Source organism: Scyliorhinus torazame, chromosome 19, assembly GCF_047496885.1.
Source record: "Scyliorhinus torazame isolate Kashiwa2021f chromosome 19, sScyTor2.1, whole genome shotgun sequence".
NCBI lineage: Eukaryota > Metazoa > Chordata > Chondrichthyes > Carcharhiniformes > Scyliorhinidae > Scyliorhinus > Scyliorhinus torazame.
Genome location: NC_092725.1, coordinates 48,805,122 through 49,093,479, shown reverse-complemented (window position 1 = coordinate 49,093,479; position 288,358 = coordinate 48,805,122). Strand labels below are relative to the sequence as shown.

Genomic DNA, 288,358 nt, shown 5'->3' with positions numbered 1-288,358 from the left:
CCTGTTTTTTAGCGATTTATATATATATTCACTAAATCTCTGCTCTTTCACAGTTTCTAGCTTCTCCTTATTCAGAACATTCGCCATTCTGTTTTCCTTAGGTCTAAAGTGGTTGACCTCATACTTGCCCAAACCCTCTCCCCCGCCCCATTGAACTTCATCCATCATGGTTTTGCCCACTTATCGGTATCTCTTCACAACTTAATGCAGTGCTGACCTAACTTAGGTGACATCGGAAAGCTTGGATTTGTGACTGGCCATTCCTTTATTCAATGCACTAAATTAATGAGCCAAAAAAGTGTCAATATTCAAATTATACCGCAAGCCCAGGTCATGACACTTGACTGAAGACCAGATTATTTTGCCTGCGGAATGCATTTCTCCCTTCTAAATCCGCCACTGCTAACATTGCACCTCAATATACTTCAGGCTCTCTTAATCCCTTGCAATTAAAAGTGAAGTTACCATGGTTCCAGTTGACTGTAGGCCCTTTGAGGAGGAGAGCTGACTGGTGGATCACCACACTGAGGTGAGGAGCAATGTTGAGAAGACAGGGCCTTCATGAAGAATCTCAGACAAGGACAGGAATTGAATCCACTATTGGCTTCGCTCTGTATCACAAACCTGCTGGCCAGCCAACTGGGCTAAACCAGCCTCCTCATTACTTCCCTTGCAATCCAACTGATGAAATATGGGTAAATTGAGAATTTGAGACGTTCATGCCAGACTTCACTCTCATTGGAACTGATGTTCTTTTACCTGTAGTGGGTAGGATAGTGGGCTTTCAAGTTTCATTGAATTTGATCTGAAACTCCAATAAAAATCCTGAGATCCAAAATAATTAAAATGATTCAATGTTACCTAGTTACCTTGAGGCAGAGAACTTTATTCAGGGCTATGTTTCAGTTATACGTGCTGGTTTTCAGGAGCTAGGTCCATTTTAAAAAAAATCAAAGCTACTTCTCATTCCACCTTCGAATGCCTCATGAACATTTTCCATTTTGGCCAGATCTTCATTTCCCCTCCTTATATGGGGGTCTCAAACCTGGAAATCTGTAAAAACCTACCCCGTGCAACTTTCACCTTTGCAGTAGCCTGAACATAAATAAATCGCCCTAATACTTGGCGGAAGTAACGTTAGCTGGGAACAGACATAATAATAATAATCGCTTATTGTCACAAGTAGGCTTCAAATGAAGTTACTGTGAAAAGCCCTTATTCGCCACATTCCGGCACCTGTTCGGGGAGGCTGGTACGGGAATTGAACCCGCACTGCTGGCCTTGTACAAAATTACAAATAGCTGGCTTGTAATGCAGAACAACGCCAACAGCACGGGTTCAATTGCCGTACCGATCTCCCCAAACAGGTGCCGGAATGTGGTGACTAGGGTCTTTTCACAGTAACTTCGTTGAAGTCTACTTGTGACAATAAGCGATTATCATTATGTCTGTTCCCAGCTAACGTTACTTCCGCCAAGTATTAGGGCGATTTATTTATGTTCAGGCTACTGCAAAGGTGAAAGTTGCACGGGGTAGGTTTTTACATATTTCCTGGTTGAGGTGAACCCATTCTCGCCCCCCCCTCCCCGCCCACCTTGGCGGGCTGCCTTGCAACAATTTAATGCTCAAAGGAAACATAAGTGGTTCAAGGCGCGATTTAAGCCCCCATCTGGGGTGAAAGTCTGACCTCCGAGAGCTGCCGGTCCAATCAAATGGCCAGCAGCTCTCTGATCTCAATAACATCACCAGGAGTAGTGACCATGGATATGACTATGTCCGGTCCCCAGTGAAGATCGTCACTGGAGCTGAATGAAGAGATATGTTGCCCGGGGGGGCAGGTTGGCTCGGAGGATTCGTCAAGGGGAATGTGGGGGCCCACACTGCAGAGATGGGTGCATAGCCAGTAGGAAATAGTGAATCTTTGTAAAGCTTCGGCTTTGAGTAACCCTGGGTGACTGACCTATATTAGGACACTGTGTTGCTCTTGTAGCAATAAAAAGAGGTAAAAAAAGCAGTATGACCGACAGGAGAATGTAGATTCCAATGGTTACTCCTGAATCCCCTCGAGCATTCCAATAATCTGCTTTTGGGATACAACTGACAAACTTCAAGTACCACTGCCTAATGAACCGGCCCCAGAACCTGGGGACCAGGATCCCGAATGGAGAGGGCCCTGGCACTGTGGAATAAGCATTATTGGAGCAGATAGTTTTCCTGCTTTCAAGCACAATTGGCCAGCCAGTACCACTGAAACAGATGATTTGGCCATCATTTCATTAGTTTGTTAGATTTTCCTCCTCACAATTGCCTGTCTCTTTGCGCAGCTAACAACACTCCAGTAGTAATTCTCAGACTTGGATATCCGAAAGGCTGGGAAAGGTTTATATATAAATGCAAGTTCTTCCATTTCCTTCCTGAGATTAGGTGATTTGACAGTACAATGAACTCCAAGCAATCCCAAATTAATTTAACACTCAATCTTTTACTCTCTTTCTCCCATGCTGATTATTTTACACAGATCCACCAGCAAATGCATCTGACACCAACTGACCCAGTCACCTCAGAGATTGAGGGGGTTAAGTATCTGCCTTGGGATACAGCTAACAAACTGCAAGTACCTCTGCCTGAGGAAGCCCCCCCACCCACCCCCAGACATTAGGCAGCAAGGAGAGGGAGAGAGCTGCTTCCACCTTGAAGGTCCAGTGGCTTCTCCTGGGTTCTCTCCAAAAAAAGCCCACTTGACAGGAACCAATAGCTGTTGATTGCTGGGCAAAACACTGCTGGCCAATCCATGGGATCAGAAAGGGGTGGTGGGGTCTTCATGTAAAATGGGCATTAGTGAATCAGCAACTCATTTTACATCAGTAGAAGTCCGAGGGGGCGACCCATTGGAAGTATTTAAAATGATAAAGATTTTGAGCAGGTACAGGGAGATTTTGTCCTTTTATGGAGCCATCGGTATGAGACCATCACCAGGAAATCCAATGGGGAATTCAGAAGAAACGTCTTTACCCAAAGACTGGTGAGAATGTGGAAATCGCCATCTCCGGGAATGGTTGAAGTGCATTGCAGGGGAAAATCAGCAAGCAGATGAGGGAGTAGGGTACAATGGTAGAAGATGGGAGGAGGTTCACGTTGATCATAAACACTGGCGTGGACTGATTGGCTCGAATGGCTTATTTCTGTGCCATATTTCCTATGTAATCTTGTGTGAGTTGACAAAGTATTTTGATGAGGTAACAGAGATGGTTGACAAGGGTATAATGTGGTTGATGTGGTGTACATGGGCTTGCAAAAGACATTTGATAAAGTATCGCATAATAGGTTTTCCAGCCAAGTTTAAAGCCCTGGAATAAAGGCTGGGGCAGCAGTGATACAAAGTTGGCTGAGTGACAGGAAGCAGAAGGGTATTGCCAAACAATTTTTTTTCAGGCTGGAGGAGAGCACAGAGTGGGATTCCCCAGGGTCGGTAACTCACACCTCTGCTTTTCTTGATTTTTCGGGGACCTAAGTCAAACTTTTACAAATTTGTAGTGGGCGGACCGGGAAAAACGCAGCGAGCCATCCAAAAGCCCATCGGCATTGGCGGAACCAGAGAACCCTGCAGGCGGCAGGGGCCGAGAAAATCCACGACTAGACTTGGCTATACATGGCACAATTTTGAAAATTGCAGCTGAAATATTCTGAACCGTGAGGAGATAGTGATGGACTTCAGCAAATAGATGTAAACAGTTATGATATAATCGGGATTACGGAGACATGGCTGCAGGGTGACCAGAGATGGGAACTGAACATCCAGGGGTATTCAGTATTTAGAAAGGACAGACGAGGAGGAAAAGGTAGTGGAGTGGAAATGCTGGTTAAAGAGGAAATTATCGCAATAGTGAGGAAGGATATTAGCTCTGACAATGTGGAGTCTGTATGAGTAGAGCTTTTGCAAGGGGCAAAAAAGATTAGTGGGCATTATATATAGACCCCCAAACTGCAGTGGAGATGTTCGGAACAGCATTAAACAGGAAATTAGAGTTGCATGCAATAAAAGAACATTTGTAATTATGGGTGATTTTAATCTGCAAAAATATGGGATGAATCAAATTAGCCACAATACCGTGAGGAATTCCTGGAGTGTATACTCTGGACTAATACAGTGAGGAACCAACTAGGCAGCAGCCATCCTAGACTGGGTCCTGTATAATGAGAATTAAGTCATTAGCAATCTAGTTGAGTGAGACAGCTTGGGGATGAGGGACCATAATATGATCAAATGTTTCATCAAGATGGAGAGTGAAGTAGTTGATTTTGAGACTAGGATCCTGAATCTTAACAAAGGAAACTACGATGATATGAGGCAGAGTTAGCTTTGATCGATTGGGGAATGTTACTTAAAGGAATGACAGTGGATAGGCAATGGCAAACTATCAAGGAGAACATGGGGAACTGCAATAATTGTTTATTCCTGTCTGGCACAAAAGTAGAACAGGAGAGTTGGCCAATTCGCAGCTTCCCAAGAGAAATTGGAAAATTAGAGATGGCATTCGATCCAATGAAGTAGCATACACATTGGCTAAGAAAAACAACAGGTCTGAGGATTGGGAGCTGTTTAAAATTCAGCAAAGAAGGACCGAGGGATTAATTAAGAAGAGGAAAATAGAGGACCAGAGTAAGCTTGCAGGGTGCATAACTGACTGTAAATGTTTCTACAGGTACGTGAAGAGAAAAAAAATGTGAAGACAAATGTCAGTCCCTTACAGTCAGAAACAGGTGACTATATAATAGGGGGCAAAGAAATGGCTGAACAATTAAACACATACTTTGATTCTGCCTTCACAAATCTGGACTCATATCAGATACCAGAAATGTTGGGGATTGCAGGGTTTAGTGAGGGGGAGGAACTGAAGCAGATCTTCCAGATCCTTCCATCAGGCAGAAGGTACAGAAGTCTGAAGACTCGCACATCCAGACATAGGAACAGCAACTTCCCCACAGCTACTAGACACCTCAACGACTCCCCCTAGGACTGATCTGTTCCCTGTAAGAACACTATTCACGACACCCTATGCTACTCTTGCTCATGTAGTTTCTTTGTTTGGCCCCTTGTTCCGCACTGTAACCAATCACTGTTTGTCGATGTACCATTTGTCAATATTCTCTGTTGATTATTCTTTTGTCTACTATGTACGTACTGTGTACATCCCCTCAGCCACAGAAAAATACTTTTCACTGTACTTCGGTACATGTGACAATAAATCAAATCAAAAATCAATATTAGTCGAGAAATGGTCTTGGTGAAATTGATGGGATTGAAGGCTGATAAATCCCCCTGGCCTGATAACTTACATCCCAGAGTCTTTAAGGAAGTGGCTCTAGAAATACTGGATGCATATGTGGTCATCTTCCAGGATTCTCTTGACTCTGGAACAGTTCCTGCAGATTGGAGGGTAGCTCCAATGTAACTCCGCTATTTATAAAGGGAGGTAGAGATGAAACAGGGAATTATAGACCAGTCAGCCTGACGTCAGGAGTGGGGAAAATTCTAGAATGCTTTATCAAAGATTTTATAGTAGAGCACTTCGAAAATAATGGCAGGATCGGACAGAGTCAGCATGGATTTATGAAGTGGAAATCATGCTTGACAAATTTATTGGAATTCTTTAAGGATGAAACGAGTAAAGTTGATGAGGGGGAGCCAGTTGATGTGGTATATTTGGACTTTCAGAAGGCTTTTAACAAAGACCCACATAAGAGAATAGTGTAGTAAAATTAAAGCGCATGGGATTAGTAGTAGTTTATTGAGATGGATAGAAAATGGTTTGGCAGACAGGAAACAAAGAGTCGGAATTAACGGATCTTTTTCAAATTGGCAGGCAGTGATGAGTGGGGTATCGTAGGGATCGGGGCTAGGACCCCAGCTATTCACAATATATATTAATTATTTAGATGAGGGAACAAAATGTAATGTCTCTAAATTTGTGCATTACACCAAGTTAGGTGAGAGGGTGAGCTGTAAGGAGGATGCAGAGATCCTTCAGTGTGATTTGGACAAGTTGAGTGAGTGGGCAAATGAATGGCAGATGCAGTATAATTTGCAGCAATGCGAGGTTATCCACTTTGGTTGCAAAAACAAGAAGACAGTCTATTATCTGAATGGCCGTGAATTAGGAGAGAGGAATGTGCAAAGAGACCTGGGTGTCCTCGTACACCAGCCACTGAAGATAAACATGCAGGTACAGCAGGTGGTAAAGAGGCAAATGATATGTTGGCCTTCATAGTGAGAGGATTTGAGTACAGGGGCAGGGATGTGTTGCTGCAATTATACAGGGCCTTAGTGAGGCCACACCTGGAATATTGTGTGCAGTTTTGATCTCCTTATCTGAGAAAGGATGTTCTTTCTCTGGAGGGAGTGCAGCGAAGGTCTACCGGACTGATTCCAGGGATGGCAGGACTGACGTACGAGGTGAGATTGAATCGGTTTGGATTGTATTCACTGGAGGTCAGAAGAATGAGGGGGTTCTCATAGAAACCTATAAAATTCTAACAGCACTAGACAGGGTGGATGCAGGAAGAATGGGCGTCATTCTCCGACCCCCCGCCGGGTCGGAGCATGGCCGTAGGCCGCCGTGAATCCCGCCCCCGCCCCCGCCGAAGTCTCCGGTACCGGAGATTGGGCGGGGGCGGGAATCGGGCCGCGCCGGTTGGCGGGACCCCCCCGCTGGATTCTCCGGCCCGGATGGGCCGAAGTCCCGCCCAGAAATTGCCTGTCCCGCCGGCGTAAATCAAACCTGGTATTTACCGGCGGGACCAGGCGGTGTGGGCGGGCTCCGGGGTCCTGGGGGGGGCGCGGGGCGATCTGACCCCGGGGGGTGTCCCCACGGTGGCCTGGCCCGCGATCGGGGCCCACCGATCCGCGGGCGGGCCTGTGCCGTGGGGGCACTCTTTCCCTTCCGCCTCCGCCACGGTCTCCACCATGGCGGAGGCGGAAGAGACTCTCCCCACTGCGCATGTGCGGGAAACTGACAGCAGCCTCTGACGCTCCCGCGCATGCACCGGGAAACAGTCAGCGGCCGCTGACGCTCCCGCGCTTGCGCCGCATTTCCGCGCCAGCTGGCGGGGCAACAAACGCCATTTCCGCCAGCTGGCGGGGCGGAAATCCCTCCGGTGTCGGCCTAGCCCCTCAATGTTGGGGCTAGGCCGCCAAAGATGCGGTGCATTCCGCACCTTTGGGCCGGCGCGATGCCCGTCTGATTGGTGCCGTGTTTGGCGCCAGTCGGCGGACATCGCGCCGTTGGGGGAGAATTTCGCCCAATGTTCCTGATGGTGGCTGTGTCCTGATACCAGGACCGGGATTCTCCCCTACCCGGCACGGCAGGGAAATCCGGCGTAATGGAGTGTTGGGAACCACTCCGGCGTCGGGCCGCCCCAAAGGTGCGGAATTCTTGCATCTTTAGGGGCCAAGTCCTCACCTTGAGGGGCTAGGCCGTGCCGGAGTGATTTCCGCCCCGCCGGCTGGCGGCAAAAGGACTTCGCCGGACGACGCATGCGCGGGAGCATCAGCGGACGCTCACGGCATCCCCGCGCATGCACAGTGGAGGGGGTCTCTTCCGCCTCCGCCATAGAGACCATGGCGAAGACAGAAGAAAAAGAGTGCCCCTACGGCACAGTCCCGCCCGCCGATCGGTGGGCCCCGATCGCGTGCCAGGCCACCGTGAGGCTAATACACCAACCGTGAGATTCTCATGTTCCCACAGAATCTCCTATCTATCCCCCTAACTGTGGAGTCTCCAATGACTAATGCTCTACTCCTCTCCCCCATTCCCTTCCGAGCAACAGGGACAGACTCTGTGCCGGTGACCTGCACCCCATGGCTTACCCCTGGTAAGTCCCCTCCCCCGCCCAAAGGGGTCCGATTTACATCTTTAGAATAGTTACCCATCAGTTTTTCTGGGTAGCTATTCATCCAAAGTTTGCGATTTCAATCATATTTTCGGATGCTACGGAGAGGAAGTTAGCATTTCTGGGCCATTGCCATGAAAATCCTTACCTTTGAGAGAGATTCCCCAGAGCATCTTTGGGGTACCCCGCAGTGGGGGAGCTACACTCAAAGGATAGCGCAAGCTGGAGGTCAGGCCTATATTTCGAGTTCTTCATTGGGAGTACCCCATGAGGAGAATTTGCCCCAAGGAGTCCCTCTGATTTGGAAAATAATGCAGGGTACATTGGAGCACATTTGAAGGCTTTGAGATGTTTTACTGTGTTACAGGTGCTTGATAAATGCAAGTTGTTGTTGGCGATGGCAATGTTGCAGCAGCCTATTTCTAAATTAGCTGTTTATCACTTCTGCTTTGCAACTTTCCCTGCCTCGCTTACATGAGTCCTGCTCTGCCCGTTCAACTCCCTGCAGTCAAGGTCACGGCAGACGTACTAACCTTATTGAGTTCTTTGAGAAGGTGACCAAACAGATGAATGAGGGCAAAGCAGTCGATGTGGTGTATATGGATTTCAGTAAAGCGTTTGATAAGGTTCCCCACGGTAGGCTACTGCAGAAAATACGGAGGCATGGGATTCGGGGTTATTTAGCAGTTTGGATCAGAAATTGGTTAGCTGGAAGAAGACAAAGGGTGGTGGCTGATGGGAAATGTTCAGACTGGAGTCCAGTTACTAGTGGTGTACCACAAGGATCTGCTTTGGGGCCACTGCTGTTTGTCATTTTTATAAATGACCTGGAGGAGGGCATAGAAGGATGGATGAGTAAATTTGCAGATGACACTAAAGTCGGTGGAGTTGTGGACAGTGCGGAAGGATGTTACAAGTTACAGAGGGACATAGATAAGCTGCAGCGCTGGGCTAAGAGGTGGCAAATGGAGTTTAATGCAGAAAAGTGTGATGTGATTCATTTTGGAAGGAATAACAGGAAGACATAGTACTGGGCTAATGGTAAGATTCTTGGTAGTGTGGATGAGCAGAGAGATCTCGGTGTCCATGTACATAGATCCCTGAAAGTTGCCACCCAGATTGAGAGGGTTGTTAAGAAGGCGTACGGTGTGTTAGGTTTTATTGGTAGAGGGATTGAGTTTCGGAGCCATGAGGTCATGTTGCAGCTGTACAAAACTCTGGTGCGGCCGCATTTGGAGTATTGCGTGCAATTCTGGTCACCGCATTATAGGAAGGATGTGGAAGCATTGGAAAGGGTACAGAGGAGATTTACCAAAATGTTGCCTGGTATGGAGGGAAGATCTTATGAGGGAAGGCTGAGGGATTTGAGGCTGTTTTTGTTAGAGAGAAGAAGGTTAAGAGGTGACTTAATTGAGGCATACAAGATGATCGGAGGATTGGATAGGGTGGACAGTGAGAGCCTTTTTCCTCGGATGGTGATGTCTAGCACGAGGGGACAGAGCTTTAAATTGAGGGGAGATAGATATAGGACAGATGTCAGAGGTAGGTCCTTTACTCAAGAGTAGTAAGGGCGTGGAATGCCCTGCCTGCAACAGTAGTGGACTCACCAACACTAAGGGCATCCAAATGGTCATTGGATAGACATATGGACGATAAGGGAATAGTGTAGACGGGCTTTAGAGGGTTTCACAGGTCGGCGCTGTAATGTTCTATGTTCTATGAGTCCCCCCCCCCCACAATCCACCAGGGGACGCGCCCACCTCTCCGACTAACTCACGCCGTACGACTCCACCAACACACCCGATCCCATAGGACTCGTCCACCCTATGGCCACCCACTCCCTTATGGAACTCCTCAGACACCCCAACTAGCCCCCCCTTCCATGGTATTCCACAGCCCCTCTGGTGCCCCATGATTCCCCCTGATCACTCGACTAACTCAGTCCTCTGAAGGCCCAACTCAATCCACCCCCACCCTGCCACAGGCCGGACCTTACCTACCAAACCCTCACCTTATTGAAACAAAAACAGAAAATAACCTTATTAACAAAAACACCTTATTGAAACAAAAACAGAAAGTTCCAAAGAGCATAGATTTAAGGGTGGCAGGGTGGCACTGCTGCCTCACAGCACCAGGGATCTGTGGTGATGTGCATCACTGTAAATGCACAAGGGGTTAATGTACACACACTACACCTAGATAGACACCAGAGGGAGCACCAGAGACATCATGACACACAGACATTCAACCAATAGGTCAGTAAGATAGGACACGACCAATGGGCAGTCATGACACACCCAGACGTGACACTACCACAGGGGGCATTACATCAACCCATATAAAAGGACATGCTCAGTCTCTTTCCAGTGGAGACACTTAGTAAGTACAGACAGGGTTGATTGAAACACATCACACCCACCACGTGGATTGTAGCAGACCGGTTAGTTAGTCTGAGTAGCTCTAGAAGGATTAACAGGAGAGTCGAATCCAAGTAGGAGAATTGTTAACAGTTTAATAAATGTGTTAACGCTATCTCCAAGTCTGAACCTTCCTTTGTCAGAGTGTACATCAAGGAAGCAGCTTATGCTACATCACGAGCATAACAAAACATGGTGCCAGTGAGTGACTGTTTAAATCCATATAGTTACAACTCAGCAAACAGTGACAACCAGCAACAGCACCCAGGCAAGTTGATGTTCGAGATTCCGTTTCCACAGCAGCTCCGGTACCATGGCAATCTCAGTGAAAATTGGCGTGTGTTCAGGCAGAGATTCGAGATCTACCTGGTAGAGTCCGACTTAGATGGCGTGGCGGATGCAGAGAAAATAAAGCTTCTACTTACCATCGCGGTTGAAAAAGCAGCAGAAATCTTCGAGACCTTCAAATACTCAAAGGGGCAAAACAAGAGCGACTTCCAGGCAGTCCTGGACAAATTCCAAGAATCCTGCGTGGAAGATACAAGAAGAAACAGTAAAAGAGGTGCCAGTACTGACCACGAGGCGAAGGTAGGCTTTCCATTGCAGAAAACGGTAGTTTTGATTTGCAGTCATCTTGGTAAAGGTGCCGCATATGCGCAATTGAGAGAAGGGCGCAAAGTAAAGGAACAGCGATCTGCGTATGCGCAATCACTTCCTACGCTCTACGTCACAAGCTTTGTGATGTCAGAGGCCCCGAACCATGCCCACTTAAAGGGGAAATGTATCAAAACAAGAAAAAAAATTCTTAAGTCTCAAAACAAGATTCTTTCACCTGGAACGACCGCACAATGCCTGAACTTCGACCAGTAGCTGAAAGTGACCTCGCAGAACCCTGCAACAAGCAGTTACCACCGCCCAAACAGATGATACAGTCCTTGAAGACTATGACTCAGACCTTGGATTTCTTCTTTGGACATCGCGAGCCCAATGCCAGCTCCGACACGAAACAATGATATGGTCCTACAAGACTACGACTCAGACGATGATTTCATCTCTGGAGATGGCGACCCCACTACCAAATCCGAACCGCAACGAGATGTGTTCTACAGTGAAGAATCCGACACAGGCGCGGATGTGTTCTTCGGATTTGAGGATCTTCAGCCCAGCATATATGACATCCCGACTCGTGAGTGCAGGATTATGCTGCGGCCTGACGCCAAGAGACAGAGAGCGGTACAAGCCCACAGAGAGCGGCCTGCTGCCACACACAGAGTGGTCCATGCACCACAAAGGTCCCAGCCTCCACACAGAAAGCGATGAAAGACTCCACAGCGAGGCAACTGCACGTCTCCACACAAGAAGTGACTCCAGTGACACAAGCCTCCACAGCGAGCTAGTGGACAGCCTCCACGATAGAAGCAACGCAAGACTCCACAGAGCGCAGTCCTTGCATGAACAAGAAGTGATGACAGTCTCCACAGCGAGACCAATGCACGATTCCACACAGGGAATGCTGCAAGACTCCACAGAGGGAGTGACACAAGCCTCCACAGCGAGCTTGTGGACAGACTCCACGATGGAAGGAACGCAAGACTCCAGAGCGCAGTCCTTGCATGAACAAGACCATGAGGCTCTAGCAACCTCCTGTGAGCAACCAGCAGCAGACTATGCAGGTCTACCATGCTCAAGTGAACAGCAAGAAGACTATGACAGTCTACCACGCTCAAAGTGAACGACAAGAAGACACGGAGGCTCTACCCACTGTATGTGCGACAAGTGACGACGGCATCCCACTTCCCATACAAGATGTGCAACGTGACAGACCTCACCGAGTGTATACAGAGGCACTCTACAATCACAGTGAGACTACTGGTAACTCCGGTGACACCACGTTAATTCAAATCTCATCCGCTCGAGTCTCTCCACAAGCAAATTAATTCCTGAACATTTTGACTCCAGACGGGGAGCATCACGAAACCCCCAGAAGATTCAAGTGAACAAGAAAGGGCTCCAGACGGGGAGCATCGACAAACCAAAACTGACTCAGGTGAAACAGACCAGACTCCAGACGGGGAGCATCGACAAGCCAAAGCTGATTCAAGTAAGCCGGACATGACTCCAGATGGGGAGCGCTGCGGAATCAGAGATGGCACGCTCAATGAAACAGCAGGTGCCACAAAGGATGCTGACACGAGTAACTGTGTGGAGGACTCGTATAATCCACTCGGTGTGATCATTGAGCGCAACAAATATAACAACAAAATCTACACAAACAACAACAAAGACAACAACACGAAGCATACCAGAGGCAACATCGTCGACAACAAGCACAACAAAAACAACACCAATGGAACTACGACTGGTACGACATGGTACAACTCTGCAAATGCGGGACACTGTTACTGCTCAGCTCAGTACAATGACATACCATGGCAGGACGATGCATCTTACCAATTCACGTTTGCTGCACTACAACAGACAACCTGGCTTTCAGGACAGATGCCATCAAGAATTGTTACCATAAGCGTCGAAAAAAAAAGATATAGACTCCAAATCAGTCAATGAAGTGATTTGAACACTTGAACACCTCCTGATGACCAAACACCAGAACACTGATGGCGTTCACAAGGGAATGACAACATCACCATTGACACTTCCATACCAGACCATATAAATTCATGAACTTTGGACTCATAATTTTTGTTTTGTATTGTCTTATCCTCAAAGTCATCATAACTATTATTTGGTATTGTATAATATTGCATAGTCATCACAGTCATCATAACTTGTACATAGCACCACTTATCTACCTGATCTTGTTCAATTTTCTTTAACACTGTACAGAAAATATGTAACACGAAAAAAGAGGGGATGTGGTGATATGCATCACTGTAAATACACAAGGGGTTAATGTACACAAACTACACCTAGATAGACACCAGAGGGAGCACCAGAGACATCATGACACACAGACATTCAACCAATAGGTCAGTAAGGTGGGACACGACCAATGGGCAGTCACGACACACCCAGACGTGGCACTACCACGGGGGGGGGGCATTACACCAACCCATATAAAAGGACACAGCACACATGCTCAGTCCCTTTCCAGTGGAGACACTTAGTGAGTTCAGACAGGGTTGATTGAAACACATCACAACCACCACGTGGATTGTAGCAGACTGGTTAGTTAGTCTGAGTAGCTATAGCAGGATTAACAGGAGAGTCGAATCCAAGTAGGAGAATTGCTAACAGTTTAATAAATGTGTTAAAGCTATCTCCAAGTCTGAACCTTCCGTTGTCAGAGTGCACATCAAGGAAGCAGCTTATGCTACGTCGAGAGCATAACAAAACAGGACCTGGGTTTGGTTCCGGCCTTCGGTGACTGTATGGAGTTTGCACTTTCTCCCCGTGTTTGTGTGGGTTCCCTTCGGGTGCCCTGGTTTCCTCCCACAGTCCAAAGATGCACAGTTAGGTGAATTGACTATGATCAATTGCACCTTCGTGTCCAGGGATGTACAGATTAGGTGGGGTTACGGGGATCAGGCAGGGGTGTGGGCCCAGGTAGTTTCAGTTTCCGCATCGGCCCTCTTTCAGGGGGTCTATGCAGACTCGATGGGCCAAATGGCCTCCTTCAGCACTGTAGGGATTCTATGAGTTCAGTACATGAGGGAGAAAGGGTGCTGATAAGGTGAGATGAAGTGGGGGGGTGAGGAGGACAGTGTGTAGCACAGGCAGAATGGCCTGTTTTTTGTGCTGTAACGCAGGCTGAAAATAATAGAATGGAAGATGAGTACAACTAGTAGTATGGTGCCACCAAGCTTGGGGTATGAAAGGAATAGCCCTATGTAAAGTGGGAACATAGCAGCAACCACAAAGAGACATAAAATCAGCTTTTCAGTAATAAGATATGACCGATGAAAGAATTTCCACAGGGCAATGTCATTTTATTGCCTGAAAATCAGCATTCAGTTCAGCTTTGGAGTTTTATTTCAAAATCAAACGTAGTTTCAGTGAGACACAGTTTATGAATAGAATTCTCCTGTTGTGATGGAAACGTATTACTGGTGAAGAATGCTACATTATGGAATTTACATTCATTGCCACGGGGTAAAAGGTCACCTCCCACTCAACTGAAACCACTTTCATATTGGTCTTTAGCACAGAGTCCAGTGAGCCAGCAAGTTACAGATGGAGTGTGGGGTGGCACAGCGGTAAGCACTACTGCCTCACAGCGCCAGGGAGTCGGATTCAATTCCAACCTTGGGTGACTGTGTGGAGTTTGCACATTCTCCCCGCGTCTCCGTGGGTTTCCTCCGGGTGCTCCTGTTTCCTCCCACCGTTCAAAGATGTGCAGGTTAGGTGAGGTTATGTGGTATGGGGATAGGGAAGGTAAAGTACTCTTTCAGAGGGCCTGTGCTGACTCGATAAACCGAAAGGCCTCCTTCTGTGGTCTATGCTAGTCTACACTTGTCAGAGATAACGTTATAAACACGCTCAGCTCCTGAATCAGAAGCTACCTGTAAAGGCCTCAAAGGTTGTGATTGAAACCGATTAGCCTTGAATTTGTACCATGTAACGTACAGACGAACGTACGTATGGACACCAGGCAGATGAAACTTAACAGCATAATGCATGGAGAGAGGGAGGGGCTGGTAGATTTTCTGCAAGATGGCGTAACTATATTGGAAGTGCTGCAACTGTGTGCTGACGCAGAGCAGGAGAGACTCTGAAGACTCTGCTCTTCATTGACCGAGGCACCCTCGCACTCGGACAATTTGTAAAGGGTCAACATCAGAAGCACCTGGTGCTGATGTAATTATGATTTGATGACACATGACCAGATAACGGAGATCTGGAGGGAGTCCTACCTCATGCAGCATTCCTAAGATGTACATCGAGCTGTAATTAAATGGTAGTGTGTTTTCATAAACTGCAGTGGGAGTAGCTTACTTTAGGGAAGTGAGAGTCACCGTGGTTCTAGATGACCATAGGCTGCTTTCTCCTTTGAGGGGGAGAGCTGACTGGTGGTGATTTAACCTGAGGGTCACCACACCTCAGGCGAGGGGTAAGGTTGAGAAGGCGGGGCCTTCAGGGGTAACCTCAGCCGGTACGGGAATGGAACCCATGCTGCTGGCCTCGCTCTGCATCATGAAGCAGCTTGTCCAACCAACTGAGCTAAACTGGCCCACTTGATGAATCCCAGGACACACACTCATCGGGATGATTGACTGTCGGTCATATAAACTAGGTGGGCAGCAGCATTTACAGGGATAATACGAATCTGTTGGACCAGGCAGCAAATTCTTGAAGGTGATTTCAGGCAAGAATGTCAATGTAAGTGACATTTTCACACGTGCAGCCTTCTTCATGGATGACTCTTTTTTTTTAAATTTATAGAGTACCCCACTTTTTTTTCCTAATAAAGGTGGTAAATAAATTTAGGGTGGTCAATTCACCTATCAGGCACATCTTTTTGGGTTATGGGGGTGAGACCCACGCAGTAAAGGGAGAATGTGTAAACTCCACATGGACAGTGACCCAGAGCCAGGATCGAACCCGGGTCCTCAGGGCTGTGAGGCAGCAGTGCCACCTTGCTGCCCTTTTCTTCATGGATGATGCAGTCAATTTTGTCCCCTCCCCTTTCAGGGATACAAAATGACATTTCTTCTCATCTGTCATGTAATACCAATTTCAAGATTTAAGCATTTGGTCATCTTTCTAGTATGTCTCATGTCAAATTTTGTTTGATAACACCCCTTTAATAGATGTATAAATGCAAGTTATTATCGAGGCACTGTGATGGCTTCCACTCTGTATAATAAATTGAAAGCCCCTGCCGTTGCCTTCGCAGAGTACCAGGCCCTCAGAGGGCAGCATTGTGGGCACAAGACTGCTGTTGAGTAGGTGCCAGGTTCCATCAGTTCCCCGAGTGTTCTTCATCATTCTCTGCTGGCTGGTCGAGCTTCATAATACCAGCTGATGTGTTGGGTACTCTGGATCTGTGGAGACTGCGTTTATCTTAGCAGTAACATAGACAGGCTACCAAAACTTGTAATAGTACAACTCTATTTTATTTAACTAAGAGCTGTTAAACATACTTGCGCTGTGGGTCGACACTATGTTAGATTGACTGAATCTATGCCTAACCTGACCAGCCTATACTGCTAGCACATGGTGGATGTTTGTGCTACTGACTGCGGGCTCTGTCTGTCTCAGAGGCTGCATCCCGAATGAGCGGGAAAACTAGTGCCCTCTGTCTTTATAGTGATCGTGCCCTAACTGGTGATTGGCTGCTGTGTTGTGTGTGTTGATTGGCCTTGCAGTGTGTCAATCAGTGTGTGTCTCTGCACCATCATATACTGATGTGTATATTATGACACCAGCTGTAAACCTAAGAACTCCAGCGACGACTTTCACGTGCTTCCAATGTAGAACAGTGAAGGGCATTGGAGAGGGTACGTTTGGGAGTTGGTGTCTTCAGCCATCAAGAAAAAGTCACACTGATTCTTGACATTTCCTGCTGCTTCCTTCGGGCGTCAAATGGCAAACTGTGATGTTGCTAGGGTAGAGAGAGAAAATGTGGGGGATTGACCTCCCTCGAGTGGGAGAGCCCAGCGGGTATGAAAGAATAGTGCATGTCCTGGACTACTAATCCAGAGTCTTCTCCAATGTTTGAATTCACATCCCAGGATGGTACGGGGGGGGGGGGGGGGGATGTAAATCCAGCTAATTCAATAAAATCTGGAATAAAAAGAAAGCATCAGTAATGGTGACCATAAAACTACTGGATTGCCATAAAAATCCATCTGGTTCATTTATGTCCTTCTGCTCGGAATACACCTGACCTGGTCTGGCCTAAATGTGATACAAGACCCACAGCAACACTTCCAACTTTTGCCAGTTCGGATGAGTTTCAACTACAAACATGCTTTACTGCTGAATAATGTTAACACCTGATTATATATGACATGCGGGGGAGAGGTCCATAATTTCTTTATCCCAATATCCTAATCTCCCAATTTCTGGCCAATTGCCTTTAGTGTTGTCCCTCTTGGACCTTGTAAGCGAATGGAGAATGGCTGTAATGTACTTGAAAAGTTAACAGGACTGAAGGTTGATAAATCCTCTTGACCAGATGAGCTTCATCTGAGTGTTGGGGGAGGTGCGAGAGAGATAGTGGATATGGTAGTGATTATCTTCTAAACTTCTAGATTCTGGATAGGTTCCTGCTGACTGGAAGTGAGCAAACGTTACCCCACTATTTAAGATGGGAGGAAGAGTGAGAAGGAATTGGTGGATGTTGAGTCGGGAGTAGGGTGTGTAGATAGCCTGGGTCACATTGAGATCCAAAAAGATGAGGTGTTGGGCATCTTGAAAAATATTAAGGTGGATAAGTCCCCAGGGCCTGATGGGATCTACCCCAGAATACTGAAGGAGGCTGGAGAGGAAATTGCTGAGGCCTTTACAGAAATCTTTGGATCCTCATTGTCTTCAGGTAATGTCCCGGAGGCCTGGGGAATAGCCAATGTTGTTCCTTTGTTTAAGAAAGGTAGCAAGGATAATCCAGGGAACTATAGGCCGGTGAGCCTTACGTCAGTGGTAGGGAAATTACTGGAGAGAATTCTTCGAGACAGGGTCTACTCCCATTTCGAGCAAGTGGTCGTATTAGCGAGAGGCAGCACGGTTTTGTGAAGGGGAGGTCGTGCCTCACGAACTTGATAGAGCTTTGTGAAGAGGTCACAAAGATGATTGACGCAGGTAGGGCGGTGGATGTTGTCTATATGGACTTCAGTAAGGCCTTGGACAAGATCCCTCATGGCAGACTGGTACAAAAGGTGAAGTTACACGGGATCAGAGGTAAGCTGGCAAGATGGATACAGAACTGGCGAGATCATAGAAGGCAGAGAGTAGCAATGAAAGGGTGCTTTTCTGATTGGAGGGCTGGCACTAGTGGTATTCCGCAGGGATCAGTGCTGTTCGTAGTATATATAAATGATTTGGAGGAAAATGTAACTGGTCTGATTAGTAAGTTTGCGGACGACACAAAGGCTGGCGGAATTGCGGGTAGCGATGTGGACTGTCAGAGGATACAAAGAACAACAAAGAAAAGTACAGCACAAGAACAGGCCCTTCGGCCCTCCAAGCCTGCGCCGACCATGCTGCCCGTCTAAACAAAAATCTTCTGCAATTCCGGGGTCTGTATCCCCCTATTCCCATCCTGTTCATGTATTTGTCAAGATGCCCATTAAACGTCACTATCGTCCCTGCTTCCACCACCTCCTCCGGCAGCGGGTTCCAGGCACCCACTACCCTCTGTGTAAAAAAACTTGCCTCGCACATCTCCTCTAAACCTTGCCCCTCGCACCTTAAACCTATGCCCCCTAGTAATTGACCCCTCTACCCTGAGAAAAAGTATCTGACTATCCACTCTGTCTATGCCCCTCATAATTTTGTAGACCTCTATCAGGTCGCCCTTCAACCTTCTTTGTTCCAGTGAGAACAAACCAAGTTTATTCAACCTCTCCTCATAGCTAATGCCCTCCATACCAGGCAACACCCTGGTAAATCTCTTCTGCACCCTCTCTAAAGCCTCCACATCCTTCTGGTAGTGTGGCGACCAGAATTGAACACTATACTCCAAGTGTGGCCTAACTAAGGTTCTAAACAGCTGCAACATGACTTGCCAATTTTTATACTCAATGGCCCGGCCAATGAAGGCAAGCATGCCGTATGCCTTCTTGACTACCTGCTCCACCTGTGTTGCCCCTTTCAGTGACCTGTGGACCTGTACACCAAGATCTCTCTGACTGTCAATACTCTTGAGAGTTCTACCATTCACTGTATATTCCCTACCTGTATTAGACCTTCCAAGATGCATTTCCTGTCATTTGTCCGGCTTAAACTCCATCTGCCATCTCGCCGCCCAAGTCTCCAAACGATCTAAATCCTGCTTTGCGCAGGTCAAGGAGACACAGCCTGAGTGAGTGAGATACAGCCAAAGTGGGAACTTGGTAATTTGGGCAGTGTGGTAATTAAAGAGATAAGTGGTGAATTCAAATCTTCATAACTGTTTTTCAGTTTTTCAGTTAAAAGTTTTTCAGTTTTCACTAGCTCAGTGTCTGATTAGCTGAAGCTGCCCTCACACTAATTGCTGGAGGCATTCACCTGAATCCTGTTTAGTGGCACAAGGGTGTTCATTGTATCTTCTGTTTGAAGCTTAAATAGCGTGACTCATCTTGTTTAGCTGGGTTCTGTATAAAAGACAGACAGAAAGCGCATTCAGTAAGCTTTGCGCAGGTGAAGGAGACACAGCCTGAGTGAGTGAGACACAGCCAGAGTGGGAATTCGAACTTGGTAATTTGGGAAATGTGGTAATTTGGCGCGGAGTGGGACGAGGTGCTGTTTCCCTTTTTGTTCTGTTTCCTTCGTTTGGCTTTGTAACTGGTAATCAGCAGGGAGAGATCCAGAGTGCATTCCGGGAAGCAGAGAGAAAACCAGGGAGTACCCTGGGAAGGTAGGTGATTTAAAATCTTACCTCCAGGTTCCAGCGGCTTCATTTTCGGGAGCGAGAGAGAGAGAGAGAGAGCCGGGGAGCAGCTTGGGAACAGGTAAGTGATAGATATTCTGCTATTCTGAGTGATCCGATTGGGGGGGGGGGGTGAAACTGAAAAGTGACATCACAGGAAAGCTGTGACCTGATTGGCTAATCGGGAATCTGCACTAAATTTAAAAATTAAGCATTGTTAAACTAATTAAACATAATTAATGAATTACTTAATCATAATTTAGAGGGGTATCCAAGCCAGAGATCGGAGAGTACTGTATTTAGCTGTTACATTATAGTAGAAATCTAGTGCTAGGAAATATATAGTTAACAGTAACTTTTTTTTCAAAAAATTCAATTAAATTTGCTAATTAATTAACACAGTGTCAATTAGAGGGGTGCAGTGCTCTGACTGTGAGATGTGGCAGGTCTGGGAGGCTTCCAGTGTCCTGGATGGCTTCATCTTCAGAAAGTGCACCCAACTGGAGCTCCTGACAGACCGCATGGTTCGGTTGGAGCAGCACTTGGATGCACTTAGGAGCATGCAGGTGGCAGAAAGCATCATAGATAGCAGTTATATAAATATGGTCACACCCAAAGTGCAGGCAGAGAAATGGATAACCACCAGAAGGGGCAAGCAGTCAGTGCAGGAATTCCCTGTGGTTGTCCCCCTCTCAAACAGGTATACCCCTTTGGATACTGTCGGGGGAATAGCCTATCAGGGGAAAACAGCAGCAGCCAGAGCAGTGGCACCACGGCTGGCTCTGATGTTCAGCAGGGAGGGTCAAAACGCAGAAGAGCAATAGTCAATAGGGACTCGATAGTCAGGGGCACAGATAGGCGCTTCTGTGGAGCTGAAAGAGACTCCAGGATGGTATGTTGCCTCCCTGGTGCCTTGGTCCAGGGCATCCTGAAGGGGGAGGGCAAACAGGCATAGGTCGTGGTACATATTGGTACTAACGACATAGGCAGGAAGGGGGATGAGGTTCTGCAGCAGGAGTCAGGGAGCTAGGCAGAAAGTTAAAAGACAGGACCTCAAGGGTTGTAATCTCAGGATTACTCCCTGTGCCATGTACCAGTGAGGCTAGAAATAGGAAGATAGAGCAGCTAAACAGCTGGTGTAGGAGGGTGGGTTTCATTAACTGGACCACTGGGAACTCTTCCGGGGTAGGTGTGACCTGTATAAGAAGGATGGGTTGCATCTAAACTGGAGAGGCATAAATATCCTAGCCGCGAGGTTTGCTAGTGTCACACGGGAGGGTTTAAACTAGTATGGCAGGGGGATGGGCACCGGAGCAATAGGTCAGGTGGTGAAAACATTGAGGGAGAACTAGGGAATAGGGACAGTGTGGCTCTGAGGAAGAGCAGACAGGGAGCTGTTGCTGAAAACGGTGGGACTGGTAGCCTGAAGTGCATCTGTTTTAATGCAAAAAGTATAACAGGTAAGGATTAACTTAGAGCTTGGATTAGTATTTGTAACTATGATGTTGAGGGGCAAACTGATAGAAGTCTACAAAATTATGAGGGGCATAGACAGAGTGGATAGTCAGAGGCTTTTTCCCAGGGTAGAGGGGTCAATTACTAGGGGGCATAGGTTTAAGGTGCGAGGGGCAAGGTTTAGAGTAGATGTACGAGGCAAGTTTTTTTACACAGAGGGTAGTGGTGCCTGGAACCCGCTACCGGAGGAGGTGGTGGAAGCAGGGACGATAGTGACATTTAAGGGGCATCTTGAGAAATACATGAATAGGATGGGAATAGAGGGATACGGACGCCGGAAGTGTAGAAGTGTAGTTTAGATGCCAGCATGGTCGGTGCAGGCATAGAGGGCCGAAGGGCCTGTTCCTGTGCTGTACTTTTCTTTGTTCTTTGTATGCAGAGCTACAGGCCTGTTAGCTCGAGGTCAGTGGTAGGGAAAATATTTGAATCTATTAGAAAGGAAGCGATACTTCCGGCGGTGGCTATGGAGGAGTAAGTCGCACATTTGGTGGCTCCCGCTCTGGTTGGACTTTTGGACCTTTCTCCCAGACTTTTTTCTGGTTTTAAACGGAACATTTGTAGGTTGAGGCAGCTGGGTACTGTTTCCTTGCATTGGTTTGTGGCAAAAAGGATCAGAAGTGTGCGAATGGCTGTGTTGAAGCTGCAACGGGAGACAGTATGACCGAGGGACGGACCCCTGGGATGGCAGCGCAGCGACCAACGGACCCAGTGATGCAGGCCATTCAGGATAGTTTCACCAGACAGAAGCGGGAATGCCTGGACCCGATCAAAGAATCAATTGATCGCCTAGAGAGCAGACTGGACGGCCAGGACTGGGCAATTCAGAAGGTGGAGAAGGCGCTGCTGGAACAAGAGGAGCACCAAACAGCAGTGGAGCTGGAGGTGGGGATGCTTCGGGAACAGCAGAAAAAGCACTTGGAGAAGGTGGAGGACCTTGAGAACCGTCCCGCCGGCAGAACCTAAGACTTGTCGGGCTCCCGGAGGGAGCTGAGGGAGCAGATGCTGGAGCATACGTGGCGGGTATGTTCGAAAAGCTGCTGGGGGAGGGTGCATTCCCCCGACCGCTGGAGGTGGACAGGGCGCACCGGGCGCTTGCCAGGAAGCAGTGGGCGGGGGACCCTCCGAGGGCGATGGTGGTGAGATTCCACAGGTTCCTGGACAAGGAATGTATTCTGCGGTGGGCCAAGCGCACGCGGAGTTGCAAGTGGGATAACAGCATCCTGCGGGTGTACCAGGACCTGAGCGTGGAGGTGGCGAGGAAGAGGCAGACTTTAATCAAGTCAAGGCGATTTTCTTTAAGAAGCAGGTGAAGTTTGGTCTGCTGTACCCGGCGCGTCTGTGGGTTACGCATGAAGACCACCATCACTATTTTGAGTTGCCCGACGAGGCGTTGGACTTTGCAAAAAGAAAAGGGCTGGTGGGCGTTTGTGAACTTTTGGACTCAGTGACAATATGTTCGCCTATTTTGGGTCTTTTTTCTTTTTCTGTTTTTCTCGGGGGGGTTTGGTTTGTTTGTTTTTTTTGTCTCCCCCTTGGTTTGTTGGTGGGATTTGGGTTGTTTTTTTCTTTCTGTTGTTAAAATTGGCTCTGCCTGCTCGTATTGTTTTGTATCGGTCTTTTTTGGAACTCTGTTTAGGGGAAAAGAAAAGGGGGGAAAGTCAATTTTCCGTTTCGTCTTTGGGTTTTTTTTCGGGGTAGATGTTGGGAATGTTCCTTTTGTGTTTTATCTTGGGTGTTTATACTGTTGTGCACTTTGCTGGGATGGAGACGTGCCTGTCTGGGTTTTGGTGGGTGGTGCTTTTGTTCTTTGTGTTTTCTTGCTGCTGGGTGTTTGTTTGGGGATTGTTGGATGAGGGAACCTGTTTACAGGAGCGGGGGGGAGGGGAGCGAGGGAACAATGGATGGGAGACTTCTTGGCGCCAGAGGGGGGGGTCACCAAGCTAGCTGGGTGAGCTAGCTCATGGAAGCACAGGGGGGGGGGGGGGTGTAGATGCTTAGTTTGTTAGCTGGATTGGGATTTAGAGTAATGTTGCTGGGGAGGGGGGGGATGGGTTCTGCTGACGTGAGAGGGACTTCAATGGAAGGTCACTAAGGGGGTCGGGGGTGGGGCCACCCCGGGGCGGGACAGAGGAGGTGCGGCGCATGGGCTAGACGCGGGCCCAAGAAAGGGGATGGCTGACCGGCGGGGGGAGGGGGGGGGGGCACTTTGCCCCCTAACTCGGCTGGTCACCTGGAACATCCGGGGACTAAATTGGCCGGTAAAGAGGGAACGTGTGTTTGCGCACCTGAGGAGACTGAAGGCGGGCGTGGAGTTGCTGCAGGAGACACATCTTAAAGTAGTGGATCAGGTCAGGTTGCGGAAAGGTTGGATTCATCAGGTTTTCCACTCGGGGCTGGATTCAAAGACAAGAGGGGCTGTGATTTTGATTAACAAGCGGGTGGCGTTTGAGGTGGGGAGGATAGTCTCGGTTGTGGGAGGTCGATATATCATGGTTAGTGCTGATGTGTTGGGTATGCCGGGTCTGCGAGGACTGCGTTTACTGTAGCAGAGAGAGAGACAGGCTTCCAACACTTGAAGAAATGCAACTCGATTTTATTGAACTCTTAACTATCATACATACTTTAACTGTGGGTTGACACTACGCTGACTTGACTGGAGACCTGAGGCCAACCTGACCAGACTATTTTACTACCAGATGGTGTATGTTCTAGTTGCTGCTCACGGGCTCTGACTGTCTCAGAGGCTGGATCCCAAGAGAACGGGAAAACTAGTGCCCTCTGGCTTTATAGTGGTCGTTTCCTGTCTGGTGATTGGCTGCTGTGTTCTGTGTGTTCACTGGTCATCCTGTGTGTCAACCACTGCCTGTCTGTGCACCATCATATACCCGTGTGTATATTATGACATTTCCCCCCTCTTTTGTATTTATTTTTAAAAATGTGTGCAGGTCAATAAATAGTGTGTGTGTGTGTGTGTATACAGGAGCCTGACTATATACCAAGCATGTTAATGTGTTCACATGGGAAGGTGTCTAGTGCAGATAACAAATTAGGAAGAAACAATATGTACAGATGTGTAAACGGATCACAAGGTAATGCAACATTCAGTCTATAAATTCAGTCTCTGTGGCAGGCGACAAATTCTGGTTGACTGCCTCAAGTGTGGGCCAGGGGCCGCCTGTACTTGAACGGGCAGAACTGCCTCCAATGTAGAGGTTGGTAAAAGAACTGGCAGATCGGTGGCCTCGTGGATAGGCGCGTCCTGAGGAACCAGCATGCGAGGTGGGACATCACGTTCAGGTGGCGGGCGTGGAAGTAGCCGCAGTGCCCGCCTATTACACCGAAGAAAGGAGCCATCCATGCAAACAAACGAGGAACGATCTCGGGGCCACTTGCTTAACCACCACAGCCGTGGCAGACCAGCCACCGTCAGGTAGCTGAACACGAACTCGGTCAGCAGGAGCCAGAGCAGAGAGATCTGTGGCGTGGGCATCATACGCTGACTTACATTGAGCCCGAGACTGTTGCATCCTCTGCAGGACCGGAAAATTGTCGAGGTCCGCGATGTGGATAGCCGGCACCGTCGTCCGTAGTGTGCGGTTCATTAGCAGCTGTGCTGGGGACAGGCCAGCGGACGGAGGAGTCACCCTGTAGGCTAACAGCGCCAGGTTAAAATCCGAACCCGAGTCAGCAGCTTTGCACAACTGTCTTTTAACAATGTGGACCCCCTTTTCAGCCTTCCCATTCGACTGGGGGTAGTGGGGGCTTGAAGTGAGGTGCGTAAAATTGTACAGCCGGGCAAAATCCGTCCACTCCTGGCTGAAGAAACAAGGGCCATTATCAGTCATAACTGTAAGCGGAATGCCATGACGGGCAAAAGTCTCTTTGCATGCCTTGATGACTGTTGCTGATGTGAGGTCAGTCAGTCTGACCACCTCGGGGTAGTTGGAAAAGTAGTCCACGAGGAGGACATAGTCTCGACCCTTTGCATGAAAGAGGTCAATACCAACTTTGGACCATGGGGAGGACACCAGTTCATGCGGCTGTAGAGTCTCTTTGGGCTGAGCCGGCTGCAACCTTTGACACGTTGGGCAACTGAGGACCTTGTTGGCGATATCCTGACTGATGCCTGGCCAATATACTGCCTCTCCGGCTCGACGGCGAGACTTTTCGACCCCCAGGTGACCCTCGTGGATTTGACCGAGGACCAGCTCTCGCATGCTCTGTGGGATTACTATCCTGTCCAGCTTCATTAATATGCCGTCCACTACCGCTAGATCGTCCTTAACATTATAAAACTGGGGGCACTGCCCATTTTGCCAACCATCCGTGAGATGTCACATTACCCGCTGGAGTAAAGGATCTCTGGCCGTCTCCTGACGAATTTGCACAACCCTTTCATCAGTGGCCGGAAAGTTGGATGCACAAAACTTCACCTGAGCGTCTATCTGACAGCCAAAATCCGACTGCTCACATGGCGTGGTGATGGATCTAGAGAGTGCGTCGGCCACAATGAGCTCTTTGCCCGGGGTGTAGACCAGGTCGAAATCTTAGCGGCGGAGTTTGAGGAGGATACGTTGTAGCCGTGGCGTCATATTATTGAGGTATTTTTGGATGATGTGAACCAATGGCCTGTGGTCTGTCTCGACCATGAATTTGGGGAGTCGTCCATACACGTAATCATGGAATTTGTCAATCCCTGTGAGGAGGCCCAGGCATTCTTTTTCAATCTGAGCATATCGTTGCTCAGTATGTGTCATGGCTCTCGAGGCATATGCGACTGGGGCCCAGGAGGAGGATTCGTCCCACTGGAGGAGTACTGCCCCAATGCCAGCCTGGCTCGCATCGGTGGAGATCTTTGTCTCCTTGGCGGAGTCGAAAAACGCCAGTACTGGGGCCTTGGTGAGTTTCACCCTAAGCTCACGCCACTCTTGCTCATGAGCGGGGAGCCACTGGAAGTCCGTAGTTTTTTTGACAAGGTTGCGGAGAGCTGTGGTGTGTGATGCAAGGTTGGGGATAAACTTCCAAAGGAAATTGACCATCCCTAGGAAGCGGAGGACCACCTTCTTGTCCTCCGGGGTCTTCAGGGCGTTGAACGCTGACACCTTGTTTGCATCTGGCTGTACACCGAACTGCGAAATATGGTCGCCAAGGAACTTTATTTCTGCTTGACCGAACGAGCATTTGGCTCTTTTGAGTTGGAGGCCATGCTTGTGGATCCTGTGGAACACTCTCTTGAGGCGATTGATGTGCTCCTGAGGAGTTGTGGACCAGATAATATCATCGACGTACACTCGCACCCCCTCGATGCCCTCCATCATTTGCTCCATTATGCGGTGAAACACCTCCAAGGCGGAGATGATGCCAAAGGGCATCCGGTTGTAACAGTAGCGACCGAATGGGGTGTTAGATGTGCACAACTTTCAACTGGACGCGTCCAGCTGTATTTGCCAAAACCCCTTGGAGGTATCCAGCTTCGTGAAAAATTTGGCGTGAGTCATTTCGCTGGTGAGCTCTTCTCGTTTAGGTATAGGGTAGTGTTCCCTCATGATGTTGCGGTTCAAATCTTTGGAGTCTGTACAAATGCGAAGTTCCCCTGACGGTTTTTTGTCACAAACCATGGAGCTAACCCAGTCCGTGGGTTCAGTGACCTTAGAAATGACGCCCTGGTCCTGGAGGTCTTGCAGCTGCTGATTGAGGCAGTCCTTAAGGGGTGCCGGCACCCAACGCGGTGCATGAACCACGGGTGTGGCATTCGGCTTCATAGAACATTACAGCGCAGACCAGGCCCTTCGGCCCTCGATGTTGCGCCGACCTGTGAAACCACTCTAAAGCCCATCTACACTATTCCCTTATCGTCCATGTGTCTATCCAATGACCATTTGAATGCCCTTAGTGTTGGCGAGTCCACTACTGTTGCAGGCAGGGCATTCCACACCCTTACTACTCTCTGAGTAAAGAACCTACCTCTGACATCTGTCCGATATCCATCTCCCCTCAATTTAAAGCTATGTCCCCTCGTGCTAGACATCACCATCCGAGGAAAAAGGCTCTCACTGTCCACCCTATCTAATCCTCTGATCATCTTGTATGTCTCAATTAAGTCACCTCTTAACCTTCTTCTCTCTAACGAAAACAGCCTCAAGTCCCTCAGCCTTCCCTCATAAGATCTTCCCTCCATACCAGGCAACGTTCTGGTAAATCTCCTCTGCACCCTTTCCAATGCTTCCACATCCTTCCTATAATGCGGTGACCAGAATTGCACGCAATACTCCAAATGCGGCCGCACCAGAGTTTTGTACAGCTGCAACATGACCTCATGGCTCCGAAACTCAATCCCTCTACCAATAAAAACTAACACACCGTACACCTTCTTAACAACCCTCTCAATCTGGGTGGCAAATTTCAGGGATCTATGTACATGGACACCGAGATCTCTCTGCTCATCCACACTGCCAAAAATCTTACCATTAGCCTGTCTTCCTGTTATTCCTTCCAAAATGAATCACCTCATATTTTTCTGCATTAAACTCCATTTGCCACCTCTCAGCCCAGCGCTGCAGCTTATCTATGTCCCTCTGTAACTTGTAACATCCTTCCGCACTGTCCACAACTCCACCGACTTTAGTGTCATCTGCAAATTTACTCACCCATCCTTCTACGCCAGGTCATTTATAAAAATGACAAACAGCAGTGGCCCCAAAACAGATCCGCGTGGTACACCACTAGTAACTGGACTCCAGTCTGAACATTTCCCATCAACCACCACCCTTTGTTTTCTTCCAGCTAGCCAATTGCTGATCCAAACCGCTAAATCAGTATCTTGTAAGGTAGTATACCCATACCTTTGAAGACGCTGTGGTATTGTGCTATGATGTCATCTAACTGGGCTCGGAAGTTGACATCTGGCGAGGCCGTTGCCTCTGCGGACGACATAGTGTGAACCCGCTGCACAAGATTCAGGATTTTGCAGGCCCGAGTACTGAGCAGGGAAGCTCTGTTGGTTCGTACAATTTCAAAACACAGGGTTGCTTGTGAAGAACGATGGGACACCGCAAGCTGGCATGAGCCACTGGCAAAGGCATTGCCATTATAGTCGAGGAGCTAGCCGGCCGGTGGAAGAATGGTTGGCTTGACGTGGATGGTGTCAAGGTCAGACTTTGAAATGAGGTTCGCTGAAGCGCTGGTGTCCAGCCTGAAGCATATGCGAGCCTCGTTGACCGTAAGGGTGGCACACCATTCGTCGTCCGGATCAATGCTCATCACTGGGAGTTGTTTCACCTTCATCGCTGAAAGCATCGTATGCTTGGTGATGATGCCCACCCGGACTGGGGATGTGAGGCCCTTGGTGTCGGAATCTGGAACCATGTCGGAGTTGGAGTCTGCAATGGGTTGCTGTACTGACCGGACGTTCCTGCGCTGCGACGGGGATCGCTGTGTATTGGGCAGTTGAGCAGATCTGCACAGGGCTGCGTAGTGGCCAAGCTTGCCACACTGGAGACAGCGTCGAGATTTCGCAGGACATTGCCACTTTAAATGGGCGGGGCCACAGTTGCTGCACGTCATGGCGCCGGCGTCAGGACACTCCGTGCGCCACCGCGCATGCACGGTGCGTTCGAACGATGTGTGCACCTGCGCAGTTCGGTCATCGGCCTCGCCGTCCCCTTATTCGTGGCGCGCGTACGCAGGAGCCCGGGAAAAGCACGCGAAATGGCTGCCCTCATCCAGACTCAGGCCCTGGAGCTGTTTTACGGCCTGCACCCGCTCTGCAGCTTGGGGGCCTTGTCGCGCCATCTCTGCCGCCTTGATATGGGAGTACCGGTTGTCAGCATGCTCGTGGAGGACGCAGGTTCCGATGGCGATGGTAAGGGTGAGCTGCTTAACTTTAAGGAGCTGCTGGCGAAGGGGATCGGAGTGGACCCCGAAAACGATCTGGTCGCGGATCATGGAGTCAGAAGTGGAGCCGTAGTTGCAGGACTGCGCGTGGATACGGAGATGGGTTAAGAAGGACTGAAAAGGTTCATCCTTACCCTGAAGCCTCTGCTGGAACACATAGCGTTCAAAGCTCTCATTGACTTCGATGTCACAGTGGCTGTCGAACTTCAGCAGGACTGTTTTAAACTTTGTCTTGTCCTTGCCTTCAGTAATGGTGAGGGAGTTGAAGATGTGGATAGCGTGGTCCCCGGCTGTAGCGAGGACGAAAGTGATCTTCCTGACATCCGATGCAGTTTCGAGGTCAGTGGCGTCAAGATACAGCTGGAACTTCTGCTTGAAAATCTTCCAGTTCACACCGAGGTTGCCGGCGATGCGGAGCTGCGGAGGAGAGCGGACGCTGTCCATGTTACTGGATGGCTGATCGCTGGTCAAAGGCAGACTATCTCAAGGTGGGTCTGTCAAACTCGAGCATGACTCACTGGTACCATGATGTGTTGGGTATGTCGGGTCTGCGAGGACTGCCTTTACTGCAGCAGTGAGAGAGACAGGCTTCCAACACTTGAAGAAGTGCAACTCGATTTTATTGAACTCTTAACTATCATACATACTTTAACTGTGGGTTGACACTGTGCTGACTTGACTGGAGACCTGAGGCCAACCTGACCAGACTATCTGACTACCACATGGTGGATGTTGTAGTTGCTGCTCATGGGCTCCGACTGTCTCAGAGGCTGGATCCCAAGAGAGCGGAAAAACTGGTGCCCTCTGGCTTTATAGTGGTTGTGTCCTGTCTGGTGATTGGCTGCTGTGTTCTGTGTGTTCACTGGTCATCCTATGTGTCAATCATTGCCTGTCTGTGCACCATCATATACCTGTGTGTGTATTATGACAGTGGCAAGCTTCAGGGGATGAAGGTAGTGCTGGTCAACGTACACGCGCCAAACTGGGACGATGGGGAGTTTATAAAGAGGGTGCTGGGGAAGATTCCGGACCTGGATTCGCACAGGCTGATTCTAGGCTGAACCCAGTCAAGTTCTATAAAAAGTTCTCCGGAATATTGGGGCCGGTGCTGTTGAAGGTCTTTAACAAGGCCAAGGAAAGAGGGGTTTTACCCCAGACGATGTCACAGGCCATAATCTCACTCATTTTGAAAAGGGACAAGGACCCGGGGCTGTGTGGTTCTTATAGGCCGATGTCCTTGTTGAACGTTGATGCAATGAGTTCAGAGGTGGCGAGTTTTGGGGTTTCGCAGGAACCAGGAGGAGAGAGAGGCGGATGTTCTGGCCTTTGCTTCCCTGGTAGCCCGGAGGCGTATATTGCTGGCATGGCGGGACTCAAAGCCCCCAAAATCGGAGACCTGTCTTTCAGACATGGCAGGCTTCCTCTGCCTGGAGAAAATTAAGTTCGCCATGAGAGGGTCTCTGCTGGGGTTCGCCCGGAGGTGGCAACCATTCGTCGACTTCCTCGCAGAGAACTAAGCGTCAGCAGAAAGGTGGGGGGGGAGGTTAGGGGGCTAAGTAATGGCAAGACCTGTGGAGAGGGTGGTGGAATTTGCACCATGTATATATTTTTCTTGTTATGTATATTGTAGATTTTGCTGCTGTTCAATTGCCAAACAAATACCTCAATAAAAACGTTTAATAAAAAAAAAAGAAAGGAAGTGATAACCGATCAATTCGCGAAGAGTGGTAAAATTGGGCTGAGTCAACATGGATTTATTGGATTGGATTGGATTTGTTTATTGTCACGTGTACCGAGAGACAGTGAAAAGTATTTTTCTGCGAGCAGCTCAACAGATCATCAAGTACATGAGAAGAAAAGGAAATAATAGAAAATACATAAGAGGGAATTCTTAAAACATTAGAACGAGTATAGGTTAAGTAAAAAATGGATCTGTTTGGGAGAGCTCGCAGAGAGTCGCCTCATCCGGCGCCATCTTGGAACATTGATTATTAAAGTGATATTGTGTTTACCAAGCCTGTTGGGAATTATTTGAGGATAGCATGGGTAGGGAGAAACCAGTGGATGCAGTGACTGGAATTTTGTGGCCCTTCTCACTGGTGTGATCTCCACCAATGGTAATTCCCCATCTCAGATTCCCCAGTGGCGGGGACTGTATAGAATAGGAAACCCCATTGGCAGCGGGAATCAGAAGGTCTCACCGCTGGCCAATGGCGGGCAGCCTCCACCACCACGAAACATGCAGCGGTGGGCGACGAAAGTCCCAACCCCGTGTTTGGATTTTCAGAAGGATTTTGATAAGGGCCCATGCAGAAGATTAATAAACAAAATTGGAGCACATGGGATTAGGTGGAATATACTAACATTGTGACAAATTCCTACGGTAACGAACACTTGAAATCGGAGATCAAGGTTTCAGAGGCTGGGAAGAATCTGGGGATGGTGGAGAGTGGTTGATAGAAAATCTGTGGAATCTGCCTTTTGGAAATCTGACACTCATTTTGGGGTGTGGTGTGAATACCCAGAGTTCACCTCTTAGTTTATATGTACTGCATACTTACCCAGAATGGATATTGTAAATTGTGTTATCTTTACAAATTTTTATATATCTGTAAAGGTATGGTTGGGCTGAAGGAATATGTGGTTTGAATCATTTACTGGGGGTTGTATTGAGATATTTCCATCCTTTTTGTCTAGTGTAGTATAGTTTGTTTTTCTTGTTTAATTAACATTTTATTATTTGTGTTATATGTACACTGGCAGATTGTGTTCAGTAACTGCTCTCTAGTTGCTAAAAAAAATTAAGAGTTAGGATGGTATCAAGACAAATTACACTCTGGGACCTGACTTGTTCAGTGTTGATATCTGCTGGAATCACATGGATTAAGAATTAGTTAATAGACAGAAAGCAGAGAGTAGGGCTAAAATGATCATTCTCAGGCTAATAGGCTGTTAATAGTCGGGTACCATACGATCAGTGCCGGGGTCACAGTTGTTCCCAATCTAAAGAATGATTTGGGTGTGGGGACCAATGGTAATATTTCCAAATTTCCTGGTCATACCAAACTGGGTGGCAAAAGAGACCTTAACATTTGCACCTTGGACAGGCTCAGTGAATGAGCCAAAACATGGCAGGTGGAATATAACATGAATCAGTTTGAAGTCATATATTTTAGTGGAAAAAAATAGAAAGGCAGAATATTTCCTAAATGGGGAGAGGTTGGGAAGTCTGGGTGTCTGAATGGGCCCGGGTGTCTTTGTTCATGAATCAGTAAGGGTTAGCATACAGATGCATCCAGCAGTTAGGAAGACAAATGATATGTTGGCTTTAATCACAAGGGGATTTGAGTACTGGGGTAAAGACGGCTTACTGCAGTTGTATAGAGCCTTGGTGAGATTTCACCTGGGGTATTGTGTACAGTTTTGGTCCTTTGTCGAAGGAGGGATATATTTGCCATAGAGGGAGTGCAACAAAGGTTCAACAGATTAGTCCCTGGAGTTGGCACGATTGTCTTATGAGAGACTGGGGAGACTGGGTCTGTCTTCCCTAGAGTTTCGAAGAATGAGGGATGGCCTCATTGAAACTTAGAAAATTCTTACCGGGCGTGACAGGATGGATGTCGGTGAGATGTCCCCCCTAGCCGGTGAGCCCAACATTAGGGGACAGTTTCAGAATAAGGGACAGGTCATTTAAGACTGAGCTGAGGAGAATTACTTCACTCAAGAGAGTAGTACATCTTTGAAACTCTCCAACCCAGAGGGCAGTGAAAGTGCGCAAGCATTGAGAATGTTCAAGAGGCATCAATAGATCGGGTGGAAAGTGTTCCCACTTGTGAAAGGATCGAGAACGAGAGAGCACAGATTTAAAGTAATTGGCAAAAGAAGCAATCGTGACATGTGGGAAGAGAGTGGTTAGGATCTGGAATGCATTGCAGGAGTGTGTGGTGGAGGCAGGTTCAACTGAGGTATTCAAGAAGGAATTAGATGATTATTTGAACAGGAACAATCTGCAGGCTGACGAGGAGAAGGAAGAATAACAGTAACAATAACATTTGGTGAGCCAGATCAGACACAATAGGCTGAGGGGCCTCCATCTGCACTCATAGAAGTAACAGTGCAGAAGGAGGCCATTCAGCCCATCGAGTCTGCACCGGCTCTTGGAAAGAGCACCCTACACAAGCCCACACCTCCACCCAATCCCCATAACCCAGTAACCCCACCCAACACTAAGGGCAATTTTAGACACTAAGGGCAATTTAGCCTGGCCAATCCACCTAACCTGCACATCTTTGGACTATGGGAGGAAACCAGAGCACCCGGAGGAAACCCACATACACACGGGTAGAACGTGCAGACTCCACACAGACAGTGACTCAAACCGGGAATCGAACCTGGGACCCTGGAGGTGTGAAGCAATTATGCTAACCACCATGCTACCGTGCTGCACTCCTAACAGTTCGCTGATGGCGTGATTACTGTTATTGTACACTCAAGGCTCTAGTTACGCTTCTCACGCGAGCTGTTACATAAAACTTGTGACATTACATAACAGTTACAGTTCTTGTTACAGGGTTTGTGGTATTAACCCTTTACTCAAGAATCATTTACTAGCCTCAAGTTGTTTAACTTCCAGAAGCACCTTCCCAAGCAAATGTTCTACACATGGTATGCTTGGAAATATACCTTCCCCTCCACACAGTGAAGGATAAACACCTTCCGCTCCACACAGTGAAGGATAAACACCTTCCCCTCCACACAGTGAAGGATAAACACCTTCCCCTCCACACAGTGAAGGATAAACACCTTCCGCTCCACACAGTGAAGGATAAACACCTTCCCCTCCACACAGTGAAGGATATTCACCTTCCCCTCCACACAGTGAAGGATAATCACCTTCCCCTCCACACAGTGAAGGATAAACACCTTCCCCTCCACAAAGTGAAGGATAAACACCTTCCCCTCCACACAGTGAAGGATAAACACCTTCCCCTCCACACAGTGAAGGATAAACACCTTCCCCTCCACACAGTGAAGGATAAACACTTTCCCCTCCACACAGTGAAGGATAAACACCTTCTGCTCCACACAGTGAAGGATAAACACCTTCCCCTCCACACAGTGAAGGATAATCACCTTCCCCTCCACACAGTGAAGGATAAACACCTTCCCCTCCACACAGTGAAGGATAAACACCTTCTCCTCCACACAGTGAAGGATAAACACTTTCCCCTCCACACAGTGAAGGATAAACACCTTCCCCTCAACACAGTGAAGGATAAACACCTTCCCCTCCACACAGTGAAGGATAAACACCTTCCCCTCCACAGAGTGAAGGATAAACACCTTCCCATCCACACAGTGAAGGACAAACACCTTCCCCTTCACACAGTGAAGGATAAACACCTTCCCCTCCACACAGTGAAGGATAAACACCTTCCCCTCCACACAGTGAAGGATAAACGCCTTCCCCTCCACACAGTGAAGGATAAACACCTTCCCCTCCACACAGTGAAGCCTAAACACCTTCCTCTCCACACAGTGAAGGATAAACACTTTCCCCTCCACACAGTGAAGGCTAAACACCTTCCCCTCCACACAGTGAAGGCTAAACACCATCCCCTCCACACAGTGAAGGCTAAACACCTTCCCCTCCACACAGTGAAGGATAAACACCTTGCCCTCCACACAGTGAAGGATAAACACCTTCCCCTCCACACAGTGAAGGATAAACACCTTCCCCTCCACACAGTGAAGGATAAACACCTTCTCCTCCACACAGTGAAGGATAAACACTTTCCCCTCCACACAGTGAAGGATAATCACCTTCCCCTCCACACAGCGAAGGATAAACACCTTCCCCTCCACACAGTGAAGGATAAACACCTTCCCCTCCACACAGTGAAGGATAAACACCTTCCCCTCCACACAGTGAAGGATAAACACCTTCCCCTCCACACAGTGAAGGATAAACACCTTCCCCTCCACACAGCGAGGATAATCACCTTCCCCTCCACACAGCGAAGGATAAACACCTTCCCCTCCACACAGTGAAGGATAAACACCTTCCCCTCCACACAGTGAAGGATAAACACCTTCCCCTCCACACAGTGAAGGATAAATACCTTCCCCTCCACACAGTGAAGGATAAACACTTTCCCCTCCACACAGTGAAGGATAAACACCTTCCGCTCCACATTGTGAAAAACGCTTTCCCCTCCACAGTGAAGGATAATCACCTTCCCCTCCACACAGTGAAGGATAAACACATTCCCCTCCACACAGTGAAGGATAAACACCTTCCCCTCCACACAGTGAAGGATAAACACCTTCCCCTCCACACTGTGAAGGATAAACACCTTCCCCTCCACACTGTGAAGGATAATCACCTTCCCCTCCACACTGTGAAAGATAATCACCTTCCCCTCCACACAGTGAAGAATAAACACCTTCCCCTCCACACTGTGAAAGATAATCACCTTCCCCTCCACAAAGTGAAGGATAATCACCTTCCCCTCCACACAGTGAAGGATAAACACCTTCCCCTCCACACTGTGAAAGATAATCACCTTCCCCTCCACAAAGTGAAGGATAATCACCTTCCCCTCCACACAGTGAAGTATAAACACCTTCCCCTCCACACAGTGAAGGATAAACACCTTCCCCTCCACACAGTGAAGGATAAACACCTTCCCCTCCACACAGTGAAGGATAAACACCTTCCCCTCCACACAGTGAAGGATAAACACCTTGCCCTCCACACTGTATGAAAAACACCTTCTCTTCCAGTGTGAAAAACATCTTCCCCTCCACCCTGTGTGTCAAAAACATCTTCCCCTCCAGTGTGTGTGAAAAACATCTTCCCCTCCACACTGTGAAAAAACCTCCCCCTCCCCACTGTGTGTGAAAAACATCTTCCCCTCCACACTGTGAAAAACACCTCCCCCTCCCCAGTGTGTGAAAAACATCTTCTCCTCCCCACTGTGTGTGAAAAACACCTTCCCAGTGTGTGAAAAACACCTTTCCCTCCACATTGTGCGTGTAAAACACCTTCCCTTCCAGTGTGTGAATAACACCTCCCCCTCCACACTGTGTGAAAAACACCCGCACCTCCATACTGTGTGAAAAACACCTTCCCTTCCACACCGTGTGTGAAATACACCTTCCCTTCCACACAGTGAAGGATAATCACCTTCTCCTCCACACAGTGAAGGATAAACACTTTCCCCTCCACACAGTGAAGGATAAAAAGCTTCCCCTCCACACTGTGAAGGATAAACACCTTCCCCTCCACATAGTGAAGGATAAACACCTTCCCCTCCACACTGTATGAAAAACACCTTCCCCTCCACACTGTGAAAAACACCTTCCCCTCCACAGTGTGAAAAACACCTTCCCCTCCACAGTGTGTGTGAAAAACACCTTCCCCTCCACAGTGTGAAAAACACCTTCCCCTCCACAGTGTGTGTGAAAAACACCTTCCCTTCCACACTGTGTGAAAAACAGCTTCGCTTCCACACTGTGTGTGAAGAACACTTTCCCCTCCACACTGTGAAGGATAAACACCTTCCCCACCACACTGTGAAAAACAGCCTCCACTCCACACTGTGTGAAAAACAGCTTCCCTTCCACACTGTGTGTGAAGAACACTTTCCCCTCCACAGTGAAGGAGAAACACCTTCCCCTCCACACTGTGAAAAACACCTTCCCCTCCACACTATGAAAAACACCTTCCCTTCCACTGTGAAAAACACCTTCCCCTCCACACAGTGTGAAAAACAACTTCACCTCCCCACTGTGTGTGAAAAACATCTTCCCCTCCACTCTGTGTGAAAAACACCTTGCCCTCCACACTGTGAAAAACACCTTCCCCTCCACATTGTGTGTGTAAAACACCTTCCCTTCCACACTATGTGAAAAACACCTACCCCTCCACACTGTGCGTGCAAAACACCTTCCCCTCCACACTGTGAAAAACACCCGCCCCTCCATACTGTGTGAAAAACAGCTTCCCTTCCACACTGTGTGTGAAGAACACTTTCCCCTCCACACTATGAAGGATAAACACCTTTCCCACCACACTGTGTGAAAAACACCTTCCCTTCCGCAGTGACGGATAAACACCTTCCCCTCCACAGTGAACGATAAACACCTTCCCTTCCACTGTGTGAAAAACACCTTCCCCTCTACACTGTGTGAAAAACATCTTCCCCTCCCCACTGTGTGTGAAAAACATCTTCCCCTCCACCGTGTTTTAAACACCTTCCCCTCCACACTGTGTGAAAAACACCTTCCCCTCCCCACTGTGTGTGAAAAACACCTTCCCTTGCAAACTGTGCGTGTAAAACACCTTCCCTTCCACACTTTGTGTGAAAAACACCTTCCCCTCCACACTGTGTGTAAAACACCTTCCCCTCCACATTCTGTGTAAACCACCTTCCCCTCCACACTGTGTGTAAAACACCTTCCCCTCCACATTCTGTGTAAACCACCTTCCCCTCCACACTGTGTGTAAAACACCTTCCCCTCCACACTGTGTGAAAAACACCTTCCCGTCCACACTGTGTGAAAAATACCTTCCCCTCCACATTGTGTGAAAAACATCTTCCCCTCCACACTGTGTGAAAAATACCTTCCCCTCCACACTGTGTGTAAAACACCTTCCCTTCCACACGGTGTGTAAACCACCTTCCCCTCCACAGTGTGAAAAACACCTTCCCCTCTGCACTGTGTGAAAAATACCTTCCCCTCCACATTGTGTGTGAAAAACACCTTCCCTTCCACACAGTGAAAGATAAACACCTTCCCCACCCACGGTGTGAAAAACAACTTCCCCTCCACAGTGAAGGATAAACACCTTCCCTCCACACAGTGAAGGATAAACACCTTCCCTTCTACACTGTGTGAAAAACATCTTCCCCTCCACCCTGTGTGTCAAAAACATCTTCCCCTCCAGTGTGTGTGAAAAACATCTTCCCCTCCACACTGTGAAAAACACCTCCCCCTCCCCACTGTGTGTGAAAAACATCTTCCCCTCCACACTGTGAAAAACACCTCCCCCTCCCCACTGTGTGTGAAAAACATCTTCCCCTCCACACTGTGCGTGTAAAACACCTTCCCCTCCACACTGTGTCAAAAACATCTTCCCCTCCAGGGTGTGTGAAAAACATCTTCCCCTCCACACTGTGAAAAACACCTCCCCCTCCCCACTGTGTGTGAAAAACATCTTCCCCTCCACACTGTGAAAAACACCTTCCCCTCCACGGTGTGTGTGAAAAACATCTTCCCCTCCAGGGTGTGTGAAAAACACCTTCCCCTCGCCACTGTGAAAAACACCTTCCCCTCCACATTGTTTTGTTATCTTTCCTTTGTAACATAAGCGGCTTCCTTGTGTTGCATTTGTCAAAGGAAGGTCGAGATGTCTAGATTACGTCAACACATTTATTTACACTATGTACACTTTTATAACTTGAGTTCAACACTACTGCTAATCCCATTATAGCTACCTAAACTGACTAACCAGCTGCTCTTTTCCACGTGGTGGGTGTAATATTGAATCAACCCTGTGCCTCTTAGAGCCTCACTGACTATCTCCACTGGCCAAAAAGGAGATCATGTGTGTGGTGTTCTTTATATATGGGTTGGTGTAATGCCCCCCTGTGGTCGTGTGACCTCCTTGTGTACCGTGAATGTCCATTGGTCGCCTCCTATCTAACTTATCTATTGGTTGAGTGTGTGTGTGTGATGTTTCTGGTGCTCCCTCTAGTGTCTGGCTAGCTTACATGTATTTACAGTGATGCACATCACCACACACAGTGTGAAAAACACCTTCCCCTCCACCCTGTGTGAAAAACACCATCCCCTCCACACTGTGCGTGTAAAACACCTTCCCCTCCACACTGTGCGTGTAAAACACCTTCCCCTCCACACTGTGCGTGTAAAACACCTTCCCCTCCACACTGTGCGTGTAAAACACCTTCCCCTCCACACTGAGTGGGACAAAAACAATTTCCCCATTAGTCAAATCAACCAGAATCAAAATGACCTTAAATTCAACTCAGCCATTTTTAGTTTCAATTCTAAGCACAAACAAAGAAGAAGAAAGCCTGGTACTTCAATGGCAAGCCTCATCTCTTCAGGGCTTCTTAAAATGCTTCTTCACCAGCAGCTTAGGAATGTAGAGTTACTATTCTGTATCAACTTGGCAGCCAATTGTTCCAGATGATTGTCTGATATCTTCATTGGAGGGAATGATCAGATATCTTAGAGACACACACTCCCGAGAATCCTGTTGTTTTGTTTTGAAGTATCAATTTTATAAGTTACAAAACTTGAGTGTCCTTAGCTTCACACGAGACACAAAAGGACTTTCCTCTTCAATTAAAGTTAAACTCCCCAGGTAACTCAGCTCTGACTGGAGTTTGTAAATCCTATAATTATTTTTAAAATCTCCACATGTGGAACAAAAGGACTCTTTTCCTTCAAGCCTAATGCTTCTACTTCAAAGATGTTGCCATCAGTCATTGCTAATGAAACAATGGACTGAATCTTTCCAGGAGTGACAATCACTGCCAGATTGCCGATCCACTGCTAGTTCTCACAGTGCCTCACGTCTCACCCAGTCTCCCAAAGTAGGCCTCTTCCGGACTGCGAAGTACACCATTTCTCCGCCGGCGGGAGTCTCCGTTTTGCCGGTGCCCGGGGGTTTCCCGACGGCGTGGGGCTGCCCCACAAGAGGAAACCCCATTGACCGGCTGGCCGAATGGAGAATCCCGCCGGCGGGTCGGGGCAGAAATGCAGGGTGGAGAATCCCCAGTCTTTCCCTTGCAGCTCAGGGTTGTAGGGGGATGTCAAGCCGCACACCCCTTTTCTACAGCACAATCTGCTATATTCCAGAAAGTTGAAATGCCCCAAAGCCCCTTCGACAAGCCACAGGGAAAAGGGAAGTAAGCAAGGTAAGTGGGTGAGGGGGTAGGATGGCAGGTAAGTAGGTAACAGGATAGGTGGGGCAGGGGGTTGGGAATTAGGTTTAGCCAGGAAGTCAGAAATGTAACAGTACCGCTGTTTGCGACTCCTCACCTCCGATGTGGGGAGGCGGTGGCATAGTCGTATTATCACTGGACTAGTAAAGCAGAGACCCAGCGTAATGCTCTGGGGACCCAGGTTCAAATTCCGCCACAACAAATTAAAACAAAGTGGTGTTAATGGCCTGATCGTTACCTGCTCAAAAACACAATGGGTTTCAACCAGGGGTCTTGTTAGTCAACCTGAAATCGCACTGTCACGTGACCAAGACTTGAGTTGCTGGAATTCCTTTAATTAATAAGTTGATGGATCTTATAGTCAGTCACTGTTTGACCTCCCAAGTGATCAAGTACTCCTGGCAGCAGCCTGTTTCTATCCACCATCTTACCATCAAGTAAGTAGCAGCAGAAAGAGCATTGTTCAAGTGACCTTCCTGGCCCCCCAACTACACTGTGAACTGCTGGAACATTGGAACTTGTGCCTTCAAGACAAATTCATTTCTGTGTCTTCTTCATCGTGGAAAACTCACGTTCAGAAACAAGGATCACACTGCAACAGTCAGTCTACTGCCCTTTGAAGGCATAAGCCATTGGACTTTTGATTCTGGACTCAATGAAATCCATTTATCATGGCCGGAATTCTCCGATGTCGCCAAGTGTTGACGCCGGCGTCAAAACCGGCGCGAGCGACGCCGACGTCAACGGGCCTCCTGGCCCCAGTTATTCTCCAGATTTCAGGGGGCTAGAACTGCGGCGGAGTGCTGTGCGCTGCTCCGGAGCCAAGACCCGGCCCTACACAGCCGGCACAGGTCCGTGCATGCGCGTGGTTGCCGTCTCCGTGCCAGCGTGGAGCAACATGTCAGCGACCGAACAACGGGCCCGCGCGGAAGGAGGTAGGACTCCTCCAGATCACGGCCACCTGCCAATCGGAAGCCCTCGATCGCGGGCCTGGACCCCGTGGAGGCCCGTCAGATTCCCCTGCCCCCACCAGGACATCCACATCGGCCGCGGCTCCGGGCTCCCGCCGGGTGGTAGCAGGTCTGAACCACGCCAGCAGGACTTGGCGGGAGTTCGGCCCATTGCCCGTGGAGAATCAGCGGGGGGGAACCTATTTCAGCGGTCTCCGACTGGCACCGCGGCGACTGCGCCGACGCGATTGGCGCCGATTCTCTGGTCGTCAGAGAATCGGCAGCCTGGCGTCGGAGAATCCTGGCCCATATCTTTATCATGGTCTTGCCCTTTACCTCTTTCTTTCCCTATCCCAGTTTTATTGTTTGAGTGCAAAAAAGGGTGAACGTTGCGAAACCCCTTTCTACCGTTATGTGTGTGTGTGTGAAATGAATCTCTTTATTTACCTTACCCTGAATTTGCCGTGTGAGTTATTCATAGAGGGTTGGCACACTCCAAATGGAATGTGGGGCAGCACGGTAGCATTGTGGATAGCACAATTGCTTCACAGCTCCAGGGTCCTAGGTTCAATTCCGGCTTGGGTCACTGTCTGTGCGGAGTCTGCACATCCTCCCCGTGTGTGCGTGGGTTTTCTCCGGGTGCTCCGGTTTCCTCCCACAGTCCAAAGATGTGCAGGTTAGGTGGATTGGCCATGATAAATTGCCCTTAGTGTCCAAAATTGCCCTTAGTGTTGGGTGGGGTTACTGGGTTATGGGGATAGGGTGGAGGTGTGGATCTTTGGTAGGGTGCTCTTTCCAAGAGCCGGTGCAGACTCGATGGGCCGAGTGGCCTCCTTCTGCACTGTACATTCTATGATTCTATGATAATCTATGTTTGGGGAAAATATGGTTGAAATCAAAAATCAAAAACATCTTTCTGTTTGTGGGTAGTGAGAGGGGAAATCAGGGTCGTTCAAATTAAAGCTCCTTTTTTATAATAATCTTTATTGTCACAAGTAGGCTTACATTAACACTGCAATGTTTTGACGCCAGTGTCAACACTTGGCCCCGATATCGGAGAATCCCGGAGATAACGGAGAAACACTGCAAAACTCCCAGTCGCCACATTCCGGTGCCTGTATGGGTACACAGAGGGAGAATTCAGAATATCCAAATTACCCAACAGCACGTCTTTCGGGACTTGTGGAAGGAAACCGGGGCACCCGGAGGAAACCCACACAGACAAGGGGAGAATGTGCAAACTCCGCACAGATAATGACCCAAGCCGGGAATCGAATCTGGGACCGTGGAGCGATGAAGCAACAATGTGCTACTGTGCCGCCGGTCCATAAGGGGAGGGTGTGGGTGGGTCGGGGAGGGGGTGGAATGTCCCTGAAGCAAATTAGTGAACGAGATGGGTTTTTACGACAATCGACAATGGTTTCATGATCATCATTAGACTTTTAATTCCAGATTTCTATTGAATTCAAATTTTACCATCAGCAGGAATTGAACCTGGGTCCCCAGAGCATTACTCTGGTTCTCTGGATTACTAGACCAGTGACAATACCACTATGTCACCACCTCCCCTAACAAATCCACGCCCTTTGATCAATCAATGTGCGTTTCTTTTAAAAAAATGTTTTTAAAGTTTTTTCTTTCCAAGAAAGGGGCAATTTAGCGTGGCCAATCCCCCTACCCTGCACATCTTTGGGTTGCGGGGGTGAGGCCCACTCGGACACGAGGCGGATATGCAAATTACACATGGACAGTGACCCTGGGCCAGGATTGAATCCGGGTCCTCGGCATCGTGAGGCAGCAGCACTAACCAATGCGTCACTGTGCTGCCCCCAAAGTGCCTTTCTAAGTGACAGTTTATCCCGTCCCTCAGAATTGATTCCAATAACTGGCCTGTACTTGTGGTTTCACAGGCAATTTAACAATTTTGTCTCAGTGACACTGAAGGAACGGTGATTTATTTCCAAATCAGGATGGCGTGCGACTTGTGGTGTTCTTTATATTGCTAATTTTAGGATAGTTAGATTTAATTTGACCAAAGCTATAAATTTATTAACACTACTTCGACACTTACATTCAACAATGTTGATAATAAACATATAGGCAGGGATTCTTCGAGCCTCAGTACCGAGATCGCGCTCGGCGCGGGGGCTGAGAATGGGGCCTCAGACCCGCAATCGGGTCCGACGCCGGTACGCGAACTCCGGCGATAAAAGAACCGGCGCCAGTCGCGCGCACGTGCGGTCGACACCGTGCCAGTCGGGGGCCGTTGAAAGAGGCCCCCGCGGCGATTTTCCGCAGTCGACCGGCTGAGTTCCCCGCCGGCGTGGTTCACGTATGGTTCCACCCAGCGGGAGCTCGGTCGAGGAAATCGACCGTGGATATCTAAGGAAATCATAGAATTTACAGTGCAGAAGGCAGCCATTCAGCCCATCGAGTCTGCACCGGCTCTTGGAAAGAGCACCCTACCCAAGGTCAACACCTCCACCCTATCCCCATAAGCAAGTAACCCCACCCAACACTAAGGGCAATTTATCATGGCCAATCCACCTAACCTGCACATCTTTTTGGACTGTGGGAGGAAACCGGAGCACCCGGAGGAAACCCACGCACACACGGGGAGGACGTGCAGACTCCGCACAGACAGCGACCCAAGCCGGAATCGAACCTGGGACCCTGGTGCTATGAAGCAATTGTGCTATCCACAATGCTACCGTGCTGCCCTAAAATAAGGGAGAGTATCAAATTGAAGGAAAAAGCATACAAAGTGGCAAAGTATAGTGGGAGACTAGAGGACTGGGAAATCTTTAGGGGGCAGCACGGTAGCATTGTGGATAGCACAATTGCTTCACAGCTCCAGGGTCCCAGGTTCGATTCCGGCTTGGGTCACTGTCTGTGCGGAGTCTGCACATCCTCCCCGTGTCTGCGTGGGTTTCCTCCGGGTGCTCCGGTTTCCTCCCACAGTCCAAAGATGTGCAGGTTAGGTGGGTTGGCCATGATTAATTGCCCTTAGTGTCCAAAGTTGCCCTTTGTGTTGGGTGGGGTTACTGGGTTGTGGGGATAGGGTGGAGGTGTGGACCTTGGGTAGGGTGCTCTTTCCAAGAGCCGGTGCAGACTCGATGGGCCGAATGGCCTCCTTCTGCACTGTAAATTCTATGAAAACAGAAAGCTACCGAAAAAAGCTATAAAGAAGAGTAAGATAGATTATGAGAGTAAACTTGCTCAGAATATAAAAACAAATAGTAAAAGTCTTTCCAAATATATAAAACAAAAAAGAGTGGCTATAGTAAATATTGGTCCTTTCGAGGATGAGAAGGGAGATTTAATAATGGGAGATGAGGAAATGGCTGAGGAACTGAACAGATTTTTTGGGTCGGTCTTCACAGTGGAAGACACAAATAACATGCCAGTGACTGATAGAAATGAGGCTGTGACAGGTGAGGACCTTGAGATGATTTTTATCACTAAGGAGGTAGTGATGGGCAAACTCATGGGGCTAAAGGTAGACAAGTCTCCTGGCCCTGATGGAATGCATCCCAGAGTGCTAAAAGAGATGGCTAGGGAAATTGCAAATGTACTTGTTGCTCTCTTTATTTAGTTCTAAATATGGCGGTCAATATGGTTGCCTTCCTTAATTCTAATTACATTTCCTTTAGAGTCGCCAGGTATCTTTCGATACCGCCACAAGGTTTAAACCGAATACTGATCAAAGAGCCGGGACACCAGTTAGTTAGTTCAAAGTCAATACTATTTATTTACACACACAGCAATATCTACTCATGCACGAAATACTACAGACTAGACTATCAATGCTGCTAAAGCCTATACTTAGCTTCGGGCGCCCACTCAGTCAGAGGAACAATGGCCGTTGTTCGGATCTGAGGCTGCTGGAGTCGAAGTGGTGAAGGGGAACAGCTAAGGTCGCCCGTCTGGTAGCGAGCGTTGGCCTTGGACTTACTTGCTTCTGGTGCAGCTGGTGGACGGGTCTCTCTGCTTTGAGAGCCGAGTTCAAGAGAGCGATTCTCTCTTGGGGCTTCTTCTTATACCTGAAAGGGCTTCGCGCGCTTTTGGGCGGGCCTTGAACAAAGAACAAAGAACAAAGAAATGTACAGCACAGGAACAGGCCCTTCGGCCCTCCAAGCCCGTGCCGACCATGCTGCCCGACTAAACTACAATCTTCTACACTTCCTGGGTCCGTATCCCTCTATTCCCATCCTATTCATGTATTTGTCAAGATGCCCCTTAAATGTCACTATCGTCCCTGTTTCTACCACCTCCTCCGGTAGCGAGTTCCAGGAACCCACTACCCTCTGCGTAAAAAACTTGCCTCGTACATCTACTCTAAACCTTGCCCCTCTCACCTTAAACCTATGCCCCCTAGTAATTGACCCCTCTACCCTGGGGAAAAGCCTCTGACTATCCACTCTGTCTATGCCCCTCATAATTTTGTAGACCTCTATCAGGTCTCCCCTCAACCTCCTTCGTTCCAGTGAGAACAAACCGAGTTTATTCAACCGCTCCTCATAGCTAATGCCCTCCATACCAGGCAACATTCTGGTAAATCGCTTCTGCACCCTCTCTAAAGCCTCCACATCCTTCTGGTAGTGTGGCGACCAGAATTGAACACTATACTCCAAGTGTGGCCTAACTAAGGTTCTATACAGCTGCAACATGACTTGCCAATTCTTATACTCAATGCCCCGGCCAATGAACGCAAGCATGCCATATGCCTTCTTGACTACCTTCTCCACCTGTGTTGCCCCTTTCAATGACCTGTGGACCTGTGCACCTAGATCTCTTTGACTTTCAATACTCTTGAGGGTTCTACCATTCACTGTATATTCCCTGCCTGCATTAGACCTTCCAAAATGCATTACCTCACATTTGTCCGGATTAAACTCCATCTGCCATCTCTCTGCCCAAGTCTCCAAACAATCTAAATCCTGCTGTATCCTCCGACAGTCCTCATCGCTATCCGCAATTCCACCAACCTTTGTGTCGTCTGCAAACTTACTAATCAGACCAGTTACATTTTCCTCCAAATCATTTATATATACTACAAAGAGCAAAGGTCCCAGCACTGATCCCTGTGGAACACCACTGGTCACAGCCCTCCAATGAGAAAAGCATCCTTCCATTGCTACTCTCTGCCTTCTATGGCCTAGCCAGTTCTGTATCTACCTTGCCAGCTCACCCCTGATCCCGTGTGACTTCACCTTTTGTACTAGTCTACCATGAGGGACCTTGTCAAAGGCCTTACTGAAGTCCATATAGACAACATCCACTGCCCTACCTGCATCAATCATCTTAGTGACCTCCTCGAAAAACTCTATCAAGTTAGTGAGACACGACCTCCCCTTCACAAAACCGTGCTGCCTCTCACTAATACGTCCATTTGCTTCCAAATGGGAGTAGATCCTGTCTCGAAGAATTCTCTCCAGTAGTTTCCCTACCACTGAAGTAAGGCTCACCGGCCTGTAGTTCCCTGGATTATCCTTGCTACCCTTCTTAAACAGAGGAACAACATTGGCTATTCTCCAGTCCTCCGGGACATCCCCTGAAGACAGCGAGGATCCAAAGATTTCTGTCAAGGCCTCAGTAATTTCCTCTCCAGCCTCCTTCAGTATTCTGGGGTAGATTCCATCAGGCCCTGGGGACTTATCTACCTTAATATTTTTTAAGACACCCAACACCTCGTCTTTTTGGATCTCAATGTGACCCATGCTATCTACACACCCTTCTCCAGACTCAACATCTACCAATTTCTTCTCTTTGGTGAATACTGATGCAAAGTATTCATTTTGTACCTCGCCCATTTCCTCTGGCTCCACACATAGATTCCCTTGCCTATCCTTCAGTGGGCCAATCCTTTCCTTGGCTACCCTCTTGCTTTTTATGTACGTGTAAAAAGCCTTGGGATTTTCCTTCACCCTATTTGCCAATGACTTTTCGTGACCCCTTCTAGCCCTCCTGACTCCTTGCTTAAGTTCCTTCCTACTTTCCTTATATTCCACGCAGGCTTCGTCTGTTCCCAGCCTTTTAGCCCTGACAAATGCCTCCTTTTTCTTTTTGACGAGGCCTACAATATCTCTCGTCATCCATGGTTCCCGAAAATTGCCGTATTTATCCTTCTTCCTCACAGGAACATGCCGGTCCTGAATTCCTTTCAATTGCCACTTGACAGCCTCCCACATGTCAGATGTTGATTTGCCCTCAAACATCCACCCCAATCTATGTTCTTCAGTTCCCGCCTAATATTGTTATAATTAGCCTTCCCCCAATTTAGCACATTCATCCTAGGACCACTCTTATCCTTGTCCACCAGTACTTTAAAACTTACTGAATTGTGGTCACTGTTACCGAAATGCTCCCCAACTTGGCCCCAATCAATTGGGCCGTATCTTGATCACTCATATTGATCTTGACCAATAAAGGGGTGGGTGCCCTGATGGCTGGGCATGTCCTAGGTGGCTGTTGGCCTGGCTTTGTTTGTGCTTTCGGTTTGGGGAACTGGCGCCGTGAGGTCTGGAGCCAAATCGGTTACTTGAGTATCTCCCTTTGTTCCCGGAGATGAGCCATCAATATGCTAATGGTCCTACAGTTTCATTCTCGTCTGGGAGCTGCGGTTCCAATACACGTACAGGCTCTGTGCCTGCCTGCTTTCTTAGCATTGTCCATAGTTCCCTGCAATCTTTGCAAACATCCATTTTGTATTCTGGAAGTGGCCATCCCAGATGGCTACACTCTAGTGATAATTTACCAAAATTCACTGGACTCTGAGATGGTCCTAGCGGATTGGAAATTAGCTAATTTGACACCACTGTTTAAAAAGGGAAGTAGACAGAAAGTGGGTAATTATAGGCCAGTGAGCTTAACTTCGGTAGAAGGGAAGATGCTGGAATCCATCATCAAGGAAGAAATAGCGAGGCACCTGGATGGAAATTGTCCCATTTGGCAGACACAGCATGGGTTCATAAAGGGCAGGTCGTGCCTAACTAATTTAGTCGAATTTTTTGGGGACATTACCAGTGCGGTAGATAACAGGGAGCCAAAGGATGTGGTATATCTGGATTTCCAGAAAGCCTTTGACAAGGTGCCACACAAAAGATTGCTGCATAAGATAAAGATGCATGGCATTAAGGGTAAAGTAGTAGCATGGATAGAGGATTGGTTAATTCAAAGAGTGGGGATTAATGGGTGTTTCTCTGGTTGGCACTCAGTAGCTAGTGGTGTCCCTCAGGGATCAGTGTTGGGCCCACAATTGTTCACAATTTACAGAAATGATTTGGAGTTGGGGACCAAGTGCAATGTGTCCAAGTTTGCAGACGACACTAAGATGAGTGGTAAAGCAAAAAGTGCAGAGGATACTGGAAGTGTGCAGAGGGATTTGGATAGGTTAAGTGAATAGGCTAGGGTCGGGCAGATGGAATACAATGTTGACAAATGTGAGGTTCTCCATTTTGGTAGGAATAACAGAAAAAGGGATTATTATTTAAATGATAAAATATTAAAACATGCTGCTGTGCAGAGAGAGACCTGGTTGTGCTAGTGCATGAGTCGCAAAAAGTTGGTTTTCAGGTGCAACAGGTGATTAAGAAGGCAAATGGAATTTTGTCCTTCATTGCTAGAGGGATGGAGTTTAAGACTAGGGAGGTTATGCTGCAATTGTATAAGGTGTTAGTGAGGCCACACCTAGAGTATTGTGTTCAGTTGTGGTCTCCTTACCTGAGAAAGGACGTACTGGCGCTGGAGGGTGTGCAGAGGAGATTCACTAGGTTAATCCCAGAGTTGAAGGGGTTGGATTACGAGGAGAGGTTGAGTAGACTGGGACTGTACTCGTTCGATTTTAGAAGGATGAGTGGGGATCTTATGGAAACATGTAAAATTATGAAGGGAATAGATAGGATAGATGCGGGCAGGTTGTTTCCACTGGCGGGTGAAAGCAGAACTAGGGGGCATAGCCTCAAAATAAGGGGAAGTAGATTTAGGACTGAGTTTAGGAGGAACTTCTGCACCCAAAGGGTTGTGAATCTATGGAATTCCTTGCCCAGTGAAGCAGTAGAGGCTCCTTCATTAAATGTTTTTAAGATAAAGATAGATAATTTTTGAAGAATAAAGGGATTACGGATTATGGTGTTCGGGCCGGAAAGTGGAGCCGAGTCCACAAAAGATCAGCCATGATCACATTGAATGGTGGAACAGGCTCGAGGAGCCAGGTGGCCTACTCCTGCTCCTAGTTCTTATGTTCTTATGTTCTTATTAACCTGAAACCAAACATCCGCAAATTTTAAGGAGAGGCTGCAGGAGGGCATGTCTAATTGAGGCTGATCGCTGAGATCTATAAAATATATTATAGTTCGTCTTGGGTCTGAGGTAGCACAGTGGTTGGCACTTTTGTTTCACAGCGGCAGGGTCCCAGGTTCGATTCTTGGCTTGGGTCTTTGTCTGTGCGGAGTCTACATGGCCTCCCTGTGTCTGCGTGGGTTTCCTCCGGGTGCTCCGGTTTCCTCCCACAAGCCCCGAAAGACGTGCTATTAGGTAATTTAGACATTCTGAATTCTCCCTGTGTGTATCCGAACAGTGTGGCGACTAGGGGCTTTTCACAGTAACTTCATTGCAGTGTTAATGCAAGCCTACTTGTGACAATAAAGATTATTATTCTTCTTCTTATTATTATTATTAATGGTCATTGAGTTCTTCCTGGAACAATTGCACCCAAACTATTGACATCTTGGGCGGGATTCTCCGCAATCGGCGCGATGTCCGCCGACCGACGCCAAAAACGGCGCAAATCAGTCCGGCATCGTGCCGCCCCCAAAGGTGCAGAAGTCTCCGCACCTTGGGGCGCCGAGCCCTCACCTTGAGGGGCTAGGCCCACGCCGGGCGTATTTCCGCCCCGCCAGCTGGCGCGGAAATGACTTTGCCGTGCGGCGCATGCGCGGGAACGTCAGCGGCCGCTCACGGCATCCCCGCGCATGCGCATTGGAGACCATGGCGAAGGTGGAAGGAAAAGAGTGCTGTTCCTGTCGACTGCGGGGGATCACGCCATCCACATCTATAACTCGCTTACGTTTGCCGATGGCGAAGACAACACAAAGTTCAAGACAGTTCTGCTGAAATTCAACAGCCACTGCGACATTGAGGTGAATGAGAGCTTTGAACGGTACATCTTCCAACAGAGGCTTCAGGGTAAGGATGAACCTTTTCAGTCCTTCTTGACCAATCTCCGCATCCTAGCGCAGTCATGTAATTATGACTCGATGACTGATTCCATGATCCGGGATCACATCGTTTTTGGGGTCCAGTCCGACTCCCTGTGGGAGCAGTTCCTCAAAATCAAACAGTTGACCCTCTCCATCGCCATTGAAACGTGCTTTGTCCATGAGCATGCCAGAAATCGCAACTCCCGCATCAAGGCGGCACAAACTGCAAAACTGGCCATAGCGAAAGTGCAAGGCCTGAGCATCGAGGAGAGTGGCTGTTTCGCGCGCTTTTCTCGGGTCCCCACGCATGCGCGCCATGACTGGGTGGACGATGAGGCCGAAGACCCTGAGGCGCATGCGCGAACGTCGGCCGACCGCACTGCGCATGCGCGATGGCGCACAGAACGTGCTGACGTCAGCGGCATGACGTGTCCGAATTGTGGCTCCATCCATTTAAAGTGGCAATGTCCAGTCAAAGGCAGGCGATGTCTACAGTGTGGAAAGCCTGACCACTATGTGGCCTTCTGCAGGTCCGCTCCACCGAACAACAGCCAGCGATCCCAGCTGCAGCGCAGACGTGTCCGCTGCGTACAACAAGGCATGCAGGATTCTGATCCCGACAGCCCAACGGACCCCGATGCTGATTGCCTCGAGTCTCCATATTGGGTGGGCATCATCGCCACACGTGAGTTGGTCTCTACCGTGCCTGCCAACCGTCTTTCGATCCTCAGTGTGGATCCTGACGACAAGTGGTGTGCCGTCATCACGGTCAACCAGTCTCGCATCTGATTTAAATTGGACACTGGCGCGTCTGCGAACCTCATATCACAGTCGGACCTCGACAACATCCAACACCAACCTAGCATTCTTCCACCAACCTGCCAGCTCCTTGACTACAATGGTAATGTCATAGCTGCCAGTGGGTCGTGTCAGCTAGCTGTCTCTCACAAGGCAATCAAGGCGACATTGAGATTCGAGATCGTCCGGCCTGACAAGGCATCCCTGCTCAGTGCTCGCGCGTGCAAACTCCTAAATCTGGTACAGCGAGTTCATGCCATGTCCTCGACACCGGCGACGGCCTCGCCCAATGCGAATCTCCAGGCTGAGATAGACGACATTCTCACACAATACCACAGTATGTTTGATGGGATGGGCACGCTCCCATATCGCTACAAGATATTGCTCAAGCCTATTGCCACCCCAGTCATACATGCACCACGCCGGGTGCCGGCTCCTCTCAAGGATCGTCTGAAAATGCCGCTACGAGAGCTTCAAGACCAGGGCATCATCTCAAAGGTCACGGAACCCACAGACTGGGTCAGCTCCATGGTCTGCGTCAAGAAACCCTCTGGCGAACTCCGAATTTGCATTGATCCCAAAGACCTGAATCGCAGCATCATGCGAGAGCACTACCCGATCCCGAAGCGAGAAGAATTGACCTGTGAGGTGGCTCACGCCAAATTTTTTACCAAGCTGGACGCCTCCCGTGGCTTCTGTGAAATTCGGCTGAATGAGTCCAGTCGGAAGCTGTGTATGTTTAACACTCCGTCGGCAGGTATTGCTGCAACCGCATGCCTTTTATCAGCTTCCGAAGTATTTCATCGCATAATGGAGCAAATGATGGAGGGCATCGAGGGAGTGCGAGTCTATGTGGATGACGTGATGACGCCCGAGAATCACATTGCTCGCCTCAGACAGGTTTTCCAGAGGATTCATGAAAATGGCCTCCAGCTCAACAGGGCCAAATGCTCGTTTGGGCGGTCCGCTATCAAGTTTTTAGGTGACCACATTTCACAGCAAGGTGTGCAACCTGACGCCAACAAGGTGCTGACAATCAATGCCAGGAAGACACCAGAGGACAAAAAGGCGGTCCTCCGCTTCCTCGGGATGGTACATTTTCTCAGAAAATTCATTGCCAACATGGCGTTCCACACCACGGCCCTCCGGCATCTCGTTAAAAAGTCTACAGTGTTCCAGTGGCTTCCCGCACATCAAGCGGAGTGGCATGAGCTGAAGGCGAAGCTCACCACAGCCCCAGTACTGGCGTTCTTTGATTCAACCAAGGATGCTCTTTCCAAGAGCCGGTGCAGACTCGATGGGCCGAATGGCCTCCTTCTGCACTGTAAATTCTATGATGTAAATTCTATGATACCAAGATATCCACAGACGCAAGCCAGGGTGGCATTGGGGTGGTGCTCCTCCAGAGAGACGATTCCTTGTCCTGGGCTCCAGTGGCATATGCCTCCAGGGCCATGACACCGACCAAACAACGGTATGCCCAGATCGAAAAGGAGTGTCTGGGTCTCCTGACAGGAATAGTCAAGTTTCATGACTACGTATACGGTCTGCCAAAGTTCACGGGGAAACAGACCACATAATCCAGAAGGAATTAAATGACATGACACCTCGGCTGCAGCAAATTCTTCTTCGTCTCCGCCGATATGACTTTGAACTCGTCTACACACCGGGAAAGGAGTTGATCATCGCGGATGCCCTATCCCGATCCATCACCATGCTGTGTGAACCGGGCGACTTCATTCGCCACATCGAGGCACACGTGCAGTTGTGTGCCAGCAGCCTCCCAGCCACTGATGACGAGTTGTCCAGATACGCGAAGAAACAGCCAAAGATCCTCTACTGCAGCGCATGATGCAATACCTTGCCCATGGCTGGCAAAAGGGGCAGTGCCCCCAGTTCTTCAACGTTAAGGACGAGTTAACGGTTGGCGAGGGGATCCTTCTTAAACTAGATAGAATCGTCATTCCCCAAAGCATGCAAGCCATTGTGCTCAGACAGATCCATGAGGGTCACCATGGGGTCGAAAAATGTCGACGCAGAGCTCGGCAGGCAGTCTACTGGCCTGGCATCAGACAGGACATTGCCAACACGGTCCTCAACTGCACAACATGCCAGAAGTTTCAACCAGCTCAGCCCAAGGAAACACTGCAACAGCACAAGGTCGTGACTTCTCCATGGTCCAAGGTGGGGATAGACCTCTTTGACGCAAATGGGCGTGATTACGTGCTCTTGGTTGACTACTTCTCCAGCTACCCGGAAGTGGTGAAACTGTCGGACCTCACGCCCAAGTCAGTGATTAAATCCTGCAAAGAGACATTTGCCAGGCACGGCATACCACTCACAGTAATGAGTGACAACGGCCCATGGTTCTACAGCCAAGAGTGGTCCGACTTTGCACGATCCTACCACTTCAGTCACACCACATCCAGTCCCCATTACCCGCAATCAAACGGGAAGGCCGAAAAAGGGGTCCATATTGTCAACCGGTTGCTGAGCAAGGCTGCAGACTCAGACTCGGACTTCAACCTGGCGCTGTTGGCATACAGGGCAACCTCTCTGTCGACTGGTTTGTCTCCGGCGAAGCTGCTCATGAACTGCAACCTGAGGACGACTGTTCCAGCCTCCATGTTCCAGATCTTGACCGCCTGCTGCTGCAGAAAGTGCAGCGATCCAGGGACCAGTAGAAGATCATGTATGATGCTCATGCCAAGGATCTACCTGTGCTGGCTCCAGACGATGTTGTTCGCATCCAGTTGCCTGAGGGAGTCTGGTCAGCCCCAGCTGTTGTCGTCAGGCAGGCTGACCCCAGGTCCTTCATTGTCCAAATGGTTGATGGCTCCATTCTACGGCGCAACAGGAGGGCGCTACGAAAAGTTCCCTTCCCACAGCCTGGCCGCACTTCTCCGCATGTCATCCTGTCTCCTCCGGACATCTCGCAACACAAGGCCACCGATCTGGCAGTGATCCCGCCTCTCCATGAGGCCACCAACATGGCAGCAATCCCGCCTGTCCAAGTGCCGGCATCCCCCCCTCCACCTCTGAGGTGATCGTCAAGAATATGTCGCCCGCCACAAAGACTGAATCTATAGACTTAAATCTTGTGAATTTTGTTCAGTTTGCTCTGTATCTGCACGATAGACACCTTCCCATGTATTCATTCACTCATGAACTGCAACCTGAGGACGACTGTTCCAGCCATGTATTCATTCACTCATCACTTGTATATAATCATGCATGTATCTATATCGCCACGTTCAAAAATTTACTTCAAAAAGGGGAGATGTCATAATATCCACTCATGTAAATAATGAGATGCAGACAGGCAGTGATTGACACACAGGTTAACCAATGAACACACACGACACATAACAACCAATCACCAGACAGGACACCACCACTATAAAGCACACAGGGCATTAAGACTCTCCCTCTCTCTACAGGACACAGCTACTGAGATAGTTAGGGTGCGCAAGCCAGTGAGCACTATCACCATGAGGTAGAGAGTTAGTCTGGTCAAGCCAGTAGGAGGTTATCAGTTAGATTGATAGAGTGTCAACTCACAGCAGACGATGTACAGCAATCAGGAAGTTCAATAAAACAGTGTTGGACCATCTCCTGTGTCAGAAGCCTGTTTCTAGTTTCACTGTTGCAGTCAACATTGAACCAACTTCCTTAACACATCACCTCCAGTTTCCTGCATCATCTTCAAAAGATGGTCCAGCTGGTTTAGCATTTCACTGCATGTCACTGCAAACAGTGGGTTCCTCCTGGTCAAAAAAAGGAGAGGATGGCCCAGGATGAACTGGCGCCAAACTGTCAGTCGTGAGTGTGTGGTCACAGATGCTGGAGCGACACTGGCTGTGAACAGGAGGGAATTGAGTTCTTTGTCTGCCTCATGCGTCTCCAAACTCAGGAGCGATTGCGTCTAATTAAGTCTTAAACACACCCGACTCCCTTCAGTCTCTCCTTCCTCCGACAATCTTCACATTTTAAAACCCAAGCTTGGAGCCACTTCATCGCAACTTCATGATTCGTTTCAGCATTTATTCCTTTCAGCCTCCAGTGAGGAGCTATGGAGAGCACAGGATGGAGGTAGGGCTACAATAGCATCATGCTGGTGCCCCCAGCTTCCTATAAACCCCCCCCCCCAACCACCACCCACCATACTGCTGAGATCTCAGGCTTGTCAAACTGCACCAGAAAAACTCCTGTATTTGTCAATTGTTTTTAAAGTGTGAACTTTATGAGGGAGAACAGTTTCCAATGGGACGGCTGCTGATCAAGTGGTATAGGTTTAAGACCCAGAAGGGGAAGGAGAGCCGCTTTCTTATGTTGTGCGTTGTGGAAGTGCCTTACAGGACAATGGGGGCAGATTCAATTGTAACTTTCAAAAGGGAACCGGATAAATACTTGACGGGGAAAACTGCAGAGTTAAGGGGAAAGACTGGGGTGTGGAACCAATTGGATAACTATTTCAAAGAGCTGGCACGGGCCGAATGGACTCATTCAATACTGCGCTATATGAAATGGTTTGAGCTTAAGAGGAGCAAGATGAGAATTCAGGGGAGTAGAGACATCTATTAGAGTTCAGAGTATTCTTCCACAAACTGTATATTGAGAGGTGGTGACGTAGTGGCATTGACATAGACTAGTAATTCAGAGACCCAGGGAAATTCTTTGGAGATTCAGCCTCGAATCCCATCACTCCTACTTTGAATTCATAGTTGAAAACCTGGAATCTTTTCATTAATGCCCTTTCGAGAAGGAAATCCGCCATTGTTACTTGGTCTGGTCTACATGTGACTCCGGACCCACAGCAAATGGCTGAGCAAGCCACTCAAGGGAAGGGAATCTCATGAGGGATGGGCAATAATTGAATTGGCCCAGTGGGTGATGCCTACATTCAATGAATGAGTGAAAAAAACAATGAAGAACTAGTAACCATTAGTTGGCCAATCATCCCATTTGTCAAAATGCAAGCTCAATTTTGAAAGTTGTCATGCCTTGGGTTGACAATGGTTAAGAAGGTTTGGAGGGACTTCCGGGTGCGGCTATGCAGAGCTAGGTCGCATATTCGGTAGCTCCCGCTTGGAACGGACTTTTGGGCTCTTTTACAGGGCCCCCACGGCATTTGTTTGACATTTCCCGGTGTGGCAAGAGGACTGCAACATTCCCCTGACAGTGTCCCCCAGGAATGTATGTCTTTTGGCTTCCAGATCCGGCAGAAACAGTAAAAGATTTGGCTGCAACAGGATAAACAGGGCCTCTTCCAGCAAGCAGGCGGGGGAAGGGCAAGCTTAAAGCTGCAAACTGACCTGAGGGCCTTTATCAAAAGTGAATTCTAACAGCAGAGGGAACAACTGTGAAAAGATCGCACCAAGGCCACTGAAGAAGCGGGGACGAGGCTTCCGGTGGCGGCCATGGAGGAGTAGGTCACGCATTCGGCAGCTCCCGTCTGGAACGGACTCTTAGAACTTTTTCAGGAATTTCCACAGACATTTTGGGGCAGATTGGTGAAGTGTACCAAAAGGATTCCGTCTCGAGACTTCCGGTTGCGGCTATGCGGAGCTAAGTCGCACATTCGGCGGCTCCTGCAAAAACGGACTTTTGGGCTCTTTTCAGGGCCCCCAAGGGCACTTTTTCGACGTTTCCCGGTGTGGGAAGGAGTTAATTATAGCTCCCCGTCAGTATATGGCTTTAACTAGGAGCGGGGTGACAAAAAAGGTGGTGGTGGACCAGAAGAAGGGAGGGAAGAAGGACAAAATGGCGGCGGGCGGAGACCAGGCAGCGTGGAGGCAGTGGGAGGAGGAGCAACAGGAGGGTATCCAGCGCTGCCTCAGAGAGATTAAAACGGACCTGCTAGAGCCTATGAAGGCTTCTATTGATAAGCTGCTGGAGACACAGACGGCCCAAGGGGTGGCGATCCGAGAGGCTCAACAAAAGATCTCTGACAATGAGGACGAGATCTTAGTCCTGGCGGTAAAGGTGGAGGCGCACGAGGCGCTCCACAAGAAATGGCAGAACCACTGTGCTACCAATGTTGAATAGTGCACCGACGAACATTTGGTTCATGTGGCTATTACGATCCCGGACCAGATCCTTTTTAATTAAACTGCGGAGAGTAAAACCTCACAGCTTCATCCAGAACTGCACTGACATGCTTTTCCTACAAAATGCCTGATGGTTTATATCCACCCAGCAACGACACCACCATACCAAGCTGAAATCTAATTAACATCACAGGGAATCCCCTTAATCAAAACAAGATTCCATTAGCCCAAGCTTTTTACAATGGTATAACTGCACCCCTGACTCAAAAATATTCTTATCTTTCAAATTAGGATTTCTTTTAAAACATGATTGCAGCAGTCAAACACACTCTATCACAGGCTTTTAACATTACTGCACCAAATACCTGTAATACAATACGTCTGAAATTCCTGCATTCATCACAGCGGCCTCCCCCCAGTCGAAACCAGACTGCAGAAAAGTGCCCAAGTTAACATTTCTTTGAATTGTTGACAACTTATGCTGCAATTTGTTTTGAACTGTCCCTTAATTTCTAGGGCCATAGTGAGAGCATGAAACTCTGCGAAGATTCCACATGAAATGAGTCTGGGCAGACTCATCCCGGTTTCCGTGACAACTGAGCTCAGTGACTTTGCCATTAGTTAGCACTCGCACTGAGGAAGGCTGTTAGGACAGTTCTTGTTTGTTATTTTTCTTGAGATGTGGGCATCCCAGACAAGATGAGCGATTGTGTTTTTTTAAATAAACGTTTTATTGAGGTATTTCTTTGGCATTTTAATAGCAACAAAATCAACAATATACATAACAAGAAGAATATATACATAGTGCAAATTCCACCACCCTCTCCCGCAGGTCTTGCAATTACTCACCCCCCCTAACCTACGCTAACCTAACTCCCCGCCCCCGCCCCGCCCCCCTTTTCTGCTGACGATGAGTTCTCTGCGAGGAAGTCGACGAATGGTTGCCACCTCCGGGCGAACCCCAGCAGAGACCCTCTCATGGCAAATTTAATTTTCTACAGGCAGAGGAAGCCTGCCATGTCTGAAAGCCAGGTCTCCGATTTTGGGGGCTTTGAGTCCCTCTATGCCAGCAATATACGCCTCCGGGCTACCAGGGAAGCAAAGGCCAGAACATCCGCCTCTCTCTCCTCCTGGATTCCTGGATCCTGCGATATCCCAAAAATCGCCACCTCCGGACCCATTGCCACCCTCATATTTAATATCGTGGACAAGGTGTCGGCAAACCACTGCCAAAACCCCCTCAGTTTTAGACATGCCTAGAACATGTGGACATGGTTCGCTGGCCACCCCCGCACACCTGTCCTCCACCCCAAAGAATCTGCTCATCCGGGCCACTGTCATGTGAGCCTGGTAAACAACCTTAAATTGACCCTTCCTAACGGGTCCGCCCAGAGGCCCTCCTCAATCTCTCCCCCCAGCTCCTCCTCCCACTTTCGCTTCAGCTCCTCGGTCTGTGTCTCCTCCGAACCCATAAGCTCTCTATATATGTCTGAGACGCTCCCCTCTCCTATCCATCCTCTAGAAACCACCCTATCGCCCTTAGCGGCAGGAGTGGGAAGGTTGGTACCTGCCTCCGCAGAAAGTCACGCACCTGTAAATATCGGAGTTAATTTCCCCCCGGCCAATGCAAACTTCTCCTCCAGCACCCTCATACTCGGGAAGCTACCTTCCAAAAACAAATCCCCCATCCTCTCAATCCCCGCTCTCCACCAAATTCGGAACCCCCCGTCCATCCTCCCCGGGGCAAACCGATGGTTGTCACAGATTGGGGACCACACCAATGCCCCACATGTCTCCTCCACTGCTCCCAAACTCACAAGGCCGCCACCACCACTGGACTGGTGGAGTACCGCGCCGGCGGGAACGGCCGGGGCGCCGTCACCAGTGCCCCGAAACTTGTGCCCGTACACGAAGCCGCCTCCATGCGCACCCACGCCGGTTCACCCCCCACCAGCCACCTCCTAACCTAGCCGCCAAGTAGTAACGACTGAAATTCGGCAGCGCCAGCCCACCATCTCCCCGATTCCGATCGAGCATTGCCCTCTTCACCCACGGGGGCTTGCCCCCCCACCCACACAAAGCCCACGGTAATCTTATTGATCTGCTTAAAAAAGGACCGAGGGATGAAGATGGGGAGGCATTGGAAAACAAAAAGGAACCTCAAGAGGACCGTCATTTTTACCGACTGCACCCTACCCACCAGAGACAATGGGAGCGCAGCCCATCTCCGGAAATCCTCCTTCATCTGGTCCACCAACCAGGTCAGGTTCAATTTATGTAGCCTGTCCCAATCCCTCGCCACCTGAATACCCAAGTACCTAAAACTGTCCCCTACCACTCTGAATGGCAGTTCCCCCAGTCGCCTCTCCTAATCTCTCGCCTGAACCACAAACAACTCGCTCTTCCCCATATTAAATATTCCGAAGTCATCCTATTTGTCCGTACACTGATTTGTTATGTCGTAGGTGTAACATAAGCGGCTTCCTTGTGGTGCACTTGACAAAGGAAGGTTCAGACGTGGAGATAACTTCAACATGTTTATTAAATTTTTTACACTTGTATTACTCGGGTTTGACACTACTGCTAATCCTACTATAGCTCCCCAGACTGACTAACCAGTTGCTGCAATCCACGTGGTGGGTGTAACATTGAATCAACCCTGTGTCTGTACTCACTGACTGTCTCCACTTTAAAGAGGCAGATCATGTGTCTGGTGTCCTTTATATATGGGTTGGTGTAATGCCCCCCCTGTGGTCGTGTCACCTCCTTGTGTATCGTGAATGTCTATTGGTCGTGTCCTATCTACTTGATCTATTGGTTGTGTGTGTGTGTATGTGTGTGTGTGATGTCACTGGTGTTCCTTCTAGTGTCTAGCTAGCCTACATGCATTTACATTGATGCACATCACCACATGCCCCCTTTTTTATATGTTACATATTTTCTGTACACTTTGAGAAAATTGAACAAAAAACAGGTAGATAGGTTAAGGTATATACAAGTCATGGGAATAGTGATTAAACAATAAGTACAAATCATTCGTGTGAGTCCAAAAACTATCATTCATCATGGTCAAATGTCTCTCTTGGTTATGAACGCCATCAACGTCCCTGTGCCACAGGAACCAAGAAGTGGTCAAATCACTTCGCTGTCTGATTTGGAGTCCCTTTCTTTTTCGATGTTTGTGATGGTGCTGTCAGATGGCATCTTGTAGCTTATGAGGTGTTGATGTTGAAGAAGTACCATCAACAGTATCATTCCAGGTCATGGATGTGCTATATGTTGAAGTTGGATAAGTCTGTACATACTGGTTCTGGCCACATGCTGTGCTGGAAGGGTGATCCTGCTGAGAAGCGTTGAAGCTTGTCAAATTGGAAACAGAATTGCTGCTCGCATAAATACCTGGTGATGGTGTGAAACTAGAACCTTGCATCTGATAGGAATTTGCCATCTGGCCAGGCTGGGGTGCAGCAAATCCTGGGCTGTAACTAAGGCATCCAGTCTGTAGTGCAGATTGCACTTGCGGTAGTCCTCCTTCGGTCTTGATTCCATTAGTGGGCAATCCGTAGTGCTGGCCTGTTTGAGAATATGCTGCATTGACTGCTGGCTGCCGCATGCCTGAATACTGGGTTTGTCCAGCATGAGCTGTCATTGGCTGCACTGCTGGTGTGGAAAAATGTGTGGATATAGCTGTGGTGGATATTGGTGTATCCCTCTTGGACTGTAGCCGCTGCTTGTTATTACTGACCCAGTGTAATTGTTAAGTGATCCATCTCCTGTCGTTGTGGCATCTGCTGTCACCCTGAGCCTGCCATCACTGAGGTTGCAGCTCTCCCTGTCTGGTATAAAGTCCGGCTTACGTGAATCAGAGTCGGCGTTTGGTTGCTCCCCATCTGGAGTCTGGTCTGTTTTGACTGAGTCAGTGTTGGTTTGTTGATGCTCCCCATCCGGCGTCTTAGCAGATTCACTGGAATCAGCTGAGATTTCTTGAAGCTGCACATCTGGATTTGGAACACTAGCTGAGGTCTATCACTTTGCACATCTTGCATGGGAAGTGGGATGCTGTCGTCACTTGTCTCACATGCCATGGGTAGAGCCTCAGTAGCTGCTTGTTGTTCACTTGGGTTGGGTAAATTGTCAGAGTCTTCATCTGGTGGTGCAAACAATGTGGGTGGACTATCATTGCCTTGCTGTTGTCCTTCATTTGGGCTTGGACTGTCATCGTCGCTTTGTTCTTCACTGTAGCATGATAGACCGTCATGGTCGCCCTGCTGTGCACTGGAGCGTGGTAGACTGTCATAGTCTTCCTGCTGTTTACTTGAGCATGGCAGACTTGCATCATCTGCTGATAGTTGGTCAGAGGAGGTTGCTAGACCCTCATGGTCTTGTTCCTGCAAGGACTGCGCATCAGAGTCTTGTGTTGCTTCTATCGTGGAGTCTGTCCACGGGCTCGCTGCGGAGGCTTGTGACACTGGAGTCACATCTTGTGTGTGCAAGGACTGCGTTCTGGAGTCTTGCGTTTCTTCTATCGTGGAGTCTGTCCACGAGCTCGCAGTGGAGGCTTGTGACACTGGAGTCACTTCTTGTTCATGCCAGGATTGCGGTGTGGAGTCTTGCGTGTCTTCTTTCATAGAGTCAGGAACCCTGAGCGGTGCGTGGACCACACTCTGTGTGGCAACAGGCCACTCCCTGTGGGCTTGTACCGCTCTCTGTCTCTTGGTTTCAGGCTGCAGCATCATCCTGCAGTCACGAGTTGGGATGTCGTATCTGCTGGGCTGAAAATCCTCAAATCCGAAGAATTCGTCGTCGGGGCCGTCAATGTGCAACACGTCTAGTTGCGGTTCGGATTTGGTACTGGGGTAGCCTCCCAAGGTGAAAGGGTCATCCGAGTCGTAGTCTTCTAGGACCATATCATCACTGTTTGTGTCGGAGCTGGCATTGGGCTTGCGAGGTCCAGAGAAAATGTAAAGGTCGGTATTGAAGTATTCAAGGTCGGAATCATCGGTTTGGGTGTAGGTATCTGCTTGTTGCAGGGTTCTTCGGAGGTTAATTTCATTTCCTGGTTCAATTTGAGGCATTGTGCTGTCATTCCAGGTGAAGGAATGTTGTTTTACAGCTTTAAAATATTTTTTCTTTGATATGGGACGTTTTCCCTTTAAATGGGCGTGGTCCAGGGCTGCTGACATCATGACGCATGTGACGTACTGCGTAGGAAGCGTTTGCGCATGCGCAAATCGCTGTTCCTGTACCGGGGCCGGTTTTCGTGAGTGCGCACGGGGGTTGTCTCACAACCGCACAAGTCCAGTCCCTTTAGAAAGATGGCCGCCGATCCAAACTGTTCTCTCTCCGGGATCTCGGCCTCGTGGTGAGTATTGGCACTTCTCTTACCTTTTCTTGCTGGTTGGAGTGTGTTTTCATCACAGTATTTGCCAAATTTGTCCAGGACTGCCTGGAAGTCGCTCCTGTTTTGCCCCTTGGAAAACTTGAATTTTTAAAAGATTTCTTCTGCTCTGGCACCGGCGATGGTGAGGAGAAACTCTGTCTTTTCAGCATTGGCCAGGTCTTCTAGGGCGGCTGCTACCAGGGAGAATTCAAACATTTGCCGGAATACCCGCAAGTTTTCGCGGAGATCGCCGTGGCACTGGAGCTGCTGCGGAACCCGGATCTCGAACATCTTGTCTGGGTATCGTTGCTGGTTGTCCCTGTACGCTGAGGTATGGCTATGTGGATTGAAACAGTCCAGTCCTGGTATCATGATTTGTTATGTTGTAGGTGTAACATAAGCAGCTTCCTTGTGGTGCACTTGACAAAGGAAGGTTCAGACGTGGAGATAACTGCAACACGTTTATTAAACTATTTACACTTGTATTACTTGGGTTCGACACTACTGCTAATCCTACTATAGCTACCCAGACTGACTAACCAGTTGCTGCAATCCACGTGGTGGGTGTAACATTGAATCAACCCTGTATCTGTACTCACTGACTGTCTCCACTTTAAAGAGGCAGATCATGTGTGTGGTGTCCTTTATATGTGGGTTGGTGTAATGCCCCCCTGTGGTCGTGTCACCTCCTTGTGTATCGTGAATGTCTATTGGTCGTGTCCTATCTACTTGATCTATTGGTTGAGTGTGTGTGTGTGATGTCACTGGTGCTCCCTCTAGTGTCTAGCTAGCCTACATGCATTTACATTGATGCACATCACCACATACACTAGCTAGAAGAGCCCGGTACAGCAACCTAACCCAGTCAACAAAGCCCCTTCCAAACCCGAACTTCAACTTCCCTACCTTCCGGGGGCATCATGATCATGTTTAGAAACGTTCTTACATTGCCCCCAGCTGCCTACCCTTAACAAACCCTGTCTGGTCCTCCCCTATAATGTCCGGTACACAGTCCTCAATCGTAGAGGCCAGAATTTTGGCATCCACGTTCAACAAGGATATCGGCCTATAAGAACCACACAGCTCCAGGTCCTTGTCCCTTTTCAAAATGAGTGAGATTATGGCCTGTGACATCATCTGGGGTAAAACCCCTCTTTCCTTGGCTCGTTAAAGACCTTCAACAGCACCGGCCCCAATATTCCAGAGAACATTTTATAGAACTCGACTGGGTACCCTTCCAGTCCCAGGGCCTTACCCGCCTGCATGGCCTTCAAAATCCTCCACCATCTCCTCCAGCCCGATCCGGGCCCCCAGCCCTTCTACCAGCTCCCCATCCACCTTCGGGAAAGTCAACCCATCCAGAAAGTGCCTCATCCCCTCCAGCCGCACAGGGGGTTCCGACCTGTACAACCTACTATAAAAGTCCAAAAAGTTGTTACTCACCCCGCCGAGTCCCCAACTAAGTTCCCATCCCCGTCAACAACTTTCCCTATTTCCCTAGCTGCCTCCCTCTTTCTGATCTGCTGTGCAAGCATCCTACTGGCCTTCTCCCCGTGCTGGTAAATCGCCCCCTTCACCTTTCTGAGCTGCTCCACTGCCCTTCCTGTAGTTAACAAACCAAATTCCGCCTGCAGCCTCCGGCGTTCCCTTAACAGCCCTACCTCTGGAGCCTCCACATACCCCCTAACCACTCGTAGAATCTCTTTTACCAGTCGGTCCGTTTCTGCCCTATCCGTCCTGTCCCTGTGAGCTCGGATCGAGATCAGCTCTCCTCTCACCACTGCCTTCAGCGTTTCCCAGACCTACCGCTGCTGAGACCACCCCCATGTCGTTTACCTGCAGGTAGTTCAGCATGCACTTCCTCAGCCTCTCGCACACCGCTTCGTCCGCCAACAGCCCCACATCCAACCTCCATTGCGGGCGCTGCTTGATATTCATACTGACCTGCAGGTCCACCCAGTGTGGAGCATGACCCGAGATCGTAATCGCCGAATAACCCGTGTCCACCACCTCTGCCAAAAGGGCCCTGCCCACAACAAGAAATCTATCCGGGAATACACCTTGTGAACGTGGGAGAAAAAAGAAAATTCCTTGACCCTCGGCTGCCTAAATCTCCATGAATCCACCCTCCCCATCTGCTCCATGAATCCTTTCAGCTCCTTTGCCATTTCTGGCACCTTGCCCTTTCTCGGGCATGACCGGTCCAGGCCTGGATTAATAACCGTGTTGAAATCCCCACCCAGGATCAACCTGTGCGAATCCAGGTCCGGAATCTTCCCCAGCACCCTCTTTATAAACTCCCCATTGTCCCAATTTGGCGCATGTACATTAACCAGCACTACCTTCATACCCTGCAGCTTGCCACTAACCATGATATATCGACCTCTCACATCCGAGACTATCCTCCCCACCTCAAACGCCCCCCGCTTGTTAATCAAAATCGCAGCCCCTCTTGTCTTTGAATCCAGCCCCGAGTGGAATACCTGACAAACCCAACCGTTCCTCAACCTGACCTGATCCACTACTTTAAGATGTGTCTCCTGCAGCATCTCCACGTCCGCCTTCAGTCTCCTCAGGTGCGCAAACACACGTTCCCTCTTTACCGGCCCATTTAGCCCCCGGACATTCCAGGTGACCAGCCTAGTGGGGGGGCAAAGTGCCCCCCCCCCCCCCCGCCAGTCAGCCATCCCCTTTCTTGGGCCCGCCTCTAGCCCATGCGCCGCACCTCCTCCGGTCCACCCCTGAGCGGCCCCCACCCCCGACCACCTCAGTAACCTTCTATCGAAGTTGCTCCCACGTCAGCAGAACGCATCCCCTCCAACAACACCACTCTAAATCCCAACCCAGCTAACAAACTCAGCATATACACCCCCCCCCCCCCCGTGCTTCCGTGAGCTAGCTCACCCAGCTAGCTTGGTGACCCGCACCTCTGGCGCCAAGAGGTCTCCCACCCATTGTTCCCCCGCTCCCCTACCCCCCACTTCTGTAAACAAATTCCCTCATCCAACAATCCCCAAACAAACACCCAGCAGCAAGAAAACACAAAGGACAAAAGCACCACCCACCAAAACCCAGACAGGCACGTCTCCATCCCAGCAAAGTGCACAACAGTATAAACACACAAGATAAAACACAAAAGGAACATTCCCAACATCTACCCCGAAAAAAACCCCAAAGACGAAGCGGAAAATCGACTTTCCCCCCTTTCCTTTTCTCCTAAACAGAGCTCCAAAAAAGACCGATACAAAACAATACGAGCAGGCAGAGCCAATTTTAACAACAGAAAGAAAAAAACAACCCAAATCCCACCAACAAACCAAGGGGGAGACAAAAAAAACAAACAAACAAAACCCCCCCGAGAAAAACAGAAAAAGAAAAAGGGCCCAAAATAGGCGAACATTTTGTCACTGAGTCCAAAAGTTCACAAACTCCCACCAGCCCTTTTCTTTTTGCAAAGTCCAACGCCTCGTCGGGCAACTCAAAATTGTGATGGTGGTCTTCATGCGTAACCCACAGACGCGCCGGGTACAGCAGACCAAACTTCACCCGCTTCTTAAAGAAAATCGCCTTGACTTGATTAAAGTCTGCCTCTTCCTCGCCACCTCCACGCTCAGGTCCTGGTACACCCGCAGGATGCTGTTATCCCACTTGCAACTCCGCGTGCGCCTGGCCCACCGCAGAATACATTCCTTGTCCAGGAACCTGTGGAATCTCACCACCATCGCCCTCGGAGGGTCCCCCGCCCGCGGCTTCCTGGCAAGTGCCCGGTACGCCCTGTCCATCTCCAGCGGTCGGGGGAATGCCCCCTCCCCCAGCAGCTTTTCGAACATACCCGCCACGTATGCTCCAGCATCTGCTCCCTCAGCTCCCTCCGGGAGCCCGACAAGTCTTAGGTTCTGCCGGCGGGACCGGTTCTCAAGGTCCTCCACCTTCTCCAAGAGCTTTTTCTGCTATTCCCGAAGCATCCCCACCTCCAGCTCCACTGCTGTTTTGTACCCCTCTTGTTCCAGCAGCGCCTTCTCCACCTTCTGAATCGCCCCTTCTTGGGCGTCCAGCCTGCTCTCTAGGCAATCAATTGATTCTTTAATCGGTTGCAGGCATTCCCGCTTCTGTCTGGTGAAACCATCCTGAATGGCCTGCATCACTGGGTCCGTTGAACGCTGCGCTGCCACCCCAGGGGAAGATTAGCGATTGTGGCAATTAGGGATTAATTGCCTTTGAAACAAGCGACTTTCTAACCCATTTCGGAGGGCAGTTAAGACTCAACCACATTGCTGTGGATGTCAGCCAGACTAGGAAGGGATGGAAGATTTCCTTCCCTAAAGATCATGAGTGAACCAGATGGGTTTTTAAAACAATCGAAGGAAACTGGAGCTGGTTTAGCTCAGTGCAAATCAATGCCTGCAGCGCGGGTTCAATTCCCGTACCGGCCTCCCCGAACAGGCACCAGAATGTGGCGACTAGGGGCTTTTCACAGTAACTTCATTGAAGCCTACTTGTGACAACAAGCGATTATTATTAATCAATAGTTTTGCGGTCACCATTCCTGAGCTTTCAATTCCAGATTTATTAATTGAATGTAAATTCCACCAGTTGCCATGGTGGGATTTGAACTCCTATATCCAAATCATTAGTCCGAGCCCTGGATTGCTAGCCCAGTAACATTTACACCATCACCAATAACATCGGAATATCTCATGTGCAGAGCAGGGTCCAAACTGGACAGATGTCTGGAGGCAGTTCCCAAGCTCTGACAATCTGTGCTTGAAGCCTCGGCAACATATTCTAACTTGCACATCTCTTACAAATGTTATGGATCTGGAGCAGATTTTCTTTTTCCTGTTTGCCATCCGTCAGTTAAATAAGTGGATCTAACGTCCCTTATGATCAGGAATATGCCTTCACTGCCCAAGATACACTTTAATTGACTGTCTGAAATGGCACAAAGCGCTCGATAAATGCAAGTACAGTTGTTCTCTCTCCTTTCTTTCAATATCTAGTTAAACAATAGCATGACCCAGGGATTGCAACATAAACCCATTGTTATGTGCAAAGAATAAAATGATCTTGTACATGCCTCAAGGGTCTGTCTTCGGATGTGGGGCTGAAAAGTATTCTCGTGAGATTCTGCTGATCATTAATCAATGAACTGATTTATCTTACGTGAAATACATACCTGAAGAGAATTGAGTATTCCTGGGAGAGAGATCTATAGATCTATTTCCTACACACCCTGTATCAGAAAATAGCCAACTACACATCCCGACCACTGTTGTATGGGGAGATACACTTACAAGTTACTGATATTATTCTACAGTCAAGCGATATGAGTTGACACTGCCATACTCATGGCTGTGTGTTTCTGTCTGAATCTCCAGAGAGCTCTCGCTCTCTCTCTTTCCCTCTCAATGTTGGTTGCATGCATTGGAACCATGAGTTGGTGTGATCAGATTTATAATAAAACCAGAAAGTACTGCAAATACACAGCACCTGGGGAGAGAGAAACAAAGTTAACAGCGGGATCTCCCTGTCCCGTAGAAATCAATGGACATTTAGTTCAATATGACTCTTGTTAGGATTCCAGACCAGACCCCAACTTTTCTTAGGATCTGGATGAGAACCACAAAACATTTTCCTATTTATAAGGCTGTAGGAAACACTACTTCACCCCAGAAGTTGTGACTCTGACCAATAGGTATCTTTTATGTTAAAACAAACATTTAACTTAAACCATATTAGCATCAAAGAAACAGCTTTACAATTATCAGTTAAACAGTTCTTAAACAAAGGGGGGGAAACTTGAACGTGAACTTCGGGGTGAACTTCCCGTACCAGCCTCCCCGAACAGGCGCCGGAATGTGGCGACTAGGGGCTTTTCACAGTAACTTCATTTTGAAGCCTACTTGTGACAATAAGCGATTTTCATTTCATTTCATTTTTTCATTTCATATCTCCCCCGCCACTAATTCCAATTAAACAACCCAACATAGTTCAAATAAATAAAGTTAACAAAGCAGGTTACTTGCTTAGCTGTGTAGAAACATTTGGAGAGAGTTCCTTTCAAGAGCAGGTCCAATACACTTCTGCTCAACCTACCAACATTTGTCTAAACTGCCGTCCAACTTAAAATCCTATAACAGACTGCAAATCTACAGACACATTTCCCATTAGTTACATCATCTGTATCTCACTAAGTTCCATGCTTAGCTAGGGCTAAATACAATCCCTCATAAATTATCGACACTCCAGGGAATCTCCACCAATCTCAACAATTTCCCATTAGCCCTTTACCTGTAACCAAGTAAGTGGTTGGAATGAATGATTACCTCACCTTTTACAACTCTTTAATTATAGCTTTAGCAGGCACACTGCCTGTATGTAATTTTAAACCAGGGTTTTTAATAACATTACTGACGCAAATCAGAAATATAACATGCATCAATTTCTATATCATCACACTCTTCTTCAGAATGGAAGGAGGGTGGATCTCTGATGGCCTTATGTGCTGTCAAGAGTAGGGAGGGAGAGGACGGATAAAAGGGATAGTCTCGGATAGCTGAGAGGGTGGAAGAGATTAAGTGACAAAGATGTTATTGAGTAAAAGGCTATGGGAATGGTCATGGTTGTAGTAAAGAGATGAAGCACTTAACCAAAGTGAGTGTAAATGCCAGAACAATAATGATTTTTGATTGACTCCCTTGGAGGACAAGTAAAGCTCAAAGTTTTATCTGAAAGGTGAAAATTGATGCTGTTTACTTAATGGTCATTGCATGAGTACTTAATCCAGTCATTGGGTGGGATTAGATGGCTTCACTCACCACTGGAATCATACATTCCCATCGAAAGTCAAGAGTTTGGCTGCCCCATTGCATCCCCTGCAGCGGGCCCTGCCACGGAGAGGGGGGAGGGGGAACGGGAGGGGGGGGCTGAAAGTCCCGGCCATTACCAGGCAGACTACAGAGCTCAGACACAGCACGTTTCTATTTTCAGAGAGAAGATAAGCACTCAGACTGCTGGGTTCCAAGAACCCAGAGTGCAAGCACACTATCAAGTTCAGGGAACACTCAACACCAACACTGCTGAGCTCTTTGCAATCCCAGTGCTAACACGCCTGAGTTCAGAGATGACAGACGTGCACATTGATGGCATTCGCAAACACACAGGACTCACTCACAGACCTGATTTCAGAGAATGTAGACCAATGACAGCCCGGGTTCAGAGAGCACACAGGGCACTCACACTATTGTTCAGGGAACGTACAGCGCCAACATCACTGAGTTCAGAGAACAATCATGAAAGTATTGATGGAAGGCATTGCAACAGTGCTGTCACATTCCAATAGGATCACCCAGCTCCTGGACTCATGAATGTTTTGGTTCAAACATGTGATACCGAACTGTATTCCAGAGGTGACGCGACATCAAGGAAATATTTGACTGAATGTGGGATCAAGGAAATCTGTAGTACAACTGGAGTCAATTGGAATCAGGAGAATGCCTGTTTGGGGGTTATATCCAATGCAAAGGAAGATAGTTGTGGTTGTTGGATACCAATTGTCTCAAAGAACAAGAACAAAGAAAAGCACAGCATATGAACAGGCCCTTCGGCCCTCCAAGCCCATGCCGACCATGCTGCCCGACTAAACTACAATCTACTACACTTCCTGGGTCCGTATCCCTCTATTCCCATCCTATTCATGTATTTGTCAAGATGCCCCTTAAATGTCACTATCGTCCCTGCTTCCACCACCTCCTCCGGTAGCGAGTTCCAGGCACCCACTACCCTCTGTGTAAAAAACTTGCCTCGTACATCTCCTCTAAACCTTGCCCCTCTCACCTTAAACCTATGCCCCCTAGTAATTCACGCCTCTACCCTGGGGAAAAGCCTCTGACTATCCACTCTGTCTATGCCCCTCATAATTTTGTAGACCTCAATCAGGTCTCCCCTCAACCTCCTTCGTTCCAGTGAGAACAAACCGAGTTTATTCAACCGCTCCTCATAGCTAATGCCTCCATACCAGGCAACATTCTGGTAAATCTCTTCTGCACCCTCTCTAAAGCCTCCACATCCTTCTGGTAGTGTGGCGACCAGAATTGAACACCAAGTGTGGCCTAACTAAGATTCTATACAGCTGCAACATGACTTGCCAATTCTTATACTCAATGCCCCGGCCAATGAAGGCAAGCATGCCGTATGCCTTCTTGACTACCTTCTCCACCTGTGTTGCCCCTTTCAATGACCTGTGGACCTGTACTCCTAGATCTCTTTGACTTTCAATACTCTTTAGGGTTCTACCATTCACTGTATATTCCCTACCTGCATTAGACCACCCAAAATGCATTACCTCACATTTGTCCAGATTAAACTCCATCTGCCATCTCTCCGCCCAAGTCTCCAAACAATCTAAATCCTGCTGTATCCTCTGACAGTCCTCATCGCTATCCGCAATTCCACCAACCTTTGTGTCGTCTGCAAACTTACTAATCAGACCAGTTACATTTTCCTCCAAATCATTTATATATACAACAAACAGCAAAGGTCCCAGCACTGATCCCTGTGGAACACCACTGGTCACAGCCCTCCAATTAGAAAAGCATCCTTCCATTGCTACTCTCTGCCTTCTATGACCTAGCCAGTTCTGTATCCACCTTGCCAGTTCACCCCTGATCCCGTGTGACTTCACCTTTTGTACTAGTCTACCATGAGGGACCTTGTCAAAGGCCTTACGGAAGTCCATATAGACAACATCCACTGCCCTACCTGCATCAATCATCTTAGTGACCTCCTCAAAAAACTCTATCAAGTTACTGAGACACGACCTTCCCTTCACAAAACCGTGCTGCCTCTCACTAATACGTCCATTTGCTTCCAAATGGGAGTAGATCCTGTCTCGAAGAATTCTCTCCAGTAATTTCCCTACCACTGAAGTAAGGCTCACCGGCCTGTAGTTCCCGGGATTATCCTTGCTACCCTTCTTAAACAGAGGAACAACATTGGCTATTCTCCAGTCCTCCAGGACATCCCCTGAAGACAGTGAGGATCCAAAGATTTCTGTCAAGGCCTCAGCAATTTCCTCTCCAGCCTCCTTCAGTATTCTGGGGTAGATCCCATCAGGCCCTGGGGACTTATCTACCTTAATATTTTTTAAGACACCCAACACCTCGTCTTTTTGGATCTCAACGTGACCCAGGCTATCTACACACCCTTCTCCAGACTCAACATCTACCAATTTCTTCTCTTTGGTGAATACTGATGCAAAGTATTCATTTTGTACCTCGCCCATTTCCTCTGGCTCCACACATAGATTCCCTTGCCTATCCTTCAGTCGGCCAACCCTTTCCCTGGCTACCCTCTTGCTTTTTATGTACGTGTTTTGGGATTTTCCTTAACCCTATTTGCCAATGACTTTTCGTGACCCCTTCTAGCCCTCCTAGTCTCAGTACTAAAACATTTGCTGTCGGAGTTCTTCAGGGTAGTGTCCTATATCCAACCATCTTCAGCTGCATCATCAATGTCCTTCCATCTTTCAAATGTGGAGAAATGGGGATGCTCACTGTTGATTGCACAATGTTCAGCACCATTAACAATTCTCTGGAATACCTTCTTGAGGCGAGCGATGTGTTCCTGGGGCGTTGTGGACCAGATAATTACAGTCGTCAACGTATACTTGCACCCCCTCGATGCCTCCGTCATCTGCTCCATGATGCGGTTAAATACTTCGGAGGCAGATATGATGATCCCAAAAGGCATCCGGTTGTAGTAGTAGCGCCCGAACGGGGTGTTGAACGTGCACAGATTGCGACTGGTCGCATCCAGCTATATTTGCCAAAAACCCTTGCTTAGTAAAGCTTAGTAAAGAATTTGGCATGAGCCATCTCACTGGTCCACTCTTCACATTTTGGTATCGGGTAGTGCTCCCGCATGAAGTTGCGGTTTAGATCCTGAGGGTCAATGCAAATGTGAAACTCCCCTGACGGCTTCTTTACGCAGACCATGGAGCTGACCCAGTCTGTTGGCTCCGTGACCTTTGAGATGATGCCCTGGTCTTGGAGGTCCTGTAATTGCTTTTTCAGACGATCCTTGAGGGGTGCCGGCACCCGGCGTGGTGCATGGATTACAGGGGTGGCGTTCGGCTTGAGCTGGATTTTGTATCGGTACGGGAGCAATACATTGAATACGCTGTGGTACGGCGTGATAATGTCATCTATGTCGGCTTGCAAGTTTCCATGAGGTGAGGCCGCCGCCGGTTACAATGACATGGTGTGGACTCGCTGAACCACGTTCAGGAGCTTGCAGGCCCGAGCACCGAGCAGGGACGCTCTGTCAGGCCCGACGATTTCAAACCGCAGTGTTGCATTGATCGCCTTGTTGGATACCCCTAGTTGACTCGAGCAACTGGCAGCTATGGCATTGCCATTGTAGTCAAGGAGCTGGCAGGCCGGTGGAAGAATGATTGGTCGGGCCCGGGTGGTGTCAAGGTCGGATTTTGAGATGAGATTCGCTGATGCGCTGGCGTCCAGTTTAAATCAGATGCGAGCCTTGTTAACTGTGAGGACAGCACACCACTCGTCGTCGGGATCCACACTGAGGATCGAGAGGCGTTTCACCGTTGTGGTGGAAGGCAGCGCATGTGTAGTTATGATGCCCACCCGGTATGGGGACTTGAGGCACTCAGCATCAGGGTCTGTTGGGCTGTCGGGATCAGAATCTGGCATGCCTTGTTGTATTGAGCGGACACTTCTGCGCCGTGGCTGGGATCGCTGGCTGCTGAGCGGTGGAGCAGATCTGCAAAGGGCTGCGTAGTGGCCAAGCTTGCCACACTGTAGACACCGGCGTCCTTTTGCCGGACATTGCCGCTTTAAATGGGCGGAGCCAAGATTCGGACACGTCATGACGCCGACGTCAGCGTGTTCTGTGCGCCATCGTGCATGCGCAGTGCGGTCGGTCGACATATGCACCTGCGCAGTTGGGTTGTCGGGCTCGTCGTCCACTCAGTCGTGGCGCGCATGCGCAGGGACCCGGGAAAAGCGCGCGAAACGGCCACTCTCCTCGATGCTCAGGCCCTGCATTTGTGCAATGGCCTGCACCCGTTCCGCCTCATGGGAGGCCAGCTTTGCAGTTTCTGCCGCCCTGATGTGGGAGTAACGATTCTTAGCATGCTCATGGACAACGTACGTCTCGATAGCGACAGAGAGGGTCAACTGTTTGACTTTCAGGAGCTGCTGCCGAAGGGAGTCGGAGTGGACCCCGAAAACGATCCGATCCCGGATCATGGAATCAGCTGTCAAGTCATAGTTACATGACTGCGCTAGGATGCGGAGATGGGTCACGAAGGATTGAAAAGGTTCATCCTTACCCTGAAGCCTCTGCTGGAAAACGTACCGTTCAAAGCTCTCATTCACCTCAATGTCGCAGTGGCTGTCAAACTTCAGCAGGTCTGTTTTGAATTTTGTTTTGTCAGCGAACGTAAGGGAGTTGTAGATGTGGAAGGCGTGGTCCCCCGCGGTGGACAGAAATAGCGCGATCTTCCTGGCCTCCGATGCTGCTTCGAGGTCGGAAGCCTCGATGTACAAGAGGAACTTTTGCTTGAAGATTTTCCAGTTGGCGCCGAGGTTGCCGGAGATGCGGAGTTGCGGAGGAGGCTGGATGTTTTCCATTTTGCTGGATGGCTGCTTGCTGGTCAATGCTGATTCACTCGAGGGTCGGTCCGTCAAGATCAGTATCACTCTGGTACCATGATGTGTTAGGCAGGTAGGTTCAATGTGGACTGCACTCGATGCAGGGAAGCTAGAAACAGACGTCTAACACTGGAGGAGATCCAACACTGTTTTATTCAACGATAGAACTGATGTACCTGTGGGTCGACACTATACTAAACTGACTGGCGACCAGACTTACTAGCTACCTTGCACTTTGCACTCGTGAACTCTGATTGTCTCAGTGGCTGTATCCCGAGAGAGCGGGAAACCTAGTGCCCTCTGGCTTTATAGTGGTAGTGTCCTGTCTGGTGATTGGCTGCACTGTGTTGTGTGCTTACTGGTCATCCTGTGTGTCAATCACTGCCTGTCTGCATCTCATTATATACATGAGTGGATATTATGACAGGGGGAGGGGGACCCTTCGCAGGTGTGGGCCACCTTGGGGGTGGGGGGGTGCGCTGAGGAGATGGGCAAACGGTTTGGTGGTCAGCCTGCATTGCAGAAGGAAGTGACACAGGCATCATAATGGTTTTGCAAAAAGGTGTTTAATGTGCTGTACAAACCCCACTCCCGATGGTGCTGCCATCCACCTCCTACCTACCCCTCTCACACCACTCACCCCTCTCCCTGTGCCCTCAGTGATCCTCAATGTGCTTGGCCCTCCTAACTCTACCACTACGTCTTGGTGTTTCCTTAGCGGTGGAGCTGCTTACCTGGTCCCATGGCCTTCGATGCACCTGGTGGGCGCCCTCTGGGGGCTCTGGGGCCTGTGGGCCCCGGCGCACCTGTGGACGGCACATGCACAGCCATGCTGCTCCTGTGCCTGCTGCTGATTGCGTGACGCGGCCTCATCAGTGGTGCGGAACTCAGGGGAGCTGGTGGCCACCAACCCCACTCCATGGGACGGGTCTAGCTTAGCACCCAGTGCCCCCTCCCCCCGGTCGGTGCCCATAGGGCCCTGGGGTTCACCTTGGGATGGAGGGGCAGCTGATTCGAGCCCCGGCTGCCTCTGCATCATCTGGCTCTGCCAGCCCTGGCGGTTCCCAATGGTCCACAACCATTGTGTTGACGCCCTCGCCGATGCTCCTCAGTGACTCCTGCAGCGCCTCAGCCATGGCCACTTGTGGCCGGGACAAGCTCCACAGCGCCTCCGCCATGCCCATTTGAGAGCGGGACCTCATCAAGGTCAGCCTGGTACTCAGAGACATCCCCCAGCGAGTCGGACATTCTGTTGAGACCGTCAGCCATGGCCGTCACTGACTGCGCCACACCTTGGATACCTTCACTCATTGTGCAGATGGCATGCATCAGGCGCTCCACTGGGGTTGCCACCCTAGCAGCGTTGGCCTCGGTGCCACTCATAGTCGGCGCCATCTCCTGCAACCCTAGCCCCTGGGACTACTCCAAGCGGCTATGGATCTGCCGGAGTGACGCTGACATCTCCCTCTAAATGCCCAGGTTAGTCCCTATTGTCTCCATCAGCTCCGGGATACACTGTGCCAGGGGCTCAGCATCAGGCTGGGTCCCAGCTGGGTCGTGGGACCGCTGTCTGGCCTGGAGGGTTCCTGCCTCTACCTGCTGTACATCCTCAGCAGTGTGGTGCTCACCAGATTGTGCCCCCAAAGCCTGTCCACTAGAATGTCCCACCGAGGTGTGTGTATCTGCGCAGGTGGGGATGACAGCTGTGCCGCGACTGTGATGGCATCCTCAGAGATTTCCTCTGAGGTGTTCTCCTCAGAGTCAGGAGAGGGGGACGTGTGGGATGGGCCAGCTCCATCGGCTGGAGGACCGGCGAGAGAATGGACATGTGGCCGGTGGGAGGGATGGCTCAGTCAATAAGGATGACTGACTCATGTTTGTGAGGCTGGTGGTTCCTCACCCCTGCCAGCCTCCATGTGGTAACCGCTCCATCCTTGGCCACACCGGTCACCTCCTGGGCACGCTCCCCGAAGAAGGCAAGGATTCTTGTGTCTGTCACCCCTCCGCCGGTCTGAGCCCTCTCCTGCCGATTATGGGAGAACTTTTCCTGAGGAGAGGCAGAGAGGGCATCGTTAGCCACGCACGTGGTTCACAGTGGTGGGAGCGGGAGTGTGTATGGGGAGCTGAGGGGGATGGGGGAGGGAGGGTTGGGGGGTCCCATCGGAAGTTGGAGAGTGGGTGCTCCCTTGGGGGGGGGGGGCGTTGGTGTCTACACACTCGTGCTGCCGGGTGTAGGCCTTTGACCTTCGTCCTGCACCAGGTCCTCCTGGTCACAATGCCCGAGCTGACAGCTGCCGCCACCTCATTCCAGGCAGCACTGGCTGCCTTGTGGCTGACCCTCTGGGACCCTCGGGGGAACAGGACGTCCCTCCTGGCCTCCACCGCATCCAGGAACCTCCGCAGGTCAGCATCTCTGAATCTTGGGGCAGGTCTCCTCAGCACCACTGTTGCAAGCTGGTCGGGGTTGGCTGAGCAAGTGCAGCTTAAGTGCTGCTCGGTATTGTTCGCGGAGGGCTGGCGAGCGCGGTCCCGGCAAATCAGCTCCCGAGACTTCAGTTGTGGCTCAATTGACATTGAATTGCTTTGCCGGCCTCGCTAGGCCAAGCGTTGGGAAGCTCATGGCAATTCCCACTCATTACCACACTTAAAAATATTTCCAGATAATTGCGCCCTTAGTCATTTTTTGGGGCCTTGAGGAGTTTCTCACCGGTTTATCCCACACTTAGAAATTGTTTTAGCAATAGGGAGCTGAACTCCAAGATCGGCCGCCATTTTGAAAGGGTGCCCCAATCTCTAAGTGAGCTTGTGGCTCCCTCAGACCACCCAACCAAAGGCAATGTCACCCCCACCCACATAGATGGGCACTACCCCACACCCCCCAAATGAAGACACCCCGCTATGTGGTCCCCCCCACATCAGGCCCCTCCAAGCCCACTAACAGCACCCCCTCCCTTCCAGGACCCCCACTTATTACCCTCCTAATCTCCAGGAGTCCCCTACTTACCTGCCCTGAACACCCCCACCCTTCAAAGCCCCTTTCACCCTCCATTCAAAAGAACAAACAAACGTACAGCACAGGAACAGGCCCTTCAGCCCTCCAAGCCTGCGCCGACCATGCTGCCAGTCTAAACTCAAATCTTCCATTCTTCCGGGGTCCGTATCCCTCTATTTCCATCCTATTCATGTATTTGTCAAGATGCCCCTTAAATGTCACTAACCCTGCTTCTACCACCTCCTCCGGTAGCGATTTCCAGGCACCCACTAACCTCTGTGTAAAAAACTTGCCTCGTACATCTACTCTAAATCTTGCCCCTCGCACCTCAAACCTATACCCCCTAGTAATTGACCCCTCCACCCTGGGAAATAGTCTCTGACTATCCACTCTGTCTCTGCCCTCATAACTTTGTAGACCTCTATCAGGTCGCCCCTCAACTCCGCCGTTCCAGTGAGAACAAACCGAGTTTATGAAATGAAATGAAATGAAAATCGCTTATTGTCACGAGTAGGCTTCAAATGAAGTTACTGTGAAAAGCCCCGAGTCGCCACATTCCGGCGCCTGTTCGGGGAGGCTGGTACGGGAATCGAACCGTGCTGCTGGCCTGCCTTGGTCTGCTTTAAAAGCCAGCGATTTAGCCCAGTGTGCTAAACCAGCCCCTCTCCATCTCTCCTCACAGTTTATGCCCTCCATACCAGGCAACATCTTGGTCAATCTCTTCTGCACCCTCCCGAAAGCCTCCACATCCTTCTGGTAGTGTGGCGACCAGAATTGAACACTATACTCGAAGTGTGGCCTAACTAAGGTTCTATACAGCTGCAACATGACTTGCCAATTCTTATACTCAATGCCCCGTCCAATGAAGGCAAGCCTGACGTATGCCTTCTTGACTACCTGCTCCACCTGTGTTGCCCCTTTCAGTGACCTGTGGACCTGTACGCCTAGATCTCTCTGACTGTCAATACTCTTGAGGGTTCTACCATTCACTGTATATTCCCTCCCTGCATTAGACCTTCCAAAATGCATTACCTCACATTTGTTCATGGGCATGGCATGGCACCCGCTTTGAACTGCCAACTAGGCAGTGCTCCTGCCAGCTTGGCAGTGCCATCATGGCACCTTGGCCATGCCAGGATGGCAGTGCCAAGGTGCCCATGTCCTAGGGGGAGGGCCATGGAGCCACCCTGCAATTACCCTGACCTTCCAGCGGTCTCCAATGGCCCGGGAGACCCCTTGGGTGCCGTTAAAACTTGGTCCTACCCTTGTGGGTGGGATTTGGACTCCGAATCCTCGTGGGACTTGAGTAAACCCCATGAGGTGTGAAGACTATCGGGAAGCCCGTGAGAGGGCATGACCGGCATTCACTTGCCACACAGCATTCAATTGCACCTACAATGATTTGACCTTAACTACTTCCTGTGGTAACGAATTCCACAGGCCGACCACTCTCTGGGTGACGAAGCATCTCCTCATCTCTGTCCTAAATGGTCTACCCCGTATCCTCAGACTGTGATCCCTGGTTCTGGACACCCCACCATCGCAAACATCCTTCAGTGAATTCTCACTGAATACTTTGCTGGGGTAAATCAGCAAGCACCTGAGCCTTTCCTGAATCTCTGCGCCTGGCCTCCACATGTTCCTGAACTTCTGCCCTCGAGTTCTTTGCCCGTTCCTCAGCCTCTTTCAAACAGTCCACCCACGCGAGGTTCTGTCCGCTGCACTCTCTGATTGAGCTCACTGAGAAACAGTTGTCAAAACCGACTGTTCTTTTGATGAGATTGAAGCTTGTATGTGAGCTCTTTGCAGATGAACCATTCAGCTGCCAATGGGCCTGTGGGATAAGGTAAATCATTACAATGGGACTGCAAGTACATTGTGTCATGATATGCAGACATGCAGATAATGATATACAGACAGGCAGCAAATGGACACAGAGAACAGGACATGATCAATGAGCAGGCAGGACACTCAGGGGTGGTATCTCACGATAAAAGGCACGAGGCACTCACACTCCGCCTCTTTCCACTGATGAACATCTACAGAGTGAGTCAGGGTGTATTTACAGTATCACACCTCCAGCATGTGGCTAAGAGCTAGTCTGGTTCAGTCAGACAGAGTAATCACACTTAGGTTAGCAGAGAGTCGAACTCACAGAGAACTGTGCTAACTGTGCTACTGGTTCAATAAATCAGAATGACCATCGAAGCCATGAAGGTCCCTGAAGACAAGAAGGCGGTGTAGCGCTTCCTGGGCATGGTCAATTTTCTGGGCAAGTTCATCCCAAACCTGGCCTCACACACCACGGCCCTACGAAGCCTGGTAAAAAAGTCCACTGCCTTTGAGTGGAAGGCAGCATATCAGGCAGAGTGGTTGGAGTTGAGAGCCAAGCTCACCACTGCACCCCTCTTGGCATTTTTTGACCCAGACAGGGAGACGAAGATCTCGACAGATGCGAGCCAGGATGGCATCGGTGCGGTGCTGCTTCAACACGATGACACTTCATCCTGGGCACCGGTAGCCTACGCATCGAGGGCCATGACGCCCACCGAAACAAGGTACGGGCAAATAGAGAATGCCTGTCTTCTCACTGGCATTCTCACGTTTCACGACTATGTCTACGGCCTGCCGACATTCACTGTCGAGAGGGATCATAGGCCTCTGGTCCGTATTATCCACAAGGGCCTGAACGACATGACGCCTCGGTTGCAGCGCATCCTCCTCAAACTCAGAAGGTACGACTTTGACTTAGTGTACATGCCTGGCACGGAGCTCACCATCGCTGATGCCTTGTCCCGCTCATCACATTGCCTAGTGAACCGCTGGAAATCATCCGGCAGATTGAATCACAGGTGCAGCTGTGTGCTAGCACCCTCCCGGCGTCTGATGAGAAGGTGGTTCGTATCCGCGAGGAGACAGCCAAAGGCCCCCTCTTGCAGCGTGTCATGCACCACCTCGCCAATGGCTGGCAGAAAGGCAGTTCCCTCAATTATACACCCTGATGGTGATTGTTGGTATCCTCCTCAAGCTGGACCGGATTGTCATTCCACTCTGTCTCCAGAGCTTGGTGCTCGGCCAAATCCATGAGGGACACCTGGGCGTCGCGAAGTGCAGACGCAGTCCAGGCAGGCTGTCTACTGGCCCGGTATTAGCCAGGACATCTCGAACATGGTCCTCAACTGTGCGACCTGTCAACGCTTCCAGCCAGCGCAGAGCAAGGAGACGCTCCAGCAGCATGAAATCGAGACCCCCCGTGGTCCAAGATTGGCATCGACCTCTTTCGTACGAATGGTCGTGACTACATGTTGATTATTGACTATTTCTCCAATTACCCTGAAGTTGTGAAGCTCTCAGACCTCACAATCTTGGACCATCATCAAGGCCTGTAAGGAGACGTTCTCCAGGTATGGTATCCCACTCACTGTCATGAGTGAAAATGGCCCGTGCTTCAGCAGCCACGAGTGGTCTATGTTTGCCAAGTCCCCCATTTCAAACATGTCACTTCCAGCCCACACTATCCCAGTCCAATGGGAAGGTTGAAAAAGGGGTGCACATTGTGAAACAGCTCATCTGCAAGGCCACGGATTCTGCTTCTGACATCTACCTCACGCTGGTTGCGTACAGGGTGACCCCACTGTCCACTGGCATGTCGTCGTCTCAACTCATGATGAACAGGGACCTGCGGACGACACTTCCAGCCATACACCTGCCCAACCTGGATCACCTCCCGGTGCTGCAGAAGGTGCAGCAACTCCGAAACCAGCAAAAGCAGGGCTATGATGCTCATGCCACCGATTTGCCCGTGTTATCCCCGGCAGACACAGGATCAAGATACCGGATGGTGACTGGTCTGCTCCAGCTGTCGTTGTTCGACAGGCTGCGCCCCGCTCGTATGTTGTACATATGGCTGATGGTTCTGTTGTGCAACGAAACAGACGGGCACTGCGCAAAGTTGCCTGCCCGCAATCACATTCTTCTCCGTTTCCGTCCGTTGTTTTGCCACCTCCTGATACCTCGAACTATGAGGCTACCAGTCAGGCTTCCATCCCGCTTGTCAAGGCGCCATCGTCCCCACCAGCACCTCTCCGGCGGTCAACAAGGATCAGACGCAAGCCCCAGAGACTGGACTTATGAACATTTGTTTTGTTTGCTATGTTCTGTTTTCTCACATTAGACAGCTGTCTTCACATGTAAGTACGTTCTCATATGCCAATAAAACATTTTTAAAAAGGGAGATGTCATGATATACAGACATGCAGATAATGACATACAGACAGGCACAGATAGGCAGTTAATGAACACAGAGAACAGGACATGACCAATAAGCAGGCAGGACCCTCAGGGGTGGTATCTCACTATAAAAGGCACGAGGTGCTCACACTCTGCCTCTTTCCACTGATGAACATCTACAGAGTGAGTCAGGGGTGTATGTACAGTATCACACCTCCAGCACATGGCTAAGAGCTAGTCTGGTTCAGTCAGACAGAGTAACTACACTTAGGTTGGCACAGTAAGAAGTCTTATGGAGCGGCAGAGGACACTTAGGTTAGCAGAGAATCAAACTCATCGAACTCATCGAGAACTGTGCTAGCTGTGCTACTGGTTCAATAAATCAGAATGAACTAACTTCAAGGTCTGGAATATCTTTTGATTAAAGCTGCATCCAGTTGCAGCCCGTGTTATCCCAGAGTACATAACACAACACATTGAATGAACTTGTCTGAACAAATTCTCAGTGGCATGGTGCATTCTGGTGTCTTATAGAGAGTAACATCTGCCGGCATTGCCACAAGTGATGAATGATTCTCAAATGGTGAATTTTATTTAGTTATCAAACAGGTTGCCAAGGAGCAAAAGACATTTATTTCCAGTTTGGCTAACTCAAAAGCTTTTTTTTCCTTTCAACAAAATTCTTTGTGCTCGTCAAGGTGAAAAATGTTAGTGCTGTGGAAGGGGATACTTTCTGCTTCAAGTGTCACCCTCAATCACTCCCAGCTCTGACACAGCACTATTAGTATTCCAATATTTTTGTTCCTATATTTTTGATGGACAAGGGAGTCAAAGGCTATAAGGGGGGAGAGGGAGGTGCGGGGGTGGGAGGAGGGAGGGAGTTGCAGGGGGCAGACAGGAAAGCAAATTTGAGACCACGATCAGATCAGCCAGCATGTTATGGAGCGGCAGAGGAGACTTGAATGGTTGAAGGGGCTAGTCCTATTCCTAAGTCCTATCATAGAATCATAGAATCCTTACAGTGCAGAAGGAGGCCATTTGGCCCAGCGTGTCTGCACCGACCCTCTGAAAGAGCACTCAACCTCAGCCCACGACCCCCTGTCCTGTCCCTGTAACCCTATAATCCCAACTAACATTTTGGACACCAAGGGGCAATATGGCATGGCCACCCACCGAACCTGTACATCCCTGGATAGAATTGGCAAACTTATCATGACTAATCCCCTTAACCTGCATATCTTTGGACTGTGGGAGGAAACCAGAGCATCCGGAGGCGACCCACGCAGACACGGGGAGAATGTGCAAACTCCACACAGGCAGTCACCCAAAGCTGGAATTGAACCCGAGTCCCTGGCGCTGTGAGGCAGCAGTGCTAACCGCTGTGCCACCATGTCATCCCAGTGTTCCTGTGTTCCCAAGGAAAACTCCTTCCCAACACTCAAACCCAGCTCCAATCTTGGAAAGTGTGCTCCCCCCCAATGTCTGCTTTTTCCTTTTGCCACGTTGGTCAACCCCATAACCTCAGACCAGCAAATGAATGTCAGTTAGAGTTAAGTTCAGTGGCAGCTCTGAGCTGTGGGTTCACTCCCTTGTGACCATGGTGAAAACACTCTGTCACTCAGCAGCCATCCCATCAGTCAGGCTGCAAGAGAACACTCCTACAAGGAGGAATTTCTTTTCTAAATGGAGACATTTTCTCCGGCATTTCTAAATGAATTGAAATCACACAGTGAAGCTCTGCTCACCAGGCACCACCTGATAAATAGGACTATTTTCGATTCTGACCTGCAGGTCCCACATGGCTGATTTCAGTGATGCATCAAAGCTTTTTCCACATTTACCCCTGATAGGAGTGATTACAGAATTGTTACTATAACTGTGATTTAAACTGAACGTTTCAATTTAATATACCCTGGGCTTTGTTCCAAAATGCTGGAACACACAGTCACTTTGAGAATAATGCAATCCCTGTGTCTTTGTAGATCGTCCCAAGCTCGTCTGGTGAATGTGCGTGCCTTGAGGGGAGTGAGATGCAAGACTGAAGGTACATGGCTCACCGTGCGTAACATTCCCTCACTGCTGAGTCAGAAGACTGCACATATTCGAGGCTGACAGCCAGGTGCAGTGCCAGAGCAATCCTGAGGCACCATCGTTTGGATATAATGGGATTCCTGTCATTAAAGGTCTCAACCTCATTAGCATCCATTGTAATATCATCGTGGGATTCCCCGCTCTATTACATTGTCGGGTTCATGACAACTTTTGACAAATGGAGACCTGGCGAATGTCATAATATGCACCCATGCACATCGTGAGGTAAAAACAGGCAGTGACAGACATCCAGGTGAGCCAATCAACATACAGGAAAGAACACAACCAATCACCAGACAGAACACCAGAGAGGGGCTTCCAACTATAAAACATACGAGGCATCAGCACTCCGCCTCTTTCCACTGGTGACAACTGTAGTGACAGTCAGGGTGTATATATCAGTCAGCACCTTCTACACGTGGATCAGAGTTAGCCTGGTCTAGTAAGTTAGAGTTAGTACACTTAGAGTAGTAGAGTGTCAACCCACCGCCAGCTGTGTGCATTGTTACAGAAGTTCAATAAATCGTATTGAACAAACATCTACGGTGTATGCTTTACCGTTCATCTGCATCCTGTTACAGTCCGTGTTACCCCAGGGTGAATAACACGACACCGAAGAGAACCTGGCAAGGGTGCACAGCTAAGTACAGCCCCCAGCGGGAAGATGGTCATGCACGGCCAGTGACTCCTGGCACTACCCAGACACTGGCCCCGGGTACTGCCCTCTGGCACTGCCCAGGCACTGCCAGGGAAGAGTGCCAGGGAGCAGTGGCCAGGCACTGCCAGAAGGCACTTCAAGAAAGCACTGCCAGGGGCCAGTGTTGGGAAAAATGGGCGTTCCCCATGTCCATGGGGGCAGAGTTCTGTGGGAGGTGGGCAGTGTGTATGCGGTGGGTGGGGTTCCCCGCGTCCGTCCATGGGGAGGACCCTTTTTCTTATTTTTGTTATGTTTAACTGGGGACACCCTTTTTGTTGCAGGCTGATGGGTTCATTCAGAGCCCACCCTGCTAGCATGATGTTGTGAGACGTGCACCTTGCTCTCATGCCCACATGAACAGGTGGCACAGTGGATAGCACTGCAACCTCACAGCACCAGGAACCTGGGTTCAATTCCAGCCTTGAGTGACTGTGTGGAATTTGCACTTTCTCCTCGTGTCTGCGTGGGTTTCCTCCGGGTGTGCCGGTTTCCTCCCACAGTCCAAAGATGTGCAGCTTAGGTGGGTTGGCCATGATAAATTGCCCTTAGTGTCCAAAGATGTGCAGGTTAGGTGGGGTCGTGGGGATAGAGTGGGGGAGTGGGCCTAGGTGGGGTGTTTGTTCGGAGGGTTGGCGCAGACTCGATGGGCTGAATGGACTCCTTCTGCACTGTAGGAATTCTATTATTGGCCTGCTGCAATACTCCAGTGAAGCCCAACGCAAACTGAAGGAGCAGCACCTCATCTTTCGATAAGGCACATTTCAGCTCTCAGGACTCAACAATGAGTACAACTTTCGACTGAACTTCCCCCTCCACCTTGACCCCTTTTGTGATACACCATTAATTTATTGTCTTAATACAAACCACCAACCTCCTCACCCCGACTCTCACCTCGGGCCACCTGGCTCATGTTCTTAAGGTTGCTACATCTTGTTGCAATCTCTCCCAACCACAGTTTAATATCCAACACATTTCCCCCCCCCCTTTAGTTCTGTCGAAGAATCAAATGGACTTGAAACGTTAACTCTGTTTTCTTGCCTTACAGAAGCTGCCACATTTGCTGGATTTTTCCAGAATCTTCTGTTCTTGTTTCAGATTCCAGCATCCACAGTATTTTGCTTATTCTGGACCATGTTTGCCCGAGACACTGAATCATTCAATAATTAACACGCACTGTCTAATCTCACTCATGAAGACTGAGCACTTAGCTAGGGAGGAGAGTGGTGGGTACTGAATGAGGATTAGCACCCACTGATCTTCCAGGGCTCAAAGGCCTAAGAATAGGAGACAAGATGTTATTAGAAGGAACAGAATGCAAATAAACTATTAATTACAAATTAAATAGGTGAATAAATTCCAGAGCAATTGTTAGATCACCGCGAAACAACTTCCAATCCTGACAGCATTTCCATCAAATAACAAAAAAGAATGTCAGAGATAATAAATCCATCTAAACAAAAAGTTGATTGATAATTGATGCCAGATACATCGGCCGTATATCCCAGTGATTTATTGACTGAATCAAATAGAACATTCCTTCTGTTGTTCATGGCAGGCCGTGCACAGACTGTACTCAACCAGCCAATGCTTTCAAAATCTGAAACAAAACGTCCACTGTTACATATGATTCCACGATTGGGCAACACTTGCTGATCAACACTGAGTGTGCTAACAGCTCCGCTAACCAACAATTTAAGATTATCAGTTGAGCTTGTGATATGGCTCATTTACGCTTGCTTGTCGCAACATAATTTTTTTATTCGTGGCTGGCTGGGCCAGCATTTATTGCCCATCCCTAATTGCCCTTGAGGGTCCATTGCTGTGGGTCTGGAGTCACATGTAGGCCAGACCTGGTAAGGACAGCAGATTTCCTTACCTAAAGGACATCAATGAACCAGATGGGTTTTTACATCAATCGACAATGGTTTCATGGTCATCTGTAGATTTTTAATTCCAGATTTGTATTCAATTCAAATTTCATCACCTGCAGTGGCAGGATTTGAACTTGGATCTCCAGAGCATTACGCTGGGTCTACTGGTTTACTAGCCCAGTGACAATACCACTACGCCACTACGCCACCACCTCCCCACAATATATACTGGCGCTTTCCACGATTGTGATTCTGTGACTGGGCAGCTCTGCGGAACAATCCTGACTGCACTAACAGCTACACTGACAACTAATTTAAGATGGTCAATCTAGCTTGTAATGAGGATCATTTACCCTTGCTAGAAATTACATGCATTCTTATACATTCTCTGCAAACAAAAGGAATACGTTCAAGCCTTGTTCCTTTTCTGAGTTACCCGGGAGCTTGGAGGAATTAGTTGAGCTTTCTCCATGACATAGTCTTTTCTCCTGTATTTATAAATTGTTGTAATTGTTTATCTGTTTGATGCCGATACTGGAAGATGGAAATTAATAATTGTTCCATTCTCCAGCATTGCCATTAATTACTTCAATAGCACAAATCTTTTATTTTCTTTTCAACTAGGAACAGTTTGAAATGAAATTGCCATCTTCACGACTGTGAGAGAAACGGACAACTCCTACAATAAGCACTGTTAATACGAGTGACTCAGTAACATTCTCTGCCATGAACACTTAGATTTCACTCTGAGATTGGTCAGATGTCCTTCCATTAAAAAAAATAGATCATTTGCATTTCTAGTTCGAGGCACTTGTTTCCTTTTGAAGGCTGCGCTCATGAGGTCTGTGAAAATTTTAAAGATTTGCTTATTATCATTTTCTCCTAAATGTGTTTGACTGTTTTTAACTCTGGGAGATTGGCTCCACTAGCTCGAGACCTTCAATGGCCATTTGTCCTTTATTGTAAGCCTAGACAGCCAGTGTTGACTGTTCTGAGATGCGTTATTCTATCTTGAACTCCAGGTAATGGATTTCATTCTTAGACAGTCTGTAGACAAACTCTGGTATCTGCTTAACACTTGGTTCTTAGTTCTACATGGTTTAGCACACTGGGCTAAATCGCTGGCTTTTAAAGCAGACCAAGGCAGGCCAGCAGCACGGTTCAGTTCCCGTACCAGCCTCCCCGAACAGGCACCGGAATGTGGCGACTAGGGGCTTTTCACAGTAACTTCATTGAAGCCTACTTGTGACAATAAGCGATTTTCATTTTTTCATACATCTGAACAGATTACAGAATAGGCTCGTTGCTCCTCAGCATGATTCCAACCTCTCTCTCTCTCTCTCTATCAGCAGTCTAACATGTTACTCACTGATGTCAGTGATACATTGTCATCAGCATATCCCAGATGTTAACCCTTTATACTACATTGACAGCTATTTGAGCCGTAAAGCAGAGGTGACCAGGTGTGTAGATGAGGACAGTGCAGTTGATGTCGTGCGTGTGGACGTCAGTAAGGCTTTTGACAAGGTCCCGCTTGAGAGTGATCAAGAAGGCCAGGGCTCATGGGAGCCAGTGCAATTTGGCAAATTGAATCCAAAACTGGCTGAGTGCCAGGAGGCAGAGGGCAATATTTGGAGGTTGTTTTTGTGACTGGGAGCCTGTGTCCAGTGGTGTTCCGCAGGGATCAGTGCTGGGTCCCTTGATGTTAGCAATGTGCATATATGATGCAAAAGTAGGAGGAATGATCAGCAAATTCGCAGATGACACGAAAATTGATGGCGTGGTAAATAGTGAGGAGGAAAGCCTTCGATTATAGACGGGCTGGTCAGGTGGGCAGAACAGTGGCGAATGGAAAGTAATGCTGAAACGTGTGAGGGGTCAATAATCAGGGGGCACAGAGGTAAGGTAAGGGGAAGGAGATTTGGAGGGGATTCAAGCAAAAGATTTTTCACCCAGAGGGTGGTAGAATCTGGAACTCACTGCCTGAAAGGGTGGTAGAGGTGGGAACCCTCACAACAATTAAGCAGCATTTAGTTGAGCATTTGAATTGCCATATCATACAAGGTTATGGACCAAGTGCTGGAAAATGGGCTAAATCGCTGGCTTTTAAAGCAGACCAAGGTGCTTGATGGTTGCTGCAAATACAATGGGCCGAAGGGCCTCTTTCAGTGTCTATGAACTCTATCGCTCTGTCATGAATCAGCTGCCACTTCCCTGATAGAGGGGCTGTCAAGCTTGTGACAAAGTTGTTCACAGACAAGGGTCAAGTAAATGCTGTGTGTGACTCCACCATCTGACTATATTCATGGTTTACTTGTAATCTCATGCTGGTTTTGCCAAGATCGAGAACATATAAAGATGCCCCCATGTCTGGCTGGTGTACAATGTAATAAACAGCCATGGGTTGGGGCACTTGTCACATAGAGGGTGCCTACGCCAGGCAGGCAATTTTTATTCTAATGGGTGGCACGGTAGCACAGTGGTTACCACTGTTGTTTCACAGCACCAATGTTCCAGGTTCGATTCCCAACTTGGGTCACTATCTGTGCGGAGTCTGCATGTTCTCACCCTGTCTGCGTGGGTTTCCACCGGGTGCTCCAGTTTCCTCCCACAAGTCCCGAAAGACGTGCTGTTAGGTGAATTGGACATTCTGAATTCTTCCTGAGTGTACCTGAACAGGCGCCAGAGTGTGGCGACTAGGGTATTTTCACAGTAACTTCATTGCAGTGTCATGTAAGCCTACTTGTGACAATAATAAAGATTATTATTATTATGTAGTGTAGTGTTAATGGCACTGGCCTACTAATCCAGAAGAGCTAATGCTCTGGCAACATGGGATGGGTTGAAATGCCACCACAGCAACTGGTGGAATTAAAAGAAATATTTTTAATAAATCTAGGATTGTAAAGCCAGTCTCATGAAAACTATCACCACTTGTGAAAATCCATTTGGTTCCCGAATGTTTGATGAAGGACATCTGCATACATGTGAATCCAGTTCTACAGTAATGGGGATGACTCTGAACTGCCCTCTGGAATGAGCAGAACACTCAATTCAAGGACAATAAGGGATAAGCAACAAAAACTGGCCTTGCCGAATGTCCCAGGAAGGATTACAGGGAAAATAATGCTTTCTGGCTCCTGAACTGGGTGGAAGTATCTCCTGGTGTAAAAACAGGTCAAAGCGGAGGCAACTGAATTCATATCTTAGCGCTTAGGCCAAACCTGACTGTAGCACCATCGATCACACACGAGGCGAGACGTAAAGAACTTCAATCGCGGCTTTATTGATCGATGGTGCTACAATTTATTGAGCAGACTTGTTCAGACACGTTCCCCAGCAGCTCACTCTCAGAATGCAGCTGCGGGGATTACCCAGGTTCTTATATCCCTCCTATCTGGGTGGAGCCCAGTAGGTGGAGGATCCAATCGGGATCCAGCATCTGTCCTCCAATAGCTGCTCAGCATTCCTGGTGTACCGTATTACCCCTAATACATACCACCACACTGACCAATGAGGGCATGCTGGGAGGCACTATCAAAACATGCCCCCTTTTTAGTGGCCAATAAGCCAGCAATTCTGGCAGGAGCTGACTGCTACCACCTCTATCTACTCCAGGAGAATCCTGAGCAATGTGCAGCAGCCTGAGAAGATAATGTGTTATGCTCAGTTTTGGGGCACAATTGACAGCTCCTTCTGATTCACAAGGGCAGCTATTTACATTTGACAGCCTCTAGCTGCTGTAGGAAGGGGATTTGAATAGGTCAAACTGAATTGGAGAAAGACTGGTTAGACGAGCTGGCTCCCACTGTTAAAAACACTACACAAATCCTGAATTTATTAAATCATAAACACAAAGTAATTGTTTAGCATATAGATTGCCGCTATTTTTAGCAAAGAGCTGGTTAGTATAATATTTACTATATAGAAAGGTCATATTATCAGTATATATTAGCTATTTTCTCTTTTGCTTAAATAATTAGATTGCTCATTAAATTCTGAACCAAAGTCTGATCACAGGATTCTACACTCTTCAGAAAGGTCCTGTGGAGATAGGCAAGGTGACCAACTGCTCTGTATTATACAAGGACAGGGGAAACAGGAGCAAGGAGGGAGCCATTCAGCCCTTCAAGCCTGATCCACTTATTCAATAAGATCATGGCTGATCTGACTACGAAAGAGTGGCATGGTAGCTCAGTGGTTAGTACTGTTGCTTCACAGCGCCAGGGTCCCAGGTTCGATTCCCGTCTTGGGTCACTGTGCGGAGTCTGCACGTTCTCCCCGTGTCTGCATGGGTTGCCTCCGGGTGCTCCAGTTTCCTCCCAAAAGACGTGCTTGTTAGGTGAATTGGACATTCTGAATTCTCCCTCTGTGTACCCTAACAGGTGCCGGAATATGGCGACTAGGCACAGTAACTTCATTGCAGTGTTAATGTAAGCCTACTTGTGACAGTAATAAAGATTAATAATAATTATTATCTTTGCACATTCTCCCCGTGTCTGCGTGGGTTTCGCACCCACAACCCAAAGGTGTGCAGGTAGGTGGATTGGCCATTCTAAATTGCCCCATAATTGGACAAAATTAATTGGGTACTCTAAATTTATTTTTAAATACATTTTTTAAAAACGAATTATTATTATCTGAATTCCACTTGCCCGCTTGATAATCCTAGATTCCCTTGTCAATTGAAAATCTGTCTATCGCAGCCTTGTATATAGTCAGTGACCAAGTCGCCACTGCTCTCCGGGAAAGAGAATTCCATTGATAGGCAAAATTCCTCCTCATCTCTGTGGCCGCACGGTAGCATAGTGGTTAGCACTTGTTTCACAGCTCCAGGGTCCCAGGTTCAATTCCTGGCTTGGGTCACTGTCTGTGCAGAGTCTGACCGTTCTCCCCGTGTCCGCGTGGGTTTCCTCCGGGTGCTCCGGTTTCCTCCCACAGTCCAAAGATGTGCACGTTAGGTGGACTGGCTATGCTAACATTGTCCCTTAGTGTCCAAAAAAAAAAGGTTAGATGGGATTACAGGGATATGGTGGAGGTGTGGGCTCTTTCCAAGGGCTGGTGCAGACTTAATCGATTGAATGGCCTCCTTCTGCACTGTAAATTCAATGAAAAAAAAAATCTATGTCTTAAATGAGACACCTTCCTTGTTAAACTGCGTCTTATCTCCCCCATGAGGGAACATACACTCAAATCTCTGTCAAATTTCCTCAGAATCTTATCTGACTCAATAAGGTGGCCCCTTATTCTCCAAAACTCCAATGAGTACAGATCTAACCTGCTGAACCTTTCCTCACAAGACAAACACTTCAACCCAGGAAACAGCCAAGTGCACCTTCTCTGAACATTTTCTAATCCATGGATATTCATCGTTAAGTAAGGGGTCCTAAACTGTACACCAGGTGCGGTCTCGTCTATAAAGTTGTGGCAAGACTTGTGAGGGGTCTCATTCGTGTCCGTGCAGAGGAGCGACCGAATGGAGTGTAGGGCATCGGGCAGGACCTCCAGCCAGCGGGTAGTTGGGAGACTTCTCGATCGTAGGGCCAGAAGGACAGCCTTCCACACTGTTGCGTTCTCCCTCTCCACCTGCCCGTTTCCCCGCGGGTTATAACTGGTCGTTCTGCTCGAGGCGATGCCTTTGCTGAGCCGATACTGACGCAGTTCATCGCTCATGAATGATGTACCCCGGTCGCTGTGGATATAAGCGGGGAAACCGAACAGAGTGAAGATGCTGTGCAGTGCCTTAATCACGGTGGCTGAGGTCATGTCGGGGCAGGGAATGGCGAATGGGAAACGGGAGAACTCATCGATAACGGTGAGGAAATAGGCATTGGGATTGGTGGACGGGAGGGGCCCCTTGAAGTCCACCCTCAGTCGCTCAAAGGCCGAGCCGAACCTTGTCTGGCCGGTAGAAGCACGATTTGCACTCCGCACAGATCTGGCAGGCCCTGATCATGGCCTTGGCCTCCTTGGTTGAGTACGGTAGGTTGCGGGACTTGATAAAATGGACGAGCCGGGTAGGCCCCCGGTGACAGACGTCATTGTGGATGGCTTGCAGGCGGTCGCCCTGCACGTTGGCGCATGTGCTGCGGGACAGGACATCTGGGGGCTCGTTGAGCTCCCCTGGACGATACTTGATATCGTACGAGTAGGTGGAGAGTTCGATCCTCCACCTCAAAATTTTATCGTTCTTTATTTTGCCCCGTTGCGTGTTATCGAACATATAGGCGACCGACTGTTGGTCGGTGACGAGGGTAAACCTCCTACCGGCTAGGTAGTGTCTCCAGCGCCGTACAGCCTCCACAATGGCTTGTGCCTCCTTTTCGACTGCAGAGTGTCGAACCCCAGAGGCGGTGAGGGTCCGGGAGAAGAACTCTACTGGTCTGCCTGCCTGATTGAGGGTAGCAGCCAGGGCATTGTCTGATGCATCGCTCTCTACCTGGAAGGGGATAGCTTCGTCCACCGCGTGCATGGCGGCCTTAATGATATCGACCTTTGATGCGGTTGAAGGCCAATCGAGCCACAGCCGAGAGGGGAAAAGTGGTGGTCTTTAGGAGTGGGCGGGCTTCGTCCGCATACTTGGGTACCCACTGGGTGTAGTAGGAGAAAAGCCCCAAGCACCGTTTGAGGGCCTAGAGTCTGCGGGGGAGGGGAAGTTCCTTAAGGGGGCACATGCGGTCGGGGTCGGGACCTAGGACCCCGTTTTCCACGACATAGCCGAGGATGGAAATGTGTGGAAAACGCATTTTTCCTCATTATAGGTCAGGTTAAGGGCTCGGGCGGTCTGGAGGAACTTTTCGAGGTTTGCGTCATGGTCCTGCTGGTCATGGGCGCAGGTGGTGACATTGTCCAAATAGGGGTATGTAGCCCGCAAACCGTACTGGTCCACCGTTTGATCCATCGTCCTTTGAAAGACGGGGACCCCATTTGTGACGCCGAAGGGGACCCTGAGGAAGTGGAAGAGCTGGCCGGCTGCTTCGAAGGCAGTATAGGGGCAGTCTTTTGGTCGGATGGGGAGCTGGTGGTAGGTGGATTTGAGGTCGATCGTGGAAAAGACTCTGTATTGGGTGATCCGATTGACCATTTCCGCGATGCGAGGAAGGGGGTACACATTTAGCTGCAAGAATTGGTTTATGGTCTGGCTATAATTCACGATCATACGTTTCTTATCCCCGGACCGGACTACCACCACTTGTGCTCTCCAAGGGCTGTTGCTAGCCTCGATGACCCCCTCTCCCAGTAAACGCTGGACCTCTGACTTGATAAAAGCCATATCTTGGGCACTGTACCGCTGGCTCCTGGTGGCGACGGGCTTGCAGTCGGGAGTGAGGTTCGCGAATAGCGAGGGGGGGTGCGACTTTCAGTGTCGCAAGGCTGCATTCTGTGAGGGGGGGCAAGGGTCCGCTAAACTTCAGTGTCAGGCTTCGGTGGCTGCACTGGAAATCCAGTCCGAGCAGCAGAGGGGCACAGAGGCGGGGAAGGATATAAAATTTGAAACGGGTGTATTTGGCGCCCTGGATCGAGAGATCCACGATACAGTACCCCTTGATTTGTGCCGAGTGGGACCCGGATGCGAGGGCTATGGTTTGGGATGCTGGAGCAGCGCCTTACCGTTTCAGGATGGATAAAGCTCTCCATGCTCCCGGAGTCGAAGAGGCATGCAGTGTCGTGCCCGTTGACCTGGACCTGCATCATAGAGTTCTGCAGGTGTTTTGGCCGAGTATGGTCGAGGGTGATCGCTCCCACTCACGGGTAGTCCGAGTCCTCAGCCGAGTCGGACTCGTAAAATGGCCGCTGGCCACTGGCGGTGCAAGTGGCAGTGTTCAGCAAATCCCTCTCCCACGGTGCGTGAACCGTGCGGCCACCAACGCGTCGCGTGCCCGCTATCCTCGACGGTGCCATCGTGCAGCCTCCTGGACCTAACCAGCACCCGGGTAGTGTCTGTGTCCTGCGCCCCTCCTCCCACCCTGATGCACGCCATCCTCCTCCTCCTCCTCCTCTTCCTCCTCCCCTTCATTTGCGTTAGCTCCGGTGCCGTCGGGTCCTCCCTCCGACTCCTCCACCAGTGCATCTCCCCTCTGCATGGCAATGTTGTGCAGCGCAACTATGCGACCGACCCTGTCGGGCCGGTACTGCAGGGCCCCTCCGGAGCGGTCCAGGCATCTGAATCGCATCTTCAGCAGGCCGTAGCACCGCTCCACCACACCCCTGGTTGCTGCATGGGTCTCGTTGTATAGGCTCTCCGCGTTGGTCTGAGGCCTCCGTATTGGCGTCATCAGCCATGACCTCAACAGATAGCCCCTGGCGCCCATCAAACAGCCCCTCAGCCAGGGGGGGGGCATCCATCGAGCATTGCAGGGATGAACGACTGTGCCAGAATGTAGGCGTCATGCACACTCCCGGGGTACCTTGCACACACGTGCATGATCTTCATGTGGGGGTCACACACCACCTGAATGTTCATGGAGTATGCGCCCTTCCTGTTCATGAACACTTCCCTGCTGTCTGCAGGCGGGCGCATGGGGATGTGCACACCATCGATGACACCCTGGACCATCGGTATCCCGGCCACCTTGGCGAATCCACGTGCCTGTGCTTCCTGCTGTGCTCAGTCCTCGGGGAATTTAATGTACCTGTCCGCGATGGCGTACAATGCGTCGGTCATGGCCCTGATGCACCTGTGATATCCCGGATAGGTCCCCACTCGGCGCCTGGAAGAACCGGTAGCGTAAACGTTTAGGGCCACCGTCACCTTGACGGAGACTGGTATAGCGTGTCCTCCTCCCGTTCCACGTGGTGCGAGGTGCGCCACGAGGTGGTATATATGTGCGACCGTCTCCCTGCTGAACTGCAGTCTCCTCCTGCATGTGATGTCCGGTAGGGTCTCGAACGACATTCTGTCACGGTGCACCCTCGGCCTTGCTGGACGCCTGTGGCGCCCTGGCACCACCATCAGTGGCTCCTCCTCCTGCCCCCCCAAGCACTTCGATATCAGTGCCTGCTTCCTGTGCATTCCTCACCATCTGGGGGTCAATGTTCCCCTCGGCATCCCCCTGGACTTTCCGGGCCTGACGCCTGCGGCCTGCGCGGCGATGACGGGCCACTCCGCGGCCATCCCCTCTGCTGCAGCAGCAGCCGCTGCATCTGCAGCCACTGTGGGCCGTCGCAGTCTACGCGGCCGGATGGCCACCTGCAGAGCTGCGGCTCCAACCACGGCAGTGAACATCGCTGTCTGGTTGGCATACATGGTGACCTGCAGGAGGGTGGTGGGGGGCAGAGAAGCGACTTGTTACACGGAGGTTCTTCCACACCTCGCCAGCCGGGTTGTATGGGATGCCTGTGTGCCCCGGTGGCTTGCTCGCGCTGCAGATACGCAGCCAGCCTAACACCTGGTCACTGTCTGCGTCCAACGGTCAGTTCACACCGTCCTCCTCACCAGTGTGCCAGTCGCCTGTGCCCATCAGCCACACGCCAACCTGCGGCCGTGTCCTCGTCACCGTCCTGCCATATCAGGTCGGCTGACATGTGGCATCCGCTGACCTGTGGACGACACCCTCCACACTCTCCCTCACCCCCTCCCACCTCCACTCCCTCCCTCACCCTACCTCCCACCTCCACTCCCTCCCTCACCCCCCTCCCACCTCCACCCCCTCCCTCACCCCCCTCCCACTTTCACTCCCTCCCACCTCCCACCTCCACTTCCTCCCTCACCCCCCTCCCACCTCCACTCCCTCCCTCACCCCACCTCCCACCTCCACTCCCTCCCTCACCCCCCTCCCACCTCCACTCCCTCCCTCACCCCACCTCCCACCTCCACTCCCTCCCTCACCCCACCTCCCACCTCCACTCCCTCCCTCACCCCCCTCCCACCTCCACCCCCTCCCTCACCCCCCTCCCACTTCCACTCCCTCCCACCTCCCACCTCCACTCCCTCCCTCACCCCCCTCCCACCTCCACTCCCTCCCTCACCCCCTCCCACCTCCACCCCCTCCCTCAACCCCTCCCACTTCCACTCCCTCCCACCTCCCACCTCCACTCCCTCCCTCACCCCCTCCCACCTCCACTCCCTCCCTCACCCCCCTCCCACTTCCACTCCCTCCCACCTCCCACCTCCACTCCCTCCCTCACCCCCCTCCCACCTCCACTCCCTCCCTCACCCCCCTCCCACCTCCACCCCCTCCCTCACCCCCCTCCCACTTCCACTCCCTCCCTCACCCCACCTCTCACCTCCACCCCCTCCCTCACCCCCCTCCCACTTCCACTCACTCCCACCTCCACTCCCTCCCTCACCCCCCTCCCACCTCCACTCCCTCCCTAACCCCCCCTCCCACCTCCACTCCCTCCCCCTCCCACCTCCACTCCCTCCCTCACCCCCCCTTCCACCTCCACTCCCTCCCTAACCCCCCCTCCCACCTCCACCCCCTCCCTCCCCCCTCCCACCTCCCACCCCCTCCTACCCCTCTCCCCCCCCCCCCACCCCCACCCCCGTTGGCCGCAGCGTTCACGGCGAAGCCGACCCGGTCTGCAGGAGCTCCGGGAAAGTCCGCTCACCTCCTCACTGCTCAGCGTCAGCCAGCACGATTGGCTGACGACTTTATTTACCAGGTGTGAATGGCGACAGCGCGAACTGGGGTCACGCCGTCGGGACTTTGGCCCATCCGGGCCGGAGAATAGCGGGGGTAGCGGAGAATCGCCATTTTGGGTGTCTCGGGCAGAACTCGACGGGGCCGATCTCGCCGCTTGGGTGAATCGTGGGAGGGCGTCGGACCAGCGTCGCGTGGAAAACTGGCGCGGCATCGGAGAATCGCGCCCAGGGTGTTCGTGGCAGGTTAAGATAGGTTATTCATTGTATTAGAGAGAGATTAGACAGCATAGTTAGATATTATAGATTTCTGCAGCATAGATTTCTGTTATTTTCTTAGATTTTACTGAGTAAAGTGTGCGAATCATTTAAAGTAGACCTTCCATGAAGTTGCCAGGGTGGAACTGGCAGTCTCCCCACAGGATCGATATCCCATCAATCTCTGGTGAATGATAGCAGCTGTGGGAATAGGCCCTTAAACAACTCCTAATTGGTTACTTATGGGCCTCAATCGGCCTCTGGGTGGTAAAGTTCTTTGCCAACTGCTCTGCTGCTGATAACTACCAGATACAATGGAAACATGGTGGGCACACCAACTCTACCGCCCAATTTTGCAGTCCCATTGCACCTCCCACACCTGCAACCCTGTTAAATCCCGACTTAAGACTCTATCCATTAAGTTCAGCAAGTGTACAACCGCTGAACGATTATCGGCATGTCCAAGCATTACACCTGGGAAGCTGCCATACATTCAACACAAATCAAGTCGGCTACAGATCTTTGAATCTCAAAACAGGGAGACTGGATTCCCCTGGAGGGCCATGGGCTACCCGCTAAGGATATGGCTGATGACCACTGTGAAAAATGTCATCACTTATCCCCTGGAAAGATACATTCAAAATCACATGGACAAAGGGTGGTCATTGAGCAAACCATTGGGATGCCAGAGATCAGCGTCAGATTCCTGGACCGATGTGGGCGGTATCCTTCAGTGCACACTGGAATGATACCTGCACCTGGCACAATGTCACACTGCAGAGAGGAGTACATGAGGACCACACTGTACTTTCAGAGGAGGAGGAGGAACATGCTATGGTCAGGCATCTGCAGTTTCTCACTTTGCTACCAGGGCTGCCTGGGGACGGATTCATTCAGGCCTGTCTCAGCTGTTCTCAGGCAGTCTGGCCATCTAGCATGTGCATACTGAGCCCACTGTGCCCGCCCCATACCCTATAAAGCAGCACATCCCTCTCACCCACACCCATTGCTCACCTTGGTCACATTTTCCTCAAGGGTGATGGGATTGGCAAGCCAGGGGAAGCAATTGGATGTTGATGCCCTGGAAGGGCACTGAAGATCTGAAATAAAGTTTTGTCTTCTCCTCGCCCACATGCTTCGACAAAGTTAGAGACGGTCACTCATTTCCCTGAACTGACTGTTCAGAGGTGCGCGGTTTTGGAATCCATGAGTATCTTGCCCCACCTGCACCTCTGAAGGTCATGACTGGGCCGCCCAGGCCATGAGGCAGCTTGTCGGGCCTTGGCCAAGGCACAGATAAAGGAGCAGGAGTGGGGGCACTTGACAACTTTGACCTTTCTTTACCTTCCTCCTCATGGCCCACTCAGTCTTCTCTGCCAGCCATGAGCTGGAGAACATTTGTCACTGAGGTGCTGAATGGCCAAGGTGCAGCTTTCCTCTATCCTGTCCACAGGCAGAGGGTGCAGGGCAATGCTGAGGGGCAGCATTCATATGGTCACCTGCTGTGGCTGATGTGCAATGGAGGTGGACATGAGCGAAAAGACCTGAGACATCACGGCACTCACGACGAAGATGCGTTCCTCCAATCTCTCTCCAATCAGGTGCCGTGCCCCTGAAAATATTGGCAGTCAGAACCTCACACCTTTTCTGCTGCACCGATGACCTCCCTTCCCCCCACCCCAACCCCCGACCCACCAAACCCACCTCGCACCCGGGAGCCTCAGTATTACACCCAGACGAGTAGAGCTTGGAGGGGCCTGCTGCCTGCTGCAGAGAATCTCAGCTTCCACCAGTCTACCCTACCTGCTCCTGCTCACTGGGTGTGTTTGATTCACACTGTGAGAATCCTGTCTTGGCCCCGCAGAGCTACGTGTATCTGAACTGGTGGAAGGTGCATGTGAGTCATGTACTGGTGCCGAGTTCAATTTCTGTACCTTCTGAACCTTGCCCCTCACCTGAGCTGTGGTGTCCCTCAGGTTAAATCACCACTAGTCAGCTCTCTGTCTCTGGCACACATCGGGAGAGCAGGGTCTTCTGAGATCCTGGCGACTTTCAATCATTTCAATTCTCAGAGTGAGTGTCTTCCTCTTTCAGGGTCTGTTATAACCCGCATGGGTCTTATGGGCTAGTGAATATCATCATTGTGCCGATCATCATTTTTCATTAGCTGCTAACATCCAGTCAACATCAGTGAGTGTTGTATGCCCTGTGGCTGTGTGACGTACTACTGTGTCAGTGTGCAGCTGAGCGATCTCCACCTGCCCATCTCCAATACTCATACCGACAGAGGCTCAGCTTAGCTCCAGTGGATCCTCCTCTGCAGTGGTCAGGGTCACGATGGCTGGAGGGCCTTCTCCGCCTCTCTGCTGTTCCGAAGGAGAGAAAAAAAGTGTGAGAGAAACAGAATGTGCTCATGGGATGCAAGGACAACATTTACTGAGGGTAACGCTGAGGCCTATGTGTGAGATGGCAATAAGACGAGGGTGTCAAATGGGGATGCCTGGACTTGCCTCGAAAGAGAGGAATGGGTAAAGCTGCGCGGTACGTTTGCCTGAGGAGTGCTCTGCAGGAGAAGGCTGGGGAAGTGAAATGAATGCGGGAATGTCACAGACCTTCCCTGCCCCCGGCAAAGTTATTGAACCTCTTGCAGCACCGTATCCAGGAGCGAGGAACTACATTCCCACTGCTCATCTCCTGTGCCACTTCCAGTCACACCTGCTTGGTCTCTGAGGCAGGCTTCATGATTTCCCGTGGGCCCCCGACAGCCCGCAACAAGTTGTCCCGAGATGCATCTGCGATACTGGCACACCATCTGTCAAGTCGCTGCTTCTCCCCTGACATTGGTGGAATGCTTCCGTTTTGACCTTTACAGACGTAAATAGTGAAGCTTCAAAAGCGAGAGAAGACCTGAAATGATATAGCACCATTCACATCCCAAAGCATTTTACAGCAAATGAAGTACTTTTCGAAGTGTAGTCACTGTTATAATGTAGGCAATACGGTGACTAATTTGCGCACAGCAAGCTCCCGCATACAGCAATGCAATAATGATCAGACCATCTGTTTCTGTAATATTCATAGAGGGACGAATATTGGCCAGGACACCAGGGATTACTGCCCTGTCCTTCTTCAAAATAGTCTTTTTATGTTCACCTGAGAGGGCAGGCGAAGATTTGGTTTAATGTCACAACCAAAAGGCGACACATCTGGCCACGCAGCACTCCCCCCGTACTGTACGAAGAGTCAACCTAGACTTTGGTTCTCATGTCTCGGAGTGAGACATTTGTTTTATTAACTCTCGGGATGTGGACATTGGCTGGCGAGGCCAGCGATTATTGCTTATCCCTAATTTCCCCCGAGCGGGGCGCCTACACCCATGTGGTTTGCTCAGCCATTTCAGAGGGCAGTGGGTCTGGAGTCACATGTAGGCCAGACTGTAGAAAGGTGGCAGATTTCTTCCCCTGAAGGGCATTGCATGGATTTTTACGACAATCCAGGAGTTTCACAATCATCAGATTAGGGCCGGAATTCTCCAGCCATTCACAGAATCACAGAATTTACAATGCAGAAGGAGGCCATTCGGCCCATCGAGTCTGCATCGGCCCTTGGAAAGAGCACCCTCCTTAAGCCCACATCGCCACCCTAAGGGGCTGTTTAGCATAGGGCTAATTCGCTGGCTTTGAAAGCAGACTAAGGCAGGCCAGCAGCACGGTTCAATTCCCGTACCAGCCTCCCTGAACAGGCGCCGGAATGTGGCGACTAGGGGCTTTTCACAGTAACTTCATTTGAAGCCTACTTGTGACAATAAGCGATTTTCATTTCATTTCATATTCCCGTAACCCAGTAACTCCACCTAACCTATTTGGACACTAAGGGCAATTTAACACGGCCAATCCACCTAACCTGTACATCTTTTCCCGCTGGCAGTGCAGCCTCGCCCATTGGTTTCCCGGCAGCATGGGGTGGCTTCAATGGGAAATACTACTGACAAGTGGCGGGAGTAGAGAATCCCACTGCCAACGAATGAGTTGCCACCGAGAGACACATGGCTGGGGGACCGGAGAATGTTGAATTCAGGATTTACTCGATGTTTGAATTTAAGCTTGTGACTCAGAGGTGAGTGTGCTACCCAACTGAGCTATGGCTGATTCGTAAAGAAACCCAGAAGTGGAATGCTAATACTGTGGTTCAGTTTAACAGCTGTTGCTGCTCAAACGGGGGGCACAGTAGCACAGTGGTTAGCACAGTTGCTCCACAGCTCCAGGGTCCCAGGTTCAATTCCCGGCTTAGGTCACTGTCTGTGCGGAATCTGCACTTTATCCCCGTGTGTGCGTGGGTTTCCTCCGGGTGCCCTGTTTTCCTCCCACTCCAAAGATGCGCAGGTTAGGTGGATTGGCTATGCTAAATTGCCCTGAGTGTCCAAAATGTTTTGGTGGGGTTACTGGGATCGGGTGGAGGTGTGGGTTTAGGTAGGGTGCTCTTTCGAAGGGCCGCTGCAGACTTGATGTGCCGAATGGCCTCCTTCTGCACTGTAAATTCTATGATTCTGACATCTGGGTTCCTGATGTGCTCCTGGCCTCCCCTGCTGCTCATGGGACACAGAGTGAAAATTTCAGCACTTAGTCGCTGAGTACTAACTTCACTCAGAATGCTCAGATACAAGCTGGGCCGAAAGAGTTAAGTCAATTCAGAGAGTTGCAAGTAGAGGATACTATAAACTTAAATTAAAAGACCTCTAAGGAAGGTGGGAAGAGCAGGGCAGGAGGGAGTGATAAGGGGCAGCGTGATAAATATGAAGCAGTTGTTTAAATCTAGCCGCTGTCCCTCTAAATCAGGGAAAATGCTTTAAAAGGTTAAGAGGCATCACTGCTGCAGTCACCTATCAGGGTTGCATATGGAATTAGGTTTTCTGCTGTTGTTTCCTTGGTAACATGCTTAAGAAGGAGTATAATATTCCAAAATATTCTGAATCAATGATTGCCACAGTTATGACAATCACAGCCATTCTAGCTGGGTTCGCCAGTTAGGAATGTCCAAGAAGCCTTTGTCATGTTCTGTAGACTAGCCAATATGAATGATGCATTACACAACATCTAGTTTTTGACTGGTTAAAATAATTTATTATGAAACAACTGCATGGTAAAGATAACTGGAATAAATATAGAAAAAACTACTAACACTAACCAACTATTCTAGAGCATCTGCAAAATACGTCTGTCCACCAACATGACTTACTCCCAACTCCCTGAGGCACAGAGTCACATGGTAGGTTTACACTGCCACCTGGTGGTCGGAGGTCGTGTTCATTATTATATACATGATTGCTTCTGCATATTATCACAGTCTTGGAAAGTGTTCAATGTGTGAAGGGGGAGTGCACCGAGGACCTTTCCGTGGGAAGAAGTCCGACAGATTGAGAGCTTCACGGAGGTAAGTAAATTTAACTTCATCCTGTGGCTCAGGGAAGGATGACTGCATATTTATAGAGCATCACTTGTGCTTTCTTTTGTCTCTTTGGAAAAGAAACAATTAAAAGATTTTCCCACAATGATAAAATGCACTTTTATTGTTCAGGCATATTCATCAACAGTCCTATCAAGTGATATGTGCTCACCAATAATTCTTCACACCCACACTCAGTTTGGGCTTACACCAGGGCCAATCAGCTTTGGACCTCATTTAAGCCTTGTTCTCAACATGGACAATAGAGCTGAACTCCAGAGGTGAGGTGAGATTGACAATATCTGACTGAGGAGTCCCAGCAAAATAGAACTCAGTGAGAATCAGGGAAAAGTCTCTGTTGATTGGGAGTCATACCTGGCACAAAGGATGATGGTTGTGGCTGTTGGAGGCCAACAAGCCCAGTCCCAGGACATCCCTGCAGGAGTTCCTCAGGTTAATGTCCGAGGCCCAACCAGCTTCAGCTGTTTCATCAATGTCCTTCCATCTAATCTAAGTTCAGAAGTGGGGATGTTCACCAATGATTCACAGATGTTCAGCACACATTAGAACTCCTCGGATACTGAGACAGTCAATGCCAGGATGCATCAGGACTTGGACATGATCCTTGCATGAACTGAAATATGTAAAGTATCATTTGTAGGCAATGACCATCTCCAACATGAGAGCATCTTGTCATCTACCCTTAACATTCAATGACTTATTGTTGCTGAATCCCTTATTATCAAGTGAGCGATTAATTCACCGACTGACTCCCCCAAAGCCAGTCTCCCACCTACAAGGTACAAGTCCGGAGTGTGTATGGATGGCACGGTGGCACAGTGGTTAGCACTGTAGCTTCATAGCAACAGGGTTTGATTCCCGGCTTGGGTCACTGTCTGTGTGGAGTCTGCACGTTCTCCCTGTGGTTGCGTGGGTTTCCTCCAATTTTCTCCCACAAGTCCTGAAAGAAGGGCTTGTTAGGTGATTTGGACATTCTGAATTCTCCCTCTGTGTACCCGAACAGGCGCTGGAGTGTGGTGACTGGGGGATTTTCACAGTAACCATTGCAGTGATAATGTAAGCCTACTTGTGACACTAATAAAGATTATTATTATTGATGGAATATTCTCCACTTCCCTGGATAAGTACAACTCCAACAACAGTCAAAAAGCTCGGCACCAGCCCGGACAAAGCAACTCATTTCATCAGCACCCCATCCAGCACCTTAAACATCCACCGCTGGCCCACCGTAACTGCGGTGCTTACTATTTACATGTTGCACTGCAACAACCCAATAAGAGATCTTCAAAAACCCTTCACCAATGTGCAACTCTCGCAAGTGCTAGAAAAATAGCAGCAGGTGCATTAATGCTAGGGTTCCCCATCAAGGCACACATCATATGATTATAGATGGATTGGTGGAATGGACGATAAAGTGGCAGATGGAATTTAACACACAGAAGTGTGAGGTCATGCATTTTGGGAGGTCAAACAGTTGTAGGGAGTATACAGTAAATGGGAATATGTTAAGAGGGGTAGATCAAGTGGTGTACAGGTACACAGGTCCCTAAAGGCAGAAGTTCAAATAACAAGGTTGTTAAGAAAGCATATGGAATGACCTCCTTCATTGGCAGAGGTATAGAATATAAAACACGGGTGAGGCCACAAACTGGAGTGTTATGTTCTGGTCGCCACATTACAGGAAGAACGTTATTACTCTGGAGAGAGTGCAGAGGAGGTTTAAAAAAATGTTGCCAGGGCTCGAAAAGTGTGGCTACAAGGAGAGATTGGATAGGTTGGGGTTATTTTCCTTGGAACAAAGAAGGCTGAGGGGGTGACTTAATTGAGGTGTACAAAATGATGAGGGGAACAGAGAGGGTGGACAGGTTAAAATAGTTTCACTTGAAGTAGAATTTGAGAACTAGGGGACATAGATTCAAGACAAGAGGCAGAAAGTGTAGACAGGTCATGAGGAAAAACACTTTTACGCCGAGGATAGTGGGTGTCTGGAATTCGCTGCCCAAGTTGGTGGTGGAGGCAAAGACCCTGAACTCTTTTAAAAGGTACCTGGATCTGCAGCTTAAGTGCTCTAAACTACAGGGATATGGAACAGGTACAAGGAGGTGGGATTAGAAAGGGCACCTCGCTGGCATAGACAAGATGGACCGAATGGCTTCCTTCTGTGCTGTAACTTTTCTGTGATGCTATGATCATCCATTCTTGGAAATATATCACTAACCTCTTCACCACTGGGCCAAAGTCCTGGAACTCCCTACTTAACAGCGCTGTGGGAGCACTTTCACCTCTACAGGGAGATAGTGGCATAGTGGCATAATTCAGAGGCCCAGGCTTTGGGGACATGGGTTCAAATCTCACCATGTCAACTGGGGGAGTTTGAATTAAATTAATAAATCTGGAATATCGACCATGACTGTCACAACTATTATTGATTGTTGTAAAAGCCCATCTTGTTCATTAATGTCCTATAGGGAAGGAAATCTGCCATCCTCACTTGGTCTGGCCTACACGTGGCTACAGATCCACAGCAATGTGGTTGACTCTTAACTGCCCCCTGAAATGGCTGAGTGAGCTGCTCAATTCAAGGGCAATTGGGGATGGAAACAAATGCTGGTTTTAACGGAGATGCATCCCACCCCACAAAAGAATAAAGAAAAACAGCATGGACTGCAACAGTTCAAAAAGGCAGCTGATGATCACTTCTCAACGGCAACTAGTGATGGGCAATAAATGCTCCCTTCCCCTCCATTAGTTGACAGCCGGACCTTCTAATCTGGGCGTTGTCAACGGGGTTTGCCATTGAATGCCTCCGTTGCTGGGAAACATGCGTGAGGGTGGGCTGTTCGGGGGACTGGAAGATCCCGTTGCCATGAGCGGCCTGAAAATTCTGGCCTCGAGCTGGCCTAGAGCTGCAAAACCTAAAGTTGCGAAGGATAGAGAAAGGGTCAACAAAGGAATGAGAATTTTCACAATTTTGAGATTTTGGAAAGAAGGGGTCAGTTTAGCCGTCAGCTTAATGAGCCTTAATTTCAGCGCAATGAGGATGAAGGGAGCAGGAGATTGTAAGACGGGGTATTTCACTGGAATGTATTCCATCCACAGGCAGGTCTTTGGCTCATTGTCTGCTGGTGCTTCACTACTCCCACTCTCTGGGGCTGGGAGAGGAGGCAGGTCCCATACTTACCTCAGCCAGGGCAGGAATCAAACATGCGCTGTTGGCGTTAATCTGAACTGCACATTAGACACGCAGCCAACTGAGCTAACTGTCCCCCATGGTGTTTTTAGAGTTTATTAAATATGATTAAACAGTCATAATTACTGGATAAATTAAAGAAAGATAAGCAAGATAATGGGAAAGGTCAATGTTAATTTATCCACGGCGGTAATTACAGTAATGACCAACATCACCCTGTCTGCTCAAACGCAGTGGTTTAAAGCATATTTGTTTCAACGCCAGAAGTATAGCAGGTAAGGCAGATGAACTTAGAGCACTTATCAGTACTTGTAATTATGATGTTGTGGCTGTCACAGAAACGTAGTTAAAGGAAGGGCAGGATTGGCAGCTGAACGTTGGAGGATATAGATGCTTCAGGACAGATTGAGGGGGCTGTAAATGGGGTGGGGGAATAACGTTACTGGTTAAGGAGAATATTATAGCCGTACTGCAGGAGGGCTCATACAATGAGGCAACCTGGGTAGAGCTTAGGAACAGAAAGGGGGCAATCACAATGATGGGGGTTTATTACAGGCCCCTCAACTGCCAGCGAGAGATAGAGGAGCAAATAGGTAGAGAGATTTTGGATAGATGCAAAATTCACAGGGTTGTTGTGGAATGGGGTTTTAATTTCCTCGATATTGACTGGGACTCATTTAGTACTAGGGCTTGGATGGGGTAGAGTTTGTAAGGTGTATCAAGGAAGGGGAACATTTTGGGAGTAGAGACCACAATTCCATAAGTTTAGGGTACTTTTGGATAGGGATGAGGGCAACCCTCGCGTTAAGGTGCTAAAAGGCAAATTACGATAACATTAGACAGGAATTGAAGAATTTGGATTGGGTGCGGCTGTTGGAGGGTAATTCAACATTGGACATGTGGGAGTCTTTCAAGCGACAGTTGATTTGGATTCAGGAAAGTCACGTTCAGGAGAACAAAGGATAAGTATGGGAAGTTTAGGGAGCCTTGGATAATGAGGGATATTGTGAACTTCATCAAAAAGAAAAAGGAGGCTTTTGTGTGGTTTAGAAGGATGGGGATAGTGGAACCCCTTGAGGAGTATAAAGGCAGTAGGACGGTACTGAAGCAGGAAATTAGGAGGGTGAGGAGGGGTCATGAAAAGTCCTTGGCAAGTAGGATTAAGGTGAATCCCAAAGGTTTTTATTCATATGTAAAAAGCAAGAGGGTGGCCAGGGGAAGGATTGGACCACTTATGGACAGTGTGAGGAATCTATATTGAGCCAGAGGAAATGGGCGAGGTACTAAATGAGTACTTTGCATCAGTGTTTACCAAAGAAAAGGACTTTGTGCAAGATGATTCTTGAGTAGGGTGTGTGGACACTCTGGGTCATGTTGCCATCACAAAGGAGGAGGTATTGTGTGTTTTAAAAGACATGAATGTAGATAAGTCTACTGGGCCGGATGGAATTTACCCCAAAATACTGAAGAAAGCAAGAGAGGAAAATGCTGGGCCTTAACTGACATTCTTATATCCTCATTGGCTACAGGTGAGATCCCAGAGGACTGGAGAATAGGTAATGTGGTACCGCTGATTAAGAAAGGCAGCAGGGCTAATCGTGGAAACTATAGGTAGGTGAGCCTCACGTCGGTAGTAGGTAAATTATTGGGAAGAATTCTTAGGGACAGGTTTTTTACCCCTAAGCGATAGACAGCATGGTTTTGTGAAGGGGAGGTCGTGCCTCACTACCTTGATCGAGATTTTGAGGAGGTGACAAAGATGATTGATATGGGGAGGGTGGTGGATGTTGTTTACATGGACTCCAGACAAAGCCTTTGACAAGGTGCTTCATGGGCAGACTGGTACACAAGGTGAATTCACACGGGATCAGAGGTGAGGTGGTAAGATGGATACAGAACTGGCTCGGTCACAGAAGGCAAAGGGTAGCAGTAGAAGGGTGTTTTCCTGAATGGAAGGTTGTGACTAGTGGTGTTCCACAGGGATCTGTGCTGGGGCCTCTGTTGTTTGTGGTGTACATAAACGATTTGGAGGGAAATGTAGCCGGTCTGATTAGTAAATTTGCGGATGACACTGAGGTTGGTGGAGTGGCAGATAGTCTTGAAGAATGTCAGACCAAACAGCAGGACATAGATAGATTGGAGACTTGGGCAGAGAAATGGCAAATGGAGTTTAATCCGGACAAATGTGAGGTAATGTATTTTGGTAGGTCTAACATAGAGGGGAAATATACCGTAAATGGCACACTTAGGAATGTAGAAAGTTAGTGAGATCTGAGTGTCCAGGTCCACAGACCTTTGAAAGTGGCAACATAAGTGGACAAGGTAGTCAAGAAAGCATATGGAATGCCTGCCTTCATTGGACGGGGCATCGAGTATAAAAACTGGCAAGTCATTCTACAGTTGTATAGAACCTTGGTAAGGCCACACTTGGAATATTGCACACTATTCTGGTTGCAAGGATGTGGGGCTTTGGAGAGCGTGCAGAGGAGGTTTACCGGGATGTTACATGGTCTGGAGGTTGTTAGCTATGATGAGAGGCTGAATAGACTCGGACTGTTTTCATTAGAAAGACGGACGTTAAAGGGTGACCTGATTGAGGTACAAGGTTATGAGGGGCATAGATAGAGTGGATGGGCAGGCACTCTATTCCAGGTTGGAGGGATCAGTTACCATGGGGCATAGGTTTAAGGCCCGTGGGGCAAAGTTTAGAGGAGATGTGAGAGGCAGGTCTTTTACACAGAGAGTGGTGAGTGCCTGGAGTTGCCAGGGGAGGTTGTGGGAACAGGTGCATGAACAATATTCAAAAGGCATCTTGACAAATACATGGTTAGAATGGGTGTAGAGGGATACGGCACAAGGAAGTGCTGAGGGTTTTGTCCATGGGTTGTATCATGTCCGGTACCTGCTTGGAGGGCCGAAGGGCCTGTTCCTGTGCTGTATTGTTCTTTTTTCTTTGTTTTTTGTTTAACAATACCCGTCCTCCAACTTTACTTCATGATTATACACTACTGTTCAGTCAATGAAAACCAATTGATTGGGTATATCCATATACCCCACTTATATTACTGAACAGATTCTCCTATCAGCAGCTTTACCTTATCCACCTTGGCTCCTGGCCTTTGAATTGAGTGCATGTGGGAATCCAGTTTTCCAAGTCCACATCACATTCTTGTGTGTCTAGGTGCAGACCCTTGCCAATACTGAGAGAGGAAACAGCGCTATATTTTATGTCATTTTCCCTGTGGGTTTTGCGAATATGAACATACGCAAAACTTCCCTGCAAAGCTCTTTTACCTATTCAACAACTTATTAACCACCAAAAGCTAAGCTGAAAGTCGGTGCCACCATTCGGTATGATTGCGAGTAGGCTTCTGCATCGCATCTCCCTCTTGCCTCTGACATTCTCCTTCCTCTATCCATCTGTTTTGTTATGCTCTTGTCGTAGCATAAGCTGCTTCCTTGATGTGCACTCTGACAAAGGAAGGTTCAGACTTGGGGATAGCTTTAACACGTTTATTAAACTATTAACAATTCTCCTACTTGGATTCGACGCTACTGTTAATCCTGCTACAGCTACTCAGACTGACGAACCAGTCTGCTACAATCCACGTGGTGGGTGTGACGTTCAATCAACCCTGTGTCTGTACTCACTGAGTGTCTCCACTGGAAAGAGACTGAGCATGTGTGATGTGTCCTTTTATATGGGTTGGTGTAATGCCCTCCTGTGGTAGTGTCACCTCTGTGTGTATCGTGACTGCCCATTGGTCGTGTCCTATCTTACTGACCTATTGGTTGACTGCCTGTGTGTCATGTCTCTGGTGTTCCCTCTAGTGTCTAGCTAGGTGTAGTGATGTACATTAACCCTTTGTGTACTTACAGTGATGTATGTATATCACCACACCATCCAGAATGTTTCTCGATTCTCTTGTCACTTTATTGGTGAGATGTAGTCAGGTGGGAAGAGGGTTGTGTGGGGCTTATGCACTGACAACGATCTGGTGGGTTCAATATCCTGATCCTGTGCTGTAAATTCTGTTACTAATATGTAACATATGCCCATTGGGAAGGCCAACCAAGCTGCTTAATCCTTATGAATGTACAGAGTGGGGTTTTAAAAGATAGTTTATGCAGTCAGACTAAAAACACTTTGGTTCCATATAATCCAGTGACAGAATTTTGCCATTTTTTAGCCAAGCGTGAACTCATCCGGGAAAAATGGGCAGTAATTTCTGGAATCCAGTTCTGGGATCCACATTACAGGAGGAATGTGACAGCACTGGAAAGGGTCCAGAGGAGATTTACCAGGATGTTGCCTGGGCTGGAGAGTTTTAGCTATGAAGAGAGATTGGATAGACTGGGGGTGTTTTCCTTGTAGCAGAGGAGACTGAGGGGGGGACATGGATGAGAAGACAGGAAGAAACGTTTCCCCTTCATGGAGGGATCTGTGAACAGGGGTAAATAGAGAGTGTGGGAGTTTGGAACTCACTGCCTGAAAGGGTGATGGAGGCAGAGACCCTCATAACATTTAAGAAGTATTTAGATGTGCATTTGCAATGCCAAGGCAAACATGTCTATGGGCCAAGTGCTGCAAAATGGGATTAGAAAACCTAGGTGGTTGTTTTTGACCGGCACAGACACGGTGGGCGGAAGGGCCTTTTCTGTGCTGTAGACCTCTATAACTCTATGAATTCTCCGGAAGTTGGGACTCTCTGTTCCCGCCGGAGTGCATCCCCACAGCAGCGACGGTGTGTGGTGCCTTCAATAGGAAAACACATTGGCAAGCAGCAGGAACAGAGAATCCCCTCGCACACTGCCGAGAAACAGGCAGCTGGGGAGCTGGAGAATCCGGCACATGGTGCGCACTGCCGGCTTTTCCCAGCATAATTGTCCAAAAAAAGGATCAGGCGGTGGCGGGTCCCATGATGTCACACTGGCAGAGTCCAGACCACACAGTGTGGTGATGTGCATCAATGTAATGTAGGCCAGCTAGACACTAGAGGGAGCACCACATACACACGCTCAACCAATAGATCAATTAGATAGGACAGGACCAATAGACATTCACGATACACAAGGAGGTGATACGACCACAGGGGGGCATTACACCAACCCATATATAAAGGGCACCACACACATGATCTGCCTCTTTCCAGTGGAGACAGTCAGTGAGGAGAGGCACAGGGTTGATTCAATATTACACCCACCACGTGGATTGCAGCAACTGGTTAGTCAGTCTGGGTAGCTATAGTAGGATTAGCAGTAGTGTCGAACCCGAGTAATAGAAGTGTAAATAGTTCAATAAACGTGTTGAAGTTATCTCCACGTCTGAACCTTCCTTTGTCAAGTGCACCACAAGGAAGCCGCTTATGTTACACCTACAACATAACAAATCACACAGCAGGGGGCAGAGCCAGGGGGCATTGCCAGGGCCAGTCCCCAGGATCTGCCAGGGTACTGCCCGGGCATGACCCTCTCTCCCCTGGAGGCTGTACTTAACTGTGCACAAATGGCGGGGGCCATCCGCCAGGGCCCCATTTGTCAAAAGCAGTTGTAAATCCCATCAAACGAGTTGGGGGGAATGATACAGTGGGGAAGCCCGCTAATGATACTGAAATGTTTTGGTAACGGTGTTCCCGATCTTTCATGGCAGGAACCCCATTAAGACCCTGGTGTCCACAAGTCACAACCGGGGAGCAGTAAATCTCCCCCCCCCACCCCTCACCCGGGTGTCAGTGAGAGACATTTCAAAGCCAGAAGAAGAGACACTATTAAACTGCAGAATTCCCAGTTATAACTGATATCAGAATATCAGCCATGGGGTGCGTTGCCAGCGGCAACAGAGAATCCTGACAGATGGAGGATTCATAGAGTCATCGGCGTCTACAGCACAGAAAAGGCCCTTCAGCCCATCTTGCCTGCTGTGGTCAAAAACAACCACCTAGATATTCTAATACCTGACAATTCACCCAAACAGGCCTCGTGCATGGAGCAAAGGCTTTGTAAAGGTACAGTAAAGGGTCATGTCGGGACACCTGCTGAAAGCAATCAGACCAGGTAAGGACGGCAGATTTCCTTTCCAAAAGGACATTAATGAACCAGATGGGGTTTTATGACAATCGACAAAATGGTTTCATGATAATCATCCTTAGAATTTTAATTCTAGATTTTTATTGAATTTAAATTGCACCATCTGCCGTAGTGGGATTTGAACCCCCGTCCCCAGAGCATGGCTCTGGGTCTCTGGATCACTAGCCCAGCGATAATACCACTGCACCACTGCCTCCCAAAGCCAGTGAAAACCAGTCAACTGAAGGACAAGCTAAGCATTGATGAGACACAGCAGCTGATAAGATATAAGGAAAAAAATGATGGTAAGCAAAGAGCCACAACACCAATTATGTGCAGTGAAGGGGTGTAGCCAGTTAAAATGGCTAACTCACGATTAGAATGGCCAAACCCCGATTTAAAATGGCGAACGGAAGAGGCTGATGGGAAAATCAGCCAACAAGACTCAAACAGACAGCTGCAGGTAAAACAGTGTATTTGCCTCTGGGGAGGCCAGACAGAATCGATACCTGCAGCCATCAACACACCAGCCATCTGAATACTAATTAGCAATCCCCGGGAACAATATGCTACAAATTAGACACACAAAGCCAACCCAGACTTTTTGGCGCCAGCAGGAGCCTACACAAAAGAGAGGTGAACGACCACCCCAAAACCACCCATCAATCAAGGAATCGCTCCAGCATTGGAGAATATCGAACCAAGTGATTGGGACGAAGTCCAATCACTTGGAACCAGGTACAGGGTCCGCCCAGAAAGGCGGGAAGCCCCTGGGGACTATAAGAATAGAGTCCAAGTTCAAATTGACCCTTCTTCTCCTCTCCGCACCCTTCGACAGCCTTCTGCTGACCCTCTACAACAGCCGCAAGAAACAGTAAGTCTTACTCCAACGCTCGCTACGAGATAGGCACTCCTGACTATCGACCTGTACCAGCTTTGAATCCCGCAGGCTCAGAACCCATACGAAAGGCCATTTGTTTCCCTGCCTGGAGACCCCTTTTCCATAAACCCCCACCTGGAAGGGAGAGAGCAGTTTGGACAGTGAAAAAAAGCATTGGTTTAAACTCACCTGTGCAATACAAATGCTGGTTCAGGAAGGGAAAGCAGTACCTGCAAATTCCCAGAAAGGGAAAACCACATCATCTGGGTTTAAGCCCCCTCAGATCTTTGATCTGTAAGGCTTTCATTCATATCAGTGTGAAATTAATTTTACTAGGCTGTGATTAGCAACTTGCACACATTACCGCTTCAATGGATTTGAAGCAGCCAGTTCTGAAACTAACCGCTATGTTTATAAACATCTAGCTATGATTGACAGGTCTTGGACCACATCAAAGGCAGTTAAGTGCTTTCTGCAGAGAAAAGGGGGAAGTAAGAGCAGGTGGTACCAGGTGGGCTGGGGGGGGGGGGGAACTCCTCTGGGGAGCTCCATTTTCTGGAAACCCAACGTTGCCAACCTCTTCAGCACCCACCCGTCAGTATGACAGTATGGGGCACGCCTCCAGGATTTCTTTCTTCTAAGCGATGGACAATATGGCGAGAAACGCCATCTATGCAGCCAGTGAGCTGAACGCAGCTCTTCACGCCTGAGCCAGCACTAGAAGGAAAAAAGGAAAATTCTGCCCCATTTCTCTGAAAACAGAGTTAAGCCCACAAACAGAAAGAACTTTCATTGATATAGTAACTTGAAAGTAGAAAAGAAATACCAAGGCACTTCACATATCAAACAAAACCTGAGACAAAGCTACATGAGGAGATGAGGGCAGAAGACCATAAACTTGGTTAAAGGTCTCAAGGAACTTCCTAAAGTAGGAGCGAAGGTTGGAGAGGCTGGAAATGCATTAATGCAAAGATTTCAGTGGGTTGTAGGGTCGCAGGAGATTATAGAGATGGAGAAGGGGCGAGGCCATGGAGGGATTTAAAAATGGTGTGAATTTGAAAATCCAAGGGTGGGATTTTCCGGCCCTGCCACACCCGGGATCGTCCAGTCAAGGAGGAAGTCAATGGACCTTTGGCTAGCCCACGGTGGGTCCCACCACAGCGGGCCTGGAAAAGCCCACCCTACGTGTTGCTCACAGGACTCAGAGTCAGAGGGTGGAAATGTTGTATTAGGGAGCATTTTCTGTGGTGTGTCCACTGCACAGCATACATGGGCGAGAGAGTAATAACGTTAATTAAAATGTTGCACTAAAATGTAGAGGTCTAGAAGCAGAGCAGACTCGATAGGCCGAGTGGCCTAATTCTGCTCCAATGTCTCAGAGTCATATGTCTTATGGAAAAGGCTATTATCCATCTGACTGAGCAATCTCAAAGTTGGAAAAATACCGCCCATTCCTTCGTCCCTCATCCTCCTCCCCAGGTGGACTTTTGGTCCTTTCCTTGAATTACGCTGTATAATTCAGCTAACTTAGTGCCTAGCGCTTCAACAAATATACATTCCTCATAGCAACCAGCTGTTTGGGTGGAAACATTGCTACTGACTTCGAACGGTACTTGAAGGGGACACACGATTTTCATGTACAATGCAGCGGGAACTGTGAGGAGACATTTCTGAAACACATTGGGACTTCCTCCGTGCTGAAACCTCCAGTGCCACTTTCAAGAATCTGTGCACCTTCTCCCTTGATCCCTAAGTCTTCTGCCAGCTAGCCACTGTGTATTAGCCAATTGCTCTTCACACCATTGGTGGAAGTGGATGCCTGGAGCTCACATACACCACTCCGCGAAAGTCATGTCTAATCAGTTCTTGAGTGTTAAAACTGCAGCTGTCTGCTTGAGCACCGCCAGGCAAGATAAAATTGCAGTAATCAGAAATTAGGGCAAAAACTCAGTGCTAAATCTGGCCTGTCAAACAGATGTATCTTATCAGTATAGAAGGGCAGCAAGGTGGCACAGTGGTTAGCGCTGCTGTCTCACAGCGCCAGAAATCCGAGTTCGATTCCGACCTTGGGTGACGGTGTAGAGTTTGCGCATTCTTCCCATCTCTGCATGGGTTTCCATTGGGTGTTATGGTTTCCTCCCACAATCCAAAGGTTAGGTCAACTGGCCATGCTAAATTGTCCCTTAGTGTCAAAGGATGTGTAGGTTAGGTTACGGGGATGGGTGGGGGATTGGGCCTAGGTAGGGTGCTGTTTTGGAGGGTCGGTGCAGACTCAATGGGCCAAATGGCTTCTTTCTGCTCTGTAGAGATTCGACGATTCTTTGAAGGGATTGGTTCAGCTCATTAGGCTTGACAGCTGACTCGTGATGCAAAACGACGCTAACGGCAAGGATTCAATTCCCGTACCAGCAGAGGTTTGTCAACCTTGCCTCTCGTCTGAGGTGTGGTGATCCTCAGCTTAAATCACCATGGAATCATAGAATTTACAGTGCAGAAGGAGGCCATTCGGCCCAGCGAGTCTACACCCCACCTAAGCCCACACCTCCACCCTAACCCCATAATCCAGTAACCACACCTAACCTTTTTTAGACACTAAGGGCAATTTAGCATGGCCAATCCACCTAACCCGCACATCTTTGGACTGTGGGAGGAAACTGGAGCACCCGGAGGAAACCCACGCAGACACGGGGAGAATGTGCAGACTCCGCACAGACAGTGACCCAGCGGGGAATCGAACCTTGGACCCTGGAACTGTGAAACGACAGTGCTACCCACTGTGCTACTGTGCCACCAGTACCGTACCAGTCACCTTTCCCTGTCAAAGGGGAACGCAGCCAATGATCATCTGGGACGATGGCGACTTTACTTATTTTTACTTTATTAGCAACGAATCCACAAAGCATTTTGGTCCCCTCATTCGCAGGCAACGAATTGTGACTTGTGCAAGCTTTCCGACAGCTGCCATCCTTATTGAAACTGCACACCAATCAAGTCAGTGACTTTGGAAAAGATGGACAAAAACAGGCAGCAGGCAGCAATCAGCTCAGAAGGGGTCAAGTATTGGAGAATTCATTCTATTTCTCAGCCAAATTGCTGCTAAAAACCAGAGCATGACACTGTAGGTGGCAGCTTGGAAACACAATGGCACTAAACACTTGCTCACGTCATTAAAAAACTGCTTTGGTGAAAAGGTTACTCGCAATCAGTGTTTGTTCCTTTTGTCCACTGTCCATTTAATTGGCGCTGCCTCACTCACAACCCTGCTGCTGCTTCTGGATGTGCCTGTGACATCAATCTGAGGAGCAGAAAAATGCTTTCAGGAGACTTTCTGCTCTGCTGTTTAACTCTTCTGTGTCTAAATCTGGATTCCGTGGGCGGGATTCTCCACTCCCGCGCCGAAGTGCCCACGCCGTCGTGAACGCCGTCGAGGTTCACGACGGCGTGAAACGGCCCCAATCCCAACCGCTTCAGGGCCCGATAATGGGCTCGGAGCGGGGCCGCGTCATTTACACGCGTCAGGCATTGTTGCCACCCCCCCCCCGCAGCGCTGTTCCCGCCGGCAGCGACCAGGTGTGGATGGCGCCGGGGGGAACCCGCCGTTTTGGCCTGGCCGCTCGGCCCATCCGGGCCTGAGAATAGCAGGGGTGCCGGAGAATCGCCATTTTGTGTGTCGCGGGCGATTCTCCAGCCTGCGCCGCGGAGAACTCGGCGGGGCCGTTCTCGCCGCTTGGGAGAATCGCGGGAGGGCGTCGGACCGGCGTTGCGGGAAGATTCGGCGACCCAGGCGATTCTCCCAACCGGCGCAGGAGTGGAGAATCCCGCCCAAGGTATTCTCGTCCTACTTGTTAAATTTTATTTCTCAAACTGCTTTCCACTTCACCACCCAATCCCCTCTGCCCACCATGAACTCACCCCCGCGTAGATTTTCCCCAACCATTACCAATGTAGTCAGTTAATAAGCTTTCCTTCATTGAAACTCTGAGATTGCCCTGGGATTGTGAGAGGTGCTATATAAATGCAAACCCTTGAACTCTATCTCTCTGAGAAGGGCAGCTATTATGGGATAATCGAATGGACACAGATATACATCAGCAAACTGTTCCCCCATCATTCTGCGTCTTTTTTATTTTAATGGGGCTTTTTTGCTGCCAGCTTGATGCCCAACCGCGCTCGACTGGGGAAGCGATGAGGCCGTTAAATCTGGCGAGAGGCCTCTCGTGGGACTTGCGATGCTCGGGACCCCTCTAATGAGATGTCGCAATCTGGATTTTGCCCTCACTGGGCAGGCCCCAGATTTGCATATTTAAGTGAGCAGTTAGGCTCACTTAAATATGTCTCCGCCCGATTCACCCAAGGCTCGGGATCTAAAACCCACACCTGGGCGACCTCACCATGGTGCCATTTAGCACTGGTCCACACAAACTTGAACCAGGCATAATGGCACTTGGGGATTCGCCCAGGCCATCAGAGACCCCCCGGTCTCTAGGCAGGGTGGTAAGCTGGCACTTCGCGAGCATCCGGGCACCTTGGCACTGTCAACCTGGCATTCTCATACTCCACCTGGGCACTGTGGCAGCATCACCCTGGCACTGCCAGGATGTCAAAGGACCCAGGTGCTAGGTTGGCACCACCAGGGATCAGGCCCTTATGAGGTGGGGTGAGGGGGGGGGCGGGCTCGAAGACCGCCTAACAGGTAAGTTGAGGCATGGGGGGGGGGTGCGTCCAGACATCATGGTGTTGGGGGTCCAGAGATTGAGACAACATTTAAAAATGGTGCCACCTCTCTTCCTGCACTGACAAGCTCAATGAAAGTAAGTGCAGCCTCGGTGGCACATTCCTCAACAAGGCCACAAAAAAACAGTGTCCCTTTTGATAGCAGGCCCCGCTAAGCGCACCCAAAATGGACCCTGTTTTCTTCCCATTAAATTGTACCCAAGATCTCTGCTATGATCAAATGTGTCCTGCCAGAGATTTGGAAAACTCCAGTCCGAAGATGTACCTGTTAGGTGGATTGCCCGTGAACAATTGCCCCTTAGTGACCAGGGATTTGCACATTATGTTACCAGAATGGGGTGGGCAGGGGTGTGGGCTTGGGCACAGTGGTCTTTCAGAGGATCGGTGCAGATTTGATTGTGAGATTTCTGCTCTGCAGGGATTCTATGATTCGCTGATTCTATGAATGTTTATGAGGATTGCTGGAGTAAAGGGCATCTATACATTCTTAGGCAAGCAGTTTGTTTAGATTCTCCTTGTGGAACTACAGCTCAGTGGAACAACCATGTGTGGTATGGATTTGCAACATTCCATGAAAGATTATTTGACCGGTTGCTGGGATTGTGAAGAGTTGTCACAAGGCTTCTGGGATACCTTGGAGATTTGCTCAATTATCTTTGGGAGTCAGAGAGCAATTTCTTCTGGAGTTTTTGTTTTTTAAAATTGGCCACAATCTAAAATAATAATAATAATAATCGCTTATTGTCACAAGTAGGCTTCAATGAAGTTACTGCGAAAAGCCCCCGTGAAAAGAAAAAGCTTTTCTTTTCCCCAGTTTGTGGTGCTTTTCCCAGGAGACTGTACAGCGGAGAGTTTGGACAATGGTGCATCCAGCATATCTGGATGGGCTGGGACCATTCTTATAATATTGTTAAGACACCCTGGGTGAGTGCATGGTTAGTTCCAGCCCCACAGGCCCCGGAGTCCCAACGTGAGTGTATTCATAATAACGTGTGTATTTTCCTGAGATTTGTAATCCTTGACTGCTCCATTGAGTTATAGGCACCAGATTTATAAGTAAAACAACAAAACATGTTTATGTACAACAAGGAAAATGATTACTATAATATGGTAAGAACAGAACAATGGTCTGCTAATCTAAATATTCCCAATACCCCATCCCACCCTCCACCCAGACACTCAGGACAGACGCACGGTAGGGGTTTAAAAAATAACACGGATTAAGAGGTATGAGAAACAGAACATACAGTGCAGAAGGAGGCCATTAGGCCCATCGCGTCTACACCAACCCATTTAAGCCCTCACTTCCACCCTAACCCCCTAAGCCAATAACCCCATCTAACCTTTTTTTGGACACTAAGGGCAATTTAGCTTGGCCAATCCACCTAACCTGCACGTCTTTGGACTGTGGGTGGAAACCAGGTCACTCAGAGGAAACCCACGCACACACGGGGAGAATGTGCAGACTCCATACAGACAGTGACCCAGCAGGGAATTGAACCTAGGATCCTGGCGCTGTGAAGCCACAGTGCAAACCACTGTGCTACCATGCTGCCCGTCTTTCTAGCCAGTGATCTTCTACCAGAACCTATAGGTCGATTTATAATCTTTTTACAGCAGATTCTACATCCACTCTGTCTTCCAACTGTTTTTCTGGTCTCTGTGCAGAGACTCTGACTGAATCGTTAACAGACTGCTCAGACTGGGCCTTTCCCAGCTATTCAGACAGAGTATTAAACTGTGACAGACAACCATGCATTTTGGCAGATCGAATCAGACCAGGACCTACTCAGTTAATGGTATGGCGTTGGGGAGAGTTATAGAACAAAGAGATCTAGGAGTACAGGTTCATACCTCCTTGAAGGTGGAGTCGCAGGTGGACAGGGTGGTGAAGAAGGCATTAGGTATGCTTGGTTTCATTGGTCAGAACATTGAATACAGAAGTTGGGACGTCTTGTTGAAGTTGTACAAGACATTGGTACGGCCACACTTGGAATACTGTGTGCAGTTCTGGTCACCCTATTATAGAAAGGATATTATTAAACTAGAAAGAGTGCAGAAAAGATTTACTAGGATGTTACCGGGACTTGATGGTTCGAGTTATAAGGAGAGGCTGGATAGACTGGGACTTTTTTCCCTGGATCGTAGGAGGCTTAGGGGTGATCTTATAGAGGTCTATAAAATAATGAGGGGCATAGATAAGGTAGATAGTCAACATCTTTTCCCAAAGGTAGGGGAGTCTAAAACTCGAGGGCATAGGTTTAAGGTGAGAGGGGAGAGATTCAGAAGGGCCCAGAGGGGCAATTTCTTCACTCAGAGGGTAGTGAGTGCCTGGAATGTGCTGCCAGAGGTAGTAGTAGAGGCGGGTACAATTGTGTCTTTTAAAAAGCATTTAGATAGTTACATGGGTAAGATGGGTATAGAGGGTTATGGGCCAAGTGCGGAATTCTCCGATCCCCGCGGGTCGGAGATTCGGCGCGGCGCCGCGCAAATCGCGCCACGCTGCCCCGACGCCGAGACTCAATTCCCCGCAGTGCGGAGAATCAATGCCATCGTCGCCGGTGTGGTCTGTACAGCGCCAGGTCGGAGTAGCCGGCGACAATCTGGCCCTGGCCGGCATGGGCCGGCGCGCCGATTCACCGGCCCGGAGGGCCCAGCGGTTGTCATCAAAAAGCCGAGTCCCGCCGGCGCCATTCTAACATCCTCTGAGCCAGCGGGACCTCGGCGTTGAAGGGTCCGGGGTCGGCCTGTGGGGGAAGGGGGGGTCTGACCCCAGGGGGTACCTCCGTGGTGGCCTGGCCTGCGATCGGGGCCCACCAATCGGTGGGCTGGCCTCTCTGCCCCCCTGCCTCCTTTCCTCCGCGCCGGCTCCTGTAGCCCTGCGCCATTTAGCATCGGGGCCGGCGCGGGAAGAACACCACTAGGCATGCGCTAGTTGCCGCCGGCCCAACTGCGCATGAGCGGACCCCGTGGCGCCAGGTTCAGTCCGGGATCGCAGCTGGAGCGGTTTAGGCCGGGATCGCAGCTGGAGCGGCGTTGGGACTTAGCTGCCCGATGGGAGAATCCCGCCCCAAATATCTGAATAAATCAGGAGCAGTGCCGTTTCCGCAATTCTCCGCCCCCTCCAAAGCGCCACGAATCGACGGCCTCAGGGCATAGCCTGAGGCCCGCCCCCGATGCTCCGCCCCCAACCGGCGGAGATCCCAACGGCATGGGTATCTCATGGTCTCAGCCGTCGTAAACTCGGCGTGGAGGCTGCGGACGCAGTCCAGCACCGCCATGGTCGGGGGAGGGTCGATCTGCGGGCATTGGGGGGGCATTATTTGGGGCTGGGGGCACTGTGGGGGGGTGGTCCAGCGTGCGGGAGCCATCCGAAGGGGGGAATATTTTGAGGGCCGGGTCCGCAAGCGGCCGCCGCCATGTAGCACAGCACGGCTGCGGCATGCGCGTCCACGGACCCGGCAATTCTCCGGGGCGTATCGGCAGCTCGAGCCGGGTGTTCCACGCTGCCGTCCTGCTGGCCCCCAGCAAAATGGGGAATCGGTTGCTGTTTTGCGGCAGTTTTTCTGCCACCGCTCCCATGCCAGCGTGGGGACATAGCCCCAGAATTGGAGAATCCCGCCCCATTGCGCTGGCAGCACACCCATGCCCACGGGTTTCCCGGTGGCAAAGATGGCCATGATGGGAAATCCCATTGTCAGGTGGTGGGAACAGAGAATCTATTAGGAATCTATGTTCTAGATTGTCCCACAAGAGGAAATATCCATGCACATCCATCATGTTAAGACCCCTCAGGATCTTGCATGTTTCAAAAAGTCACCTCTTAAAGATACAAGTCCAACCTGTCCAACCTTTCCAAATAAGACAACCTGCCCAATCCATGTATTGGCCTTGTAAACCTTCTCTGAACTGTTTCCAATTTACCTTTATATTTCCTTTAATAAGTAGACCAATACTGTGAATGGTACTCCAGATGTGGTCAGCCAATAGAACATAGAACATTACAGCGCAGTACAGGCCCTTCGGCCCTCGATGTTGCGCCGACCTGTGAAACCACTCTAAAGCCCATCTACACTATTCCCTTATCGTCCTTATGTCTATCCAATGACCATTTGAATGCCCTTAGTGTTGGCGAGTCCACTACTGTTGCAGGCAGGGCATTCTACGCCCTTACTACTCTCTGAGTAAAGAACCTACTTCTGACATCTGTCTTATATCTATCTCCCCTCAATTTAAAGCTATGTCCCCTCATGCTAGACATCACCATCCGAGGAAAAAGGCTCTCACTATCCACCCTATCCAATCCTCTGATCATCTTGTATGCCTCAATTAAGTCACCCCTTAACCTTCTTCTCTCTAACAACGGGTAAACATGACTTCCCTTTCACAAAACCATGCTAACTCTGTCTGATTACCTGGAGTTTTTCCAGGTGCCCTGCTATAATGTATTTAATAATAGCTTCTAACATTTCCCTGTGACAGATGTCAAATTTATTGGACTGCAGATTGCTGTTTTTAATCTTCCCCCTTTTTGAATAAAGGAGCTACATTCACTATTTAGCAATCTAATGGAAACTTCCCCGGATCCAGGCAATTTTGAAAAATTAAAACCAACGCATCAATTTTCTCAATAGTCATCTCTTTTAAACCCACTAGGAATGAGGCCATCAGGATCTGGGGACTCGTCAGCCCCAGAACCAGGAATTTACTCAGTTCGATTTCCCTGATGATTGTAATTTTCCTGAGTTTCTCCCTCTCTTCCATTTTTTGATTCACAGTTGCTTCTGGGATGTTGCTTGTACCCTCTATATACCTAAATATACCGAGGGGCTGGTTTAGCACAGCGAGCTAAACAGCTGGCTTGTAATGTAGAATTAAGGCCAGCAGCATGGGTTAAAAAGCTGGCTTTTAAAGCAGACCAAGGCAGGCCAGCAGCACGGTTCAATTCCCGTACCAGCCTCCCCGAACAGGTGCCGGAATGTGGCGACTAGGGGCTTTTCAGAGTAACTTCATTGAATCCTACTTGTGACAATAAGCGATTATTATTAATTCATCCACCATCTCTGTTATTAATTCCCCAGATCCACTTTCTATAGGACCAACACTCACTTTATTAACTCTTACTTAAATATCTTATAAGAAACTCTTATTATCTGTCATTCTCTTTCTGGTTTGTTTTTTCCCATGCTCCAATTTTTCCCTCTTTATTAATCTTTGAGTCATTCTTTGCTGTTTTTTAGATTAACCTTCCACCCATTCTTACGCAATGACATGCTTTTGGTTTAAGTTTGATACAGTCTATAACTTTTTCATTAACCGCAGATGGTAGGTTCTCTCCTTGAATTGTTCTCTGCATCGAGCATGGCTGACCAGACACCTCTCCCACCGTCTGCCATAGGCATATCAGAAGGATTTAGAGGAGACAATCAACCTGTTTGGCCACTGATATAACCTTACAGGAAGCCCAGGGATCTGCAACTTCAGAGTCCCTGTGGTTTCACCTGAGTACGATCTACCCAGATGAGGGGGGGGGGGGGCGGAGCTACCCCCTTAAACCAGAGGCTGCTGGTACATAAATACCCCGGCCAAAATGTGGGAGACCCTTCGGGGAGCAGGAGGTGTGAATATATAAGGAAATAAATCTAACTTTTTCAACAGTCGCCGCTTCCGAGTGGTCGTTTGCCTGAGACTTTACAGTCATGTTCATGGAATCATTGAATGTTTTTTTGGCACAGAAAGTGTTGACTTGGCTCATTGTGTCTGTGCCAGTCGATAAACAAGCCACCCAGCCTAACCCCACTATCCAGTATTTTACCTGTAGCCTGCAGGTGACAGCGCTTGAGGTTCCTTTTAAAGAATTTGAGGGTTTCTGCCTTTACTATCCATTCAGGCAGTGAGTTAGAGACCCCTGCAGACTTCTGGTTGAAAACCGTTTCCTAATCCTGCTACCAATCACTTTAAATCAATTCCCCCCAGTCACTGAATAGGCCCTTCCCATTCACTCTATCAAGGTGACCTGACAATTTTGTACATCTCCATCAAATCACCTTGTTCCGAGGGAAAAAAACCAGCTCAACTAATCTTTCCTCATAGCTGCAATTTTCAAATCTTGGCAACATCCTCTCTCGTGCAATTCTAGTACCTTTCTGTAATGAGGTGACCAGGTGACCAGAGCTGCACATGTGACCCACATTCCATCAAAGAAAAAAAATGAGAAAATGAACCACGAAATAGAGTCTAAACTGAGTCGGTGTTAACACAGGAACTATCAGGTGAAATTTATCCTCTGGAATTATTCGCTCCAAGTCCTAACTAATGATAATAATAATCTTTATTGTCACAAGTAGGCTTACATTAACACTGTAATGCAGTTACTGTGAAAATCCCCTAGTCACCACATTCCGGCACCTGGTGGGTACACTGAGGGGGAATTCAGAATGTTCAATTCACCGAACAGCAAGTCTTTCAGCATGCCATTCCAGCATGGACAAGCTGGGTCGAAGTGCCTGTTTCCATACTGTAAACATCTGTGACTCTGTGACTTGTGGGAGGAAACCGGAGCACCCGGCGGAAACCCACGCAGACACGGGGAGAACGTACAGACTCCGCACAGACAGTGACTGAAGCCAGGAATCGAACCTGGGATCCTGGAGCTGTGAAGCAACAGTGCTAACCACTGTGCTACCATGTTGCTTATACAGTTCTAGCATAACTTCCTTGCTCTAGTAATCTATGCCTGAGCTAATAAAGGAAAAGATTCCGTATGCATCCTTAATCACCTACTGGCCTATTCCGCTGCCTTCAGGTATCTGTGGACATTAACTCCAGGGGCGTCATTCTCTGACCCCCCAGAGGGTCGGAGAATGGCCGTTGGCCGCCGTGAATCCCGACCCGCCGGTTGCCGAAGTCTCCGAAGGGAGAAAAGTCGGCGGGGCGTTAATGTCGCCGCTGCCGTTGGAGAATGTCACGGGTCTGTGCAAGGCAGCCGATTTTCGGCCTGCCGATGTTCTCCCTTCCGGATGGGCCGAAGTCCCGTCGACGTGATGACCGTTCACGTCGACGTAAATTAAACCTCCTTTTCATCGGCGTGACCCTGTGCTCCAGGTTCACGCCGACCAGCGTGGAGGTGAGTGACGGCCTGGGGGGTTGGCTCTGGGCAGGCGATGGCGTGGCCGCAGTCTGAATGCGTGAGGAGAGGTGTGTCTCGGGTTGTGTGTGTGTGTGTGCGGCGGGGGCGGGGGGGGGGGGGGCGGTGGTTAGAGTAGGCTGGGCTCCGGGGGAGTGCCGGGAGGGGGGTCCGTGCCGGGGAGGGGGATGGGGGAGGGTCCGTGCCGGGGAGGGGGATGGGGGGTCCGTGCTGGGGTGGAGGTTGGGGGGGGGTCCGTGCCGGGGTGGAGGTTGGGGGGGGGTCCGTGCTGGGGAGGGGAATGGGGGGGTCCGTGCCGGGAAGGTGGATGGGGGGGGGGTCCATGCTGGGGAGGGGGATGGGGGTCCGTGCAGGGGTGGAGGTTGGGGGGGGGGTCCGTGCCGGGGTGGAGGTTGGGGGGGGTCCGTGCCGGGGAGGGGGATGGGGGTTCCGTGCCGGGGTGGAGGTTGGGGGGGGGTCCGTGCCGGGGAGGGGGATGGGGGGTCCGTGCCGGGGTGGAGGTTGGGGGGGGTCCGTGCCGGGGTGGAGGTTGGGGGGGGGTCCGTGCCAGGGAGGGGGATGGGGGGTCCGTGCCGGGGTTGAGGTGGGGGGGGAGTCCGTGCCGGGGTGGAGGTTGGGGGGGGTCCGTGCCGGGGAGGGGGATGGGGGGGTCCGTGCCGGGGAGGGGGATGGGGGGAGGGGGGGTATGGGGAGGGGGGATATGGGGGAGGGGGGATATGGGGGAGGGGGGGATATGGGGGAGGGGGGATTATGGGGTATATGGGGGAGGGGGGATATGGGGGAGGGGGGATATGCGGGAGGGGGGATATGGGGGAGGGGGGATATGGGGGAGGGGGGATATGGGGGAGGGGGGATATGGGGGAGGGGGGATATGGGGAGGGGGATATGGGGGAGGGGGGATATGGGGGAGGGGGGATATGGGGGAGGGGGGATATGGGGAGGGGGGATATGGGGGATATGGGGGACGGGGGAAATGGGGGATGGGGGAAATGGGGGAGGGGGATATGGGGGAGGGGGGATATGGGGGAGGGGATATGGGAGATATGGGGGAGGGGGATATGGGGGAGGGGGGGATTATGGGGGTATGGGGAATGGGGGGATAAGGGGGAGGGGGGATATGGGGGAGGGGGGATATGGGGGAAGGGGGGATATGGGGGAAGGGTGGATATGGGGGAGGGGGGATATGGGGGAAGGGGGGATATGGGGAGGGGGGATATGGGGGAGGGGGGATATGGGGGAGGGGGGATATGGGGAGGCTCAACCTGCCTGCTCTGACGAGGTCGTTCACCTTCTTGTTGCACTGGTTGCCTGTCCGTGGTGTCAGGGCCGCAATGGTGACGGCCTCTGCCACTTACCTCCACAGACGCCGGCTGTGGCGTGGGGCAACTCTGCGGCCGTGCCCGGGATACCCCGGGAGGTTGGGGGGGTCCGTGCCGGGGAGGGGGATGGGGGGGTCCGTGCCGGGGAGGGGTATGGGGGGGAGGGGGGGTATGGGGGAGGGGGGATATGGGGGAGGGGGGATATGGGGAGGGGGGATATGGTGAGGGGGGATATGGGGGAGAGGGGGATATGGGGGAGGGGGGATTATGGGGTATATGGGGAGGGGGATATGGGGGATATGGGGAAGGGGGATTATGGGGGATATGGGGGAGGGGGGATATGCGGGAGGGGGGATATGGGGGAGGGGGATATGGGGAGGGGGGATATGGGGAGGGGGGATATGGGGGAGGGGAATATGGGGGAGGGGGGAAATGGGGAGGGGGATATGGGGGAGGGGGGATATGGGGGAGGGGGGATATGGGGAGGGGGGATATGGGGGGATATGGGGGAGGGGGGATATGGGGGAGGGGGGAAATGGGGGAGGGGGGATATGGGGGAGGGGGGATATGGGGGAGGGGGGATATGGGAGATATGGGGGAGGGGGGATATGGGGGAGGGGGGGATTATGGGGGTATGGGGAATGGGGGATAAGGGGGGAGGGGGGATATGGGGGAGGGGGGATATGGGGGAAGGGGGGATATGGGGGGAGGGGGGATATGGGGGAAGGGGGGATATGGGGGAGGGGGGATATGGGGGAGGGGGGATATGGGGGAGGGGGAATATGGGGAGGCTCACCCTGCCTGCTCTGACGAGGTCGTTCACCTTCTTGTGGCACTGGGTGCCTGTCCGTGGTGTCAGGGCCGCAGTGGTGACGGCCTCTGCCACTTACCTCCACAGACGCCGGCTGTGGCGTGGGACAACTCTGCGGCCGTGCACGGGATACAGGGCCTCCCTCCTCTGCTCCACTGCGTCCAGGAGCGCCTCCACATCCCGTGACTCGAACCTCGGGGCTGAGCGGCGGCCAGCCATCCAGTCGGGTGTTGCGGTCGGGTGTTCCGGTCGGGTGGGGGGGAGCAGCGCGGCCTTATGAGCCGTCACGCCGTGCGGCGCGTATGACGCTGCACGGCGTGAACCACTGCGCAAGCGCGGATCCCGTTACGTCGCTGATAGCCCATTTCGGGCCGGAGACTTTCGATCCATTTTTCCGACGTGACGCAAGTCGGATTTGCGCCGTTTTTTGCGCCGATCGGCGGACTTTCCGCCGATCGGCGGACTTTCCGCCGATAACGGAGAATTTCGCCCAAGGTTCCCTCACTTCCTCCACACTCCTCACTATTCTCCCATTAATTGTGCATTCCATTTGGCGTCCCCTGATACATCACCTCACACGTTTCTTGGTTGAATCCAAGTCGTCACTCTTCTGTCCACCTGACCAGTCGTTTCTTATCTTCCTGTAGTCTCCAGCTTCCCACCAAAACTATGCACCTTCCCTGGGCATCAAGCACTAAAGCGGGACTCTAACCCAGAGCTTCTCCACTACACCACAGGCGTTCTTGTTCAGTTTGAGCCAGGTGAGGAGGGGCAAAATGGCTCCCTCCTCCTTCCAGCTGTCAGCTGTGTGTTTCAAAGAGTTTTCTCACTGAGTCAGTGAGAATCCATTTAGATATCATTTAGGTGCTGTGACTATAAAAGGCACATTCTCCCCATGACTGCATGGGTTTCACTCCCACAACACAAAAGATGTGCGGGTTAGGTGGATTGGCCACGATAAATTGCCTCTTAGTTGGACAAAAAATAATTGGATACTCTAAATTGTTTTAAATAAATAAAAGGCATGCACAGGCAGGTTTTATTTTGTAAATTTTAAAAGGAAAGGCAAAAGAAAAAGAAATACTTATACACAAAAGTAAGTACCAAAGAGGGAAGGTAAGTAAATCATGTTCAGATCCTGCAGTTTGATCCTTTGAGTGGTATCAGGCTGTGTTCATTGTTTTTTTCCGGATTCTCTGTTGAGGTGATTTAAAGACTCAACTGATGATCTCTGTCTTTTCTCCTCGAGTCAACAACTGTTTAGCTGTTTGGTTTCCAATGAAGATGCTGACTGCAGTGTTTGACTGGTCAGATATAGGCTTTCAGAATGGCTGGAGAGAAGGAGAGAGAGAGAGGCTTAGGTGCTCTTATTGCTGTTCTGCATTCAAAGTATTTTCTGGTCTCTGATGTGGCCCTGGAAAATGGGCAGCACGGTGGCACAGTGGTTAGCACTGTTGCTTCACAGTGTCAGGGTCCCAGGTTCGATTCCCGGCTTGGGTCACTGTCTGTGTGGAGTTTGTGTGTTCTCCCTGTGTCAGCATGGGTTTCCTTCGGGTGCTCCGGGTTTCCTCCTACAAGTCCCAAAAGACATGGGGTGGGTTTCTGTGATCCTGAGGCTAAGTGTTGACGCCGTCGGAAACGCCATCGCGTTTCCCAACGGCATCAACACGGCCTCAGGATCAGCACTTCAGGCCCCTCCAGGGGGCCAGCACAGCACTGGAGCAGTTCACGCCGCTCCAGCTGCTGATCCTGGCGTAAACTGGGCGCCGCGGGATCCGCACATGCGCAGTGGCACTGGCGCTAATGCGCACATGCACAGTGACTTCCTTCAACGCGCCGGCCCCAACGCAACATTGCACAGGACTACAGAGGCCGGCGCGGAAGAAGGAGGCCGCCAGCCAGAGGGGCCGGCCCGCCAATCGGTGGGCCCCGGTCGCAGGCCAGGCCACATCAGAGGCCCCCCCCGGGGTCGGACCCCCCCCCCCCCCCCACAGGCTGCCCCCCTGACCCTTCCATGCCGAGTTGCCGGCGGCTGAGAGCAGGTGTGGACAGCGCCGGCGGGACTCGGCATTTTTATGACGCTGCTTGGCCCATCCCAGGCCGAGAATCGGCGGGCGGGCCGCATAGAGCGGCCCCCGACCGGCACCGCGCCAACCACTCGGCCCATCGCCGCAGAACGGAGAATCGCTTGCCGGCGTCGGGGCGGCATGGCGCGATTCGTGCCGGTCGCGGGGATTCTCCGGCCCGGCCCCGGGCTGAGAGAATCCCGCCCATGCTGTTTGGTAATTTAGACATTCTCAATTCTCCCTCTGCCGGAATGTGGCGACTAGGGGCTTTTCACAGTAACTTCATTGCAGTGTTAATGTAAGCCTACTTGTGATGATAATAAAGATTAGATTAAAATAAGGTTCTTTAAAGACAAAGGTTAGTTTCCAACATATTACCTCCATTCACAAACTGCCCACCTACCAAATATGGTCACAACAGGTTGGGCAACCCTCATTCCAGAAGTGATCAGATTACTTGGCTGTTGAAGTCCTCTTCCTGGTCGGGGTCGATTGTTTAAAGTGATTGAGTTTAGCGGCTTGATCCACACCCACCTGAATAACCGGGATTTTCCGGTACAGCAGAAGGTGACCATCCCGCACTCTACTCCGCAGTGGACTCTCTGGCAACAGGGCAGGAAAACCATGCAAAATACCATAGACACCGGCAGCCAATGGTGAGCCATCTCCACCACCAGACAACATGGTGGTGGTTGGGGGGGGGGGGGGGGGGGGGCAGAAAGTCCCGCCCATTATCTGGATATCTGTGTATGGCTGAAGGGGATGGGTCATTTACACTCATTTTACTTGAGTGTCGCTGGTGGGATAATTCAAGGCAGCGCCTTTTGAATAGCTTTTGAAATTTGCAAGAAGAAACTATGTACATGTTCAGCCATCTTGAGGACTGTTGTTTAATTCAATTAAATTCTGTTGTCAGTATTTTTGACTTCATCCTGCGGTTTCAGCCCACTCAGTAAATAAAGTTGTCTTGTCCATAAAACATGGCTTTGTAACAGTCCTATCAACAACTGCTTGGTGGATGCACCTGTCATCGCCCTATTATGGGCTGTGTGCTGACAGATGAGTTTTACTGCAGCGATAGCAACCAAAGACAATTCTTAATTCTTGCATCCTTTATAAAGTAGCAATTGGCGTAAAAGAGACAGGTGGGTGGAACAGGTGGGTGACTCCCAATCCTATGGCATGAACTTTTCGGCCATAGGCCATGTGCATTAAACAAGCCTGGAAGGGGCGCAAAACGCGACCGGTTTGGAACAGGATTACGCTGGCTGGCCTATTAGTGGGCAGACAACCTAAACTCATGCTGGGAAATCTTGGCACTGCCCGGGAGGGCGGGAAGAGGGCAGGTGACAAGAAAAGGATGGGAGCGGTATGGCGCTTCTAATGTGCTCCCTCATGGGGGGAGCCTCTGTGGAACCGTCTAAGAGACCTGTAAAAAATAAATAGCGATGGATAAAGTGTGCAAAGAGTGTCCAGGTAGCACATTCCCACACAGACCTCAGTCCCCAGACAACTTTCTTCTATTTTTATTTCAGCTGGGACATTTCATCCTGCCCTGGATTGAGGTTGAAGCTTAAACGTAAAGGCCTCTGAACCAATCAGCCCACTCGCCAACCATAAAAGCAAAAAGGCCAAGTAAAATTGCATTCAATCGGTCCATGATTGGACTAAACTACTTGCTTAATTGTCACCGGAGATGCTTCCGACTTTTGCGTGCACCCTCCGACTCAAATATCGCACACGTACCCGACACCCTTTCGCGCGATTTCACATGCGCCTGCCCGAATAAAATTCTGGCCCCTGTATTTTCAGCCTCTATGCAAAAGAAACCCTGAAGAGGATGACTGAAGGCAGTGTTGGACTAGAAACATAGGAGCTAGCTATGTTTATATTGTGCTTCTGGTTCTTCGTCTTCCTGTCATGTTGAGCCCCACACTGGCCACCAGTCCATGATGGTAGCAAATAACCTGAGGACATTTCAACTGACATAATTGCATGAGAAGCAATTCATTCGAGTCATCATTGAATCGTAGAATTATAGAATTTAGAGTGCATAAGGAGGCCATTCGGCCCATCGAGTCTGCACAGGCCCTTGGAAAGAGCACCCTACCTAAGCCCACACCTTCAGCCTATCCCCGTAACCCCACCTAACCTTTTTTTGGACACTAAGGGAAATTTAGCAAGGCCAATCCACCTAACCTGCACATCTTTGGACTGTGGGAGGAAACCAGAGCACCCGGAGAAAACACACACAGACACGGAGAGAATGAGCAGAATCCGCACAGACAGTGACCCAAGCCGGGAGTCGAATCTGGGAACCTGGAGCTGTGAAGCAACTGTGCTAACCACTGTGCTATCGTGCTGCCCAGTCGCTCCTGGGATGAGGGGCTTACCTTATTAAGAAAGTTTGAACATGTTGGGCTTATATCCCATTGGAGTTTAGAAGAATGAGAGGAGATTCTATTGGAACATATAAGATCCTGCGAGAATTTGATAGGATAGATACCGGAGGATGGTTCCATTTGTGAGGGAGCATCGAACCAAAGGGACACAATTTAGCAGTAAGAGGTGTACCATTTAAGACAGACAAGGTCATTAGTCTGTGGAATTCCCTTCCCAGAAGGAAGTTGAAGCTGGGACATTGAATTTATTCAAGATAGAGTTAGACATATTTTTGATAGACAAGGGAGTCAAGGGTTAATGGGCGGGGAGGGGTGGAGATGCAGATGGCATAGTGGAGTGGAGACTACAACCAGGTCAACCACAATCTTAATGAATAGTGGAGTAGGCTCAAAGGGGTAGGTGGCCTATTCTTGCGCTTACGTCCTACGTTCTTCTAAAGGTTGTGTGTCAATTTTGCTGAACATCCATTCAAGTATTTCTTTCTCATATCCTCCTTTAGGTATTAGGAGAGGAAGACAATTGGGAAATAAAAACGGTGATATCTTTTGATTTGATGCGAAAACAAAAAACAGGACAAATCCAACCCAGCCAATTGCCGCCTCCTCAGTCTACTCTCGATCATCAGCAAAGTGATGGAAGGGGTCATCAACAGAGCTATCAAGCCGAACTCACTCAGCAATAATCTGCTCACTGACGCTCTATTTGGACTGCCAGCTCCGAACCTCATTACAGACTTGGTTCACACATGGACAAAAGAACTGAACTCCAGAGGGGAAGTGAGAGTGACTGCCCTTAACATCAAGGCATCATTTGACCGAGTATGGCATCAAGGAGCCCTCGCAAAACTGGAGTCAATGGGAATATGGGGGAAACATCTCCACTGGTTGGAGTCATACCTGGTACAAAGGAAGGTGGTTATGGTTCTTGGAGGTCAGTCATCTCAGTCCTGGGACACCACTGCAGGAATTCCTCAGGGTAGTGTCCTAGGCGCAACTATCTTCAGCTGCTTCATCAATGACCTTCCTTCCAACATAAGATCAGATGGGGGGACATTCGCTGATGTCTGCTCAATGTTCAGCACCATTTGTGACTCCTCAGACACTGAAGCAGTCTATGTCCAAATGCAGCAAGACCTGGACAATATCCAGGCTTGGGCTGACAAGTGACAAGTAATGTTCATGCTACACGGTAGCAGCTACAGGCAGCACGGTAGCATAGTGGTTAGCACAATTGCTTCACAGCTCCAGGGTCCCAGGTTCGATCCCCGGCTTGGGTCACTGTCTGTGAGGAGTCTGCACGTTCTCCCCGTGTGTGCGTGGGTTTCCTCCGGGTGCTCCGGTTTCCTCCCACAGTCCAAAGATGTGCAGGTTAGGTGGATTGGCCAAGCTAAATTGCCCTTAATGTCCAAAATTGCCCTTAGAGTTGGATGGGTTACTGGTTATGGGGCTAGGGTGTGGGCTTGGGTAGGATGCTCTTTCCAAGATTTTTCCGGTGCAGACTCGATGGGCCGAATGGTCTCCTTCTGCACGGTAAATTCAATGATTCTATGATCTATGATTCTACACAAGTGCCAGGCAATGTCCATCTCCAATTAGAGAGAATCAAACAACTCAATGGCATTACCATTGCTGAATCCCCCACAATCAACATCCTTGGATGAGTGCAGCTCCAACAACACTCAAGATTCTCACCACCATCTAAAACAAAGCAGTTCACTTCATTAGCACTTCTTGCACGAACATTCAATTCCTCCACCACGAACGCACAGTAGCAGCCTTGTGTACCATCTGCAAGATGCACTGCAGTAACTCACTAAAACTCCTTCAGCAGCACTTTCTAAACCCACAAACACTTCCATCTAGAAGGACAAGGGCAGCAGATACATGGGAACACCATCACCGGGTGTTCCCCTCCAAGTCGCTCACCATATTGCCATTCCTTCACTGTCGCCGGGTCAAAATCCCGGAACTCCCTCCCTAACAGCATTATGGGTGTACGTTCAAAACATAGACTGCAGCAGTTCAAGAAGGCAACTCCTTACCACATTCTCAAGGGCAATTAGGAATGGGCAACAAATGCTTGCCTAACCAGCGAAGCCCACGTCCCGTAAAAATGAATTAAATAAAAGAAAAATAGACAAGGATACTTGACTGGAAAAGGATAAAATCCAGTGAGCTAAGAATGGATAAGGGCCAAATTAACTGGACATCAAAAGTGAGCAAACAGTTTGGAAGAAAAGACTTTCAGGGCCTCAGATGAAGTACTTTTGAAGTATAATCATGCATTTTGACAGATTAGCAGTAAATTGCATACATAAGATAGAATAGAAAATGGAAAAGTTCCTCCAAGGTGAACAGATGGAGTTCCATAGACAAAATGGGGACCTGAAATTTAAAAGCAACATGTGACAAAATGAGAACTGATAATAATTAATCAGGATTATAGACAGTGTTGTGGGCAAGTGAAAGGAGATTACCAGAGCTAAAAGGAAACCTGAAAAAAGAGTATTAGATAATATAAAAAGAAATACTTAGAGGTTTTAAATCGCATTAAAAGGTGAAGGAACGATTAAGCAGTGGCAGGGACCCCTGTGGGATGATGAGAGGAATGCAAAGGTTCTGAGTAAGTATTTTGCAACAGATTTTAAACTGACGGAAGTGAAGTTGTTGGAGATTGTTGAACAGGTGTTAGAGGGAGCTGCAGTAAAGGAATTTTGAAAAACTTTAAGAAGGAAAAATAATTGTTTGCGTTTATATAGCACCTCCCATTACCTCACAATGTCCCAAAGTGCTTTGCAGGCAATGATTTTTTTTTCAACTGCTGTACATTATCATCCAATCTTTTGCTCAGAAAGGTCCCCAAAACAGCAGCGGTGCAGGTTGCGTGGTAAATATTGTCCAGGACACTGAAGAGAGCTCTCCGGGTCTCCTTCGAAACAGTCGGACCTTTGCAATCGACGCGAGAAAGCAAACAGGGCCTCTATTTAATGTCTCATCTGAAAGACAGCATCTCCAACAGTGCTGCACTCCCTCTGTACTGCACCAGAGTTAGCAGACTGAATGATGTGTTCATCTCTCTGGATTGAGACTTGAATATTCTGACTCAGATACGAGTGTTGACACCTAGGGGGCTGCCTCAGTGGGCCTGGTGTCACATACCTGAGGTTATTGAATTAAGTCTCAAGAGATGGCAGCGTTATGGGATTTTTTTTTTCATTTTCCTTAAATGTTCAAATTATGCTGGAGGACTGGAAACCAGTCAATGTAACGCCTGGGCATGATGAGCTAATAAACATCAACATAGACCCAACCTACAATTTGGGGTTTAAAAAAAGTTTGGACAATGATTCTATCTGATCAGGACCAGAATTCTCCGGTCGTTGCTATTCACTTTTCCCGCCAACCGCGTGCCCACACCCATCGGTTTCCCGGAGGCGTGCGGTGGCTTCAATGGGACATCCCACTTCCAAACGGCGGGAACAGAGAATCCCGCCACCAGCGAATGGTGCGCCACCGAGGAACACAGGTCTGGGGGAACCGGAGAATCCTGCCCATGCTATCATCGTCAACAGCGTCAGCCCCTCAAAACAAAGATGGCGTCCACCAGGTTTCACCACTTGTGTGTCCTCAGATGACTCGGCAGATCAATCTTGGAGCCACGGAGAGAATAAGAGTTGCCCCAAGGAATAGGGGATGATAGAGTTAGTGCTCTTCCTCCTCTCCTTCTACATTTGTCACTTCCCCACAGCAGAGTTTAAGCCTGATTGTGTTGCAGCTTGTTGAGTGTGGTGCGGCTGGAAGGGTCCTTCCTGTTGATTTCCTTATTTCTCCTTTCGTTATTGTTTTGCTGCTATCATGCAGATACATTAACGCTGTTCAGAACGCATCTGACAAACACATGGGTAGGATGGGTATAGAGGGATAGGGCACAAGGAAGTGCTGAGTATTGTGTTGGGTGTTACGATGCACAAATGATCCAACATGGCTGTAGATGGTACAACTCGGTTTTATTGGGCGAAATTCTCCGGTTTCGGCGCGATGTCCGCCGACTGGCGCGCAAAACGGCGCAAATCAGTCGGACATCGCGCCACCCCAAAGGTGCGGAATGCTCCGCATCTTGGGGGGCCGAGCCCCAACCTTAAGGGGCTAGGCCCGCGCCGGATGAATTTCCGCCCCGCCAGCTGGCGGAAAAGGCCTTTGGTGCCTCGCCAGCTGGCGCGGAAATGACATCTCCGGGCGGCGCATGCGCGGGAGCGTCAGCGGCCGCTGACGGCATTCCCGCGCATGCGCAGTGGAGGGAGTCTCTTCCGCCTCCGCCATGGTGTAGACCGTGTCGAAGGCGGAAGGAAAAGAGTGCCCCCACGGCACAGGCCCGCCCGCGGATCGGTGGGCCCCGATCGTGGGCCAGGCCACCGTGGGGGCACCCCCCGGGGCCAGATCGCCCCGTGCCCCCCCCCAGGACCCCGGAGCCCACCCGTGCTGCCTTATCCCGCCGGTAAGGTAGGTGGTTTAATCTACGCCGGCGGGACAGGCATTTTAGCAGCGGGACTTCGTCCCATCCGGGCCGGAGAATCACGGGGGAGGGGGGGGGGCCGCCAACCGGCGCGGCGCGATTCCCGCCCCCGCCGAATATCTGGTGCCGTAGAAAACGGCAACCGGCGGGGGCGGGATTCACGCCAGGCCCCGGCAATTCTCCGACCCGGCGGGGTGTTGGAGAATCTCGCCCCTTGTCTTAAACAATAACAACTACTAACTGCTGGCTGAGGTTCGTGCTTCACCAGCTAACCTGTGGACCCAGCCCTATCACCGTCTTGGTGAGGCACTCAGCACATGGTGTATGTCTGAGTGGCACGCTGTGAGCTCTGTGCTCTGAGCTATCTCCTGGTAGAATGAGCGGGAACTGTGGTGTTCCCTGTTTTATAGTGCGTGTGCTCTCACTGGTGATTGGCTGCGATGTTGTGTGTGTGTTGGTTGGTCCAACTACCTGTCCATCAGTGTGTGTGTGATTGCACCATGATATGCTGATGTAGATATCATGACACTGAGGGTTTTGGCAAAGGCTGGTATCATGACCAGTACAGGCTTGGAGGGCCAAAGGGCCTGTTCCTGTGCTGTATTGTTCTTTGTTCTTTTGTTCTTAATGGACATGTATCATTACAAAGAACAAAGAACAAAGAACAAAGAAATGTACAGCACAGGAACAGGCCCTTCGGCCCTCCAAGCCCGTGCCGACCATACTGCCCGACTAAACTACAATCTTCTACACTTCCTGGGTCCGTATCCTTCTATTCCCATCCTATTCATATATTTGTCAAGATGCCCCTTAAATGTCCCTATCGTCCCTGCCTCCACTACCTCCTCCGGTAGTGAGTTCCAGGCACCCACTACCCTCTGCGTAAAAAACTTGCCTCGTACATCTACTCTAAACTTTGCCCCTCTCACCTTAAACCTATGCCCCCTAGTAATTGACCCCTCTACCCTGGGGAAAAGCCTCTGACTATCCACTCTGTCTATGCCCCTCATAATTTTGTATACCTCTATCAGGTCGCCCCTCAACCTCCTTCGTTCCAGTGAGAACAAACCGAGTTTATTCAATCGCTCCTCATAGCTTATGCCCTCCATACCAGGCAACATTCTGGTAAATCTCTTCTGCACCCTCTCTAAAGCCTCCACATCCTTCTGGTAGTGTGGCGACCAGAATTGAACACTATACTCCAAGTGTGGCCTAACTAAGGCTCTATACAGCTGCAACATGACTTGCCAATTCTTATACTCAATGCCCCGGCCAATGAAGGCAAGCATGCCGTATGCCTTCTTGACTACCTTCTCCACCTGTGTAGCCCCTTTCAGTGATCTGTGGACCTGTACTCCTAGATCTCTCTGACTTTCAATACTCTTGAGGGTTCTACCATTCACTGTATATTCCCTACCTGCATTAGCCCTTCCAAAATGCATTACCTCACATTTGTCCAGGTTAAACTCCATCTGCCATCTCTCCGCCCAAGTCTCCAGACAATCTAAATCCTGCTGTATCCTCAGACAGTCCTCATCGCTATCCGCAATTCCACCAACCTTTGTGTCGTCTGCAAACTTACTAATCAGACCAGTTACATTTTCCTCCAAATCATTTATATATACTACAAAGAGCAAAGGTCCCAGCACTGATCCCTGTGGAACACCACTGGTCACAGCCCTCCAATTAGAAAAGCATCCCTCCATTGCTACCCTCTGCCTTCTATGGCCTAGCCAGTTCTGTATCCACCTTGCCAGTTCACCCCTGATCCCGTGTGACTTCACCTTTTGTACTAGTCTACCATGAGGGACCTTGTCAAAGGCCTTACTGAAGTCCATATAGACAACATCTACTGCCCTACCTGCATCAATCATCTTAGTGACCTCCTCGAAAAACTCTATCAAGTTAGTGAGACACGACCTCCCCTTCACAAAACCGTGCTGCCTCTCACTAATACGTCCATTTGCTTCCAAATGGGAGTAGATCCTGTCTCGAAGAATTCTCTCCAGTAATTTCCCTACCACTGAAGTAAGGCTCACCGGCCTGTAGTTCCCGGGATTATCCCTGCCACCCTTCTTAAACAGAGGAACAACATTGGCTATTCTCCAGTCCTCCGGGACATCCCCTGAAGACAGCGAGGATCCAAAGATTTCTGTCAAGGCCTCAGCAATTTCCTCTCCAGCCTCCTTCAGTATTCTGGGGTAGATCCCATCCGGCCCTGGGGACTTATCTACCTTAATATTTTTTAAGACACCCAACACCTCGTCTTTTTGGATCACAATGTGACCCAGGCTATCTACACCCCCTTCTCCAGACTCAACATCTACCAATTCCTTCTCTTTGGTGAATACTGATGCAAAGTATTCATTTAGTACCTCGCCCATTTCCTCTGGCTCCACACATAGATTCCCTTGCCTATCCTTCAGTGGGCCAACCCTTTCCCTGGCTACCCTCTTGCTTTTTATGTAAGTGTAAAAAGCCTTGGGATTTTCCTTAACCCTATTTGCCAATGACTTTTCATGACCCCTTCTAGCCCTCCTGACTCCCTGCTTAAGTTCCTTCCTACTTTCCTTATATGCCACACAGGCTTCGTCTGTTCCCAGCCTTTTAGCCCTGACAAATGCCTCCTTTTTCTTTTTGACGAGGCCTACAATATCATTCGTCATCCAGGGTTCCCGAAAATTGCCGTATTTGTCTTTCTTCCTCACAGGAACATGCCTGTCCTGTATTCCTATCAACTGACACTTGAAAGCCTCCCACATGTCAGATGTTGATTTGCCCTCAAACATCCGCCCCCAATCTATGCTCTTCAGTTCCCGCCTAATATTGTTATAATTAGCCTTCCCCCAATTTAGCACATTCATCCTCGGACCACTCTTATCCTTGTCCACCAGTACTTTAAAACTTACTGAATTGTGGTCACTGTTACCGAAATGCTCCCCTACTGAAACATCTACCACCTGGCCGGGCTCATTCCCCAATACCAGGTCCAGTACCGCCTCTTCCCTAGTTGGACTGTTTACATATTGTTTTAAGAAGCCCTCCTGGATGCTCCTTACAAACTCTGCCCCGTCTAAGCCCCTGGCACTAAGTGAGTCCCAGTCAATATTGGGGAAGTTGAAGTCTCCCATCACCACAACCCTGTTGTTTTTACTCTTTTCCAAAATCTGTCTACCTATCTGCTCCTCTATCTCCCGCTGGCTGTTGGGAGGCCTGTAGTATACCCCCAACATTGTGACTGCACCCTTCTTATTCCTGATCTCTACCCATATAGCCTCACTGCCCTCTGAGGTGTCCTCTCGCTGTATAGCTGTGATACTCTCCTGAACAAGTAGCGCAACTCCGCCTCCCCTTTTACATCCCCCTCTATCCCGCCTGAAACATCTAAATCCTGGAACGTTTAGCTGCCAATCCTGCCCTTCCCTCAACCAGGTCTCTGTAATGGCAACAACATCATAGTTCCAAGTACTAATCCAAGCTCTAAGTTCATCTGCCTTACCCGTAATGCTCCTTGCATTAAAACATATGCACTTCAGGCCACCAGACCCGCTGTGTTCAGCAACTTCTCCCCGTCTGCTCTGCCTCAGAGCCACACTGTCCATATTCCCTAGTTCTCCCTCAACGCTCTCACCTTCTGACCTATTGCTCCCGTGCCCACCCCCCTGCCATACTAGTTTAAACCCTCCCGTGTGACACTAGCAAATCTCGCGGCCAGGATATTTATGCCTCTCCGGTTTAGATGCAACCCGTCCATCTTATACAGGTCACACCTGCCCCGGAAGAGCTCCCAGTGGTCCAGATAACTGAAACCCTCCCTCCTACACCAGCTGTTTAGCCACGTGTTTGTCTGCTCTATCTTCCTATTTCTAGCCTCACTGGCACGTGGCACAGGGAGTAATCCCGAGATTACAACCCTCGAGGTCCTGTCTTTTAACTTTCTGCCTAGCTCCCTGAACTCCTGCTGCAGGACCTCATGCCTCTTCCTGCCTATGTCGTTAGTACCAATATGTACAACGACCTCTACCTGTTTGCCCTCCCCCTTCAGGATTCCCTCTACCCGTTCGGAGACATCCTGGACCCTGGCACCAGGGAGGCAACATACCATCCTGGAGTCTCTTTCACGTCCACAGAAGCGCCTATCTGTTCCCCTGACTATAGAGTCCCCTATAACTATTACTCTTCTGCGCTTTGACCCTCCCTTCTGAACATCAGAGCCAGCCGTGGTGCCACTGCTCTGGCTGCTGCTGTTTTCCCCTGATAGGTTATCCCCCCCGACAGTATCCAAAGGGGTATACCTGTTCGAGAGGGGGACAACCACAGGGGATTCCTGCACTGACTGCCTGCCCTTTCTGGTGGTCACCCATTTCTCTGCCTGCACCTTGGGTGTGACCACACTTACATAACTGCGATCTATGACGCTTTCCGCCACCTGCATGCTCCTAAGTGCATCCAATTGCTGCTCCAACCGAACCATGCGGTCTGTGAGGAGCTGCAGTTGGGTGCACTTTCTGCAGATGAAGCCATCCAGGACGCTGGAAGCCTCCCGGACCTGCCACATCTCACAGTCAGAGCACAGCACCCCTCTAACTGACATTGCGTCAATTAATTAAAATTAAAATTAGTCTTTTTTTTGATACTTTTTTTTTTTTAAATTACAAAGTTACTGTCAACTATCTGTTTCCTAGCACTAGATTTCTAATAGAAATGCGATAGCTAACTATAATATCCTCCGATCTCTGGCTTAGATATCCTCTAAATTATAATTAAGTTATTATGTTTAATTAGTTCCCAAATAGTCAAAAAAATTTAGGTTAGAATCCCAACCAGCCACTCAGGTCACAGCTTTTCTGTCCCCCCCGACACACACAATTTGAAAAAAGGTATAAAAGTAAAAATCACTTGCTTACCTTCTGAGATGTTCTCAGGTTCTCTCGCTGACAGAGACTGCTCCTCCACCTCCAATCCTTGGCCTGCACAATGCTAATAATATATAATATAATATGGCACTTACCTTACACCAATGGGTCTTATTATTAGGTTAGAGGAGGAGGGTGGGTGGGAGACACTACACGTGTAGTGTCTCGGGTTTCCTCTCCACCAGAATTTATTGGGGGGGGGGGGGGGGGGGGGGACTTGCCAGAGGTCGAACTTCCGGTTCCCGCCGAAATCCAAAGGGCTGCTCCTGTAAAGGTAAGTGCTTTTAAATTCACTACTCACCTCCCAGAAGGCCCCTGCGCACCGCTGCCGCCGAAATCCAAAGGGCTGCTCCTGTAAAGGTAAGTGCTTTTAAATTCACTACTCACCTCCCAGAAGGCCCCTGCGCACCGCTGCCGCCGAAATCCAAAGGGCTGCTCCTGTAAAGGTAAGTGCTTTTAAACTAACTACTCACCTCCCAGAAGGCCCCTGCGCACCGCTGCCGCCGAAATCCAAAGGGCTGCTCCTGTAAAGGTAAGTGCTTTTAAACTAACTACTCACCTCCCAGAAGGCCCCTGCGCACCGCTGCCGCCGAAATCCAAAGGGCTGCTCCTGTAAAGGTAAGTGCTTTTAAACTAACTACTCACCTCCCAGAAGGCCCCTGCGCACCGCTGCCGCCGAAATCCAAAGGGCTGCTCCTGTAAAGGTAAGTGCTTTTAAAGTCGCTACTCACCTCCCAGAAGGCCCCTGCGCACCGCTGCCGCCGAAATCCAAAGGGCTGCTCCTGTAAAGGTAAGTGCTTTTAAAGTCGCTACTCACCTCCCAGAAGGCCCCTGCGCACCGCTGCCGCCGAAATCCAAAGGGCTGCTCCTGTAAAGGTAAGTGCTTTTAAACTAACTACTCACCTCCCAGAAGGCTTAAGTCAAGCAGCGGAGAGAAATGAGTAATTCAAAAGTTACAAAAGAGAACACTCTGTTAGCTTTGGAAAACAGGACTCCGACATTTTGGCACCAGAGAGATGGGGTAGGATTTGGTTCAATCGTTTGACTGGTGGGCAATGAATTTGCCAAAATGCAGTATTCTGCCCAGTAAGAGTTGGTGATCGGATCTTGCCTGAGCGGGATGATTTCCAGAGACCTAAGCAGAGTCTGAATCCTGGACACTCAGCGGAAGGACCTGCTCTCTTCTCTCTCTCCTGTTTTTTCCCGAAAGGCTGTGAGTTACTGCATTTCTGAAACTGCAGTGAAAACCATTACAGACTAGAAACATAGTTTCTTCACAGTTGCACAGTTGCTTCACAGATCCAGGGTCCCAGGTTTGATTCCTGGCTTGGGTCACTGTCTGTGAGGAGCCTATACGTTCTTTTCGTGTCTGCATGGGTTTCCTCCGGGAGCTCCGGTTTCCTTCCTCAGTCCAAAGATGTGCAGATTAGGTGGATTGGCCACGATAAATTGCCCTTAGTGTTCAAAAAGGTTAGGTGGGGTTACTGGGTTGCGGGGATAGGGTGGAGGCGTGGGCTGACTTAGGGTGCTCTTTCCAAGAGCCGGTGCAGACGCGATGGGCCGAATGGCCTCCTTCTGCACTGTAAATTCTATGATTCGCTGAAAGCAGAAATCTCGACCTGAAAGCCTGGTTTGAAGGACTGTGATAGAAACAACCATCTGAAACTTGGTTTTACTGATCGTTTTTTACGTGCCACCCCACTGCTCTGTGTTTTTCTATCTTGTGTGTGTTTGTGCAGAGGGGGGGGGGGGGCAAGTTAAAGTGGGGGATTAGGAATTAGATGATAGTTAACCATGTGCATTTGCTACATATTTAATTATCATTCTTATTGTAAATAAAAAGTAATTGTGTTTAAACGTACAACCCTGGTGACTGTAATTTTTAGGCAGCCAATGGCCAAAGACTTCTGGTATTTTTCTAAGAATTATTGGTTAATTCAATTGTGGTGCGACTCCGGGTCAAGGGGGCTGGAATTTATCGCGAACGAGCCCAGGTTGTCGTAACATTACTATGTGATACAGTTTGCGGCAAGTTCCTCCCAATCACCAATGTTAATTTGTCCCCTTTTCAATGAGGCCTTCAGACCATCCTTAAAACATTTTCTCTGTCCTCCTAGAGATTTGGTGCCATCTGGAAGCTGTGAATAGAGGATCTGCTTTGGAAGCCGATTATTTAAAACGTGGATGCAATGTGTAGGTCGGCTGCTACCAGGAAGATTTCAAACATTTGCCGGAATGCCCGCCAGGAGATCGCCGTGGCACTGGAGCCGCGACGGAACCGGGATCTCGAACATCTTGCCTGGGTATTGCTGGTTGTCGCCGTACGCTGAGGTATGGCTATGTGGATTGAAACAGTTCACTGCTGGTACCATGTCTTGTTATGCTCTAGGTGTAGCATAAGCGGCTTCCTTGTGGTGCACTTGACAAAGGAAGGTTCAGACGTGGAGATAACTTCAACACGTTTATTAAACTATTTACACTTCTATTACTCGGGTTCGACACTACTGCTAATCCTACTATAGCTACCCAGACTGACTAACCAGTTGCTGCAATCCACGTGGTGGGTGTAATATTGAATCAACCCTGTGTCTGTACTCACTGACTGTCTCCACTGGAAAGAGGCAGATCATGTGTGTGGTTTCCTTTATATATGGGTTGGTGTAATGCCCTCCTGTGGTCGTGTCACCTCTGTGTGTATCGTGAATGTCCATTGGTCGTGTCCTATCTACTTGATCTATTGGTTGAGTGTGTGTGATGTCTCTGGTGCTCCCTCGAGTGTCTAGCTAGCCTACATGTATTTACATTGATGCACATCACCACAGAGGTGAATTCATATGGTCATGGTTGCGATGCTGGAGGAATTGACTATCGTGAGGATGCTGCAGTTTATTTGCCTGTCTTCTCGCTTGACTTTGAGTATCTTGCGGAGACGCCACTGTTGGGAATTCTATCACGCGCGATAGATGACTCAAGTCTCACTTCCATACAGAATAGCAGTGACAAGAACAGAATTGTGCTAATGTCTTTGTTCTCTTTAGGAGATCCTTGTTATTGAAGACCCTGATAGGCAATTTTTGGAAAATTGCACTGGCACAACTGATCCTGAGCTGGATCTCCACTTCAATGGTGTGAAAGATAGATGCTGAAAAATGAGGAGTGTTCAACGCCTTTTAAAGTCTCCCATCAGGTACAAATGTTAGGGGTGTAGGTGCATGTCTGGGGGAGGGCTAGTGGAGGATTTAATCTTGCTGCTATTGAGTGAGGGATCAAACAGTTTGTTGAGGCTGGTGGAAATGCCTCTTGCAATGTGAGCCACAACCTGTATGGTCATCCAACATTTTGTAAATCGCATTTTAAAAAAATTCTTTCATCGGATGAGGGTGTCACTGGGGAGACAATAATTTGTTATCCGCCCCTAATTGAACTAAGTGGCTTGCTAGGCCATTTCAGAGGGCAGTTAAGAGGCAATTGTATGGGCCTGGAGTCCTTCAATAAATTCATCAGACCTGTCTTTCACAGATCAATAAAGGCCATGTGGAGCAATTTGCACTATAACAATATATTGATGACCTTCTTCAGGCGTAGGGCAATTAATATTTACAACGATACTAGGAGAGTACAGATTATTTTTTGAACCATAAAAAAATTAATGGGTACATTTTTGGAGACTCTCTCTAATAATAGGGCATGCAAGCAACACATAGCTAGATTGAAAAGAGCATGTGCAATTCTGTGCAATTTCCTGTTCACTGAAATAAAGTAGGAGATTTACCAGAACGACGCAAATTTTTAGAATATTCAATAACCTCCTCAATCTCTGCAAACTATCCACTTTGGTGTCATTAGCAGATTTCAGGGGTAGGATTATTTGGAAACCGGTGGGGCGGGCAACTCCGGCAGAAGGAGTGGCGTGAACCACTCCGGCGTCGGGCTGCCCCGAAAGTGCGGAATCCTCCGCACCTTCAGGGACTAGGCCGGCACTGAAGTGGTTTGCGCCACGCGGCCGGCGCAGAAGGGGCTTGGCGGCACGCCAACCGGCGTCGAAGGGCCTCCGCCGGCCGGCGTGTGTTGGCGCATGCGCGGGAGTGCCAGCGTGTGCTGGCGTCATCCCAGCGCCAGCGCAGGGGGGGGTTCAACTCCGCGCCGGCCATCGCAGACCGGTACACCAGCCGGCGCGGAGGAATGGAGTGCCCCCACGGCACAGGCCCGCCCACAGATCGGTGGGTTCCGATCACGGGCCAGGCCATCATGGGGGCACCCCATGGGGCCAGATCCCCCCATGCCCCCCTGGAGGACCCCAGAGGACGCCCGCGGAGCCAGGTCCCACCGGTAAGTACCTGTCGTAACATACGCCAGCGAGACCTGCCGAATACAGGCGACCACTTGGCCCATCGTGAGCCGGAGAATCGCCGGGCCCCCCCCCCCGCCGATTCTCCGACCCGGAGGGGATCGGAGCATCCCGCCCCAGTATTGTGGTCTATATGTTCAAATTCAAATCCTGTACATATAATTGACATCAAAATTACTCACGGCACTGAGCCCTCACTTACATCACTTTCAATCCTTCTCCAACATGAGAAACACTAATTTACCTAACCCTTAGTTTTGCAGCAAGCCTGCTATGAAACATCTTACTGAATGCCATATACTGCTACATGTGCTGTATGGGTAGAGTTGTGAAATACCAAGGGACAAAAAACATTAGTGGGTGTGATATACAGACCCCCAAACTGCACTGGTGATGTTGGGATTGGCATTAAACAAGAAATTAGAGATGCATGTAACAAGGGAATATCGGTGATCATGGGTGATTTTAATCTTCACATAGATTGAGCAAATCAAATTCGCCACAATGCCGTAGAGGAGGAATTCCTGGAGTGTATACGGGATGGTTTTTTTGACCAATATGTGGAGGAACCAACTAGAGAGCAGGCCATCTTACCCGGGGTCCTCGGGATACTGTGTAATGAGCAGGGAATCATTGCCAACATGGCTGTACGAGACCCCCTGGGGATGAGCGACCATAACATGAGAGAATTTTTTATCAAGGTGGAGAGTGAAGTAGTTGATTCAGAGACGAGGGTGCTGAATCTTAATAAAGGGAACTATGAGGTTATGAGGCTATGAGGCATGAGTTGGCCTTGATAGGGTGGGGAGAGTTACTTAAAGGGATGACAGTGGCTAGACAATGGCAAACACTCAAGCATGGAGGAACTACAGCAACTGTGCATTCTTGTCTGGCACAAAAGCAAAGGGGGTAAGAGGGCCAATCCATGGCTTAAAAAGGAAATTAGAAATAGTATCCAATACAAGGAAGAAGCATACAGACTGGCCAAGAAAAATAATAGGTCTGAGGATTGGGAGCAGTTTAGAATTCAGCAAAGAAGGACAAAGGGATTGATTAAAAAGGGGCAAGTACAGTACGAAAGGAAGCTTGCAAGGAACATAAAGACTGACATCAAGAGTTTCTACCGATATGTGAACAGAAAGAGATTAGTAAAGAGAAATGTAGGCCCCCTACAGACAGAAACAGGGGAATGCATAATAAGGGACAAAGAAATGGCTGAGCAATTAAATACATACTTTGGTTCTGTCTTCACAAATGAGGACACAAATCAGATCCCAGAAATGTTGGAGAATGAAAGGTTTAGTGAGAGGGACGAACTGAGGGAGATCGACATTAGTAGAGAAAGGGTGCTTTGAAAACTGATGGGATTGAAGACGGATAAACCCCAGGGCCTGAGAATCTGCATCCCAGAGTGCTTAAGGAGCTGGCTCTGGAAATAGTGGATGCATTGGTGGTCACCTTCCGGGATTCTATAGACTCTGGAACTGTCCCTGCAGATTGTAGGGTAGCTCATGTCACTCCGGTATTCAAAAAGGGAGGTAGAGAGAAAGCAGGGAATTATAGACCAGTAAGCCTAACATCGGTAGTGGGGAAAATGCTTGAATCCATCATCAAGGACTTTATAGCGGAGCATTTAGAAAGCAGTGGCAGGATCCATCAGAGTCAGCGTGGATGTATGAAGGGAAAATCATGCTTGACAAATCTGTTGGAATTCTTTGAAGAGGTAATCAGTTCAGTCGACAAGGGGGAGCCAGTCGATGTGGTATATTTGGACTTTCAGAAGGCGTTTGACAAAGTCCCACAGAAGAGATTACGGTGCAAAATTAAAGCGCATGGGATTGGGGGAAATATATTGAGGTGGATAGATAACTGGTTGGCAGAGAGGAAACAAAGAGTAGGGATTAATGGGTCCTTTTCAAATTGGCAGGCAGTAACTAGTGGGGTACCACAGGGATCGGTGCTGGGACCCCAGCTATTCACAATATTTATTAATGATTTGGATGAGGGAACAACAAAGAACAACAAAGAAAAGTACAGCACAGGAACAGGTCCTTCGGCCCTCCAAGCCTGCGCCGAACATGCTGCCCGTCTAAATTAAAATCTTCTACACTTCCGGGGTCCATATCCCTCTATTCCCATTCTATTCATGTGTTTGTCAAGATGCCCTTTAAACGTCACTATCGTCCCTGCTTCCACCACCTCCTCTGGCAACTCCAGGCACCCGCTACCCTCTGTGAAAAAAGCTTGCCTTGCACATCTCCTCTAAACCGTGGCCCTCGCACCTTAAACCTATGCCCCCTAGTAATTGACCCCTCCACCCTGGGAAAAAGTCTCTGACTATCCACTCTGTCTATGCCCCTCATAATTTTATAGACCTTTATCAGGTCGCCCCTCAAACTCCATCGTTCCAGTGAGAACAAACCGAGTTTATTCAACCTCTCCTCATAACTAATGCCCTCCATACTAGGCAACATTCTGGTAAATCTCTTCTGCACCCTCTCTAAAGCCTCCACATCCATCTGGTAGTGTGGCGACCAGAATTGAACACTATACTCCAAGTGTGGCTTAACTAAGGTTCTATACAGCTGCAACATGACGTGCCAATTTTTATACTCAATGCCCCGGCCAATGAAGGCAAGCATGCCGTATGTCTTCTTGACTACCTTCTCCACCTGTGTTGCCCCTTTCAATGACCTGTGGACCTGTACACCTAGATCTCTCTGACTGTCAAAACGCTTGAGGGTTCTATCATTCACTGGATATTCCCTACCTGTATTAGACCTTCCAAAATGCATTACCTCACATTTGTCTGGATTAAATTCCATCTGCCATCTCTCCGCCCAAGTCTCCAAACGATCTAATTCCTGCTGTATCCTCTGACAGTCCTCATCGCTATCTGCAATTCCACCAACCTTTGTGTTGTCCGCAAACCTACTAATCAGACCAGTTACATTTTCCTCCAAATCATTTATATATGCTATGAACAGCGAAGGTCCCAGCACTGAAACATGTGGAACACCACTAGTCACAGTCCTCCAATCAGAAAAACACCCTTCCATTGCTGCTCTCTTCTCTGCCTTCTATCCTACAATCCAACATGCTCAGTCTCTTTCCAGTGGAGACTCTCAGTGAGTAACCACAGGACGTAGTTGATGCTAAAACTTTGAATATATTCAAGAGGCGGCTGGATATAGCACTTGGGGAGAATGGGATCAAAGGCTGTGGGGAGAAAGCAGGATTAGGCTATTGAGTTGGATGATCAGCCATGATCGTGATGAATGGCGGAGAAGGCTCGAAGGGCCAAAAAGCCTCCTCCTGCTGCTATCTTCTATGTATCTTTGTATTTACCTGCACCGCAATTACACCACCCGCGTTTAATAAATTCACCTTAGCTGTGGTGCTAACTTTTGGTTGGTTCAATTGGCTCTGTTTTATAACCTTTGCTCTCGAGTCGCCAGGTATCTTTATGATACCACCACAAGGTTCAAGTTTAAGTAATGATCAATAACTCAATACACCAATTAGTAAGATTCAAATCAAAGCACATTTATTATACACAGTAAATCGCTACTCATGCATAAACTCTACTTTCTAAGCTATTTCTATCACTAACAGGCCAATACTTAGCTTCGGACTGGCCCACCAGGTCAGGGGAACAAATGGCCTTTCGTTCGGTTTCTGAGTCTGCGGGATTCAAAGCTGGTATGGGCTGGTAGCTAGGAGCGCCTATCTCGTAGCGAGCATTGACTTGAGACTTACGTTCTTTGGAGGCAGCTGGACAGGTCACTGTCAAGGGTTGGTTCGCGTTGCTGAGTGACCCTGTCAAGAAGGACGATTTGAACTTGGGGGCTTTACTTTATAGTCCCCAGGGGCTTCCCGCCCTTCGGGGCGGACCTCATACCTGGTTTCAAGTGATTGGACTTCGTTCCAATCGCTTGGTTCGATGTCTCCAATGCTGGAGCGGTTCCCTGATCGATGGGCAGTCTTTGGGTGTCCGTTGACTTCTTTTGTGTTGACTCCTGCTGGCGCCGAGGAGTCTGGCTTGGCCTTGTTTACCTTAAATGTTTTGATTGTTCCTGGGGATCGCTCATTAGTATGTAGATGGCTGCTACATTATTATGCCGATGGTTGCTGGTATCGATGCTGTCTGGGCTTTTGCAGAGTCTAATACACAGTAAATTTGCACCTGCTAGTTTTTGCCTGTGTTGGCTGAATTTCCCTTCAGCCTTTGCTGTTCTCCATTTTACGTCGGGAATTGGTCAACCCAGGTGGCTACAGCTGACGTTGATTATTCCGTGAATTTCTAACCTGCTCGCTAGCTTGATATTGATTTTTGGATTCGAAGATTTTGGCCGGAGTTGACATTAGACTAACTAATCTATGGTTATCCAATTCCGTAATCTGGTAAAATCTGCTGCATTCACTCTACAGGTGTGGTACAGCAGAAATGGAAAAGTATTTTTTTAAGCAAAACAATGTTTATTCTATGAATTCAAGTTAACTTTTTTATAACAAACAGTGAACATCTTAGCAACCATTAATTCAAATACAACCCCCAAAGAATAAAACAGTAAGTAATCCGTAAGCTGTCCTTTTAACATCCAGTACACTTAACAAAAAAACCTTTACAAAGAAGCACATCAGGATAAAGTCACTACTGCGAGCAGTTATTAGTTTTAAATCACCAAAGGATCGATTTAATTCTTTAGATTACAGAGAGAGACTCTAATACACATTCTGGCTGTGACTGCAGCTAACCAGCTCTGAAAACAAAACTAAAACACACCCTGCAGCAAACAGCCTAAAACGAAAGTAAAAAGCTAACAGACAGCCCAGCTCCACCCACACTCTGACATCACTGCAGTAATATGAGCAGCCAAATAGTTCTTAAAGCGACATTCTCATGACAGTGTGAGTTGGCGACATGACGACACAGTGGTCAGCACTGCTGCCTCACAGCACTAGGGTTCAATTCCGACCTTGGGTCACTGTCTGTGTGGAGTTTGCACATCCTCCCCGTGTTTGCGTGGGTTTCCTCCGGGTGCTCCGGTTTCCTCCCACAGTCCAAAGATGTGCAGGTTAGGTGGATTGGCCATGATAAATTTCCCCTTAGTGTTTAAAAGGTTAGGTTGGGTTACTGGGTTATGGGGATAGGGTGGAGGCGTGGGCTTAAGTAGGCCGATGCAAACTCGATGGGCTGAATGGCCTCCTTCTGCACTGCGGATTCTATGAGAGGCTAGGATTTTACTAGTCCTCTGGAGTGGAGCTGGGGGGAGTAGGCAGGCTGATAAAATGATGGGGAAGGCACCGGGTGGGAAGATGAATGATTTCCCATGTTCCCTTTTGGAATTTTTTTAGAAGCAGGAAATACTGGCCGCCTGCTGACCAGAAGTAGGTGACTCACTAACGTAATTAACTGATTTACTCACAGACAGTGTACACCCCAGGCAACATTTTACCAACATCAGGGGCGAAATTCTCCCCCAACGGCGGGATGCCCGCCGACTGGCGCCAAAGCCGGCGCAAATCAGACGGGCATCGCGCCGGCAAAAAGGTGCGGACGTCTCCGCATCTTTGGCGGCCTAGCCCCAACATTGAGGGGCTAGGCCGACGCCGGAGGGATTTCCGCCCCGCCAGCTGGCGGAAATGGCGTTTGTTGCCCCGCCAGCTGGCGCGGAAATGCGGTGCATGCGCGGGAGCGTCAGCGGCCGCTGTCAGTTTCCCGCGCATGCGCAGTGGGGAGAGTCACTTCCGCCTCCGCCATGGTGGAGACCGTGGCGGAGGCAGAAGGGAAAGAGTGCCCCCACGGCACAGGCCCGCCCGCGGATCGGTGGGCCCCGATCGCGGGCCAGGCCACCGCGGGGGCACCCCCCGGGGTCAGATCGCCCCGCGCCCCCCCCCCCAGGACCCCGGAGCCCGCCCACGCCGCCTGGTCCCGCCGGTAAATACCAGGTTTGATTTACGCCGGCGGGACAGGCAATTCCTGGGCGGGACTTCGGCCCATCCGGGCCGGAGAATCCAGCGGGTGGTCCCGCCAACCGGCGCGGCCGGATTCCCGCCCCCGCCCAATCTCCGGGAGCGGAGACTTCGGCGGGGGCGGGGGCGGGATTCACGGCGGCCAACGGCCATTCTCCAACCCGGCGGGGGGTCGGAGAATGACGCCCCTGAACAGCCATCCGCTCTAAGGAGAGATCGCCAGATACATCAAAACAGTCTCCCAACAGCTTGCCAGAGCTTGGAGGACACTTCCTTGCCACAGGCTCCAACAGTCCACAGTCTCCCAACATTAACCACCCTCCCAGGTCCCAGTGGCAGGACTGTGCAGTGCTGGGAAAGTAACAGCCCACAAGTTTGTCCTTGACTTGAAAATTTCCTGTCCAAACAATCTGGAATAAATGTCTGCCTTTCCGTCTGATGTGCGATGTTCTCTCGCTCTGTGATTTTCTATCAGATGAAGCAGATGTCTTCTTTTTAATCATTCTTTAAACGCATAAACAAAATGAACTCGTGAATTACTACCGGTACACAACTGACTTCAGGGGCGAGATTCTCCGACCCCCCGCCGGGTCGGAGAATCGCCAGGGGCTGGCGTGAATCCCGCCCCTGCCGGTTGCCGAATTCTCCAACACGGGAATAGCGCCGCGCCGGTTGGGGGGCCCCTCCCCGCGATTCTCCGGCCCGGATGGGCCGAAGTCCCGCCGCTAAAATGCCTGCCCCGCCGGCGTAAATTAAACCACCTACCTTACTGGTGGGACAAGGCGGCGCGGGCGGGCTCCGGGGTCCTGGGGGGGCGAGGGGCGATCTGGCCCGGGGGGTGCCCCCACGGTGGCCTGGCCCGCGATTGGGGCCCACCGATCCGCGGGCGGACCTGTGCCGTGGGGGCACTCTTTCCCTTCCGCCTCCGCCACGGTCTCCACCATGGCGGAGGCGGAAGAGACACCCTCCACTGCGCATGCGCGGGAATGCCGTCAGCGGCAGCTGACGCTCCCGCGCATACGCCGACCGGAGATGTCATTTCCGCGCCAGCTGGCGGGGCACCAAAGGCCTTTTCCGCCAGCTGGCGGGGCGGAAATTCGTCCGGCGCGGGCCTAGCCCCTCAAAGTTGGGGCTCGGCCCCCAAAGATGCGGAGCATTCCGCACCTTTGGGGCGGCGTGATGCCCGACTGATTTGCGCCATTTTGGGCGCCAGTCGGCGGACATCGCGCCATTTCCAGAGAATTTCGCCCCAGATACATAAATGTTAATTGGAGAGCTCATATTGAGAAGGTACGGGAAACATCACAGTCACTATGATAAAGACAGCATTTGTTCCTCACAGTTTGAATTCATTATCGGACAGACCCTGCTATTCGAGCGTCAGGAGAAGATTTCTTCTGCATCAACCAACAATTTGCTCTTCAGCACAACGGATGGAATGGATGGAAAATGACAGGCTGCAACAATAAAGATGAGATTAACATACTATTTCCCATTGCAAATGGTTGCAGAACCAGAGTTGGCACATCGATCCTGTTTCTCCACTGCAGCCCACTGTGTCTTCCCAGGTAAAAATAGCCGCTGCACTGTAGTGTAATTTGTTGCACATGCATTGCTTTGGGGTGTCTCTGAGAGACGGAATCTCTGCTTTGCAAAAGGAACTCCCTCTCCCCTTCTCCCATGCACGTCACCTCGCAAAGATGGAGCGCTTCCTTACACATAGTTTTACTCGCCAGAAAGAAGAGCAAAATAGGCAGCAGCTAAATGTTCTCATCAAAACCTGCACAGGAAATAGAAGAAGCCATGGCATTTTTCAGTCTGACGACTGGACTGTTAATTTTCACTGGAGCTTCACTTGTCTCCACACACCAAACCAAAACAAAACTATACATCCCCACCAGCCGATGTTCTAAGTTGGCATACCCTCGCAAATAACGTTAGCGTGCTTTATGACAATCGGTTCCTGCCCACATGGAATGCCACTCTGCATCGACTGAACCCAACCAGTTAACCTTGTTGAGCACAGGAGGCCATTGGCCCTTTTGCAGCATTGAATCCAGTTTTGCTGCAGGCCCTACAGCTGCTAATCGTAGAACTTACAGTGGAGAAGGAGGCCATTCGACCCATCGAGTCAGCACTGGCCCTTGGAAAGAGCACTCTACCAAATCCCACACCCTACCCCCGTAACCCAGTAACCCCACCCAACCTTCTTGGACACTAAGGGGCAATTTAGCATGTCCAATCCATCTAACCTGCACATCTTTGGACTGTGGGAGGAAACTGGAGCACCCGGAGGAAACCCACGCAGGTACGGGGAGAACGTGCAGACTCCGCACAGACAGTGACCCAAGCCAGGAATCGAACCTGGGCCCCTGGAGCTGTGAAGCAACTGTGCTAACCACTGTGTTACCGTGCTGCCCACTGCAATCTCTGTCCAGGATGCCTTTGTCAGGCGGAAGGGTCTCCTGCTGCCATCCCAGGAGGACCACCTGCACCATTCTCAGATGCTTTGCAGGGAGGCATCATCAAACCATAGAGTCATTCACCTCCCATCCATCTACACCTCCCGCTTCCTTGCGAAAGCAGGCAGCATTATCAAAGATCCTTCCCACCCGGATTGTTCACTCATCCAACTTCTTTCATCGGGCAGAAGATACAAAGGTCTGAGAACACGCACTAACAGATTCAAAAACAGCTTCTTCCCCGCTGTTACCAGACTCCTAAATGAGCCTCTTATGGACTAATCTGTGCTCTTCACACATCTTATCTACTGAGCAGTACCACATTCCGTATGCTTCACCCGATGTGTCTATGTACTTACATTGTGTATTTATCATAAAGCCTATGTTTTTCATGTATGGAACGATCTGTCTGGACTGTACGAAGAGCAATACTTTTCACTGTACCTCAGTACGCATGACAATAAATAAAATCCATTCCAATCCATTCATTCTCTGCGCTGGGAAAACAGTTCATTGGGATAAGGTCCCCTTTTCTAAGGGACGATATATTGGCATTGGAGGCAGCCCAGAGAAGATTCACTAAGTTGATCACAGGACGGAGGGATTTTCTTATGAGGCGAGGTTGAGTAGGTTTGGCCTGTGCTCATTGGGGTTCAGAAGAATGAGAGGCGACTTATTGAGACAGATAGGATTCTCAGGGGGCCTGACAGGGTAGATGCTGAGAGGTTGTTTCCCCTTGTGGGAGAGTCTAGGACCAGAGGGCATAATCTCAGAGTAAGGGGTCGCTCATTTAAGGCAGAGATGAGGAGGAATTTCTTCTCTCAGAGGGCAGTGAATCTGTGGAATTCTTTACCGCAAAGGGCTGTAGAGGTTAGGTCATTAAGAATGTTCAATGCTGAGATAGATTTTTAGTCAGTGAAGAAATGAAGGGTCATGGGGATAAGTTGAGAAAGTGGAGTTGAGAATTATCACATCAGATCAGTCATAGTCATAGATGTTTACAGCATGGAAACAGGCCCTTCAGCCCAGCTTGTCCATGCCGCTCAATTTCTATCACTAAGCTAGTCCCAATTGTCCGCATTTGGCTCAAATCCCTCTATACCCACCCTAGCCATGTAACTGTCTAACTGCTTTTTAATAGAGCAGACATGGTCTCATTGAATGGTGGACTCGAGGGGCCAAGTGGCCTACGTCTTATGGTCTTAAAGGGTAGAGAGGGGGGTGGTGCCAGCAGCTTCAGGGATCCTTGGCTGGCGGATAGAGAAGGGGTGGCAGCAGTTTAAGATCCAAATCCGTGCCTGGGACAGCCAGACTGCTGCTGCTTACTTTCAGGGAGCAGATGTCTATCCGGGTGTCGTTGAGGCATGGTGCCCAGACCTTCAACCATTGTGAGGTGAGTGAGAGGTCAGTGATTTCCTGGCCACTCCTGACACACGTTTGGCCCGGTGCATTGACCATTGACATCTAATTGTCTTGCAAGATCACAAGCAATAGAAGCAGGAGTAGACCAGGCCCGTTGAGCCTGCTCCACCTTTCAATACAGATCATGGCTAATCTCAGGCTCCAAATCTATTTTTCTGCCTGCTCCCCATATCCCTTAATTAACCGAGAGACAAACATCTGCCTATCCTGGTCTTAAATACAATGATGGGGTCTGTGCTGGGACCACAACTTTTCACAATATACATTAATGATCTGGAGGAAGGAACTGAAGGCACTGTTGCTAAGTTTGCAGATGATACAAAGATCTGGGGCGAAATTCTCCCCCAATGGCGCGATGTCCGCTGACTGGCGCCAAAAACGGCGCCAATCAGGCGGGCATTGCGCCAACCCAAAGGTGCGGAATGCTCCGCATCTTTGGCGGCCTAGCCCCAACATTGAGGGGCTAGGCCAACGCCGGAGGGATTTCCGCCCCGCCAGCTGGCGGAAATGGCGTTTGTTGCCCCGCCAGCCGGCGCGGAAATGCGGCGCATGCGCGGGAGCGTCAGCGGCCGCTGACAGTTTCCCGGCACATACGCGGGAGCGTCAGCGGGCGCCGACAGTTTCCCGCGCATGCGCAGTGGGGAGAGTCTCTTCCGCCTCCGCCATGGTGGAGGCCGTGGCGGAGGCGGAAGGGAAAGAGTGCCGCCACGGCACAGGCCCGCCCGCGGATCGGTGGGCCCCGATCGCGGGCCAGGCCACCGTGGGGGCACCCCCCGGGGTCAGATCGCCGCGCGCCCCCCCCCAGGACCCCGGAGCCCGCCCACGCCGCCTGGTCCCGCCGGTAAAAAACAGGTTTGATTTACGCCGGCGGGACAGGCAATTTCTGGGCGGGACTTCGGCCCATCTGGGCCGGAGAATTGAGCGGGGGGTCCCGCCAACCGGCGCGGCCCGATTCCCGCCCCCGTCCAATCTCCGCTACCAGAGACCTCGGCGGGGACGGGGGCGGGATTCACGGTGGCCAACGGCCATTCTCCGACCCGGCGCGGGGTCGGAGAATGACGCCCCTGTAGAGGGACAGGTAGTATTGAGGAAGCAGCAGAATGATTTGGACAAGCTAGGAGAGTGGGCAAAGAAGTGGCAGATGGAATACAATTTGGAAAAGTCTGAGGTTATGCACTTTTGAAGGAGGAATGGAGGCATAGACTATTTTCTACATGGGGAAATGCTTAGGAAATCAGAAGCACAAAGGGACTTGGGAGTCCTTGTTGACGATTCTCTTCAGGTTAACGTGCAGGTTCAGTTGGCAGTCAGGAAGGCAAATGCAATGTTAGCATTCATGTCGAGTGGACTAGAATCCAAAACCAGGGATGTACTTCTGAGGCTGTATACGGCTCTGGTCAGACCCCATTTGGAGTATTGTGAGCAGTTTTGGGCCCCCTATCTAAGGAAGGATGTGCTGGCCTTGGAAAGGGTCCAGAGGAGGTTCACAAGAATGATCCCTGGAATGAAGAGCTTGTCGTATGAGGAACGGTTGAGGACTCTGGGTCTGTACTCGTTGGAGTTTAGAAGGATGAGGAGAGATCTTATTGAAACTTACAGGATACTGCGAGGCCTGGATAGAGTGGTCGTGGTGAGGATGTTTCCATCAGTAGGAAAAACTAGAACCAAAGGACATAATCTCAAACTAAAGGGACGATCCTTTAAAATAGAGATGAGGAGGAATTTCTTCAGCCAGAGGGTGGTGAATCTGTGGAACTCTTTGACGCAGAAGGCTGTGGAGGCCAAATCACAGAGTGTTTTTAAGACAGAGATAGATAGGTTCTTGATTAATAAGGGGATCAGGCGTTATGGGGAGAAGGCAGGAGAATGGGGATGAGAAAATATCAGCCATGATTGAATGGCAGATCAGACTCGATGGGTCGAGTGGTCTAATTCTGTCCTCTGTCTTATGGTCTTATCCACAACTCTCTGGTGCTGAGAATTCCAAAGATTGACAATCCTTTCACAATCCTTTCAGCGAGGTAATTTCTCCTAATCTCAGTCCTAAAAGGTCGGCCTCTTATCCTGAAATTCCTCCCCACCTCCGTATTTTATTCCCCAACCAGTCGAAGCAACTACTCCATCAAGCTCCTTTGTTTCAATGAGATCACCTCCCATTCTTCTTACCTCCAATGTGCTCAGCTTGGGTCAAGACCCTGGAGCTCCCTCCCTCACACCACCTGCACCACATGGACTGCAGTGGTTCGAGAAGGTGGCTCGCCACCACCTTTTCAAAGGCAATTAGGGATGGGCAATAAATGCTGCACTAGCCAGCGATGCCCAAATCGTTTGAGGGAATAGGAAAAGAAGCCTCTCATAACAGGACAACCCTGTCATCCCAGGGACTGGGGTTGGGGAGGGAAAAAGGGGGATGTGGCCAGCTACCCCACCTCCGAGCGGAGGTCCCATTCACTTCCACTCCCGCTGTTGGACTTGAACAGAATTCTACTCAGAGTCATCACCGCATGGATGGAGGCCACCCGGCCCATTAAATCTATGCTGGCTCTCTATTGAGGAATCCAGTCAGTCCTATTCTCTTGCTCTGTCCCCATAGCCCTGCAGGTACCCATGCAATTCCCTTTGAAATCATTTGACCATCTCTGCTTTCATCATTCTATAATGGGCCCTTAGTTCCATGTCATTACCACATAAAAATGTTCCTCCCCACCTCCTGATTGCCCAAACCCATTTGACCATCGACCAGACGCAGTTCGGGAGTGTGATGGAATGTTTGCCTGGACAAGCCTGGTTCCAACTAAATTCAAGAAGCTCCACACCACCCAGGACAAAGCAGCCCCTCTATGATTGGCACTTTGTCCACAACCTTAAACATTCCCTCCATCCAGCACAGCAGCACAGTGGCTGCAATAGTGCACCATGTATAAAATGGAAAGAGAAAGATAGCAGGCGAGTGAGAAAAGATGGATTGCCAATAAGATCAATTTTTTATTCGGCCCCAGGAATGGTGATAGAGGACCCCCTGAATAAAGATCAGCCGGATGACCATTTGGTGCCATGGCTGATTGAGAAATGCTGGTCAGAATGCCTTAACATTGGCATGTAAAGGAAATTGCATTAATCTTCAAACTGTACAACATGTTTAGTATTCATGGAAATGTGATGGAAACTATCTTTCATCATTTCTGCTAAATGAATTTTCTCAGAGTAAACAGCCAGGTGCACAGAGATTGAATCCATTCAAACGTGTAAGGTGATTAGAAGTGAGATCAGAAAAAGGTGGCTGTTGAAGTCCAACAGAGTAAGCCCTGATTAGCCAGAGATTCCATTAATAAAAGTAATTCTTCTGCTCACAGGGATATGAAAGGAAGTTTCAAAGGCCAATTACTGGCCAGAACACACAAAGGAATAAGATCAAAGAGGTTTCAATATTCAATGGTTAGAATTTATTGTTATTCTGCCTGACTGCTCCAGTAAATCTGTACCTCAGGCATTGCCAGCCTTCCTGTACCTCACATGTGGGTATGGAGATGGTTAAAGGGCTATTTGACAATGGAAACTATCACGGTTGAGAGTCATTCTGTTGTTCACAACTCCTCTGGATACATTTTTTGTTTCTTTACTCCCCTTAGCCTTGCCCTTTCGCCATTTAATCTCCTCATAATCCTCATGGATTTTTCATTTCTGGGGTCCTCTTTCACCATTCCCAGAGATGAAACAAGGGAAACCAAAAAATCATCTCCTCCTCAATCCATCCTCTCCAATCTGCTGCCTTCGTCTCCCACCCTGTTACAGAACTTCCCTCTCCTCTGGGCGGCAAGGTGGCACAGTGGTTAGCACTGCTGCCTCACGGCACTGAGGATCTAGGTTCGACCCTGGCCCCGGGTCAATGTCCGTGTGGAGTTTGCACATTCTCCCCGTGTCTGCGTGGGTTACACCCCCAAAACCCAAAAGATGTACAGGGTAGGTGGATTGGCCGCGCTAAATTGTCCCTTAATTGGAAAAAAAATGGCTCTCTAAATTTATTTTAAAAAGAACTTCCCTTGTGGCCCGCCCGTACCCCAGCTCGGGTACTCGCTGTAGGGGAAGGGGAGATCACCTTCGGTGGGACCGGAAGATCCCACCAGTGGGAAGGCCGGAAAATCCCATCCGTTAACTCTGCTTCTCTCTCCACAGATGCTGCCTGACCTGATGAGTATTTCCAGCAATCTGTCACAGTCCAGTATCATCCTGATTAAGCCAGATTTTCACTTAGGCACAATTCCCATTGGCAACTAGGTTAGATTGAAGTAAGAGCACGGGCCTGAGGTAAATTGCCTTTGTCCTCTGTTGCCCAGGGCTACAAATGTTTTCTTGTTCTCTACAGCTCAACTGGCCAGAATTTCCCATCAGCAACAGGGGAAGTGTTTTTTCTGTGTAATATATAATACGGACTCAAGATAAAGGAGTCTATAAACGGTGTAACATTACACTTCCAATATGGGATTCCAAACAATGGAAAAATTCAATTATGAATTAAAATGTTGACACAATACATCATTATCATTGACTGGTTCACGGTCTCTATTATTGATAGTACAGTAAACCGTAATCACTCAACGTAAAGACATGAATAGCACAGTGCCAGTGGTGTGCAATGTTACTTTGAGAAAAATAGCATCTGGCTCTGAAGGGCTTCTTCATTCTGAAGTTAAGGTTTGTCAAAATTCTTTTCAATGATATATTTACGCATTTTATGGGATCTAGAGGTGCCGATAATAGCAGAAACATTTGATCAAGCAGCATCTGTGGAGAGAAAAAACAGCAACATTTAAGATAATCATTAAGCTACAAGACATAAAATTGGCTAAAGGCATTAAGATGTGTCTTTACTCATAGAATTCCTAAAGTGCAGAAGGAGGCCATTAGGCCCATCCAGTCTGTACCAACCTTTCGAATGAGCACTCTGCCCATTTACAAGTGTCCGCCCATACCTATCCCCGTAATCCCATAACCTAACCTGCACATCCCTGGAAATTAAGGGGCAATTTAACATGGCCAATCCACCTAACCCGTACATCTTTGTACTGTGGGAGGAAACCGGAGCAGCCGGAGGAAACCCACGGGGAGAACGTACAAATTCCACACTGGAATTGAACCCGGGGCCCTGGCGCTACGAGGCAGTAGTGCTAACCACTGCACCATCGTGCTATGGGTCACAGGTCAAGTATTAATTATTTGGAATGTAGAAACATACCTCCCAATGTCCCGGCGATGTCTCAGAACTTTTATTCTTCCATTTCCTATCCTCCCTTCCCTTCTTCTATTCGCAGGTCAACTATACATGATATGTCCAAATATCTTTGAACCTTTCTGTCACTTGGCTGTCCATCAGGTGGCCAAGAAGGTCTCCTGCCTGATTAGAAGGTTTTCAATACTGCCAGGCATGCAGGTATAACTCTGCCTCTATTGCACAACTCCAGCAAGGAATGATAAGTCTACTGGAGTTTAGCAGAGTAAGCGGCAACGTGATTGAAACATATAAGATCCTGAGGGAGTATTGACAGGGCGAATGTAGAGAGGATGTTTCCTCTTGTGGGAGAATCTAGAACTAGGCAGGGTCACTGTTTAAAAATAAGGGGTCCCCCAATGAAAGCGGAGATGAGGTGGAACCTTTTCACTCAGAGGGCTGTGGATCTTTGGAACTCTCCTCCTGAGTAGGTGGCGGAACCAGAATCTTTGAATATTTTCAAGGCAGAGGTGGATAGGTTATCATCGAATTTACAGTGCAGAAGGTGGAATGGAGGTTTGAGGTGATTATAGGTGGGTCATGATCTTATCAAATGGCTGAAGAGGCTCGAGGATCTGAATGGTCTCCTCCTGCTCCTTGTTCATATGTACATTCCGAAGTAAAGTTCCCAGAATGAGCTTTGTGACAGGTCTGCCCAGTTCTGAGATCGAGGTGCAACAACACTTGCATTTGTATAGCGTTTATAATGTCGCAGAAAACCCGCGGGTTTCTCGGGAGCATTATCGAGCCACATTTAACACTGAGCCACATAAGGAGAATGTAAAAAACATGGAGCCACTGGATTGGACTCTTCAACCATTCAATAGGATCGAAGCTGACCTCAGTTCCACTTTCCTGTGTTCTCTGCACATTCCTTGATTCCCTTTTAGTGCCCCAAAATTCTATCAATCTCAGCCTTGAAAGTACTCAAACACTGAACATCCACAGCTCTTTTGGCATCGAGGATTCCAGAGATTCACGACCCCACTGCATGAAGAAATTAAGTCTCATCTCAACCCTAATCCTGAGACCACGACTCAGAGTCCTGGACTTGCCAGCCAGGAGAAACAGCCTCTCGGTATTTATCCTGTCAAGCCCTCGAAGAGTTTTAAACGGTTTGATAAAGTCACTTCTAACTTACAGATGATGCAGGCACAGCCTCCTCTCTCTCTCTCTATTCAATGAAAAGCCCTAATGGCCTAAGAATCAATTTGCTGGACTTTCGTTCGACTTTCGCAGTCCAAAGATGTGCGGGTTAGGTGGATTGGTCATGCTAAATTTCCCGTAGTGTCCAAGCATTAGGTGGGTTGCTGGATTACGGGATAGGGTGGAAGTGTGGACTTAGGTAAGGTGCCCTTTCAGGGACCGGTGGAAACTCAATGGGCTGAATGTCCTCCTTCTGTACTGTAAATTCTATGATTCTATGAAGGCCTTATCCTTACTTACATACCTTTACATAGATTTGGTCATCTGCAGACTGTATCCAGGAGCTGAGACCTGGAAAAAATATATATTGATGTTAAAGCTATGTCACAAGTGTCTGGGCAGCACAATCACACACAGACCTCAGTCCCCAGATACATTTGTTCATTTCATTTGAGCCTTGACCTTTCATCCCGCCCTGCGTTGCAGTTGCAACTGATGTGTGAGGGCCACGTTATCAATCGGCCCACCCGCCAACCATAAAGGCAGACAAGATGGGCAATGTATCAACTCCCAGTCAATTGGTGTTTGATTCATTTAAATTGGCTCCTTGATTGTCGGCAGCAGCACTTCCGACTCACACACATGCCCACTAAACAAAATATCGCGCAAGGGTGCAATGAAGTCAGAAGGTGTGTACTGGATCTTTTCTCGTGTCATTTTACCTGCACCTGACCCGAACTTTATACGTAAAAGTCTGGCTCATGTTGCAATCGCGTTCGGCGATCAGCCAGAGAATGTGTTTTTACGCTGGAATCGGGGGCGGCGCCGCTTTTGCGATGCTACACCCCCTCAAAAACCGAGTACTCGAGGAATACGCCGCACGCCGTCGGGACAGCCTCTGGATGCCCCTGAGGCCCTCCCCTGATGCTCCCCGCCCCCCCCCCCCCGATGGGGGGAGTCCCCAACGGCGTGGGCCGCATCTCCTCACAACGTTCGGGGACCTCACGTGCGGCTGCGTGTGTCCAGCGCCATCACAGTCAGGGGTGGGAGTCATTTCACTAGCAGGGGGTGCTGTGGCGGGGACTGGAGGGACTGGTGGGGGGTGGCTCGGGGGTGGCTCGGGGGGCAGTTTTTGGCAGGCCGGGACCGCCCGGCCGGCGCCATATTGTACAGCAAGGCCACCGCCACCATGAGCATGTGTGGCCACGAACCCGGCAATTCTGTGGCCGTATACGCAGGTAAAGCCGGGGGCTTTACGTTGCGCAGAATCTAGCCCTCCACCGGGCAGAGGATCGGTGCGAGGGCGGCCCCGACTTTTTGGTCATAAGACCAGACGGATCCTGTGAACATAGCCGCAAAATCGGAGAATCCAGCCCAAAGTGTTTCTGTCAGCGGAGAACCATGCCAAGTTCGCACTGCTGCGAGGAACGCCGGTGAGGAGCAATTCATGGTATGCTAATGAGGCAGCATGCCGGCAAAGTGCATTCCGCCCGAGTCCCAAATCCCAAACCCAAAGCATCTGATTCCCTGGGGTCGGAAAGCCCATTGAGAGGCTGACAAGCTGGAATTGTTTTTAAGCTCGCCACGCAGCCCACACTCTCATTACAGCAGCTCCCAGGTTTCTGGATGCTGACATCAACAGGATGCTGGATGTTGTCGAGGAGACGAGAGACCCCCCTCTTCCCCAGGGTGGGCGGAGACAGCAGCCATCTATTATCAATAAACCCTGGCCAGGCCAGTGAGTGCTGGCAGCCTTACCAAGAGGACCGGCATGCAATGTAGGAAGAAAATGAACACCCGTCCTTGACCCCTGACATCTGCCCTCAATGCCCTATATACCAGTAACATCCCACCTGCCAGAATATCCCTCAGAACCCACCTTCCAGGTACCCCCAACACTTGTCCTGCCCTCCTTGACCCGGAGCCGTGCACACACAAGCCACCAGCTACAAACCCCCCATAAAACACGCATGCCAGCATCTCACTATGTCCTTTCTGTATTCCCAAGGGTAAAACGGGCATAATCGGAAGGGAGCATCATAAGATAGGTGGGGGCATCCCAGAGATTTGGGTCCACATCCCTTTTGAAAAAAGGCCCAGATAATTCACAGGAGAGGTCAAGGAGAGTGTAGTGGCTGACATGGAGTTCAGCATGCAACAAGGACGTGAGAGTCCAATGCATCTCAGATGTCCCTATCTCAAGTGAGTCCATCCTCTCCCACAGCCCAGTCCTTCCCAAGAACGTTATCAGCCATGACCTCAGCAGCTAGTCCTTGTTGCCTATTAGCCAACCCCTCACCCGAGGGAGTGCCTCAAAAGTGCTGGGAACCTCCGAGTGCACCAGTATGTAAGCATTGTGTCGCTGCGTGGATATCAGGTGCAGAAGTGCATAATGTGCAGCTGGTGAACAGACACCAATTGCATGTTCAGAGAATGAAAGCCCTTCCTGTTGCTGAAGGGCACCCTCTGTCGAGCTGGTGCTCTGAGGGTGACAAGTGTGCCATCAATAACCCCCTAGAACTGGGGCATGCCAGCGATGGTAGAAAGTCCTGCAGCCCTGGCATCTTGGTGGGCCTGGTCCAAGTCAAAGTGGATGTCGATTGCTGCCTGGATGCCTAGGGCATCCGTGAGATCTCAGATTGCGATATCCAACACAGGTTCCTGGAAAGAACCAGAGACATAGAAGGTTCAGGGCCAACATCAACTTGACGGCCAGTGGGAGCCTAACCCTCGCAGTCCCAGGTGTGGCACCATCTGGCAAAGGTGTTCCATGATCTCTTTGGTGAGCCGGAGTCAGCGGCAGCACACATGGTCCGGCACCTCCTCGAAGGACAAACACCGATGGTATGAATGTGGCGCCGCCTTCACACCTACTTCTTGGCCTAGTGGATGGCTGGCACTCGAGCCACCTTGGTTCTCTTAGGAAGGTGGTGCTGTGCAGGGTCTTCCCTGGGTTGGCCCTGGCGCTCTCACCACTGTACAACCACGTCGGCAGCAGCAGCCAGGTAGATGGTGAATATTGCTGGCTGAGTCATGAACTAATTTCTCTGCGGGGGCAGGGGGGCGAGGCAGAGACGGTCAACAAGGTAATGATTCCCTTGACCATCCAAAACCACCAAATTACATGGTGACATTGTATTGTACTACTGCGCCATCCTCAACAGCCCTCTTTTCTGCCAATGCTCCATTCTCCACCCGATCTGTATTCCTGATGCCAGTGCCCGATCAGTGTTTCTGATGTTGGCTCACTCCTGGCTCATGTTGGCCAGGTGGTAAATCAAACTCCATCGACACCTTCATTATAAAAATGCTAATTTGCCTCTAAAGCCTTTGGCCAGCTAAGAAAAACACGGGTGGGAGTAGGAGAACAGATTGCTGTTTGAATTACCACAAAACCTCTTGGGGCCATGACTCAACACAGATGAAGCAGCAGTCATCATGGCTCCCTGGTAAAGAAAGTGCAGAAAATTCAAACCATTTTTTAGAGACATCTTCAGCGATGCAGACAGAATCCCATCACAGAGATAGAGAGGGAGGGAGGGTGGATAGTGGATCCCAAGAAAAGGAATTTGTGGAATGTTTAAGAGATTTTTTTTGGAGCATCTTGTGACAGAGCCCACTAGGGAACAGACAATTCTGGATTTGGTAATATGTAGTGAGGCAGGCTTGATTACGGATCTTAAGGTGAAGGGACCCTTAGGGAGCAGTGACCACAATATGATAGAATTTACCCTGCAGTTTGAGAGGGAGAACTGGCATCAGATGGAACGGTATTACAATTAAATAAGGGCAACTATAAAGACATGAGGGAAGAGCTAGCCAAAGTTGATTGGAAAAGGAGCCTAGCAAGGAAGACAGTGGAACAGCAATGGCAGGGGTTTTTGGAGGTTATTAGGGAGGCACAACAGAAAGGAGGAGGAAACATGCTAAGGGCAGGACAAGGCATCCATGGTTGACGAGGGAAGTCAAGGACAGCATAATAGAATAAGAAAAAGCATACAAAGTGGCGAGAATTAGTGAGAAGCCAGAGGATTGGGAAGTCTAGAAAAGCGAGCAGAGGACAACTAAAAAAGCTATAAGGGGAAAGAAGATGAAATATGAGTGCAAGCTAGCTAGTAATATAAAAGAAGATAGGAAGAGTTTTTTCAATATATAAAAGGTAAGAGAGGCAAAAATAGACATTGGACCATGAAAAATATGGTTGGAGAAGTAATAATGGGAAACAAAGAAATGGCAGACGAACTGAATGCCAGAGCTCCAGGAGAATCAGGGGACAGGGGATGAGTGCAGTGGCCATCACTAAGGAGGAGGTTCTGGGGAAACTGAAAGGTCTGAACCTGGACTGGATGGACTACACCCCAGGGTTCTAAAAGAGATAGCTCAGGAGATTGTGGAGGCTTTAGTGATGATCTTTCAGGAATCACTGGAGGCAGGAAGGATCCCAGAGGACTGGAAAGTAGCTAATGTAACACCACTGTTTAAGAAGGGAGGCTGGCAGAAGATGGGAAATTATAGGCCGGTTAGCCTGACTTCGGTCATTGGTAAGATTTTAGAGTCTGCTATTAAAGATGAAATCACGGAGTGCTTGTAAGTGCATGATAAAATAGGACTGAGTCAGTACGGCTTTGTCAAAGGGAGGTCATGTCTGACAAATCTGTTAGAGTTCTCTGAGGAGGTAACAAGGAAGTTAGACAAAGGAGAACAGTGGAGGTGATTTATTTAGATTTCCAGAAGGCTTTTGACAAGGTGCCGCATAGGAGATTGTTAAATAAGTTAAGAGCCCATGGTGTTAAGGGTAAGATCCTGGCATGGATAGAGGATTGGCTGACTGGCAGAAGCAGAGAGTGGGGATAAAGGGGTTGTTTTCAGGATGGCAGCCGGTGACTAGTGGTGTGCCTCAGGGGTCTGTGCTGGGATCACAACTTTTTACAATATACATTAATGATTTGGAAGAAGGTACTGAAGGCACTGTTGCTCAGTTTGCAGATGATATAAAGATCTGTTGAGGAACAGGTAGTATTGAGGAAGCAAGGGGGCTGCAGAAGGATTTGGACAAGCTAGGAGAGTGGCAATGAAGTGGCAGATGAAAAACAATTTGGAAAAGTGTGAGGTTATGCACTTTGGAAGGAGGAATTTAGGCATAGTCTATTTTCTAAATGGGGAAATGCTTAGGAAATCAGAAGCACAAAGGGACTTGGAAATCCTTGTTCACGATTCTCTTAAGGTTAGCGCGCAGGCTCAGTCGGCAGTTAGGAAGGCAAATGCAATGTTGGCATTCATGTCAAGAGGGCTAGAATACAAGACCAGCGATGTACTTCTGAGGCTGTATAAGGCTCTGGTCAGACCCCATTTGGAGTATTGTGAGCAGTTTTGGGCCCCGTATCTAAGGAAGGATGTGCTGGCCTTGGAAATGGCCCAGAGGAGGTTGACAAGAATGATCCCTGGAATGAACAGCTTGTCATATGAGGAATGGTTGAGGACTCTGGGTCTGTACTCGTTAGGGTTTAGAAGGATGAGGGGGGGTCTTATTGAAACTTACAGGATACTGTGAGGCCTGGATAGAGTGGACGTGGAGAGGATGTTTCCACTTGTAGGAAAAACTAGAACCAGAGGACACAATCTCAGACTAAAGGGACGATCCTTTAAAAGAGAGATGAAGAGGAATTTCTTCAGCCAGAGGGTGGTGAATCTGTGGAACTCTTTGTCGCAGAAGGCTGTGGAGGCCAATTCACTGAGTGTCTTTAAGACAGAGATAGATAGGCTCTTGATTAATAAGGACATCAGGGGTTATGGGGAGAAGGCAGAAGAATGGGGATGAGAAAAATATCAGCCATGATTGAATGGCGGAGCAGACTCGATGGGCCGAGTGGCCTAATTCTGCTTCTATGTCTTGTGGTCTTATGGGTTCAACAGACAGTTCAGCAGAAAAGTAACGACCTACAATATCTTGAAAGAGAAACTAAGGGCGGACCCACCGGCCTTTCCAGTCTCGTGTTTCTCGCTGGCGGGAAGCAGCGCACCATTCGCCAGTGGCTGAATTCTTTGATTCCATCGCTGTCAATGAGAATTCCCACTGAAGCCACCCCGTGCCAGCGGCAAACCCATGGTGGGGATGCGTGGCAGCGGGACCAGAGAATCCCGCCAGCGTGAACGGTGGGAGAATTCCGGCCTAAGCCTCTCTCCCTCTCCTCTAACCTCTTCCACCTTTAAACCTACATGTGAAAACAACTTCAGGGCAGATCAACTCTAGACACCGTCACAAGGCGCTGCATTTTCTCGACCTTCACTGCAGTTTATGCAACAACTCGACTATGCTGAGACTGCACGGTGGCACAATGGTCAGCTGCTCACAGCACCAGGGACCCAGGTTCAATTCCGACCTTCGGTGACTGTGCGGAGTTGGCACTTTCTCCCTGTGTCTGCATGGGGTTCCTCCGGGTGCTCCGGTTTCCTCCCACATTCCAAAGATGCGCAGGTTAGGTGGGGTTACAGGGACGGATGGGGGGGTGTGGGCCTCGGTAGAATTCTCTTTCAGAGGACCGGTGAAGACTTGATCGGCTGAACGTCCTCCTTCACTGTAGGGATTATCTGATTCTGTTCTATTAAAAATTCTGTCTGCACTGAGCCATTACGTTAAATACCGTTTTCATAACTATTGTTTTATCTTAAACCGTATCTATTTTTTGAGTGAGCACATGAGGGCGATGGCATGTTTTCGCTAACCTCTGGGGCAAGTGTCTGAGAATTAAACTAACTTTCTTCATTTTAAAACACAAAAGCGTGCTGCTGGGTTATTTGCATTGACAATAAAAGATAATACCTTAAGGTTGTCCGTGACGATAGCCTGTGCAACGTTGCATATGTACAAAGCAAAATCCATTTATTTAGTAATGCGTTCGCCACAGAAGAATGGGTCAGAATTTGCACCCATGGTGACAGCTCAAAACAATACTTTGCATTTACACAAAACCTTTAAAGTATAAAACGTCCCACGGCATTTCATAGGAGCAGGATCCAACAAAGTTTGACACTGTGACACCTAAGGAAATCTGAGGGAGGAATAGAGAGAGGTACAGAGATCTAGGGTGGGAATTCCGCACCTTAAATGTTTCGAACGGCTAAAGGCCCTGCCAGCAGCAGGGAGGCGATGAATGTGGAGGATATTCATAGAACTTAGAGTGCAGAAGGAGACCATTCGAGTCTGCACCGGCTCTTGGAAAGAGCACCCTACCCAAGCCCACACCACCTTTTCCCCATAACCCAGTAACCACACCCAACCAACACTAATGAAATGAAAATCGCTTATTGTCACGAGTAGGCTTCAATGAAGTTACTGTGAAAAAGCCCCTAGTCGCCACATTCCGGCGCCTGTTCAGGGAGGCTGGTACGGGAATTGAACCGTGCTGCTGGCCTGCCTTGGTCTGCTTTAAAAGCCAGCGATTTAGCCCAGTGAGCTAAACCAGCCCCTCTAAGGGCAATTTTGGACACTAAGGGCAGTTTATCATGGCCAATCCACCTAACCTGCACAACTTTGAACTGTGGGAGGAAACCGGAGCACCCGGAGGAAACCCACGCTGACACGGGGAGAACGTGCAGACTCCGCACAGACAGTGACCCAGCTGGGAATCGAACCTGGGACCCTGGAGCTGTGAAGCAATTGTGCTAACCATTATGCTGCTGTGCTGCCGTCCAGAAGTGGCGGAATCCAGAGTCTTCAGATGGTTCAGAGCTGGAGGAGGCTATCGTGATGGGTAGAGGATGGCCATGGAGGGATTTAAAAAGGATAGGAATTTTAAACTCAAGGAGATGCTGGACTAATAGACAATGTATTGTCAGTGAGCAGGTGAGTGATGGATGATGAGGACTTGGTGTTACAGTTGTGGACTACTTGTGACACTAATAAAGATTATTATTATTATTAGACTCGATCACCTCAGGCAGCTGGGGAGGAATTCTCAGATTTCTACCCACTGTCTTAATTATGTTCTTTTATCAGACTGGCCATTCTAAATGATCCCTTAGTGTCAGGTGGGGCTCTGTGGTTGATAATAATCTTTATTAGTTGATGGACCATCAATAATAGACAAAGCAAGGTATAGAACTAAATTGTGGCTTTAATACAAAGATGTGTGCCTGCCTGCTACTGATCCCTCACTGGGGGCAGGGCCACAGATCAGCCAACTATATACACCCAAGGGGCGGAGCCACAGGCAGAGCCAACAGAAGCAACAACAACATTAAGTAACAAATGGAACATACAATAACAGTGAATATATATATACAGCAGTGAGTAACAGTGGAACGTGGTTCACCACATTCACCCCCTGTTAAAAAAAAAAGGCCAGCGGGGGTGAAGTGGACTCACAGATTGAGTTTGACAGGCGCTTTAACCTTCCGCCATGATCGCCTCAGTCCGGACTGTGGTGTGGGCACGGGTGTCGAGACCTTCGACTCTGGGAGCGTGTCTTCTTCTTCATCCCGATGAGCCGACGGAGAGGGAGACGGTGTAGGGGCGGGGGTGGTCGTAATGGTCACTGGGGAGGCTACCGGTGCCAAGTCCGGAGGCAGCCGAGTGGTGGTGATGGTGGTAGACGGTGTAGGGGTGGGTATGTTGGTGATAGTCACTGGGGAACCTGCGGGTGCCAAGTCCCTGAGGAAGACTGTGTCCTGCCGCCCGTCATGGTGTGCCACGTAGGCATACTGTAGGTTTGCATGGAGGAGCACAACCCACTCGACCAGGGGATCTGACTTATGGTTCCTCGCATGCTTCCGGAGGAGGACAGGCCCTGGGACTGTCAGCCAGGATGGGAGCGAAACCCCTGAAGTGAACAACAACATTAAGTTTCCCCTAGGGAAGACAAACAAACGTTTGTGAGGGGTCTCGTTGGTGGCAGTACACAGAAGCGACCGGATGGAGTGGAGCGCATCGGGAAGACCTCCTGCCAGCAGGAGACTGGGAGACTTCTAGAGCGTAGGGCAAGAAGGAACAACCTTCCAGACCGCCGCGTTCTCCCTGCCCACCTGTCCGTTTCCCCGAGGGTTGTAGCTGGTCGTCCTGCTTGAGGTGATGCCCTTGCTAAGCAGGAACTGACGCAGCTCAGCCCCGATCACTATGGACAAAGGTGGGGAAACCGAACAAGGTTAAGAGACTGTGCAGAGCCTTGATGATGGTGGCAGAGGTCATGTCAGGGCATGGGGTGGCAAAGGGAAAATGGGAGTACTCGTCAACCATGTTGAGGAAGTACACGTTACGGTCAGTGGAGGGGAGGGGCCCTTTGAAATCGATACTGAGGCGTTCAAAGGGGCGGGAGGCCTTCACCAGGTGAGCTCTGTCTGGCCGATAGAAGTGCGGTTTGCACTCCGGGCAGACTTGGCAGTGCCTGGTCATGGTCCTGACCTCCTCGGTGGAGTGAGGCAGGTTGGGGGCCTTGATGAAATGGAGGAGCCGGGTGACCCCCAGGTGACAGAGGTCATTGTGGGGTCCCCGAAGTCGGTCTACTTGTGCACTGGCACATGTACCGCGGGATAGGCCATCTGGAGGCTCATTGAGCTTCCCATGCTGATACAAGATGTCGTATTTATAGGAAGAGGGTTCGATCCTCCACCTCAAGATCTTGTCGTTCTTGATCTTGCCCCGCTGTGTGTTATTGAACATGAAGGCAACCGACCGTTGGTCGGTGAGGAGAGTGAATCGCCTGCCGGCCAGGTAATGCCTCCAATGTCGCACAGCTTCCACAATGGCTTGTACTAACTTTTCGACAGAGGAGTGCCGAATTTCAGAGGCATGGAGGTTACGGGAGAAGAAAGCCACGGGCCTGCCCGCCTGGTTGAGGGTAGCGGCCAGGGCAAAGTCAGACGCATCGCTCTCCACCTGGAACGGGATGGAATCGTCTATTGCGTGCATCGTGGCCTTGGCAATATCTGCCTTGATACAGGGGGAAAATGGTGGATTTGATAAGTGGGCAGGCCTTGTCTGCAGAATTGGGGACCTGTGGTGGTATGTATTAGGGGTCATGTGGGACTGTGAAGCCGTGATGCTATTGGCTGACAGATCCCGGGTCCTGGTTGGCTGCTGACTCCCGGCTCCGCCCTGAAGGCGGAGTATAAGAACCCGAGCTTCTCCCCGCCGCTTCATTCTGTTGCTGAACTGCTGGGGACAAGTCTCGCTTAATAAAGCCTGAATCGACTTCATCACCTCGTCTCTCTCGTAAGTCATTGTGCGCTACAATTTATTAAGCGAGCTTAAAAGACTATGGAGCTCCGGATCGCCCCGGAATGCCTGCGGATCAGCCCCCACGCAGCGAACTCGGCAGCAGTATTTAAACACTGGCAAGCATGTTTTGAAGGCTTCCTCGGAACGGCCCCCGGCCGGATCACAGAAGACCAGAAAATGCAGGTCCTGCATTCGAGGGTAAGCCCGGAAATTTACCCTCTCATAGAAGACGCAGAGGATTTCCCGACGGTGCTCGCATTACTGAAGGGCATCTACGTTCGGCCCGTTAACCAGGTCTACGCGCGCCACCAACTCGCAACGAGACGGCAAAGTCCCGGAGAATCGCTAGAAGAATTCTACGCCGCGCTGCTAATTTTGGGACGGGGCTGCAGCTGCCCGCCGGTGAACGCGATCGAACACACGGACATGCTAATTCGCGATGCTTTTGTGGCAGGTATGAACTCTCCCCAAATCCGCCAAAGACTTTTAGAAAGAGAGTCGCTAGGACTCTCAGAGGCACGGGCCCTTGCAGCTTCCCTAGATGTGGCCTCGCAAAACGCCCGCGCCTACGGCCCCGACCGCGCGGCAGCCCCTTGGGCTCCGTGGACCCCCGTTGCGACAAACCCCCCCCCCTCGCAGGCTTGCGCGGTTAAAGCCCCAGACCATCCCGGGGGGGACCCGCTGCTATTTCTGCGGGAAAGCGAAACACCCCCGGCAGCGCTGCCGGGCCCACGCAGCTATTTGTAAAAGCTGCGGCAAGAAGGGCCATTACGCGGCAGTGTGCCGGTCCCGGGGGGTCGCCTCAATCCCCGGAAATGGGTGCCGCCATTTTGGGTCCCGGGCACCATGAGGGGAGGATGGGCGCCGCCATCTTGTGACCCCCCAGCCATGTGCGATTCATGGGGGCGGCCATTTTGTCCACCCCCGACCACGTGCGATCCATGGGGCGGCCATTTTGTCCACCCCCGGCCGCGTGCGATTCATGGACGCCACCATCTTGGTTGACAACAAAGGACCCCAGCATCGACGGCTCCACGGGGTTCGAAGAAGACGCCGTGACACTACTACCACGACTGGCTTCGGTGACTCTGGATCAATCACGGCCCCGGACGCTCCAGACGACAACAACGGTGCTGATCAACGGACACGAGACACCATGTCTGATCGACTCCGGGAACACTGAAAGTTTTATTCACCCAGACACGGTAAGACGCTGTTTTCTGACCATCCATCCAAGCACGCAAAAGGTTTCCCTAGCTGCAGGATCCCACTCAGTAGAGATCAAAGGGTTTTGCATCGCGAACCTAACGGTGCAAGGGAGGGAGTTTAAGAACTACAGGCTCTACGTCCTTCCCCAAATCTGCGCGCCCACATTACTGGGATTAGATTTCCAGTGTAACCTGCAGAGCCTAACATTTCAATTCGGCGGCCCAATACCCCCATTCACTATCTGCGGCCTCGCAACTCTCAAGGTTGAACCGCCGTCCTTGTTTGCAAACCTCACCCCGGATTGCAAACCCGTCGCCACTAGGAGCAGACGGTACAGCGCCCAGGACCGGATATTTATTCGGTCTGAAGTCCAGCGGTTGCTGGAGGAAGGCATAATCCAGGCCAGCAATAGTCCCTGGAGAGCCCGGGTGGTAGTAGTAAAGACCGGGGAGAAGCAAAGGATGGTCGTAGACTATAGTCAGACCATCAACAGGTACACACAGCTAGATGCGTACCCTCTCCCCCGCATATCCGACATGGTAAATCGGATTGCCCAGTAGAAGGTTTTCTCCACCGTGGACCTTAGGTCCGCCTACCACCAGCTCCCCATCCGCCCAGGTGACCGCAAGTACACAGCCTTCGAGGCAGACGGGCGTCTATACCACTTCCTAAGGGTCCCATTTGGTGTCACAAACGGGGCCTCGGTCTTCCAACGGGAGATGGACCGAATGGTTGACCAGCACGGGTTGCAGGACACGTTCCCGTATCTCGACAACGTAACCATCTGCGGCCACGATCAGCAGGACCACGACGCCAACCTCCAAAAATTCCTCCAGACCGCTAACGCCCTGAACCTCACATACAACGAGGAAAAGTGCGTTTTTAGCACAAACCGGTTGGCCATCCTGGGATACGTAGTGCGCAATGGGATAATAGGAACCGACCCCGAACGCATGCGCCCTCTTATGTAATTTCCCCTCCCCCACTGCTCCAAAGCCCTGAAACATTGCCTGGGTTTCTTTTCATATTACGCCCAGTGGGTCCCCCAGTATGCAGACAAGGCCCGCCCGCTAATACAGTCCACTACCTTCCCCCTGTCGACAGAGGCTCGCCAGGCCTTCAGCCGCATCAAAGCGGATATCGCAAAGGCCACGATGCGCGCCATCGACGAGTCCCTCCCCTTCCAGGTCGAGAGCGACGCATCCGACGTAGCTCTGGCGGCCACCCTTAACCAAACGGGCAGACTCGTGGCCTTTTTCTCCCGAACCCTCCACGCCTCAGAAATCCGCCACTCCTCAGTGGAAAAGGAAGCCCAAGCCATAGTGGAAGCTGTGCAACATTGGAGGCATTACCTGGCCGGCAGGAGATTCACTCTCCTCACCGACCAACGGTCGGTAGCCTTCATGTTCGATAACGCACAGCGGGGCAAAATTAAAAATGACAAGATCTTAAGGTGGAGGATCGAGCTCTCCACCTTCAACTATGAGATCTTGTACCGTCCCGGAAAGCTGAACGAGCCGTCCGATGCCCTATCCCGCGGCACATGTGCCAACGCACAAATAGACCGCCTCCAAGCCCTCCACGAGGACCTCTGCCACCCGGGGGTCACTCGATTCTACCATTTCGTAAAGTCCCGCAACCTCCCCTACTCTGTGGAGGAGGTCCGTACAGTCACCAGGAACTGCCACATCTGCGCAGAGTGCAAACCGCACTTTTTCAGGCCGGATAGAGCGCACCTGATCAAGGCTTCCCGCCCCTTTGAACGCCTCCGTTTGGATTTCAAAGGGCCCCTCCCCTCCACTGACTGCAACGCATACTTCCTGAACGTGGTGGACGAGTACTCTTGTTTCCCCTTCGCCATCCCCTGCCCCGACATGACAGCGGCCACAGTCATTAAAGCCCTTGGCACCATATTCACACTGTTCGGTTGCCCCGCGTATATCCATAGCGACAGGGGGTCCTCCTTCATGAGTGACGAGCTGCGGCAGTTCGTGCTCAGCAAGGTCATAGCCTCGAGCAGGACGACCAGCTACAACCACCGCGGGAACGGGCAAGTAGAGAGGGAGAACGGCACGGTCTGGAAGACCGTCCTGCTGGCCCTACGTCCAGGGATCTCCCAGTTTCCCGGTGGCAGGAGGTCCTCCCGGATGCTCTCCACTCCATCCGGTCGCTGCTTTGTACCACCACTAACCAAACGCCTCATGAGCGCCTCCTTGTCTTCCCCAGGAAGTCCTCCTCCGGAACGTCACTGCCGACCTGGCTGGCGGCCCCAGGACCTATCTTGCTCCGGAAACATGTGCGGGCGCACAAATCGGACCTGTTGGTCGAGAGTGTTCACCTTCTCCACGCGAACCCGCAGTACGCCTACATGGCGTACCCCGATGGCCGACAGGACACGGTCTCCCTGCGGGACCTGGCGCCCGCCGGCAACACACACACCCCCCCGACACTGATCATACCCTCCCTGCCACCGGCGCACCCCGCGACCGCCCCCTTCCCGGGGGGATCGGTCCTCCTCCCGTGCCCGCCCAGGAGTAAAACAGGAACAAACACCGAAACGCTCCCGGAGACGACAACGCCTGAACAAGCACCTGCACCACCACCGGGGCTGAGGCGATCGACGAGGAAGACCAGACCGCCCGCTCGACTCGTGGCATCTGCGTGACACCAAGAATGTTGTTGTATTGTAGCAAAAAAAAATGTTTTTTTTTCTTGCTAATATTGTAAATAGTTTCACAAACTTGTACATAGCCGAGTGTAGGGCTAAAACTGTAGTAACATGTCCAAAATTTTCCTTCCAGGGCCAGCCTTGTAAACCCCTACCACCATGCGAACCACCACCCCGCCGGGTTCCTTTTTAACAAGGGGTGAATGTGGTGGTATGTATTAGGGGTCACGTGGGACTGTGAAGCCGTGATGCTATTGGCTGACAGATCCCGGGTCCTGGTTGGCTGCTGACTCCTGGCTCCGCCCTGAAGGCGGAGTATAAGAACCCGAGCTTCTCCCCGCCGCTTTATTCTGTTGCTGAACTGCTGGGGACAAGTATCGCTTAATAAAGCCTGAATCGACTTCATCACTTCTCGTCTCTCTCGTAAGTCATTGTGCGCTACAGGACCCACTGGGCATAAGAGCAGAAAAAGCCCATGCATCTCTTCAGGGCCTTGGGGCAGTGGGGGAGGGGAAGTTGCCGAAGGGGGTGCATACGGTTGGGGTCGGGCCCTAGGACTCCGTTTTCCACGATGTAGCCAAGGATGGCTAGGCGAGTTGTGCGGAAAACACATTTCTCCTTATTATAGGTTAAATTAAGGAGTTGGGCGGTGTGGAGGAATTTCTGGAGGTTAGCGTCGTAGTCCTGCTGGTCATGGCCGCAGATGGCGACATTATCCAGATACAGAAACGTAGCCCGCAGCCCGTACTGGTCAACCATTCGGTCCATCACTCGCTGGAAGACCGAGACCCCATTGGTGATGCCGAAGGGAACCCTGAGGAAGTGGTAAAGGCGGCCATCTGCCTCGAAGGTAGTATATTGGCGGTCCTCCGGGCGGATAGGAAGCTGGTGGTACGCGGACTTCAAGTCTACTGTGGAGAAGACCCGGTACTGCGCAATCTGATTGACCATGTCAGATATGCAGGGAAGAGGGTACGCATTGAGCTGCGTGTACTGGTTGACTGTCTGACTGTAGTTGACGACCATCCGGTGCTTCTCCCCAGTCTTGATGACCACCACTTGGGCTCTCCAGGGGCTGTTACTAGCCTCAATGATCCCTTCCCGCAGGAGTCGCTGGACCTCCGACCTGATAGAGGCCTTGTCCCGGGCACTGTATCGTCTGCTCCTGGTGGCGATGGGCTTACAGTCGGGGGTGAGGTCAGCGAAGAGCGAGGGAGGGGCGACCTTAAGGATCGCGAGGCTACAGACAGTGAGAGGGGTCAGGGGTCCACCGAACTTCAAAGTCAGGCTTCGGAGGTTACACTGGAAGTCCAGTCCTAGTAGCAGGGCAGCGCAGAGATGGGGGAGGACGTAGAGTTTGAAGTTAGCGTACTCTACGCCCTGTACCACAAGGTTTGCGACACAGTAGCCCCAGACCTGAATGGAGTGTGATCCGGAAGCTAGGGAGATAGTCTGGGATGCGGCAAAAATCCGAACTGAGCAGCGCCTTACCGTATCCAGAGAAATGAAGCTATCCGTACTCCCGGAGTCGAACAGACAAGTCGTCTCGTGCCCATTGACCCGGACGGCCATCATGGAGTTCCTGAGGTGATGGGGCCGGGACTGGTCGAGCATGACAGAGCTGAGCTGCAGAAGGTGGCTGGTCTGGTCGGTGGTAGCGGGATGGTCCCAAGATGGCGGCCTCCATGAGTCGCACGTGGTGGGCGGCGCGAAGATGGCGGCCAAGATGGTGGCCCCCACTGGCCGCACGAGGCGGATGATGCATCAGAAGGGGGCGCTCCCGGCCAGCAAGATGCCACGCTGCGGGACCTGTGAGCTTCAGGTCAGGCCTGGCAGACTTTGGGTCTGGGAGCTTGAGGTCGGGCCTGTCAGACCTTGGCAAAGTGCCCCTTCTTACCACACTCGTTGCAGGTCACGTTCCGAGCAGGACAACGCTGTCTGGGGTGCTGGCCCCGGTCGCAGAAGGAGCAGTACGGCCCCCCGGAGTTGGCGGGCTGCCACGTGGCACAGGCTTGTGACGTGCCCGGGCCGGGTGATGGCCGCGCCTCCGACGTCCACGAGGTTGCCGCGTGGTCGGACGTGAAAGCGTCCATGTTCTGGAACGCTACTTCTAAAGAGCTAGAGAGCTGCACAATGTCCTTGAGGTCGAGGGTACCCTCTTCGAGCAAGCGTTGTCGGATATAATTAGACCGGACTCCGGCCACATAGGCGTCCCTGATTAGGAGTTCAGAGTGCTGAACCACCGTAACTGCCTGGCAGTTACAATTCCGGGCGAGTACTCGCAGGTCACGCAGTAATTCAGCCAGAGTTTCACCAGGGCGTTGACGCCTCGTGACAAGGAGATGTCGAGCGAACACCTCATTCAATGCCCTCATGAACTGTCCTTTTAGCAGTGTGATTGCCTCTGCGTATGAGGCCGCGTCTCTGATCAGCAGAAAAATTTTGGGGCTCACCCGGGCGTTGAGGAGATGCAGCTTGTGCACCTCGGTGACGGCGTCAGTCAATAAGTCGAGGTAACGAAACAGCTGAGCCAGTGCTCGAAGATCGCAGTGGTGTCGGCTGCCTGCGGGTCAAGTTCAAGTCGGTCAGGCTTAAGAGTGGCATCCATTGTAATATCTCAGTGTATTAAATTGATGGACCATCAATAATAGACGAAGCGAGTTATAGAACTAAATTGTGGCTTTAATACACTGAGATGTGTGCCTGCCTGCTGCTGATCCCTCACTGGGGGCAGGGCCACAGATCAGCCAACTATATACAAAGCCCGAGGGGTGGTGCTAACAGAAGCAACAACAACAACAACAGTAAGTAACAATGGAACAAACAATAACAGTGAATATATATATACAGCAGTGAGTAACAATGGAACGTGGTTTACCACATTCGTGTCACTAGTAGGTTTACATTAACACTGCAAAGAAGTTACTGTGAAAATCCCCTAGTCGCCACATTCCGGCGCCTGTTCGGGTACACTGAGGGAGAATTCAGAATGTCCAATTTACCTAACAAGCACGTCTTTCGGGACTTGTGGGAGGAAACCGGAGCACCCGGAAGAACCCGGTGAAGACACGGGGAGAAAGTGCAGACTCTGCACAGCCAGTGACCCAGCGGGGAATCGAACCTAGGTCTCTGCTGCTGTGAAGCAACAGTGCTAACCACTGTGCTACTGTGCCACCCTTATAGGTCACAGGGATAAGGCGGAGGAGTGGGCCTAGGTAGGGTGATCTTTCAGAGGGCTGGTGTAGGCTCAATGGGCCGAATTGCATCCTTCTGCACAGCAGGGATTCGATGATTCGCTGATTTCCGCCCCCCCCCCGCCCAACATTGGTCTGGTGGCATGGGAAGTGCATATATAATGATGAGGCCAGGCTGTTGTGTGGACGAAAGGATCTTTGCCTGCTAGGTATTGTCCGTATTGGGCAACCACCTCCAAACATATGTTTTAGTTTCTTTTTTGTTTCAAAGAAAGATTACTCCTGCAGGTTGTACGAGCACCAAACAGGCAGTCGATGTTGCGGCCCAGTTCCTTCAACATCGCCTTCAATTCCTGATTTCAAACTCCATGATGTTTCCCTGACTAAAAGCTTTTCGGCTGGTGTGGATGACTCTATTCCGTGCGTCACAGTCACGAAGAATGCTGATTAATCAGCTCGTGTAGCCTGCAGTAGTTGCTTGCTAACATCTGGAACTAACATCTGCTCTGGGCACTTCCTCTGTTGTTAATGCATTTAATTTATAATCAGCTGTACACATTTTCCCATCGATTTTAGAATGCACTTTGTATACACATGCACGATATGAATGCTGCAAGTGTTTTTATACCCGTACGACGAGGAACCGGGGAAGACTCGACAGCAACTGCAATGTCTCATTTAAGTGAAAATTAAAAACAAAACACTTTGTCTTGGGAATTCAGTCAAACTCAAACTTGGAATGGCTTCAGTATTTATTTATGCTGCAACCTTGTCTTCTCATCAGAGTTTGAACAGCTGGGAGTTCTCATCACAGGCTTGGAATTAATGTCAGTCGTGTTATCATAGGAATGCTTAATGGGCTGGTCGCAAATCCCTCTCTCTGCTGTTTTGACAGAGGGCATGTTCTACTTCCATTGGTTGAGCTTGGCCGTGGAATGCGGTCCTTTGGAGTGCAAGGAAATGAAGTATGTGGAGGAAAGAGAGGTCCTCTTCACACAGGAAAGCCCCAACTGATTCCACAGGGAAATTCAGCTCAATCAGGATGGGCCAGCAACAGGACGTAGCACTGGGATTTCCTTGGCTGTTGGGGTGATTACTCTAGACTGTCTGCTGTAACTTGGGCAGGTTTCCCCTGGAAAAATGGGATGGATGTCACTCTTCTGTCAACGTGGCTGCAGCCACTCAGGAGGGCCCTGACAACCCACGTTCAATGGCAAAACCATAAGTCTAGACAGGCTTTGACAAAGAGTCACCCAAGCTTGAAGCGTTGGGAACGATCCAAAGGCCTGCTGCACCCAAAAACTAGTGCAATGTGGCCGGTAGAAGCCGGTCAACCCTGCTCCCGGGATCTACCAGGCTCGCAATGACTCGCGAGATCTAACGCGATCCCACGAGATGTCTCAATGTGAATTCCACCCATTGTGGGTGGGATACTGTTTGGACAAATCTGCATATTAGAGCGAAACAGCTAGTCTCACTCTAATATGCAGTTTCCTGTGGAACCCGAGGTGATGGAACCTATTCCCTTTGCCTTGGAGACCTCGGGCAAGCACCATTGAGAACTTGTCTCCACAAACAGGGGACTAAATGAAACGGCACTCATGGGGGTCTCCCAGAGGAGCGGAGGAGACCCCAAGGTGCTTGCCCTATGGGCAGGGTGGTAACCTGGCACTATTGGTGCCACCTGGGCCAGCCTGGCACTGCCAAGCTTCCCAGATGGCTCTGGCAGGGACAACCTGGCATTTTCCGCGCAGCAGAGACTGGGCCGGGGACGTCCTGCGCAGATGTTGGGGGTTGTCGGGCTGACCTGGGGACCCCTCATAGTGAGTTGGATCTGGGGGGGGGGTGGTGGTTGCTTCGGGTGTTCCAGAGATTGGGACACCAGAGATCGGGACACCATTTAAAAATGGCATGCCAATCCCCGCTCACTACACTGCGGAATTCCTGCGAGCAGAGCTCTTCAGTGCAGAAAATGGGGCTATGTGTGGCCACGGACTAACCCAAGTAACATTTAATAATGTTGTGTCTGTCGGTGCTGCAAACGTTGGGAAACACGTGGCTAAATTGCCTTTGGTCAATTTGCCTTCAAATGCTGTTTAGCACAGGGCTAAATCGTTGGCTTTGGAAACAGATCAGCAGCATGGTTCAATTCCCGTACCAGCCTCCCCGAACAGGTGCCGGGATGTGGTGACTAGGGGCTTTTCACAGTAACTTTATTTTAAGCCGACTTGTGACAATAAGCGATCTTCATTTTCATTCATAAATGCACTCGCTATGGGACATTGTTCCCATTTAGTTACATCTCGCCCTTTAGCTCCCTTGTCTCTCCACAGATCAAAGAACAAAGAAAAATACAGCACAGGACCAGGCCCTTCGGCCCGCCAAGCCTGTGCCGACCATGCTGCCCGTCTAAACTAAAATCTTCTGCACTTCCCGGGTACGTACCCTCTATTCCCATCCTACTCCTGTATTTGTCAAGATGCCCCTTAAACGTCACTATCGTCCCTGCTTCCACCACCTCCTCTGGCAGCGAGTTCCAGGCACCCACTACCCTCTGTGTAAAAAACTTGCCTCCTACATCTACTCTAAACCTTGCCCCTCGCACCTTAAACCTATGCCCCTAGTAATTTACCCCTCTACAGGGGCGAGGATGTGCAAGTTTCTTGGGGTGGAGGACAGATGCGTGAGGTGCTCGGGGAGCCCAGCAAATCACGCCCATATGTTCTGGGCGTGCCCAGCGCTAGAGGAATTCTGGAGGGGCTTCGCAAAGGCTATGTCCAAAGTCTTGAACACTCGGGTAAAACCGAGCTGGGCGATAGCAATATTCGGGGTATCGGATGAGCCGGGAGTACAGGAGCCAAAAGAGGCCGGAGTTCTGGCCTTTGCGTCTTTGGTAGCCCGGAGGAGGATCCTACTAATGTGGAGGGATGCGAAACCCCCAAGCGTGGAGGCTTGGATTAATGAAATGGCAGGGTTCATAAAGTTGGAGAGGATAAAGTTTGCCTTGCGAGGGTCTGTGCAGGGGTTCTACAGGCGGTGGCAACCGTTCCTAAACATTCTCACGGAACGCTAGGTGGAGGTCAAGAGCAGCAGCAACCTGGGGGGGGGTGGCTTGTTTTTATTGTTGTAAGGGGCGTTTGCCCCATTTTTGTTCTTAGTTTGTTAGATAGTTTAATGTTTAGTGGTTTAAGTTGTTGGAGGGGATGGCATAAGGCCCCCCTTTTTTATTTTTCTTATGTATATTTTCTTTCCTTTTTGGAGTGTTTTGTAAAAATTTATTGAAAACCTTGAATCAACATAGTTTTTATTAAAAAAGTAATTTACCTCTCTACCCTGGGAAAAAGCCTCTGACTATCCACTCTGTCTATGCCCCTCATAATTTTGTAGACCTCTTATCAGGTCGCCCCTCAACCTCCATCGTTCCAGTGAGAACAAACCGAGTTTATTAAACCTCCCCTCATAGCTAATGCCCTCCATACCAGGCAACATCCTGGTAAATCACTTCTGCACCCACTCTAAAGCCTCCACATCTTTCTGGTAGTGTGGCGACCAGAATTAAACACTATACTCCAAGTGTGGCCTAACTAAGGTTCTATACAGCTGCAACATGACTTGCCAATTTTTATACTCAAGGCCCCGGCCAATGAAGGCAAGCATGCCGTGTGCCTTCTTGACTACCTTCTCCACCTGTGTTGCCCCTTTCAGTGACCTGTGGACCTGTATACCTAGATCTCTCTGACTGTCAATACTCTTGAGGGTTCTACCATTCACTGTATATTCCCTACCTGCGTTAGACCTTCCAAAACGCATTACCTCACATTTGTCCGGATTAAACTCCATCTGCCATCTCTCCGCCCAAGTCTCCAAACGATCTAAATCCTGCTGTATCCTCAGATGCTGTCTGACTTGCTGAGATTTTACAGTATTTTCTGTTTTTGTTTCAGATTCCAGCATCCGCAATAATTTGCTTTTATTTAAGCACAGACAGGTCCTGTTTCTCCCTTCAATATAGGTTTCTACCCAGATCGCGCTACTAATGGGAAATGGCTGCAGGAATCCTTGAGAGAACAGAACAAATTGAGAGAGCAGGTAGAAATGCCCACGGGATCTTGGGCTTCCTAAATAGAGGTATTGAATTGAAAAGTACATTGAATATTTAGAAAGCTCTGGTTAGACAACAACTAGAGTTCTGGCCGTCCCACTTTAGGAAGGATGTGAGGGTCCTGGAGATTTCCTAGAATGGGCCATGGGATGGTGGGGTTTTAGTGCCAAGAAGCTGGGATTGTTCGCTTTCGGACAAGGGAGATAGAGAGAAGATTTGATAGCCGTGTACAGGTTTATAATAGGTTTGAATACGTTAGGCAAGATAAACTGTTCCCATTAACTCATGTTGCAAGAACACAGATTTGAGGATTTGGACAAGAGATACAGTGGGCAATGTGAGGAAGACATTTTTTAAGCATGAGTACCAATGACCTGTGAAACCCACTGTCCAAAAGAGTGCGGAAGCAAAAACGATTAATTGTGTCTTTTTCAATGTGATGGATACTTGACATAGAACATAAAACATAGAACATACAGTGCAGAAGGAGGCCATTTGGCCCATCGAGTCTGCACCGACCCACCTAAGCTCTCACTTCCACCCTATCCCTGTAACTCAATAACCCCATCTAACCTTTTCTTGGTCACTAAGGGGCTGGTTTAGCACACTCTGCTAAATCGCTGGCTTTTAAAGCAGACCAAGGCAGGCCAGCAGCACGGTTCGATTCCCGTACCAGCCTCCCCGAACAGGCTGGGGCTTTTCACAGTAACTTCATTGAAGCCTACTTGTGACAATAAGCGATTTTCAATTCATTTCATTTCATTCATCATGGCCAATCCATCTAACCTGCACGTCGTTAGACTGTGGGAGGAAACCGGAGCACCCGGAGGAAACCGACGCAGACACAGGGAGAATGTGCAGACTCTGCACAGACAGTGACCCAGCGGGGAATCGAACCTGGGCCCCTGGCGCTGTGAAGCCACAGTGCAGGGCACTTGTGCTACCATGCTGCCGAAGGACATAAACATGCAGAGATACGGAGATAGAGCAGGGCAATGTGACTGACTGTATTCTCCTCATTCATTATATGATTAGAACATATAACTGTACAGCACAGTACAGGCCCTTTGGCCCATGATGTTGTGCCGAACTAGTCTGAAACTAAGATCAAATCAACCTATTCCCAATCATTCCAGTGCACTCCATATGCCTATCCAATAACCGCTTGAAAGCTCCTAAAGTGTCTGACTCCACTACCATAGCTGGGAGTGCGTTCTACACCCCAACCACTCTCCGAGTAAAGAACCTACCTCTGATATCCCTCCTATATCTTCCACCATTAACCTTATAGTTATGCCCCCTTGTAACGGCAACATCCACCTGAGGAAAAATTCGCTGAACGTCCACTCTATCTATCCCTCTCATCATCTTATACACCTCAATTAAGTCACCTCGCATCCTCCTTCCCACCAATGAGAAAAGCCTAGCTCCCTCAACCTTTCCTCATAAGACTTACCCTCCAATCCAGGCAGCATCCTGGTAAATCTCCTTTGCACCAATTCCAATGCTTCCACATCCTTCCTATAATGAGGTGACCAGAATTGCACACAATACTCCAAATGTGGTCTAACCAAGGTCTTGTACAGTTGCAGCATAACCTCACGGCTCTTAAACTCAATCCCCCTGTTAATAAATGCTAACACACTGTAGGCCTTCTTCACGGCTCTATCCACTTGGGTGGCAACTTTCAGAAACCTATGGACATGAACTCCGAGATCTCTCTGCTCCTCCACATTCTTCAGAACCCTGCCGTTAGCCCTGTAATCCGCATTCAAATTTGTCCTACCAAAATGAATCACCTCACACTTATCAGGGTTAAACCCTATCTGCCACTTTTCAGCCCAGCTCTGGATCCTATCAATGTCTCTTTGCAGCCTACAACAGCCCTCCACATTATCCACTACTCCACCAATCTTGAAGTCATCAGCAAATTTACTAACCCAACCTTTAACTCCATCATCCAAGTCATTGATAAAAATCACAAATAGCAGAGGATCCAGCACTGATCCCTGTGGTACACCGCTGGTGACTGGACTCCAGGATGAAAGTTTACCATCTACCACCACCCTCTGTCTTCTATGTGGAGTATAAATGAATAGATTCAAGCATTTTAAATCGTGAGAAGCTGGGGCATTGGAGATCCAAAGTGATTTAGGAGCACCTATACACAGATCACTAAAATGTAATAGTCAAGTATGGAAAACAATAAAAGTCGAATGGATGTGCACCTTTATAACGAGAGAGTTTGTGATTTAAGGCACCTGCTAACAGAATAAAACCTCAATATTCCTCTGGTTTTTAACAAGCAAAAATAAATTTTACGATACAAGATCAAAAATATAAACCATGTAAAATATTAATCATATACACCAACACTCAGAGTGAGTCTGAAGTACATGTCAATGAACAGGCAAGCTGTGGTCAGATTCACCACACCACATAATGAATGGCAGGGATGTGATCAAAACAGATCCCATGGATTTTTCAACAACCCACCACGTTCTCATTCACACTGTGAGTCATTAAATCTCACTGAAACTCCGCCTCTCTCATGAGAGCTTCTAATCTTCACCTTTAAAGTGTTACAATCCAAGTTTATGCTGGAACTGAACAGAAAGTTTCCAGAATAGAACCTTGGCTCAAAAGTCCGTAACTTATTTTTAATCAAACATGGAGGGACAGAGTCACAGGACTGCTAATTAGTGTTAACAAGAAAAAAACAACACTTGTTAAGCATGACAAAGTGGATTATTATCCAATCCTTCTTTACTCCCATGGATTTCTCTTTAAAATCCCTCCAGATGGTTCTTACACTGTGAGATACTTTGTCTCGCTGAAGTCCGGCTTCCATGAGTGATTTCAAATTCTGCTTCCAAAGCCACACTTTCAAATCTTCATATAATTATGCTTTCCCTCTGCAGCTTCCGTCAAGGTTTCTCTTTTATGTTTCACACCGATCCCTTCAGGTTACCTTTGTCGTAAAAGCTTTTACACAAACTCTGAGGTCCAGACACCAAGTTCCATAATTATTTCAAATAATGTCTCCAAAACTTTAATTTCTCACAAACTTTAGCAGTACTGCAGATAGTTTTTGTTCTCTCATGATCCAGTGCCTTTTCATCTCTCTGTGACTTCACTGAACAGTAACCTGTTCTGGTTCCTAGATTCCTCTGTTTCAATAACTTCAGACTTCTTGGAAACTTCTCTTCATTTCTCATGTTCCATTAACTACCTAGTCTTATGATTTGCGGCATCTGTTTTCTGAACCATTATTCAATAGAATGTTTTTTCTTATAGCAGAGCAGAGAGAGACATTCCCTCTTTAGTCTTCTGAAACTAATTGCTTCAAGCAATTAGTGCTTTAGAGGATGAGAAGGGAGATTTAATGATGGGAGTTGAGGAAATGGCTGAGGAACTGAACATGTTTTTTGGGTCGGTCTTCACAGTGGAAGACACATGCTGCAACTGTACAAGGTATTAGTGAAGCCACACCTGGGGTATTGAGTTCAGTTTTGGTCTCCTTACCTCAGAAAGGATGTACTGGCACTGGAGGTTAATCCCAGCGTTGAAGGGGTTGGATTACGAGGAGTGGTTGAGTAGACTGGGACTGTACTTGTTGGAATTTAGAAGGATGCAGAGGGATCTTATAGAAACATATAAAATTGTGTAGGGAATAGATAGGATAGATGTGGGCAGGTTTCACTGGCGGGTGAAAGCAGAACTAGGGGGCATAGCCTCAAAATAAGTGGAAGTAGATTTAGGACTGAGCTTAGGAGGAACTTCTTCACCCAAAGGGTTGTGAATCTATGGAATTCCCTGCCTGGTGAAGCAGTTGAGGCTCCTTCATTCAATGTTTTCAAGGTAAAGATAGGTAATTTTTTGAAGAATAAAGGAATAAAGGGTTATGGTATTCGGGAGGGAAAGTGGAGCTGAGTCCACAAAAGATCAGCCATGATCTCATTGAATGGCGGAGCAGGCTCGAAAGGCCAGATGGCCTACTCCTGCTCCTAGTTCTTATGTTCTTATAAGCAGAGCTGTGAGAGCTGCCTTCTCTCACTATCTATCTTCAACTGCAATCAAATTAGTTAAATTTAAACTTCAAAATCTTACAAGGCCCCAGTTGCTAGGCAATGGCCACATACCTCTGCAGACCTATTTATTCTTCATGCCATAACCCTCTTTAAACACAATAGGAACACATTTGGAACTTAAACAATCCACACACATACAAACACCTTTGCCCAGAATGAATCTAACACTATCTTTTACTGTTCCAGGCACAGAAACATTAAACTAAACACACTTAAAACTATACCTTATTTCTAATACAGATACAGATAAAAATCCCTTAAAACTACCATTGTTTTCCCAAAGAAAGAAATCTTCATAACTATGAAGGTTTCTTTACACTCGTGTTACATCCACTTTACACACACTTCATATGACAAATATCTAATCACACAATGTGTTACTTCATCCAAGTACAGTTTTCTTAGTTCACAATTACACATTATATAATTATAACAACTTAACCAAAATAGACAATAACTTTAACAGCATCATCAGAATCTACACAGGGTAACATCGTCATAACTCAAGTCTTGTCTTTCTTATTCTTCTCATTTTTTAATTTTCAACTCAGAAAATAATGTTTCATTTAAGTCAACATAACAATTGTCCTTTTGGTCACTTTTAGGCAAAGTTTCACTCTCAAGCCTACTTTCCAAATTTGTATTTTGATTTAACACAGTCAAAATGTCCTTTTTGTGCATTAACATCTCTTTACTTCTCATGTCAAAATTTCTTAGCTGTTTCAGGAATATTGTTAAAGTGCTTCTCATGTCCTGATGGTGTGGGGCTGCCCACAATGGGAAACCCCACTGGCTGGTTGGCGGGACAGAGAATCCCGCTGCCGGCTGGGGAGCGTCGCACCAGAAACCTGGTACGGCGGGGTGGAACAGAGTCACATTCCCAATAGTTAGTTTGAACAGCAAGAAAAAAAACATTTGTTAAACATGAAAAGGTGGATTATTGTACAATACTCTTTTACTCCCCCCTTATCTTAAGAGTTATACACAGATGTTAAGATTAACAGGTATTACAAAATGCATCTTAAGCTACAGTGGTTTCATTCATACAAAAAGTCCCTTTTAAGCACACAAGATGATTGTGCTAAGGCTCACTCCACTCAGAACGTAAGTGAATGCCTCTGAATTTCTCATCAAAATTGCCGCAAATGGTTCTTATACCATTCGTCGCTTTGGCTCACTGAACTCCAGCTTCCATACGAGTGATTTCAAATTCCACTTTCAAAAGTCATTCTTTCAAATCTTCTTTTAAATTATGCTTTCCCTCTGCTGCTTTCATCAACGTTTCGCTTTCAGGTTTTACACCTCTCACTTCAGTTTCTCCTGTTCCGCTAACTCCAGATGACTTGGACATTTCCCTTATTTCTCTTGTTTCCTTAACTAGTTGGACTTTAGATTTCCAGCATCTGTTTTCTTAACCAGTATTCCATAGTATAGCTTTTCTTATAGCAAGGCTGAGAGAGACGTTCCCTCTTTGGTCTTCTTAAACCAAATGATTCTAGCAGAGCTGTGGGAGCTGCCTTCTCTCACACTGCCTATTTCCAACTATAATAAAATTAGCTAAACTAAAAATTAAAAGCTATTCTGTCTTACATGGCCCCAGAAGCTATGCAGCACCCACATTCCCCTGCTGACATATTTATTCTTCATGCTGTAGCCCTCTCTAAGCACAATAGAAACACAGTTGGACCTTAACCAACCGCCACACATAGAAACACCTTTATCCAGCATGAATCGAACAATAGGTTTTACCTTTCCCTTTCCAGGCACAGAAACGTTAAAGTAAACACACTTGACACTACAACTTATTTCTAATGTTTACCAATATAAATGTAAATTCCTTCAAACTACTTTTGTTTTCTCTTGGAGTTCTCTCCAAAAGTAACTCCAACTCAGCTGACCTCAATGATGGCCCACCTTGCAGGGTTTCAGTCTAGCCTTCTGAAATTCTGTGCCCCTAGCTTCCTGAGTACATTGATATACCATCCTACAAGCACAATTTCAGCTCTACAGCAGTGCCAAGCAGAACACCACTGCTCCAAAAATGTATATTTGCCCCAACAGCTTAATTTACTTAAAGCCTGCTCCCACAGACCTTCAGATTTCGGAGCAGAATTGGGCCATTCATCCCATCTAGTCTGCTCCGCCACTCAATCAGACCGTGACTGATCTGATATGATAATCCTCAACTCCGCTTTCCTGCCTTATCCTCATAACCCTTGATTCCTTTACTGGTTAAAAATCTGACTATCTCAGCCTCGAACATACCTGGCCTCTACAGCTCTCTGCGGTAATTGATTTCACAGATTCACTACACTCTGAAAGAAGAAATACCTCCTCATCTCTGTTTTAAATGGATGACCCCCTACTCTGAGATTATTCCCCCAGGTCCCAGACTCGCCCACAAGGGGAAACAACCTTTCAGCATCTACCCTGTCAAGCCCCCTTAGAATCCTATACATGTCAATGAAGTTGCCCCTCATTCTTCTAAACACCAATGAGTACAGGCCCAACCTACTCAATCTGTCAAAGAACAAAGAACAAAGAAATGTACAGCACAGGAACAGGCCCTTCGGCCCTCCAAGCCCGTGCCGACCATGCTGCCCGACTAAACTACAATCTTCTACACTTCCTGGGTCCGTATCCCTCTATTCCCATCCTATTCATGTATTTGTCAAGATGCCCCTTAAATGTCACTATCGTCCCTGCTTCCACCGCCTCCTCCGGTAGCGAGTTCCAAGCACCCACTACCCTCTGTGTAAAAAACTTGCCTCGTACATCTACTCTAAACCTTGCCCCTCTCACCTTAAACCTATGCCCCCTAGTAATTGACCCCTCTACCCTGGGGAAAAGCCTCTGACTATCCACTCTGTCTATGCCCCTCATAATTTTGTAGACCTCTATCAGGTCGCCCCTCAACCTCCGTTGTTCCAGTGAGAACAAACCGAGTTTATTCAACCGCTCCTCATAGCTAATGCCCTCCATACCAGGCAACATTCTGGCAAATCTCTTCTGCACCCTCTCTAAAGCTTCCACATCCTTCTGGTAGTGTGGCGACCAGAATTGAACACTGTCCTCAAAAGAAGATCCCTCCCTACCCAGTGTTATGGGCCAGAGTTTAGGGAACCCCAAAGTATATCATGTGTTAAGTAATGGGTTAAGAGACATTCCAATTAGTTGTCTCATTTATGTTAAGTATCCAATAATTGACACTGCTATGTCAAGAGGCTTCAGGTGGCCTTTGTGTCAGGTGATGTGATGAAAGAGTTTTGTGCAGAGTCTGTTAAAGTAAATTAAAGGTGTTTGTGGAAAAGGAGCAGAACCTTTGACTCTTTATACACCAGCAGCTAAACGTCTAACAAATGGTAGCAGAGAATGGTTGCTGTGCAAATGTGAAGGGTTGAAAGATACAACTTTTCCAGACCAAATCAAGGAGTGAGTGAGAAGAAAAAAAAAAGATATATGGCTGAACCAACGATAAAGATGGCCGGATATGACTATCCCCACTCATTTTCTGAAAGGGGATCGTACGACCAATGGAAAAGTGCAGTAGTTATGTGGACTAAGGGAACTGCCGTGGGAACGAGAAAACATTGGCTCTTTCTCTACCTTATGACAGTAAAATCCAAAGCAAAGTGTTTTCTGAGCTGGAATTGGAAGAGTTAGACTCAGAAGAAGGTCTGGCGACTCTATTACATTATATGGATAAGATTTATAAAAAGGATGACTTGTTAAGTGCATATGAAGCATGGTCGGATTTTGATAGGTTCCGGAAAATAGTCTCCATTGAAGACTATATAATGGAATTTGGCAGACTATATAAAAGGCTGCAGAAACACAACCTGAAATTTCCACAGTCTGTGTTGGCCTTTAAATTACTTGACTGTGCTAGAGTGAACAACATGTATAGGCTCCTCGTTTTGATAGGAGTTCAGTTTGCGGATAAGGATACCTTATTTGATCAGATGACAGAAGCTTTAAAAAAGTTTCTGGGGAAACATTCGATTCCGATGGCTCTGATGACCCAAATAGGTCAGTCTGCTATAAAGCAGAATATGGAAGATACACTAGCAACAGGATGGCGAAATCGTATGGCTACGAACAGGTTCCAAGCTCGGGACCCGGAAATGATGAAGACAGAAACCCAGTTAGAACCTACAATAGGAAGATGAACCCCAGAAATGCACGGGCTATGATAAATCGATGTTTTGGATGTGACTCTCAATACCATTATGCTTTCACCTGTCCAACACATTATAATTTCATAGAATTTTCATAGAATACTGTAAAGATACCTTTGCTTCTGAGCAGACCATCGATGAAGAAAGCACACATGAAACTGGATATGGAACAGGATAAGGCAACAGTTTTTGGAAAGACGGTGGAGTTACAATTTACACAGTCGGGAAACTATTGTATTCCATTACTGACAAATGATATTTCAAGTATAGTTGTTAAGGATGTGTTAATGGCAGTGGAAAATGGGACTTTAGCTGATAAAAAGTGTGTTATATTAAAACTGCATAGGCAATTTGCGCATCCGTCTCCTCAGAGGCTGAAAAATGTATTAAAGGATGCAGGGGTAAGGGATGAAGACTACACTAAGCTAATAGAACAGGTTAGTGATCGCTGTGAAGTTTGTAGGATGTACAGAAGGACACCAGCACGACCGATAGTAACCCTACCTTTGGCCAGGGATTTTAAAGACATTGTGGCCATGGACCTTAAGATCTGGGATAAAGCCAATAATACATTTATTTTGCATTTTGTAGATTTAGCAACCAGATTTAGTCAATCAACAATTGTACAAAGTAAAGAAAAGAGAGTAATTCTGGATCAAATCGTGGAAAAATGGATAGCAACAGGAATGGGCCACCGGCAAAATTCCTTATGGACAATGGGGGAGAATTTGCTAATGATGGGTTTAGGGATATGTGTGAAAACGTGAATATCACAGTTATGAATACGGCTGCAGAAAGCCCATTTAGTAATGGTGTGTGTGAAAGAAACCATGCGGTAATAGATGACATGCTCTGGAAAATTTTGGCAGATAGACCAAACTGCAAGCTAAATTCAGCTTTAGCATGGATGGTACATGCAAAGAATTCATTGCAGATGGTTGGGGGGCTATAGTCCCTATCAATTAGTGTTTGGTAGATATCCTAAAATTCCATCCATTTTGGATGACCAGCTTCCAGCTTGGGAAGGGACTACAATTAGCTCTGCCTTTGCTGAGCATTTAAATGCATTACATAGCAGTAGAAAAGCTTTTTTGGAAGCAGAAGTCTCTGAAGAATTCGCAGAGTTTTAAGGCATAATGGATGGCCATCAAATACCGTTTTTCAGCAAGGAGACATAGTATACTATAAGAGAGACAATTTTTAAGAATGGAATGGCCCAGGGAAGCTCATAGGCATAGATGGAAAAACAATTATTTTGCAACATGGCAACATAGGGTACATTCATCAAGGATAATGGGTACAGATTACAAATTTTCAAATTTAGACAGAGCAGACAGACATGACGAGGAACCAGGGTCATCTGGTACACATGTGTTACAGATCTCTGAGGACCAGTTAACTGATATAGACAGGGTTTCAGTGGAGGAACCTCTGATGAATTAGAACAGGCCATTTTCTGAAAGGACAACTGCCAAAAGTTGGTACAAAAGTGACATACTTGCCTGAACGGTCTAGTCAATGGAAGGATGCAACTGTTATTAGTAGAGCAGGGAAGGCCACTGGAAAGTATAAACATTGGTTGAATGTACAGCATTCAGGGGAGGGAGTCAAGACAATGGATTGGGAACACGAAGTTCAAAAATGGAGGGTACAGAAACGCAGTGCCAGTTCAGATAGTACATCAGATAGTGAACAGGTCTGCAGGAAAAGGTCGAGAACTATTGAAAGGACATCCCACAGCAGAAGGGAAAGATCAAGCAGTAGTAGTGCGAACGAGATACCAGACGGGAGAGGGGACATAGTTTATCAAGGTCTCGGAACATGAGTAAGACTACGAATCCTAATAGAAGCCCACATGCACGTGAGATTTTGGTGGTTTCCAATAAATTAGATGAAAAAGTTATCAAAAATGCCAAACAGCAAGAACTGCATAGTTGGAGTGAATTTGGGGTATACACCGAAGTACCGGATAGGGGACAAAGAGCTCTATCCCACAGATGGATTTGCATGGAAAAGGTTCTTCTGGATGTAACTTATAAGGCAAAGGCCAGGCTTGTGGCAAGGGGATTTGAAGAAAACTTAGAAGATCAGGATTTAAGGTTAGATTCACGTATGGCAGGAAAGGTTATTTTAAAGATCTTCTTGGCTGCATTAACCACAAAAGCATGGGAATGCAAATCTATAGATATAAAAGCTGCCTTTTTGCAGGGGCATCAGCTCCAGAGAGACATTTTTCTCCGTCCTCCTAAAGAGGCAGCTAACACAGAAGGGGTACTCTGGAAGTTGAACAAGTGTGTATCTGGATTAAATGATGCGTCTAGAGTCTGGTATTTTTCGGTAAGGTCAGTGTTGTTAAAGTTAGGCTGTTGCCAGTTGAAAGCAGATCCAGCAATGTTTAACTGGCACTATAAAGGAAATCTTTCTGGCATCTTTATGATGCATGTCAATGATTTTTTATGGGGTGGGATAGTGATTTCGAAACTATTATAATCTCTGGTTTGAGGAAAGAATTCAGGGTTGGAAGGCAGGCTTCAGCTGCATTTAAATATATTGGACTGGAAATCGGACAGACTAAGTTAGGGGCAACTTTACGTCAGCAACCTTATTTGGAAAGCAACAGCCCAATAGCAATTAGTCGTGGCCGGGTTTCACAAAAAGACGCAATGATTTCAAAGATGGAAAAAGAGCAACTGCGAAGTTTAATTGGGCAACTGAATTGGTTAGGTAGACAAACTAGACCAGACGTGAGTTTTGATGTCTTAGAGTCGAGTACAAAAATGAATGATCCCAAAGTGGAAGACAAAGTAAGAGCAAATAAAGCGTTGGTCAAACCAAAAATACAGGAGTGTGTTTTGAGGTTCCCGGTTTTAGGTGACCTTAGGCACTTGAAACTCATAGTTTATAATGATGCGTCCTATGCAAATTTATGTGATGGGGTTTCAAGCGCAGGAGGTTTTATAATTTTCCTTTTGGGGAACAATGGTAAATGTTGCCCTCTTGAGAAACAAAGAAAATAAGGAGAGTGGTCAAAAGCACTTGGCTGCTGAGATGTTAAGCCTTGTAGAGGAGGCCTTTTATATATCTCAGATATTGACAGAAATGTTGGGACTAGGGGATTTGGGTAATATACCTCTTGAATGTCACATTGACAATAAATCCCTGTGGGAAAATGTGCACTCTACAAAAAGTGTCAATGAAAAAAGGTTACGGATAGACATCGCAAGTTTGAAGCAGACGTTGGACAGAGGGGAAATAGCAAAAATTAAATTGGTCGACAGTAGCTATCAATTGTCAGACTGTTTTACAAAAAGAGGGGCTAGTTCACAGAAAGTTTTGGATATTGTTAATGAAGGACGCCTGTTTCTGTCACTGTGTTTTTCCTTCCAAAAATGAAAAAAAAAGAAGGGAAGAAATTGCGTGTGTGTGTTTGAGTTTCTTGTAATTTTGTTTTCACCTGATTATTTTTGTTCCCCAAGGAAGGTGAGACTGTTAATTAAAGGGTTAAGAGACATTCCAATTAGTTGTCTCATTTATGTTAAGTATCCAATAATTGACACTGATATGTAAAGAGGCTTCAGGTGGCCTTTGTGTCAGGTGATGTGATGACAGAGTTTTGTGCAGAGTCTGTAGAAGTAAAATAAAGGTTTTTGTGACAAGGAGCAGAACCTTTGACTCTTTATACAACAGCAGCTAAACATCTAACATCATGAAGTTCACCTGACCCACAACTTTTAATAGATTTTGGTTATGGGGAGCACAAGGGCCCACTTTACAGGCATGATGCAACAGAGAACTAAAAGTATTTTTAAATATGAACAATGTTTATTCTATGAATCCAGTTAACATTTTTTAACCACACAGTAAACAGTTTATCAACTACCAATCTTTATCACCCCCCCCCCCAAAAAGATACAGTACTCTATAGATAAACCTTAATATCTTTTCTAGCAACATCCATAAGTCAAACCCTTTTTACAAATACAGCAGGTTTAAATTATATACAGAAACAGGTATTACTTTGAAATCATCAAGTGATCAGGAGACATTCTTTTTCATGCAGATAGGTCAAACATACATCTGCTTGCTTCAAATGCAGCTCTCCAACTGAAAGCGAAACTAAGACACACTGCAGCTCACAGCTCAAAACGAAAGTAAAAAGACAGACAGCCCAGCTCCACCCACACACTGACATCACTGCAGCTATTTGATAAACACCCATTTCTTAAAGGTACATGCACTTGACACCAGGATTAACCGAGTCAACTTACTCTGAACTATCTCCAATGCCAGTATATCTATCTTTAGACAAGGGGACCATAACTGTTCACTTGGAGTCTATGTCTCTGCTCACTTATTTTTTTCTTAACTTATCTAGGACCTGTTTCTGTACCCTGTCTTTACATAGAAATCACAGAAATCATAGAATTTACAGTGCAGAAGGAGGCCATTCGGCCCATCAAGCCTGCACCGTCCCTTGGAAGGAGCACCTCACCCAAACCCTATCTCCGTAACCCGTTACCTGGGATTTCCTCTTGGGGCCTTTCCCTCTTCCTTGTCCCTCTCTCTCTGGAACATTTCACTTTGGATTAAAACGGACTCACCGACGGACTGAAACTGATTGTTCACTGATGCTTGAATTGATATGGTGACCTATCAAAACATTCCAAGAGGGTCCCACCTTAGTTACTAGGTAGGATCGGGTGCAGCAAACATTGGGACATCCTCTACTTTAAATGTTACAATCTCCACCCACTGCAAGCTTACATAGCGCACAGAGACACAGAACAAATGGATTTCTTAACAAAATCCATGCTGGCTCATTAATCAGTTCAAATTTCTCTAAGTGCTCAGTCACTCCGTCCTTTATATATTTCAGTAACTTGTTCAGAAACAGATGTTGGACTATCATTTCCGGGTTTCTTTTTCTCATCTTTCTCAAATAACAAAATAACATTTGTATTCATTGAATTTATTGAAGGATTCTTTCGAGAGATATTTGGTCTCTTGGGGAATTAAGGGACGTAGGGAATGGGCAGGAGAGTGGAATTGAATTCCAAGATCAGCTACACTATTATTGAATGCAGGAATAGGTTCGATGGGCCATATGGTCAACCCCGACGCCTATTACTTGTGCTCTTGTGTAATTTTTCAATCTAAAGGAAGAATTGAAAATCAAGAGAACTTTGCAAGATTATTGCTAAAGCTTTGCAATTTCGTCATCTCCTTCCAAGAAATCCCTGTTGTGAAATCCATCGAGGATTGTCAGGTTTTTGTGCCATTATTTTTTTCTAATATTGTTAACTTCAGAGTTGCTTCACTTCAGTGAGCTCCAACTCATTACTGTAACTGCAATGCACCCACCTCACTCAGTATTCAAATGATTATTCACCCTTCTCACCCATTTATTATTCCAGTTGTTACATCATGGTCATCCATTAGTTTTAACATTATGACATTCACCCCTTCGTCTATTAGCTACCAGTCTACATCTTCTTGATTTTAATTTACCCTGTACTTCCATCTAATTAGAACGTACGCTGCTCCCCGTTAGTCTGTTTATAATTTTTATAGCATGTGTTGTCTGCTCATTAGTCTAACTGTAATGTACCCAGTACATCCATTCATTTAAATGCAAATCATTCTGTCAATTCATTTGTTTCATTATAATTCTCAGTAAAATATATATGAATGTTATTATCCACTCATAATGTGCCTTACTCACCCCTTTACCTCATTGCAATGTACAGTGTCAATCCTTCTGACAAAGCTCCGTTTCCAATCGCTCTGCCAATTGCAATGTTTTATTTTTATTCATTCACGGGATGTGGGCATCGCTGATTAGGCCAACATTTATTGCCAATCCCTAGTTGCCCTTCAGAAGGTGGTGGTGATTTGCCTTTTTGAACCACTGCAGTCCTTCAGATGTCGGTACTGTCGTGTGAAAGCACCTTTAAGAAATGGGTGTTTTTATAGAATAACTGTAGTGGGTATACCTTTAAGAAATGGGTGTTTACTACTGCAGTGATGTCAGAGAGTGGGTGGAGCTGGGCTGTCTGTCAGCTTTTTACTTTCGCTTTAGGCTTTTTGCTGCAGGGTGGGTTTGGTTTCATTTTAGTTTTGGAGAAGCTGCAATCACAGCAGGATGTGTGTGAATCTCTGCAAGCTTATGAGTGTCCATTTGCTGATTTCAATGTGGTAACTGTTCTCTTTCTGTAAAAAGGTGTTTTTAAGTCTTATGGATATTAAAAGGAAAGCTTAAAGGATTACTTAGTGTTGTAGTCTTTGGGGGTTGCATTTGAATTAATGGTTGCTAAGATGTTCACTGTATGTTTTAAAAAGGTTAACTTGAGTTCATAGAATAAACATTGTTTTGCTTTAAAAAATACTTTAAAATTCCTGCTGTACCTCATCTGTAGAGTGGGCCGTGTGCTCCCCATACCACAATCTATTAAAAGTTGTGGGTCAGGTGAACTCCATGATATACTTTGGGGTTCTCTAAACCCTTGCCCATAACAGTACATCCACTGTGCTCTTAGGGGGGGGGGGGGGAGTTGCAGGATTGTGCCCCAGCGACAGTGAAGGAACGGCGATATATTTCCAAGTCAGGGTGCTGAGTGACTTGAAGGTGAACCTCCAGGTGGTGGGGTTCCAGGTATCTGCTGCTCTTGTCCTTCTAGATAGTAGTGGTCGCGGGTTTGGAAAGTGCTGTTGAAGGAACCTTGGTGAGTTACTACGGTTCATCTTGTAGATGGTTCACACGGCTGCCACAGTTCGTCGATGGTGGAGGGTTTGAATGTTTGTGGATGGAAGAGCAAACAAACAGGCTGCTTTCCCTGGATGGTGTCGAGCTTCTTGAGTGTTGTTGGAGCTGCAGTCACCCAGGCAAGTGAAGAGTATTCCATTACACTCCTGTCTTCCCCAGTACTCTCTTCCCCAGCTCATCTATCTCTTTGTCCAAATGCAATGTACCTTGCATGTAATGTGGTTTAGAACTGAGATGAGGAGGAACTACTTCTCGCAGAGGGTGGTGAATTTGTGGAACCCGCTGCCCAATAGTGCGGTGGAATCTGAGTCATTAAATGGTTTCAAGAAAGTGATGGATATATTTTTTGATTTAAAAAATGAGTCAAAGGGATATGGGCAACAGGTGGGAAGGTAGATTTGAGACCAGGAAGAGATCAGTCATGATCTGATTGAATGGCGGAGCAGGCTCGAAAGGTTGAATTGCCTACTTTTGCTCCTAATTCCTATGTTTCTATGTTGCCACTTCCTGTGCCCAACTGTGAAGCACTGGGACCAATTCTCTGCTGAACTATAAGTTGCTTTGCCAATCGTTCTGCCCAACTGTCCTGTACTGTCATCAACTTTCGGTGATTAACTTGTGAGCACTCTGTCCATTTACGGAGTAGTTTAACCAACATTATTTGAAGAACGATTAGATTTGTTTTCTCATCTCTCCAGAGGCCTCCTTTAGCAGGATGAGAGCAGCACTATTCCATTGTTTTCCTACACCACATGCCGCTATGTTTGGGAGAGGACAGGATGCACAATCTCCTTCCGCATTGCACCTGAAATGCATTGCTAGATGTTCGGCTTTTGGTGGTCCTTCAGTGAGCAACAGGTTTGGAGTTCAATGGCATGCAGTGGTGGTAAGAGTAATATAAAGAGTCGCTTGGAAGTATGGAACCTGAATAGTCCCAAAAAGCTGAAGCTTTGCATTTTGCACTCATCAGGACAAACACCAGAATGCCAAATTTCATAGGATCACAATAATTTATACTACAGGAGAAAAGGGTGCTGATTGGTTAGCAAATTGACTCTGATTGGCCTAAGCATTGCCACGGAGAACTCAATAGGAATGATAAACTCTCCAAGCTCCAAACTAACAACCAATTTAAGAAAACCAGTCGAGTATGGTTCATTTACGATTGCTAAAAGCGACATACATTCTCTTAATGGGCCCATTCCCTGCAAACAAAAGGAACATGTTCAAGTCTTGTGCCTTTTCTGAACCAACCAGGAGCTTGGGAGCCTGTAGTTTCCCATTGCTTTCCCCATGGCAATACCTCGGCCAATCAGAGTCGACTGGTCAACCAGTCAACACTGTTCTCCTATAGTATTCTTGTGTTTGTCCTGATGAGTGCAAGCCAAAAAGCTTCGACAACATGACTCTCTTTTCAGTGATGTTAAGAGTGTTTTAACTGTTACTTTACTGGATTCTTTGTTAATAATTTTGATCAGGTTATGAGGCTATTACATTGCTGGGTTGCTTATTCAATAAACCTCCCAGGCTACAATGGTAACAAAAGAGTGGCTAGCACTGCTGCATCACAGCGCCAGGGACATGGGTTCAATTCCAGCCTTGGGTCACTGTCTGAGTGGAATTTGCACATTCTCCCCGTGTCTGCGTGGGTTTCCCCTGGGTGCTCTGGTTTCCTCCCACAGTCCAAAGATGTGCAGATTAGGTGGATTGGCCAAGGTAAATTGCCTGTTAGTGTCCAAAGATGTGTAGGTTAGGTTGAGGAGTTATTAGAATAGGATGGGGATGTGTGCTTAGGTGGAGTGCTCTTTCAGATGGGCCAAATGGCCTCCTCCTGCATTATAGGGATTCTATGATTCCATGATTCTCCAGTCATAAAGTTGCTGGGTGGTCCTATCTCAATGCAGGGTGATGAGATGTGGGGGGATTACTACTTCTCTTTTCTGGGCCTTCAAGCAGCTTGAGAAGTGTGACTGCCTGCTAGCCTGAGGGTTCAACACAGATCTTTGGTAACCTTTAACATTCTCCTCACTACTTCAACTTACCTCTTAATTAATCTGAAATGGAAGGAAGAGCAAACTGATGTCAGAAGATAAGCAGTTCACACACAGCAGGCTGGATTGTCAGCAGTCGGGATTTTCCGCTGTCCGGATTCTCCATTGTGCCGGCAGCCCGGGGATTTCCCGAGACGGCGTGGGGCTGCCCACAATGGGAAATCCCATTGGCCGGCTTGCGAAACGGAGAATCCCCGGGGCTCGGGATAGAGAATCCCGCCCAACCAGCTGCTAAATAGCCTGCCCTCAATTGTTAAATTAATCACAAGTGAGATTAGAAGATCTTTCCCCAGAGTAGTGGGTACATGAAGTAGATTTGAGGAAAAACAGTTAATGTAGTGTCCTAAATCCTTTAATATGAAGCTGGATAAATGCTTGATTGAGAACAGGTCAGTCAAAGACAAAAATGAATAAGGTGACGGCGCACCCATTAAGCCTGATGGTGATGATGCTGCACAGGAGTTGGCAAGATTTGTCTCAGCAACATTGGTGGGGCCACTGAGGCCCTCAAAGTGGGAGCTACCTTCAAGATGGTCAAGGCGATTACAGGGAAATGGCTGAGGTAGCTATGTTAGGGATTGTTACACGCTTGGGGCACATGTCCACTAGGACTCGGATTGAAGTTCTCCAAAATTACATCACGACTGATGACAAAACAGCCAAATGGCACATGATCAGATGGATAGACTGGAGCCTATTTCCATCAGCGTTAGATTAACCACGACACCCAGACCCACAATTTATCTTCGTTATCAGAATAATTTGATGTATTTTTCAAATGATAATGGGCGCAACAAGTTACAGGTATCACAATTATTATTAACATATCCTGATATGTCTTAATACACATCAATAACCGTGCTGTCACTGAGTTTATTTACTATATTGGCACTAATAAACATCATTAAGAACATCACTCTTAAGCCAGCACAATTTGGCATTGTGCCATTATTCAGCTCCTCTAACATTCTGGCTGAATATTCCTTTGCTCGCTGTCTCCAATTTGAGCAAGGTGGCCATAAGGCAGGATGAAATTTCCTGTTGCCTCACTGCCCCAATTTAGCTTCCCCGTGTAAGAATCTGATTAAGAATTCCTGTATTAGATTACTAAGATTCTGAAAACATTCTCGGTGTGTGACATTATGAGAAATGTACAGAACTGTAAGGGTTAATGTTATGTTCGAATCAACCACTAGAGGGAGCTAGATGCAGAGCTATATAAAGCATCAATGCCTTCTGGGAAAGTGTTCAGGCGAAGGCTAGGAGAAAGACTGTAAGAAAGCTAGTGTGAGTGAGAGCAGATCATAGTTATTGTATTCGTGTCGAGATTAGTGGTAGATGAGTGTCGATTGTATGTTTATTGCCAGTTGTTTATTATATAGGAGTAAGTGTCGAATCCAATTAAGTAGTGTAAATAAATCTTTAGCTTTGTTCAATATAAAAGCTAGTTGCGGTCTTTGTGAACACTACGCCAACCATCCGAGGATCTGAACCACAAAGAACACCACATGGTGTACAAACCTGCTCTTGTTATGTTTATCTTGGACATACGAAGATGCCTCGTGATTCATCGGCAGCCGTACAACCCGACTTGCGAAAATAAAGGCTTGAAGCAACAATAGATGGCAGGTCGACATCCTGTGGCTAAAGAATTACATGTAGGATGGTCACAGAAAACAAACTGTATGGACTAAGTCCAGTGGACCAATCAAAGGCCAATCACAAACTCCAGAGACCAACCTGGACCAACAAAGGCTGAACATAAACCCCGGAGACCACACCAGTGGCCTATTTCTGTTCTTATGTTACTGTGATATTGACCAGACCTCTGAAACTAATCCCCAGCTCTTGCCCATCAGCTTCAACACTGACACATTTTGAGCACCCTGGTGGATTCGCCCAGGTAAAATGGGGCCACCAATGCATCACCCGGAAAGGCTGTGCAGGGATTGAAAGAACCCAAAGTGATTTGCAAAGACCCAGGCTTACAGGGAGAAAGGGCCTTATCTAGGCTCTTTGCAGGGGCATGACGCGGTAGTTAGCACTGCTGCCTCACGTCGCTGAGGACCGGAGTTCGATCCCGTCCAGGGTCACTATCCATTTAAAATTGGAGATTTCAGAATGTTCAACTTGTTTAGAAGGATAATTACCTCAAGAAAGGTTAGAAGGATTAAAGTCAGTTCTAACCCCTGGGTAACTATACTAGTGACTAGCTCTCACCCCAACTGGATCCTTTGGCCACAAATCTACCTTCTGACTACCTCCCGCAACCCCAGCTACCTGCCAACCCCCTAGCTATCATCCCTGACCCTCGTGGCCAACCTTAGCAACCCTACTCACCTCCGACTACCCCCACACCTCAACTTTGCCCTCACACCCCAGCCTGATCCCCAACTACTCTGCCCCCATGCCTCCTAACCCCCACCTCACCTGGCCCTCACTTCCCGCAACTAGCCCCACCCAGTCCCTGTCTACCTCCTACTACCAGAATGCCCTCTCAAAAACCCCATACCCAACAATCCCCTCCAGCCCCTGACTCCACCCCATCACCACCCACCTGACCCAATCTCCACCCTTACTACCCCTCCTGGCCTGCTCCACCCCTTCACCCACTTAAGTTACACACTTACCTTCCCTCAGTAGCTTGTTAAATTATCTTGGACATTTAAACTTAGATGTATACAACAATCGGTGCCGTGAAAAACGGTCCATGGCTTCGCTTCCTCCTCTCTCTGAAGGAAGGATTCTGGAACTGCTACACTGCACCTCTCTCAGGAAGCCTTTCTGCGATGTCCAAGTGGGCAATATAAAGCTCCAGTGTGGGGGAAGTAAATAGGAGAGGAGTGACAATCCAACAATGACTGGCACTCCTCAGAAGATTCAGTCTCTTACCTCTACTCTCTTGTGTCTTACTTCCCAACAAGATCATAGAAACATAGAAACTAGGAGCAGGAGGAGGCCATTCGGCCCTTCGAGCCTGCTCCGCCATCCATTATGATCATGGCCGATCATCCAACGCAATAGCCCAATCCCGCTTTCCCCCCATATCCTTTGATAACCTTCACCTAAGTGCTATATCTAACTGCTTGAAAACATACATCGCGGGATTCTCCACCGGCAGGAGTCTCTGTTGTGCCAGCAGCGCTCCCACGCCATGGACTTCCCGGCAGTGTGGGGTGGCCACAGTGGGAAATCCCATTGGCAGGTGGGGGAACGGAGAATCTCGCTGCCAGTGAGCACGCGCCACCCAGGAAAACACGGCTGGCGGGTCCGGAGAATCGCGTTGACAACGTTTACACATTTCTTTGTCTGAAAGAGTGATTTCTGATTTAATTCCTGAGTGCACAATCTTTAATTTGAAAACCCAAACCCTAGGTGTCCCCCACCAGAGGGGAGTGTGTTACTGTGTCTTCCCCTCGATCACTTTAATATTTTAAGCGCCTTCATTAGATTACACCTTAACTTTCGCAATTCAACCAATTACAAGCCATGTCCGCGTAATTTAACCCTTTAAATGGTGTCATGCTGGGAAATCCTCCGCTTGCCCTGCTCCCCAGCAGGAAAGTCCAGCTCTCATAATCCATCTCCTCAAAATGGTCCCAGTGCCGCTACAATCAGTGACAGAGGTTAATGTTACCCAATTCAACATCTCTCTCTGGACATAACTCAGACTCAGAAGGATAAAATCTGTAAAGTTCAGTTGAACAGAAAGAAAGACTTGCATTTATATGCTATCTGTCATGATCCCTGGATGTTCCAAAGCACTTTACAATGATAGACTTATTGAAGTGCAGTTGCTATTGTAATGTTGAAAAGTTGGGTATTTATCACATTGGGGAAATGTTTTATGAGCTGTCGTACGAGGAACGGTTGTGGATTCTGAGTCTGTCCTCATTGGAGTTCAGACGGACGATGAGGGATCTTATTGAAACTTACAGAGGCCTGGATAGAGTGAATGTGGAGAGAATGTTTCCACCAGTAGGAAAACTAGAACCAGAGCGCACAGTCTCAGACTGAAGGAACGATCTTTTAAAACTGAGATTTAAAACTTTTAAAAGAGCGCGAGAAGAGCGGCTGGGACACAGGATTAAAGAGCGCGAGGAGAGTGGCGGAGACACAGTGAAGGAGCGCGAGGAGAGCGGCGGGGACATAGGATAAAAGAGCGCGGAGAGCGGCGGGGACATAGGATAAAAGAGCGCAAGGAGAGCGGCGGGGACATAATATAAAAGAGCGCGAGGAGAGCGGCGGGGACACAGGATAAAAATTCACGAGGAGAGCGGCGGGGACACAGGATAAAAGAGCGCAAGGAGAGCGGCGGGGACACAGTGAAAGAGCACGAGGAGAGCGGCGGGGACACAGTGAAAGAGCACGAGGAAAGCAGCAGGGGCACAGGATAAAAGAGCGCGAGGAGAGCGGCGGGGACACAGTGAAGGAGCGCGAGGAGAGAGGTGGGGACACAGGATTTAAGAGCGCGAGGGAAGCAGCAGGGACACAGGATATAAAAGCGCGAGGAGAGCGGCGGGGACACAGGATAAAAGAGTGCGAGGAGAGCAGCGGGGACACAGCTGCCAGAGAAGCGACCTTCAGATTTTCGGCGGGAGCAGTGGCCAGGGGTCTGTTGGGAAGGTAAGTTTTCCTCTTTAAAAACTTTAAAAACTTACCTTGAAGAGTGTCATCACAGCAAAGCAGTGACCTGATTGGCTGGTAAGGAAAGTGCTCCAATTAGCAGTAGCTGGGAGATAATTAACTCTTCGTGTGTTGGTAAGTATTGTGATTGGTAAGTAAAATCTTTATTCCTTTCACTTATTCATTATTTGATATTATATTTGAAATCAGTTAAGGTAAAGTGTAGAAATGGCAGGAGATCCCAGACCCATGTTATGCTCCTCATGCTCAATGTGGGAGTTCAGGGACGCGGCCGATGCCCCTGACTCCTTCATGTTCGGGAAGTGTGTCCAGTTGCAGCTCCTGTTAGACCGCATGACGGCTCTGGAGCTGCGAATGGACTCACTTTGCAGCATACGCGATGCTGAGGAGGTCGTGGATAGCACGTTCAGTGAGTTGGTCACACCGCAGATTACGATTGGTGAGGGAGACAGGGAAAAGGTGACCAAAAGGCAGAGAAAGAGCAGGAAGGCAGTGCAGGTGTCCCCTGCTGTCATCTCCCTCCAAAACAGGTATACCATTTTGGATACTGTTGGGGGAGATGACTCACCAGGTGAAGGCAGTAGTAGCCAGGCTCATGGCACCGTGGCTGGCTCTGCTGCAGGAAAAAGACTGGCAGGGCTATAGTCATAGGGGGTTCAATCGTAAGCAGGCGTTTCTGTGGTCGAAAACGAGATTCCCGAATGGTATGTTGCCTCCCGGGTGCACGGGTCAGGGATGTCTGAGATCGGCTGCAGGACATCCTGAAGGGGGAGGGTGAACAGCCAGTTGTCGTGGTGCATATAGGCACCAACGATATAGGTAAAAAACGTGATGAGGTGCTACAATCAGAATTTAGGGAGTTAGGAGATAAGTTAAAAAGTAGGACTTCAAAGGTAGTAATCTCAGGATTGCTACCAGTGCCACGAGACAGTCAGAGTAGAAATTCAAGAATAGTCAGAATGAATACGTGGCTTGAGAGATGGTGCAAGAGGGAGGGGTTCAGATTTTTGAGATATTGGAACCAGCGGATGGTCTACACCTGGGCAGGACTGGAACCAATGTCCTAGGGGGTGCTTTTGCTAACACTGTTGGGGAGGTTTTATGATGTGGAGATGCCAGCGTTGGACTGGGGTGAGCACAGTACGAAGTCTTACAACACCAGGTTAAAGTCCAACAGGTTTGTTTCGATGTCACTAGCTTTCGGAGCGCTGCTCCTTCCTCAGGTGAATGAAGGGGTATGTTCCAGAAACATATATACAGACAAATTCAAAGATGCCAAACAATGCTAGGAATGCGACCATTAGCAGGTGATTAAATCTTTACAGGATTTAAACTGTTTTAAACTAATGTGGCAGGGGGATGGGAACCAGATTAGGAAATTAGAGGTCAGGAAAGAGGCAGCAACTAAAGCCAGTAAGGTACTAGATAATAAACTCAATGTGACTCAGGGGAAGAGTAGACAGGGAAGAGATGATGAACACAAAGGGACAGGTGGTCTGAGGTGCATTTGTTTCAATGCGAGAAGTGTAGCAGGTAAGGCAGATGAATTTAGGGCTTGGATTAGTACCTGGGAATATGATGTTATTGGTATTACTGAGACTTGGTTGAGGGAAGGGCAAGACTGGCAACTAAATATCCCAGGGTATAGATGCTTCAGGAGGGATAGAGAGGGAGGTAAAAGGGGTGGAGGAGTTGCATTACTGGTCAGAGATGATATCACAGCTGTGATTAAGGGGGGCACGATGGAGGATTCGAGCACTGAGGCAATATGGGTAGAGCTAAGAAATAGGAAGGGTGCAGTAACATTGTTGGGACTTTACTACAGCCCTCCCAAAAGCGAGCGTGAAGTAGAGGGACAAATATGTAGACAGATTATGGAAAAATGTAGGAGCAATAGGGTGGTCTTGATGGGAGATTTTAACTTCCCCAACATTGAATGGGACTCATGTAGTGTTGGAGGCGTAGATGGAGCAGAATTTGTAAGGAGCATCCAGGAGAGTTTTTTAGAGCAGAATGTAAATAGTCCAACTCGGGAAGGGGCCATACTGGATCTGGTATTGGGGAATGATCCCGGCCAGGTGGTTGAAGTTTCAGTCGGTGATTACTTTGGGAATAGCGATCACAATTCCGTAAGTTTTAGAATACTCATGGACAAAGACGAGAGTGGTCCTAAAGGAAGAGTGCTAAATTGGGGAAAGGCCAAGTATAACAAAATTCGGCAGGATCTAGGGAATGTGGATTGGGAGCAGCTGTTTAAGGGTAATTCCACATTAGAAATGTGGGAGTCGTTTAAGGAAAGTTTGATTAGAGTGCAGGACAGACATGTGTGGAGTGGAATCTCTAGTTAAGAGGAAGAAGGAGGCCTATGTGAAGATGAGGTGTGAAGTTTCAGTTGGGGCGATGGATAGTTACAAGGTAGCGAGGAAGGATCTAAAGAGAGAGCTAAGACGAGCAAGGAGGGGACATGAGAAGTATTTGGCAGGTAGGATCAAGGAAAACCCAAAAGCTTTCTATAGGTATGTCAGGAATAAGCGAATGACTAGGGAAAGAGTAGGACCAGTCAAGGACAGGGATGGGAAGTTGTGTGTGGAGTCTGAAGAGATAGACGAGATACTAAATGAATATTTTTCGTCAGCATTCACTCAGGAAAAAGATAATGTTGTGGAGGAGAATGCTGAGCTCCAGGCTAATAGAATAGATGGCATTGAGGTACATAGGGAAGAGGTGTTGGCAATTCTGGACAGGCTGAAAATAGATAAGTCCCCGGGACCTGATGGGATTTATCCTAGGATTCTCTGGGAGGCCAGGGAAGAGATTGCTGGACCTTTGGCTTTGATTTTTATGTCATCATTGGCTACAGGAATAGTGCCAGAGGACTGGAGGATAGCAAATGTGGTCCCTTTGTTCAAAAAGGGGAGTAGAGACAACCCCGGCAACAATAGACCGGTGAGCCTCACGTCTGTAGTGGGTAAAGTCTTGGAGGGGATTATAAGAGACAAGATTTATAATCATCTAGATAGGAATAATATGATCAGGGATAGTCAGCATGGCTTTGTGAAGGGTAGGTCATGCCTCACAAACCTTATCGAGTTCTTTGAGAAGGTGACTGAACAGGTAGACGAGGGTAGAGCAGTTGATGTGGTGTATATGGATTTCAGCAAAGCGTTTGATAAGGTTCCCCACGGTAGGCTATTGCAGAAAATACGGAGGCTGGGGATTGAGGGTGATTTAGAAATGTGGATCAGAAATTGGCTAGCTGAAAGAAGACAGAGGGTGGTGGTTGATGGGAAATGTTCAGAATGGAGTTCAGTTACAAGTGGAGTACCACAAGGATCTGTTCTGGGGCCGTTGCTGTTTGTCATTTTTTTCAATGACCTAGAGGAAGGCGCAGAAGGGTGGGTGAGTAAATTTGCAGACGATACTAAAGTCGGTGGTGTTGTCGATAGTGTGGAAGGATGTAGCAGGTTACAGAGGGATATAGATAAGCTGCAGAGCTGGGCTGAGAGGTGGCAAATGGAGTTTAATGTAGAGAAGTGTGAGGTGATTCACTTTGGAAGGAATAACAGGAATGCGGAATATTTGGCTAATGGAAAAGTTCTTGAAAGTGTGGATGAGCAGAGGGATCTAGGTGTCCATGTACATAGATCCCTGAAAGTTGCCACCCAGGTTGATAGGGTTGTGAAGAAGGCCTATGGAGTGTTGGCCTTTATTGGTAGAGGGATTGAGTTCCGGAGTCAGGAGGTCATGTTGCAGCTGTACAGAACTCTGGTACGGCCGCATTTGGAGTATTGCGTACAGTTCTGGTCACCGCATTATAGGAAGGACGTGGAGGCTTTGGAGCGGGTGCAGAGGAGATTTACCAGGATGTTGCCTGGTATGGAGGGAAAATCTTATGAGGAAAGGCTGATGGACTTGAGGTTGTTTTCGTTGGAGAGAAGAAGGTTAAGAGGAGACTTAATAGAGGCATACAAAATGATCAGGGGGTTGGATAGGGTGGACAGTGAGAGCCTTCTCCCGCGGATGGAAATGGCTGGCACGAGGGGACATAGCTTTAAACTGAGGGGTAATAGATATAGGACAGAGGTCAGAGGTAGGTTCTTTACGCAAAGAGTAGTGAGGCCGTGGAATGCCCTACCTGCTACAGTAGTGATCTCGCCAACATTGAGGGCATTTAAAAGTTTATTGGATAAACATATGGATGATAATGGCATAGTGTAGGTTAGATGGCTTTTGTTTCGGTGCAACATTGAGGGCTGAAGGGCCTGTACTGCGCTGTATTGTTCTATGTTCTATGTTCTATGTCCCTGTGAAAATGAGGGATAGAAATGGCAAGATTAGGGAACCTGTTGGAGAAGATACTGAGGGATAGGATCTATTCACATTTGGAAGTAAATAGACTTATCAGTGAGAGGCAGCATGGTTTTGTGCAGGGAAGGTCATGTCTTACAAACCTAATAGAATTCTTTGAGGAAGTGCCAATGTTAATTGATGAGGGAAGGGCTGTAGATGGCTGATACATAGACTTCAGTAAGGCATTTGATAAAGTTTCTCATGGCAGGTTGATGGAAAAAGTGAAGTTGTATGGGGTTCAGGGTGTACTAGCTAGATGGATAAAGAACTGGCTGGGCAACAGGAGACAGAGAGTAGTGGTGGAAGGGAGTGTCTCAAAATGGAGAAAGGTGACTAGTGGTGTTCCACAGGGATCCGTGCTCGGACCACTGTTGTTTGTGATATACATAAATGATCTGGACGAAGGTATAGATGGTCTGATTACCAAGTTTGCAGATGATACTAAGATTGGTGGAGTTGCAGATAGTGAGGAGGACTGTCAGAGAATACAGCAAAATATAGATAGATTGGAGAGTTGGGCAGAGAAATGGCAGATGGAGTTCAATCCAGGCAAATGCGAGGTGATGGTATTTTGGAAGATCTAATTCAAGAGCGGACTATACGGTCAATGGAAGAGTCCTGGGGAAAATTGATGTACAGAGAGATCTGGGAGTTCAGTTCCATTGTACCCTGAAGGTGGCAATGCCGGTCGATAGAGTGGTCAAGAAGGCATACAGCATGCCTGCCTTCATCGGACAGGGTATTGAGTAAAAGAGTCAGCAGGTCCTGTTACAGTTGTATAGGACTTTGGTTAGGCCACATTTGGAATACTGCGTGCAGTTCTGGTCGCCACATTACCAGAAGGATGTGGGTGCTTTAGAGAGGGTGCAGAGGAGGTTCACCAGGATGTTGCCTGGTATGGAGGGTGCTAGCTATGAAGAAAGGTTGAGTAGATTATGATTGTTTTCGCTGGAAAGACGGAGGTTGAGGGGGGACCTGATTGAGGTCTACAAAATTATGAGAGGTATGGACAAGGTGGATAGCAACAAGCTTTTTCCATGAGTGGGGGTGTCAATTACAAGGGGTCACGATTTCAAGGTGACAGGGGGAAAGTTTAAGGGAGATGTGCATGGAAAGTGTTTTACGCAGAGGGTGGTGCCTGGAACGCTTTGCCAGCGGAGGTGGTAGAGGCGGGCACGATAGCATCATTTAAGATGCATCTAGACAGATATATGAACGGGTGGGGAACAGAGGGAAGTAGATCCTTGGAAAATAGAAGACAGGTTTAGATAAAGGATCTGGATCGGCGCAGGCTGGGAGGTCGAAGGGCCTGTTCCTGTGCTGTAATTTTCTTTGTTGTTCTTTGTTCTTTGAGATGAGGAGGAATTTCATTTCTCCCGAGGAAGGAGCAGCGCTCTGAAAGCTTGCGATTTCAAATAAACCCGTTGAACTTTAACCTGGTGTTGTGAGACTTCTTACTGTGCCCACCCCAGTCCAGCGGCGGCATCTCCACATCTAAAACACGCTCAGCAATTCACTGGGCCCAGTTAGCTTCACGGGTAAAGCAGATGGTGTCGAAGGTGCAACAAAAAGAAAAAACAGAAGAATATAATTTGTGCACCTTGGCAGCCAAACATGCAGAATAAAGTGTGAAGAAGTGAGGAGAATGCCACCCACATGTTTTTGGACAAAGCTGTCAGCAGACTGCATAATTACAATATAAGCACAGTGCTGGGGGTGGCAAAGGAAATACAATTGGCCTGCCTGCGTCACTGCACCCTCTGCTGGCCAGTGTGTTCGGCATGACTGCTTGTTATATGAGGAGTGGTTGAGGAGTCTGGCCTTGGTCTGCACTGATTGGAGTTCAGAAGGATGAAGGGAGATTTCATTGAAACTTACAGGATACTGAGAGGCCTGGATAGAGTGGACGTGGAGAGGATGTTTCCACGAGTAGGAAAAACAAGAACATGAGGCCACAGCCTCAGACTGAAAAACAGAGATGAGGAGGAATTTCTTCAGCCAGAGGGTGGTGAATCTGTGGAACTCTTTGCTGCAGAAGGCTGTGGAGGCCAAATCACTGAATGTCTTTAAGACAGATGGATAGGTTCTTGATTAATGAGGGAAGCAGCGGAGCAGACTCGATGGGCTGAATGGCCTTCTTCTGCGAATATGTCTTATGGTCTGAGCCCTCTGACCAGTCTTGAAGATGGTTCAGTGTGCAGGTAAAGGATTGCTCACATCTATCGCTTTATATGACATGAGCCCTGCTCAGGTGCACTGCTTGCACAGCAGAAGAAAAATAAAAGAAAGGGTTTGCACACATATACAACCTTCACAACCTAGCCAAGCCCCCAGAGCATTTTCTGACTGTGTGTGGTCACGCTGAAGACATGCCAGCGCATTGTCATACATTGCGCTGCCACAAACAGCAATGCGATAATGATGTGTTTATCGGTTTTAAGGATGTTGGCTGAGCGATAAATATTTACCTGGGCAAGAGGGAGAATACCTCATCAAACTGTACGGTGGGATCTCTGTTGTTCATCCAGGAAGGCAGGCAGGACCTCAGGTCTATGTTTCAACAGAAGACAGCATCTCTGACAGTGCAGCACTCCCTCAAATACTACATGGGAGTGTCAGCCTGAATGACACATTCACATTGACCTTGAACCCATAATCTCCTGATACAGGGGCACCCACTGAACCACAAATAACACAGAACACAGAGCAAGATTGTCTGACGTATTGGGGTTCCCAGTTCTTTGTTGTTATTTCGGGCCCACAGTGTGTGTTTTCCTTTGTCCAAACTGTAGTTGTAATCTGTTAGATTTTTCATGACACTTGGGTCTAATCGATGAGCTTTGTTCTGTGGTTAAGGGCTGTGGCCATCACAGGCAGCTGATACCAAGATTTGGCGGTTAGGGTCTGATGCCCACTGTCATCTGCCTACTGGGTCTCAGCTATGCCAGGAGGGTTGGGGAGGCATGGGGGTGATGGGCGGAAAGAGCACTTTCAGCAACTTCTCAACTTTGAGTCTGCAGTGGGAGCTGACCCTGTCCAGACTATCCCCCATCACCCTGTGATAAAACCCACGGGGGAACAATCATCGTTTGGAGAATGGCAACAAGCAATCGATGGAAATTCCAGCTGAGGTATTCATCATTGATGGGCTTTTCCTCACATCAAGACTCTGTGCGCTCACCCTGAGGATTTGGAGAGAAAAAGACCCCACCCCTACTCGCCCCCACGTCCCTACCCCCCAATTTCGACTTCAGAAATGCAACAATGGAACTATTCATTCGTTCAATTTGTACAGATTCAGATATTGGTGGTATGTCTAGATTGCCAGGATATAGTGGAGCAGTGTAAATGTCTGGTTTCCTTGTGCATTAAATTGGTGAATAGACTAACAGTGTCAAATGAACACATGATAATGGCCCTATTATCGATCTGCAAGTCCTTCATGGTCTCCACAAAGGTAATGGGGTCCTCCACTGTGTATTTGGAGAACCTGCTCAGAACTGCTACGCCCTGAACCAATTGGCCAATTTGTGTTGTGCACAACCAGTCATAGATAAGATGGAACGTAACAGGACCTCACTTCCGTGTTTCTTGGGCAGCGCGTAAGTACACGGACGCAGTGAGCCATGAGGACAGATCATATCGTAAATATCACCTGCCAACTTGTTACTCTCATACAAGTCCAACAAGGGTTTTTGTAACTTTCTGTTGAGTAGGGCTATCCAGTCACCAGTGGATATGAATCAAGACCAGTGGACATCAATCTGGACCCGTCATTAGGAAAGGCGTAAATTTGGTTGATAGAACCATAGTTGTTGAGGATGATAATTTCTTGATGAATAATGCAACAGAATACAAGACACTTCAGAGTTCTCCGTGAAGTGTGACAGCGGTGACATTAATGATTGGGAAGAGCTTGTTCAAATTGGCAATCATTTGTTCGTCAAGCTGCATCATGCTTTCAGTCACAACGTCTTAACAATGAGGCAGAAATGGGGCCAAGTAAGAAAAAAAGGGAAGCAAATCCTGCATCTCTGGACCCTAATACCCCATGGGACATCCTGCCCCATGCGCCCAGAGATCCGTACTAATACCCCATGGGCCATCCTGCCCCATGCGCCCAGAGATCCGTACTAATACCCCATGGGACATCCTGCCCCATGCGCCCAGAGATCCGTACTAATACCCCATGGGACATTCTGCCCCATGCGCCCAGAGATCCGTACTAATACCCCATGGGACATCCTGCCCCATGCGCCCAAAGATCCGTACTAATACCCCATGGGACATCCTGCCCCATGCGCCCAGAGATCCGTACTAATACCCCATGGGACATCCTGCCCCATGCGCCCACAGATCCGTACTAATACCCATGGGACATCCTGCCCCATGCGCCCACAGATCCGTACTAATACCCCATGGGACATCCTGCCCCATGCGCCCAGAGATCCGTACTAATACCCCATGGGACATCCTGCCCCATGCACCCAGAGATCCGTGCCTCAGCAATCGGCCTGTTAAGCCACATGAAAACCCACGGCAAAAAACTCATCACGCTGATGTTGCTCTGTTTCTCTGGTTACAAATATGGAGGTCAATATGGTCGCCTTCCTTATTCCTAATTATGTTGCTTTAGAGTCGGCAGGTATCTCTCGATACCGCCACAAGAGTCAAACCCGAATACTGATCAAAGAGCCAATACACCAGTTAGTTAGTTCAAGGTCAATATTATTTATTTACACACACAGTAATATCTACACATGCACAAAGTACTACAAACTAAACTATCTCTAATGCTTAAGCCTATACTTAGCTTCAGGTGCCCACTCAGTCAGAGGAACAATGGCCGTTGTTCGAATCTGAGGTTGTTGGGTTCGAAGTAGTACAGGAGAACAGCTAAGGTCGACGTCCGATAGCGAGCGTTGACCTTGGACTTATTTGCTTCTGGTGCAGCTGATGGATGGGTCTCTCTGCTTTGAGAGCCAAATCCAAGAGAGCGATTTGCTCGTGGGAGTTCCTTCTTATACCCGGAGGGGCTTCGCGTGCTTTTAGGCGGGCCTTAAACTTGGCCCCAATTAATTGGGCCGCTTCTCGATCACTGGTATTGATCTTGACCAACAAAGGGGTGGGTGCCCTGATGGCTGGGCGTGTCTTTGGTGGCTGTTGGCCTTGCTTTGTTTGTGCTTTCGGTTAGGGAACAGGCACCGGGATGTCTGAAACAGTATTGGTTGCTCAGTGTCTTTCCTTTGTTCCCGGAGATGGGCCATCAACATGTTAATTGACCTATAGTTTCAATTCCGTCTGGGAGCTGTCTCTCCAATATGCATACAGGCTCTGTGCCTGCTTGTTTTCCTAACATTGTCCACGGTTCCCTACATTCTTTGCGAACGTTCATTTTGTATTCTGGAAGTGGCCATCCCAGATGGCTACACTCCCTCCTTGTGATCCTCAACGCGAAGCATGAAGGATCATATTACTGCATCTTCTTTGTTCTCCTCCTGAGTCGGGCACCCATAAGCAAGGACAGGCTCTACGCTACTCTGTCCTATTAATTAGAACTTTTACCTAAATTGCTTTATGTACACACATCATTATAAAATTCTACGGGGCGCTATGACATTCAGGCATGCATTACAAAATAAAAAACACGGGAACCTCTAACTATTCTTATCTAAGCTATCCTTAATCAATGAAAAGCATGTACAACATTTTAAACTGTACAATAGCAGCAACACATGTTTCTGTGGCTTGGCAATCAAGCACAGAGTTTTACATTTTTATTAGAACAAGTAAACAAACAAAAAAATGGTTGATGCACTTTAATTCACTTAAAGAGAATGGGGGGTTTGTTGAAGTCTGAAAATAGGGGATCTGAATGTGTATACCGGAGTGCAGGGAGGCTTCCCTCCGCCATTTCCTCAGTCTTAGTGGCTGAACGACACTGCAGAGTATTGCAATTACTAATAGTACTTCTACAATGTAGGAATACCAAGTAATGAACCTGTCACACCAGGTTGGTGTATCGGTTGCTATTTCTGGGTACAGTGTATGGCAGGAATGGGAAACATTTACGGCCTGTATGGTAGGGGTCAGGGGGGTCGCGTCCGTGCGCAACTGTAGGCGTCCCGCGAAGATCCAAATGATGATGGCTGTCTTCATGTTCTCTTCTTTGTTCCGTAGTCTTCCTGAGGCTTCTGTGGTTCTGGATTTCTGTGGACCCAAGCATAATACCTGTTATTATCTTGTTTAAGATCTTGTATGTCTGTCCTTTTATTGCCAATTACCCATTATAATTGGTCACCATCTGTGACTCTCTCATTTTCTTTTTTTTTTAAACCAAATATTTTGGGACAAGACATCTGAGAAGAAAATACTGTCACAGCGCGAGCAGTCTCGTAGCCTGTGCGATCGATGCGGTGAGTGTACCATCCCAGTGTTTGAGGATGTAAATATCATATGGAGAGCAACGTAAGGGTCGCCATAAAACAAACAAAAGAGTTTTGATCCAAAAGTTCCGAATGGGGTGCGTATGGGCCGCAGCGGGTAAGAATGAGTGGAATCCCCAGGTAGGATGGTGACCAGTACCAGTATGTGCACTACCTGAGCGTAGCTGACCAGATGGGGGTCCTCAGGCAGGGCGGGGTCCAGTGCCGTTTCTCCACTGCCTGAGCGGCCGGACAAGAACGGTAAGAATTTGTGTTCACCGTGGATGTTGCTTCTCGTGATTACCTTCAAATCAGGAGAGTAGTTATGGTCGGTTGTCTGCGGACAAACTAGTTCCTTTAACTGCCAGTGGGCGTTAAAAGAGTGGGGGCGTGGGGCCATGAGTAAACTTCAAGTGCACAAACAACATTAACATTCACAATAACACACAAACATAACAAAAATCATGCAGGTTCCATCAGAAGGACACCGTAAATCTCCATCGGTTCCTTTTTACCATCATCTGGACACTTCATTGCTCAATAGCGAACAGGGTCGCAAAGGGGTTCATTTGGTGGGAATCAGACTCTAAGTCATCATCTTCTACCGGTTGCCATACTCGTGACTGGAGTAGCTGTGCCAAAGCTGCTTGGGCCGAATTGGGGTCCATCTCATCATTCCGGATGAGTCTGAACGAATTATCTCGGTGCTAGTGTTTCGTGTCGAGGTTGGAGCTGCTAGGAGGCAATCCATAATTGTCGGGTGGTGGGCCTGGATCAGGGGCTTTAATGAACGTGATCTCAAAGGGGTCGCTGGAATCATGTTCGGAGTTGCTGGGAGTGGGGCCTGGTGCAGGGGTGTAATCGTGGCGTGGCGTGCTGGGGCTGTCACTATCGCTGTCGCTGTCGCTGTCACTGTCGCTGCTGGTTGGAGGAAGGGAGGGGCAGAGTCGTGCCTCTGGGGGTGGAGTCAAAGTCGTGTCTGAGGGCGGGCTGGATGGTTGGGGGAGGGGAGGAATAGGTCATTCGTGGGCAGGGCATGTTCATTTGCTGCTGCAAGCGGGATGTGGTGTGCATGGTTGTTCTGCGGGCCATAAGCCTTAAGCTGGTTTATGTGGAACCACGCAGACTTGCCATTAGGATAGGTGATTTTGTATACCGAGGGGCTGACTTTATCTGAGATGGAGTACTGCTCTGCAAATTTGGGGGAAAGGAATGAACTGGGGTTGTATAGGGACAGCATGACTTGCTACCCTACTACAAATTCTGTGGCGTGTACTGTCTTATCAAAGCAAACTTTGCTTTGCTTCTTGCGTGTCCCAAGTCTAACAGCTGCTGCAAGCTGGGCTGCTTTTACATTCTCTAAAATCTGCTGAACTGCTTTCTCATGGGTGAGGGTGGTGACTGTGGGACTGGCCAAATCCAGTCCTAACAAACATTCTGTCCCTTTCATGGGTCGTCAGGTCATGAGGGTGTGAGGGGTGTATCCTGTCGACGTGGATACCGTGTTTCTTATGAATATCAGTGCAAAGGGGAGAACTGTGTCCCAGGTGCTATTGTGTTGTTGCACCATTTTCCAAAAGTGACCGTGTCTGGAATCTGCCTTTGCTAGGGCGTCTGCCTTAACATTATCAGGGGGGGGGGGGGGGGGGGGGGGTAGAACGATGGTGGCTACAAACTTTAATATGCCATATTTCCGATCTCTTGCTGTCTTTAGGATTTGCTGGAGTAATGGGGCTGAGGGTAGGGGTTTTCCGTCTGCAGAAACGAATCCTCTAGATTCCCACAGGGGTAGGAATTCGGTCAAACTGTTACAGACATATAAACTGGCGGAATATATGTTGGCTGGGGTTGGGAACGAGTCGGGGTGCTTGACAGTATACGTTACGGCTGCTAGGTCTGATGCCTGTGAGCCTAAATGTCCTGGCAATGTTAACGAGATTTCTTCTAGCACGCGTTCCTGCACGTCCTCCACATAAATACCGCAACTGGTAATCTTTTTTCCATTTAAAACTGTGGACGAGCCATCTACATAAATCCTAAGGGGTGCGCTGGGGTCTCTGGGGTGTTGTTCCTGGTTTCGGGGGAGCTGACTTTGGAACAAAGGGGCCTGCGTTGTGTATTGTGGTTATTATTTCACACTCATGTGGGGTGCCTGCATAGTGTAAATTATCGGCGAAGATAGTGTGGGTTTTTGTCCTCTTCACTGTAATGTCCCGTCCCTGTAAGAGGAGAGTCCATCGGGCTGCGTGAATTAGGCTGACTGTGCCATCCTTAAGTCTACCATCAAGTCGGAGTTGTGTTGGGGTGTGCTCAGTTAAAATGGTGATGGGCTGAGTCCTGTAGGCGAAGTATTGTACTGCCCAAAAACCTGCGAGCAGGTGCCTTTCGCAGCAGAAAATCCTTGCTCGACTGGATCAAGTACTCGTGAGGCGTATGTCACGGGAACTAATCGATCATGTCTTTCTTGGAGGAGCACGGCCGAAAGAGTTCGGTCGGTGGTTGCAACTTCAATTGCGTACGGGGAGAGTGGATCTGGGACCTGTAACACTGAGGGCTCAGGGCTCATTTGTGCTGAGGGCTCTCTTTAAAGCATCCACGGCATCCGTGTGCTGTGGAAGCCATTCCCAAGGTGCTTGCTTCTTGAGAAGGTCGGACAGGGGGGCTGCCTTTGTGGCAAAACCGTCGATGTGATTCCTACAGTAGCCAACCAGTCCTAGAAATGACTGGAGGGCTGTGACATTATGGGGCAGGGGTAATTTGACGATTGAGTCGATTCGTTTCTGCTCGATCTCGCGTTTGCCGTGTGTGATCACTGTTCTTATTTAAATCACTGTTCTGATTTAAAAAGCGTGGGAGCTGCAAGTCGGAGCGGAGATTTATAAAGATCACGGCCTAGTTACGGGAGCCGTTCAGAGGAGGAGGAGCAGTCTCTGTCAGGGAGAGAACCTGAGAACGTCTAAGACCCTCAGAAGGTAAGTAAGTCATTTTTACTTTTATTACCTTTTCAAATTGTGTGTGTGGGGGGGGGGAACTGAAGTGACATCACAGAAAAGCTGTGACCTGAGTGGCTGGTTGGGAATCTACACTAAATTTAAAAAATTAAGCATTGGTAACTAATTAAACATAATTGCTGAATTATAATTTAGAGGGGTATCTAAGCCAGAGATCGGAGAGTACTATATTTAGCTTTATAGTAGAAATATAGTGCTAGGAAACAGTTAGTAAACAGTAACTTTTTTTGAAAAAATGTTTTAAACTTTTAATTTTAATTTACTAATTAATTGACGCAATGTCAGTTAGAGGGGTGCAGTGCTCTGACTGTGAGATGTGGCAGGTCCGGGAGGCTTCCAGCGTCCCGGATGGCTTCATCTGAAGAAAGTGCACACAACTGGAGCTCCTCACAGACCGCATGGTTCGGTTGGAGCAGCAATTGGATGCCCTTAGGAGCATGCAGGTGGCGGAAAGCGTCATAGATCGCAGTTATATAAATGTGGTCACACCCAAGGTGCAGGCAGAGAAATGGGTGACACCAGAAAGGGCAGGCAGTCAGTGCAAGAATCCCCTGTGGTTGCCCCCATTTCGAACAGGTATACCCCTTTGGATACTGTCAGGGGGGATAGCCTATCAGGGGAAAACAGCAGCAGCCAGAGCAGTGGCACCACGGCTGGGAGGGTCAAAGCGCAGAAGAGCAATAGTAATAGGGGACTCTATAGTCAGGGGCACAGATAGGCGCTTCTGTGGATGTGAAAGAGACTCCAGGATGGTATGTTGCCTCTCTGGTGCCAGGGTCCAGGATGTCTCCGAACAGGTGGAGGGCATCCTGAAGGGGGAGGGCAAACAGGCAGAGGTCGTTGTACATATTGGTACTAACGACAAAGGCAGGAAGGGGCAGGAGGTCCCGCAGCAGGAGTTCAGGGAGCTAGGCAGAAAGTTAAAAGACAGGACCTCTAGTGTTGTAATCTCAGGATTATTCCCTGTGCCACCTGCCAGTGAGGCTAGAAATAGGAAGAGAGAGCAGCTAAACACGTGGCTAAACAGCTGGTGTAGGAGGGAGGGTTTCCGTTATCTGGACCACTGGGAGCTCTTCCGGGGCAGGTGTGACCTATATAAGAAGGACGGGTTGCATCTAAACCGGAGATGCATAAATATCCTGGCCGTGAGGTTTGCTAGTGTCACACGGGAGGGTTTAAACTAGTATGGCAGGGGGGTGGGCACGGGAGCAATAGGTCAGAAGGTGAGAGCATTGAGAGAGAACTAGGGAATAGGGACAGTGGGGCTCTGAGGCAGAGCAGACAGGGAGAAGTTGCTGAACACAGCGGGTCTGGTGGCCTGAAGTGCATATGTTTTAATGCAAGAAGTATTACGGGTAAGGCAGATGAACTTAGAGCTTGGATTAGTACTTGGAACTATGATGTTGTTGCCATTACAGAGACCTGGTTGAGGGAAGGGCAGGATTGGCAGCTAAACGTTCCAGGATTTAGATGTTTCAGGCGGGATAAAGGGGGATGTAAAAGCGGTGGTGGAGTTGCGCTACTGGTTAGGGAGGATATCACAGCTGTACTACGGGAGGACACCTCAGAGGGCAGTGAGGCTATATGGGTAGAGATCAGGAATAAGAAGGGTGCAGTCACAATGTTGGGTGTTTACTACAGGCCTCCCAACAGCCAGCGGGAGATAGAGGAGCAGATAGGTAGACAGATTTTGGAAAAGAGTAAAAACAACAGGGTTGTGGTGATGGGAGATTTCAACTTCCCCAATATTGACTGGGACTCACTTAGTGCCAGGGGCTTAGACGGGGCAGAGTTTGTAAGGAGCATCCAGGAGGGATTCTTAAAACAATATGTAGACAGTCCAACTAGGGAAGAGGCGGTACTGGACCTGGTATTGGGGAATGAGCCCGGCCAGGTGGTAGAAGTTTCAGTAGGGGAGCATTTTGGGAACTGTGACCACAATTCAGTAAGTTTTAAAGTGCTGGTGGACAAGGATAAGAGTGGTCCTAGGGTGAATGTGCTAAATTGAGGGAAGGCTAATTATAACAATATTAGGCGGGAACTGAAGAACCTAGATTGGGGGCGGATGTTTGAGGGCAAATCAACATCTGACATGTGGGAGGCTTTCAAGTGTCAGTTGAAAGGAATTCAGGACCGGCATGTTCCTGTGAGGCATAAGGATAAATACGGCAATTTTCGGGAACCTTGGATAACGAGAGATATTGTAGGCCTCGTCAAAAAGAAAAAGGAGGCATTTGTCAGGGCTAAACGGCTGGGAACAGATGAAGACTGTGTGGAATATAAGGAAAGTAGGAAGGAACTTAAGCAAGGAGTCAGGAGGGCTAGAAGGGGTCACGAAAAGTCATTGGCAAATAGAGTTAAGGAAAATCCCAAGGCTTTTTACACGTACATAAAAAGCAAGAGGGTAGCCAGGGAAAGGGTTGGTCCACTGAAGGATAGGCAAAGGAATCTATGTGTGGAGCCAGAGGAAATGGGTGAGGTACTAAATGAATACTTTGCATCAGTATTCACCAAAGAGAAGGAATTGGTAGATGTTGAGTCTGGAGACGGGTGTGTAGATAGCCTGGGTCACATTGAGATCCAAAAAGACGAGGTGTTGGGCGTCTTAAAAAATATTACGGTAGATAAGTCCCCAGGGCCTGATGGGATCTACCCCAGAATACTGAAGGAGGCTGGAGAGGAAATTGCCGAGGCCTTGACAGAAATCTTTGGATCCTCACTGGCTACAGGTGATGTCCCGGAGGACTGGAGAATAGCCAATGTTGTTCCTCTGTTTAAGAAGGGTAGCAAGGATAATCCAGGGAACTACAGGCCGGTGAGCCTTACTTCAGTGATAGGGTAATTACTGGAGAGAATTCTTCGAGACAGGATCTACTCCCATTTGGAAGCAAATGGACGTATTAGTGAGAGACAGCATGGTTTTGTGAAGGGGAGGTCGTGTCTCACTAACTTGATAGAGTTTTTCGAGGAGGTCACAAAGATGATTGATGCAGGTAGGGCAGTGGATGTTGTCTATACGGACTTCAGTAAGGCCTTTGACAAGGTCCCTCATGGTGGACTAGTACAAAAGGTGAAGTCACACGGGATCAGGGGTGAGCTGGCAAGGTGGATCCAGAACTGGCTAGGTCATAGAAGGCAGAGAGTAGCAATGGAAGGATGCTTTTCTAATTGGGGGGCTGTGACCAGTGGTGTTGCGCAGGGATCAGTGCTGGGACCTTTGCTGTTCGTACTATATATAAATGATTTGGAGGAAAATGTAACTGGTCTGATTAGTAGGTTTGCAGACGACACAAAGGTTGGTGGAATTGCGGATAGCGATGAGGACTGTCAGAGGATATAGCAGGATTTAGATTGTTTGGAGACTTGGGCGGAAAGATGGCAGATGGAGTTTAATCCGGACAAATGTGAGGTAATGCATTTTGGAAGGTCGAATGCAGGTAGGGAATATACAGTGAATGGTAGAACCCTCAAGAGTATTGAAAGTCAGAGAGATCTAGGAGTACAGGTCCACAGGTCACTGAAAAGGGCAACACAGGTGGAGAAGGTAGTCAAGAAGGCATACGGCATGCTTGCCTTCATTGGCCGGGGCATTGAGTCTCAGAATTGGCAAGTCATGTTGCAGCTGCATAGAACCTTAGTTAGGCCACACTTGGAGTATAGTGTTCAATTCTGGTCGCCACACTACCAGAAGGATGTGGAGGCTTTAGAGAGGGTGCAGAAGAGATTTACCAGAATGTTGCCTGGTATGGAGGGCATTAGCTATGAGGAGCGGTTTAATAAACTCGGTTTGTTCTCACTGGAACGACGGAGGTTGAGGGGCGACCTGATAGAGGTCTACAAAATTATGAGGGGCATAGACAGAGTGGATAGTCAGAGGCTTTTCCCCAGGGTAGAGGGGTCAATTACTAGGGGGCATAGGTTTAAGGTGAGAGGGGCAAGGTTTAGAGGAGATGTACGAGGCAAGTTTTTTACACAGAGGGTAGTGGGTGCCTGGAACTCGCTACCGGAGGAGGTGGTGGAAGCAGGGACGATAGTGACATTTAAGGGGCATCTTGACAAATACATGAATAGGATGGGAATAGAAGGATACGGACCCAGGAAGTGTAGAAGATTGTAGTTTAGTCGGGCAGCATGGTCGGCACGGGCTTGGAGGGCCGAAGGGCCTGTTCCTGTGCTGTACATTTCTTTGTTCTTTGTTCTTAAGTAAATCACTTTTTCCTGTAAAATCTGGGCCTTTTTGGGTTTCACTTTACAGCCAATTTGTTGAAGGAGTCCTAATAGTTCGGCGAGAAGCGAAATGTGCTCTCCCTTTGTGTCCGTCTGTAAAAGCAAATCATCTACATATTGGACCAGACAATCGGGTCGGGAAAATTTGGCTAATCCATTTGCCTGCTGTCGGTGAAAAATGGAGGGGAAGTTGTGGAAGCCTTGTGGAAGGCACGTCCATGGAGATTGCTGTCCCTGGAAGGTGAAAACAAATTTATATTGACACGCTTTATCCAATGGAATGGACCAAAAACCGTTGCTAATGTCCAAAACCGAAAAAAAATTTGACTGGAGTCCCTGTTTGAGCATGGTCTCGGGACTCGTGGCTACGGTGGGGGCTGCTACTGGGGTTACTTTGTTTAGTTCCCAATAATCGATGGTCATTCGCCATGATCCATCGGGTTTCCTGACGAGCCAAATTGGGGCATTTTTCGTGGAGGCTACTGATCGAAGTACGCCTTAGTCAAGCAAACTCTGAATAACTTTTGAGATTTCTCCCTCTGCTTCTTGGGGAAAACCGTACCGCTTTTGAGGTCGGGACCTGTAATGTTCACCAAGCCAGCGATCTTGCCACAGTCGTGTTTGTGCTGTGCAAATGCTGCTTTGTGTCGCTGCAGGACTTCCCTAACTTCTTTATTCTGACTAATGGCTCGGGGGTCGAACCAGAAGTCTCCTACTGCGCTAATTCTACTTTCATAGTCTCCAACTGTGAGCGTGGCGGGGGCTCGTGCTGCCTTTGCCATTCTCCACACATTTGTTTACTGGGTCGAATGATAGATTGTGGGCGCTCATAAAGTCAATACCTAAAATCTGTTCGGCTGTCTGGGGTAGGTCGACTGGAACTATGGGGTGTTTAGTCTTAATGTTCCCTATCTGAATCACTACAGGGGCTGTGATGTGTCCCTGCTGCAAGTGCCCTGTAAAACCGCTGAGAGTAATGGTGTCTATGGTGGGCCATGTGTCTCGCTGAAACATTGTGGAGGAGTTTAGCGTGGTGCGAGACCCTCCTGTGTCCCAGCGAAATTCTACGGGGTGCCCCCAGACTGTGCCTGCCACTACCGGTCTTCCGGACTTGTCCCAAAGGGTGTCGCAGACCCAAGTTGGGGAGTCCGAACACCATCAGTCGGTGCCGTTCATATCTGCTTTATCGGAACAGGCGCTAATACTATGGATTGGCTTGGCCCTATTCTTATTCAGGGTGCCTTTCTGCTGGTTTCCCTGCTGCTTTTGGGGCGTATTGCACTCTCGTGCGTAATGTCCTAATTGGCCGCAATTATACCACTCTGGAATTTAGTTTGCTGTGGGCTGTTTCATCCCTCGTTTACCCATGCGGGGTTCTGTTGTGTCGTAACTGGATGCATGTTCACATCTGCCTGCTCTTCCTCTGCTCTACTATAAGCAGATTTACCTTGTACGGACTGTTCCCAAGTGCGGGACAATCTCTTTAAAACCCATTTCTCGTTTTGAGCCTCTTCTGAGGGGTCGTCATTTGCACAAGCTCTCTGTCCTGCTTCTGTTGCATGAGAGACTAGGATGCGGGTCCATTTGGCCATATTGTCTGGGATCAAATGGGCACGGGCTAACTCTCCAAATACCGCTGGAAAATGAATCCACACCGTCCAGCAAACGCTGTGGGGTGCTCTGTCTTTTTCTGCCTACATTTGTTTAGGTCTTCTACTCCTTTGTTGTAGCCGATCGCATCTAGGATCGCTGTACACATTTCTTGGCGGGTGCTTCCTCCTACATTTTGTGGGTTGGGAAGGGCTGCCACGACTGAGGGGTCGAGGCTCAAATCTGTGAGCTTCACTTGCTCCTTTTCATCCAGGCCGTACATGGTCGCCTGTTGTTTTACTCTTGCAAAGTAATGGTGGGGGTCCGATGTGGATAGGAACGGTGTAAACTTGTCGCACGCGTCCCTTAATTGAGTGACGGTTAATGGGGTGGTGTATAGAAAATCTGGGTCTCCCTCTGTTGTGGCCCTGCGCTGTGTGGTGACAGGGTTCATAGGATTGTGTTCTGCCTGTGCAGTCGGGGGTGGGGGTGCTTTTCGTTTTTGTGGTTTGTCCTGTGTCCATGTTCCATGTACAAATCTATGGGCAGTCTCATTTAACTCCTGCCAGTCGGGGCCATTTTCTTGGCCTAATTGGGGTCCAAACGTGCTCTGGAACCCATTTTGGACAGAAAACAGAGATTGCAGTTCTGCAATTTGCTTCCGGCATTTTGCGTGATCTACCGAGCTCTCCCTTTGTTCCGTCGTGGAAGTGTGGAGTGCTCGTAGGGCTGCTTTTAAATCATTGCACTATTTCTGTAACTGCTCAACTTGGTGTTCTGTTTCCTCTCTTACCAACACCACATGTTGCGTGTCTTGGTAGGCCTTGTCACATAGCGACTGAAAGCTGCTTAAATGGTGTGCCCGTTGGACATCAGCCATCTCTTTGTCCTTCGCCGCTATCTGCTCTCTCAGTTCCCTGTTTTCTTTCTCATATTCATTCACGTCTCCTTCACTATTCTTGGCTCTCTCTTCAATCTCTCTATGGAGCGTCCTCACGACCTCCTCTGTGCCTCGCAATTGTGCCAAGCAAGACACGATTGCGATCGGCTTGCGAGTTTTCCCTAAGCTCTTCCTATGGATCTCTGTCAGGTTCTCCACCAAGTATGCCCTCTACTTCCGGGACCTGTTTCATCATTCGCACAAAATTCACTCCAAAGGGGCCATCCTTTCCCTTTGAGATATTTTCTGATCTCCTCTTCCCATACGGGACACTGTCCTATTCTACTGGTCGCTGCGACCTCGAATTCTTGGGGGTTCATAAGGCGTTCCATTGCCTTCATTGCCATTTCTATCGTTATCTCTGGGGTCTCTACCGAATTTGGAACAGGGGGTGATAAAGTGGCGATGTAAACACGGGTACGGCTTACGCTAATTTCCGGTCTACAAAACTCCTGACAGTTTTACGCAACAAAATCTCTCAGGTTTACCTTATATCCCTGTTAGTACGCATGCAAAGTACGCATGCAAATAACACACTTGCGAATCTTGGAGGTTTGATCAGTATTGGTCTTACGCTTGTGGTTTTTCTTTTTTCCCAATTGGATTCTAATTCAAATTTGGGTTCTCTCGGAGTGACAAAGCCACTTCTAGGTTGAATCCCATCAGGGTCAGCAGTAATGTTGCCCTGTTTCTATGGTTATGAATATGGCGGTCAATATGGTCGCCTTCCTTAATCCTAACGATGTATGCTTTAGAGTCGCCAGGTATCTCTCGATACCGCCACAAGGTTCAAACCCAAATACTGATCAAAGAGCCAATACACCAGTTAGTTAGTTCAAAGTCAATATTATTTATTTACACACACAGTAATATCTACTCATGCACAAAGTACTACAAACTAAACTATCTCTAACGCTAACGCCTATACTTAGCTTCGGGCGCCCACTCAGTCAGAGGAACAATGGCCGTTGTTCGGATATGAGGCTGCTGGAGTTGAAGTGGTGAAGGGGAACAGCTAAGATCGTCCGTCTGGTAGCGAGCGTTGACCTTGGACTTACTTGCTTCTGGTGTAGCTGGTGGACGGGTCTCTCCGCTGTGAGAGCCAAGTCCAAGAGAGCGATTCTCTTGTGGGGGTTCCTTCTTATACCCGGAGGGGCTTCGCGTGCTTTTAGGCAGGCCTTAAGCTTGGCCCCAATTAATTGGGCCGCTTCTCGATCACTGGTATTGATCTTCGGTGGCCGTTGGCCTTGCTTTGTTTGTGCTTTCGGTTGGGGAACAGGCACCGACCGGGATGTCTGAAACAGTATCGGTTGCTTGGTGTCTTGCCTTTGTTCCCGGAGATGGGCCATCAATATGTTAATTGACCTATAGTTTCAATTCCGTCTGGGAGCTGTCTCTCCAATATGCATACAGGCTCTGTGCCTGCTTGTTTTCATAACATTGCCCACAGTTCCCTACATTCTTTGCGAGCGTCCATTTTGTATTCTGGAAGTGGCCATCCCAGATGGCTACACTGACTAAATGTCATCCGTGAATCGAGGAATAGCCGATGACAATTGCAAAGCAACCAGGTTCAATGTAGCAGCTCAGTGCTGCTGTTTGGCATTCCATCTACACCCACTCTTCCTTTGAGCCGAGGTCACCGCTGGGGGAGCAGGATCAATGAATTTATTCCTGTGTTTATTCACGGAGAGGAAGGTTTCACCTCAATACTGGGGCTGCATTACAAACGCGTGTGAAACTTTTTTTGGCACCTTTTCTTTTTGCAAGCTTCTATTTAGGAATGAAATATTTACCATTAACCAGTCTTGAGGGTGAATGCCACAAAGTACTGTTGGGCTTTCCATGCATTCTAATAAAGAGTGAGATTCAAGCACGCGAACAGCACAAAGGTTAGAAAACAAGCTTTGTTTATAGCACAGGCATCAAAGCTGTAAAAAGTCTCAAGGGAATGCTTAACTTCAAGGAACAAACTATTTACAGTGACCTCACCACCGATGCTCCAGATCTCTGCCTTATTTGTGATCAGGTGTCCTCACTAGTCTTGACGTGCTGCTCCAGTTTCTTGCTACAGTCCCACATTATCTTTCTCTCCAAGAGGATTCTAGTCCCTCCTTCTCCTTCCAGCCTTCACTCCCAGCTCAGGCCCCATCCCAGCTGTCTTCGGCCTGCACTTAGGCTGCACGCCCACTTTGCTGAAGATTTTGGCTTCTGTTCCCCAGGGACAACCAAATCCCCACCCGATGTCATCCAAGGCCCACGGCCTCTGCTGATATGGACCCAGTGCCCTGTAGGGAATGCCCGACAGTGGGTGAACTTTGTCATCTGTCCAAAGTCATTAGCCGGAATTTGGGACACCGAGGGTCCACTCACCACCCCACTGCATTAGGATCAATGTTTTCCAAAGTGGCCCTCCCCCATGACCGCTTGGGAAAGGGTTATCAGATATCACACACCAGCAGGTCCCACATCTGATCTAATTTGTGCTTCTTTAGCTGAATTTGGTCAGCATTAGAGTAGCGATTCTGCAGCTGGTCTCAGCATCCACGGGTTAGAAATGGAAAAAAATAATTGGCCAGGGTTCCTGCTCGTTCTTGCATTCCAGTGAAGAATGGTTGATGGAATTGCATGCGCAGTGAGCTTGGGTTTTGGCTCAATAATGATGCTCATCACAGTCAAAGTGCCTGTTAACGCTCGCCACCTTGACTCATGCTTGAGGATTGGCCACTTGGGGAAGTCATGGAGAGATCCCAGAAAAAAAGCCAGCACCTTCAGGAGAGAAAGAAACTGGCGGAAAGAAAAAACTGGAACACAAATGTTAAGTGCTCCCAAGGGGAAAATGCTGGAAAATCTCAGCATGTCTGGCAGCATCTGTAGGGAGAGAAAAGAGCTAACGTTTCGAGTCCAGATGACCGCTTTGACAAAGAGTCATTGGACTCGAAACGTTAGCTCTTTTCTCTCCCTACAGATGCTGCCAGATGTGCTGAGATTTTCCAGCATTTTCTCTTTGGTTTCAGATTCCAGCATCTGCAGTAATTTGCCTTTATCCAGTTGTTAAATGCTCCCCACCTCCCCCCATGAACTAATAGATATTGCAGAGCCATCAGGCTACAAGGTGTTGAGGTTAGCTGATCTCAAGTGGGATAATAATTGGGGCATTAAAGTTGTTCTCACCGCCATAAGCTAATGGAAGGCAAAGAATTAACATAAATGTTTGACCCTGCCCATGATTGAGTGATTTCAATTTGTGTGTATATGAGTGGGTAGAGGCTAAGAACAGATATTTCATTATTTTAAAGGCATTTCATTGAATTTACTGTGCAGAAGGAAGTCATTCCGCCCTTGGAAAGAGCACCCCACCTAAACCCACGCCTCCACCCTATCCCCACAACCCAGTAACCTTTTAATAACCTTTTTGGACATTAAGGGCAATTTAGCATGGCCAATCCACCTAACCTGCACATCTTTGGACTGTGGGAGGAAACCGGAGCACCCGGAGGAAACCCACGCACACACGGGGAGAACGTGCAGACTCTGCACAGACAGTGACCCAAGCTGGGAATCGAACCAGGGACCTGGAGCTGTGAAGTAACTGTGCTAACCACTGTGCTACCATGCCACCCATATAAATATAAGTTGATGCTTTTGTTGAGCATATTCATGATGGCTGCCACAGTTGTAAAGCCTCCAGCCACACACTGTCCAGGGTCACAAATGAACTAGAAAGTTACCTAGAGTGATGTTGGCCATGGAGAGCCAGCATCTAGAGATGGAGATGATACTGAATAGAACTAGAACTGGGGGCTGGTAAGGGATCGCAACTGTCATAATATACACATAAGTATATGATGGTGCACAGACAGACAGTGAGTGACACAAAGGATGACCAATGAACATACAGAACATTGCCAATACAGCCAATCACCAGACAGGACACGGCCACTATATAACCAGGGGGCACTAGTTTTCCCGCTCTCTCGGGATGCAGCCTCTGAGACAGTCAGAGCCTGTGAGCAACAACTAGAACATCCACCATGTGGTAGTAAGATAGTCTGGTCAGGTTAGCCTCAGGTCTCCAATCAACTCAGCATAGTGTCAACCCACAGTTCAAGCATGTTTCGTAGTTAAGAGTTCAATAAAATAGTTGCATTTCCTCAAGTGTTGGAAGCCTGTCTCTCTCTCTGCTACAGTAAACGCAGTCCTCGCAGACCCAGCTTACCCAACACATCATCAACTACCAGCACGTGAGGGAGTTTCAATCAATGAGTTTAACTTTTGCAGTTACTTTAACTCGCAATCAAGCAGCGGTGCAAAAGAATCCAAAGTACTATTATGTTTTCCGGCCAGTAACAGCTTGGGATTGTTCGAAAACATGCCCAACCTTCAGTCTATTTGTCAAAACAGTGCTCCAGCCTGTAAGTGATCTGGAAGAAATGCCAAACTGTCAATCCTAAAGGATGCGTGAGGAATGCCAAGAACATTTGTAACTGACCCAATGGGAAAATAACTTGGAAGCTCTTTTTCGTTACAGCTGTGGACACAGCTGTGAAACAATACGCTGCCTGTTACTTCAATAAATCATATAAATAATAATATTACATGGATAAATCTTACTGTATAGTCATTATAACCCATTCAATCATTGACCAGACACTCCAGTCTTCCGATAGGCATATCATGGAATTTTAAAAATATGTGCATCAGGCACAAACCTATGAACCAAAATATTTTCCCACCTCATCCTAAGCATATTGTTACAAATGCAGGATTTTACAAAATGGCTACATTTTAAATATCTCATTTAATTTAAGGTGAAATGGGAAATGATGGTCATGCTGAATCTCTGCCCAGAGACAGGGCCATGTGATTGGTGGCCATGGGGAAAGAAACCCAAACCAAATTCTATTGAAAATCAAGTGAGTTTTCAAACCTTGACATGGAAAAGGGTAAGCTGTTTTTGGAGACTGGCACAGGGGCAGCGAGACAGATAGAGAACAAATATTGTAGTTACTGCTGTGAAGAACAGAAAGACTGTCAGAAACCAAACAGGGTGCGAATGAGAGTTGGATCTCTGTCCAAAAAAAAACAGAACAGATGGAACCTTTGGAGATTTCAGGACCAAGGAGTTGCCAAGAGGTGCCTTGCCTCTGAAAGTTGCTTCTAGAATATTCAGGCTAAGTGGAATGATTTTTGAAAGACACTGGAAGTTTCATCTGGTACAACAGAGAGAAGTGACCTGTTCGAAAACTGGGATTAACATGGGGCTCATTCTTGTAATGTCACATGTCTGCAAGAACTGTTGTACACAGTGAAAGGAATTGTTAGACGCATCTTGATTGTATTAGATAGTTAATGCAAAAGTTCATTTTTTTTTTGTTTAATGTATTTGATTTGTTTTGAATTAATTGTTATTGGCACAAAGTCTATCAGTCCTTGACTTGCCCCAGCTCTCTGATTTTACACTAGCCAAAATCTCACTGTCCATTTGGCCCTGAAATAATTGCATTTTTCATTGTCAAGGAGTAGGAATTGGCTCCTTTGTTCTTCATATCAGGATACTCGGGCTTTACAGAAACAAAAACATTTCAGGCTATTACAATGCTTACTGAAGTTTTTTTATCAGCAACTCAATTCTCTGAACTCAACACTTGAGGTGGCCTGTGCCACCTCACTCTGCCTTGAGTATTTTAGGCAGTAAACTCCATCAGAACACATCATCATTCACGCAACAATGATGGACTTTGTCTGACTCAATTCTTCTGCAATCACTGTTAGTTGCCCTTCAGTCAGTACTGAAATAATATGGAATTGTGTATAATTAATAATAATAATAATCATTATCGCTTATTGTCACAAGTAGGCTTCAATGAAGTTACTGTGAAAAGCCCCTAGTCGTCACATTCCGGCGCCTGTTCGGGGTGGCCGGTACGGGAATTGAACCCGCGCTGCTGGTCTTATTCTGCATTACAAGCCAGCTGTTTAGCCCACTGTGCTAAACCAGCCCCTACATAATGAAAGCATATGTCTCTTCCACTTGAATATCACACGTTCAATTCACCCATCTGCATGCACTCCAATGGTGTGTGGTCAGAACCTGAATAACCCACTTTCCAAATGCTCAGGCAGTGATCTGCAACATCAACATGCACTGGAGCTGTTAAATGACAATGCACGGGGAGCGGTATTGCGTCCTGTGTTGTCGCCTGGGAAATGTATTAGTGGACAGATTTTATTGACTCGACGGATTGAACAGGAACACTTCAGAATGTCATTGTTCCAGTGTTGTCTCTGACATTCCACAGTTCCAGATTAGAAATGTCAGGCTGCCCACAGTGAGTTCTATCATATTTCAATAAAACGTCAGACAAGCTACAATAACAATAAATAAAATTGTATAGCCATACCACTAGATGACAGGTTTGTGATAGATGATATTTCCAGCGTACTGTCAATTTCCCTATTTTATTTGTCAGAAATGTGGATCACATGATATGCATTATAATGTGAACTGAGGTTCCTGTGGGTTTTTTAAATATTTGTTTATGGGATGTGTTATTTGTCTCACACAGTTTCAGATAACAATGTAGACACTTTGAAGGTAGTGATCAGTATAAAACTTGACTGTCAACAGGTTAATTGATTCAGGAATCCCTACAGTGCAGAAGGAGGCCATTCGGCCCATCGAGTCTGCACCGGCCTTCCGAAAGAGCACTCCACCAAGTCCAATCCACCCCATTCCCCAGCACTATACTCATAACCCCATCACCTAACCTGCACATCCCTGGACACCACGGGGCAATTTAGCATTGCCAATCCATCTAACCCGCATATCTTTGGACTGCGGGAGGAAACCCAAGCAGACACGGGGAGAACGTGCAAACCCCACACAGAAAAGCTTGTACCTATCTTTGTCTAAAAAGAGGGCAGCCTGGCTGCAGCTGGATTGGACAGACTTCCTTCAGCCATTACTGAAGGCACCAACATCAAAGAGTCAACTGCAAGCTTGATTTTCACTCACATTGGGGGGTGGCAGGGGGGCGGGGGGGGGGGGGGGGGGGGGGGCTCCAAAAAGAAACACAATGAGAGGTGGTTGTGTACTGTAACCGACCTAGCACCAGTACTGTCACAACAACCAATGTCTCTGAAGACATGTCCATGTAACGTTTGTCACCATTACTTGCATCTGGCCTGCCCTATTGTTTCTGTCCTATTGCTGGACTGGTTTCATCCTTTTTTTAGGTTTCGTTTTTAAAGAACGGAAAACGTATCTGGAGTTCCATGTTAATATTTACAGTCAGTTCAAAAAGTAACCAAGAATGCAATTACGACTGGAACAAATCTCAGGGAACCGCTCAGTGTTCTGATTTCCATGGTGACCTCTGCTCTGCCACATCTATGCGGTGCTCCCCTTGTGACCCTGGATGAAATGCAAGCAGCCTGCTTGCTGCTGAGATGACCTTGGTGTCAGTGGGCATCCATCACAGGACGCTAATGCACAGATGGTCTAGAGTTCAGGGGGTAATGATGAAGGAGCCCTGTGAAGGGGGGAGCGGAGGCTCTCTCATCCTCATTGGAAACTGCCTTAGCTGCGGGTGGCAACTGGGGTCACTCGAGAGTTTCGCCATCAACTCCATTGTCTTTAGGTCACCAACTGATGAACACTATGCAGTGTTGCAGACATTCTCTGCATGTCAGTGCGCTGTTCTTGCATGCAGTCCGAGAGATGTTGCACACGGCTTTCCATGTGGTCACCATGGAGGAGCTCATACATAGAACATAGAACAGTACAGTACAGTACAGGCCCTTCAGCTCACGATGTTGTGCTGACCATTTATCCTAATCTAAGATCAACCTAACTTACACCCCTTCAATTTACTGCTGTCCATGTGACTGTCTAAGAGTCGCTTAAATGTCCCCAATGACTCTGACTCCACCACCTCTGCTGGCAGTGCATTCCACACACCCACCACTCTCTGTGTAAAGAACCAACCTCTGACATCACCCCTATATCTTCCTCCAATCACCTTAAAATTATGTCCCCTCGTGACAGCCATTTCCACCCCGGAGAAAAGTTTCTGGCTATCCACTCTATCCATGCCTCTCATCACCTTGTACACCTCTATCAAGTCACCTCTCTGCCTTCTTCGCTCCAGTGAGAAAAGCCCTAGCTCCCGCAACCTTTCTTCATAAGACATGCCCTTCAGTCCAGGCAGCATCCTGGTAAATCTCCTCTGTACCCTCTCCAAAGCATCCACATCCTTCCTATAATGAGGCGACCAGAACTGGACACAATATTCTAAATGTGGTCTAACCAGGGTTTTACAAAGCTGTAGCAAAACCTCGCGGCACTTCAACTCAATCCCCCTGTTAATGAAAGCCAAGACATCATACGCCTTCTTAACAACCCTATCAACCTGGGTGGCAACTGTGAGGGTTCTATGTATGGACCCCAATATCCCTCTGTTCCTCCACACTTCCAAGAATCCTGTCTTTTACCCTGTATTCAGCATTCAAATCTTCCAAAACGAATCACTTCACATTTATCAAGGTTGAACTCTATCTGCCACTTCTCAGCCCAGCTCTGCATCCTGTCAATGTCCTGTTGTAACCTGCAACAACCCTCAACACTATCTACAACTCCCCCAACCTTTGTGTCATCGGCAAGCTTACTAACCCACCCTTCCACTTCCTCATCCAAGTCATTTATAAAAACCACAAAGAGCAGAGGTTCCAGAACAGATCCTTGCGGGACACCTCTGCTCACCGACCGCTAGGCGGAATACTTTCCATCCACTACCACTCGTTGACTTCTTTCGGCCAGCCAACTCTGTATCCAGACAGCTGTAGCCACCTAAAATGGCTGATTCCCTATCAATTTGGCCAAAACCCGATTTTAAATGGCTAACCGAAAAGGCTGAGGGGAAAAGCAGCCAACAGGACACAAACGGACAGCTGCAGACAGAATAGTGTATTCGGCTCTGGGGAAGTCGGCCCAGATCGATACTCAAGACCATTAGCAGCACATCAACCCAGACATCTGCAGTTTAATCGGCTATCCCCGGGAACAATTGCAACATATTAGCAATTGAATGCCGGGCCAGACCTGTTGGCACCTGCAGTGGCCGAAACAAATACAGGTGAACGACCACCCCCCAATCGAGGAATCGCCCCGTTATTGGACATATCTAACCCAGTGATTGGGAACAAGTCCAATCACTTGGGACTCAGGGTCAAGGGCCGCCCCGAGAGGCGGGAAGCCCCGGGACCCTATAAAGTGAGGGGCCAAGTTCAGATCGCTCTCTCTCTCCCTTCTTCTCCTGCTCGAGACCTTCGCAAGAACATCAACCAGAAACTGTAAGTTTGACTCCAGTGATCGCTACCCGATAAAGACTCCTAGCCATCGACCTGTATCAGCCTTTTTGAATCCCACGGGCCAGATCCGATTCGATAAGCCATTCATTTCCCTGACCTGGTGGGCCCTTCCTAAAGTTAAGTATTGGCCAGTAGTGGTAGGTTTCTATATAGATATTAGGATTATTGTGTAAGCATTACTTGTTGTATATAATAAATGACCGTTGATTTCAATCTTACTAAGTGGTGTGCTGACTTATTAATCATAACTCGAGCTTGAACCACGTGGCGGTATCAGAAAGATACCTGGCGACTCGTGAGCAAAGGTGACAGAATTAGAGCTAATAAAACTAAGGTTAAAAAGAGCAACACAGCCAAATTTCCCTGCATCCCATGCCAACTAACTTTCTGAATGAGCCTACCATGGGGAACCTTATCAAATGCCTTACTGAAATCCATATACATCACATCCACTGCCCGACCTTCACCTTCATCCCCGGACAGGCACCGGAATGTGGCGACCAGGGGCTTTTCACAATAACTTCATTTGAAGCCTACTTGTGACAATAAGGGATTCTCATTTCATTTTCATGTGTCTCGTCACATCCTCAAAGAATTCAATGAGGCTTGTGAGGCATGACCTGCCCCTCAAAAAGCCATGCTGACTATCTTTAATCAAACGATGTTTTTCTAAATAATCATAAATCCTATTTCTCAGAATCCTTTCCAATATTTTGCTCACCACAGACGTAACACTGATGGGTCTGTAATTCCCAGAGATTTCCCTATTCCCCTTCTTGAACAGGGGGACAACATTCTCCTCCCTCCAATCATCCGGTACAACTCCAGTGGAGAGTGAAGACGCAAAGATCATCACCAACAGCACAGCAATCTCCTCCATCGCTTCCCGTAGTAACCTTGGGTATATCCCGTCAGGCCCAGGGGACTTATCTATCCTGATGCTTTTCAAAATTTCCAGCTCATCCTCCTTCTTAATATCAACTTCAAAGCCATGAGCCATGCTGGTATACATGCGCTGAAGGGACCGCCGCATTATCAGCCCACAAACCCCCTCCAGAACTCTAACACATTCGTGCAGATCTCACGCTGCTGTTCGAGGTAGAACACTCTTTCTTGCAATGTACGAGGCTACGCATCTACACCCAGTTGAACATGGCTGTGGATTGGTTATGGGGATAATCATCATCTTCATAGTCTTCACTGCCATCAAGCCAGTGCCTCAGCAAGTGGCCAACACCATCACCTCCATGGGGATGAGGATATACAGGCATACCTGTCCCTATCCAGGTAGCTCCTGCTGTCTCCAGTTGTGCAACATCTTGTCCAACAAGAGCGAGGGAAGTGTACCAGTGAATGTCGTGCACTATGTTTTCTACTGTAGCTTTTACTATTTTACTGAATTGCTGGCAGTGTGTGCAATCGGTGAGATATGGCTGTGAGATTTGCAGCAGTGCTATGCATGTGATGGTGCGGTGGAGAATATAAATGTTGGGTGTGACTCCGTAATAATAGAGATTACTGCAAGATGACTGGTGGGACTGGTGATTTGAAGCTACTGGTGCAGTTGATAAGATATGTCAGCTGAGGGTGCATTCACTGACCTTGATGACTTAGGCAAGATCATTGAACTTCTTGCAGCACTGCATCCAGCTTCTTGGGGTTTCATTCCAGTTGCCAGCCATGGCTCCCACTGCCATTTAAGTGTGAGTCTCCTGTCTCCCTGTGGGTAAAGGATATCTCCCCTGCTTTCCAGATCCTCCAGCAAAGCCTTCAGTGCAGCAATTTAAACCTCAGATTCTAGTCTCTCCTATGTTGCCACCATCTTCATTGTTTCCCAGGTCAGATTCACTTTCTATATGGCTGACAGCACCTCCTCCAGTCACAATGTACTTCCCCTTTGTCTGCACCGCCTCAGAGTGTGATGGAGGCAGATTCATTGGGGCATTCAATTAGATTATCTCAAAAGGAATGTTCAGGGCTACGGGGAGAAGACAGGGAGTGGCACAAGTTGAATTGCTCCTTAGAAAAGCCGGGGCACACACGGCTTTTCTAAAAAGCCGGGTGAATGTGCTGTTCTGTGCTGTTCTGCAATTCTGTGACCAATCAGTTGCTCCTGCTTTCCTACCCTTCTCTAACCCACAGACCCAAGCTTTGTCTCAGGTCAACCCTAACCTGAACCCTGAACTTACAGGCGTGATTCTACCAGCGCATTGCGCTCAGCACCAAATTTCGGGAGAGGCTGAAATCGGACTTCGCACCGGGCACAAAACTTCACATGAATCACCCGACTCACAACACCCTCGCTGGGCATGATCCAGATAATAAAAATATTTCAATGAGTCATTAGGCTAATTTAAATATGCCTGGCCTATATGAGGCCGCATTTTCCTGGCGCCTGGGAGTCACCGGCCGCAGCGACGAGGCCTCACCTGGACACCGGTCAGTACTGGTTTCCACACATGGGGATTAGGCGTAATGGCCGCTCCAGGAATCTCGCAGGTCGTTAAAGCCTGCGAGACTGGGTGGTCGCAGACAGGGCAAGGCAGTGCCTGGTTGCCAGGGTGGCACCACCATGAGTTAGGGCTTTAGGGAGGCCACGTCCATGAAAGAGGGGGCATGAGGGAGTATAAAGGGTAGGGAGGTTAAGGGGGGTGTTAAGGGAGGTTTGGAGGGGTCTCAAAGGTTGGGGAATGAAGGGGAGGGGGGCTGCACAATGCCTATGCCTGATGGGGGTGACATGGTCTGTGGATGGGGTGTGTGGGAGACCCTGAAACTCACTTAGAGATCGGGGCACCCTTTAAAAACAGGTCTGAGGAGCAGGTCTGGCCGGTGAGTTCAGCACCCACTGATGAAAAATTTCCCGGGGAGAAATCCCCCAGGGCCCCCAAAAATGATCAAGTGGTTAGATAGCAGCGGAGAACTCGCCAACAGAGCCAGGGAGAAACTCTGAGCCAAAGCCTCGTACAATGACTTATCCGTTAACTCGCGCCCTAGATGTGGGTACCAGTATGGATCTCACCTAAAAAGCCAGAGGGAAATACCCCGCCAAACACCAAGGGTGAGATTCTCTGACCGAGCCTTGACGGTGACCAGAAATTCCACACGAGGTCAATGGACCTTTACATGGTCCACGTACTGCCTGTTGCAATCTTGCAGCGGGCAGGGCGGAAGAATCCAGACCTTAGAAACTTTTTGGGTGAACCGTGCCTTACATCTTTCTCGAGTTTCTCTCTTATGATGCTCATCCATGATGCTCACCTTCTGCTCCCTCAGTCCTACTCCCACTAAACTTAATTTCCAGACTCCCATTTTATTATTAATGCTTTTCACACCTTCAATAATGTTCCCCTCTCCTTCAGATCAAAAAAACAACTCAAAACTCCCACTCCTTACAAATTACCATCCCAACTCCCAACCCTCTCCTAAACCCTATTACTAAGCTAACAGTACTATAAATGCATGATTGATATTGTTGAATGAGGCAATTTCACTCACTGGCTCCGAAACATGAACAACCAGATCGGCTAAATCTGTAAATCAATCAAGAGCATCTTGTAATCCAAGCTAAATCCAGTCTTGTCAAGTTAATAAAAACAAAATAGTACAGATGCAATCTGAAATAACAACAGAAAATGCTGGAAAAGCTTAGCAGATCTGGCATGCATCTCCAGCGAGAGAGAAATTAGTTAATGTTTTTAGTCCGTCTGACTGTACGGAGCAGACACAATGGACCTTTTCTGTGCTTGTGACCTTCTATGAGCTCCAAAGCTGGAACAAGCAGCCCTGTTTGAATAAACACCTTTGAAACATTAGAGGCTTGAGTAAATTGTCATTCTTAATCAGTGAACATTATGCGATTTTTACAGCAGTTAGCCACTTAGGAAAATGATGGGGTGTGAAATAGCCTCACTTAGACGAAAAATCTGCATATTTAGCTTTCTGCAAAGGTGTCAAAAGGAACAATTAGTCTACTAATTAAGTGTTCATTGTGTTTATGCACTGTCAATGTGAATGACCCATACTTTATTGAATACAATGGTCTATTGCGGAAACTAGTAGAGCTTTCTGTCTTGCACCTTTTAACACCTCTCCTCCATTACTGTACAATGGCTTTGACGCAAGTAGAGGATTCCAACACCCCCGATGGGGGAATTAAATGTGATTACAGGAAGAGCAAAGACTTCAGGTTCAGCCAGTGCTGTGTACTAAACCGCCTGGTCTCAACCAAGGACGCAGTAGGATTTCATCTCAATGTCCCGCAGCAGGGAGGGATCAAAAAAATAATCAGCCCTGGATCCTGCCACTTAATGCCATTCAATGCCTCCCCGCTGGAAAGTGTAGGTTTGAGTGAGGATTGGACTTGGTGGCGATGATTCCACAGTCAATTAGCCTCCCAACAATTCAGACAAATTCCTTTCAGCGTGCAGGCAATGCAGAAGGAGGGGATTATGCTTCTTCTTGCCTTTCTAAAATTCACCGTCAATCTACAATTTTATGCCATGTCTTTCCTGACAGTCTGTACAAGTTAAACTACTGCACAATTTACTGGTGAGTTAGAAAGCACCCTTGTGTGGTGGTCCCCGAGAAGCTAAAATCCCATAGAGCCGGTTTAAATGGTCCCAGTTTATAAATGTTTGACTGAAATGGAGCTAGTGTGCAGAAAAATAACAATATTGCATTATATCACACATTTTACAACCTCAGTATGTCCCAGAGTGTATTCCGGGCAATTAAATATTTTAGAAGTTGGAGTCACTGGTAGGAAATGCAGGAAACAATTTGCACAAAACAAGCGAGCACAAACAGCAATCTGACATTGACCCAAGAAGCTGTTTTTACTGTAAAAGTAGCAGTTTAATTGACCTGAAGTGTTTCTTTCTCCACGCTGTCCGACCTGCTGAGTATTTCCAGCATTTTCGTCTTTTATTTCAGATTTCCAGCATCTGCAGTATTTTGCTTTCGTAAGCTATTTTTAGTGATGTCGGCTGAGGGATAAGTTTCAGCTGGGACACTGCTGAGAACTCTTTATTGAATAGAGATCTGGGCGGCACAGCTGCCTCACGGCGCTGAGGACCATGTTCAATCCCGGACCACTGTTCATGTGGAGTTTGCACATTGTCCCCGTGGGTCTCATCCCCACAACCCATAGATGTGCAGGGTAGGTGGATTGGCAATGCTAAATTGCCCCTTAATTTGTAAAAAAAAAAGAATTTGGTCCTCAAAATCTTTTTAAAAAATTATTTGAATAGCAATCAAGGCATATTTTACGTTCGCCTAGATATTCGTGCCAATGTTGCTGGAATGAAGTTTGATACATAACTCTAAATCCGAGGCAAGTCGATTCCCGGCTTGGGTCACTGCCTGCACATTCTCCTCGTGTCTGCGTGGGTTTCCTCCGGGTGCTCCGGTTTCCTCCCACAAGTCCCGAAAGACGTGCTTGTTAGGTAATTTGGACATTCTGAATTCTCCCTCAGTGTACCCGAACAGGCGCTGGAATGTGACGACTAGGGGCTTTTCACAGTCACTTCATTGCGGTGTTAAAATAAGCCTACTTGTGACAATAAAGATTATATAATATAAGGGAGTCAGCACTGAGCCATGGCTGACACACGACGCCATTGAGGGCATACATCCAGATTCCAATAATGATAGGTGTCCCGGGAGTGGGTGCACCCAGAAACCGAGGACAAAATGGACAAAGATGTCCACTGCCCTGGCTGCGACTGGGGTTTTCATACTTGAAAAGGCTGGGAGAATATTTCAAAAAAGCAAGTCCTGAAAGAAACGGCACTGTTGGAATTGAGGGAGACCGCTGACTTTGGGAGCTAGCATTCACGCAGCAAACCATTAATGTCAACCTAAGCTTTCAGATGTGTTTGAGTAGCTCAGCACCATTGACCCAAATTGACCCAATAATGTGTCGAAATTGAAACATAAAGTGAAGTAATGAAAATGATTAAGAAGCGGTAGAGCAGACAAAAGCAGAAGGATGAAGAAAATTGAAGGCCATCATTGTGCAGATGTACAGTTGACAACTTTAATGGACTGAATCAGCCCTCAAACCATTTATAGGAAGGTACTTTATCCTCAATTAAGTTAGATATAAGGTCATAAAACCGCACTGCAGTATAATGATGCACGGTGGAATATAGCCATTGATATAATTCATTCCCTTCTTGTAAAAAAGGTTGTTTACAACAAAAGGCATAACATTTCGAGGGATAATCAGGAAAATAGGGTTTGTACAGGAAATGTATTTACTCTAGTTCAGGAATCAATAACGAGGGGACATTATCTTAAAATGAAAGCCTAGCTGTTTAAAAGTGACATCAGAAAACACTTCCTCATTGAAAAAGATAGTGGAAATATGGAACTCTAGCCTCCAAAGGACTGGATACTGAGGGGTTAATTGGAGCTTTCAAAACTGAGAGTGTTTGTTAAGTTTGGGAGGAGACGGGTGATGTTAAGGGATATGGAGCAGAAGTTAGCAAAAAGAGTTTAGGTACAAATCATTCATATTGAAGTAAAGCATACAGCAGGCTTAAGGGGCTGGAAGACCCACTCCTGTTTCTGTGCACATTGAGGGCAGCTGACCATTGGGGCACAATCCTTGGAGTAGAGGAACTCGTGGTTTGCAAAATTATGGTTGTCTGATTTACCTGTGCAGAGAGATATCAGTATGTGGAAAGTCAGTCAGCATTATGTGTCACATGTACCCATAGAACCAGTGCAGAAGGAGGCCATTTGGCCCAGCGGGTCTGCACCGACCCTCTGAAAGAGCACCCTACCTAGGCCCACTCCTCCACCCTATCCCCACAACCACATCTAACTTTTGGATAGCAACGGGCAATTTATCATGGCCAATCCACCTAACCCACACATCTTTGGACTGTGGGAGGAAACCGAAGCACCCGGAGGAAACCCACTCTACACAGACACCCACCCGAGATCGGAATTGGGCACTGGTCCCTGGCACTGTGAGGCAGCAGGGCTAACCATTGTGCCATCATGCCGCCCTATCCTTTTGTCTTGTCACCGATGCACTATAATCCAAGCTGGTTCCACTCAGCAACAAGCCTCTCAAATGGACATCATGATTTCTAGTAGGTACCAGCCCGGGACACAAAGTTTTCCAATTTATAGTGTAAGGGTCCTTCCTGTTGATTGCCTTATTTCCCCTTTCTTTATTTTTGACATCATCATTTTGGCCCATGGATGATTATTAGACATGTATCGTGAAGTCAAGCAGCATAGAGCATGAGGAATTCAAGAAGTTTCAACATAGATCTGATGCTGCTAGCTTTGGACAGCAAGACCCAGACGTCTCAACACCCTAGAGATGATATGGGACTTAGTTCGATTGGTTGGCTGGTTGCCAATGAATTGGCCAAAAGGCCGTATTTTGCCCAGTAAGAGGTGATGAATGGATCCTGTCTGAGTGGAATGATTTTCAGAGACACAAGATGCTCAGTTTTCAATCCTGGACACAGGAACAAGGATCTGCTCCCTCCTCTTCTTTTCTCTTCTCTTCTCTTCTCTTCTCTCTCCATAAAGGCTGTGGGTTGATGTATTTCTGAACCTGCAATGAATGAATCTACAGGGAAACTATTACATGCTGAAATCAAAGACCTGGGCCGGGATTCTCCCCTACCTGGCGGGGCGGGGGGTCCCGGCAGGATGGAGTGGTGGGAACCACTCCGGCGTCGGGTCGTCCCAAAGGTGCGGATTTCTCTGCACCTTTTACAGGCCCGCCCGCGGATCGGTGGGCCCCGATCGCGGGCCAGGCCACCGTGGGGGCACCCCCCCAGGGTCAGATTGCCCCGCTCCCCCCCCCCCCCAGGACCCCAGAGCCCGCCTGCGCCGCCAGTCCCGCCGGGAAGGGAGGTGGTTTGATTCACGCCGGCGGGACTGGCATGACAGCAGCGGGACATCGGCCGGAGAATCGCCGGGGGGGGGGCCAGCCGACCAGTGCGGCGCGATTCCCGCCCCCGCCGAATTTTCGGTGCGGGAGAATTCTGCGGCCGGCGAGGGCAGGATTCACGCTGCCCCCCGGCGATTCTCCGACTCGGCGGGGGGTCGGAGAATCCTGCCCCTGGATCTGAAATCTTTCTTTGAAGGAAGGTCTGCTTAAAGCCAACCACCTGAAACAAAAACCTTTTCCTTTTACCTATCATTTTCACTCCCCCTCCCTTCTGTGTTCGTCATATATGTGTGTGTGGAGGGTAGGGGCAAGTTAAAGTGGGGGATTAGGAATTAGGCAATAGCTACTCAGTTTCATTTGCTGCATATTTCATTATAGTTCTTGTTATAGATAAACAGTAATTGTCTTGAAACTTAAAAACCTGTCGACTGTAATTATTGGGCAGTCAAGGGCCAAAGACTTCGATATTTTTCTATAAATTATTAGTTAATTCAATTGAGTTTGGACTCTGGGAGAAGTGGGGCTAGAAATGACCCCGGTACTACCCCAGGGTGTTGTAACAATTGAATTGTAGAATTATATAACAAACAAGGAGGCCATTTGTGTCCTTGTATTGTGCTGGATTTTTAAAGAGTTATCTAATAAGTTCCATTCCTCTGCCTAAGTAGGAACACAGCAATAGAGGAATGGGAGTAGACCATTTAGCCCCTCAAAGCTGTTTGACCATTCAACTTTAGCTGGTCTATGAGATAATTCCATACACCTGAATTTGCCCCATATCTCTTAATAGCTGTGGTAAACATAGAATCTATCACTCTCAGATTTAAAACTGACAATTAATTTAGCATCAAATAGACCACTTCAGAAGAGAATTCTAAACTTCTACCATCCTTTGTGTTTAGAAGTGTTTCTCGCTGCCTCACGGCACCGAGGTCCTATTTCGATCCTGGCTTTGGGTCACTGTCCATGTGGAGTTTGCACATTCTCCTCGTGTTTGTGTGAGTCTCGCCCCCACAATGCAAAGATGTGCAGGTAGGTGGATTGGCAATGCTAAATTGGAAAGAAACGAATTGGGTACTCTAAATTTATATAGGGCAGGATTCTCCCCTACCCGCCGGAGCAGGTGGTCCCGGCGCCGAGGAGTAGCGTGAACCACTCCGGCATTGGGCCGCCCCCAAAGGTGCGGAATCCGCCGCACCTTCAGGGGCTAGGCCGGCGCCGGGGTGGTTTGCGCCGCGCTGTCCGGCGGGGAAGGGGCTAGGCGCCACGCCAACCGGCGCTGAAGGGCCTCCGCCGGCTGGTGTGAGTTGCCGCATGCGCGGGAGCGCCAGCGTGTGCTGGCGTCACCCCAGCGCATGCACAGGGGGGGCCATCGTGGAGGAATAGCAGCCGACGCAGAGGAGTAGAGTGCCCCCACGGCGCAGGCCCGCCCGCGGATCGATGGACCCGATCGCGGGCCAGACCACCGTGGGGGCACCTCCCGGGGCCAGATCACCCCCCCGAGGATCCCGGAGGCCTCCAGGTCCCGCCGGTAAGGACCTACTCCAATTTACGCCGGCGGGACCAGCAAAAAATCGGGAGGCCACTCGGCCCATCGCGGGCCGGTGAATCGCTGTGGTTCCGCTACCAGCGGCCGCTGACCGGCGTGGCACGATTCCCGCCCCCGCCAAATCTCCAGCGCCGGAGAATTCGGCAGTCGGCGGGGGCGCCATTCACGCTGCCCCCGGGCGATTCTCCGACCCGGCAGGGGGTCGGAGAATCCCGCCCATTAAAAAAAAAGTGTTTGTTAATTTTACTCAGGACCTTTCGACTATGCCCACTAATCCTAGACTCTCCAATCAGCATAAATAGTTTTGGTCTATTTACCCTATATGTCACTTGATATCTTTCAAAGCCTCAATTTAGTCTTTCAAACCCATGCCCTCTGCCACCTCGAAGGACAAGGGCAGCAGGTACATGGGAACTCCATCACCAGTAAGTACCCCTCCAAGACTAAAACCATGCTGATTTGAAACTATATGCCATTCTTTCACTGCCATCGGGGCAAGTTATAACAGTGTGATAGCAGAAATTAAGGACTTCATAACAACCAGGTTCATTTACTCCTCGCACAACACTACAATTACATTACTCCTCACCCCGCAGGGTCACCCTCCCCGACCTCCTCCCAGGGTGAGGTTATTCCCAATTAGGGGGAGGCTCCCCCCCCCCCCCCCCCCCCCCCCAATCAGCTGGGAAGTTCGTACTCTAAGGTGTACGAGGGGATCTGTATACAATATAGAGTTTGGCCCCTGAAGGGTCATAACAAATAGTTACAACTGTTATACATCGGCCTCCTCGCAATAAAAACCAACATTCCATACCGTTCTTAATTACTTGTGGTAGCTGCGCGCTCACGTTTTTGGACTCATGTAAAAGAACACCCTGTTCCCTCCGAACTGCAGCATTCTGCAATCTGCCTGCCAAAGCAGATCTCACATTTTCCCACATTGCCTTTATTTAAGTTTCAGACACTAGTTTTAGACCCATGTTTGTCAGCCTTAAACTGAATGTGAAATAGAATGATATGGGGATGCAGCTGAATTAGCAGCAATTCCACAGTGGAACTCTGACTTCCAGTTATTTCTGACATTACAGTAATGCAAAAGGGCAATAACAAACCAATACCCAGGTCACAAGGGAAAAGCAAATCACTCTGAAGCTGCATTGAATTATTATATTGTAATAAAGATCAAGAAATGACCTTAAACTTCACAGTAATTGCTTTCCCTTGAAATTGATGTTTGAGGTTTGAAAGAAAACAGCAATAATAAATGGTTGGTTTAAAGAAGCTGTCAGAAAATAATTGTAGACAGACCTCAACGAAATAACTCCCCAGTGTTATTCCTTTAAATCTATTTTCTTTTTATAGTAGATGTTCTACTTGTGCTCATTATTCTCCTCCCAGTCCTGTGCTATGGTTTGCTGCTGCTCCAAGTCCTCTGCCGGTTCTCTTTCACCAGTTCATTTGTTGAAGGTTATTCCTATTCGCGCAGGCAAATTTGTGTCTCTATGAGGCCTACATGGATCTGCCCTACAGCTGCCATTTTGTGGGCTCTCGCCCTGAACTGGAAAGAATTATTGACTTTGTTTCCAATTTCCACCCTCCTCTCACCTTCACATAGTGTTTCTCTGACCCTTCCTTTGCTTGACTCCTCTATCTTCATCTCTGGGGCTAGTCTATCAACCAGGTTTCACTTTCAGACGCCTGACTCCCAGAGCTACCTTCACCACATCACATTTTTCCTGTAAGGGGGGCCCGATTCAATTCTCCCAGTTTCCCAATCTCGGTCACATCTATTTGAATGATACAACTTCCATACCAGCACTTCCAATATCATTCCCTTTTTCCTCAGCCAAGGATTGACCTCTGCCATGGCTGACAGGGCCTTCGGCAGCATTCATTCTATTTCACACTTTTCTGCTCTCACTCATTCTCTTCCCTCTCAGGTCCATGCTAGGATTTCCCTTGTCCTCACCTTCCACCCAATCAACCTCCATTTTCCGAGGAACATCCAGTCCTGCCCCTCGAGCATGGTGCCACTACCAAACACGTTTTCCTCTTCCCTCCGCTTTCTGCATTCTGGAGACACTGTTCCCTCCCCAACACCCTGGTCCACTCCTCAGTCACCAACACCCTTCTCTTTCCTTTCTTTGCACATTTCTGTGCAAGCGTAGGAGATGCAACAGCTGCCCTTTCACCCCCTACCTTCTCACCATCCAAGGCTCCAAACACTCCTTTCAAGTGAAATAGCAATTTACTTGTACTTCTTTCAATTACGTATACTGTATTCGCTGCTGATAATGGGGTCTCCTCTTTACTGGGGAGAGAAACTGCTGACTGGGTGGTCACTTTGTGGAACACCTCCATTCAGCTCACAAGCTTGATGCCGCACTCCCAGTTACCTGTCATTTTTCTTCTCCCACTCTGACCTTTCGGTCCTTGACCACCCATAGTCTTCCAATGAAACTCAGAACAAGCTCGGAATAATATCTCATCCTTGGACTGGATACTCTACAGATTCCAGACACAATGAGTTCAACAATTTTATATATGGCCCCATTTTGTTTCCTTTTCTGTTGGTTTTTTTCTCCTTGGTTTTTCTTTATTCCTTCACTTTCCACTCAGATAGCTGCAATCCTTTTTTTAAAAGTAAATTTAGAGTACCCATTATTTTTTTCCAATTAAGGGGCAATTTATTGTGGCCAATCCACCTAACCTGTACATCTTTGGGTTGTGGGGGTGAAACCCATGCAGGCATGGGGAGAACGTGCAAACTCCTCATGGAAAGTGACCCAGGGCCGGGATTCGAACCCAGGTCCTCAGCGCTGTAGGCAGCAATGCTAACCACTGTGCCACCGTGCTGCCCCCTGATAGCTGCAATCCTGCCATTCGCCCCTCACCTGGGCATAGATTTATTTACCTGTCCCATTACCATTCCCTTGGTTCTTGGATCATGAAACCTTCTTGTCATTGTGGTGAAGGTATTCACCATAATGCATGCATGGTACCATAACCTGTGACCTATGACCTGGAAGTGGTGATATGAACAGCTTCCCGGTACTGTACTGTAACCCCGGTAAGGCTCCGCCTCTGGCTCCGCCCACACCGGGGCATATATAGGCCGGCCTCTTGTGGGCGGCATTCATCTGTACTACTGATTCTGGCTAGGCAAGTTCATGGTACATCAGTCATTTAATCTCTCCTGCCCTCCACCCTATCAGATGCCTTCCCTTTTGTTCTCCTCCCTACCTTCCTGCCTTTCATTTGCTCAAAACTTGTTATATTTTCCACTTTTACTTAGTTCTGATGAAAGGTCACCCCCCACCCCGCCCCCTCTCCCCAAGATATTAACCCTATTTCTTGTTGCACAGGTGTTGCCTGACCTGTTGAGTATTTCCAGCAACTTCTGGGTTGGTTTGAATGAAGGTCCAGTCTAACAGGTCAGATAGTCCAACATTTTCCAACAATAGCAGGTTAAGCTAGAAACACTCAGCAGGTCAGGCAGCCCCTGTAGGGAACGAATCAGAGTTAACGTTTCAAACTGTATTTTGCTTATTTTAATCTCATTTTCCAGCCTGGTCAGCAAAAAAGCGCGTATAAAGAATTTTCTCGTTGGAGTTTAGAAGGATGAAGGGGGATCTTATTAAAACTTATAGGATACTGTGAGGCCTGTGGATAGAGTGGACATGGAGAGGATGTTTACACTTGTAGGAAAAACTAGAACCAGAGGACACCATCTCAGACTAAAGGGACGATCCTTTAAAACAGAGATGAGGAGGAATTTCTTCAGCCAGAGGGTGGTGAATCTGTGGAACTCTTTGCTGCAGAAGGCTGTGGAGGCCAAATTACTGAATGTCTTTAAGACAGAGATAGGTTCTTGATTAATACGGGGATTAGAAGTTATGGGGAGAAGACAGGAGAATGGGGATGAGAAACACATCAGCTATTATTGAATGGCGGAGCAGACTCGATGGGCCAAGTGGCCTAATTATGCTCCTATGTCTTATGGTCTCACACAAGAAAGAAGAGGTAATTCGAAAAGAATGAGAAGGGAAGATGATGATTCTCCTCAGTTAGCTGCGAGACACAAGAAACAGGAAATTACATTGGTTATCGTTCAGTTATGGATGCTCCTCATTTGAAGTGCTGGAGGATGTGAGCCTTCCTGTCCTGTGGTTTTTGAAGTTGCAGTTGACAACTAGGGATTAATGTGTAAGTTCTGCAGTAACAATCATAGATCTCTCAGTCGGTTTTGCTGTAGAATTACAATCCTTTTTACCTCCCTGGGGTCAAATATTTGAACGTGATATGGCAAAGGACATGGCTCCAAAATCATTCACTACCCTCCTAATGTCTCCAAATACAGAGAGTGCTCTTCAGAGTTAGAGCATCCAGCTGCTCTATAGAAAAGGACTGCCTTGGGGCCAGTGCAAAATGGGTTGAAAGCAGCTTGGCTCCTGCAGTTAACTAATAGCTAGTCACTCTGAACTTTACTGGAATCCTTTCAAGTTTAACACTTTAAGCCAACGACATAAACATATTGGCATTATATAGAGGAGGATGGGAGCGGGGGTGGTTGAGATGGGGGGTGGAAAGGGCGGGGGGGGGTGGGGGGCGGGGGGTGCAAGGATGTGAAGGAAGGGCGATGCACCAGAGCAGGCAGCAAGTGGCATTAAAGATTTCTGCATTGGTGTTGTTTTAAGATTACGGATATTGACCCTTGCACAAAGCGATGTCAAAATTTCAACCATTTCACTCCCGCAGCAGCCTAGAATCTTCTGTTGCTGGTCAATTAAATTAACTCTCCCGTTTGACGGTGCATATCGACAAGTCTGAGGTATTCTGTGGTCAGAGGTTCGTGATTTCTTTCCAGTCTCCTGGAGACTGCAGTGAGGTATAGTGCTGATGGTGAGGCTGCGGCAGCAAGCGCCTCCAGCAGTTTCACTCCTTCATTTTGGCCAGCACTTTCCCTGCTCACACAGTGAAGGCTGTCAGATGGCCTTTCAGCCTCACACGCTGAATCGCGCTTCTGCCTCCACACCTTGATGGCCTCCTCGAACTGCAGAGCGATGCCGAAGGCATTCTTTTAATTGGGCAGTCTGTACCCCAGGAGACATGCTGCAGCTGCCAATGAGGTTAGGATTTTCAAAAAAGCCTCAACTGCCAAAAAAGACCGGAGCATTCAGCCATTTATTAGCAAACCAACTGAAGCAGCTCAAAACTGGAAGAAAAGCTGAAAACCTCGCGTCTCAATTGTTAACGTACGATGCAGAACACTTTCTCACCTTAAATGAGCTTACACTAATACCTGTAAAGAAGATTAAAAAGAAATTACACAGAGCCATCATATGCTAGTGCTCTCTGGCGGCAGGGAGGCCCTTCCCATGTGGTTGGGGCCATTTTTTAATTGATTGTTGTTCTGCCCGAAGTTGTGGCTGCATTAAAACTTGGATTCTGACCAAAACACTTGATTTTGTGATCCGGATTATGTGCCAACCTGAAGGCAAATACTGGCATAATGGCAGTGTCACAATGTTCTTAGTCTGATGATTGACCTCTACTTATTTTCTATTCGATCGTGCGATGTGGGTGTCGCTGGCCGGGCCAGCATTTGTTCCCCATCCCTAGTTGCCTTGGACTAAGTGGCTTCCTGGGCCATTTCAGGGGGCATTTAAGATTCAACCACATTGCTGTGGATCTGGAGTGACATGTAGGCCAGACCAGCTAAGGACAGTAGATTTCTTTCCCCAAAGGACGAAGCAGATGGATTTTTATAGCAAGCAACGATGCTTTCATGGTCAACATTAGACTTTTAATTCCAGATTTTTCTTGACTTCAAATTACCTGCCAGAGCATTACCTTCAGTCCACAGTATTACAGTGTAGTAACAGCAGAAACAATGACAGCTACGCATCAGACATCAAAGCAGTGGTGCTTAGGGGAGATCGACACAGTCAATTCAGTTAATCATTGGCGTCAGAACGCAACCCACACTTAGACACTTGATCCTAACTTTCCTCCCTTGCTTGGTGATGGTTTCACCTGGGAGAAGAGAACCAAGATTAAGTCTCCTTGTGGATTCAGTGACAGGATATCTCCAGGGTTTACTGCTCAACCAAAATAGAACTTATTCGACCTGATGCTAAGCGGATAGTGTATTACTGCCATGTTATAGCAACCAACTCTACAGCTAAAGCATCATCGTCACTTGAGTTGATATGGCAGACCATCCAGCCACATTGTGATTTCCAGGCCATGCATGCTCATCTCTTAGACCTGGCTGATCTCAGAATTGCAGTCAGGTGCAAGGCATGAGGATCCACATCAACATCTAATGGCCTTTTCAGAGGATAACCTCTTGCTGAGGGGTGGGCTCAATCATCACGATCTACCTCTTGACGAGGATGAGGAGATGTCACCTTCACTAGGGAACATAGTGCTCCAATGTTGGCTACAACTCATACATCCAAGCCTTTTAAAAATTCATTCATGGGATGTGGTTGTCACTGGCTATGCCAGCATTTGTTGCCCATCCCTATTTGCCCTTGAGAAGGTGGTGGTGAGCTGCCTTCTTGAACCTCTGCAATCCATGTGGTGTAGGTACACCAATGGTGCTGGTAGGGAAGAAGTTCCAAGATTTTGACCCAGCAACAATGAATGAACAGCGACATAGTTCCAAGTGAGGATGGTGAGTGGCTTGGAGAGAACTGTCCAGGTGGCGGCCTTCCCCTATGTCTGCTGTGTTTGTCCTATTAAACGGCAGTGGTTGTGCTTTTGGAAGATGGTCACTCAGGAGCCTTGGTGAGTTCCTGCACTGCATCTAGTAGATCGTACACAATTCCAGTACTGTGTGCCAGTGGTCGAGGGAATGAATAGTTGTGGGTGAGGTGCCAATCAAGCGGGCTGCTTTGTCCTGGATGCGAGCTCCTTGAGTGTAGTTGGAGCTGCGCTCATCCAGGAAAGTGGACAGCATTCTATTACACTCCTGACTTGTGCCTTGTAAATAGTAGACAGGCTTTGTGGAGTCAGGAGGTGAGTTACTCTCCGCAGGAGTCCTAACATTTGACTTGCTCTGGTAGCCACAGTATTTATGTGGCTAGTCCAGTTAAGTTTCTGCTCAATGGTAACCACAAGGATGTTGTTCGTGGGGGACTCAGTGATGGTAGTGCCAATGAATGACGATGACGTTTACTGATGCAGCAGAATGGCATCAATCTCAGATCACACACGCTGGGTGTCGAGTAAATCACAGATTCCCCAAGCCTCGCATTTTCCATTAGACAATTCATGCTGATGCCAAAGATTTTCAGCACTGCCCCTTCGCCCTGCAAACACCAGACAGGTTTGTCCTCACTAAACAAGAACCGTCCCCTTTTTTTAATAATAATCTTTATTGTCACAAGTAGGCTTACATTAACACTGCAATGAAGTTATTGTGAAAATCCCCTAGTCGCCACATACCGGCACCTGTTCGGGTACACAGAGGGAGAATTCAGAATGTCCAAATTACGTAACAAGCACGTCTTTTGGGACTTGTGGGAAGAAACCGGAGCACCCGGAGGAAACCCACGCAGATACGGGGAGAACGTGCATACTCCACACAGACAGTGACCCAAGCCGGGAATCGACCCTGGGACCCGGGCACTGTGAAGCAACAGTGCTAACCACTGTGCTACCGTGCCACCCATATACACGATAGGTGTCAGGCTCATTATGTTAGTAAGTGGGCCAATCATTTCCTCAGCAACTGTTTTTTTCTGCCAGATTAAGATGCCAAGATATGGCTAAAGCTCATGAGATAGTTGCTATGCTGGAAGATGATGCTGTCATCACAGGCACTTGTTTAGACAAAGGGGATGAGGAACCGACTGATGTTTTGCTGCAATCAGCTGGACTTCATGTATAGATCCACCAGTCACCCGAATTAGACTCATTCTTCAAGCAACATGTTATTTGAATGAGCATTGGAATGAACTCTTGAACATAACAAGAACATAAGAAAGAGTGGATAATTCCCTCGAGTCCGCCCTGCCATTCAATACGATCATGGCTTAATTAGATCTCCTCTCATTCTTCTAAACTCTAGAGTTCATAAGACAAACAAACCCCTTATCTCTGGAATCAGCCCAGTGAGCCTCCTCTGTACTGCCTCTAATGCAACTACATCCCTCCTCAAATATGGGGACCAAAACTATATACAGTGTTCCAGGGGCGATCTCACCAATGCTTTGTACAGTTGCAGCAACACTTCACTACTTTTAACTATAAAGGTCAAAATTCCTTCCTTATTACCTGCTGTACCCGCAAACTACTTTTCCGTGATTGATGCACGAAGACACCCAGGTCCCTTGCACTGCAGCAATCTGAAGTTTCTTTCCATTTAGATAATAAATTGCCTTTCCATTTTTCTGACCGAAATGGATAACATCATAACATGAAGTGCATATGTTTCAATGTAAGAAGTATTACGGATAAGGCAGAGGAACTTAGAGCTTGGATTAGTACTTGGAACTATGATGTTGTTGCCATTACAGAGACCTGGTTGAGGGAAGGACAGGATTGGCAGCTAAACGTTCCAGGATTTAGATGTTTCAGGCGGGATAGAGGGGGATGTAAAACGGGTGGCGGAGTTGCGCCACGACTGGCATGTTCCTGTGCGGAAGAAGGATAAATACGTCAAATTTCAGGAACCTTGGATAACGAGAGATATTGTAGGCCTCGTCAAAAAGGAAAAGGAGGCATTTGTCAGGGATAGAAGGCTGGGAACAGACGAAGCCTGTATGGAATGTAAGGAAAGTAGGAAGGAACTTAAGCAAGGAGTCAGGAGGGCTAAAAGGGGTCACGAAAAGTCATTGGCAAATAGAGTTAAGGAAAATTACAAGGCTTTCTACACGTACATAAAAAGCAAGAGGATAGCCAGGGAAAGGGTTGGCCCACTGAAGGATAGACAAGGGAATCTATGTGTGGAGCCAGAGGAAATGGGCGAGGTACTAAATGAATACTTTGCATCAGTATCCACCAAAGAGTAGGAATTGGTGGATGTTGAGTCCGGAGAAGGGTGTGTAGATAGCCTGGGTCAATTGAGATCCAAAAAGACGAGGTGTTGGGAGTCTTGAAAAATATTAAGGTAGATAAGTCCCCAGAGCCTAATGGGATCTACCCCAGAATACTGAAGGAGGCTAGAGAGGAAACTGCTGAGGCCTTGACAGAAATCTTTGGATCCTCACTGTCTTCAGGTGATGTCCCAGAGGACTGGAGAATAGCCAATGTTGTTCCTTTGTTTATGAAAGGTAGCAAGGATAATCCAGGGAACTACAGGCCGGTGAGCCTTACGTCAGTGGTAGGGAAATTACTGGAGAGAATTCTTCGAGACAGGATCTACTCCCATTTGGAAGCAAATGGACGTATGAGCGAGAGGAAGCATGGTTTTATGAAGGGGAGGTCGTGTCTCACTAACTTGATAGAGTTTTTTGAAGAGGTCCAAACGGTGATTGATGCAGGTAGGGCACTGGATGTTGTCTATATGGACTTCAGCAAGGCCTTTGACAAGGTCCCTCATGGTAGACTAGTACAAAAGGTGAAGTCACACGGGATCAGTGGCGAGCTGGCAAGAGGGATACAGAACTGGCTAGGTCACAGAAGGCAGAGAGTAACAATGGGAGGGTGCTTTTCTAATTGGAGGGCTGTGACCAGTGGTGTTCCGCAGGGATCAGTGCTGGGACCTTTGCTGTTCGTAGTATATATAAATGATTTGGAGGAAAATGTAACTGGTCTGATTAGTAAATTTGCAGATGACACAAAGGTTGGTGGAATTGCGGATAGCGATGAGGACTGTCAGAGGATACAGCAGGATTTAGGTAGTTTGGAGACTTGGGCGGCGAGATGGCAGATGGAGTTTAATTTGGACAAATGTGAGGTGATACATTTTGGAAGGTCTAATGCAGGTAGGAAATATACAGTGAATGGTAGAACCCTCAAGAGTATTGAAAGTCAGAGAGATCTAGGTGTACAGGTCCACAGGTCACTGAAAGGGGCAACACAGGTGGAGAAGGTAGTCAAGAAGGCATACGGCATGCTTGCCTTCATTGGTCGCGGCATTGAGTGTAAGAATTGGCAAGTCACGTTGCAGCTGTATAGGATATTAGTTAGGCCACACTTGGGAGTATAGAGTTCAATTCTGGTCGACACACTACCAGAAGGATGTAGAGGCTTTAGAGAGGGTGCAGAAGAGATTTACCAGGATGTTGCCTGGGATGGAGGGCATTAGCTATGAGGAGCGGTTTAAATACACTTGGTTTGTTCTGACTGGAACAATGGAGGTTGAGGGGAGACCTGATAGACGTCTACAAACTTATGAGGGGCATAGACAGAGTGGATAGTCAGAGGCTTTTTTCCAGGGTGAGGGGTCAATTACTGGGGGGCTTAAGTTTAAGGTGCGAGGGGCAAGGTTTAGAGGAGATGTACGAGGCAGGTTTTTTTACACAGAGGGTAGTGGGTGCCTGGAACTCGCTGCCGGAGGAGGTGGTGGAAGCAGGGACGATAGTGACATTCAAGGGTCATCTTGACAAATACAGGAATAGGATGGAAATAGAGGGATACGGACCCAGAAAGTGTAGAAGCTTTTAGTTTAGACGGGCAGCATGGTCGGCACAGGCTTGGAGGGCCGAAGGGCCTGTTCCTGTGCTGTACATTTCTTTGTTCTTTTCTTTATCACCCTTATCCATGTTAAATTCCAAATGCCAAATTTTGGCCCACTCACCTAACCTATCAATATCCATTTGTAAATTTCTTATTTCCTCATTGCAACTTACCGTCCCACCTATTTTAGCATCATCTGCAAATTTGGCTTCAGAACACTCTGGCGCGATTCTCCGGCCTAGTTGCGCTCTCGCTCGAATGAAACAAGGCCGTTGAATATCTTTTCTGGAGGCCTTAAAGCCTGATATATTTCATTTCTAGTCTAAACCATCTTCCAGCCATTTATATTGGCCTGGGAAACAAATACAATCACATAAGGATAAGGCTAAAATTAAAATTCCTCAGTAGCAAGTATGACACAATGATTCATTGTCGAATCGGTTGTCCAGGTGCTGTGGAATATTGACTTGCAAACCAAACACACACACACACACACACACACACACGCGCGCACACACACAAACACATAAACTGTGGATTATCTCAGTGTTTTCATGGCGGACGACCAGGATTTCCTTAAATTGGCAGTTGCATGGTAGAGCAGTTTCACAAGTCCAGGGCTCAACTCAAGCTTGGTGAAAATAAGCTCCTGTTTTTATTTCTCTGCTGACGATGAACATTGGAAAGACAGCTACATTTCTAACCTGCCAATTGTTTGCGCTTATGTGGATTTGTAAATTGATCGGATGCAATCGATTCCTCTCCTGAGAAACCTGCTCTGAATCGTTTGCAGCAATCACGCTAATGTCCCACTGATCCCGAGCTAAAAGGACGCAGCAAAGTCAACCTCGGTGGATCTGCTTTGTCCCTTTGCTTTGTGCATTTCTCTTTCTCATTGTGTGCATACTAGTGTTTTATGTTGATTCATTTTGGTGGAGCAATCAATTATCCCAACTTTCCACCATGGTCAGGTCTTCAGAAGAGCTGATGTTATAACAGTTGCCTGCAAATGCCTGGGAGAAGAATGCACAAGTCCAAAAATATATGGGACACACCAAGAGAGATGGTTGGAAGTATTTTCTTACAGAAAAGATAAATATGATGAACTGCCCATTCAAGCAGTTATCTATTACCTTCCGTTAGCGAGAAAATAATATATATATTAATAAAAAGATGTTATAGGTTAAAAGCAGCACATGGGGAATGGAAAAACGGTAGGCAAACGGTTAAATTGTTGGATCAGCCAGAAACCTTAAGAAAACCTGCATTCGGGATAATTTAATCATCTTACAGGACATTATAATGATAATGGGGAACCCACATCACAAGACTATGCCCCAGCTTGTTTGCAGGAGATTCATTGTTCTACCCATAGCAGGGGATTACAAACTCATTAACGCCTCATCAAGGACTGATGGCATTATTTCAGGTTAAGGGGAACATTCTGAACATGATCTGGTAACTTGTAAAACACATTGTATGACTAAATCGGTTTCCCATTAAGGGGCTCAGGAAACATCTCTACCGATACCTATTGATCAGATTATATTGTATGAAATTGATCGATGACGTCAATGCTTATCTGTAACTGTGAGCGAACTTAAAATATATATGCATGTGTAGCTAATTGTGTTTCTCTTAATTTGGCTCTGAAGATGGCGGCCAATATGGTTGCCTTCCTTAATTCTAATTCTGTTTGCTTTAGAGTCGCCAGGTATCTTTCGATACCGCCACAAGGTTCAAAACTGAATACTGATCAAAGACTCGATACACCAGTTAGTAAGTTCAAACTCAATGCTCATTGACATAGTGCGAGCTGTTTCGCAGTCTGTGCGATCTACCATCCTAGTGTTTGAGGATGTAAATAGCATACGGAAGGATTCTAAGGGTTTCCAAAAACAAACAAAAGAATTTCAAGCTGAAAGTGCCAAAATGGGGTGCGTATGGGCCGCGGCGGGTAAGAAATGTGTGGAATCCCCGGGTAGGATGGTGATTAGTGTCGTTTGTGCTCTAGCCGAGCGTAGCTGGCCAGAGGGGGGTCCTCAGGCAAGGCAGGGACCAGTGCCGTTTCTCCACTGCCTGAGCGACCGGCAAGAACGGGTAAGAATGTGGTCATCGTGGGGCCTGCCTCTCTTGATCAAATCAGGAGAGTAGCTATGAGTACTGTCTGTCAACAAACTAGTTCCTCTGAACGGTTGTCTGGTGACAGACTTGTTTCTCTAACAGGCATTGGGCGTGAAAAGGGTGGTGGCGTGGGGCCATGAAAAACTTCCAAATTTACACACAACAAAGATGTACATTAAACAAACAAACATACAACAAACATGGTGCAGGTTCCATCAGAAAGGATACCATATCTCTCCATCGGTTCCTTTTTATTTTCCATCATCTGGACACCTCATTGATCAGTAGCGAACAGGGTCGCAAAGGGATTTGTGTGGTGGAAGTCAGACTCTATGTCGTCACCTTCTCCTGGCTGCCATACTCTTGACTGGAGTAGTTTGGCTAAAGCTGCTTGGGGTGAATTGGGGGCCACCTCATCATTCGGATGGGCCTGAATGAATTGTCTCGGTGCCAGAATCGTGTGTCGAGGTTGGAGCTGTTAGGTTGTAATCCGTAATCGTCGGGCGGTGGGTCTGGGTCTTTGATGAATGTGACTTCGAAGGGGGCACTGGAATCATGCTCGGATTCGCTGGGAATGGGGCCTGGTGCAGGGGTACAATTATAAGGTGGTGTGCTGTGGTTGTCGTCATTGCCATCGCTATCACTGTCACTGCTGGTTGAAGGAAGGAAGAGGCGGAGTAGTGCCTCTGGGGGTGGAGTTGAAGATGTGTCTGAGGACGGGCTGGACTGGTTGGGGGAGGTTAGGAGTGCGTCATCTGTGGGCGGGGCATGCTCGTCTGCTGCTGTGAGCAAGATGTGGTGTGAATGGTGGTTCTGCGAACCATAAGCCTTAAGCTAGTTTATGTGGAACCACGCAGACTTGCCGTTGGGATATGTGATCTTGTATACCGAGAGGCTTACTTTGTCCGAAATAGAGTACGGTCCGGAGAATTTGGGGGAAAGGAATGAACAGGGGTTGTATAGGGAAAGCATCACTTGCTGCCCTACTACAAACTCGGTGGTGTGTGCCTTTTTGTCGAAACAAGCCTTGCTTTGCTTCCTCCTGGTCCCAAGTCTCACAGCTGCTGCGAGCTGGGCTGCCTTTATGTTCTCTATTAACTGTTGTACAGCATTTTCATGCGTGAGGGCGGTGACTGCGGGTGGACGTGGATACCGTGTTTCTTAGGAACATTAAAGCAAATGGGAGAACTGAATCCCAGGTGCTGTTGTTCTGTTGTACCATTTTCCTGAGAGTGGCTTTTAAAGTTCTGTTCATTCTCTCTACAATGCCGCTTGACTGGGGGTGGTAGGCTATATGGAACTTTTGCCTGATTCCAAAAATTGTGAGGACGTTTTTCATCACTCGTCCTGTAAAATGGGAGCCTTGATCGGATTCTATACTGCGTGGGAGGCCCCATCTTGTAAAGATGTGCTGTGTTAGTATTTTAGCTGTTGTCTTGGCCGTATTTGTTCTTGATGGAAAAGCTTCCACCCATTTTGTGAAGGTGTCGATAACCACCAACACATACTTATAACCATTTCTGCAGAGGGGTAGGGGTCCTATGTAGTCTCTCAGCAAATTCGTCCAGGGGCCATTCGCCCAGGGGGTGTGACTAAGCTGAGCCTTTCTTGCATATCTGTCCGGATTGTTCTGGGCACAGATCAAGCAATTTTCGATGTAGTGAGTAACATCAGCTTTTAAATCAGGCCACCAGCAGAGAGGTCTGAGGTGGGCTAGGGTGGGTTCAATGCCTTGGTGTCCATGATTGTCATGGAACTGACAACTAATCTGGTTCCTGTCCTGGCTGGGAACTACATAAATGCCTTCTTTTAAAATCACACTGTTGTGTGTGGTGATTGCGTTTTTAAACTTGTCAGATGGGGCTGGGAAGGTTCCTTTTAAAACTTCAATGAGTTTTTCATCTTCCTGCTGTGCCTTTGCTAGATCCTGAATGTTGGTCTGTGAGACCTGAACCGCGTGTACTGGGGTGCTCTCTGGGGGTTCCAAAAGTAACCATGCCTGGAACCTGCCTTCTCTAGGACATCTGCTTTAACGTTACCAGGGGGGAAAAACGGTGGTGACTGCGAACTTTAATTATGCCACATTTTCTATTTTTGGCTGTCTCTAGGATATGTTGGAGTAATGGGGCTGAGGGTAGGGGCTTTCCGTCTGCGGAAACGAATCCTCTAGTTTCCCACAGGGGTAAGAATTCCGTCAAACTATTACCGACATACAAGCTGTCCAAATAGATGTCTGCTGGGGTCGGGAACGAGTCGGGGTGGTCTACAATGTAAGCGATTGCTGCCAATTCTGCTGCCTGCGAGCCTAAGTGTCCTGGCAACTTTAATGGAATCTCATCTGCGCGTCCTCTACATAAATGCCGCAACCGGTAATTCTCTCTCCGTTCAAAACTATGGAGGAGCCATCCACATAAATCTTCAGGGGTGCGCACGTGTCTGTGGGCTGGGGTTTCTGGGGTGTATTATCTGCTTTCCTGGGAGGTGTTTTAGGTATAAATGGGCCTGTGTTGTGTTTTGTGGTGATGATCTCACACTCATGAGGGGTTCCTGCATATTACAAATTATCGGCTAGGAAGGTGTGGGTCTTGGTTCTTTTGACTGTAATGTCCCGTCCCTGTAAAAGAAGGGTCCAACGGGCTGCGCAGATTTGGCTGACTGTGCCATCTTTAAGTCGACCGTCTAATAATAGTTGTGTTGGGGTGTGTTCAGTGATGGGGTTGAGTCCTGTAATGTAGGCGAAGTACTGTACTGCCCAAAAAACTGCGAGCAGGTGCCATTCGCAGGCAGAAAATCCTTGCTCGACAGGATCTAACATGTGTGAGGCGTATGCCAAGGGGCGTAATTGGTAATGGCGTCCTGGAGGAGCACGGCCGAAAGGGTTTGGTCAGTGCTTGCAACTTCGATTGCGTACGGGGAAAGTGGATCTGGGACCTGTAATGCGGAGGCTGTGCTGAGGGCTCTCTTTAAAGCATCCACGGCATCCGTGTGCTGTGGAAGCCATTCCCAAGGTGTCTTTTTCTTGAGAAGGTCGGATATGGGCACTGTTTTTGTGGTGAAACCATCAATATGGTTTCGGCAGTAGCCAACCAGTCCTAGAAATGACCGGAGGGCTGAGACATTGTGGGGAAGGGCAATTTGACGATCGAGTCAATTCTCTTTTGCTCGATCTCGCATTTACCATGAGTGAATACTGTACCCAAGTAATCACTTTTTCTTGCAAAATCTGGGCCTTCTTGGAGTTGACTTTACATCCAATTTCTTTTGGAGTGCTAGGAGTTCGGCGAACAGCGAAATGTGCTCCCCCTTTGTGTCTGTCTGTAGTAGCAAGTCATCTACATACTGGACCAGACAGTCGGGGCGGGAGAATTTTGCTAGTCCATTTGTCAGCTGTCGATGGAAAATGGAGGGGGAGTTGTGGAAGCCTTATGGAAGGCACGTCCACGTATATTGTTGTCCCTGGAATGTAAAGGACGCTTTATCCAATGGAATGGACCAAAAGCCGTTGCTAATGTCCAAAACATGTCAAAAATTTTGACTGGAGTCCCTGTTTGAGCATGGTCTCAGGACTCATGGCTATGGTGGGGGCTGCTACTGGGGTTACTTTGTTCAGTTCCCGGTAATCAATGGTCAGTCACCATGATCCATCGGGATTCCTGACTGGCCAAATTGGTGTGTTTTTCGTGGATGCTACTGATCCGAGTACGCCTTGATCCAGCAAACTCTCTATTACCTTTGAGATTTCTCCCTCTGCCTCTTGGGGAAAACCATACTGCTTTTGGGGTCTGGGGTCGGGACCTGTAATATTTACCAAGCCAGCTATTTTGCCACAGTCATGCTTGTGCTGTGCAAATGTCGCTTTGTGTTGCTGCAGGACTTCCCTAACCTGTTTGTCTGCACTAATGGCTCGAGGTTCAAACCAGAAGTCTCCTACTGAGCTAATCCTGTTTTCATACTCTCCAACTGTGAGTGTGGCGGGGGCTCGTGCTGCCTTTGCCATTCTCCAAACACATTTACTAACTGGATCAAAAGAGAGGTTGTGGGAGCTCATAAAATCGATTCCTAAGATGCGTTCAGCTGTCTGGGGTAGATCGACCAAAACTACGGGGTGTTTAGTTGTGATGTTCCCTATTTGTATCACTACAGGGGCTGTGATGTATCCTTGTTGTAAATGACCTGTAAAGCCGCTGAGTGTGATGGTGTCTGTTGTGGGCCACGTGTCTCGCTGAAACATCGTGGAGGAATTGAGTGTGGTACGGGACCTTCCTGTGTCCCAAAGAAATTCTACGGCGTGTCCCCGGACTTTGCCTGCTACGACCGGTCTTCTGGACTTGTCCCAAAGGGTGTCACAGAGCCAAGTTGGGGAGCGCGAACACCTTCAGTCCGTGCCGTTCATGTCAATGTTCTCTGATCGGGTGCTAACGCTATGGATTGGCTTTGCTCTATTCCTGTTTAGGGTGCCTGTCTGTTGGTTTCTCTGCTGCTTTTGGGGCGCGTTGCACTCTCATACAAAGTGTCCTAATTGTCCACAGTTGTAACATTCCTGGGGTTTTGGCTGTTGTGGGCTGTTCCTGCCCTCATTTACCCATGCGGGGTTCTGGTGCCCTTTTACTGGATTCATGTCTGCCTGCTCTTCCTCAGGTTTTGCAAATGCGGTTTTGCCTTGGACGGATTGTTCCCAAGGGCGGGACAATCTCTTCAAAACCCATTTCTCGTTGTGGGCCTCGTCTGAGGGGTCGTAATTTGCGCAAGCTCTCTGTCCTGCGTCTGTCACATGAGAGACCAGGATTCGAGTCCATTTGGCCATGTTATCTGCGGACAAATGGGCGCGGGCTAACTCTCCGAAAACTGCTGTGAAATGTATCCACAAGCGTCCAGCAAACGCTGTGGGGTGCTCTGTCTTTTTTTGCCTACACTTATTTAGGCCTTCTACGGGGTCTCCTCTGTTATAGCCAATCACATCTAGGATCGCTGTGTGCATCTCTTGGAGTGTGCCTCCTCCTACATTCTGTGGGTTGGGAAAGGCTACCACGACTGAAGGATCGAGGCTTAAAACTGTGAGCTTCACTTGCTCCTTTTCGTCCAGGCCGTACATGGTAGCCTGCTGTTTAACTCTAGCGAAAAACTGGTGGTGTCTGATGTGGGAACGACCGGTGTAATTTTTCCACACGCGTCCCGTAATTGGCTCACGGTTAACGGGATTGTATACAGGAAATCTGCGTCTCCTTCTGCTGCGGCCCTGCGGTGTGTGGTTACAGGGTTCATGGGGGGTGTTCTGCCTGTTCAGTCGGGGGTTGGGGTGCTTTTCTCTTTTGGGGTTTTTCTTGCGTAACATGTCCCATGTACTTATCTGTGGGCAGTCTCATTTAACTCCTACCAATCGGGGCCGTTTTCCTGGTCTAATTGGGGTCCAAACGTATTTTGAAACCTATTCTGAACGGAAAGCAGAGATTGCAATCCTGCAATTTGCTTCCAGCACTTTGCGTGATCTACCGAGCTCTGCCTGTGTTCCGTCGTGGAAGTGGGGAGCGCTCATAGGGCTGCTTTCAAATCATTGCACTGTTTCTGCAATTTCTCTACCTGTTGCTCAGTTTCTTGCCTTACTAAGACCGCACGTTGCGTGTCCTGGTAGGCCTTATCATATTGGGTCTGAAAACTACTCAAATGGGCAAGACAAGACTGGTGTGTCCACTTGGCATCATCCACCTCTCTGTCCCTCGCTGCTAACTGTTCTCTCAAATCTTTATTCTCTTTCTCAAACTCGCTCACATCTCCCTCACTATTTCTGTTTCTCTCCTCTATCTCTCTACGGAGCATCCTAACGACCTCTTCTGTGCCTCGCAATTGTGCCAAGCAGGACACGATTGCCACCGGCTTGCAAGCTTTCCCTAAGCTCTTCTTGTGGATCTCTGACAGGTTCTCCAACAAGTATGTCCTATACTCCCGGGACCTGTTTCATCATTCACGCAGAATTCGCTCCAAAGGGGCCATCCTTTCCCTTTGAGGTACTTTCTGATTTCCTCTTCCCATACGGGACACTGTCCTACTCGACTGGTTGCTGCGACCTTGAATTCCTGGGGGTTCATAAGGCGTTCCATTGCCTTCATTGCCATTTTCTCTATCTGGGTTCTCTACTGAATTTGGAACAGGGGGTGATAAAGTGGTGATGTAAACACGGGTACGGCTTATGCTATTTTCCGGCCTACAAAACTCCCGACAGTTTCACGCAACAAAATCTCTCAGGTTTACATTATATCCCTGTTAGTACGCCTGCATTAACCCACTTCCGAATCTCGGAGGTTTGATCAGTATTGTTCTTACACTTATGGTTTTTCTGTTTCTAATTGGATTCCAATTCAAATTTGGGTTCTCTCGGAGTGGTTAGGCCACTTCTCAGTCGAGTCCCATCAGATGTCGCAAGTAAATGTTGCTAATTGTGTTTCTCTTAATTCGGCCAATATGGTCGCCTTCCTTAATTCTAATTACGTTTGCTTTAGAGTCGCCAGGTATCTTTCAATACCGCCACAAGGTTCAAAACCGAATACTGATCAAAGACTCGATATACCAGTTAGTAAGTTCAAACTCAATGCTCATTTATTTACACACTGATGCACGATCAATTGCTCAAAGACTAAAGTTGGGTACAACTGTGGCTTTATTACAGTCAGGTGCGTGGTCTCCTGCTGCAGCTGGCGAAATGGCAGGGCACTGGAGGTCATGCATATTTATACAGTTCTCTGTGGGCGGAGCCAGCCGGCAGGAGCTACCGGCGAACCTGTAGTGCAGGTCCTACCTTCCATCTCCTATTACAGTGGTTCACCACACACACACACACACAGTCAAATATACTCATGCATAAAACTCTACAAGCTAAACTAGCACTATTGCTAAAAGCCTATAGTTAGCTTCGGGCGCCCACTCAGTCAGAGGAACAATGGCCGTTGTTCGGTTCGGAGGCTGCTGGAGTTGAGTTGGTACGGAATAACAGCTGGGAGCGTCTGTCTCGTAGCGTGCGTTGACCTTGGACTTACTTGTTCTGATGTTGCTGTTGGGCAGGTCTCTCCTCGGTGAGAGCCGGAGCCACAAGAGAGCGATTCTCTCTTGGGACATTCTTCTTATAGCCAAAAGGGGCTACGCGCTCTTCTGGGAGCGCCTCAAACTTGATCCCAATTAATTGGACCGTTTCCCAATCGTTCCCATCGATTTCCTCCAATAGAGGGGTGGTTGCCCTGATTTCTGGGCGTGTCCTAGGTGACATTGACCTACTTTGTTCTGGTCTCCTCTGGCGCCGGGGTGTCTGTCTTGGCATTGTTTACTTAAATGTTACCTTTTTGTTCCCGGGGATGGCTCATTAGTATGGAAATGGTTTGCAATATCGGTCTTGTCTGGGAGCTATGGCTCCAATCAACAGACAAACCCTGCACCTGCTTGCTTTCTCAGTATTGTCCATTTTCCCTGCAATCTTTGCAAAGTGTCCATTTTGTAATCGGGAAGTGGCCATCCCAGATGGCTGCACATGAAATCCCTGTAAAAATCAGAACATACTCGTGCTAGCTGAAGGCAGTAGCAGCTCCTGGTTCTCCTGTTGTGCACACAGCCATTTGTTGAATAAACAAAATTTTACCAACACCACGCAGTCGCAAATGGACTCTGAGCATTTCTTCCCTCCAACACTTGGCGTTGCGAGTAGGATATTAGCACAGGACGATCGGCGACTTTGTGGCTTCAAATCGGGTGAGTGTCTTTTATCTACCACCCATAGTTAGGGAGTGATTTCACATTAGTCGTTGGCCGACCGTACGTTGCGATTCCAAAGAATGATACGGAGGAAGAGTCTGACCATGTGAGGTGGTGTAAAATCGTTGGGGGAAACCAGGGTGTGGGATTGGGTAGTTAAGGGGAAACATGATGAGGAACTTGTTCAAGTGTTTGAAGTGCCTGTTTAAAAGTAAACCCATTTGGAAGGAATACCACAGGAGGAAAAGTTAGAAGGATTTCACATAGTGTGAGAAAGGAGTAGCCGCAGGAGTAACCGTGAGAGGAGGAACCCTGCAGGAGTATTGTGTCTTTTATTACGCTCCTCGAGAATCTTGATATACTACGGAGTGTAATATCTGTTACTCAAACCTTGGTTAATGATGAGGTCTTCTGAATCTCGATGAAGAAGACTCAAACTTGTCCAATAGTAACAAAAGGTTTATTGAGTAACTATAACAATAATTGCATGTGTTCTTTACTTTAACATTTATACTAGTGATAAAGTTCACAAGATCTAACTACAGTAACTATACGTAACTCCACTAACCATCCGAACTAATCTGGTCACAGTACACCCAAGAGAGAGAGAGAGAGAGAGACCCAACGTGGTTTCTTTTATACTCCTGTTGGTCCGGCCCGCGAGTAATCATGTGGTGCTACTGATTACACATTAATCCCTGATGTACATGCACAGAGAGATCACTACAGTATGTGTGTGTGTGTGTGTGTGTGTGTGAAAGGCAGACATGGCCGGATCCGATAAAACAGGCAGCAAGAGCAAGGTAGGGGAGGATATATAGGGACCTGAGGGATCGATCGTACAGATTGTAATCCGCAATATTAAGTTAATTAAAAAGATGAGGGAGAAAGGATATAACCCAGACGCACCCGCAACTGAGCAGAAGCCCTGGTGGGCAAACCAAAAATAAATATGAAAAGCGATTTTAAAGAACCAAGGGATTAAAGAATTGCAGGAGGCAAGAGTAGCAGCTGTAAGACGCGCGCAGGAAGGGGACAAGAGAAAACCACAGGGAGGATTTGTAGGGACTTTGACCCCGACAGCACTATGTGCCATGAAGGAGAGTAACTACGGGGATGACTGGGACAGTTTTGAGGAGGGAAGGTATGAAGATTATGCATTCCCCCCCCCTTATGAGGAAAAGGATGAACCACTGCCTGTAGCCTCACTGAATGTAGTAAGGAATACGGTGGATGGGCATACCACTGAGCAACAGATCCAAACACCTTTCACAGCTGGGAAAAAAACAAATGATTCTGAATGAACTGCCCTCTCTATAACAAGAGGACGATAATGGCCCTTTTTGGGATAAACTGGACGGATTACGGGAGGCTCATGGGTTAATCAATGATGATATCCATTTATTGTTAAAGGCGAAGATCCCCGCACCGGTCTGGGCAAGCACGCCACAACCATAGAGGGATCGCACGTGGGTCACGCAGAGGGGAGGGGGAAAACAAGGACGCCCGCTTTGCAACCTTTAGAACGGCAGTGCGAACTGCCCTAGGGAGAGGTAGTCCAAATTGGACACTAATCACCTTACTTAAACAGGGACCAAAGGAAAGGATCGAGGATTATGCAGAGAAGAAATTTGAGGCATTTAAACATCATTCAGGGACAGTATCCCCAGCAGAGATCATGAAATCTTTTTTAAAAATGTTGATAGATGGAATGGCACCTGACTAGGATCGTAGCTATGGGACTTCCGGTAGGGAATGACTTTAATAAGGTCTTAGCATGGGCTATGAAGCCAGAGTCTAATTTAGGAAAAGGGTCCATTCGAAACATTAGAAGGCGGAAGGCAGTGCTACACATGCGGAAAGGAAGGGCATTTCGCAAGGGCGTGCAGAAACAAAAAAGAACTAAGCAGGGACACCTGAGCTGTCTGAATTGCAGGAGAACAGGTCACGAGCAGGAAAATTGCTGGGCAAAGGGAGGGGGCAAGGAAGATCAGGGAGCCAAAGCCATAAAGGACAGTAGGGAGTTGAGTGCCGCAGGATTGATAATACAGGTTTCAACTGAGGATTTAGCCAAGATATTCAGCGCACTAAAACAATGACACGTTTCAGCCCTCACTGGTAAAGAAAGGGACTCCCGGATTTTTATTGATGGGCTGTTAGGGGGCCAGCCGTGCACAATGTTAATAGATGTCGGGGCCGCAATATCCATCACCGATATAGACTTGCCCCTAACCGGTCAAACAACTCAGATCAGGGGGGTGGGGGAATGGGGTCTGTGCAGCCACATTAAGTGAACCCACCCTTTTCGAAATCAGGAATTTTACTGTAAGAATCCAAATCTGGGTATGTAAGTCTGCAGAGGGAACTATATTTGGGATAGATTGGCTAGAGCAATTGGGAGCAGTAATAAACACTAAAACACAGACCATTGAGTGGAAATGGCCATTCACTGTGGATAAGTGGGGAAGAAAGGTCCGGCAGAACATCCATAGCCTGGCTTCAGTCACCACTGACTGGGGGCAGCAGGGATGAGGGGAATAATAGCACAAACATATCCAGCAGTATGGGCCAGAAACAAGCAAGATTGTGGGAGCCTGGAGGTGACTCCAGTCACCATCATCGGAGACCCACAGCCACCACATAAGCAGTATTCCATAAAAAAAGGAAGCGACGGAGCCAGTAAGGGAGATAACGCATTTCTTCCCTCTAACACCTCCTAAGTTCTATGACTCAAGTTGTTCAAATAACTATTTTCAGTATTGCATTCCAATATCAGAACATAAGAACTAGGAGCAGGAGCAGGCCATCTGGCCCATCGAGCCTGCTCCGCCATTCAATGATATCATGGCTGATCTTTTGTGGACTCAGCTCCACTTTCCGGCCCGAACACCATAACCCTTAATCCCTTTATTCTTCAAAAAACTATCTATCTTTATCTTAAAAACATTTAATGAAGGAACCTCAACTGCTTCACTGGGTAGGGAATTCCATAGATTCACAATCCTTAGGGCGAAGAGGTTCCTCCTAAATCTACTTCCCCTTATTTTGAGGCTATGCCCCCTAGTTCTGCTTTCACCCGCCAGTGGAAACAACCTGCCTGCATCTATCCTATCTATTCCCTTCATAATCTTATATGTTTCTATAAGATCCCCCCTCATCCTTCTAAATTCCAACAAGTACAGTCCCAGTCTACTCAACCTCTCCTCGTAATCCAACCCCTTCAGCTCTGGGATTAACCTAGTGAATCTCCTCTGCACACCCTCCAGCGCCAGTACGTCCTTTCTCAGGTAAGGAGACCAAAACTGAACACAATACTCCAGGTGTGGCCTCACTAACACCTTATACAATTGCAGCATAACCTCCCTAGTCTTAAACTCCATCCCTCTAGCAATGAAGGACAAAATTCCATTTGCCTTCTTAATCACCTGTTGCACTTGTAAACCAACTTTTTGCGACTCATGCACTAGCACACCCAGGTCTCTCTGCACATGAGGTAAACCACTGTGTTCCTATATTAAGGGTTGTACGGTAGAACCTGCACTACAGGTTCACTTGGACCCCTGTATGCTAGCTCCGCCCAGGAGCTGGGTTATAAATATGCGTGGCCTTCAGCTCGCAGCCATTTCGTCAGCTGCTGTAGGAGGCCACACTTCTGATACTAATAAAGCCTCAGTTTGAATTCAACTTCGTCTCCAGCCAAATTGATCATGTCTCAATTTATTAGTATCTGATTCAGAAGATGGACCTCCGGATTAAACCAGATCGACTGCAGCTGGATCCACACACAAGCGACACCAGAAAGGACTTCCAGCACTGGCTAGCTTGTTTTGAAGCGTATATCAATGCGGGGCCGACCCCTGTTCCAGAGGCTCAGAAGATTCAAATCTTGTACTCCAGACTCAGCTCTAAAATCTTCCCGCTGATCCAGGATGCACCCAATTACGTTGACGCTTTGACTCGACTCAAAGAGAGTTCTGAGCAGAAGACGAACATGCTCTTCGCCAGACACGCGCTCGCAACATGTAACTCAACTGCCGGGTGAATCAATCGAGGACTTCTGGACGGCCCTGATCCCACTAGTTCGGGACTGTGACTGCCAGGACGTTACAGCTAAGGAGCACTCAGATCTCCTTACGAGGGACGCTTTTGTAACTGGGCTTGTAACGACCTCGTAGAGACTAAAACACTAGCGCTTTCCATGATGGTCGCCCTGCGCAGTGTACAGTCCTACGCCCCCAACCGATCGGCCCACTCCTCCTACGCTTCATGGGCCCCACAGGCAGCCGCCCCAGCGGGGGCGCTACCCACCCAGTACGCCTGCGCTACGCGCCAGCCAGTGATCACCGGGGGGCCCCCATGCTATTTTTGCGGCCAACATAGACACCACCGCCAACGATGCACGGCCCGCGCTGCCCTTTGTAAGGCCTGCGGGAAGAAGGGCCATTATGCAGCGGTGTGCCAGGCCCGCTCAGCGGCAGCGGTCGCACCCACCACCCCCCCCCCGGTCACGGGCAATGGGCGTCGCTATCCTCCCCTCCTCCCCTGGCCATGTGCGAGCAATGGGCGCCGCCATCTTCTCCCCTGCACAACACGTGCGTTTCATGGGCGCCGCCATCTTGCTCCACCCCCGCAACGTGCGTTCCATGGGCGCCGCCATTTTGTGACCCCCAGGACCTCTGGGCGCCGCCATCTTGTCCACCCCGCAGCACATGGAAACCAATGGTGTTTCAGGACCCCGACTCACTACCCGACGATCAACCACGACTCGCATCCATGGTAATCGACCAGACCCCACACTCTGATCAACGCATCCACCAGCGTGAAAGTCAATGGCAACGTGACCTCCTGCCCACTGGACTCTGGGAGAACCGAAAGCTTTGTACATCCAAATAGGGTAAGGAGCTGCTCCCTTAAGGTACACCCTACCAATCAAAGTATCTCCCTGGCCTCCGAATCCCATCGCGTAGCGATCCGGGGGTACTGCACGGTCACGCTCACAGTCCAAGGCGTAGAGTTCCATGGCTTTCGCCTCTATGTCCTCCCTAACCTCTGCGCTGCACTTGGCCTGGATTTTCAGTGCAACCTCCAGAGCCTGGCCCTTAAATTTGGCGGACCCTTACCACCCCTCACTGTGGGCGGCCTCGCGACCCTAAAGGTCGATCCTCCTTCCCTCTTTGCCAATCTAACTCCAGATTGCAAACCCGTCGCCACCAGGAGCAGATGGTACAGCACCCAGGATAAGGCCTTCATCAGGTCCGAGGTCCAGCGGTTGCTTCAGGAGGGAGTCATCGAGGCCAGCAACAGCCCCTGGAGAGCTCAAGTGGTAGTGGTTAAGTCTGAGGAGAAAAATTGAATGGTCGTGGACTACAGCCAGACCATCAACAGGTACACGCAGCTCGACCCGTACCCCCTCCCACGCATTTCTGACATGGTTAACCAGATTGCACAATACCGGGTCTTCTCAACGGTGGACCTGAAATCCGCTTATCACCAGCTCCCCATCCGTAAATCGGACTGGCCATACACCGCCTTCGAGGCAGACGGCCGTCTATCACTTCCTTAGGGTCCCATTCGGCGTCACCAATGGGGTTTCGGTCTTCCAAAGGGAGATGGACCGAATGGTCAACCGGTACGGCTTGCGGGCCACGTTTCCGTACCTAGACAATGTGACCATCTGCGGCCACGATCAGCAGGACCACGACGCCAACCTCGCTAAATTTCTCCGCAGCGCCACTCTCCTCAACCTCACGTATAACAAGGAGAAGTGTGTGTTCCGCACAAACCGCTTAGCCATCCTCGGCTACGTGGTCCAGAACGGAGATCTGGGGCCCGATCCCGACCGCATGCGCCCCCTCATGGAGCTTCCCTGCCCCCACTGCCCCAAGGCCCTCATACGCTGCCTAGGGTTCTTCTCGTATTACACTCAGTAGGTCCCAAACTATGCGGACAAGGCCCGCCCGCTCATACAGTCCACTCATTTCCCCCTGACGGCAAAAGCCCATCAGGCCTTCACCCGGATCAGAGCTGATATTGCCAAAGCTGGAATGCACGCTGTAGACGAAACACTTCCTTTCCAAGTAGAAAGCGACGCATCGGACGTCGCCCTTGCCGCCACCCTTAACCAGGCAGGCAGGCCCGTGGCATTCTTTTCCCGCACCCTCCATGCCTCCGAAATTCGGCACTCATCCGTCGAAAAGAAGGCCCAAGCTATCGTTAAGGCTGTGCGACATTGGAGGCATTACCTGGCTGGCAGGAGATTTACTCTCCTCACTGACCACGGTCGGTAGCCTTCATGTTCAACAGCACACAGCGGGGCAAGACCAAAAATGACAAAATCTTGCGGTGGAGAATCGAGCTCTCCACCTTTAATTACGAGATTAAGTATCGCCCTGGCAAACTCAATGAGCCCCCAGACGTCTAATACCGAGGTACATGTGCCAGCACACAGGTAGACCGACTCTGGACCCTGCACGACAGCCTTTGTCACCCAGGGGTCACTCAGTTGTACCACTTCATTACGGCACAAAATTTGCCCTACTCCGTTGAGGAAGTAAGGATAATCACCAGGGATTGCCAGGTCTGTGCGGAGTGCAAGCCACACTTCTACCGGCCGGACCGCGCGCACCTGGTGAAGGCCTCCCGCCACTTTGAACGCCTCAGCGTAGGTTTCAAAGGCCCCCTCCCCTCCTCCGACCGACACACTTATTTCCTCAGTGTGATCGATGAATACTCCCGTTTTCCCTTCGCCATCCCGTGCCCCGACATGACGTCTGCCACCGTCATTAAAGCCCTTATTTCTATCTTCACTCTGTTCGGCTTCCCCGCCTACATCCACAATAACAGGGGATCCTCATTCATGAGTAATGAGCTACGCCAGTTCCTGCTCAGCAGGGGTATAGCCTCCAGCAGGACGACGAGCTACAACCCCCGGGGAGACGGACAGGTAGAAAGGGAGAATGGGACGGTATGGAGGGCCGTCCAGCTGGCCATATGGTCCAGAAATCTCCCGGCCTCCCGCTGGCAAGAGGTCCTCCCTGATGCACTACATTCCATTCGCTCATTACTTTGCACTGCTACTAACAATACGCCGCATGAACGTCTTTTTGCCTTCCCCAGGAAGTCCACATCCGGGGTATCACTCCCAACCTGGCTCACAGCTCCGGGAACCGTGCTTCTCCGTAAACATGTGCGGCTCCACAAGGCAGACCTGTTGATGGAAAGGGTGCACCTGCTCCATGCAAACCCAGTGTACGCCTACGTGGCGTTCCCCGACGGCCACTAGGATACCGTCTCCCTCAGGGACCTGGCACCAGCAGATTCCGCCCCTACACCACCCCCGTCGCCCCCGGCGCCACCCTCCCCTCCCCCGCCGCCCCCATCATTCCCCCTAGGACTGTCCGTCCTCCCCCTGCCCACCCCCGTTGATGAAGAGGATTTTGGCACGCTCCCAGAGTCAACTTCGACCACGGCAGCACCAACATCGCCGGCTCCACTTCGTTGATCCCAGAGGACGATCAAGGCGCCGGACCGGCTGAACCTCTGACCGGCCCACCCGATGACCAGAGACATTTTTTTTTCACTGTTCTGTAAATATTAAAGATTGAGAATTGTACATAGTTATCCACCACCCCCGCCGGACTCAATTTTAACAGGGGTGAATGTGGTAAACCACTGTGTTCCTATATTAAGGGTAGTACGGTAGAACCTGCACTACGGGATCACCTGGGCCCCTGCATGCTAGCTCCGCCCAGGAGCCGGGTTATAAATATGCATCGCCCTCAGCTCGCAGCCATTTCATCAGCTGCTGTAGGAGGCCACACTTCAGATACTAATAAAGCCTCAGTTTGAATTCAACTTCGTCTCCAGCCAAATTGATCGTGTCTCAGCACAGCAGCATGTTTTAATATTTTATCATTTAAATAATAATCCCTTTTGCTGTTGTTCCTACCAAAATGGAGAACCTCACATTTGTCAACATTGTATTCCATCTGCCAGTCCCTAGCCCATTCATTTAACCTATCCAAATCCCTCTGCAGACTTCGAGTATCCTCTGCACTATTTGCTTTACCACTTATCTTAATCGTCTACAAACTTGGACACATTGCCCATGGTCCCCAACTCCAAATCATCTATGTAAATTGTGAACAATTGTGGGCCCAACTCTGATCCCTGAGGGACACCACTAGCTACTGATTGCCAACCAGAGAAACACCCATTAATCCCCACTCTTTGCTTTCTATTAATTAACCAATCCTCTATCCATGCTACTATTTTACCCTTAATGCCATGCATCTTTATCTAATGCAGCAACCTTTTGTGTGGCACCTTCTCAGAGGCTTTCTGGAAATCCAGATATACCACATCCATTGGCTCCCTGTTATCTACCGCACTGATAATGTCCTCAAAAAATTCCACTAAATTAGTTAGGCACAACCTGCCCTTTATGAACCCATGCTACATCTGCCCAATGGGACAATTTCCATCCAGATGCCTCGCTATTTCTTTTTTGATGATAGATTCCAGCATCTTCCCTACTACCAAAGTTAAGCTCACTGGCCTATAATTACCTGCTTTCTGCCTACCTCCTTTTTTAAACACTGGTGTCACGTTTGCTAATTTCCAATCCGCCGGGACCACCCCAAAGTCTAGTGAATTTTGGTAAATTATCACTAATGCATTTGCAATTTCCCTAGCCATCTCTTTTAGCACTCTGGGATGCATTCCATCAGGGCCAGGAGACTTGTCTACCTTTAGCCCCATTAGCTTGCCCATCACTACCTCCTTCGTGATAACAATCATCTCAGGTCCTCACCTGTCATAGCCTCATTTCTATCAGTCACTGGCATGTTATTTGTGTCTTCCACTGTGAAGACCGACCCAAAAAACCTGTTCAGTTCCTCAGCTATTTCCTCATCTCCCATTATTAAATCTCCCTTCTCATCCTTTAAAGGACCAATATTTACCTTAGTCACTCTTTTTTGTTTTATATATTTGTGGAAACTTTTACTATCTGTTTTTATATTCTGTGCAAGTTTACTTTCATAATCTATCTTACTCTTCTTTATAGCTTTTTTAGTAGCTTTCTGTTGCCCCCCTAAAGATTTCCCAGTCCTCTAGTCTCCCACTAACTTTGCCACTTTGTATGCTTTTTCCTTCAATTTGATACTCTCCCTTATTTCTTTAGATAGCCACGGTCGATTTTCCCTCTTTCTACCGTCCTTCCTTTTTGTTGGTATAAACCTTTGCTGAGCACTGTGAAAAATCGCTTGGAAGGTTCTCCACTGTTTCACCATAAAGTCTTTGCTCCCAGTCTAACTTAGCTAGTTCTTCTCCCATCCCATTGTAATCTCCTTTGTTTCAGCACAAAACACTAGTGTTTGATTTTACCTTCTCACCCTCCATCTGTATTTTAAATTCCACCATATTGTGATTGCTCCTTCCGAGAGGATCCCGAACTAGGAGATCATTAATCAATCCTGTCTCATTACACAGGACCAGATCTAGGACCGCTTGTTCCCTTGTAGGTTCCATTCCATACTGTTCCAGGAAACTATCGCGGATACCTTCTATAAACTCCTCCTCAAGGCTACCTTGACTGATCTGGTTAAACCAATCGACATGTAGATTAAAATCCCCTATGATAACTGCTATACCAGTTCTACATGCATCAGTTATTTATTTGTTTATTGCCTGCCCCACCATAATGTTACTATTTGGTGGCCTATAGACTACTCCTATCAGTGACTTTTTTGCCTTACTATTCCTGATTTCCACCCAAATGGATGCAACCTTGTCCTCCATTGCACCGATGTCATCCCTTACTATTGCCCGGATGTCATCCTTAAATAACAGAGCTACACCACCTGCCTTCCCATCCACTCTGTCCTTCCGAATAGCTTGATACCTTTGGATATTTAACTCCCAGTCGTGACCATCCTTTAACCATGTTTAAATAATGGCCACTAAATCATAGTCATTCACGATGATTTGCGCCATCAACTCATTTACCTTATTCCGAATACTACAAGCATTCAGGTAAAGTACATTTATGCTGGCTTTTATACCTCTGTTTTGAATCTTAACACCTCGATCAGTAATCTCTCCTAAGTTATATTTCCTCTTAACTTTTCTCCTAATTTTCCTTGTCGTTGAACCCATATCTTCATGAAGCAACCTTCCCTGTCGCTTACCATTTATGTTTTTAACTTCCCATTTTATTCCTTTTAGTATTACTGAGCCTATTCACTGAGCTCCCCTCAGTCACTGTACCTTGTATTGTCGCCCTTTTTGATTATGGCTTCTCTGCCTTACACTTTCCCCCTTACTGCCTTTTGTTTCTGCCCCTGTTTTACTACCTTCCGACTTCCTACATCAGTTCCCATCCCCCTGCCACATTAGTTTAAACACTCCCCAACAGCTCTAGCAAGCACCCCCCCCCCCCACTTTGGACATCGGTTCCAGTCCAGCCCAGGTGCAGACCATCCGGTTTGTACTGATCCCACCTCCCCCAGAACCAGTTCCAATGCCCCAGGAATTTGAATCCCTCCCTCTTGCACCATCTCTTGAGCCACGCATTCATCCTATCTATCCTGACATTCCTGCTCTGACTAGCTCGTGGCACTAGTAGCAATCCTGAGATTAAGGTCCTGAGTAGGACCTTTAAGGTCCTACTTTTTAGTTTAACTCCTAACTCCCTGAATTCAGCTTGGAGGACCTCATCCCATTTTTTACCTATATCGTTGGTGCCTATGTGCACCACGACAGCTGGCTGTTCACCCTCTCCCCCCCCGCCCCCCCCAGAATGTCCTGCAGCCGCTCCAATACATCCTGGACCCTTGCACCAGGAAGGCAACATACCACCTTGGAGTCTCGATTGTGTCCACAGAACCGCCTGTCTATCCCCCTTACGATTGGGTCCTCTATCACTATAGCCCTGCCATTCTTCTTCCTGCCCTGCTGCGCAGCAGAGCCAGCCACGGTGCCATGAACCTGGCTGCTGCTGCCTTCCCCTGGTGAGCCATCTCCCCCAACAGTATCCAAAGCGGTATATCTGTTTTGCAGGGAGATGACCGCAGGGGATACCTGCACTGCCTTTCTACTCTTGCTCTGTCTTTTGGTCACCCATTTTCTATCTCCCTCAGTAACTTTCACCTGCGGTGTGACCAACACGCTAAACGTGCTATCCATAACGTCCTCAGCATCGCGGATGCTCCAAAGTGAGTCCATCCGCAGCTCCAGAGCCGTCAAGCGGTCTAACAGGAGCTGCAACTGGACACACTTCTTGCATGTGAAGGAGCCAGGGACAGTGAACGTGTCCTGAGCTCCCACAATGCACACGAGGAGAATGACACGGTTCTGGGATCTCCTGCCATGTCTTAAACCTAAGGCTAACTTATACAACTACAATTCCAAAAAACAAAAGAAAAAATAAATAAATAAATTAGACAATGAAAAGAAAAACTACTTCCCAGTCACTTACCAGGGTTAAAAAGCACCTCCTCCCCACCCAGCTTTGAATTCCCACGTAGCTTCAAATTCCCAAACTCACTCTTTGCTGTCTCACTCTGGCTGTGTCTTCTCTGGCTCAATGGGAGAACTCACTGGAAGTGAGTTACAAGTTGCTCTTTTAAGTTGGCCTGAGTTGACTCCCCCCCCCCCTGCTTTTAGATCAAAGTAGATTAAGGTGACTGACACTTAACTGCCAATCGGTTATGTGAGTGGGTGGGGCAGCCCTTGTTAACCTTCACTGCGCAATTCGAGATTAATTTAAACTCTTGAAATTTAAAAAGTAACAGTCTTACCGATTGGATTCAATTGCCACCTAGCTTCAAATTCCCAAACTCACTCTTTGCTGTCTATATATTGGCATAGAAGAATTCTTATTTGTGATTGTGGTTTTCAAACTTATGTGGAATCCGTTATGATCATTATTTCCCAATGAATTTTTATTATAACGTTGATAATTAATACCGTCTCAATACACAATACTAGATATAAAATTGCCATATCCCTAGTTGGTTCCACCACATATTGCTCCAGGAAACAGTCACAAAGACATTTTATAAGCTTATCTCCAACACCACCCTTGCTAATTTGATTAATCCAGTCCACATAAAGATTTATGTCTCCCACAATTTTAGGAAAACAATTTTATTCTGTCCACCCTATTTCTTCCCCACATAGTTTGCACACTTCAATTAAGTCACCCCTCAGCCTTCTTTGTTCCAAGAAAAATCCGATCGTGTTCTTAGCCACACCTTCCGGAGCAATAACGTAAGGTGGTGACGAGAACTGCACACAATATTCCAGTTGTGGCCTCACCAGTATTTTATACAATTCTAACATCATATCCTTACTTTTATAAGAACATAAGAACTAGGAGCAGGAGTAGGCCATCTGGCCCCTCAAGCCTGCTCCACCATTCAATTCAAAGGGGGGGGGGGGGGAAGTCAATTATATTCTATACTTCTGCCATTGAAAAAGAGCATTCCAACAACGTTGTCTACTTGAACTGCTGCCTTTAGTGAAATGTGTACTTGTACACCAAGATCTCTCCCTTCATCTACCCCGGCAGTATATTCCCATTTATTGTGTACTCCCTACAACTGTTTGACCTCCCAAAACGCATGAGCTCACACTTCTCTGTGTTTTGTGCAAATACATACAGACAGTCACCCAAGGCCGGAATTGAACCTGGCACTGTAAGGCAGCAGTGTTAACCACTGTGCCACCATGCTGCCCCAATTCATACACTAAGACACCCAAATTCCACTGTATCTGAGAGCTGAATGTGGCTGAGCCGGTGCAGATGTTGTTGGCTTAGCAATGAACATGTGCTGATGGAAACAGCGTACTCAAGGACCTCTGAGTTGGAAACCTTGTCCTGCTACCGGATTCTGAGGATACATCTGAAACAGCAAAGATGGGAACTGTTAGTCTTTTCTGCTGCCCAGCATACGTTGTCCAGATGCAGTCCTGATGCAGGGGACTGCATTGACAAAACAGATTTGTAGACTCCGTCTGTTACTTTACTGTTCTCTGTCATGTTACTGATGTTCCACACTCTCTTACTCAACATTGAGGTAACAGCTGCAGATTTTGCGATGTGTGTGTGATTATTTCATCATCGGCCCGCTTCTGCGGTGGGCTTCCTCCGGGTGCTCCGGTTTCTCCCGCAGTTCAAAGATGTACAGGTTAGGTGGATTGATCTTGCTAAATTTCCCCTTAGTATCCAAAAGGTTAGATGGGATTACGGTGGGGTTACTGGGGATGGGGTGGTAACATGGGTCTAGGTAGGGTGCTCTTTCAAAGGATCGGTGCAGACTCGATCGGCTGAATAGCCTCCTTCTGTGCTGGAGCGATTCTATGTGGCAGATTGCTGGTGATTATAGAGCAAAGATAATAGGAGGGATCAATAACCACCAGTGTAACACTGTCAATGCTGGTAGTTGGTGGTATGGCAACATCATAGAGCTTGGGCCGCATGGTAGCACAGTGGTTAGCACAGTTGCTTCACAGCGCCAGGGTCCCAGGTTCGATTCCCCGCTGGGTCACTGCCTGTGCGGAGTCTGCACGTTCTCCCCGTGTGTGCGTGGGTTTCCTCCGGGTGCTCCAGTTTCCTCCCACAGTCCAAAGATGTGCAGGTTAGGTGGATTGGCCATGATAAATTGCCCTTAGTGTCCAAAAAGGTCGGGTAGGATGGGGTTACTGGGATAGGGTGGAGGTGTGGGCTTGGGTAGGGTGCTCTTTCCAAGGGCTGGTGCAAACTCGATGGGCCAAATGGCCTCCTTCTGCACTATAAATTCTACGATTCTATAATTTTGTGATGATTCTATGATTTGTCTTCTTCATATTGAAGATAATTCTTCAATTCTTTACGGGTGTGAGAGAGCCTGTCCATTTGCCACTGAAGGTGTTCCTCAGTGTGGAATGCCAGTGTGCCATCATCAGCATAGAGCAACTCTCTGAAGAGAATTTGGGACACCTTTACCTTGGATCTCAGGTGAGTAAGGCTGAGCAGCTTCCCATCACTTCTGTTACATAAGTGGACGCCCTCTCTAGGTGAAAATAAGTCAGCAAAGAGAACATGTCAAAGAATGTCAGTGCCAGAACACACCCTCTTTGACCCCACAGCGGATCACAAAGTATTTCAATGTTACCCTTTCATAGTTGACCAACATGCTGTTATAGAAAGAACAGTTTCCCAACCTCGGTCACCACGTGGCCATGTCGCTAGAGTAGTGATTAGATGTAAACCATTTATCTCCACTTCTGCCACTAGTTCATCTATCTTACTGCAGATGCTTCTCGCTTTCAGATATGGAGCCTTTAATTTCATTTTTCTTGTCATTATTCCTGCATGGACCTAACTCACCCGTTTACAATTGCTGTTAAACTCTCTCATTGTCTTTATCATTGTCATGTTCTGTGGCCTCAACATTTATCTTTGGATTTCTAAATCTCCCTTTGCCCGAACCCTTTCCCACCCTGTTAGTTTAAAGGCCCACAGCCCCAGTTATATGATTTTCCAAGGTGGCCCCAGCTCTGTTTAAGTGGAGCCCATCCCAACAGAACCGTTCTTTATTTCCCGAGGACTGGTTCCAGACTGGGCGGCAGTGCACCAGGGACCAGAGTCCAATTCCGGCCTTGGGTGACTATCCGTGTGGAGTTTTCACTTTCTCCCCCTGTCTGCGTGGGTTTCCTCCGGGTGCTCCGGTTTCCTCCCACATGTGCGGGTTAAGTGGTTTGGCCATGCTGAATTGCCCCTTAGTGTCTAAAGATGCGTAGGTTAGGTGGATCGGCCGTGCTAAATTGCCTATCAGTGTCCAAAGATGTCAGGTTAGGTGGGGTTACAGACATAGGGCAGTGGAGTGGGCTTAGGTAGGGTGCTCTTTTGGATGGTGCATGCAGACTCAAAATGGCCTCCTTCTGCACTGAAGGGATTCTATTCTGTGAAACATCCAGGTACACAGATCATCAAAAAAAATGGGTTGAGGTGAATTACATACCCAGAGGGGAGCCAAGCAATTTCTTAACCCATTTTTAATCTTTGTGTCTCTTTCAGTAGCTTCAGAAGCAGGAATATAAAAATCTTGGCCATTGTGTTTTAAATGGAGAATTAAAACCTTTTTCCCAAACTACGTTTTGAGTCATGCATTTAATCCTCTAGTCGGCTTGATCCTGTGCCACTTGGCACATGGCTCAGGTAACGATCAAGAGATAATTACCTTCTACGTCCAGCATTTTAATTTGGGCCCTAACACTTCAAGCTCTTTCAGCAAAATATCATTCCGAGTTCTACCTCGTTTGTTGCTTCCTGCCTGCACCAAAACAACTGGATCCTCCCCTTCCCACTCCTCGTTTGTTTCCAGCCATGAGAAGATGTCCTTAACCCTGGCATTGGGCAACACACCTTCCAAAGCTCCCGATCACGGCTGCAGAGAAGAGTGTCTCTCCCCCAACTATAACTGTCCCCTACCACTACCACGTTCCTACAGGTGTAAATGTTGCTTTCCACTTATATTGGTCTGCTTGCAAAATCTCCTGATGAGTGCAAAATGAAAATCTGCGACACGTCTGCTTTTTCATCAAAACATTCCTTTCCATTCCCTCATTTGAATGGGATCATACACCTTCTTGGACACTTTTCTCATTCACTCTGCAGTCCTTCTCCACATCCACACAAGTAGCAAGTTGGTCAAAACCAAGGACCGAGGCTCCTCCGTCACTGCCTGCTGAATCCCTGTACCTGCTTTCCTCGCAGTTACACCCTCTTGTCCCTGACCATTGACCGACTCTAAAGTTCCACCCAACCTCTGGTGTTGACCTGTCTCCTGGAACAAAGTGTCCAGGTGGCTATCTCCCTTCCTGACACCCTGCAACATCTGAAACTCACACTCCAGCAACCCCGTGCCAGAGTTGCTCAAGCCAAGAACCCTTACCACAGATATAGTTGTCTGGGGCTGCAATGTATTCCATAGATTCCCACATATTGAGGCCCTACTAACCACCATCCCTACCGTGTATGAAATGAAAATCGCTTATTGTCACAAGTAGGCTTCAAATGAAGTTACTGTGAAAAGCCCCCAGTCGCCATATTCTGGCACCTATTCGGGGAGGCTGGTACGGGAATTGAACCGTGCTGCTGGCCTGCCTTGGTCTGCTTTCAAAGCCAGCGACTTAGCCCTGTGCTAAACAGCCCGATATTTAATTAGTTATTAAATTAAACACATAAAGTAACAACCAAGTTTCCGAGCTTGGAAAGTTAAGAACAAGGTTCACCAGCTACTGGAAGCAAATAAATGGCATAAAAACAGCACCCATATAACACTCCGCTCAGTGTCAAATTCCCAACAAATCACTCATTCCTCATCTCAGTCTGTATGATAGCACAATCTGTCTACTTTGATAGAGGGTTGATGACTCAACCCAAGATGCAACTCAAGGGCAGCATGGTAGCACAATGGTTAGCACTGTTGTTCACAGCACCAGGGTCCCAGGTTCGATTCCCGGCTTGGATCACTGTCTGTGCGGAGTCTGCACGTTCTCCCCGTGTCTGCGTGGGTTTACTCCGGGTGCTCCGGTTTCCTCCCACAAGTCCCGAAAGGTGTGCTGTTAGATGAATTGGACATTCTGAATACTCCCTTTGTGTACCCGGTCAGGCGTCGGAATGTGGCAACTAGGGGATTTTCACAGTAACTTCATTGCAGTGTTACTGTAAGCCTACTTGTGACAATAAAAATTATTATTATTATAAATCAGCTTTCTGTCACATTAATCAACATCCATTCAGGCAACCACTTTAAACTGATTGACCATGCAGCTTCCGTTTCGCTAGGCTTGTTAACTAGCTTGTGGTTGAAATCTTAAGTCAGCCGTTCTGTTAATCTAAATTATAGTTTGAGAGAAACCTAGCAGTGATATACCACTGGTAGGAAAGTCCTGATTCATACATCATCGAACTGGTCATCTCACTCTGTGCTCTCCAGTCTAAGAGTATTTCCATGGGTAGGTAAGACTCCCCAGGGTAGTAGGCAGCTAGAATACGTCACCATGGGAGAGCTATTGAAGGCACTGGTATTGTTCAGTGCAAGATGCAATGAATGTGCTTTAGGAAATAGAAGGGATTTGCAGATGTGGTGAAAACGCCAATGAAATCAAATGAAAACGATACTCTCGTTACAGCAAATGTTTTACTTCCAATGCTAAAATCTCTTGTTTTCTTCCTATTTCTTCAAGTTGATGAGCAGAAGAGGTGGCCTAACAGCCACCCTAGTACAGGAAAGGGGCTTCACACACTTATTATTCACTAATGCCGGTGTTCCTGATAAGATGTAGGGAGAGACCCTTTGAACAGCGGATAAAAAAGATGTCGGAAAAGCAGTCAGTTGGAGAAGTGGAAAGATGGAAACATTATCAATACATCAGCTGCATATTCAAGCAATACCTTCATCTTTTTCAAGCAAGCGCTCAAAAACTTATTCAGCCTAAGAAACACCTACGCAATTAAATAGCAGAAAAAGATACTGGCAAGGCAAGAGAGTTGAATTTTCATGACAGCTTAGGAAATATGTCAAAGGACTGAGGTGGATTTAATCATGTGAAACCATCTCAATTTATTGAATTTTCTGATGTCTGATGAGCTGAAAAGAAGCCAGTCTCGGTCTCTCCTTTGAAATCCTCCCTCGAAGCGAAGGGAGAGGTGTTTCACTCCTGGTTTTGAGTTCCTCGCAACACCTTTAAAGAGCACTTGGATGAACACTTGAAACACTACCGCATTAAGGATATGGGACAAGTGCTGGTAAGTGGGATTAGCGCACGGGATTAGGGCTGGTTATTGTCAGGGCAGATTCTATCTGCCGAAGGGCCTTTTCTACGCTGTATGACTTTATGACTATCACTGAGCTGACTTGAAACTTCAAGGGATTACTCTTTGCTGACGCACACTTCAAACTTATAATGAGGAAAGACAATTGCTTTGTGCATTGTAGCTGAGAATTGCAACTTTGAGTTTCTAGGCAAAATTAAGTCCTTAGCTGAATTGCAAAGCAATTACAATCTTGAAAGTCTTAAATAGCCTACACGTGGATCCAGACACACAGCAATGTAGCTGACTCTTAACTGAAATGGTCTAGTAGCCCAGCCCAAGGGCAATTAGGGATGGGCAACAGATGCTGGCTTTGCCAGCAATGCTCACATCCCATAATTTTTTAAAAAATGTGCACCTACCTTCCAGGGATATTTAAATTCAATTCTCTCCACCCGTCTGAAAGGCTTAGCGTTAGGTCATAGGCAGGTGAGGGAGTTGCCTGGATGAATGGTTTGCAGGTCATTTTGCAACTGTGAACGGAAAGCCAAGTGGAATGCTCATACCATCATAGCTGGAACGAAAGGTCGTTGGTAACCTGCAGGTTATCTGGTGTATCAAATGTCCACTTAATGCCCATCAAAATGATGGATGTCAGTGATGTGAAAGAAACTTTTATTTTCCATGTCCGGTGTCAGCGTTAATCACTCTCAGCTCAGGAGAACCTTGTTTCCATTTCAAAGATTGGCTGTATCTGGGTATGAGGAGTTCTCAGCATGCAGTTGGCAAAAATGTTGAATTTAGTGTTGTTTTGGGGCAGCACTGTCGCACAGTGGTTAGCATTGCTGCCTCACAGCTCCAGGGAGCCAGGTCCAATTCCAACCTCGGGGTGACTGTGTGGAGTTTGCACTTCCACCCTGTGTGTGCGTGGGTTTCCTCCGGGTGCTCCGGTTTCCTCCTACTGTCCAAAGATGTGCAGGTTAGGTGGATTGGGCATGATCAATTGCCCCTTAGTGTCGAAAGGGTAGGTGGGGTTACTGGATTACGCGGATAAGGTGAAGGCATGGATTGAAGTAGGGTACTCTTTCAAAGGGCTGGTGCAGACTCGATGGGCCAAATGGCCTCCTTCTGCACTGTCGGGAGTCTAAGATTCTATGATTCTATCACTGTCCTTATTTTCTCTGCATTTCGTTTCATTCATTCGTGGGATATGGGTGCCAGTAGCTAGGCCAGCATTTAATGTCCATCCATAGTTAGACTTGAGAAGGTGGTGGTGAGCTGCCTTCTTAAACTGCTGCAGTCCATGTGGTGTAGGTACACCCACAGTGCTGTTCGGGAGGGAGTTCCAGGATTTTGATCCAGTAACAGTGAAGGAACAGCGATATATCTCAAAGTCTGGATGGTGAGTGACTTGGAGGGGAACTTCCAGGTGGTGGTGATCTCATGTATCTGCTGTCCTTGTCCTTCTATATGGTAGAGGTTAAGGATTTGGAAGGTGCTGTTGAACGGGCCTTGGCGAATTGCTGCAATGCATCTTGTAGATGGTGGACATTGCAGCCTCTGTCCATGACGGTGGAAGGAGTAAATGATTAAGGTGGTGGATGGAGTTTCAATCAAGTGGGCTGATTTATCCTATTGTTGAATTTCTCATGTGTTGATAGAGCTGCACCCATCCAGACAAGGAGAGAATATTCTATCACACTCCTGACCTATGCCTTGTGGATGGTGAACAGGCTTTGGAGAGTCAGATGAAGAGTTGCTCGCTGTAGAATTCCCCAATTTCTGACCTGCTCTTATAACCGCTCTAATTATATAGCTAGCCCAGTTCAGTTTCTGTTAATGTTAAACTCTGAGGATTCAATTATGGTAATGCAACTGAATGTCAATGGGAAATGGTTAGATACTCTCTTGTTGAAGATGGTCATTGCCAGGCACTTGCGTGGCACAAATGTTAATTGCCACTGATCAGCACAAGCCTGAATGTTGTCGAGGTTTGCTGCATATCGAAACAAACTGCTTCAGTGTTCCAGGAATTACAAATGGTGCTGAACATTCTGCAGTCAATTCCACTTCTGACCTTATGATGAAAGAAAGGTCACTGATGAAGCAGCTGAAGATGATTGAGCCTCAGGCACTACGCTGAGGAACTCCTGCAGTGATGTCCTGGGACTAAGATGATTGATCTCCGACAACCACAACCATCTTCCTTAATGCTATGTGTGACTCCAACCAGCAGAGTTTCTCCCTCATTCCCCTTGACTTCAGTTTTGCTAGGGCTCCTTGATGCTACACTCAGTCAAATGTGGTCTGAATGTTAAGAGCAATCATTCTAACCTCATGTCTTGAGGTCCATGTTGGGACAAAGGCTGTAATGCGGTTGGGAACGGAGTCGTGAGTTCTTGCTGAGTAGGTGGACTTGATAGCACTGTTGTCGATGCCTTCCATCATTCTGTTGATGATCAAGAGTAGACTAGACTAGCCATGTAAATATTGTTGTTGCAAGAGCAGGTCAGAGTCTGGGAATTCTGCGGCAAGTAACTCACCTCCTGGCTCCCCAGAGTCTGTCTACCATATACAAGGCAAAGTCAGGCTGTGATGCAATTCTCTCCAGTTGCCTGCGTGAGTGCAGCTCCAACAACACTCAAGAAGCTCGACACAATCCAGGACAAAGCAATCCACTTGATTGCTACCCCTTCCACAAACTTTCATTCCCTCCATCACCGATGGACAGTAGCAGCCGTGTGTACCATCTACAAGGTGCACTGCAGGAACTCACTAAGGCTCCTTAGGCAGCACCTTCCAAATCCACAACCACTACCATCTAGAAGGACAAGAGCTTCAGATACCTGGGAACCCCACCACCTGGAGGTTCCCCTCCAAGTCACTCACCATCCTGACTTGGAAATATATCACCGTTCCTTCACTGTCGCTCGGTCAAAATCTTGCAATTTACTCCCCAACAGCACCTACACCTCATTGTCTGCAGCAGTTCAAGAAGGCAGCTCGCCACAAAGTTCTCAAGGATATTAGGGATTGGAAATAAATGCTGACCTAGCCAGTGGTACCAACTTCCCCATGAAATGAAATGAAATGAAAATCGCTTATTGTCACAAGTAGGCTTCAAATGAAGTTACTGTGAAAAGCCCCTAGTCGCCACATTCCAGCACCTGTTCGGGGAGGCAGGTACGGGAATCGAACCGTGCTGCTGGCCTGCCTTGGTCTGCTGTCAAAGCCAGTGATTTAGCACAGTGTGCTAAACAGCCCCAGTGAATAATGAATAATAAAAAAAGACTGATGGTGCGGTAATTCTCCAGGTTGGATTTGTCCTGTTTTTGGTGGACAGGACATATCTGGGCAATTTTCCACATTGCTCGGTAGATGCCAGGGGCTGCCAAAGAAGTAGCTGCACTGCAATATCGTGGTTAAGGTGTGGTGTTGGGTGTTCTGACACACAGATGAGCCAACACAGTTGCATATGGTACAACGCTTCTTTATTTAAACTCACTATTTACAACTTGGTCTTTGCACTCTGCACGTGGGGGGCTCCCTGCTTGTGGTGTTTCAACAGCTCTTTCTTGTTTCCTTCTCCCCAGACCTACTGACCTCCAGGTGTCGTGCTCGTGCTTTTTATGTGGTTGGTGTTCTTGTCTGTGATTGGTTGTGGTGTTGTGTACTCTGATTTGCCTGTTAGTGTGTCCATCATGATGTGTGTGTTTGAATATCATGACATCCCCCCTTTTTACAAAGATATGTGCCTACGTGGTAATAAATATGATCGTGACGTGAGTGCATCTAAGAGTGTGTGTGTGTCGTGTGCAGCATGTGTCTATGACGGAACTATGTACATGGGGCGATGTCGAGTGCGTCACATGAATCCAGTTGTACCATAACATAACAGAAATGCGAACGAGAGAAGAAGAAAAAGAATTTGAACAGTTGTCCAGTCAGACGACATCTGGAACGATAAACAACAACAGGTTATCATGTAAGATTGTCCAACTTATTAAACATATGAACTGTATTATAAGTCCATTCTAATGGGTTTGCGACGAATTCGGGTTGACCGCCTCAAGGGTGGATCAAGAACCACCGGCTGCTGTGCAGGCATGGCCATGGGTGGCGATGGAAAGGGCGTGATGTGCGGCAGCTCCACAAAGTCATCCTCGGAAGCCTGTTGAGGATCTGGCGTGTTGTGTGGCTGTGAGCGTGGAAGTCGGCGAAGGGCGCGCCGATTGCGGCGACGCACGGAACCATCCGGCATGCGAACCAGGAACGAGCGGGGAGCCACTTGTCGGAGGACTTCGGCCGGTGCTGACCAGCCACCATACGGTTGATGGACGCGTACTTTGTCTCCGGAGGACAGGGGGGGCAGGTCCGTCGCTCGTGTGTCGTACCGACCTTTCTGGCGATCACGCTGCAGTTGCATGTTCCGAAGAACCGCCTCATGGTCTGTTGTCGGTGCCAGGACGGAAGGTACCGTCGTCCTGAGGGAGCGACCCATTAGTAGCTGCGCTGGCGAGAGGCCCGTGGATAACGGGGCCGATCGATAGGCCAGCAAGGCAAGGTTAAAGTCCGATCCGGCATCAGCCGCCTTGCACAGGAGCCGCTTTGCGATGTGGACACCCTTTTCAGCCTTCCCGTTCGATTGTGGATGCAGAGGGCTGGATGTCACATGAGTGAAACCATATGCTGCGGCAAAGGACGACCATTCACGGCTGGCAAAACAAGGTCCATTGTCTGACATGACAGTCCTTGGAATGCCATGGCGAGCAAACGTTTCCTTGCAGGCCCCAATGACTGCGGACGACGTCAGATCATGGAGAGGCATGACTTCCGGGTAGTTTGAGAAGTAGTCTATAATAACAATGTAATCTCTGCCGAGCGCGTGAAATAGGTCAACACCCACCTTCGCCCAGGGGGACGTCACCATCTCGTGTGGTAGAAGTGTTTCCGGAGGTTGCGCTGGCTGAAACCTCTGACAGGTTGTGCAGTTGAGCACCATGTTGGCTATGTCTTCATTAATACCCGGCCAATATACCGCCGCCCGGGCCCTTCGTCTGCATTTTTCGACGCCCAAGTGGCCTTCGTGTAGTTGACGAAGAATCATCTGGCGCACACTGTGTGGAATGACGATCCTATGCGATTTCATAAGGACCCCGTCTATATTGGTGAGATCATCTCGCACATTATAAAACTGGGGGCACTGCCCTTTTAGCCACCCTTCCGTCATGTGGCGCATCACTCGCTGCAGCAGAGGGTCAGTCGCCGTCTCTGCGCGTATGTGGGCCAGACAAGGATCATCAGCTGGCATATTTGCTGCTGTCAGAGTCACGTGTGCCTCAATTTGACGCACGAACCCCTCCGCATCTGGTGGTGTGCTCACTGCTCGGGAAAGAGTGTCCGCCACTATGAGTTCCTTCCCCGGAGTGTAGATCAGTTCAAAATCGTACCTCCTGAGTTTAAGTAAGATGCGCTGGAGGCGAGGAGTCATGTCGTTCAGGTCTTTGTTAATGATGTTGACCAGGGGGCGGTGGTCAGTTTCGACCGTGAATCGTGGCAGGCCATACACATAGTCGTGGAACTTGTCCAGTCCAGTTAACAAGCCCAGGCATTCTTTTTCGATTTGCGCGTAGCGCTGTTCGGTAGGGGTCATGGCTCGTGAGGCATACGCAACCGGGGCCCATGATGACGTGCTGTCTTTTTGCAGGAGTACCGCTCCAATACCAGATTGGCTGGCGTCTGTTGAGATCTTTGTAGGGCGAGTCGCGTCAAAGAAGGCCAGCACTGGTGCCGTGACCAGTTTGTGCTTGAGCTCCTCCCATTCCCGCTGATGCGACTGGTGCCAGTTGAATTCCGTCGATTTTTTTACGAGATGGCGCATGTTTGTTGTATGAGAAGCCAGGTTGGGAATGAACTTCCCAAGGAAGTTGACCATGCCCAGGAATCTTAAGACAGCCTTCTTGTCAGCCGGTCGTGGCATGGCTGTGATGGCGCTAACCTTGTCTGCATCGGGACGGACCCCGGACCTTGAGATGTGGTCCCCGAGGAATTTCAGCTCCGTCTGGCCGAAAGCACACTTCGCACGGTTGAGACGCAGGCCATTTTGCCGTATGCGGGTGAAGACACGTCGAAGACGATGCATGTGTTCCTGCGGAGTGGTGGACCAAATGATGATATCGTCCACATATACACGTACCCCTTCGATGCCTTCCATCATCTGCTCCATAATGCGGTGGAATACTTCAGATGCCGAAATGATGCCGAATGGCATCCGGTTGTAGCAGAATCTGCCAAAAGGGGTGTTGAATGTGCATAGTCTTCGGCTGGCCGGGTCCAGTTGGATCTGCCAGAATCCTTTGGACGCATCCAATTTAGTGAATATGTTGGCTCGCGCCATCTCGCTGGTGAGGTCTTCTCGTTTCGGGATGGGATAG

At 48.6% G+C, this 288,358-nt stretch overlaps 1 protein-coding gene across 1 annotated transcript; it reads right to left on the bottom strand.

Moving 5' to 3' along the window:
- Positions 1-78,835: 78,835 nt before the first annotated feature.
- LOC140396667 (uncharacterized) lies at positions 78,836-187,354 on the bottom strand. Its single transcript, XM_072485463.1, is given in 7 exon segments — positions 78,836-79,105; positions 169,675-170,227; positions 170,229-171,059; positions 171,061-171,116; positions 175,665-176,533; positions 177,115-177,780; positions 187,234-187,354. Coding segments are annotated over 7 exon segments (3,366 nt in total).
- Positions 187,355-288,358: the final 101,004 nt, after the last annotated feature.